At 41.0% G+C, this 256,344-nt stretch overlaps 22 protein-coding genes across 32 annotated transcripts; 9 read left to right on the forward strand and 13 right to left on the reverse strand.

The window, feature by feature from the left end:
• Positions 1-612: 612 nt before the first annotated feature.
• On the reverse strand, positions 613-10,454 carry slc25a22a (solute carrier family 25 member 22a). The gene is made up of 11 exons (XM_070907244.1): positions 10,384-10,454; positions 4,050-4,235; positions 3,793-3,918; positions 3,642-3,697; positions 3,278-3,368; positions 2,580-2,634; positions 1,818-1,878; positions 1,440-1,584; positions 1,191-1,345; positions 1,028-1,103; positions 613-766 (listed from the first exon to the last, which is right to left on the reverse strand). The coding sequence occupies exons 2-11, from the start codon at positions 4,067-4,069 to the stop codon at positions 613-615; spliced, it is 939 nt and encodes a 312-aa protein (XP_070763345.1). The 5' UTR covers positions 4,070-4,235; positions 10,384-10,454.
• Positions 10,455-10,653: 199 nt separating this feature from the next.
• pidd1 (p53-induced death domain protein 1) lies at positions 10,654-18,818 on the reverse strand. Its single transcript, XM_070907008.1, has 15 exons — positions 18,155-18,818; positions 17,524-17,937; positions 17,238-17,390; positions 17,058-17,109; positions 16,745-16,946; positions 16,200-16,349; positions 15,919-16,092; positions 15,681-15,828; positions 15,467-15,602; positions 15,227-15,377; positions 14,909-15,032; positions 14,642-14,757; positions 13,543-13,650; positions 13,085-13,281; positions 10,654-11,894 (listed from the first exon to the last, which is right to left on the reverse strand). The coding sequence occupies exons 1-15, from the start codon at positions 18,816-18,818 to the stop codon at positions 11,657-11,659; spliced, it is 3,027 nt and encodes a 1,008-aa protein (XP_070763109.1). The 3' UTR covers positions 10,654-11,656.
• Positions 18,819-22,112: 3,294 nt separating this feature from the next.
• pnpla2 (patatin-like phospholipase domain containing 2) lies at positions 22,113-27,080 on the forward strand. Its single transcript, XM_070907571.1, has 9 exons — positions 22,113-22,299; positions 23,475-23,707; positions 24,119-24,184; positions 25,006-25,215; positions 25,348-25,408; positions 25,713-25,922; positions 26,181-26,313; positions 26,557-26,679; positions 26,762-27,080. Exons 1-9 carry the CDS (start codon positions 22,113-22,115, stop codon positions 27,078-27,080), a joined length of 1,542 nt encoding a protein of 513 aa, XP_070763672.1.
• Positions 27,081-30,575: 3,495 nt separating this feature from the next.
• LOC139286503 (protein phosphatase 1 regulatory subunit 12A) lies at positions 30,576-45,062 on the forward strand. 7 transcript variants are annotated; one of them, XM_070907312.1, is made up of 25 exons: positions 30,576-30,852; positions 34,200-34,330; positions 34,552-34,670; positions 35,883-36,039; positions 36,211-36,355; positions 36,454-36,528; positions 36,650-36,729; positions 37,953-38,158; positions 38,274-38,383; positions 38,477-38,674; positions 38,841-38,923; positions 39,022-39,111; positions 39,226-39,363; positions 39,450-39,545; positions 39,666-39,756; positions 39,868-39,990; positions 40,083-40,185; positions 40,289-40,392; positions 40,548-40,607; positions 40,701-40,723; positions 40,831-40,894; positions 40,977-41,081; positions 42,300-42,350; positions 42,547-42,597; positions 43,709-45,062. In XM_070907312.1, exons 1-25 carry the CDS (start codon positions 30,577-30,579, stop codon positions 43,793-43,795), a joined length of 2,766 nt encoding a protein of 921 aa, XP_070763413.1. In that variant the 5' UTR covers position 30,576; the 3' UTR covers positions 43,796-45,062. The 7 variants fall into 7 exon arrangements, with proteins under 7 accessions (XP_070763413.1, XP_070763416.1, XP_070763414.1 ...); XM_070907315.1 differs by having other exon boundaries at positions 39,262-39,363; XM_070907313.1 differs by having other exon boundaries at positions 38,480-38,674.
• Positions 45,063-47,356: 2,294 nt separating this feature from the next.
• On the forward strand, positions 47,357-53,779 carry pgghg (protein-glucosylgalactosylhydroxylysine glucosidase). Of its 2 annotated transcripts, none has more exons than XM_070907565.1 (14): positions 47,357-47,801; positions 48,146-48,485; positions 48,580-48,790; positions 48,868-49,303; positions 49,382-49,501; positions 50,073-50,204; positions 50,283-50,394; positions 50,716-50,788; positions 50,868-51,004; positions 51,093-51,226; positions 51,851-51,946; positions 52,038-52,135; positions 52,242-52,465; positions 53,235-53,779. In XM_070907565.1, exons 2-14 carry the CDS (start codon positions 48,242-48,244, stop codon positions 53,309-53,311), a joined length of 2,094 nt encoding a protein of 697 aa, XP_070763666.1. In that variant the 5' UTR covers positions 47,357-47,801; positions 48,146-48,241; the 3' UTR covers positions 53,312-53,779. The 2 variants fall into 2 exon arrangements, with proteins under 2 accessions (XP_070763666.1, XP_070763667.1); XM_070907566.1 differs by having other exon boundaries at positions 47,357-47,600.
• An 808-nt stretch (positions 53,780-54,587) lies between these two features.
• On the forward strand, positions 54,588-63,557 carry incenp (inner centromere protein). 2 transcript variants are annotated; one of them, XM_070907559.1, is made up of 21 exons: positions 54,588-54,625; positions 55,796-55,944; positions 56,039-56,149; positions 56,269-56,885; positions 57,009-57,051; positions 57,174-57,243; positions 57,348-57,474; positions 57,593-57,632; positions 57,772-57,859; positions 57,953-58,093; positions 58,496-58,513; positions 59,627-59,736; positions 59,823-59,943; positions 60,046-60,156; positions 60,610-60,770; positions 60,883-61,003; positions 61,387-61,470; positions 61,782-61,817; positions 62,045-62,107; positions 62,223-62,370; positions 63,278-63,557. In XM_070907559.1, exons 2-21 carry the CDS (start codon positions 55,805-55,807, stop codon positions 63,451-63,453), a joined length of 2,526 nt encoding a protein of 841 aa, XP_070763660.1. In that variant the 5' UTR covers positions 54,588-54,625; positions 55,796-55,804; the 3' UTR covers positions 63,454-63,557. The 2 variants fall into 2 exon arrangements, with proteins under 2 accessions (XP_070763660.1, XP_070763661.1); XM_070907560.1 differs by lacking the exon at positions 58,496-58,513.
• Positions 63,558-64,696: 1,139 nt separating this feature from the next.
• best1 (bestrophin 1) lies at positions 64,697-69,042 on the reverse strand. The gene is made up of 9 exons (XM_070907638.1): positions 68,891-69,042; positions 67,629-67,723; positions 67,264-67,497; positions 66,915-67,069; positions 66,712-66,789; positions 66,296-66,448; positions 66,108-66,188; positions 65,862-66,013; positions 64,697-65,777 (listed from the first exon to the last, which is right to left on the reverse strand). Exons 1-9 carry the CDS (start codon positions 69,040-69,042, stop codon positions 64,697-64,699), a joined length of 2,181 nt encoding a protein of 726 aa, XP_070763739.1.
• Positions 69,043-70,550: 1,508 nt separating this feature from the next.
• rab3il1 (RAB3A interacting protein (rabin3)-like 1) lies at positions 70,551-78,881 on the forward strand. Its single transcript, XM_070907205.1, has 10 exons — positions 70,551-70,768; positions 73,429-73,612; positions 73,734-73,829; positions 74,913-74,990; positions 75,276-75,512; positions 76,303-76,431; positions 76,534-76,646; positions 77,260-77,359; positions 77,450-77,516; positions 77,633-78,881. Exons 1-10 carry the CDS (start codon positions 70,551-70,553, stop codon positions 77,716-77,718), a joined length of 1,308 nt encoding a protein of 435 aa, XP_070763306.1. The 3' UTR covers positions 77,719-78,881.
• A 683-nt stretch (positions 78,882-79,564) lies between these two features.
• epx (eosinophil peroxidase) lies at positions 79,565-86,022 on the reverse strand. The gene is made up of 14 exons (XM_070907010.1): positions 85,983-86,022; positions 85,200-85,332; positions 84,971-85,100; positions 84,679-84,885; positions 83,485-83,851; positions 83,246-83,406; positions 82,909-83,167; positions 82,529-82,699; positions 81,257-81,494; positions 80,974-81,185; positions 80,711-80,875; positions 80,039-80,122; positions 79,800-79,896; positions 79,565-79,622 (listed from the first exon to the last, which is right to left on the reverse strand). The coding sequence occupies exons 1-14, from the start codon at positions 86,020-86,022 to the stop codon at positions 79,565-79,567; spliced, it is 2,322 nt and encodes a 773-aa protein (XP_070763111.1).
• Positions 86,023-87,873: 1,851 nt separating this feature from the next.
• On the reverse strand, positions 87,874-100,949 carry hps5 (HPS5 biogenesis of lysosomal organelles complex 2 subunit 2). The gene is made up of 23 exons (XM_070906697.1): positions 100,804-100,949; positions 98,751-98,880; positions 98,244-98,354; positions 98,020-98,084; positions 97,661-97,853; positions 96,764-96,894; positions 95,785-96,003; positions 95,620-95,691; positions 95,343-95,431; positions 94,945-95,123; positions 94,218-94,376; positions 93,665-93,824; positions 92,297-92,414; positions 91,810-91,947; positions 91,518-91,586; positions 90,862-91,418; positions 90,480-90,600; positions 90,251-90,400; positions 90,042-90,161; positions 89,674-89,787; positions 89,446-89,552; positions 88,814-89,105; positions 87,874-88,486 (listed from the first exon to the last, which is right to left on the reverse strand). Exons 2-23 carry the CDS (start codon positions 98,856-98,858, stop codon positions 88,426-88,428), a joined length of 3,333 nt encoding a protein of 1,110 aa, XP_070762798.1. The 5' UTR covers positions 98,859-98,880; positions 100,804-100,949; the 3' UTR covers positions 87,874-88,425.
• Positions 100,950-101,226: 277 nt separating this feature from the next.
• On the reverse strand, positions 101,227-108,656 carry gtf2h1 (general transcription factor IIH, polypeptide 1). The gene is made up of 15 exons (XM_070907695.1): positions 108,524-108,656; positions 107,916-108,084; positions 107,624-107,816; positions 106,709-106,874; positions 106,453-106,546; positions 106,047-106,196; positions 105,799-105,878; positions 105,539-105,672; positions 105,371-105,458; positions 105,186-105,274; positions 104,385-104,502; positions 103,567-103,657; positions 103,182-103,297; positions 102,053-102,145; positions 101,227-101,976 (listed from the first exon to the last, which is right to left on the reverse strand). Exons 2-15 carry the CDS (start codon positions 108,067-108,069, stop codon positions 101,890-101,892), a joined length of 1,653 nt encoding a protein of 550 aa, XP_070763796.1. The 5' UTR covers positions 108,070-108,084; positions 108,524-108,656; the 3' UTR covers positions 101,227-101,889.
• Positions 108,657-109,880: 1,224 nt separating this feature from the next.
• Positions 109,881-141,099, reverse strand: LOC139286270 (mucin-5B-like). The gene is made up of 46 exons (XM_070907011.1): positions 141,021-141,099; positions 140,814-140,852; positions 140,458-140,719; positions 140,231-140,345; positions 139,717-139,807; positions 139,529-139,632; positions 139,235-139,448; positions 139,002-139,127; positions 137,869-137,986; positions 137,653-137,791; positions 137,444-137,548; positions 137,222-137,291; positions 136,968-137,105; positions 136,695-136,859; positions 136,520-136,614; positions 136,256-136,382; positions 135,907-136,162; positions 135,352-135,401; positions 135,154-135,254; positions 134,897-135,048; positions 134,643-134,781; positions 134,464-134,571; positions 134,194-134,373; positions 133,871-134,110; positions 133,600-133,756; positions 133,267-133,395; positions 132,965-133,109; positions 131,608-131,651; positions 131,275-131,460; positions 116,249-116,296; positions 115,887-116,128; positions 115,603-115,786; positions 115,218-115,419; positions 114,950-115,125; positions 114,788-114,857; positions 114,078-114,217; positions 113,960-113,991; positions 113,694-113,862; positions 113,118-113,222; positions 112,966-113,006; positions 112,692-112,814; positions 111,801-111,902; positions 111,581-111,709; positions 111,258-111,297; positions 110,654-110,777; positions 109,881-110,527 (listed from the first exon to the last, which is right to left on the reverse strand). The coding sequence occupies exons 1-46, from the start codon at positions 141,097-141,099 to the stop codon at positions 110,350-110,352; spliced, it is 5,979 nt and encodes a 1,992-aa protein (XP_070763112.1). The 3' UTR covers positions 109,881-110,349.
• Positions 141,100-143,373: 2,274 nt separating this feature from the next.
• Positions 143,374-147,628, reverse strand: LOC139286564 (intestinal mucin-like protein). Its single transcript, XM_070907407.1, has 17 exons — positions 147,487-147,628; positions 147,155-147,402; positions 146,798-146,981; positions 146,495-146,705; positions 146,205-146,380; positions 145,949-146,018; positions 145,647-145,747; positions 145,521-145,552; positions 145,250-145,427; positions 145,025-145,129; positions 144,891-144,931; positions 144,677-144,799; positions 144,448-144,546; positions 144,212-144,340; positions 144,031-144,070; positions 143,830-143,953; positions 143,374-143,695 (listed from the first exon to the last, which is right to left on the reverse strand). The coding sequence occupies exons 1-17, from the start codon at positions 147,626-147,628 to the stop codon at positions 143,485-143,487; spliced, it is 2,214 nt and encodes a 737-aa protein (XP_070763508.1). The 3' UTR covers positions 143,374-143,484.
• Positions 147,629-147,991: 363 nt separating this feature from the next.
• Positions 147,992-149,220, reverse strand: LOC139286271 (salivary glue protein Sgs-3; the record flags this gene model as incomplete). Its single annotated transcript, XM_070907012.1, has 2 exons — positions 147,992-148,058; positions 148,151-149,220. Coding segments are annotated over 2 exons (1,137 nt in total), but the record flags the coding sequence as incomplete, so codon positions are not given.
• A 1,854-nt stretch (positions 149,221-151,074) lies between these two features.
• On the reverse strand, positions 151,075-163,209 carry LOC139286272 (mucin-2-like; the record flags this gene model as incomplete). Its single annotated transcript, XM_070907013.1, has 28 exons — positions 163,137-163,209; positions 162,606-162,861; positions 162,397-162,511; positions 161,901-161,991; positions 161,643-161,776; positions 161,306-161,522; positions 160,508-160,633; positions 160,291-160,405; positions 160,050-160,200; positions 159,856-159,969; positions 159,697-159,766; positions 159,455-159,592; positions 158,532-158,696; positions 158,255-158,349; positions 158,040-158,166; positions 157,654-157,909; positions 157,445-157,497; positions 157,142-157,245; positions 156,773-156,924; positions 156,503-156,641; positions 155,806-155,916; positions 155,496-155,675; positions 154,914-155,159; positions 154,659-154,815; positions 153,959-154,087; positions 153,663-153,731; positions 151,910-152,168; positions 151,075-151,591 (listed from the first exon to the last, which is right to left on the reverse strand). Coding segments are annotated over exons 1-28 (4,359 nt in total), but the record flags the coding sequence as incomplete, so codon positions are not given.
• A 5,421-nt stretch (positions 163,210-168,630) lies between these two features.
• On the reverse strand, positions 168,631-173,645 carry LOC139286565 (intestinal mucin-like protein). Its single transcript, XM_070907408.1, has 18 exons — positions 173,544-173,645; positions 173,204-173,378; positions 172,849-173,096; positions 172,503-172,686; positions 172,200-172,410; positions 171,910-172,085; positions 171,153-171,222; positions 170,855-170,955; positions 170,729-170,760; positions 170,458-170,635; positions 170,233-170,337; positions 170,099-170,139; positions 169,885-170,007; positions 169,656-169,754; positions 169,420-169,548; positions 169,239-169,278; positions 169,038-169,161; positions 168,631-168,900 (listed from the first exon to the last, which is right to left on the reverse strand). The coding sequence occupies exons 1-18, from the start codon at positions 173,628-173,630 to the stop codon at positions 168,696-168,698; spliced, it is 2,328 nt and encodes a 775-aa protein (XP_070763509.1). The 5' UTR covers positions 173,631-173,645; the 3' UTR covers positions 168,631-168,695.
• Positions 173,646-175,190: 1,545 nt separating this feature from the next.
• Positions 175,191-192,945, reverse strand: LOC139286273 (mucin-2-like; the record flags this gene model as incomplete). The annotated part of the gene is given in 31 exon segments (XM_070907014.1): positions 175,191-175,822; positions 178,472-178,593; positions 180,094-180,468; positions 182,077-182,431; positions 183,879-183,977; positions 183,980-184,048; positions 184,279-184,407; positions 184,610-184,766; positions 184,865-185,110; positions 185,497-185,676; positions 185,807-185,917; positions 186,518-186,656; positions 186,788-186,939; positions 187,070-187,173; positions 187,270-187,322; positions 187,453-187,708; positions 187,839-187,965; positions 188,054-188,148; positions 188,335-188,499; positions 189,258-189,395; positions 189,500-189,569; positions 189,659-189,772; positions 189,862-190,012; positions 190,113-190,227; positions 190,361-190,486; positions 191,030-191,246; positions 191,356-191,489; positions 191,578-191,668; positions 192,241-192,355; positions 192,448-192,703; positions 192,870-192,945. Coding segments are annotated over 31 exon segments (5,169 nt in total), but the record flags the coding sequence as incomplete, so codon positions are not given.
• A 3,415-nt stretch (positions 192,946-196,360) lies between these two features.
• On the forward strand, positions 196,361-202,446 carry saal1 (serum amyloid A-like 1). Its single transcript, XM_070907812.1, has 13 exons — positions 196,361-196,476; positions 196,862-197,061; positions 197,571-197,672; positions 198,445-198,528; positions 198,644-198,723; positions 198,818-198,877; positions 198,959-199,074; positions 199,617-199,779; positions 200,459-200,541; positions 200,670-200,855; positions 201,102-201,259; positions 201,419-201,511; positions 202,082-202,446. The coding sequence occupies exons 1-13, from the start codon at positions 196,473-196,475 to the stop codon at positions 202,157-202,159; spliced, it is 1,407 nt and encodes a 468-aa protein (XP_070763913.1). The 5' UTR covers positions 196,361-196,472; the 3' UTR covers positions 202,160-202,446.
• A 7,685-nt stretch (positions 202,447-210,131) lies between these two features.
• On the forward strand, positions 210,132-214,943 carry tph1a (tryptophan hydroxylase 1 (tryptophan 5-monooxygenase) a). The gene is made up of 11 exons (XM_070906687.1): positions 210,132-210,221; positions 212,161-212,295; positions 212,488-212,671; positions 212,761-212,861; positions 212,952-213,019; positions 213,103-213,299; positions 213,431-213,566; positions 213,660-213,786; positions 213,900-213,995; positions 214,349-214,482; positions 214,618-214,943. Exons 1-11 carry the CDS (start codon positions 210,132-210,134, stop codon positions 214,790-214,792), a joined length of 1,443 nt encoding a protein of 480 aa, XP_070762788.1. The 3' UTR covers positions 214,793-214,943.
• A 1,642-nt stretch (positions 214,944-216,585) lies between these two features.
• Positions 216,586-226,308, forward strand: sergef (secretion regulating guanine nucleotide exchange factor). Its single transcript, XM_070907916.1, has 11 exons — positions 216,586-216,627; positions 216,913-217,051; positions 217,649-217,801; positions 218,459-218,553; positions 218,713-218,773; positions 218,855-218,968; positions 219,086-219,148; positions 219,967-220,125; positions 221,844-222,010; positions 223,414-223,450; positions 226,018-226,308. Exons 1-11 carry the CDS (start codon positions 216,586-216,588, stop codon positions 226,209-226,211), a joined length of 1,224 nt encoding a protein of 407 aa, XP_070764017.1. The 3' UTR covers positions 226,212-226,308.
• A 2,432-nt stretch (positions 226,309-228,740) lies between these two features.
• kcnc1b (potassium voltage-gated channel, Shaw-related subfamily, member 1b) lies at positions 228,741-238,407 on the reverse strand. Of its 3 annotated transcripts, none has more exons than XM_070907062.1 (4): positions 237,844-238,407; positions 233,418-234,333; positions 232,600-232,773; positions 228,741-228,850 (listed from the first exon to the last, which is right to left on the reverse strand). In XM_070907062.1, exons 1-4 carry the CDS (start codon positions 238,405-238,407, stop codon positions 228,741-228,743), a joined length of 1,764 nt encoding a protein of 587 aa, XP_070763163.1. The 3 variants fall into 3 exon arrangements, with proteins under 3 accessions (XP_070763163.1, XP_070763162.1, XP_070763164.1); XM_070907061.1 differs by lacking the exon at positions 228,741-228,850 and adding an exon at positions 231,380-231,519; XM_070907063.1 differs by lacking the exons at positions 228,741-228,850; positions 232,600-232,773 and adding an exon at positions 231,380-231,544 and having other exon boundaries at positions 233,440-234,333.
• Positions 238,408-240,356: 1,949 nt separating this feature from the next.
• LOC139286820 (CD81 antigen-like) lies at positions 240,357-250,637 on the forward strand. Its single transcript, XM_070907739.1, has 8 exons — positions 240,357-240,422; positions 242,174-242,288; positions 248,650-248,747; positions 248,863-248,937; positions 249,041-249,154; positions 249,278-249,376; positions 250,286-250,369; positions 250,548-250,637. The coding sequence occupies exons 1-8, from the start codon at positions 240,357-240,359 to the stop codon at positions 250,611-250,613; spliced, it is 717 nt and encodes a 238-aa protein (XP_070763840.1). The 3' UTR covers positions 250,614-250,637.
• The last annotated feature ends 5,707 nt before the right edge of the window (positions 250,638-256,344 follow it).

The following is a 256,344-nucleotide window of genomic DNA, read 5'->3' on the forward strand; positions in this document are numbered from 1 at the left end:
GCTTCTCAGGAAAGATCATAGGGGGTGTGCTGATATCAAATCAACACATTCCCTGGGTCTTTCTCTGAAACAGAGGCATATATTTCGCTCTAAGTATACTATCTTTTGCAACATAAGGTCTGCGAGAATTCTTTGAATAGAGTAAAGTATGTGCATTTAATTTAGCTAGTTACCATTTATAATTTTCAATAGATCACTATGGTCTTCTCTGTCGTACAGAGGCTGGAAAAGATTAGGTATTGTAGGTCTTGCAGAACTGCAGCAACCAAGGGCAGTACATCTACTCTGAAAATTCAACAATCATATTCAAAAATGCAATCAAATGTAATTGTAAAGCAATATTCCTTTAAAACTTAAACTGATATGTGTGGCTTCATTTCCAGAGAGCTGGCTGAGCATGCCTACTGGAATTTTGTGTGCCACCACAGGCAGCTTGGCAAACAAAGGCTCTCTCCTAAACTATTTCAACATTCAACACAACAAATTTCACAACAAAATGTACTGATTGGTCATGCTTTGACCCATCGGAAATTTCTTTTTCAGAATGAGATGAATCCTCACGCAGTTGGTGTGATGCATTATGGGAGGGAAAGGCAGAAAGGAGGTGCTTCTTCAGTTGTCTTTTTTAGGCAAGAAGCTGAGGATAAATTCACCCACACCCAGGAAGTAGACCACCTGGGCGATGCCAAACAGAGGTGCGATGACCAAGGCTCGACAGTAGGCTCCCTTCAGGAACGCTGATGGACCCTCATTACGCATGATTTTTCTAGAGAGCAAATAAAAGCTCATTATAAAAAGTGAAACATACAGCCAGTGCTAGTTAGATATGGTGGTGATGTTTTATCCCTACCTATTATAGCTAGAGATTTTTCGTAATAGTCTATCAATTGTATTGTTTGTTAGTTCTGCTCATTGTTTTTTATTGAGACACTCTTGTGTGATACTGTGCTTTAAATACATTTTGACTTGACACAACTGCACAGACAGCATCACACATGCTGCAGCAGTAAAGACATAATGAGGTCACCTGATACAGTCAGTCACTCCACTGTACGTGTCTTCTGTGCTCCCTCGGTTCAGGGACTGCAGTCTAGTCTTTATCACTGCAACACACAGAGCTCAGGTGAATATATAACGTCAACTAACGGTGCACACGTTGCTATAACAATGTTCACAGTCCCACTGCTCACCATCAACAGGGTTGACAGCAACAGCCGCAGTGCTCCCCGCAAGACAGCCTGAAAAAAACGACACGTAGAAAGGAGCAGGCCCCTCCACGCCTCTTTTGCCCAGGTTATTCAAGTTGGCAAAAAGGGGGAAATAGATGATGGAAAAAGGAACATCCCTACCAAAAGAGAGAAATAAGATCACAATAAGTCATGTGAAGTTCATTACAGCTGGTTGGTAAAACTACCACCTAGTTGCCAGGTCTGTTTTACCTGAGCAATGTGGCACCAAGGCCTTTATACAGCCCAGCGATGCCCTTTTCCCTCAGTAATTCTCTGGTTAGCTGCATAGCTGTTGGGGACTTGGTCTCCACAGCACCTGCTGGCACCGTCTCTGGCATCAGCTTCCTCTGAGCCGCTATAGAGTATAAGAAACACAAAACATTAATTACAGCAAAAGTTTCCTGTAAAGCTACTGGAATCACACAATGCTGAGAACAGGTATGTGGGCAGACATTTTGAATTCATAACAGTAAGAAGAAACCAGAATAAAGCTGTTGGAATCTCTGACATGACCACATGAGGCCACTGTTCCTCCAGTTTATCCCCTACACTTTGCTAAACCACCATCTGGATTTCATTTCCTCTTACCAATTCTTCCAGCATCTTGGAGCTGGATTTTCAACATCTCCATAGGAGTTGTGACAATAACCTGCAACAAAAACAAAATAAAGGTGTCAACATATGCACACTGTGAACAAACCAGTTGAATTTTCCTCCATGAAAGTCAGAGTTTAGGATTGCTTAGTAGTGAGTGTGTCAGGCAAACGTGTGTCCAGTGTAAATCTACTGGCATCTGTTAGCTGAATGTCAACTCTTGTTTTCCTCTGTAATCCATGCAGTAGTAACTAGTTAACGGGATTAAGGGTGAGATGGCCATGTTCTCAGCCACAATCTTAATCCAAGGTCTGCTACACTTAATCTAATCACGTTCCTCGGGCTTGAAGCCTTTGCCCTCATTGACAACAGGCATTTCCCTCTGACTCACTCACTCAGTGCACATAGCCAAGCACTCTCACGTCTTATCTGATCACTCAAATCTAGCTGCCGGTGTATCGCCTGCAAACGGGACAACATTTCAGTGATTAAAAATCATTCATGGAAGTGGAACGTTACAGGGCACATTCAGATCACAGATAACAGGGACAATCTTCAGAGACAAACTGCATGTTTCTGCAAGTACCACCTCTCATTTAAACATGGTGGTGGCTAATTCTTGCTGCAGGCAGTGACAAATGAGGCAATGGCTGAGGCCCAGGGGTTTGTATGCGAGTTGACATTGGCAGTGCTAAAGGCAGCAGTTCCAGATGGAGAACAGGAGGATGCAATTAAAGCAGCACCTCATTCACTCACCTGGCATGTACCTGCCCCGCACCCAGCCAGCATCTCTTTAAGCAGAGTGAGTTTTCTGAGAAGAAAAAGAAGCAAGATCAGAATAAAACATGCACTAGACTGACAGTGTGAGAGCCAGACAACTTTATTTCTGCAGTCCTCGAAAAAGGAGTTGTCACCACCTGCGCTGGTGATGCTAATCTTTGTCTTCCATATCAACATGTCAGGCACAAGGGCAGATTAATAATTCACAAGGTGAGCGGCTGGCCCAGACAAGTCAATCATTTATCAGCCTGCATGTTTGTCACCATAGAGATGGAGATAGATGCCCCAGAAACCTTCAGGTTTATCTATGCGGACAATGCTCAGGGGGGACAATGGGTGATGGATTTCAGCAACACCAAATGACGGTTGCTAATGTTTGACATGTGACACCATTATGTGCTAATTTGACTTGGTAATGTGCTTTCAGACTGGACTTCTGCTGACACACACACAAGTAATTCTGTATTTTTAAATCAGACAGTTAACAAACCACCATGATATGCTTGGTGCCTCGTCGGAGATGACAGAACAGTGGAGGATTAACTACAGGCTTGGTGAGAATACAGACAGGCTAATGTGTCAGGTTACATGTTAGTAAACACGCTAGTTAATCACAGTGTGAATGAAGGGAGTGGGTGTGTGTCAGTCAGCCTGTTGGCACTTTCATGCCTCACCCATCCTTGGAGAGGTGATGCCTGAAGAAGTCGTTGGCAGCCAATTTGATGGCTTTCTCTGGCGTGACTAGTGTTAAGTTCACCGCGGCTCCTGGGAGGATAAAAAGGAGAGAGGCACAGAGAAGAAAAAGACAAGAAGAAACAGAGAAGGGAGAGAGAAAATTAGGTCTATAATGGAAGGTTTTTCCAGATAATAGCCTGTACCAGTGAGACACAGATCCCTGTATTTGATGTCTGTAGCCTCAGTATGAAGCATTTATACGCTACCTAACAGGAGGCTCTCATTTTTTACACTGTTCCGACACTGAGCTCACTGAGCTCGCACATTAATCGAAAGACTCTTCTGTCAAAGTTAAAAACTCACCTCGGTACATCCCAAAATACCCTTCTGACCGGATGGTCTTAATAAGGCAATCTGACCTGAAACACAAATACAACAGTTGTGGCGGGTTAGTCAAAGAAATCTGATGACAAGCTGGGTCATACTACCGATAAGTTCTCACTATAGCCCATACATGCTGGTGTAAAGGCGAGATCCATTTTGCTGGTTTTGCAAGCGAGTCTTGGCCAGGTCAATGGGAAACACACAGGTCACTCCAATTAGGCCAGCGATCCCCCCATTGATCAATTTGGCAGGCAAACTGGACGAAGGTGACGACCACAGAGGAAAAGACAAAAATATAGAATATAAAATGTCAGTAGAAGAAAACAAGGCCACAATGCTGCTGGAATTTGTTGTAAAGCTTTGTAGTCGTTCCACATTCAAGCTTACCTGATCTGCTTGTCAGCCATTTATGTCAAGCCCCTGCTGGTCAAAGTGTCAAAGTGTCTGTTAGCTTGTCACTCGGTGGTCGTCCTTGTCTTCTGTTGTTGTTCCAGTAGTGTGTGATTATGTAGTCAGATTATGTTTTGTCCACTCGTCTCCTTGCAGTTGTTAGTTCAAGTTATCAGGGGATATCTGAAGAGAAATAGGAAAGGTTCCTGTTCACGTTAAACACTCTCATGAAGTGGCTGTTAACAGAAAAGTTCCAACAAAACAAGAGGATCAGTACAAAAGTTATAAATAAAGCAATGTTGTCTTCACAAACATTACAACATAGATTTACATTTAGTAACATGCTGTTACACCACCTAAGAGGAAGCTGCAGCTAATGATTGCTTTCATTATCAATTATCAATCGTTTCTATCTATAAAATCACAATTTGCAAAAGCCCAAGGTGGTGTGATTACATTGCTTGTCTTGTTATGTTCATTGTCCCAAACAAACAGCTAAAAGCATTTTAGAAAACTACACCATAAGTGTTGTTAGTTTGCTTTAAGAAGCAAGATAGAAGTTCCAGCACGAGTTCCGCGTTTCTCAAACTACGGCGAAAGATGGGCAGTGACTCTGCTGTCCTGACTTCAGTGGGGAGTTCATTCCACCATCATGTAAACCCACACATTACCAAGAAAAAGTCTTGACTGACAGGACTGACAGAAACTGAGAGATGGTCCACATTAAATTTAAAAAGGCATCTTTTTCTTTCCGTTCCATCCATCCATCCACACAAGACTACACCAGAGTAGATAAATCCTAAAATGCTGGCTTGGTATTTTAGCATATAGGTTTTCGCAAAATGATAATGTAAGCCTCCCCAGTGAGGCTCGGGGCTGTATGGCAGTGAGACTCTTCTCCCAGGTCTGCTGTGGACCAAACCAAATACAGCCCTCAGTTACACGTATTACAGTATTAAGTTTTAGCATGACTGACTCAAGAAGCCAAAAGAAACCTTTTCAAAAGGTCAACAGTATTTAAGTCCGACCAACATTGAATGATTTTGCAACGTTGCTGACGGCTCCTTAAAAATAGAGCTTTAGCGATCACTGCACAGGGATCACTTCCTGTTAAACAAATCGATCATCACTGGGACATCTGTGCGTCATGTGTGTCCTTGAACACTCGTGTTTTATGCATAAGCTCTTTCATTGTGAAACTGGAGTCATACAGGAGAAGCACTATCCTTGCTATGCTCTAAAACAATCATTTTTGAGCAAACAGATAAAATATGTCCGATGTGGCCAAGATGCTCCCTATTTTTGGTACAGAATGCCCTCAGTGTGAAAAGATGCTTCCCATTTCCCCCTTTCATTCTCTCCACCCCCTTCATCCACCAATCACAACCTGCCTCTGCATGTGCAACCCGCCTCCTCCTCTCTCCTCCTCACCAGCCCTCCCCCATCATTTCCCTCAGTCACGAGTCACGACTCTCAAACACAGCTTTTTCGTCTCAGATCTTTGCTGACTTGCGGGTTTCTTTGTGAAGTGCCTATGCGTACAATCGTATGACACCAGTATCACTAATTCCTCAGACTTCAGAGAGATTGCACAGCATGCGTGGATGTTTAGGTTTCCCATAACTGTATCTCGGCATGAATGCAGCTGTGGTCTGGTGTGTTTAGTTTGGACGGGGACTTGAGGCCCACGCAGGCTGCTCCAGAGGTGGAGGAGGGAGGAGGAGAGGGGGTTTTCAGAGCGGGTCAGCGAGCCGCCTCTCTGGTCTCTGTTGGCTGGGTGGCTCCTCTCTGCTCCCTGGAGATTCACACTGCCGACTTCACAGCCTTCCTCCAACTCTCATCTCCTTCAAACTGTTCATCCACTTCACCATTTTCTCACCCAGCAGTGAGCCCACCTCCTCACTTTACTGCATGCTACTTTTGTTTCCCTATTTCCTGTCACAGACTTCCTCCTGAACATGTTGTTAAGAAAAAGGACTGAGGAGAAAATACATGGGTTGTAAAGAGTCTTGCATGAGTCACCCCTAACTGGCATCTCCCTCCTTCTTTACCATGCTGGCGGCATTATTCGTCCACTTCAGTTCATCTACACCATACAACAGTGTCTGCAGCAGGACATTTATTTGACCCACAGTTATAGCCTGGCTGGCTGTAGTCTTGTCATGACAATTGGAGTCTGTATGGAAACAAGTGGCCTCAGTGTATCCACAGCACAGTGGCATCACTCATCAACGAGATCTCCAAGGAATTCATTTTTTTCTCACAGCACAAGAAAAAATAACAACCTGTCAGGAAACTGCAGGGGAACTGGTATTTCTTCTCTCCAGACCCCACACAACCACATCACTGCATCACTTTATAGCATGCAAAGGAGTGCAGAGTCACTTTTCAATTCCCTAAACTATTAAAACGGAAAATTACTTCTGACCTCACCAGTACTGATAAACAAGACAGAAAAATGATTAAAAGTGACCGAAAACTTCTTTATCAAACTAGCCAACCACAAGCGAATTTAAATCTCTCTCTCTCTCTCTCTCTCTCTCTTGTTCTCTCTCACACATACACACACACACATTCACACAGAGGTCATATTTTGAGTTTGTACCTCTAGAGCAGATAAGCACTGATGAGACAAGGTGATTGTGAAAGTTGGCTGCCATGCAGAACCTTAAACTCACAATTTAACCCAGCCCCCCAAACCAACTATTGGACGAGCTACTAAAGAGGGCGGGCGCCAACTGAGACAGATAACTGCTCTGTTTTTGACCCTTGTTCATCCTTTCAGCTCGAACAAATGAGGCAATAAACACTGCTTTACTGACAAGGACACTGATAAGTTATATTGAACTTTGTCAGTAAAGCAGCAAGCAGTCTTCTTTTGCTTGAAGTTAAGATATTGAATTCCTAAAAACATTTTTTTTTTTTTTTACTTAGACTTTTAAAATATGTAAGTTCAATATGTGTCTCTGTCCTCATGTAAAGATCCAGCTCATGTAATCCCACAGAGGTGGGGCAGAGGGCGTGTCAGCATAGCGATTTACATACCATTTATGAATGACACCACATGTTACATGAAAGGCAATAATGTAATAAAATGATGTTATCAAACACAGGTACAATGAGCGTAAATAGGATATTTGATTTCTTAAGTACTTTGACTCACCTGAAAAGTCAGTTGATTATTATGTAGCCAAGGTTTTATGTAGAAGTACATTATGAATAACACACGCTCTTAAATCTTTCTGGAAGTAGTTTCAAAACAACTTAATAAGTTCAAGCACTTACTGTGCATTTTGTGGACAATTTAGATTTAGGACTTAAACTGGGATGATAGCTTGTAACAAGTGCTATGATGACATTTCATGTGACCTTTTAATTCATTTTTTAACATTTTCAACCATTATAAGCATAGCTCAATAAACAAAGCCTGTATCTCTTCTGTTCATAAATGCACCAAATTCAAAAAGATGAGAAGCTTTTCTTTCCAAAAATACCAAACAGTGTGTATATTCAATGTGCATTACAAAGCTGACAATACTGGATCAGTGTTAGTAAAAACAAGAAATGATGTGGGTGCAAAGCTAGTCGCTTCCACTAATCTGCTCTAAGCCACATCTCAATCACAAAAGACAAAAAGATAAATGTAACCCTGCAGATACTGAAAAATCCATGCCAGTTAATTTTCGAGGCAAAACTCAATGCAAATGATTTTCCTTTCATTCAAATCAACCACAGAAAAATTTACCTCACCCATCACAGCTCCTTCACTACCTCTCTGTTCTCGAGTGCCAACCGGAGTAAAGGTCTTGCTGACTAATTGACAGTGAGTTTGGTGATTGATAGGAGGAAGTGAGTGGCTATTGTGACAAAAGCACTGTGGTAGTCAGCACTCCACTCATGTGACTGTGGCTGATCAAAAAGACAGTAAAGACATGAAAATCACACGGGCCCTTCCTCATTAGCATGAAGAGGGCTGTTGTTACCAGCCCATCTGTCTCACATGAACTGGTTCGATTAACGCACAGTGAGCTCTAAGCCATCATCAGAGGAGCTGCACGGAGGACTGTTTCAGACACAAGTGTGGTCTGGCAATCCTCTATCAGATGTCAAGTTCTTCTGAGAGCTGCAAGAGCACAAGATCTAATATGCAACTCAATCTGTCCACTTTTTCAGTCCCCCTGGAGCCATTATTTTCTAGTATTAATTAAAAGTGTTGTGTGTGTTATTAAGTCTACTGCAAAGCTACATTGAGCTAGCGTTATATCACGTAGTTCCAGCTTGATATTTTTCCTTGTGTATATTTGTTGCAGCAATTGTTTCTAAAAGGATTGGGTTTTAATAGTTCTCTGCACTGACAGCTGTATTTCCGCTGCTCTTCACAAAAAACCTGACAGCTGCTATCATGCTTTTTTCCCCCAAATACTGGTTTATAAGATGTGGTCTATTTTTGGACATCTACAGCACTGCAGAAACAAGGGATGAAATTTGTGGTGTCACAGATACATCTGATTACTATTCCCTCTTCCCTACACCATCAGGATTATAAACCTAATACCTACTTATGAAAGCTCTCTCGCAATCTCCATTTACAACCAGTGGAGTGAGAGTTATGATCTGGGCACAGCAATGCATTTCCACTACAGGTCCTCTGCACTGGGTTCATATTGCAGCCATTAAACCTGCACAGTAATGCATTGTTGTAATCACCTGCTGTAGATCAGAAATAACAAGCTGAGAAAAATGCCCCTTCAGTGCAGAGAGGTAGTGTAGAGTTTAGTCCCTCCTCTGACACCACTGGTATCCCTAGTGGCCCAGTTTCTAAAGTCACCTGGGGCTTTTCTCTTACATCTCCTCTGTTTTGCCTCCCTCTCAGCTTTCCTACATCCTTGATATGAAAATAATGATACCACTGTGAGTGGACTCTCCTTAGAAAGAAAGCCAAACGCAGCATTGAAGCATCTGGTTACAGTTTGCAGATTACAGTACGGCCTTGAATGGCCTGAAGGACTGTGACTTTCACACAGCAGCACAGCATCCTCTCACCAGCACGGCTATACATCATTCAGTGCACATACACCAGTGACATTTAGTAGTCCTTCCTCCTGGGATTTTAGCATTCCTTCAGGGAATGCTATATGCGTGTAGTCCTGCATGCAGATTAAATTCACATTTAACACAATGCTGTTGTTTTCTACCGAATAAAAGTAAAGCCATGTTTTCAGCATTACAGCCAAAAAGGTACCACAGTTCCACTGGAAAGCATGCGATGTCACCCTACACCCAAGAAAGGCTCACCTCATCAATTATTTCAAGGCTGCAGGAATGCTTTATTACACTGCTGGGCGTCATCATAACCTAACCAATACACTGCTAACTCTGAACATCTTGCTTTTGATGAGTTTGAGACCTCAGCAGAGATGAAGGGGTACATAGAATAAGCAAGGTGGGTTGAATAGAAATGGCCTCCAGCAGGTAAGACATTCAGTATTAATAAGGAATTCTTTTTTTTTTTTTTTTTTTTTAAACACCCCATCTTCCCTCCTTTTCATCTTGCACTAAGAAGTTACAGAGTGTTAATGTTTAGCTCGAGTCTGCCTGTCAGAGGTGAGTACCTTCACTCTCCTCTACCAATGAAAAAGGGAGGTGGGTACAGTCTAAAGTGGGTTTACCCTCCCCACCAACATCCCAGCCCACATGATAATTACACCCTCACTACTGAGCGGAAGCCGGCAGAGGGCGGCCGCAGTGGCCCCTTACAGGTCGGGGAGAGATTCGGTAACTGGTCCGGTTACTCTGTGGTAACATCCACCAAGCAAGCAAGCTAAAAATGTCTATACAAAGCATGAAACCGGAGATAACACGTTAGTCTCTAACATGACAACGAATAACCGTTACACCTGTGACTAACGGCTCGTCGGTTTTATTGGGAAAATATGACAGGCATATTAACGACCCAGCTATAACCGTTATTTACTCGTGATTCATAACGTTCATACCGACACTGTAGTACCTTACATTTTATCAGCAAGAGGCCTACCGTTAATGGTAATACTAAACCCACCATATGTTGAAAATGCTTGGTTTGCCAAATAACGGAAAATGATTTTCTGCGTCTCACAACGAAGCGACAACCGCACACACAGTCACATCCCAGACTGAAGCATTAGCTAGCTTTCCATGTCGCGTTATCTCCATTCATTGAAAATTAAAAAGGTAGCTAAATGTGTCGCCTTCACCAGGTAACATTTCAAACGGCTTCCAGCCGATACACACATTTTCTGAATCAGACACCCGCCAACAAGACTTTAACTGCATTCCGTTATCTACATACCACATAGGGCCGGTTCCGTTATCTCTCCTGGTGTGGCTGCAGTGTGAAATCAAAGCCTTTACACTCTGTATCTTTGGCTGACAGACCTACAATAGCTAACCTACCGGCGTTACTAGCATTTGAGTCCAGAGGGAGGTAGAGGAGGTGGGAGTGAAAGCAGGCAGGCAGGCAGGGGAGGAGGGGGGAGCAGCCTAGCTGGCGATGGAGTAGGACTTGGGAAAAAAACAGAAAGGATTTAGAAAAGGGTCCTCTAGTGGTGTATAGTAGAAGTACAGGCACATTTTTTTATTTGCAGTAAAGGTGTAGGGGGTGGGGGATGGGAGCCGGCGTCATCGTGACGATTCATCTCAACCAGATGACCTTGAACACCAAAATAGAAAAACGGCCACAGTTGAAATATTGGGGATGAGGGGCAGCATGCAGCAATAAAACAACCGATGACCCACTACAGGACTCTCAGTTTTTAAAAAATACCTGACACATTTCTTCATATCACAGTTTAACCAGAAATGTAAAAAATCATACATTTTAACCACATCTTAAGTCCTGATATGTCAGAGAGATTGTGGTGTAGTTGAGCTGGTTTCTAGGTGACCAAAGGCACACAAGGAAGAAATTTAATCAACCATAAAAATGGCCTCCTCTTGTACTTTCAGTAAGTGATCCAGGCCTCTGTAGTCCAAACAGCCCCCAGTGTTTGCTCTGCCTCTGAACTCTGACCTGAACAGGTAATAGTTACTTCTATGGAAATAAAAATAGAAAAAACATGAACAGTTGAAAAAAAAATACTCGTTAAGTCAAAATAATGAGATACAGAGTCAAAGCTACGAGATACTTAGACGAAAGTTTTGACCCACTAGGTCAAAATTATGAGATACTGCTATGATTCAAAATTATGAGGTAGTAAATCAAATGTTAACATACTATGTCAGAAATCTGAGTATCTCTATAATTTTATCATAAATAACATTTCATCAATTTCTTCCTTTTCCTGACAGAAACGGGCTTCCATAGTGTTGTCTTGCATACTTTCCACAGTGGAAAAAACAAGCCACAGGCCATCGTCTTCATGTAGTTCATCCATTTCACCTGTCTTCTCTGGGTCTTTTTAACAGTGCCGCCAGCTGGTAGCTGGCTACCATGATTGTGTTGAGAGAGATTTTTTGGTACTCCAGGACAGTTGTTTAGACAGCAGGATGAGATGATGGGGCACATCGTAAACAAACAGGTTACTCAAGTGTAAGTCAGCCATCTGCACCCAGCATGGGTTTATCTACTGCTGGGTTTCACCGAGGGAGGAGCTCTCTTCTGCTTCCAGACCCACTCTCCTCAGTGACTCCGAGTACTTTCTCCTTCCTATAATGACAATGTCCTCGATCTCATCTGCCAGGTCTCTCCTGCCGCTCTCTGTCATAGCGGCAACTAGCCTCGACACTGCTCCTGGTCCTGCGTTCCTCTGTCCCCGGGCCCACAGGAAGAGCATGTCCAGCACCAAGGCTCCCAGGTTGTCCCTGGGGAGGAGAGCACAACATGCACAAGAAGCTATACATCGGTTTCAGTGATAGAATTGAACAGGTTTGAAATATATATTTTGATTTAAAATATTAGCGAATCCATCACTGCAAGATTATATTCTCCCAAGAACCATTTAGTTGGAATAACCAGCTATGGCCATGAGCAGTAGATTTTCTAAAATGTTAATAAACATACTAAATGACATGTGCTAACGCTGCCTATTCCTGTGAAGTATTAGCTCCTCCATGGAGTTGGAAGATAGACCATGTATAACTGTAGAGATTTGTCCATCAAATCTTAGAGATTTAGGCTATGCACCACCTGTTTCCAGAGGAAAACATTTATTGGGAAACTTCTATCAAATACACAAACCATCACAATGTTCCATAACAAAAACCTTACACAGAAAACCACCTACACAACATGTATGCATGATTTTACATAATGTATTTTTCTTCCCCCACCATGATGCGTCATGTCAGGTTTTCTGAGCATGAGGAGTAGGGGGAGGGACAGATGAGCATCAGTCTGTGTGTAATCTCCTGCAGTGTCCCAGATGGCTCAGTGATGGCCGACAGTGCAGATTAAAACAATCAAAATTCTCTACCATTTCTCTCCCACTGCGGTTTTCCTTCACTCACATTACATCTCACTCCATCTTGTTCCGTCAGAGGCTTTGGCAGTGCTAACACACACATGTGCACGCACTGGTTACATCATTCACTCAGGCAGAGACGCTTTGAACAGAAAATGTACATTTTTCTACACACATTTTACTTTAACAATACACAGGTCAGAATGAGATAATGTAGGGATTCTTTATATATATATATATATATATATTGCTTATATTTATTATAATTGAGCTGCTTTCATTTGAATGTGCACCTAACCCCTTAAACTCTGAAGTTCATGTTGCACAGATAAGAATTGTTCAAACACCCACTTTACTTTCGATTCTAGTCAAGATTTTCCTGTTACCTTTTGGCAGTGTGGTGTCTGAGTCTTGGCCTTAAAATAAATATATAACTGCACTGAATGTAGATCTCAAAATCACAGAGGTAGGTATATGATAGTTTGTAAAAACAATTAGCAAATCAGAAAATATCACAACGTGTGAATTACAAATACTGTTGAGTTCAGTTAAGGAATTTTGGTTGAACATGATGCAGTTCGTCATTCCTACCTGTATTTGTACTGGATGCGGTCCAACTCCTGGTAGCTTAACCCAAGATTGATGCCAATAACACGCCAGTCCTGTCCAATCTGAAGAGAGATGGACAGCAGGTTGGCTTCTGTCAGGTAGCCGCTCTCAGGGTCACCCAGGTTCAGAGGAGGATGCTGGAGCTCCTCCATAATGAAATTATTTTCGGAGTTTAGAGCCTATGACAAAAACAGAGAGGAGATAATATGTGCAGGGTGTATGTACATATTTAGTCTTATTTCCATTTCTAACCAATATACACATATTCTAAGTTTTTATTTTTTTATTTTTTTAATATTCTAATATTATTAGGATACAATCCAATACGATGATAAGACAAAATGTACAACAGGTTCATATACATTCATAAACTATCCAGAAATACAAAACTATCTATGTTATGTGAAATAAGAAAAAACAAATCTGTCACTTCAACTAACAGGAAGTCTTAGTGGTAAAGTTGCAAGCCACTGGCTGTCATATCCTTTCCTCCTTCTCGCCACTTCCTCTGGCAGATTGTTGGGAATCTCCCCTCTATAAAAAGACACCTGTAATGGAGGTACAAAACATATTTTCAATGTGTTGTCCAAACAGTGCTCACAGACTGATTCATGGGAAAAAATAACAAGGTGGTACACTTTACATTGAGTGACCACTGAGGTAGAAACATCCATACAATGTAATAATGTACAAAGCAATACAACAAATACTACCAAATAATTACTTTACATAAAATATCCCATAATTGAAATCCCATGCAGAGCAACACCCTTGTATTTTCAGCTCTGACTTGACTCTGCTTTGACTTCTGTGTAATAATAGGAGCATGGGTTTGCTAAACTGATAGATGAAAACATGCTAACATCAACATACAGGCCTATTCAGGTACCAATATGATGACAGAAAAAATTAAGAAGCGTCTTTATTCTATTATTTATTATTATTAAGTGGATATGTGGCCGTTTATTCACGATGGACATCTGAGATAATGATATGCTCAGGAAGTGTACGTCTCTCTGAATGATATCAACATGTTTCATCTCTGTGTGTTAAGATTTGACCGAGTTATGACTCAAAGAATGAGTATGATTTTTGACTCAGATTCACCTAGTAGTATCTTTGCCTCCCCTTCAACTCGCCTGAGCCCCCCTGAGGAGGCTTTGGCGTTCTCTTTGTCCTGCTGAATATCAATGTCTCATTTCCAAATGGTAAAAAGGCCGTCCTGAATGATGAGTTAATTTACAGAGGAGCACAGTGAATATCTTACTCCCCCCGCCCCCTGTAATTTTAATCCCGTCCGAGTGGGGTTTTAGTGTCGAATATACTGCACTGAATGTAAATGAGTGATATGTAATCTGTTACTTATTGGTTGTTACAATATAATGTAGGTGGGATCATGCAGTCCCTGCACCAAGTGTACCACCATGTAATGTGGAAATGTAAGATTCTCAAAGTGACTTTGAATATATGTGTACAAACAGAAATCATTTTTTCCAGTCACTGCACTTTCTTGTCTTTTGAATATGATGGCTGTCTTACTTGTCCCCTCACTGGCCCCTTCTGACCCTGAGCAGGACAGATGTACACTTCCTTCAGATTCTTCAGGCTGGAGTAAAACACAAAACACAGTCTTCCCTCCATACAGTCTGGTCTCTCTGGAGAAAACAGGAAAATATCTCCTCAAGACTTCTTACAAATAGCTGTTTCAGGACAATTATTACACAACAGCACATCATAAGACCTTGGACGGGAAGGGAACAGGAGAAAATGTTTATTTAAGATAGAGCCTCAAAGAGGACTTCAGACCTGTGGTGATATCTAAGCCCCTCTCAAAGCCAGCGAAGAACTGCTCTCCCTCCAGCAGGTCACACAGGTCTGAAGGCTGAGGCCCTTCATATTGCTCTGACAGAGACTGCACTCTGCTGTCCACCTGGGCAGGAAGCATCACAATCACTGTTAAGCATTTATGCATGAACTTTACGATTTCATTCATACTCATGATGAAATCATTTTCACATGGTGCCGAGGCTGAGACACCACACACAGAGGCTGAGAGAAGAGGGCTGATACACGGACAGACCTTGGTGTGCTGACAGTTACAGCACAGAGAGGAGAATTACAAACCTTGTTAGAAGGTAAACACTGTAGCATAACTTGTGAAGGATCAGTCTTCCGCTGGAGGACGAGGAACTGGACTTTGAACTGTTTTAGCCTTTGATAGACCTTCCTGACCACCCCGCTAACACAGCGCTGAGTGGTGTACCACAGCCAGTACCTGTGACGGTGCATACAAAGCTGTAATAATACGTAAACGTAAATATATAAATCAAATACAAATTAGGAGAATATATTATAAAAACTTACCAGGAGAAATGTGTGACGTAGAAAATGGCATACAAATGGGTGACGTAGAGAGACACTTGCGATGTAATGTCAGTCCAAGTTTGGGCAGTGGGGTCTCCATGCAGCAGATGCAAACAGGACGTATCAACTGTATGGCCTGCAGAAGCACCACACATTGTTAATACATGCTAATACATTCTGTTATGAACATGTATGAGGACGATATACTCAGTACCTGTGACTCCAGATGGCAAAGGGACCTGAACTTTGACAGGTTGCAGGAAATGGATGCTGGGAGTCTGGGAGAGGCAGAGGAGAGGGCTAACGCTGGCCTGAGGATCACCACACAGTGCCTGTACCTCTGACACAGACACCTGCAGCACCTACAGGAAGAGGGACAAACTAAAGCTGTGCAAAACATAGATACCACAAAGACAAACTGATATAAACTAAACCATATTCTGTAAATATACCTGTAAAGTTATAGTGCGGGTCTGCACGGTGGAGTCTGGAGGGAAGTGGAGCTTAATTCCAGGGTCAGAGCTGGACACCAGCAAGGCTCCAGCTGGTGTAACAGAGCAACTGTCCTTTACTGGACGGGACACTGCCATAAACCAGGAGAACTGGCTCACAGCGCAGCAGGCCAGCTACAGGCACATCAATAAGTAATATTATTATTTGTACTACCAAGACAAAAAGAGCTTAAATACAACTGCAATACAACTATTTTGCAGTGGGAAGTTTTGTACTTTACCCTGGCGGGACGTCCACCAGGGTGACTGCTATGGCTCTCACTTCCTCTCCTCAGAACAGTGGGCAGAGTGCTCCATGACTGTCCGTCAAACCTCTGCACCACCACCTCCCTTCTTTTTCTCCGACGATACGGCACACACACCTCCACAGGCTGTAACAGTTGAGAGTTGAAGTACAATTATCTTCACAATACTCATTTAAAGAAGCAGTCCAGCAACTTAGTATTGCACTTCCATAAAATTGAGGGACAAAATCTGTGCAGCAGAGGCAGAGATATCCTGACTTTCAAGTCCCAAAAACACTGGATCCTACATTTTCCATAATTCAACCTGATCCATTAGATCCTCTCTGTTAGAGATTTTGTCTCTAAGCCCAAACTGAGATAACCCTGATGACACCACTATGACTTCATCAGGGTTATTTTTTTGGCAGTGTGCCTCTAGAGCCACTGACAACATTATACAACTGTTTTTCTCAGTGCAGTACCAAACATGAGTAAACTGATCTTCATGTGAAAATGTCCCTTTAGCAGATGTGGTTTTATACCTTTAGAAATGTAACTCCATGAGGACGAAGTTCCAGTGGTCGACTCAGTAAGATGTCGTGCTCCTCCAGCCACACCCACTTCCTTTCTGGCCTTTTCTCAACCCACTCCAGTCTTGTGGTTGTCACCAGGCACCCCGGGGGGAACAGCAGCTCAGCCCCCCCTGGGAGAAACACATGACACCCAGCAGACGAAACACAGAAACTAAGGAGCAAAAGGAGCATTTTTAATCTTAATCTAGTAAGAATTAACAACATTTAACAACATTACTGCAGAGATTGAGAACATGTTTCCATGCTGAGAGTGACACTGTACCTGTGCTGATTATATCCAAGGTGCAACTCTGGAATTTTCATTTCTGCTTGATCTGGTAAGAAAACAGTTATGCAACAGAGTGAATATGCTGACAGAAAATGTAAACACTGTAACTAATGACAATACAGACGAAATGCTTGAAGCACTAATCGATTTGAAGCCCTTTTTTTCTCCACTCACCAGGTGTAGGAGGGAGAGGAGGAGGGGTTGGGGGTTGTCCCAAAGGATTGTCACGCACATCTATTTTCAGCAGAGGCAGTTTGTTCAGACAATGTGGGATCAGGCGGAGGTCATTGCTGTAGATGACAAGGTCCCTGAGGGAGAGGAGAGAGCCTGGCCAACAAAGAAGACAGGGTTTACATCTTTTTTTATTGCTGCATTCATGAATTTAACTCACATGAAACAAAATGAGAATTCCAGTTTATTAATGTGATGGTCTTTCACTGACACACCCACTCACCCTTACCCATGCTCTCTGGTAGCTGCCTCAGCTTGTTGTGGGACAATTCCAGCTTAACAAGCTCCTCCAGAGAACCAATTTCATCAGGTAGTTGCTGAAGAAGGTTATGTGAAATATCAAGTGTCTGTAGGGCTTTCAGCTGACCCAGACTTGGGGGAAGAGAGACCAGCTCGTTCCCCAGGAGGGAGAGGTAGGTGAGGGAGGACAGCTGGCCTATATCAGGAGGCAAAGCTGAGAGGTGGTTGTGACAGAGGAGCAAAGAGGACAGCACTGGCAAGCAGAGAAGGCACAGTGGCAGAGAGGAGAGCTGGTTGAAGGAGAGATCCAGGTGCACCAGATGTGAAAGGGAGGAAACAGATGTGGGCAAAGTGGAGAGGAGGCCAGGCAGCGGATCACCTTGTGAGTCATAAAAACAGTGTCCTGAGAATTAAAAAGAAAAGCATGGTTAGATGCAGAAAGATTGGAGCAAAGCAAGGGAAAAATGACACCCAGAGTATGTATCAACACAGTATTTACTGAATCTACTTTTGTATGTAAATATTTTGCTAAGAACAAAACTAACAATAAAGAAACATGAATTTCTGACAATCTATGCTGACAAACAGCTGATACTATATGAAATCATTCAGAAAAGTACCCCGAATAGCCAGTGAGCGCAGCTCTGTGAGATGGGGTAGGACATCCAGTGCGCCATTCAGGCCAGGTTTATCCTCAGAGCCCAGTCTCAGGTACTGGAGGCCTCTCAGCTGACCTGGGATGGACAACCAAAGCAGCGGCAGTGCAGCTGCTCCTCCCAGGTACACATCCAGGGTCAGCCTTGTTTCAGTCAACACAGCTGGGAGCTCCACAGAGGGAGGTAAGGGTGGAGTCAGAGACAATACAGAGGAAGATGAGGGTGAAGAAAAATTGGGATGATGATGATGGGTGGAGGAGTAAGAGGAAGAGAGGCTTGATATGGAAGGACCACAAGTGTCCATGAGGCTGGAGGGAGACACAGAAGGAGCATCCCTCTCTGGCTCCACAGCTTCGACTTGACCATCAGACATCACACCACTTGACGCAGTCGGTCCAGTCTCCCTCTCTGATTTCTCCTGATCCTGGTACACAAGTCCTCTCCAGAGCCTCAGAGCCAAAATGTCCGTAGAAGGGTCTGGTACTTTGGATGTTGTCCTTGATGGGTTACATGCAGGTCTCACTTCCACTTCTTCATCCTCCATAACCCAACCGACTGCCAGATCCCCATCCTCTTCGTCAGGAGCTGCCCCCTCCTCGCTGCTTCTCTCTCTGAAGCCACTGTTCATAACACTAGTCAGCTAGCAAACTGTTGCCTCCTTGTCCAATACTGGGGCGAGTTTTTCTTTCTGCATGATGTGTCTGTAATGTTACTCGTGACACGATTGGATAAGGTCATTGTCATTAAAGCCAGATAGAGCTAAGTGACTGCCATGAAAAGCGAGGAACAATTTACTAGACATGTTTGCTGAGTGAAGCTGGTCTGACAGCTACAGCAATGTTAGCTTTTAGCTAAGTTGTAGCCTCATATTTACGTGAAAGTTATAGCTAAAAATAACGTATCTGATGGCCTCTGTGACTACGTTAGTGACATTTATGTTCAGTTTCTAATGTTACTTACAAGCTAGTGAAGTGTTATTTACTAAATAATGTGTAAAATCAGTCTCTGGGTTAACCTGTTTCTCCAATCCGCACTCTCTCGACCCCACTCTGCTCACTTTACTTACTTCCTTATGTCCGATAATGTTTTCAAAGGAAAGGCTCGCATCACAGTTGCTTGTTTTTGTTTTTGTGTAAGTCGTCCACCGACGGCCGACGGGAGGAGTCTAACTATCTGTATCGGTATAGACGTAAGAAGCCCCGCCTCTCCGGTTGTTGCTATGTATAAAACCGAGCGCATTGATGCTGGCGCCGCCAAAGTTTCAACTGAGGGCGGGACAGTTGTGTCAACGTGTGCCCTCGCTGTCAGTACCTGCTCGGCCATCGGGTGGCGCTGTTTCGCCTCTATTACTGCATTTGGTATTGGGGTGTTTTATGTACTGATATACAATGATATATATATATATATATATATATATATATATATATATACACGTGGCTCACGCTGTAAACAATTCTAATTATATTCACCAGGATTAAAATGTTTACAGTTGAAGCCAAGAGGAGTTGTTGTAGTAGTGCTTGTTATGTTTTTTTGGGTCTATTAGCATGGGTCTATTAATCCTACATAAAAATCTGTCTGTTTTATTTTATTTGTTTTACATATGATAGAAACACATGAATGAATGTAATAACAAAACATTTAAATTCAAAAGCAAAAATTTAATTTGCGTTTCCTTTCAAAAATGCAGTATATATATACTGTATATGCAATATATAAATATGCAATTTGTTTTTTAATTTTAGTCTTATAATGCATACTTTACATTTAGATTAAAGTAAGATCCAATACATTTATCTAAGTTAAAAAAATTAGCTGTAGAAGATCTACTTTGCAAATTGTACTCAAGTGAGTTTAAAGTGACCTAATCCTATATAATTTTTGTATGAACTATCATTCTTCTTCAAAAAGGGTTAAACATCTTGTTTTTATCTCACAACCCATTTGTGACCCATCTGTACAAACTGAACTGCATATTGGTAAAGAAATCAAGTCAAAAGTTCATCTCTGTTGTGGAAACCATTTACTTATGTTACAAAAGAATGCGTTCGATTTGGATACACTGTGCCAAAGGGAGACCGTGGTTTAATGAGCTATTTGGGTACAACAACAAAATTCTCCTCAGAAAACCTCCCAGTGCAGCAGTAATCATCTGGCCAGACACATATCACCTTCTGAGTCACTTTTCTTGATGTCAGCCAGAATAACTTCTCTTGCATCCTCTTGAGTCCTTAAACACAATTTAAATAATTTTCTTTTTTTAATAAATTGTATTTAAAACATGGCTTTACAATAATACAAATATGTTAACTAGTTAACTATGCCATGATTTTTTCATGATTTTGTTATTATAACCTCAATGATTTTTGTTATTAGCCCTCTTGATGCAAGCAGACTGTTTCAAATGCAGCTACATTACTGTCAGCATGGCAGAATTAACCTGTTTGGGGGGGGAATGCTGTTAGGCCAGTGTTGACCCCCCCCAACCTACACCTTCATTATTTGCACACATAGCCAAACAGTAACCTACTCCGGTGCTGGTTTAACGCTACCTGGCAACAACTTTGTGTAGGCGTATGCACCATGTGAGCATAATATAAAAGTTTAGATAATAATACAGGACCCGCTTTTGTACGATTTTGTACTTCAGTGGTGCAGTGGTGGTCCTGTGAACCTGGGACTTTTGGGGCCCAGCTTTGACTGTCAAGACACACTTGATAGAGCAGGGATATTTTTACAAGACAATGAACCCTAGTTGATGGTGCTTTCACAATAGGACACGTCCTCTAAGGAATCATGTCCTAAACAGAACCTGGATCAGTGCCCACAAAAATGTACTATTTGCAGCCTAATTCGGCGAGTAGTTTATTCAAGGAAGTGTTCCAGAAAAACATTTCATTGTTATTGTTGAATGTGCTTTGGATGCAAGAGATTTGTGATTTCAATACTATTTCTTGTGAAACCCTACTACCGTTTGCTATTTTGTAACGAGGACATCGCCAACAAGCCAAATTTGTGCATCCCTATTGTTAGGACAGATTCTATTTTTTCTCGCGGAACAAAGTTTCTCAAAACCTAGGATGATGTTCAGGCCCCCTTTTTTATGAAAAACATTAAAAGTGTTTGTCCTTTTCTAAGAGCAGATAACTATTAGTGCGCACTACTGCAGGTTTGCTTTAATCGATCTGTAAACAATAGGTTAACCAATATTGCAAAGTCGAAAATCAATTCTTCCTAATGATAATCACGAAAACAAATCCCAATATACCCTAGTTTAGTTTCTTACGATATGAACAAACAATGTGAACACAAACAGACAGGCAGATAAATTTAGAAAGGACAAAACAAAACGCGCAGCTCTGCCTGGGGACAAACATTTGACAGCGGTCAGAGAAGAGAAGTGCCCGCTCATTGACTTCACGGGTGTTACAGCGGTGTGGATTGTGATTGGTGACTTTGTTTTGCGGTGTCGATCGTGATTGGACAACTCGCTTTACTCCGCGCCCGCCTCCCAATACACACCAACCACAAGTGAGTGAAACAACAACAACTCCCCGTGGTTCACCACGTAGCTATTTAACTAGCTCAGGGCTGTTTTTAATTAGAGCATCTACTAACGGGGTTTAGCGACAGCAGAAAAGACGTTTTGTATTTTCTAATAATGTCAATTTAGCGACGTTACCTGCAACGAAAAAAGTGACTTCTACCGTTAGCTAGAAAGCTGAAAACAGTTAGCAGATAAAGTTCAATCCTGAAGACAGCATGTAAAGAGACATAACTAACAAAATATTAACAGTGTTCAGCTTTAACAGGCTTTTAGTTCTTCTGTAGTTGTTAATAATATCTGTGTGAGCGTTGTATTATCGTTTGCCTTGCTAAGCGACCTTAGCCCCACTTGGCACAGTCGCGGACGGTCACCGGTATGTTTCCTTTAGACTCGCCGTGGAACATCTCGTTTGCAGGTTGTGGCTTCCTCGGTATCTACCACGTCGGTGTTGCCAGCTGTCTGGTGGAACAGGCTCCCTTTCTGGTGCTAAACGCCAGGCACATATATGGGGCATCAGCTGGAGCCCTCACTGCCACTGCCCTGGTCACTGGAGTGTGTCTAGGTACGTATCTGTTGGGTTTTTAAGCATTTCCAGCATTTGCTCCGAGTTTAAAAAAAGTACTACAAGGGTACTAAACTCAAGTGCCAAGCCTAAACCTCTTGTGCTGTAAACTGCTTAAGTACAAGTTCAATGTGTATGTAGCTTTACTTGGAAGACACCTCTGTGCAATTACCCGTGGTGGAAGAAGTACTCAGATTACACTGTAAACATACTCATTCATGTATATTATATCACTGGATTATAATTAGTGATGCATTTAAGGTGCAAGCATCACTAATGTTGCAGCTGGTAAAGGTGGGGCTGATTTCAGCTATTTTATATACTGACATTTAGCTTGATCCATAATAATACATCATAATTTATGAGTTGATTTGTATTGTGTATATATATTGTGTTTAATAACTAATGCTGTCAAATAAATGCAGTGGAGTAAAAAGTGCAATATTGACACCCAAAATGTAGTGCAGTAGAAGTATAGAGTTGCATAAAATGGAAATACTAAATTATAAATAATAAGTCAAGTAGTACCTCAAAATTGTAGTTAAATACAGAACTTGGGTGGATGTACTTAGTTACATTCCACCACTGCAGTGGTATAAGGTTATATACTGTAGCTACTATAGCAAAGGATTATTACTTTTGATGCATTAACATATAAGCAGGAGGTGGAGCTAATTTCAACTACATAATGAGTAGCTTAATCTTAAACAGTGCAACTAATTTCATAAACTGAGCACATTTTATAATGTCATCTGCTAAGTAACTAGTAGCTGCAGCTGTCAGACAAAAATAGAGGAGTAAAAGAATAAAAAAATTACCTCAAAATTGAGTAACTTTCCACCTCTGGTAGTTAGACATTCCACCGTCAAAAGACCAACATGGTATCCTCATCATAACCATTTCAAACTGAATATGCCATACCAACTAAGCCCTTTCCAATTCAGTGGTGCTCTTCAAAGTGCCCTATAAGGAGAAGAAGGTTTAAGGGACACATAATATCCTCATGATGTCCTCTTGATTGTTCTATCACAGAATTGCTGTAGACTGTTCTGTAATTCTTGTTGATTTTATTACGCACACAAAGTACAGTTGCATGAAGAACTTAATTCATCCTAAAAACCTTCCTTCAGGATTATCTAAGCATTTACAGTAACGGTGTCTTAACATCTTCGCAGGAGAGGCTGGTGCAAGTATTATCGATGTTGCCAAAGAGGCGAGGAAGCGTTTCCTCGGACCCATGCATCCTTCCTTCAACCTGGTGAAGATTGTGCGTCACATGCTGCGGCGCACTCTGCCAGCTGATTGCCACCATCAGGCCAATGGGCGGTTAGGAATCTCTCTTACCCGAGTGACAGACGGAGAAAATGTCCTGGTGTCGCACTTCAACAACAAGGAGGAGCTGGTGCAGGTGTGCATTCAGTCTGAGTATATTCTTCTCAATAATTTGCAGTGGAGTCGGTTGATATTAATGAAATCAGATGTCAGGATACAGTTGATTTATTATCTCAAGACTGATAATGTGACAGTATTGTGGGGATGCCCATGGGTGCTTTCAGAAGCCATTTACATTTTAAGAATTGAGCATAGTGAGTGTGAGGATTGGCTGCTTTCTCTATTTTATATAATTGTAAACTGAATATCTTTGTGTGTTGGACTGTTGGTCGGAAAAAAGAAAACATTTGAAGACGTCACAATGGGCTCATCTTTCACAATTTTATTGACAAAACCATTCATTAGTATCTTTTTCACATACATGTTCTTTTGCCTAAGTCCAATTTGTCCAAAAACTATGTTTCTTATATTATCTCTTGTTAAGTAGGCATGTGTCTGCAGTGCCTACATCCCAGTGTATTGTGGCATCATTCCTCCCACACTGCAAGGAGTGGTAAGTAGATTCAATATTATTCAGCATGTGTGCACTGACCCCATGTTGCCGATATGCTGTATATGCTGTAGGTCTAATGAAAAGAAATGACCTTTTATAATTTTCATGGGTTTGGTCTACTTTGCTGCTTTGCCTGAACCATGTACTTTATTTCCTTTCATTGTGTTTTGTTGTACTTTTCTTTCCATCTGTAACTGCCCCCATCAGAGCCCTCCCTTCCTCAAGAATGTGTTTGTTCTGAATGGCACGTGTGTGGAAACAATTATTAGAGAAATCCTCTGGAGTTAGTGTTTGTCAGATATCTCACACTAAAGGGGAAAGTAGAACTTGTATTTTTATGCTGGACATGTTTCGAGCACAAAGGTTTTCTGGGAAATATTATTGAGCAATAAGTGCAAACGCCCCCACCCTCCCTCTGTGGCCTTTGTGAGGGGTTTTAAGAGCTTACATGCTGCTGTGTGTATGCAGGGCCTGTGACCAACATCTGCGAGTGGCAGAGCCAAATGTGGCCATGTTGGCACAGGCTTTAAGGTTGTTCTGTCCCCTCCTACACTCACCGGCTCAAATTCAAAAACCCTGATGTCACTCTGATCTTATCTGTTGACACGCACAGCAAGTTTAAAAGTTCACCAGCTTCAATGAAAAAACAAACATTAATCAATACAGGATATGATGTCACTATTATCATATCCTGTGTGACGATTTTCTCCATGTCCAAATATCTGTCAATGCCCTCAAAGGATTTACAGTCAATATTTTGAGGAAATTCTGCAATAACAGTTTGTTTGTTATGTGTATTATGTTTATTTTTTATCATTCAGCGATATGTGGATGGAGGAATCTCAGACAACCTGCCTCAGTATGAGCTGAAAAATACCATCACCGTGTCCCCGTTCTCTGGAGAGAGCGACATCTGCCCCCAAGACACCTCGACCAACATACACGAGCTGCGATTCACCAACACAAGCATCCAGTTCACGCTCACCAACCTCTACAGAGTCTCCAGGGCTCTTTTCCCTCCAGACCCATTGGTAGGTCACTTGCTTACAACCATCCTGATCCATACACACACACACAAGTCTACAGATAAACTGATTGGCTCAGATGAACTGGAGTGAACTCAGCGGACTCATGAGAGATGGATGTATTTGTTTTGAGTGCAGGTTATGAAGGCCATGTGTAAGCAGGGATATAAAGATGCTCTGAACTTCTTGAAGAAGAACGGTAAGAAACAGTAGTTTGCATTTGCTAACCTTCTCCAAATCATGTTGTGCTCTATTTAAAAGAATTAGGTTAGTAATAGCGAGCACAATTGATCTTTTGTCCACCGGCCAGAACATATTAGCATGTACATACAGTATTATCCTGATATGTTATCAGAGCTTGTGCTTCCTGTGACCACATGTCACCAAATCAATAGACTGCTTTTGCTGGTGATTAGACTCCTCATGGTTACTAATTTGTTTGTTTCAACATTTATATTATATAAGTGTGTTGATAATGCTTTCACATTTGTGTCTGCTTCCAGGATTGCTTAATTTCAACGGACCTCACAGAGACAGGCCCCTGCTAGCTAATGGCGAGGAAAATGAGGATTATAATGAGGAGGAGGAGGAGGTCAATAAAAGTGACGAAGAAGAGGAAAAGCCACATGTGGAAGAGGGAGCAGCAATGGTTCATTGCAGTTCCTCAATAGAGGAGCACATCTTCGAACACCTTCCACCCACCCTGCATAAAGGTAACATAACATTATAGTTGTGGCTTCATTTCTCGCCTATTGTCACTGTCCTGTGAATACCATGTATCTCCAAAATGTCAACTTTTCACAGGCTAACAAAAACTGCCCTGCTGATGCATGAAATGGAAATCATGCTCACTGAACTGAAAATGTATGTGTTGTAACATATGTCAGCTCATGAATAGTGCTGTATAAAGCAGCTTAGTTCTATGAATAGTTTAAGGTAACCGTTGTGATCCTCTTTGCCTCCCTCTGCAGCTCTAGTTGAGGCCTGCATGGAGAGGAGGAGCCTGGCGCAGTCGCTAAGCAACATGCTTCCTGTCAGGATGGCCTCAGCCATGATGCTCCCCTACACTCTCCCTCTGGAGTCTGCGATGTCCTTGACTCTGAGGTACTATAGGACTTAATTACATCTGGTCCCATTCCCTCCTTATTTGATAAGCACTCAGAATGGAACTACAGTACAGTACTGCTTCTGTTTGTCTATTTGGATCTTATGTGTAGTTGTGTACAGCAAAAGTCATTTTGAATAGCGTTTTAGAACGTTTTTATTGATTAGTGAAACTAACTATCCTGTAACACTGTTGGAAATAAAGACATTTAACTGACAGACAGTGACATATCCCATGTGTAGACTTCTGGAGTGGCTGCCAGATGTGCAAGAAGATGTGGGGTGGATGCGAGAGCAGATACTAAAAATCCTACAGCATGTTCTTCGCCAGGCCTCCAAAAGCATTTCTCAGCATGTATCTGCCAGGTAGGTGACTGTGCAACATCCAATCATGCCAGAATACATTGAATGTCAGTTATAAAAATATTGATGCTAATGCTTACTCTAGGTTTTCCTGTCAGCTGGAGCTGCACCACTACCAGTCCCTCCAGTCCCAGATCAGCTCCACCATCTTGATTCCCACATGGGTGAATGGGAGCAGTTCTTCAGTCCTGGATGTTTTCATGCGTCTGGACCAGTACAAGAGGCAGCTGCTCTCTGGGGTGCTGTGTATCAACATGGACCTGCAAGGCTCCTTCAAAACTGGACAGATGTCACCAGATAAGAGCCCCCCATCCATCCTCTCCCCAGAAGGCCTCACAACGCACAGAGGATGTCTTAATATTCCACCTGCTGCAGACTCTGCAGAAGCCATCAGCAGCTCTTAAGAGCTGCTGACAGGTTTCTGCTGGATGTTGTTCTGGATGTTGAGGTTCACATGTACTTATTCTAGGTCCTGGAACATTTTAAGAGAATTTAAATCAGATTTTAATATCTGTTTACACCCTGACATTTAGATATTCCTAAGCTGCCAGGAAGACATTTGTTATCTAATCAGCCCCTTTGTATAGTTGTTGGTAATAGTAATAATTTACCATTAGTACACTTACTGTGCATTAAACATTTTTAACTATTACATGACACTGAAATAAGTCTTCAGCTACAGTATAATCAGGCAAGACCATAGATACAGTATGTCTGTAGGGCTACAGAACTTCAAACAGTCACGTACAAACTTGAATTACAGGACCGTCTAAACAAAAATGCACACTTGAAGTAGCGTGGTTAAAATAGATGAGTGTTCATGTTTTTAGTGGAATGTAGTCAGACCAGTAGTTAAGCACAGTGTTCCTGCTGTTATGGGCTCTTAGTCACTTCTGCCACACAGGCAGTGAAGGACTGGAGGAGGGAAAACAGTGGATGCACCAGTCTGTTTCTTACAGGTACTTACTCCATTTATTTGATGCAAGTGTCAATGCAGTATTGTGAAAAAATAAATAGTCTTTTATGTTTCTAGGTTTGTATGAATGTCTTATGTTTTTACAATTATTTATATGTAAAATACAAAACTGCTTTGCTCTGTTGTCCCAATCATACAAACTTGTTTCTATCGTCTTGATTTACTTCCATGTAAGTTACAAACCTTTTAGATTTCATTTTAAATCTACATTGTATTGAATTTCAGCTTTAAAATCTTTGACTGAATCAATGATTTTGATGTTATATTACAAATGTTACATTTTAAGGCATATACAGGTAATCAACTTTTTTTTATTAATCAAAGAATCAGTTGAATCTGAATTGCACATTTTCATTCGATGTCACTGTATGACATCAGATGAGTTTCTTAGGTAATAACCTACCTGTTTAAATACTCCCCTTGTACTTCGTACTACAAGAAATTAACTTTGTGATCGAACGCCAAGGTGTGCCTTAAACTTCAGTGAATTTAACATATTGTCAAAATGTTGCAGGGAATAATATTTATGTGATCATTAAATAAACTGGTATCATTTGACATTAACTGCAGCTTGTGAGTGTTTTCTCATTTCTGTGAAAACTCAGTTGAACAACAATGATCCTCACATTACCCAGAAACGCTGCGACTTACAGTGAAAAGCGCACACAGAGCAGGGAACAGTACACATCTGCTGTAGTAACCAAACAGAGGATCAGGGACCTGAAGGGGTTCCTGGGAGGCTTCCAGATGATCAAAACAAAATGACAAATAATCACAGTTGACTCCTGAGCTGTGTAATGCAAAGAATTAATGCAGCTATTTTCTGCACTGCAGGATACAGTTTGACAGTAACTAAATGGATAACATAAGCAGTGTGAAATCTGAAAATTGGCAAGTCAGGTTGAAAAAAAAGATTGAATGAGTTCCTAGTTCATTTTGCTATTATTATATGTTATCTTATTCATAACATCCTCTGTAGAATTGACAAATTAGGAGCTGTGATAACAAAATGCACAACTTCTGTAATAATCACTGACAGTTTTATTTTGGTTTTGTGAATATAGTAATAGATATTGGAAAGAGGTGAGTGGTTTAATCTCTGTAACTGTCTTACTATGTATTTAGATATAAACACTTATTATCATCATTATATAATATTTTAAATTCACAGCTATCAAAGCAATTCATAACCATTCAGTAAGATTAAAGCCTTCAGATCTGCCTGTACACCATGATCAGTACATTTTAAACTCATTTACACATTTAAAAACCAGGTCTCTAAGATAAACTAGACATTAAGATAAACTAGACATTAAGATGCTACGCTACAAAATCTATGAACAAATACTGTGACTCATGTTTCTGTTGTAAGAAGTTCCAGCAGGCTTATCTGTTTTTTACTTTTTGCAACCCCTTTTCCACCACCCGTGCGTCATATTGTACGTTATTCTCTAAAACAAACACGTCTATTAACTTAACTTAATACATCAAAATAAATGTGTGCTGCCATTATTTAAAAAGGATTTACTGCAGACCAGACAGTCAACAGTCGACATACCTTGTTGTCAACACTAGAGGCGCATATCGGGAATCCCCTCAGCAGAGAGTCCTCCAGCTCACAAATCATAACCAAACTCATCACGCGCACTCTTATCAGATATGGCCTGTTGCGAAAGCTGTTTAACCGGAAGTGCTTGATAAACTCAGGGAGTCTTGCTATCAAACAAATTCGCAACAAAGACGAAATAAAAATTTGTTTAACCGGATTACAGAGATTTTTACGTACGACGTGATCCATTACTGTTGCGTAGATACGTAACAATGCCTTTAAGTGATGTCGGAAAAATGGGAACTCTGGAACAACTCTCATAACTACGTTTGCTCAAATAGCATTTTGTTTATACAATGTTTAGTCCGCCTCTGAGGTTTTAGGATGGAGAGTATGGAATCTGTGTTTATTGTAAAACATATGTTATGTTATGTTGGTCTTTAAGTAAACTGCCTGTTTGTTAACGATGTCTTTAATCTCACTCTTTTATTTGTGACGCACAAAGTAAACTGCTTAATTGTGATTCTCACCCAGGCACACCAAGTCCATCATGAATTGTGTCAATAGAGATGACAAGTCATAATACCCATATTTATGTGTGTGAGTTTTCATATGGACTAGATTTTTTTTAATGTCTTCAAAATAATCAATGACTTTATTTGTCCTAAAAGGAGAATTGGTTATGCAGTAGTACACAAAAGACAAAAAACACAACTGAACACATTATATAAACACAAAATAGGAAAAAAAAAACAGAGGACAAATGTTAAAATGATTTAAGTCAAGTTAAATTATGACTAAAAATATAAAATCTCAAGATATTGAGAATTTGGCTCCTGGAATAGTATTATACTCATGTCACCAGAAAAATATAATTCACTAAAATGACATATAACCATGAAAACCGTGAAAAATATTATTTTATTTTACAAATCATGAATCATTTATCAGGGTTATTATTTGTCTGCACTCTAATTTGTGTAGGCTTTGAGTTATTGTAATGTTGTGTTTTTTTTAATCCAGCTAGAAAAGTTATTAACCATTGTCTTGTAAAACATAGCCTAATCTACGAGAAAGTGACACGTGTAATGTCTATTTCTGTATTTGTTTTAGGCTGTAAAAGAAAAGAAAATACAATGTCAATGCAGTACTGTGAGCAAAGTACACCGTCTCCCGTCTGAAATATGAATTTCCCAGTAGCCCTTGAAGGCAGCACGTGACTGCCACTCAGTCAGAAGTTCGCACTGAAGTTCACGGCTTCGTTTCCAGTGTCTGTCCACCAGGGGGCACAGCCCGGGGGGAGGCTCAATCCAAAGCAACCACTACACTTCTCCTCGTACCATGAACTGAATCTGTCCGGGACAGACCAGGGAAGATGGCGGCCACTGACCATTCCCGGTCCGAAGCTGCCAAACAGCGACGGCAGGATCAGCTGCAGCGATGGCTGGGCTCGGAGACGGATCGGACGGGATCGGAGGCCCGGGAAAACTTGAGCGGTTCCGTGACGCGGCGGGCGAAAGTCCGATTCGCCCAAGGAGCCGTTTTTATGGCCGCCTGCTCCGCCGGAGACCAGGAGGAGGTGGCAGCGCTGCTCCGGCAGGGAGCTGACATCAACCACGCCAACATAGACGGACTGACAGCGCTTCATCAGGTAGGAAGATTAACGTAACTCTCTGACTGTTAACTACTGCGTTAATCTGTTCAGGAGTTAACCTCCGAGTTGCCGCTAACTGTCGCTCAACTAGCGTCAACGGTTCAACGTTTATCCGTTAACGATCCTCACAGCGAAGGCGCATTAATAACTTATCCTATCGTGGAGTTAAGTTAGAGGTAAAAATGTAAAGTTAATCCAAATGTTTCCGTTGTTTTTAACATAGCAGCTACAGTAGTTTAAAGTGAACCCATCACTTTATCTGTTTTCTAAAGTCGCAGCAGCAGCAGCAGCAGCAGCACTTCTGGCCTGTGCAGACGGGCACAGTTAGGTTGTTAGTTGTTAGGCTGGGCCATCCGCTCTGTTGTATTTAGTCAGTTATAGGCTTCTTTTTCTAGCACACAATATATATGGGGATAACAGTGAGCAGCAGACAGTAAAACCCGGTCACTTAAGAGCCTGTGGGATCATTTTTAGACATGAATAGGCACTGGCTGGCAGGCTTGTGTCAGACAGTCCCTGGCGGAGTCTCAGTAAAATAGTAGGTCATTGAATTCTGGGAGGTTTTCATCATCTTATCAACAGGTCTTTAGTATTTTTTATTCTCTAGGAAGAAAGCAAAAGGGAAGCCTGTTGGTGAAAACTCAGACTACCACTATCAATAGGTTCATCTAAGGAAGAATCAAAGAGGGGGGGGGGGGGGGGGGGTCTGTTTTTTAATTGCAGTTTGAGGATTGTTGCTTTTGCATGTCCCAAATTGGCTGCACTTCTTCTGAGCATGTTCCAGTCTTAATGCAGCTCAGCTCTTAAGATCCCTCCCTCCCCTCAACTTCAGTCATAACACAGAGGAGCAGTCTGGACTACATCACTGTCACACAAGCCCTCAGTGATGCAGTATTTCCTCCTGCTTTTATGATACCGCGTGTCATAAACACATTGCTGTCTATTCGCACGGTGAACTCACAGTCACATGGATTTAACTTTGTTGTGCTTGTCAACATAAAAGATGCTTTTAGTTTTTTTTGTTTTTGATGAAGTTCCCATGACCAGCTCAGATGAGTATGTGAGCATGTTCCTGCCTGGATGTTGGGTGAACGTGCCCTCCTTCGGCCCGATCTACATGTCGGACCGTCACCCAGTGTGGTCCCTCTCCTGCCCTCCATCCCTTTCTCCCCTGTTGCTCATCAGTTGCCTGGCAACCAGAATTAAATATAGGCCCACACTCTCCAAACTTTCCATCGTCTCCATCCAAAGCCTTTCTGTCTTCTCCACTATGCTTTCTCTCTCCTTTGCCCCCCTCCTCCTCCTCCTCCTCCTCCTCTTCTCTCTGTCTCTCTTTCTCCTTCTCTTTGCCAGTTCCCCATGGTGGGGACTTTAGGGATTTCAGATGAAGAAATGGAAAACATTCCTCAAACAGCACAAGCTGCTGTTGTCAAAGGCGATTTCCACAATGAGTCACTTGATGACCCAGTGAAGGAGTCTGCTGGGAGGCCGTGTGTGTGTGTGTGTGTGTGTGTGTGTGTGTGTGTGTGTGTGTGTGTGTGTGTGTGTGTGTGTGTGTGTGTGTGCATGCGCACCCTTGTAACGCACAGGGTGCTGGAAGTGCCCTCTGTTCATTCATTCGGCTTGGAGCCCCTACTTGTCCAGAGGGCTCCCCCTCTGCTGTGACTGAACACTGCATCTGACCTGTTCTGATCTATGAGCCTCATCTCAGGGTCTTAGAATGACCACGTTTTCACCCTACTACCAGACTAATTATCTTATATGATGAAGCTGGGTGGAGACTTGTAGCAGCTTTGTGATTAGTTGATTTAGCCCAAAAGCAAAGCCTCTTACAGTGGGTGGCTTAAGACGGGCCTACAGACACTTGCTACAGACTACTGTGACTTCCTGCAGAGTAACAATGATGATGATGAGTGTCTGGTCACATTAGGGAGTAGAGTCTTGTTCTGAGCAGATGTCAGCTCATCAGCTGTTGACATAGAAACATGTTCCTTGTTTAGGTTGTGTCACACATGTATGAGACAATACAAAAAGAAAAGTTGGAAAACAAGAATACATAAAGGTTGGCTTGATTTTATTTTTTCCCCCTAATTAAAATGAATAGTAAGTTATGTGCCTGACCTTTCCTTTCAGATGAATATTTTGCTGTGTATATCAGTAGATAATCACTATCTGTTTTAGAGCTACTTGCTGGTGTACACTGCTAAAGCTGCTCATGTATTTTTAGCCATGCTAGCTCTTTAGCCATGTTGGTCCGTCGGTCAGTCGGTGCACCACTTTGCACCACCACCTGCTGCCAGCAGGTCCAAAGTTTCGACTTTTTTTGCCAACAAAACAAGCAATATTACAGCATTACCTTGGTAATTTTATGATCAACAGATTAATTGGGAATTATTAATTCATTTCATTGGGAATGAAAATCGTTATTAGTTGCGGTGTTACAGTACATCAGTGCCTTTCCAGTCCTTACACCATCGCTGTGACATTAATAGAGAGTCTGTTATTTTGTGTTAATTCTTACAAGGGAGGCTCGACATTGTCTCAGTTTAGGCAGATCTTTATCTGTTTTAGAGCCAGTTGCTAATGTACACTGCAAAATCTCCTTTTTCAAGTCATTATTGACAATAATTATTATTATTTTCTTTTTTTTTATGAAAAAACTGTTGCTGTTGCAATATTGCAGTCTTTTTCTAGTCCAAATCAACGTACACTGATACTAGTGCAGATATCTGCCTCATTCTGTTTTGTTTCAAGGTTAACACCTATTTCTGGAAAATTATGGAAATATGTTTGTATTTAAAACAGGCTGAAATAATCCCTAGCCACTGCCAAGCTGTTTTAAGAATTATATTTTTTTTCTCATAAATATTACCTAAAATTAAAGCAACATATCATAACATAATCCCATGAGGCCGTCACGGGATTCATCTTGGGACTTGTGTTGGATCACATTGGGAACTTAGCGGTACCTCGCCTCAGGAAAAGCTGCTAAATAGCTTCGCTGTTTCACTCACGCCACAAAATGACTGTTTTGGAAAGTACTTGAGGGCTTTTAGCAGCCCACTTAACAGAAAGTCTTTATAACAAGTAGACACAGTAGTCATTGTTTTAGCCACAGTGCTTTAGTTGAAGTTAATAGTTTTTGGAAGTGTAGTTTTGACTTTCACAACAAACCAAAATAAAGCGGGTCAAAGATCTTCTCTGCTGTACTGAAACTGGACTCGGACTGACTTGTGCTGTCTGGTTCCTACTATTTAATGTGCGTAGTGGGGATTCTTATGATGAACGACAAACAATAAACACTTGCATAGCAATCCATCATGTGGTTGTGTGTCCTCTGGCAGGCCTGCATTGATGAAAATGCTGAGATGGTGCAGTTTCTCGTGGAGAGCGGGAGTGACGTCAACCGAGGGGACAACGAGGGCTGGACTCCTCTGCACGCTGCAGCTTCCTGCGGCTTCATCCAGATCGCTAAGTGAGTGTTGACCTTCACCACACTGACACGTCACACATTGTGATTTAAATAGTATTCAGAAAGTATTGGCCTATGGTGAATTTTAGTTTACAGGTAGATATGGTACAGGATATTGTAAAAGACAACGGTGATGTCAGGTAGTACACATTAAACTAATTTATATTACACTGTAGTCCAGTTTTACTGTCACTGTGTGTTGACTGTGTTTTTTCTTTGTGAAGATACCTGATAGAGCACAATGCTCACGTCGGGGCGGTGAACAGTGAAGGAGAGCTTCCTCTGGACGTGGCCACAGAAGACGCCATGGAGAGACTTCTAAAAGCTGAGGTCAAAAAACAAGGTGAGCAATCATTAATGCCTCCACTCAAACTTACAGCCCCACATTACAATAATCTCAAGTACATGATAACTACAATGTGTGCCATGTTTATGTTATCTTCAGAATTAACAGTGATGACAGGAGTCAAGGCTGCAAAATGATTATTTTTCTACATATCAATTTGACTTATTAATTATAAATATAAGTGCTGAAACAGTGAATTATTTTTTTAAAATTGTAATTATTTAACTAACTATTATTTATTGACGTATTCCATTATAAGCTTTTATTGCCTGTTCAGTTTTGGAGCCCCATGAGTTGCATGTCTAGTAGTTAATCAGTTAATTATAGAACAGAGTTATTTTACTATCTTCTGGCCTTTCCAACTAACATTTTGTCTATTTTCAGTGACGACATGCCACATTCTATCACAAATAATATGTTTTAATGTTGCCAGTGCTTTAAGCCTTTTCATTGTGGAACGTTTTGGTATGTTAAATAATTATGCCAAATTAACTGAGAACTTTCTGCCAAGTGAGTAATTTCACTGATGGGTAGAGGATGAGCTTTTCTTGTAAAAAGCACTTACAATATGTCTGCCCATGAAGTATTAGATGATAGTTTGCAAATGCCATCTGGAAGGAGGCTGCAGATGTAATAATGATGAAATAATGCAAGCACAGTTTAGATGATTAGGTGCTGTATAGGTGCTTTACTGTATATTTCCATGTGCTTTGAATGAGTGGTTCTCAACAGCTTTGGCATGAATTCATTTTTCTACAAGCGGATTCAATTCGGAAATCATGCACAGCTCAGGCTGAAAACCGGAGATGAAAATACTGAAATCATTCTCAAAAATGTACCCCCCCCCCCCCCCCCCCCCCCAATGTGACCACTTTTTTACAAGTGGTCACATTTAAAGCACACACTCTGGGTTGACAAAAATAGGCAAAGAAATGAGGACAGAGTCACCGTGTACCAAATGTTCTGTGACCTTCATAATACTGGAGAGTGCTGAGGCTCCAGGCTTATATCTTTATCACTGTCAAATACACACATGGTTGAGATCCATCATGCAGCTGAAATCACAGATGACAAATGTAAGATAAATGAATATGAAATTGAATATTTAGTCTTTTGCCAAGTGTGTTTTTTCCAGTTTTCAAAGGTGTTAAATCATATTTGTGTCTGTGTGTCTGTGTTTTCACTTGTTTGTTCACGTGTGCATCGCAGGAATAGACGTGGACAAGGCCAGAAAGGAGGAGGAGAGGATCATGCTCCAGGACACCATGGCGGTGCTGGCAGGAGGTGGCACTCTCACACCTCACCCAAACACCAAGGCAACTGCTCTGCACGTGGCCGCTGCCAAAGGCTACATCGAAGTCCTGAAGTGAGCATCAGTCCACACACGAAAGCAATGACAGCTTGTTAGCTTTTGTCTCATTTTAGTATCGCACCATGTCAAACAGATTATATTCATAGACTTGTCCTCTCCTCCTGGATGTCCCTCATCTTCTCCCCTTCTGGTTTGTTTCCCTCCCGTCTTCCTTGCCTTGTTCAGGGTGCTGTTACAGTGTGGGGTGGACGTGGACAGCATGGACATCGACGGGTGGACGCCCCTGCATGCAGCAGCTCACTGGGGACAGGAGGAGGTTTGCACCCAACTTGCTGAAAACATGTGTGATATGGGTGCCGTCAACAATGTGGTGAGTGCGAGACAAACAATCTTTCCTTGGCATAAGCTCTTGTGATTGAAGCCTCTATTTGTGCCATGACTGATGATGCACTGTGAATGTCCTTGTAGGGCCAAACACCTCTAGATGTTGCCGATGAGAGCCTCGCGGACACTCTGGAGCAGCTACAGAAGAAACAGAACGCTGTGAGTCCGCCTTCACACAGGCTCCGCAACTATCTCCCTCAGTTAGATAAACCTGATATGATGGATGGTGTTACAGCGGCGAATGTTCTCTGTGTTTATGTGTGTTTATATTCCTCTTCAGTTACGCAGCTTGAAAGAGAAACAGACTCCTGTTATTGAGCCGAGCCCGCAAATCTCCATGGTACCAGTTCGCACGCGCAGGTCAGTGCCAGTGTGTTGGCGTGTGGGCATGTGTTTGTGTGTGTGTATGTGGGCACACGCTACGCTGTTCCTCAGCTGAATCCCAGTAATCCCAGTACCAGTAGTTTGCATGCACGTATGATGTTAACAGTCCCAGCATTCCCTTGAACCACGTTGCCTCCATCCACCGACATGACGCTGGATAGATGTAGCAGTCAATGGCATTCTGTGTCCCAGGTTCATACTGAATACTTAATGTAACTCTTTTCAGTATGTAGTGAGTACACATTGGAGAATTGATATATAGTGTACACAAAAATACCAATATGTATACTAAAGTTCAGCATGGTTTAATGGGCTCGTTAGGGTTGGAGAGGGAGAAAGATAAAAGGAATGAAATAAGGTAATAAAAGTAAAATAAAACAAAAAGCGTTAATTAAAAAATTTAATTATTATTAAAAACTCAGGTCTCCTGAAAGAGCATTTATATCTTACATATCCTACATCACGACATATGTAATTTTATATCACCATATCAGTATCTATTATTATGCAGTGAATTGTCTGGAAAAGCTATTGCAAATGTATTTATTTTAGTGACAAGACAATGAAATAACATTATACAAATTCTTGTACACATTGCTCACTATGGTCTAATACACCCAGAGATGATATAGTGAGTTACCTCTGTATTAACAATACAGTTAATTCTGTGACGCTTGACACATTTATATCGTCTCATTGTATACGTAGATACAACCCTACTAGCTCTTAGTGAGGTTTTCAAATTTTATACTGGTGGTAGTTCAGAACTTTAAGCGCAATATAAGTTCATATCTTACTACTAAAGGCCAGAGTAGTACAGTATGTAATTAGTGGAAAGCATATACTTTGTAGTGTTCAGTATGTGGTTGGGACACACATTGTTTTGTCTTTCATGTGGAGGCTCTGTTGCTATTTTATCCCCGTGGGTGCGTGTAAAGTTTGCATTATCACACATTGAGGAAAGATTATAAAATGTGTGAAAAGCTGTAGGTTGAAGTGACATAAAGCTAAATGATGATCATGCGATAAGACAGCAATGCTACACATGGCCTCACAGAAAGTGACCCACTGTTCCACCCACCGACGTGTTGATTGGCGCATGCTCGCTCTAATTGGCTGCACGTGGAATGATTGCCCTCACTGATCAGCTCCCTGCATGCCACCTGTTGTTCCACCCCACCTTGGCCCCGCCCCTGCAGGACTTCTATCTCTCGTATGAGCAGTAAAGAAAAGATCTGCCTCCACGAGCGTGAGAAGCACCCGTCTCCTGCCCTGCCGAGCAGCCCGGCTGAGGAGGAGGAGGAGGAAGGCCAGACGGGACAGGGCCAGTCTCAGAGCCAGGGGAAGGCCTCCAGCAGCTCCAGCTCAGAGGAGGAGAGCGAGTCGGAGAGCGACGCAGAGTCCGGTAAGAGAAGCTGCTGTTGTATTTAAGAAGCAACATGTTTTTTCAGGTGGGTTTTATTACTTGTTTTATGATATTAGTGGTGATTTATTAATTGCTGACCTTTGCACGGTTGCAGAGAAAGTGAAAAGCCGAGAGATCATAAACAACTTGAACAACAAACGCAACGCCACCAGCCTGCTTCCTACCTCCATGTCAACGAGTGCTGCTGCAAGCCATGCGAAAAAGGTGAAATATAGAGATATTAGATAGAGATGTCTGTTTTAGCTGCATGACAACAATACTGAACAATAACGATGATGACTTTTACTGGCTCTGTAGCAGGACTCAAGCAAGCCCCCAGCCACCGAGGCCCCGGGCTCCTGGAGAACGTCTCTGAGGAAGGCAGGCAGCTCTGTGACTCTGGGCTCAGCTGGACTGTCCGAATCCAGCCAGGACCCCAGCAGACCTCCAGAGACTGGCCTGGGAATGACCCGCTCTGCCTCCAGCCCCCGCCTCAGCTCGGACGCTGACACCAAGGTACGCACCACGGGCGCTCACATGATTCAAGGATTTATACACCCATGAGCCAGTTAGTGTTGTATAAATCTAACGCCTGACATGTAGCCAAATAAAGGCTTCTTTCACAGCTTCCATTCGCTGAGTCACATAAAACTAGTGATCCGATCTTGCGCCTTGTTCTCAGGAGCCGAGGCTCGCCCGGGTGCCGCCCATTCCAACACGGAGACTCTTCAGTATTCCAGACAGCAGCCCTGACAACTCCAACAGGTGGGCCTGTGCTTTCGTGTGCTTCTGCGCTTGTGAAACCAGAATCTGTTTTTCTGAGTCACTGCATATGTGCCCCTGTCACCCTGTCTCTCTCTCAGTTGGCTAAGCCGTAGCTCCTCTTACACCCGGCGCCTTCATAGTCAATCAGGGAATGATCTCACTAGTTCTACCCCCTCTTTGCTTCACAGGTCAGTCATGCTGCTCACCGCTCTTGTTTGTGTGTGATTGTTTTTGCTGTGTCACAGCTTATTACATTCCCCCAGCAGTGAATACTAATTTATGTGTGTGTGGGGCTGTGAAAGATGCCTTTGTGTTTCCAATGGGCTTTGTCTTTCTAGCTCATCTTATGGAAAGAGACTGGATGACCCCACCGTGACCTCAGCTAGCACAGGAACCAGCTCTGCTGGACTCAGCCGCCTTAATAGCGTCTTGGCCCAGAGGTACTTCAGCTTTATACTAATTCTCCAATTCATTTTTCTCATGTATCTGAAAGATCTGATAGCCACATCTTATATTTCTCCCTAAGACATCCCCAGGAACAGACAGAAAAGAAGGATCAGTCTGCCGTCTCCAACTCTCGGAGCACGACCACAGGCGAACAGGAGACCAAGCAGAGGCGCAAGTGAGTGTGTGTGATTGTGTGTGTGTGTGTGTGTGTGAGTGTGTGTGGCAAAGGGCTAATATTTGTAAACTGTGGGCCTGATGGTGCTGCATTGAATCTAAAAGTGTGTGACTTATTTAGATCATACCTGACACCAGTGCGGGATGAGGAGGCAGAGGCACAGAGGAAGGCTCGCTCCCGACATGCACGGCAATCCCGCCGCTCCACTCAGGTATAAACGCCACCTGTTTGGACGTTCACTGCAAATTCTAGTTTATGAACTTCAAAAATGCCGTGTTTCGGGCCAGTACATGAGACGGTGTCATCTCTTTTTAATTTCAAGGGGGTGACGCTAACAGATCTGCAGGAGGCAGAGAAGACGATGAAGACGGACAACAAAGGGAGAGAAAAGAAGGAGGAGGAAGAGAAGGAGAAAGAAGCAAAAGCGAAGAAGGGAGAGGAGGGGGTGAGAGCCATATATCAGAGTTATAGCCCTGTGTTGGCTACTCCTATATTATGTCATGTGACATCACATAGCGGAGGATACTGTGTTTACAGGAAGTGAGCTGGAGGTCTCGTATTGCCAGTCTGCAGAAGTCCGACCTGCTGGGCCTCACACAGCCCACTGGCACTCCTCGGCCTCCGACATCTGACAGGAGAGGTACGCATCGCCACTTCCCTTTTCTAACAAAATGTATGTTGGTGTTTTGTTGAACTGTTTGATTTGCTCTTAAACGACTGTCTGCTGTCTGGCTTTGTTCCAGATGTTGAGGCCAGCACAGGGGAGAGTGAGACAGAGCGATGGGCCAGGGAGCGCAGGGAGAGGAGACAAGCTCGAGCCAGAAGGAAGGCACAGAGGACCGGGGAGGTAAACACTGCAAACAGACTTTTTATCTGGATGGCTAACAAGAAAGGACACATTCAGCAGTAGCAAATGTAAAAGGAAGCTGGATAAAATGAGTAGCAATGAAAAAAGCAATGTTGTTTTATAAAGACATGTTGTGCTGTCTGTGTCATCTGCAGAGTGATGACAATGATCCCAGTGGAGAGGAAGAGTTCTCAGGCAGTGGGCTGGATCCACAGGTGTGTATGTGTGTGTGCATTTGTTAGTGGTCTCAGTGGACTTTAACCTAAGATGCTGGCCATAACTTGTTTGCTTGTTTTCTCTGTTTACAGACAGACCAACACTTGAGTTCCAGGTATGAATTCAGCCTTTGACCTGTTTGATTTGCCCTCTTTCTTCATTCTGTCAACACAGCCTCAACGATAGCTCTATCTCTGACCTCTGTTCTGCTCGTCTTCTCAGGTCAGACATATCCTATAATGACTGTACCCAGGGAGGAGGCTCCGACACCAAGGATTTTAAGAAGGTCAGCAGACAGAACTGATAGTGAAGTTTTTCTTGTTTGTCCCAGTTATTTACTGCTGTGTGTGTGTGTGTGTATGTGTCAGTTGTTCGAGGAGGTCTCCAGAGAAAACAGTCAGCTCCAGTCACAGCTGCAGGACACCCAGAGGATTGTCAGTCAGACCAGGTTGGACCTGGAAAAGGCCACTCAGGTGATGACACTGACACACGCTGAGTTAAAGACAAACTGTTCTTGTAATCTTCCCCATGCAAAGATAAAAGGAAGCATCTTAAAGTGGTCAGACCAGTTCTATAATTGTGGCCAGTATTCAGCGTTCAGTTCAGGTGGCTATCGCCTGTCATGCTGTCCAACCAAACCTTATTCTATTTATCCCAAATATTATTTTTGAAGATGGAAACATAAACACCTCTTTCTCTGTGTTTTTTAGTTTTTGGAAAAACAAAATAAATGTAAAAACTCTCTAGATCTGGGTCTTGGTTTAATCAGTATTGTGTGACAGTAAAGCTAATGGCTAATGTTAGCAAGACATTGCTGTTTAATTAACATGACTGACTCAGTTCACTGACTTAATGACTCGTCTTTACTTGTGCTCCTGTTACGCCACATTTAAGCACATAAATATGTCGGGTCGCAGATGTTGTGCCGCCATAGTATCACTATTCACTATATAGTGTATTCAGCATTTTTGTGTGGTCTACTGAGAATTATTTTTCCCAATGTATACCCTAAGTGACCCCACAATGTATATATTATAAAACAATTTACAATCAATGGTCCATAACAGAGATTTAGATTTAGACAGCTGCCAGATGAAAGAATTTCAAATTGTTTTGTATTATACCCCAAAGTAGAATTCCCTTTATGTGTAATGACCGGTTTTCGAACACAGCCATGTTTTTGTATTTCCTGCTTGTTGTTTCATTCCACTCACTCTCATTCAGATCGCCCCAAAGGTGATGATGTCTTTAAAGCAGCTGACATGTGATAGTCAGCTGTGAGATTTTGTAACTTTAGCAAGAAGAAATATTTTTTTTTTCTTTTTTTCTAAACACACCAGACTCAGTTCAATACACTAAGTGGTTTTGCCTCTACCGCCTTACTTGGTCTGATATGACCAGTAGCTAATGTTAGCAAACATAGATAATGCTACTGTTACAGTATGTTTTACTCTTTACCATCATCCTGTAATTGTCACTTGTGGACACAGTGGTTGTTGTTCAGCAGATGTTGCAGTCTTGCTTTTATTGGAAATGCAAATTAGCAAAAGAGGGCATCCATATCAAGATGTTGCAGGTTGTAACTTTAATATTCATATTGTTTTGTACGCAGACCTTGTAATGATAATGTAAAACCTACTGTTGTGGCGATGATATTAAGGTTAACGTTATTGATTTGTTGTATCCAACAGAGACAGGAGCGCTTCACTGACTGTTCAGCCTTGTTGGACCTGGAGAGAAAGGTAATGCATCCCTGCTGATGGTGTTACCTGTTGTAGCTTCAACTGCCTCACTACTGCCACCCCTGCTGTGTGTTGAAGCTCTCTCCTCTCTTCCTCCCCCACCTGAACCACTTTCTCACCTGTTTTCACTCACCCTTTGTGGTCCTCCTTCACTTCTACATCACTTTCTCTCTCCCTCACATTTCCCTGGCACCAGGACCGGAGGATGTTGGAGCGGCGAATGGCAGAGCTGGAGGAGGAGCTGAAGGTGAGGAGACGTTCAGAACGAACCTTATCTTGGCCACAGACGCTTTGCATGCTTCTGCTTGATTAGCTTGGCTTTAGCTTGTGCAGGCCAGCAGTGTTGTGGAGGATGGATTCATTTGGTTGTTTTTCACATGAGTGGATATTTCTGTTGGCCAACTGAGCAACTACCTCTTTGGATGTGAAATGACACAATGACGTATAAATTGTCTGACGCTTATTTGATATCTTGCTGAGAGTTAGTTGACAAAGATTGATACGACTCTCGTGTCTTCACTGTAATTATAAATCTACTGCCAGCAGCCGCTTAGCTTAGCTTAGCTTAGCTTAGCTTAGCTTAGCGTAAAGACTGGACGCAAGGGGAGGAAGCTAGCCTGACTCTGTCTAAAGGTAATTTCTCTGCTGGTTGCCTGGTAAGCAGGCCTCTAAAATAAAAGGGAACAATCAGCCACACCTGGATGAGACACGATGCAAGGTGCAGAAAAAGAGTGTAAGCCATTATCAGAGACGACACTCATCCAAGCCATCATTTATTTTCACTGCTGCCGTCAGGTAAGAGATATCGTAGCATCAAGGTACACACCGCTTGTTTTAAAGACAGATTTAATCATCAGGCATCAGTGTGCAGGACACCCACTGTTCTTTCTATAACTTACCAACTTAAAAATGACCCCACTGTCTTCCACTCAACTGTTTAATGCAACATTAATTAGGTGTCCTGCTTTCTTTTTATAAATCAGCTTTTTTCCCCCCCAAAGTGGTCCATTATTTTAACAGTTTAATTAGTTTAAGTTTCTGTAGTTGTTTAATAGGCCTTTTCCAGACATTTGAACATGTCATGGTGGATTAAACAAATAGATGTAATTAATAACATTAAGTTGCAGGTTCTTCGCAGCTTACTGCAACATTTAAATTAAACAGCATTGACGTTATTAGTTACACCTGTGCTTCTCCTGCTACAATGAGTCAAACATATGATATAATATATAATCTTAACATCTAATATCTCATAATCCACTAACATGAAAACAAGCAATAAAATCATATCATGAAATAATTCAAACTGGTTTTATATTTTGATTTGTTTTTCATGTGAGCTCAATTTTTACCACCAGGTTCTGGTTGACCTGAGAGCAGACAACCAGCGTCTTAAAGATGAAAATGGAGCACTGATCCGTGTCATCAGCAAACTCTCCAAATAGACGGGGAGAGAGACACGAAGCGCAGGGACCCCCCCCCCCCGCCCCCATCCATCCATCCATCCATCCATCCATCCATCCCTCCTTCCTTCCTTCCACACATTCCTCCCAGTGCCAAAGAGAGAGAGAGAGAGAGAAAGAGAGAGGGGGAGAGAAGCAGCAGAATGTCCTACGTACATGAACACCACAGCTTGACTTGGATTGTGATGCCTGAACAGCTGGAGTGGCTTTAGTGTGCCTTTTAATGCCCGTTTGTCACAGGTAGACCTGTGGCATGAAGGCCTGTGGCTGCGGTCAGAGGCTCGCACAGTAGCAACGTGAGACTCTGAAACAGCCAGAATGCCCCGCGGCTGGTGCAACACACAAAACACAACATCTACTACGACTGTGCATCAGGGGAACAGGAACATGCACACACATTCCTATGCGTGCATCACATACTTCCTCGATGCACATTCCACGAGCACACGAGGCAGCTTTGGCCTTAAAGCTCCCACTTAGTATTTATTTTTTTTGTGAACACACTCACGTTACACATTCACAAATTTACCCCACTCACAGTTCAAATCTAATGTTTTGTCAAGCAGTGAAGGTTTTGGGTGTAGTTCTTTTGAAAAAAGAAAAAAAACAACAACTCTGAAACCCATTTCAGCCTCTGTCTTTACATTCAGCAACATCCTGATGACAGGGGGAAGTCCATGAAGCTCTGTTGGGTTGTTTTGTTTCCACATGCAAGTGTTTGAACCCACCTACCTCTCCACCTATGCACTTCCCCACATACATTTTTATTTTTGTGACCACAGACACACTCCATGCTCTTAAAACAAAAAAAAATGACCGCAGAACCAGGTCAGTCGACCACAGCACTTTACTCTCTGCAAAGCAATAAAATATCTGCGAGGCTTTGCCCGTCCTCCAGACAGACAAACTCATTTCAGAGCAGCACCTTCTCACTTAGTATGTGGAGGGAGAAGTTATAAATAGCTGAAGGTCAAAGGTCATTGCACAATTATAGAAATTGCTGTTCTGTCAAAGCCTATTATGCTATGAATGGTTTTATTACCATTGATAAAGATATTATTTTCATAGTTTTTCATTGTCAATTCCTCTCTTGCAAGGGAGCATGGTTATGTATATTGAATGTGTATAAATATTAGTCTTGAATAATACCCCCTTTTTGAAGTAAAATTCCATGTAGCCTTTCTTCACATGTTGGTTTTCTAATATATTGAATGGATGTCTGCACCCTAATAAAAAAAAAGTGTGTTTGTAACAACCGCCTGGTTATTATGTACACTGAGAATTTGTATCCACCTCCATCACTAAAATATTACATTACTCTTTGACCCTCTGTGACCAAACTGCTCCCTTTTGAGATTTGTGGTCACCTGGTTGTTTTTCTGCTTCACTCACTATATGCTTGTATCATCCCTGTGTACAGTTGTTCTGTCTTCTAGCAGCAAGATGTCCTATATCACTGGGGAGGGGAAAAAAGAGGAACAGAAAAGCTGCAACCCGGCGACGCTCACACACTGAGCTTAAGATGTATTTACAATATGTTTGGGCTGTTACATAAATCTACTGCTGCTCCCAGGTGGACAGTACATCATGAGTGGTTTGACTGACATGAGAGAAATCACCGTCATTACACATGCTGGAGGAGTGCTCAGCAGACGTCTGGGTGAAGCTATAAGGGTCCGGTTGTCTTTTGAGCTCCCGTCCATTTGCACTTAAGTGTAGTTAACACCAGTCATCCATCTGTTTGTCTCATCTGAGAGCAGAGAGATGGACCACTGTCCTGCGGGGTAGAAGTACTGACAACAAGCTGAGCTCCTAATAAGGAAGGGCAGGCTGGCCGAGGCACTCTCTCTGTAAATATCCCTCAGGTCTGAGAAAGACAGAGGAAGGGAGCCGAGGAGGAAGAGGGAAGCGGATGGATTGCAGCCTTATATGGACAAAGCACTGCTTTTCCCAGGGTTTGTGGCTCTGACCCCCGGCATGATGCCAGATGTTACACAAACAGCTCCTCGGCGCCACCAAGTGGATAAACTGTCGAAATGCTACAGCTGAGCAGAGTTTTTTTTCTTTCACATATTTGACCGCTAATTTTCCAGAACCACTAACGATGAATGAGAAATAATGTACCAAAACAAACCTCAGACAATACTTCTGTGATCAGGGCTACTGAATGGTGGATTACCAACCAGGGAAAGTGGGGAAACTGGCCCAGACCCTCAGGCGCCCTGAAAGGCTCTGGGATGTTTGTGTGGCAAATACTATATGGTAATTTGATTATTTGGAAATTTGTTTGGTAACATGTTCCATAGCAGAACAAAAGCTGAATTGGTATCTATAAAGGGCTTGTAAAAGGGACCTGGGTCAAAATGTGTTAATAATATTTCAGTTGATATAAGGCTTACATGGAGCATATATATAAAAGAGTGCTCCTGTGATTTGGTATTGCATTGCCATAAAGTTGGGGGACTCGCAAGAGACAGATTTAAAAAAAAAAAAAATGGATTAAATCGAAGCTGCAGAGGGGAGATATCATGTCCCTGCTAATTCCCACAATGCAACTAAATTGCCTCATCTTTCAAACTCCTACACTGCCATTTTGAAACACAGACGTTCTGTCAAAAAACCTGACATAACCAGGGTTATTTTCCAGACTTTATAAAGCTCTCCCAGAACCACTGAAGTCATCATACAGCTGTTTTACAGGTTGAGTAGTAATGTCCATGACGAGAAAACCGACCGTTATGTGTAAAATAAAATGTTTCTTTGTAATCAAATTCTCACAAACAAACTGACAAACTGTAAACCTGCAGCAGGTAGTATTCCAGCATAGGATGGTTTTTGAGGCTCGAGACAAAATAGGTGTGTGTCTGTTGGAGGGACCCTCAATAGGGGCCTTCTAGCAGGCTGATCTCAGGCCATGTGGGGCCCACATCTCTTATATTACCTTGGCTAGTATTTCTTGGAACTAAACTATTAATTAAACTAGGCTCTCCCATAAAAGTATGTTTTAAGAAGAGATTTAAAAGAGAAAATGACTCTGCCAGCCCTATTTCCTCAAGCAGGTTGTTCCAGTGGCTCAGACTGCAAAGACTTTGTTTATCTTGTTGTTTAAGGAGTCAGTTTAGAGCGAGTAGAGATGACATGATTTAGTTTGGAGAGAGTGACGTGATACTTCTTGGAAAAGATAGGATAGAAATGTAAACACTCTCGCTGTGACCTGGAGAGTATTTTTACAGTCTCAGCCAAGTGGTTCTAGTGTTTTAATTGTAAATGTGTACGCACAAGGTGGCGGCCATTACAGCCTGCAACAAGACAAACTGTCCAACTGTAACAGAAGTGAATATTAAAGAGCTTTTTCTTAAAGCTGTGAGGTTAGTGCACTTGACATTTCACTCAAATCTAATGAGTTTGTTCAATATGTGTGTGTCCTTCCTATTGATCCACTGCACAGCTGGGTCATACTCCACATTTAATCCATGCCACGTTTTCCAGCAGACCCAGAACCATGTCCAGGTTTTCTCTGCTGCACACAGAGCTACATGGCCTCCTCCTACACTTGTGATACTCGACACTACTGACTTGGATTCACTTTATCAACAACTTTTGACTTCTTTGCTTTCACTAGATGTGAACTCTAAGAGGAATTAGAGCACATAAACAGTTTTTTTAGAGATTAAACTGTAAAAAAACAAGTGGTTTGGGAACTTCTGCAGGTTTTACCTTCAATTTGCCTTTTTTTTTTTGCCAGCCGTCCTCTTTGTTGCAGAAACAGATGCTTCTTCCTGTTCACGTGAGAGTGAAACATTCCCACTGTAGTTATGTGTTTAAAGGAATTATGCAGGATGTTTATGCAGGCTGTTGACTGCAACGACTCCGGCTAACTTTCAGGACATTTATCACTGAGATTGTTTATTTTCTTGTCAGACATGCATAATCAATGAGGAGAGAGTATCTGTCCCCTAATTTGCTTTTCTGTTTTCAGTTTTGTTAGGTGAGTTGCTCACTTTTTAAAATTTCTGTTCACCCATTTGAATGATGATGTCTTAGGATGACATTCGGACATGTCTTGTGACACAAAGGTGTCAAAGTACACAATCTACGAATAGCCATTACTGGCAGGAACCTGTGAAAAGTATGTGTGTGGTTCCACAGTAAAAAACTGTAGTAATTATCTAATGTCTCTTGCTGAACTCGACATATTTTGTCCAATAATATTGCATAAATACAGCACATAACCATTACAATCTCACTGAGTGAGTGTAAATGATGTCAAAATATAGATGTTGTTAAGCCATGCTAACTTGTAGTAAGTAAAAAAATATTTCATTGTTCAAGAGCTGGGCTGACCCTCTCAACGAACCCTGACTGCATTTGGGACACCAGACTTCCTGGTTCAATTTAAGCTTTCCAAGTGCAGATCGCCTCCTCACCATGTCCTGCGACTCAGACCCTTACATCTTCTCCGCTGACTCTCTGCCCTCTGACCTCCGCTTCCTCCCTCCGTTGGCCAATGGGCTTCTGGGATGGAGGGTGTACAACAATATCATGCACATGGGTGGCGTGTATAACGGGGAGGGTGGACGCTGTCACCGGGCAGATGTCCCCTGTCCTCTAGCCGTGAAGGTTGAAACAGAGGAACCGGCCCTGCACACCTACAGCCTAGACACCCACACAGGTAGTCTCTGCAGGGTTTGACTGTCCGGTAGCCAGAACTTGTGTTGATGCTGTGAAGATATTATTGCTGCTGATTGTCTTGTCTTCTCATCCAGGGATTTTTACCCACACTCTGACCTCAGCAAGTGTAACCGCCTCACAGTCGCTGTATTCCCACCGATACCACGCCAACCTGATGGTGATGGAGATTCTGCTGGTGCGTCAGGTGACTACAGCGGAACCAATTACTGTTAAGCTGGTCAGTTCATTCACACCTCAGAGCAAAGACATCGTTTTTGAGTCTGGTCCTGATTACAAAGGAGGAAGGTAAGGTTAACAGAAACACATGTGAAATGTTTAACTATATAGTACGATATCTTACACTACATTCCTCTGTCCTTCAGGCACATCCAAGGAAAGACGACCAGTGCTGAGGTCCCAGGAGGTTCCTGTCCCACAGTGCACCTGATCTGGACCCCCATACCCACCACTCTGACACTGCTTCCAGAGCAGAGCAAGGCTCGCTGGGGCTTCATCCTGGTTGTGGCCAACACTTTAGACACCGCTGAGGCCAACTTTGATGAGGGCCTGAATCTGATGGCGACTGGTAACCTGCGTCCGTCTCACGAGAAGGCCTGGAAAGAACTGTGGCTGCAGAGCAAGGTGGAGGTGGCAGGGTCAGACAGCCTCTGCAAGGCTCTGATTGGCTGCATGTTCTACCTGCTCAGCGCCTTCCCCTCCATACATGACACCTCCAGCTCTTTTGGTGGAGTCAGTCCAGGCGGGCTGTCTAATGGTGGGGATGGTCAGGACTATTGGGGTCACGTTTTCTGGGACCAGGTGAGGCTAGGGACAGTTGCACGTTATTTGTTTGGGTTGTATGATGTATCACACAATGACCCTACCTTTCTGTCATAGGACATTTGGATGTATCCTGGCATAGCCCTTTTCTATCCCAAGCTAGCCCGAGCTGTGCTGGAGTACAGGGTGGGGACTGTAGATGGCGCAAAAGACAACGCCCAAAAGCAGGGCTACAAGGTATGACGATCAAGTCTTTATGCTAAGCTAAGCTAATTGACTTCTGGCTCTATCTCCATATTTAGCATACAGACATAAGTGTGGTATCAATCAGCTGATCTAAATCTCCGCAAGAAAGCAAATTTCCCAAAACATCAAACTATTATTTTAAGCCCCCATAGCAAGTACACAATAATTAACACAATAATTATGCTAGTACTGAAAACATAAAAATTGTCTACAAAATAAGCAAAATACATAACATTAACTGTTAGCCAGTAATTAACAATCACCTAGAATGTTGGATTAGCAACACATTATGTTAGCATCAAACAACTAACATAAAGGCTAGCTTGGTTAGCACCGACCTGCTTGACCTAACAAAAAGCTGGAAGTAAAAGGGTCAGTTAAACTGCTGTGGGACTGTGGCAGCAGTGGTTGCTCCTAGCAACAAAATGTTCAACTGAAATGAACTGCAGTGTTGGATATTTGTTATGGCTGATACTATCAGTCTTTGTATTCTTGTTCTACATTTTAGCAATAACAATGAGACTGTGCTTAGTCTTCTGAAGAAAAGATGATATCTTTACAGGGACTGAAGTTCCCATGGGAGAGTGCTGTGTCAGGGAGGGAGGTGTGTCCAGAGGACATTTATGGACAACAAGAGATTCACATAAATGGAGATGTCACCCTGGCCTTCCAACACTATCTCTACCTCACTGAGGTATGTGCTCCTTTATTCCCACTCACCATCATATTGTCTCACCCTGTTTGAGGACATCAACTGAGCTCTTTGTTGCAGGATCTGTCCATGTTCACAGAGGGTCGGGGCAGTGAGGTGATATACGGTGTGGCTGATTACTGGGTTTCTAGAGTAACATGGAACCCAGAGGATCAGAAGTATCATCTCTTAGGTAAAGGCTACTATTAGAAAGATGGTGTTTAAACTGAATGCAAAGAAGTAGAACTTGGCTCTCAATGTTATTGAAGCTTTGAATGTTAAGACCTTTTTTAAATTTATTATTTTTTTATTGCTATTGCAATGTCATGGGTTTTCTCTATTTCTATTTTTGTTTAACTTGATTCTTTCTATATTTATACATTTTAGATACCTGAAATACCAAAATAAAAAACTAATTTGGAAGCAACTGTATGATATGCATATAATTGTTATATAATAGCATGAATATTTTTATTAGAACATAATGAAATATTTCCCTTTTTGTGCCATTTAGGTGTCATGCCACCTGATGAGTATTACTACAATGTCAACAACTCTGTGTTCACAAACACAGTGGCCAAGTTAGGGTACTAGTATTTGAATATTTCCCTGCAGTGCATATTAACTTATGAATACCAATAATACAAAATGTTTCTCATTTGCCAGTCTCCAGTTCGCCGTAGAATTGGCTGACCTCCTCAAACAACCTGCACCAAAGGAATGGCAAGAAGTGGCTGATAACCTCAAGATACCTTTTGACCAAGAATCCCAGTACCACCCTGAGTTTGATGGCTACGTTAAAGGTTCATTTTTGTATGTTTCTGACACTGACCTGCATAAGACAATCATGTCCATAACATGATTTCAGAATGTCGTTTGGACCTCTTACAGGCCATCCAGTGAAGCAGGCAGACGCAGTGATGTTGGGCTATCCGCTTGGATTGCCAATGTCCCCAGAGGTCAGGAGAAATGACCTTGAAGCCTACGAGCCAGTAACAGACCCTAATGGTCCAGCCATGACATGGGTAGGACACAGAATGTTGTATGTTCAGCACACATTACATTTTAATGATTTATGAGATAAAACTGGGCAATGGTGAAGGAAGTATTCAGATCCTTTACTAAAGTATAAGCTGCTGTTTCAGGATTTGATAGCGGCCGAAAACAGTGCTAAAAGAAATTTATTGTTGGACTTACATTCATCATCATGACTCCAAATGAAATCTGGATGTGTAAATAGGCAACTGTTTGCTAACACGTTAGCCATATCAACTTTATATGGTGAGAATATACCCATGTTGTATTTACAGCTTGTTACGCTGCCCCCATGTGGCCAAAAAAATCCATGAATTCAGCTTTAAAGTACATAAGCATTAACTGCTAAATGTACTTGAAGTATGAAACGTAAATGCAGCAGAATGACCCCCTGACTGCTTTTTATTGTATAGTATTTCATTATTATTACTGGGTTGAATGTTGGCTGGTACTTCAGACTGTAGATCTACAAAGTGACTAGTATGAAGAACTGTCAGATAAATAAGTTCCATTTATTAGTTAGTTGCTTGTGGTACTCATAATTAGATATGTTATACAGTGTCTCCTTGCATTGAATGTAAAAGCCTGTTGTTGCTTTTACTTTCCGTTGTAAGGGTATGTTTGCAATCAGCTGGCTGGAGATGGGGGAGGCTGAGAAAGCTCAACATTTACTTGAGAAGTGCTTCAAAAACATCCAGGGACCATTCCAGGTATCCTTCTGACTCACACACCCACTTAATACTATTACATGCCTGTTTATTGGACATCCAGTGAATGTGTGATGATTACCTCTCCTCTCAGGTATGGAGTGAATCATCAGACGGCTCAGGTGCAGTCAACTTTCTTACGGGTATGGGAGGATTCCTGCAAGCTGTGCTGTTTGGTTACACTGGCTTCAGGTCAGTTGTCAATCCTCCCACCACGCACAATGAAAAAAACACCTCAATATGTACTTGGCATGTAGGCAGTGATACAGAGATTGACATGCTGTGTCTTTTTTTCTAGAGTTCAGAAGGAATGCCTGGCCTTTTCTCCACTTCTGCCCAGTGACATTTCGGAGCTTTGCGTTCGTGGCGTGAACTACCTGGGCAGTCAGATGGACTGGCTGCTGAGGAAAGATGACGTTTGTATCATACTGAGGGAATCTGCAAGCAGTGCTGGCAAGGATAAGTCCTACGATCTACAGGTTGTCCTGAAGGCATCAGGAACTAAAATCCCTCTCACGCCAGGTAACACACAAGCCAAGACACGCAGTGACAGCAGCATTTAGAACAAGGTTTATTTATGCAATAAATATGAAAGTTTGTACATTAATAATAAAGACTTAACCTTCCAAACAGCCCAAAAAAGTGAATAATTTATACATGACACTAAACAGAATATATTTCAGAAAACATTAAATATCAAGAGGATTACTAAAAGATTTATAAGTTACATGAGGTCATGAGTGCACTGAGTCTTGAACTGTTTGCATTTAATCTTTTGCAACTCCAGAAATGGCACCATCTGTCTTATCCAGGGAGAAAATAATGGAGAGCACTCGCACGCTCTCCATTTAATGAGAATCTGGCTCTTCAGACAATAAAGTGGCAAAAGGCAGTCAGGCTTTTGTTACAGTGATACAGTCCTGTATCATGACTTCCATAAAGCTGAGGCAACTGGGCGCTTCAGGGGTTGTCAGTGACCTTAGAAAGTGACATACCACTTAAATAAGACAATGTGATTTCAGTATACTGCATGTAAGATGAATATGGGGACTGCCAAGATGCTATTAATAAACATACTTAAGTGCAAATACTCACCCCAGTCCAAAATGGTACAACAAGCCTATTTGTTTAAATTCATGTGTATGTATTTTCCTGCGTCTCATTTTGAAACTATGTGATTTTATTTAGTACTGTATTATCCTTACTTTGTTCCTTGATTTTATAGCTCATATTCCTTATTGATGCAGTAACAGATTATTATTAATTTACCTGTATACATCTACATTTTCAGGGCAGCCAGTAACTTTTCCTCGAGAGCCCGGGTGTGTTTGTAAACTGGCTTGGACGTCTTCCTGCTGGCCTTTCTGAAACAGCAACCATGACCCTCCTGATCATTTCATTTACCGAGAATACATATCAAAATATGTTGATCAAGTTATTTTTTATCTAAGCTACTGTTAAGTTGTATGCTGCCACCCATTTGAGCAACCGTGGACAAAATGTCTGAAATTCTATAGTTGCGTAACACAGTGGGACTACAAATAAGCATAAAGGATTTACAAAATGTAAGTGGACTGTTTTTGTTTATTTTATTAAAATTTCTTAACTCTGGCTGGTAGCACCATAGAGGACTACATGAAATTTGATATAAAGGCAACATGTAGCCTGCTCTGTTTTAAAGAATGTCTAAAGTGCTCATTTATTAGGCTGAAAGGAAGAGGTTTTATACATGAAACGTTTGCTATTTTATAATTCACGACACAGTGGACTACAAATATTTCTTGCAATTTCTCTTCATTATATCAGTATAAACCAATTGTATTGTAAATGAAATACATTCAAATAAAACTCCTTACATTCTGTGCAAAGCTTAATTTTCCCTTTTGTTTCCACATCTTGTGAATTTGTAGTAAATTAAAATGTGTTCACTTTACATTGGTGAGCTGGACCACTACAGAGCTACTTTGTGTGATTTATGGCTTCAAACATCCTGCAGCTTTGTTTCCTACACAGAGGCAACAACAGTCATTCAGTCTGCAGGAGAGAATGGGTCAAAGAACAGAAAGAGGTCGTTACATTTATCTTCACTTACAAAACACAACAACAATTCTTGCCTCTCGAATTGACCCACTGTGGTTACACTTTAAAATAAATATCTACTTGTTTTGTGGCTTGTTTACTGAAAAAGCAGGATAATAAAACTACTGTCACTGTCGAACATGCATGTGTTTGAGAACCGTGGGCGAGGCGGAGCAATGTATAGTGCCAAATAGCAATTGGTTGATTTAAATCTGAGCAGCGCTGTAACTCCGCCCTGAACTTCTGTTGGGTTTGCTCGCTTTGTTCACATGTTGATGGTTTCCGCCCTCTGCGCCACTCAACGGCGGGGTCCGCCCTCGCGGATAACCACAAATCGAACAGCTCTTCTCTAACGTCACTGAGCTTCATGTCGGGATTGGCTGTTGAAGTTTTGAACAAGTTAAACGGTTTCAGCGGGGAGGATTGCAGTTACCGTCCAGGATCGTTCAGGTTGCGAAGAGTTTACACATGAGCTGTACAGGAAAGAGGGAACTCCTTAATTTTAACACATTTATTGTCATGTCAGTATGCGATTGATTTAGATTTTAAAATCTGCGGAGCAACGAGCATCGGATTCCTTTTTTAGAAACCCGGATATCAAAGGTAATGCCAATTGTTTTGATGTCAAAGAAAATATTAGCGTTAGCTAAATTAACGTTAGCTGGCTAACATAGTAACGTTTACCCTTTAAGACGTTGCAGAGCAGTTATAAAAAAGCGTTATCGCCAACTCTGAAATGAACTTATTGTGTCTCCCAGTAACTGTTGCCACTGTTTTATTTGACTATTGTTGCATGCTCGTCGATCGCATTTGAGTGTTTAATGTTAGCTAAGCTAACATGTTACCTGGGAAACGTTAGCTAATTCTGTTCACGTCATAAAACCAAACGATTGGGTTTGTTTGGCTATTGTGCTCTGTTTTAATTGTAACACAATGTATCAGTGCTGCTGTAACATGAAAACAACTGACTTTGTGTTATTATCGACCACATTGTTATTAAATGGCTGTCCGCGAAAATAATAAGACATTGAGTCGGCACCGATTAGGCAACACCTACAAAGACCGCAAAATGGATCTAGCTATGCAAGACTAAAAAAACCCCGACATTACTTGTTAATGTGATCGTTGTTGGTAGTGATTGTGAAGAGGGTAGTACTCACTATAATCGTTAAGTTCGACACAGTCAAATTATAATAAAACGGTTTGACTTGGAATAACACTTTGATTGTTTAGTAAGGTTATTTGTGTGGATGATGTTAAAGGATAATTAACATTGTTTGAACGGGAGCTATAGGCGTGTGCCTTATACTTCAGTGCTCCTTTTTGTACATGAAGACACGAGACTAAACAGACACTGTGGTATTACATTAACATGTTTACAGTGTAGCTTTAAAGGTAGATATAATTGTATTTGTGTAAAGCATCGATAGTAAACATTATGTCTCTGTGTCTATTTTTCTCTGTCAGTAATTGCCTCAATAGTCTAGGTTTTAGACTGTCTGCTGTAATGTTTAGGCTAGTTACTGATGCTTTACAACATGGAAGTGGCTTTTGTTGGCTAGATTTTTCCTGGTTGCTGTTCAGGGGGTTTGAGTTTCAGTGGGTTCAAATAGTCATGCTAAAAAGAAAGTGAAGACTGTCAAAACAGACATCAAAACATAAGAAACCAGGCTGGTCTTTATGGCCTCTATGGTGATGCATCAATTAGTTTTTACTTGCCATCTCAAACCTGTTCCAGCTTGTCCTGATTTAACAGTGCAATCTCTCCCTCAGGCTGTCGACATGAACTCCGTACTGTCATCCGTGCGATCCCTCATGCAAATGTTCGATGGCAAAGCAAAAGAATTCATCAGTGACATTGATAATGTCCACATGGTTTGGCTTGAGGAAATCCAACAAGAAGCCAACCGCATGTTCTCAAGGTAGACTGGAAGTCGTAAAACACAATGGAATACAATTTTTTAGTTTCCATCTTCAGAAGTTTTACTAATGAAGCAATTTCTTTTTTTATTTCAGAGATTTTAATGCCGAACCAGAATTAATGCCAAAAACACCATCACAGAAAAAGAATAGTCGCAGGAAGCGTGTGTCTTTGGGACGTCAGGAAGAAAATCAAGCCAGACGAAGGTTTGTGGCCTTCATTACTGTTTTAGTAAAGCTGACATTTTCACATTTCTTCAAACCTGAGCGATTTTAAACATGTTGTGAATTTTGTAACTCTAAATAAATGTTACTTTCCTGTCCAGATTTTCAAAGGGAAAGCGCAGTAACCTTCGTGGCTCCTCTGTCAAATCACTGAACTTCATTGCTGAAGAAGCGGCCATTCCCGAGGCTTCTACCTCTGAAGCTAACACCACCTCACAGCCCAAACGCACCACCCGCAAAAACAAACAAACGAAGTCTGAGGTGGCAGAGGACGTGAGCCAGTTACCTCATGGCAGCTATAAAGCCGAGGAGGTGGAGAACAAGAAGCCAGAGCTGGTAGAGGATGAAGAGATGGACAAACATAACGAGGTGGATGCAGAAGTCAAGTCGGACTACATATGTAGCACTGCCCAGTCTCCACCCGAGATGCCCTCACCCGAGGTTGTTGTCAGCATCTCCCCAGCAGACCGCTTGTCTGCGGAGCTTGCTAAAAAGCCGGAGCCTTCTCCTGGCCGTACAGCTGCTAAGATCGCAATAGCTGGCGCTGCTCAAAGCTCACGGCGGAGCTCTGTGCGGTGCTCCCTCAAGCTACGTCACTCGCTGGCTGGTCTGCGGCACAGCATGACACAGGAGTCTATTCGCCGCGCCTCACGTCGCTCCATGTTGAAGAGGAAAGTGGCTCGCATGGGCAACTCCACATGCAGTAGCAACGTTGATGGTGAGAAATGAGCCATATTTGTTTTATAATTACACAAAATGCAAATCATTAGCAAATTCTTCCACACTTTGACTCTCGTTAATCTGTATATTATATATGAGTGTTTTTATTTCCTGATTGTAGAGGACTCTTGCATGGACTCAGCAGAGGAAGAGGATAGAGAGGCGTAAGTAATGACTAAAAATGTTTCTTTGCATGGATTAATGTATTCAAGTCTTAATGGGGAAAAAAAAAATGTATTTATTTTTTAAATGTTTCTTACCCATATTGATTTATTTACTGCTGCAGCCTGTTAGAAGCTGTAACTGCGGACACAGAGGATAATGTTGCAGCTGCAGTATCGGAGGAAACTCCAGAGGTATGAATATATCTTTTTGTCTATAAAAAGTGTCACACTGAAATTGAATTTATTCTTTTGGTTATTGATCAGCTGGTGTTTCTGTTTTACATTATTTTATTAAGATTAAACAGCGAGTACACCCATCTGTTGGACGTGTTACTCGATCTGTGGCTGCAAACTCTCCCAAACTGGCGCCCCCATCGTTGTATACCGCTGAGCAAAAAATGAGCACTCCCAACAAGAGAACAGGTATGAGAACTCTCCATGTTAGTAATTAGTTCTTGTTTAGATTTGATTTTAATTAATAGTTCTTTGTACCAACATGCAACTTGTATGCACTAAATACATGTTCACGTCTGTGTTTCAGTTGTCGCTGAGAAGCAACAGACTTCCCAGTCAGGTCGCAGGTGAGTGTTTTTTTGTGTGTGTGTGTTGTGCCCTAAATGACAGATGGGAGGTTACTGTACTTTTGATGTCTGCAATGACATTAACTTGTTGAGACTGTTAAATTGTGTCTCTAAGAAAATATAATTTCTGTGTCTCTAGGTCACGCCAGAGTACCAAACGCAAAGCACCAGATACTGTAGAGGAAAGTCCCACAAAGAGGTTCTCTCCTCCCAAGAAAAGTCAAAGTGTAAGACGCAAAAATCTGTTAAATGGAAAATGTGGGGATATACGTGGAAAAATGAATTTCTTAATTAATTCTCCTTTTGTTATTAATGCGTAGGCAATCAGACCCAACATGAGGTCTTTCCTCCACACTGTGCAGAAGAATCAGATGCTGATGATGACTCCAAATTCCCTTGGCCGAACTGGTGTTATCAAGTCCTTCATTAAACACACCACTCCTTTGAGGGTTGATCCTAAGGTAAGATATACACCTAACTTGTTGCAAAACAACAACAGTGTCATGCAGTGAAATGCTCGACTGTAGAGCCCAGCGATGGTAAAGGAGAGCATCGCTGCAACACTTGCAGGCTGAGGTGGACAAAACACAGTAGAGACCAATAAAAGGATCAGATCTGATGAGCTTTATTTGAGCAGATACCGATGCTTCACCGGCCCAAGACGGACATGTGGTATTGCAGTGAATTGAAATGAATAGCATTGCATCTTCTTGCACTTGAAGATACTTCCAAAAGCACAAATAAACAATGTCACACATTGAATTGAAATTGTTGTATTAAAAAAAGAGTGCCTGTTCTTAAATTTAAAAAAATATTGTGGGTCACGTTTTTGAATATTTGAACGTTTTTTCTCCCCTCCCCAGTTGAGCCTTGGTATAGTGGTAAGTGTAATGTGTAGCACTGTATGTTGTTTGTGGGCATTTGGGGGTGTCTAATCTCATTGTGCGACTCAAAGTGTCTCCTCATTTACTACATACTTTTTAGATGAGCCCCTTTCCCACTTATTTAAACGTAAATATTCGGGCATTCCACTTTGATGCTACACAAAGTTAAACCAGACTCTATGCTACGCTTTTATGTACAGGAGACAGACATGCATGTAAACGGCCGAAACCGTATCACAATAATTGAGCTCTGCAATTCTGCATGGTCTGTTGGTGAAAGGGGCTGCTGTACTTCAACAACACCCCGACCTGCACTTGTTAGTTGACGGTGTCTCTCATCCCACGGGTCACTAATGCTCATTCTTTGTAATCTTTTAATCTAACAACGCTTCAAACCACCTAAAGTAGCTTTGGTAACCTCACTGTTTGTTGACTTTGAAACATCATTTGATCAGAAGTAGAAATTGAAGTAAAAATCCATCTCAACCAGAAACCATGTCACAATTTGGATTGTTCATAAAACTGGTCTCTGAGTGTCAGTGGATTAAGATTTACTGGGCGAGGAAATCCAGCTGGAGCTACTGTCATTGGCCCGTTTTTGGATTCTGGGTCATTTGTGTTGTAATCAAATGGCATTCAGCTACTGTTGGTATTTGGATACTTGTCGTGAAGTAGTGGGTGATTGTCTCTGTTTCTCTGTGTTGTGTCTTCATTGTTAGATAAACTATTGTTACAGTAGCCAAGTTTTAATGAGCTTGTTTAACGAGACTCTATTTTATGAGTATCACTCATCCTTGAGAGGTGTAGGCATGAAAGCTTATAGTTTTTTCTTTTCAAAGTAACTTTTTGGCTTCCAGCAGTGTCTTTCTCTACACCTAGCCTGTTGAAATTGTCCTCACAGTAGTTTGGAGACTAACGTTCACAGGTCAAAGGACAGCAAGATCTTTGCAGTTCAGTAGAGTGAGAACAAACATTTTAAATAACACGAAGTCTGTGAAGGTGGATTTTTGCTTCATCTGTCTGCTCCAAGGATATGATGATCTGTTTCCACATGAATGCACTCTACCTGCTACTATTTCTGACAGAAATCCTTGTTTCCCCTTTTCTCAGACAAAGGAGCGTGTCAAACTGGAAGCACTTAAAAAGAAGCAGGAGCAAGAGGAGGAAAGAATGAAGAAAATGGAGGAGGAGAAGAAAAAGAAACACGATGAAGTTAAAAGGTTAACACTCAACCTCTTCATACCTTTTGACTGGAGGGTTTAGTGATTTTTTTCTTCTTTCTAAACTTTCAAAATGTGTGTTACAGGAAGAGGGAAGAGAGGCTGAGAAGAGTGTTTGAGGCCAAGGTAAAAGAGGAGCAACGGGAGGAAGAAAAGAAAAAGAAGATCGAGCAAAAAATGGCTCAGATTGATGAGAAGAATGACAAAGTATGCAACAAATGTGGGGTCTCTGAATCTGTATGTCCACCTCTAAACAGACCGAACCCCTTTTTTCCCCCCTAACCTTTGATATTGTGGCTCTTCATGCAGCGTCAGGCAGAGGAGAAGGCCAAGAAGAAGGTGGCCGTGAAACGTCAAGAGGAGCTGGAGCAGAAGAGGAAGTTGGAAGAAGAGGCTAAAAGGAAGAAGATTCAGCAAGCAGTGAGACGATGCTCTTTTATTGTTTATTTATTTATGTAGTCATTTCTGTTGCTGTGGCTGTGCTCAGTTTGGTGCACACTAGTGCTTTCTGCCACTGCAAAGAATCATGCTGCTGATTTCAGACTTTATGTATACATAGAGCAAAATGTTTCCTCCCATTTCACAAATAAATGCAGGCATTTATATATAAGATAAGCCACATCACATGTCCTCAAAATGTACACAAGTGTGTTAGTGTTTTTAAAGCCCGTGTCTGGAATTTTCTTTGATATATTTTGTATGGGTGTTTGACAAACAGATTCAAAGAGGTTATGTGTCATGAATCCAAACTACACATTTTTCATCTCTGTGGCGGGAGGGTGTTTTTGTTTTGTTTTTTGGTAACTTTCTTTGCCAATGTTACATATTGCAAGCAGGCTTTTCTTATGTTGTGTGTGTTTTCTAAAACTTAAGGAGGAAGAGAAGCGGCAGCTGGAGTTACTGGCAAAGAAGAAGGCCGAGGAGGAGGAACAACGAGCTCGTAAGCTGGCTGAAGCTCACCGAGCGCTGGAGCTGAAGAGAGAGCAGGAGAGGGAGAGAGAGCTGGAGAGAGAACGACTCGCTGCTGCTGAAAGGTCAGGGATAACTACTTTATTAACATGGTAAAGGTGTGTTAAACTGAAACTTACATTAGTGAAGACTGTAAGAAAAAGGTTTGGTTTTACTGACTTGGTGTCTGTTTTTCAGGGCGCGAGTGGAAAAAGAAAAAACTCTCGCTCTGCAACGGGAACTGGAGAGAGCAGCGAGAGAGAAAGAGAGGAGAGAACTGGAGGAGAAAAGAAAGGCACTTGAGGAAAAGAGAAGACTGGTACGAAATCTAAATTTGGAACCAAAATGTCTTTAACACGTGTCTGAAGGGGGATTGTTTCAGCAGTCCAAAGGAAATTTGTTATTTGATGTCACCATTAGAATCCACTGACAAGTTGTTAAAAGACTGCATGTTGCCAAGAATCAAAACACTTTTCAGATCACTCCTGCAGTCTACTTCTCCATGTTTGAGAATCACTTCCACCTTCCCTCTGTCAGGGACATTTGAGCACACATGATGTTTTTATAACACGTTTATCTCCATGAAACAACTCTGTGGATATGTAGTCCACTCATTTTAAAGTTGATGTAGATTTTCAGCAGCTCTGGGTTTGATATTTCGGTCATCTGGTTGTTCATGTTTGTTTTTTTTTGTTCCACTAGGAGGAGCAGCTGAGATTAGCTGCAGAAGAGAAAGCTGCTAAAGAGAGAGAAGCTGCTGCTGCTAAAAAGGCTGCTGATGCACAGGTAAACCAGCAGGGGGAAATTACTTAGTTTAGGTACACCTGCACAGTCGAACAAAAGCGTAAACTTTATTCTCAATTTATAAATACGTGTCACCCAGCCATGCAGACAATTTAGGTTTTGTTTATTTAGCTTTTTTACTCAAAGTCTTTGCTCTTGAACACTTTTTCCAAATAGTCCCTATTGAAATGCCAGCGTTTTCTGTGGATTATCCAGTCATTATCCAGAGTGAATAGACTCTAGAGTGCGTAGTACAGTAGCAGCTGACTTTGTGGAGCTAAACGTACCTCTCTCTTCTCCCCTCGGTAATGAAGGCTGCTGCTGCCCTGAATGTGACTGTGGACATCGAGGTAAGAATAAAGAAGGGGACATTTTGGAATAATAAATATGAATAATTTACCTGGTTGTTTAACAACCCAGGTCTCTGGGTATTGTCTCTTCGGGTTTGCAGAGTTTTCTTGTAAACAAAGTTACTCATGGAAAAACAGCTCCATATGTTTGTGGTCTAAAACTCCACGGGGAACTTTAAAGCAGTGGTGAAGGACATATTTACCACCCTTCTTCTCACTCTTTGCAGCGCTCTGTAATGAGCACGCCTGTAAGAAAAGATGGTGGCCTCAATGTGACCGTGGATATTGAGGTAAATTCAAATTATGCATTTTTGGCACACGTATTTAAACAATTTCTTAAAACCTGATAGAAGTAATTTTCCATCAGTACAAAGCCTCATAATGTGTTTTTATCCTCCTCTGCAGCAATCACCACAGTCATACTCTATCACTCCAAAGGGCGGAAACAAACCATTGTCCAAAAGTGCAGAAGATTATGGGATGGACCAAAACAGTGACGACTCCACTGATGATGAGTCTGCCCCAAGGAAACCTATTCCATCCTGGGCAGAAGGTAGGCATGATTTAGTATAACTGTCGTTCATTACTATGATGACGTTCCGTCTTTCCAATATAGCTGGACAGTTTTGTTTTTGAATCCAGTTTACAACAGTGATTGTCCAATCATAGCTTCGCAACAATAACTACTTTGTTTACTACTAGTAACTACTAGTTACTTTGTTAGCTTACAGGTTACATTTTAAAAAGCCCTGTTTGCGACTTGCACATCCACAGTATAGTATAATACTTCCAGGAGTATTTCCCCACGGTTTGGAAGCCGGCCCTGGACGCTATCACATTTTAGGTTAACGTTAGCATCTCTGTCCCGGTCTTTATTGGATTTGGGGAATGCAGCTTCAGCCTCAGTCTTTTATCACAATATCACGTATGTAGCCACCAAGTGTATATTTAAGACTGTTCTTGAAACAGCCGAAGACAGCCTTTTCAACCAACTCATGGAGCTAACCGTAGCCTAATTAGCTAGCTGATAATATCTGCCACCAACAGTTGTCATTTCAGACGGCAAAATCAGCAGTTGTTGGCTAGAAACGAGAAGCTGCTCGTTTGTTTTTAACCTCTGTCTGAAATCAAGGAGCTATTGTTCAGAGAATTACTTAACATTTCGTGTGGTCAATCTTCCACCGTTATCATGGCAAACTGCATTTTCTGCTGTGCGAGAACCGAAAGCTTGACAGGCGGAGCAACAGTAACTGGGGGGAGAGGCTCAGCCAACAGTCAGTTGTAATGTTGTGATTTATTCCAAATTGAGTTAATTTCATTTACATAATTTTGCATATTACATGCCTGTTAGTTCTAACCCGACATATTTGGGGTATGCCCAGTATCTAAGTGTGATTTCAGTCTCTTGTTATGTAGATTTAAATGAAAATATTGTATTTGATTTTTCCCCCCCTCCCCAGGTCACAACCTGCAGCAGATAATTATGAAACAGTACTTCAACCCTCCTGATTTAGACTCTTTCTTCGGAACAATTGAACCACCAAAACTGGAAAACATCTTTTACAAGAGCAAGCCTCGCTATTTTAAACGCACCAGCTCTGCTGTGTGGCACTCTCCTCCAATTGGAAACAAGTAATGTCTGTACACTGATACAGATATACATTGCTGTATAAAGTTTCATTTTTGTTTTAAAGTATGTTTCCAATAAAGTAAACATGTTTTTTCGTGATGTTTTTCAAATTTAGACTTTTTTTTTTTAAGGTTTTAGGCATCAACATTTTAGGAATATTGTTACTAGTATGTAAAATATCATGGCTCTAAGTGATACACTTATACTTGAAAATGGGTGTGTATTATAATCCAGTGGGATGTGAATGTTTGAAAGTTTTTGCCAAATGATCAGTAAAAACTTTCCTTTGTATAATGTGTGTACTGACTGTAAATGATAGTAGAATTCCCCTGTTTGGGATTTTGGGATGCAAGTGCATTAAAATGGTTGACACAATATTTTTGTGTAGGTTGCAGCTTGGATTTGATAATACGGGACACATAAGAGAAATCGAATCAGTGCAAATAAGATCACCTGTGTGGATGTAGCATGGGTGTGCCTTTTAAATTAAAACTTACTCTAAGTCATTTATTTCAGCGAACACATATTCATATCCCAGTAGGCCTTTTTCATGGCAGACAAAAAAGGTGAACTAATAAGTGTTGGTTCTGTCCCAACTAGCTGTATCAACAAACAGCAGATGCAGGATTTGTAAAAAAGTAAGGTGGACAGTGAGGCAAATTGTTTTATTAAGGACATAATCTCTGGAGAACCCTATTCCCAGTATGCCAATGCCATGGCATAAACTGATCTTTAGTAGTAATAGTACTCTTTAAATACTGGATAGATTTGTAGTTCTGAATTTAAGTTGAATTGTACATACAGTATAATAAAAGTAATAAACACATATTAAGTTTTAGTTTTTTATTGAAAAAACTGACAAAATGACAAAGGAAACAACATATGACACTTAATATTTATTTAGAAGAGTACATTGATGAGGACAACTCTAAGAAGACTAGTTTGTTTTAGAATATACACATTTTGGCTTCTTGTTGCTGAGGTTCAGAGGAAACTGGAAAGTATTTCTTATTTTTCCTTCACATGTTGACGGTTAAATCTCATAAGGTGCTTTTTGCATTACAAGTAGGTTAATTGTTCTATGAGAGCTTATGAGGAAGTAGAGATTAACTCGGTGTTTACAACAAATACTTTTCAGTTGTGTGTCCAGATGAATGTAATGCACTTCAGATTTAACAGATCAGTTCCTGTTTGTGTGAAATACTTTTGAATGCCGGATGTGATACAAAAACAGTCACACCTCCTTGTCTCAGTCCTGCTCCCTCCCTCCTGCCGCCTTGTTCGCCCCACTGTCCACCAAAACGCCCAGCAGGTCCCCTTCAGCCAATGAGATTCCTGAATCATTTGGTGAGTTTTGCTGATTGGTTTCTTGCTGCGATGACGCTGAAGTGGAAACTGTGTTCATGTTGTTGCTCAGCCCGCCGTTGGTGCCCCCGTTGCTTGTTGTCCTCACGTTGGCACTGAAGTTCCCATGGTTACTAAAATTACTGTGACTTGTACCGTTGCAGAGACTTCCTGTTGTGCCAGCGCTGTTGGTGCTTGTTGCATTAATGCTGCTAGAGCTGCTGTTGGGATTACTGGGATTTGCTGCTGCTGTGCGAGAAGGAGGAGTGAAGGAGAACACCCTTTCTCCTCCGCTTCCTGCTGCCCGAGCACTTGGGGGTCCGGGCTGGCTGTCAGCTGAGGGAAGGGGGTCCAGATTAAGGCGGGGAGGTGGGGGGCGGCGAGACAAAAGGCCGTGTCCAGGTCTGAGTTTAGATATTGGGCAGAGTTCAGGTGGAGGGTCAGGGAAGGAGAAGGTAGGGGCGCTTGGCAGCTCACCGTCCTCACTCAGCCAGGGGAAAGCAGAGGACGGCGGTGGGGGGACGTGGTTGGGGGTGTCGGGAGGCAGCAGCTGTGAGCCCACTGTCGGAGGAGCGAGGGAGCTGCAGCTGCGGTCCCACTCGTTCTGAGTTCGCCGGGCAGGTCGAGGGCGGGGCACCGCAGGGGGCACGCAGTGGATGGGTGTTTGAGGGCAGCTGTAGAAACCTGGTCTCTCATACAAGGGCATGGTGGAGAAGGCATAGTCTGGATCTCGCTCATGGTTCAAAGGCTGGCGGGCTTGACTCGGAGTTGATGGTGCCTCTGGGTGCAGGTAAAGAGGAAAGCGGCTCAGTGGAGCTCCAGGGCGGCGCCGCAGCAGGGAGACCCGGGAGGAGCGAGGGAAGTTAGGGGACTGGACACCGAGAAGACGACCCAGACCTCCAATCAGCGGGGTGGAGTAGTTGGCTTCCTCATGTTCTTTGATTTGCTCCAGATTGGACTGAAACTCCATCTCCTCTTTAGGAACACTAGTTCGATTAAATAGATGGTTATGTGATGATTAGCGCGAGTATTTAAGAATTATTTCCCAGAAAATAAAAACATTACTGAACCTGATATCCAGGGCTGAGCCCATGAAGGAGGGTTTGCGGTGTTCAGCACTGGCAGCAGTGTAGGGAGGCTGAGGTTCAGACTCATTCCAGTACATGTCCCTCTCAACCAGAGGCAGGCTGTCGTACATCTCATCCACAGACAACAAGGACACCTGAGAGACAACAGAAACCACAGCAAGTAGAACAAGAAGGCCTCTGTCCACAGTGGATAGAAAAAGTGGAAAATAGTTTGCTCTGAATCCAAACCTGTAAATTGCGATCAACAAGCCAGTTTGTTTCAAAATCGTCATCATCTTCACCAAAAGGATTTATGAGTTGCTCAGCCACCTGAGACCATGAACAGAAAAGACCGCCACAGTATAGCTCAGAAATGGACACAAGAGTAAAACACCATCAGTGTGACGCGATCAGAAAGTGAATCTGCTGCCCCTCACCTTCAGCCAGCCAACATAGAAGAAAAACTGCAGCAGGGTGAAAACAGGCAGATAGAAGTCCAGATCATGACCAGGGTAACCCTGAGCTGGATCCAAGAACTGACGCCCAATCAGACAAGCCAGGAAGAAGCTGTAGACCGCCACTGTCACCACCTAGTTAAAAGATATTAGTCAAGTCTGGAAGGGTTTCACAACTGCCCCTGATTTCATCTCTTTTTCTAGGTCAGATTGCTAATTTTGATCAAAATGATTTAATCATTTCAGGTTCATGATGATTAATATAACACAATCACATACCAGCTCAGCGTCATTATGAGTATTATTTCTTTTTTTGATACCTAATCATTGCACATTTATCACTAAATGAAATCTATTAAGGCATCTACTGTATTTCATTTACAGTATATGAACAAAACCTGAGTATAGACAAGAGGCAGGCTGATCCAGTCGTAACCGTACAGCTTCATACACTTTGCCCGTAAACTATTCAACTCCTGAAGAGAGAAAACAAAAAGCAGGATGAGCAAAACCAATTTTTAAAAGATGTTTCAGAGCTAAAATTTGCCACAAAGTGAAGATGTTCAGGTTATTTCTGTCCTGCAGACATATGATGACCTACAGAGAGAATGGCTGAGAGTGCCACGTCGTTGTTGATGCGACCCTCTGTCCGAGCCCTCAGAGCCAGGCTGACGAACCACATGCAGGGAACCCAGAACTTGTTGTGAGGAGAGGGCAAGTCCTCCAGGTGCCTCAGCTCCTCTGATGTCATCAAACCTGAGGAGGACAAACACAGCATGGAAGTGAAAGCAGCCAAAATGATGCTCATGAGTCTGAAACCTGTGGCATGCTGGTCCAAAAGCACCACTTCACACAGTTTCTTCAGGACTTTGGATGTGGTTGTGGTGTATGTGATGAGACTGGCAGCACCAACAACAGTGACTTTTGGTGGTTTCATCGCCACATCGTACCTGCCTGCACCAGATGCTCCACGGTGGGAAACCTCTTGTAGACGGCTGTGCTGACAGAGCGGTAGATGAGCACACCAGAGAGGTTGGCGTATCGCATCAGAGTTCGTCGGGTCAGCCTGGAGGCCTCGTCGGCTCCTCGAACATGACCACCCACTAATGCTGCCAAGCGGTCCGGCCAGGGGACATTCTCAAACTGGCCCCACCAACGGGACACGACCAAGGTGACATAGAAACCTGGCAACCAATGAACAAAGTAAAGAATTAGACGCCAACCCCCTGTGACTGTTTCCAGGAACACGGTCTTGGATTGAGATTTAGGCCCGTGTTTGGATTTAAAAGTAGTAAAACAATCAGCCTCAACTCACCCAGCACAAACGACACGGGGATGAGCTCTGCATAGCGGTCACAGTATATTGACAGCTTCTCAAACAGCCTCTTCTGGTCATCATTTAACACAAACCTGGTGAAGGAAACATCTGTTGAGTCCAATACAACTAAAACAGGGATGAGACACCTGTGACCGTCCCACCACACGATCTGGTCTAACATAACTTTACTAGAAGATAAGGCAGCATTATAACAAGAAAGGTTTCTTGTTTTGACAAGATCTTTTTTTGTGTTATAACTATGATATTTTTCATGTTATTAAGACATATTTTCAATTTTTACATGAACCTTTTCTTGTATAACATCCAATTTTATCTTGTTATATCACAAAACGATAAAATCTTTAAAACAAGAAAAAGTGTATTGCCATGACAACATACCAACTTATCTCATAAAACAAGCAACATAAGTTGGTATGTTGTTATGACAAGAAACTTCCATATGTTGTTAAAATGAGGATAAGGTCCAGTCTATAAGTCATTGTAATAAGAAAAGTATCTTGTTAGAACATGAGCAAATATGTATTTTGTGCTGTAAGAAGGTAAAATAAACCTTCACAAACGTTTTCATGGGAAAGAATAAATAAATACAGAACTGTGTAGTGATCTCCATTTGAGAACTCTTGTTCAGTAAGAATCCTTTTAATAATAAGTCAGTTTTACTTTGTCATATGGGTAGATAAAAACAATTGGTGTATTTAAATAGTAGTGTAAACAGTTATCCTGATACTATACCGTTATTTTTACATACTTCAGTGGTAAAACCTTTAGGGACAAAAATTTAAGTTACATTTTTGTCCCTAAACGTTTTCAATCCCTAAACTTTGGACCCCCTGAAGGCCCCTCAAAGATATCCAGTGGTCCCAAGATTCCAGCTCTAAATCTTTGTTTTTTGTTGAGCTTGATGAATACTTAAATAATGTTACTATTAGAGCTATCAGACGATATTGGTTTATGAAAGATACATCTGTATCGGCATATAACTGCCAAAGAAATGTTTGAGATAATTTAGAAACAGTTTGTCCACTACAGAACACTGACTATAGAATGTCCTGCTTAGTGTATATCTTGGTGACAATTCTTCAATAACTAAATTTAAGTGATCCTTAACAAAAATGTTTAGAAGATGTACAGTTTTTTAAACTCAAACATCTGTATCAGCCTCAGAGATCCAGTGTTTGTCAGGCTGTGGTCACTATCCGCAGACTGGAGGACATGAAAGAGTAACATACAGAAAGTACCTGTAAACAATACTGAAGAAGTAGTAGAGAAGAGTGAAGATGATGAGCTCTCTGTAGAGCAGTTTATAGATGCTGCCTTTCCACCGCAGAAGCAGGTGAAAGAAGGTTCCCAAACCTGCATCAGCAACCCTGCGAGAGTACGTTACTGTCATGGCTGCTGCTGCTCGCTGGCCGACTTGCTGGCTGACTGTGGCGTGACATGAAGGACACCAGTGTGATGTTGTTCTCTGAGCTTCGTCTCCTGGATCTCATAAGGCCAATTTGGTCACATATCTGAGATGATATGAAAAACAAAACAGGGTCTGTCATTTCATCTTTTCTACTTACTCTTCAATGCATATGTTTGGATTCATACACCGCTGTGTTGAGATAGAGTTTTCATAATCCCATCCTACATCAACTGAAACTGATTCTCTTAAATAATCAGATAAATAATATTTTTCCTCATTTTATAGAGCTAAACACACCACTACATCTGAATGGCTACAGCAGGCAAATACAATGTCAGGGTCCCAAAAGGTCAGTTGTACCAACTCAAACACAAGGCTGTGAAGTTGTGGCTACTCACCACTCGATATGAAGACGTCCGGCCTGGAGATGTGTGGCGGCAGCGTCCGTGGAGAATGTTGGAGAAAGGGAAGCAGGAAAGAAAAAGAGAGCAAAGGGACTCCTACACCTCCGGTCACTTGATGTGTTAATCTGTTTCAGCAACAAAGCTGCATTGTGAGGCCGGGTCCTGTTAATCTGAAGCACCCACACTCTGCCACAAATAGGTTGGTCAAAGGCACGAGCGCTGAGTAGTTGTGTTCAGATTTTGGAAGTATGTCATTATGAAACCAATTTCAGTTTTACTTCAAAGTGTAGCACCCAGTTGTTACTCTCTGCCTTTAGCTGCATTACTTACAAACACATTTGAACATATTCTTATTTTCCATTTGAAGCATCATTCAGTATTTGTTCATGGAAAAGTCTTAATCCGGTGTGACTGTGCCCCTCACCCCCCACCCTCCCACCTGCTGGAAGAAATGTGTACAGCTGGACTCTAAATGCCCAGAAGGTGTTAGTGATTAACCCTTCCCGTCGTACCAAGAGACCAACAGCAGGGCGAAGTGCAGCCAGAGGTTCAACCTGCTGAATCCTCACATCATCAAAGCACACTTTTAGCAGTTTTTATTGATTTTGAATGCACGGGCAACGACTGGGGATCCGCTTTGAACACTTTGGTGAGTATATTCTGTGTATCTTTTTGTCCTTAAATCAAGTGTAAGTCTATCATGTGGGTGATTCTTGCATGATACTGTTTCTTAACGTAGGTTGAAGTTTTGTTTACACGGGATATCTTGAAGAAACAAATTCCTTTAACATGACAACCTGCACCGAAGCCTGACCTCCTCTAGCTCTGCAGTGTTCAGAGAGGGAAGACATAGTTAAAGCGCTGTAGAGGTCACGGCTCGTCCACTGACTCCTGGAAGACCTTAACTGGGAGGTTTGTTTGGCAAAACTTTCATGGGCTATGAAGTTGCAGCATGTAACTCTTTCTTTTCTGCATTTCAGGTGCTCGACACCCACAGGCATCAGGATCATTACACACCACTAGAAGCATTTAACAAACTGATTGTAACTTCAGGGGAGACATCTCTCTGCACTGCCTGAGAGAGACATGGATGCCTTTGAGGGAATTCACAGCGTTCAGATTTCTTCTTCTCCACCGTCTTCGACAACAGCGAGCCCAGGATATGAAGTCCTCAAAACAGGGAGATCTGGGATAGCAGTATATTCCTCTACAGTCTTTTTTGGCACACCGGATGTCCTGGGAAAGCCGGCTGTCAGACACAAGTCCAGCAGGGAAGCTGAGGAGGAAAGCTGTGTTGTTGGACGGTAAGTGTCAAAGCCTGACTCATCTGGGTGCAAGAAAGACGAGTTTGATCTCACCTGTAGGAGGTAAACATGGTGGTTTTTATTGGTTTAGAAGGTCATTTTGAAGGTGTTTCCCAAAGCGTAGAGCATTTCATTACTGATTAACTGCCTAAAGGTAACCACAATGGCGGTAGATGAAAGACTTACGTAAACTAGCAAACAAAAGTCCATATTTAGTCATTAGCTTGTGATATTATTTTAGGGCATGTACTGTAGTATGAGAGTTTGCATTTAAACCCTTTGAGTGATTAGTAGAGCCTGACTGCTTCTGGATGTCTGAGGTTGATACTGATATCAATACTCAAGAGAAAATGTGATAATGATATGTCCACCAACAGTTTTCTTTTTTTTACATAAAAACAAAACATAAATAAAAATTGTCCTTTAAAGCGTCACTTAAATGACTACCTTGGGGACATTTTACAGTAGTAAAATAATAAGCTTCCTTTAGCTTATTGGTCAACATAGAGGCCGATATAAATCTGTGATCAGCTAATATCAACTTATTTTTCTGTCTCGCTCTAGTGTGTTTGTTTAGTGGGAAATAGATACATCTCTCCTTATGTTTGCTCACTATTTGACTATTATCAAATTCTCTTAACAATAGACAACTACAGCCATAAAATGCAACACACATTAATGCAGCAGTAATATTAATACAAAAAAAAAATCACTGACCACTTTTTCTGCATACTGAGTACTTTTACTCATATACTTGATACTTGAAGTAAATGTTGATGATTTTAATGTACGACTTTTACTTGTAATGGAGTATTTTTAGTGTGGTGTTGCTGCTTTTATTTAATAAGTAAACAATCTGAGTACTTCTTCCACCACTGCTTAATAACAGGGATCCATCACCTCATGTTTGCCCCGAGGCCCCCAAACAGGACAATCTGACCCTTTTAGAAGTGGGTTTAAGTTTAGGGAAGAGTGTTTGGGCTTGTGGCACATACAGCAACTTATAAATAAACAGCCGGCCATACGAGGTGATACGTCAGTAAATAAAAAGATGACTGTGTTGGTGTACTCGCTGGGTGGATGCTAGCTTGAATGCGGTGGTGTGCTGCTCACTCTGCGGGATCCGGACAGGATGTTTCGGTCAGGGCGTTTTAGAGAGTGGATGCGCTGTCATGTGACCCGAGGGAGAGAAAGAGGCAGAAACAGAGCCGAGACACTCGTGTCTTTTTTCTTGCCTGGCAAACAGTCCACGGGGATTAGAAGACAAATAAGGCAGGAAAAGTCTAAACTAAGTGGGCGTTACACTTAAACTTCACCGTCTTTTTGTCACCGTCAGACTGCTGCTGCCGTTGTTGACGGTTGTCTACGTCAGCGTCCGCATTCCTCCGCCGACTGTGATTTACAACGGCTGAGATTAGTTTAACTGAAACTAGCTAACGTTAGCTCACTTAATGCAGTTATTTGTTCATTTAAAAACAACAACAACTGGAGGACACTGGAGGGGAGAAGCTGACAGATACACAGACAGGGTGGGAGGTTTATCTGCTGTCCTGGACACTGACAGGGTAAGGGCGGATACTGAGGGGGGACAAACCTATCCGTATTAAAAAGTTGTAACTGTTAGCTAGCTAATTGGCTAGCTAAAATTAATGCTTGTAGTCGACGTAACTGCTTTGAGCATGAACTTTACAACTTTGTCGGGAAACGACATAACATTTAATGAAATTTAAATGTTCGGCATTGCTAATGTGGCAGCAGATGGTCTAAAAATGTGGTGCGGGGTCCCTCAGGGGTCTGTAAATCAAGTGATTTCACTGTAACTTAACTCTTCCCTGGTGTAACTCAGTGAGAAAGTGTACAGTGTTAACTTAGCTATGTTATTAGAGCTGGGAAAGAGTATATTTTGATGTTGCCGGACACGATTCTGCTGACACAATTCAGTTCACAATTTGGTTGATGATTAGCAAATATTATTTGAAAACTGAGGTGGGAAACATTTCAATTAACTTCATATTGAAATGTCAGTGTTGTTTTTCAGTAAAGGCTAATGTTTTGAACATTTGAATTGTGTATTTAACAGATGTTGCATCCTAATCCTTCACTTGTAGTAAATAGTATGCACTCTGTAGCCAGTTTATTAGGTTTAGCTAGCTAAAACTAATGCAGCCTCACCAGTAAATAAATAATTCCTACCTTCTAGACCAATACATTTCCTGGGCTGATGAATTAGACATATTTGCCTATTGCAGACATATCAGTTTTGGTTGAAACATTGACTATAAATGGGGTAAACAAAATATTTTATATAATATAGCCTCTCTAAAACAGTTTAAACAAAAACTGAACAATATAATCTTAATGTTGGTAGGATTTATTAGTTTTAGCTAGGTCTACCTGAACCTCTAGCTGAATGGAGCTAAGCTAATTTACATCTGTAGCCCCTTTGCAGTCACAGTTAAAACATACACACAATGACGTACAACACGAGGCAAACAGGGCAGGACAGGAAAATTGTTATTGGTTATTGGTAATCAGTCATTATCAGGATTAAATCAACCCCATATCCTAAACTGTCTGTTAGCAACCCTGTTTAAGGAGTGGACATGAAATATTTATGTCCCCTCGCTAAAAATACTGATTATTTTTCTCCTTGTGTGCAGGTTGGTAGATCTGGATCCAGAGCCAGAGTCCAGAGTGGAGGGAGGAGGCCAGGCTGGGCCCACCTCAGGCAGAGACCATGGCGACCTCTCCCGGCTTCGTAGCTCCTCGCTGGAGATCAAAGAAAAAGAAATCCGAGAAAAGGGTTCGGAGATCCTCAGGGAACAACTGGACGCTGCAAAGAGGGTGTTGTAACCTACTTTATGCTGACACACAAAGCATTGTGTGACCTGGAAAAAAAAACTTGACAATGCAAATGTTCTTCCCTGTTCAGTGTGGTTGTGACCTTTTCTCCTACACATCTCAGGAACTGAAACTAAAGGACAAGGAGTGTGAGCGTCTGTCGCAGGTCAGGAATCAGCTGGAGCAGGAGCTGGAGGAGCTGACTGCCAGTCTGTTTGAGGTTAGCAGTAATCATTGTTCTCTGCTGGGTGCACTGTCATTTTGACATGTGCCTCACACCCTAACAATGAGGGAGGTCACGTGATAGAAAAAACAAAAACTTCAGCTGGAATAGTTTAAATCTAAACATATCATTATTTTATTATTGATGTGTGCAACGGATTAAATGATTACGTGTAATGTGACCCTTCGTAGTGATGAACCCACTAAATTATCAGCGCACTCTTCAGCTCCCCTCAGGTCTACAGAACGTCCCTTTTTATTTGTTTACACATTGAAAATACAATTATTATAAAAGATGCATGTACACAAAGACATTCACATATATACAAACACTTTCACCTACATATCCTCAGATCCGCATCGACGTTAAGTAAACAAAAGTTTGTGCTAGAGAGGTAGGAAGCTAAGAGAGTTAAAAACCAAGGCAAAATGAACAGAATTACATTAAATAAAGATAATGAGCGATAGAAAGGCTACTACAAAATTAAGAAAAAAGCAAAATGTAAATGAAGATAGAAAAGTAAAAGAGAAAAGAGAAAAAAATATTTATATGATATGTTTTTCATTCCAGTTGTCAAACATTCAACACTGTTATTGGAAAGTTGTTGAAGATGTTTTTAAAAGTAAACAAAGATGATGAATGATGGACAATATGTAAGTTTGAGCAGAACCTCTTTTATCTAAATGAAAATGTAACCACATTACTGGAACATAAAAGAAGATGAAGATGTTCAGACGGAAAAAAAATATGACTTAATTAATCAATTAATCGATTATACAAATTGTTGCTAAAATTCTGTCAGTCAACTAACTGATTAATCAACTAATTATATTAGCTCTATTTGGCCCATAAACTCGCATTCACTATAACAAGTGATGTTGTTGATGTTGTGTTTTAGCTTGTTTTGCTGCCCAAAAGTGTCCAAAAAATCACTTTAACTTTAACTGTATAACAACAGATCTACCATTCACCATTAGCAGATAATCAAGAACAATGTCTGATCCCACAGTGTAGACAACAGATATCTTCAACACCGAGTGTTTTAACCTTGTATTAATGTTTCAATCATCATCCCAACAGGAAGCTCACAAGATGGTGCATGAAGCTAATGTCAAACAAGCAACGGCCGAGAAACAACTGAAGGAGGCTCAGGGAAAGGTGTGTGAAGTTGTTCCTCTGTGTTTCTGTACTCCAGTTAAAACTTTAGACGATGCTTCATGACCCTTTGTCCCTTTAAAATTCCTTCATAGCACCTACACTATTTTTAAATTGCACTCTGATTTGTCTTTAAAATGGGCTGTTGTTCTAACTTTTTTAGATACATTTGATGTCAACAATAAAAGGACATAAAGTTGGAGAAGTTATTCGTTTTCCTCCCATCATCAGACTTTCATCACTTTCTGAATTTCTTGTCTGTACTTTTTTTCTGTGTCTGGCTCTCAGATTGACGTTCTTCAAGCAGAGGTGACGGCGCTCAAGACTCTGGTGTTGACATCAACACCTTCTTCGCCAAACCGCCAGCTGCACCCACAGCTGCAGTCTTCAGGAACCAGGGGAGCCCACAAACACGTCGGGGGTCACATCCGCAACAAGAGTGCGAGCGGTGCCTTTCCATCTTCACTTGGAAAATCAGAACCTTCCTCTGTTTCCATTCAGCCTGTGGCCAAAGAGGACAGAGAGGTAACCTGAATGAAGTTTTTACATTTTCCTCTCTTCTCCGTAGGAAAGGATTTTTATGCAACTTTGTGCATTTGTCTGTGTCTACCCTTCATGCCTGCTTCCAGTCACTCGTATCTCTTTTCTTGAGCCAAGTTATCTTTGCTTTTTCTTCTCTCTCAGTACTAACCTCTCCCTGACTTGATGTCCTTCCTCTCTGTCTCTGGTGTCTCTTCCTCTCTCAGCCTGCTGTTCCTGCTCTCCTCTCTCTGATACTCTGCCTGGTTCCTGGCCAGTCTGTTAGTGTGAACTTTGAACCTTACTGGCAGGAGCGGGGGGAGGGGCTGGGCACTGACAGCAGACAGGTAACTGCATCCCTTCGACCAGGCCTGATATGTCTTACAGATTTAGCTGCTGGCAGACGGCCCTTTTATTCTGTACTTGTGGTGTGCTTTTATGGGACATGGGACATTTTATGATAACGTTTTTCCTGCCCCAGAGTACAATGTGACAATAATACACTGCATCTCTCTGGGAAATGTGTTATCACTCTGAGAGCATCATTCTCTAGTTGGTAAAGCTCTTATCCAGAAACAGCATTACAGCTCTCTAGTTAAGACTTTATTTTAATGTTTGAACTTGTCAGTCATCTCTTTTAAAATGATTTATTAGTGAAACACAATTTTTATGGTTGACAAAACAATATCAAGCTCAATAATGTTCATGGCTTCTGAAGGGGCTGTAGCTGCATGTACTGTAGCTGACTCATTAAACAGGCAATTTTACAAGTGAGTGGATTGTTTTCTTTTTTCAGATGGACTCCGTTCTGTATGCAGAGTTTTTGATGTGGAAGGAAAATCCAAGTCTAGACCGCTCGTCTGCCTTCCTGAGTCGCATCTACAGAGAAGACATCGGACCCTGTCTCTCCTTCACAAGATCTGAGGTCAGAATCTCACTGCTTCTTTGCATTAACACTACACCACTGCATCTGTTATATGTCCGTGCTTGAAGTTACGTTACCATTGTTGATTACTGCTCTCCACAGCTGTCGCTGCTGGTGCAGAGCGCAGTGGAAAACAACTCTTTGACCATCGAGCCTGTGGCCATGTCAGCATTACCGATGGTTAAAGCCTCAGCTATAGAGTGTGGCGGCCCTAAGTGAGTGATCATGTCTGCATATCAACTCTCATCCTGTCCTCTCTTTCACCATTCACTGCTAAACAATGGCTAAGTCAGCACTGAAAATCCACTCTTCGGTTTGGTATCGTCCTCTGATGATTAATGGTCGTAGCTGAAGGTTTTCCACTGTCTGACCACGTATCTGAGAGGGGTTTAATCAACAGGCACATTTCTAAGCATTGATCTGATTTTAAAAAATCTTTTTCTTCCAGTGGCTTTAGGGCAGCAATAGAGACGTAAGTCCTCTCAGGAACCAATCACCTGTTCAGCTTTTCACTAACACAAATTACTATAGCATGAAATGAAGTCTGCCTATCCAGACGTCTGAAAGCTTGTGAACAAGTCTGTAAGTTAAAGATTCAGATGGGGTTCTGCATGTGTCTGGGTGTATATTAATGAAAACTTGAACCTTTTCCTCTTCCAGTGACTAACTTTCTCTGATTGTGCACTTCTCTTTTGTGTGTTCATTAGCCTGTATTCAAAGTTAGGATACCTAGGTTTCATTGTTGTTTTGCTGTGATGAAACAATGACTGTGTGTTTCCACGTCCTATAGATGTAATTGTCTGACAGCTGATCTTTCTCCGTTTGTAGAAAATGTGCGTTAAGCGGCATGTCGCGTCTCTGCCGACATCGTATTAAACTTGGTGACAAGGGGAGCTACTATTACATCTCTCCTTCCAGCCGAGCGCGGGTGACTATCACTTCGTCTCTGTAACCTTCATTAGATACTCTGCTGTGAAGTGTTGCTACATGTGACCTTGTGCTTATTTCACCTTTATAGGTCACGGCTGTTTGCAATTTTTTTACTTATATTCGCTACATCCAGCAGGGCCTGGTGAGACACAATGGTAAGTAACATGTTTTGAAGTATTATGTAAATCCTATGTGTGTTTCTTGCTTTGTCAACAAGGGTTTTATTCAGGAGCTGACATGTTGTATGTTTTTTTGTTGTCGTCTCGTCCAGCGGAGCAGATGTTCTGGGAGGTGTTGCGTCTCCGTAGAGAGATGACCGTGGCCAAGTTAGGTTTCTATCTCACTGACCAGGGCTAGAGGACCTGACAGTCTACCAAAACACCCGGCAGGACAGCGTGATCCCAGGACTTTGATTGTTAAAGGTCCCAGTCAGGGTTGAACTGTGGTAACAAACAGGTCTTGGATCAGATTTTGTAGAAGAAGTTGAGCAGCATTAGTGCTGCAGCAGAGGTCAATCCACAAGGGAAGCAGAAAATGTGCCACTTTTATGCAACAAGGCAAAGAATCAAACTAGTACAGCTAGAAAGAAGTAAAAATAAGTGTTCTTCCCAGATATGTAAAATATATATTCCCGTTACACTGCAGGCCTCCAGTAATTCTCTCCACTGGTGAGGAGAATAGTTTCTGTTTCTGAACCTCCCCGGTGGAGTACACACACTTCTCATGCTAAAACAATAGATTCTATGTATCATGTTTCAGGCGTCAGTCTGTTGAAAAGATGAGCACAACGCATGAAAGCAGTCTAGAGTTAAGTTGGTGTCTTACCTCAAGTATTACATACTTATGTAACTATGTAATATAATCGTTCTATTGTGAGATTGACAATATCCATGTAGTTTCCACAGAACAATTATTTGGGTTGTTTTCTTTATTTTTATGCTCACTAGCATCTCGCAGTTACTTTCAGTTATCAGCTCAAACAGCCGAGACTTCCTGTCTCATCATGACCTTTATTTTGTCGATGCACTCTTGCACTACCTGTTCCAGATGCCTTGTGTAAAAAAACACAACTGAAACAGCTTCATGTTATCCCGGCCTGTACTTAATCATCAGATATATTGTTATTGAGGTACCACAGTTACGACACCTCCACGCTCAAAATAGAGACAGTTTTACAAGAAAATGAACAAGCTTTAATACAAGTGATTGCAATATGCACAACTGTAGTTTTGCAAGTCCGCAATGAACAGTATGAGTAAAAGCCATAAATGCAGCACATAGCCATATTATGCAATGTATATTGGTTGTACCTCAAAGTATAGATGTATTATTCTTAATGGACAGTTTTTACAGAAAGTGGCCTCTTGAAGGTAAAAATGAAGAATATTGTGTCAGAAAGTGCAATAACTGCTTCTTAGCCTTCTTTAGGGCTTTGAGGTTGCTAACCTCAGCGTACTGATTATTAACTGTCTTCCAGTGTAAACACTCCATTAAAGACGAGGCATTGTAGCCTGACTGCATCACCTTTGTACTGTGTGTGATTTATAGGTTTTGTTTGATCAGAATCTGATAGCAGATAAATGGATCAGCTGGTTCGACTTTAACGTCGGGTCTTTGCAAAGTTTAGACTCAAGTTTGGGAACGATGACTCATCGCTGTAATTCATTTTAACTCAGCACAACCAGATGACACAGAGACCTATTTCTCTAAGGGCACAACACTGATTTGGCTTTAGATTAAGATTAAGGGCCCAGTTACCCCCGATACACAACGCTCTGAAACACACTCACAGTTGCCTAACAGGCTTGTAAGCAGGAATCAGGCACAGGGATACTGAGACCATATCCCGCTCAGAGAGGCTTTAAGGTATGAAAATCTGTTTTTGGAGCAGACTTTCTACTAAGATTTTAGTTTCCGGATTGAAAGGACTTCTGTAAGCTTGTTTTGTTTTCATGGCCTCATCGTACAGATTACAACTTTAATAATAGAGTTTAATAAATAGTTTGACTTGTAGTTCATGAATGAGCACCGTCAGACTGGTCAATGACATAACATGTAGTACTTGTGATATTAAGTGTGATATTTCTATGATAAATTAAGACAAAATACTCTTACTATAGGGAGTTAAAAACAGGTCATTTTAAGCTGCAAATATATTGAAGACAGTAAGATCATTTTCATATAACACAGAGGAACTCTTGTTTTAACTTTTCCCCTGGCAACATCCAGCACTGACTAACTCTTCTTTCTTGGGGAAATATCTGCAAAAGAGACATTTAGTTACTCATATTTCACTTTAAAATGGCTGGTATGTTTTATTATGTTGAATGAACAATTTATAGAAAATGTATTTTACTTTCAATTTACTGTCTATGTTTTTATAATCTGATTTGGGCAGATTGCGTCCATTAAATTGATTTCTACCTTCAGTGACTCACCTTCGATAACAGAACATGACCATCAGCAGCACTGCCACACCACCGATCACTACTATCACTGCAGTGACCACAGAGACGGCAGACAGCGAGGAGGGCTCTGGATCAGTTCACGCAAACATAAAGTTCAGGATCAGAAGTGAGAGATGCTCACGTGTTGTGTTTGTTTAAATATCTCAGAAAGATTAATCTCTAAAGTACTTTTCAAAACAAAACATTTGCTTCACAATAAAAGAACCAACCTGAGCAAATAAAGGATCCTGGTATGTTGAGGCACTCCAGGTTTTGTGGGCAGACGGAGATTTGTTCTTCACATTCATTAATATCTGCAACAATCAGTCAAAAAGCACTGGAAATCAATGAGACATGCATTTTGTATCTAGTGGGACTGAGCAGTAATTGCTCATCTTTCAGGGACATCTGTTGTCTAAACCGATGCTGACAAGAAACATTTATTAACAAGCTGAGAGGTAACACTTTGGGAATAGTTGACAGAACTATTTCACCTCAAGGTTTTTTAGTAGCTGTTCTGGGAGGGACCGCATCACATGATCTTGATGTCATGGAAATGTCTATTTTTCTGAGCACTTTAAGGACTTCTCCTACACCTTGGCTTTAAAGTTGGGATTGAAACATCACTCTTGACCTTGTTTTGAGATTATTTTCTTTCCAAGGTCAAGAATTGACCATATCTCAAGTTTCAAGCCACCTCTGTAAAGTGCTCAGAAAAAATGAAATTGCAGCAATTCCACGACAACTGGGCAAACTTTATCTGCTCCAGAACAGCTCCCTAATGGACCCCGTTGGGAGGTTGCTTTGCTGAAGAATGAACTGTGATTGTGACACACTGTTTTTTAGAAATGCCACAACATCTGCTCCAGTCGTGTCACCAGGTCTCGGTTTAGCCTTCGTACCTTGACATGTTGGGGGTGTGGGGCTCCACTGTTGGCTGTTTGGATCACAGCTGACAGATGAAGATCCCAGCAGCTTGAAGCCAGCGTGACACTGATACAGAATCACAGAGTCACAGAGCAGCGAGTAGCCGGACTGGATCCTGGGTATCGGACCACAGCTGGGATCTGGAAGACAGGTCAGGCAGGTCCAGGCAGGGAGACGTGAAGACACAGCAGACAAACGCGACATCACACTCAATATGTCTTCGTTTCCACTTCCTCACCCGTGTCCGGTTCCTTCCACGGGCTGAGGTCGAGGTGGGGGATGAGCGGGTGCGAGCAGGCCAGCATGTCCTCCGGCGTCTCGGTGCGCGAGAACGGGTCAGCGGGGACGTGAGTGATGCGGCTGTTGTCACAAATGATGCGGGACAGAGAGACGGCGTGGAGGTGCCTCCGCTGGGTGCTGGTGAACACTCCTTCCCGCTGCCACCAAAACCTTTGGAGACAAAGGCGGATTTAGATTTCCCCCCCTGCACCAGAACGCTTTACATCAGGATTTAGTGTCACCTGTCCCCATCTCTCAGCGCCCTGAACTGTCTCGCCAGCAGGCAGGACAGGAGCGGTCCGACTCGACCTCCAGGCAGAGCGGGCTCAGAGATGGCCCCCACCCACACATCGATGTTGTGCGGTGTCCCGTACAGGAGCTGCAGTTTGTGAGCCAACGTGAAGTTGCTCAGAATTTCGGCCAGTTCTGATGTAGTGTTGGGAACAGAGAGGCTGCAGAGCCTCCTCCACGAGCCGTATCCTGACGGGGTGAGACGGGACAGGAAGTGAGATACTGAGGGGAGACATTAAATACAGGGTTTCAAATACCTGAAACAAAGAGCACCTCTACCAAACATCAGAATAAATGAATACACTTCAGTAGAAATAAAACATTAACCTTTGGATAAAAAGACTAGATAGCCTTTAAGTGTTGGCAGAGACACCACAGGACCATTTGGATTTAGCCCCTACCTACGTTTTAGATAAGGCTTTATTTCCACTCATTTCTAGTCTACTGACTTGACTCTAAATCAGTTATCTGTCGCCAACGTTTGAGGTCATGCTTCTTCTAGACTGGTGGGCATCTGGAGTGCTAACTAACACACATTCCTACATCTGGAACTGCTTCATGAATCAGCAGACTTTCACAGTGGTAACCGAAACCTAACGACGGCTGCATTTGTTTGTGTTCAAGTTCCAGAGGCCTGGTATTGTACACGCAGTATAAGTATACTGTTATCTTACTGTACCGTTTAATACTAACAGGACACTGCCAATCAAAGCGTTCCAAAGAGAAAGCAAGATGATTTTCCAAAGATTAAAGGCGTTCTTTTTGTTTTCCTACATTTTTCTGCCGCTCTCTCCACTCCACTTGCACCTTGTTTAAATGTTTTGCAGCTGTGAAATTAAGCAGATTCAGACTTTTTGAGTCTCACTTTTCCTGGAGTCACAACTACTGGCATGATTTACTGAGACATTTCAATGAAATGGAGTCGTCATTGTTTCTTCTATGAAGAAAATGTCTGCTGTGTCCTTCTGTCCTATAACCCTTATTAACTGAGTTTGTTCTCTAACATTGTTTAAGTTAAATTTACCCTCAACAGGTTATGTAACAGACTCTGAGTCTGTTAAGTGGCTAAATTCAATCTTAATTCAATTTTACAGTACAACAGTACTTGAAGGTTAACGCATGGATAGATGATAAAATAAATACTGTCTGTTGAAACACATCTAGCTGACAGTCAGCAGGAGACGGGAGACATTGTACTGTGCCAGAAGTAAGAAAGCTGGTACCAGGCAGGCCGTGATCCCGGCCCCTCTGGAGGTTAAGGGCCCCGAGGTCCAGAGGCATCCCTCCCTGCGCCTGAAACAGCCTCTCTGTCAGCTCCTCGACCATCATCTGACCTGGAGTCTGCAGCTTGGCCGGAGACAGCAACAGGCCGCGCAGCACAGGGTCTATACCACCTGACACAGCATGTAGTATAAGCATACTGTTATCTTACTGTACCGGAACAGGAAATATCACTGCCAATCAAAGCGTTCCAACGGGAAAGTAAGATGATTTTCCAAAGATTAAAGGCGTTCTTTTTGTTGTCTTACATTTTTCTGCCACTCCACTTGCACCTTGTTTAAATGTTTTGTAGAGTTTAATTCATGACAGCATCGTTCATTACCTTCCTGCACAACCCTCCAAGAGGCAAACAGTGAATGATGCAGAGGCAACGGGGGATGCTGGGAGTTAGTGGTGTATCCCGGCCCCAGCCTGGTCACCACCGGCTGCACCGTGACATGGGCAAAGCGGAATGCAGCGGCTGCAAAGACGTTAGCGATGCTGGGATCCACCTCAGGATCATAACCCTTGTAGGGAGGCATCAGACAAGACATGGCACTCTCCCCGAGGACCCGCGGCAGGTAGTGCTCCCATGTGAGGATCTGGAATGAGAGAGGAAGCAGGTCAGAGTGCTGGGGATGCTCATGAGGGTAGAGGTGAATGGAGGCTGCTCGTGATACCTGGTGAAGGGCTCCCATGATCTTGCGGGCCTCCTGATAAAGGGTGTCAGGGCTCCAGTGAGGGTTGAGCAGGTGCAGCTCTTTGACCAGCCGGTTGTGCTCTCTCAGGAAGAGTGTATGCAGCGCGATCATTCCCAGATGCTCATTAGCTCTCGAATCACCTGTGAAACATTAGTCATGAACAACAGCTCCGCTGACGCCTGCAGAGAACAGACGACTCACTACATTTACTCGCTTACCAGCTTGAAAGCAGGATGTGGTGTTCTGCTGTTGCATGGATCTGCCCGATGCCCCTGAGGCGATCGAATTTCGAGGGCCGCAGGGGTCCAGGTGAGCCTGCAGGCGTGGCAGGAAGGGCATGTAGGCCAGCTCCTGGTCTGAGTGCTGGGAATTGAGGGCCATGGAGCCCAGAGGAGAGGAGTGGTTTCTCAGAGCCGAGCCCAGACTGGTGGAGCTGCCGTACACCATACTGGCATCTACAAAGGAGGTGATGGCATTGAGCTGCTCTCGGTGGCGATGAGACGGGACTCCAGCAACGCAGCTGGGAGCAGAGCGGAAGAAAGGCATGCAGCTCTGGACGCCATTACGAGGGTCTGACAGAGGGATCTGGGGAGAGAGGTTTTATTTTTTTATCGTTGATGATGAGGGGAAAACAAATGTCCTTGTTTACTTTTATTTTACTTTTGTATGTATGAATTTAAATTTTATTTATACTATGTACTGTATGCATTTATGGAATATTCATACAATTCATATATTTATTTTAACTATGTACATCGAGCATCGTAGGCACAAAGAAGACTCAAAGTTCTCTCCTGTCCTGGTTAAGATGATGACAATAACGTCATTTTCACTTGAATTCATTTATATCTATTTATATATTTATATTTAGCAGTGTGGGATAATAATGTCAACTTCCTTAGTATTATTGTTATTTCACCATAAGAAATAAATAAAAGCCACACTGTAACATCCAAGTCAGGAAAAAAGATTAATCAGTTTCCTCCGTCTACGTTTGATTCATATGTCCACTACAGAAACGGTTTTTATTTTAAAATTGTACACAAAGTACTACCATTGTGACAAATGCTTCATTAGGGTGTGTAAAATAGGATTGTAACGGTCCTTTTCTTCAATCTTCAATTGAAGACTGTAGTTGAGCTTTTACACAGTGGGCTGCTTTGTTTTAAGGGGTCACAAGACAAAATGTCTGGGAGGCACCGTCTTTTTGCATGCAATCTTCATAGCATTAGTTTACTGTTTGTTGTAGGTTTTACGTATTTTAATAGTGAACATATTGTACGTTTCAGATTTACATTTTATAAAATGCTAAACTAAAATAAGAGGTGTAGCATATACACAGAATGAAGAAGGGCGACTTAAGGAGGGATGGAAAGGGACAGGAAACCCAGCTGACGGTTAGTGAAGTGCACCTGTATGGGGAAGCAGGGCTTGTCCCGGCTGCAGGTGTGCGTGCAGTCAGCTCCTGTCCTGAAGGCAGCTGTACTGGGGCTCTGAGGTGTCAGCACCAAGTCGTGGTCTATCCACTGACCCCACTCCACCAGCAGGTGGGACAGAGTGGAGTCCAGAGAGATGTTGTCATTGTGAGTGAACAGCACTTCCTGAGACACCAGACGCACCTGGACACCAAACAAAGTGAGGAGTGTTGGAGTGACAGCAGCTGACAGGCCAGAGGAAGACTGAATGCAGCTGCAGGACTCTTACTGGAGGCAGAGGGACGTTATGGTAGGTGTGCTCCGGGTCCCAGCCTCTGGGCATCCCCCACACATCCTCGTACTCTGGAGGCAGCCAGCGGGAATATGGGATGTTTGCGGCTCCCCATCTGGGATGCTGTCTAAACGTTACGAGAACACAACAGACAGACAGTTATCAAAAGCTATTCACGAAAGCACTGCTCTGTTACCACATGTTGTATTTGTGTGTGAGCACTAACCTGTTGTTGCACTCTCCTGTGATGGACCTGTAGCGCTCAGACAGACAGCCGGAGTCACAGCTGGGTCTCTGCAGCTCAGCGGAGCAGCCGGTCACCTGCAGCAGGTTCTCTACGTCTCCTTCACTCAGCAACTCTTTGGGAACATACAGTCAACAGAAAGTCATACTAATATTAACCCAGCTGGCTTCAACTAGCTTGGGGTGGCTGCCTTATGTCAGAGAACCTAACCTATTTCTTAGTGGGCTTGATTCTTAGAGATTCAGTGGGCTCTGTGGGTCTCTCTACTGCCTGAATAGTTTACTTTTCTGACACAGTGGCCAGAGTGTGAAATACAGTAAGTACATCAAAAAATAACTACAATGAAAATTGTGAATCTGAAACCGAATAAACTGGCATCACAGAGCAACAAATTATAAAGAATTAAAATCTATTCAAATAGGCATTTGACTTTGTGGCTCTTCTGGCCGTTTACTGAGGGAAAAGTGATACCATGATGTTAAACATAGGATCCCTCTTTGTTTTAAGCCCAGCTGCAGAACAGGTTTTGGTTGGTGGATCTGGGAACATGTTTGGTGAATTATATGAGAATGAATTATGGGACAGACTTAAAAATGTGATTAAAACACTGTTAACCTATTGACTGAAACACACTGAGAGCCAATGTAAGGAGGGCCTGGCATGTAAGATAAGTCTTAGTTTAGTTCATCAAATACTTGGAATTAGTTGAAAAAGCTGATTTGATTGAAAGCAGAAACATCTCTCCGTTATGTTGCTGTTCAGTACCTTGAGAGTTGGGCTGCACCATAGTGTGAGTGTAGACCATCTCCCTGATCAGCTCCACTGTGTTGTCCAGCAGTTCTGCAGCCCGGATCTGAGTCCTGGTTCTGGCTTCAGTCTGTTTAAACTGAGCCAGCAAGTCACTGGGTCTCAGAGCGCCTTCAGACAGAGACTTCTTCACCCTGGAAACATTAATAGCTTTGTTTTTAGTGCCAACTCAATGAAAATGATGATTTATGCTTTGCAGTTGATCAGCCCTGGTGATTTTCTACCTCTCACTTGTGCGGGCGTAAGCAGCATCAGTCAGCTCAATCGCCCTCTGAAGAGCCTCCTTCATAAATACAGATCCCGGGTACACCGTTCCTGAAATTACCACAAAGGAAAACTTAGATCCAGTTTGAAAGGCTCCTCAGTACCTGGTCTCATCAGTAATAATCAACCAGAAATCCTACCTGAGCTGTTGTCAAATACTCTGCTCAGTGAAGCATGCTCAGGGAAGGAGAGCAGGACAAGAGCCAGAGAGACGGACACCTGAAACCAGAACTCATCTAACTGAATATCTCAAGAAATGTGGTACCTTATTCTAGTAGATTCAATAAAAACAAACAAGGACAAAACAGAAACTCACCGCGAGTGCTGTGTCCATCTAGAACGTTAAAACGGTTCAATCCGTGCAGAAAGGATTCACTTCAGGTTTAGAAACCTAATCAAGCTCATAGTGCCTTACCACTGTACTGACTGTGACTCATCTTGAGAGCCAGCCGGTGTGTGAGTGTGTGTGTGTCAGTGTGTGTTTGGCTCCTGAGCGTTGAGGTTGCCATTTATACACTGGCAGCAGGGCCAACAGGTATGTGCAGAATCCCCTTATCTGTCCTCCTGGTGACAGGAACGCAACATCAAACACCAGACTTGCTGCCTCGACCTAATAACCTTTTAAATCAAATTTACTTCTGTCCTCTTGGCCAAGATGAAAACCCTCTGTCATGTTTGGATCATTTCAATTAAATCAAACAATTCTACTCATCCCTTGAGAGAACGGGGAATGTGCGTCTTTGTAGCAGTGGACACCATGAACCTAACAAAAACAGGCAGCTGGAATATTGAACGTAGAAGGAACTTTAGTAGCAGATTAAAAATACTTATATTTATTATTATTATTATTAAGTAGTGAAATGGGATTTCACGATGACATGTAAAGTTCATTTTCTGTGGATCATTTTCATTACATGTCTGTGTCTTTGCCACATGCCAAAACCTTCAAGCTGATCGTCCCTGTGCCGGTGACATAGACAGGTGAGGATTCTGGGAAATGATGAAGAATGAGGATGAACATAAGAAAGCATTAAGGATTAGACAGAAAGCTCTCAGTTAAATCACTGTAGAGGATGTGACTCATAAAGCCTGGTTGTCTCCAGTATGAGCCTTTAAAAATCAAAGGACTTCTCTGCCGCCTGCTTCTTCCCTTTGATGCTCCAGGTGTGTGATACCATCAAATGAGTCATCGGTCCCATTTCATTACGTTGTTATTAACATTATCTCTGTTGTCCAGCATTACCCATCATCTACTGTATGTGCTGTTGACGTTCCAGATCTGAAATGTAGAAATCTTTTGTTCTCAAAAATGTCCCGTTGAAGAAAATACAAGCAAATACTTGACATACAGGTAGATAATGGGTTGGCTCAACGGCTTTCCCGTGCGTAACGGTCTCTAGATGTGTGGATTATTTTATGTGGTTGTTTTCCTTTAACCTGTCTCTCAAAAACCTCAACAAGTGAACCAAATCTATCTACGTGGTTGGATACTACGGATATGATGGATTTTGTTTTGTAATTTGAATAAAATTAAAGTTAAGAAAAAAGACAGAGAAACTTGGAGTAATAAACAAAAGCATATTATTATTCATTAATATTCAGGTTGGATTAGAGCCACTCTTGTGTTTATTCTCTTCTCTTTATGTGGACTTCTTCCAAATGTTATTGACATGATTACATGGGGTAATAATACACATTCACCAGGCCTGACTATCATGCCGACTGAAACCTTTTGTTCGTAAAAAACAAACAAAAACAATATAGACAGCTTTTATTCACATTATATTACCTGGTTAGAACATTTCACTGTAATTATTGACAGCTCATTGTTGTCATACATATATTTGTATATATCTGTACATGCAAAAAAAACAGTAATGTACATCTGAATATTGATCAAACTGGCAAGCACATAGAATGAAGAGGATAATACTGGAAATATCCATGCATAGAAAATGTGAAGTAAATGTTTAAAAGATAGAGAAGTACCTTAATTTAAACTGGAAAGCTTTGACAAATACCACAGTGCATAAATTAAGTCACAGCTTCAACAGCAGTTAGTGGGGAGACTTACATACAGTGTTAGTTATCTCGTTTGGCGTAGAGAGGCTGCTGTCCACACAGCCGTGATCTTTAGTTAGGCATGCTGAGACCACAGGAAGCGATCGCAGCGCTCTAGCATCGTCTGGATCATTGCTCTGAAACAGAAAACATAAGAAACTGTTCAATATCCAATAATTTTAAAAGGATTTTCAGACCACCAAGATAACTGTCATGCTCTCCAAACCACTGGAGACCTCTCAAATGTTTTATTCTGCTCTCTTCAAAAGGGAAATTTAGTAAAGTTGATTAATCAAAATAGCATTCCCCCTAGTATTTCAAGATAAACAGAATCATGTCAGAAAATCCCCTTTTGTGTATATGTTTGGTTGATTTTTATTGTCTACAACTAAAAACATATACATAACAGTTCGTTCTCGTTCTTGTGTGCTTATAAAAGTTTGGTAATTGGCTCCCTGACCCACCTCTGCCTCTTCTCTGTGACTCTCAGCAGCTCACAGACCAGTTTGGAGTGCGGCGAAAGGACCAGCTGCACCCCACACTCCTCCAGGACAGCCAAGGCGCGGTCGGGCCCTGCAGTCCGAGCCAGCATCAGGGTCAGGTTCTCCGGGCTGATCTTTCCACCACAGTCCGCTGAGCCGTTGGACCAGCTGCTCCCGTTCACACCTGTTACCTGCTCTGAGTCCGCCATGCTGCTGCAACGCTGAGAGATCTGGATCAAGAGCTTCCACTCTTCCAAGGTCTGGGGCGCAACTCCTGGAAAATAACAGAGAGCCAGTACAGTTTAACTCATTTAGGTGGTAGCCAGGGAAGCCACTCACACACAATGAGTGCAGACAGTGTCATTAAGCTAAATCATTAATTACCTGGGTTTAAAAAAAAAATCTTCCCTCCTTTACTCATCAAGTTCAAAATGTCCAAGTTCATCACAAGGAAGCTGCCCTCAAATGGCCAACCAAGCATAAACTCTAGTGGTATACTGGGATAAGTGCCGTGCTATACCATTATCAACAGCTGCACTGCTAGCCCATTAGAGATTATAATTCTGCTTCAGCATGAAAGTGTGAAAGGAAATGATTTTGGGAAGAAGTTTTACCCTCAGGTTCCTCCAGCAGACTGATGTCATCCAGCTGACAGATGGTGGAGAACGCTTCAGTGCGACGCTGCAGCACACGGCAGAGGTAGAGGTAGCCTGTCCAGTAACTGCGAACACACATTATACAGAAGATTATATAGGACCATGTAAACCACCCCATCAACAGCAAAAAAAAAAGAAAGAAAGAAAAAAGACTTGTCCTATTGAGTCAATGAAACTTAGAAGTACCCGTGACTGCGGCAAGTCTCTGCCATCTTCTGCTTGGAGGACAGGTCTGCAGGAAGACCAATCAGGAGAGACAAGAGGCGTCCGTAACCCCAAGTGAAACAATGAGAATGCCACCTGCAGCAGGAGTCACATGAATTCCCAGTTACAATTATTCTTATACTTTACTTTCACTTCATTATTTTAACTTGTTGTGGCCCAAACAGAATCCCGTAGTGAAATGTACGCATGATAGAAGCTTAGTTCAAGTCCATCCAGGTGTAGTATTTGTATTTTAAATTTTTGGTTGATTTCTAGTCTCAAACTAGAAAAATTTCACTAAAGGAACATAGGTGTTATTTTGTATTTTGCACACACCAACAGAAACAGACCTGGGCTGTCCATCAGGGGTCAGGGTATCACAGTGTTGAGGGGCATCATGGGTAAGTGCCAGCTCCAGCCAATCCTGTCTCAGTGATTCTGGTTCCAGCAGGGACTGCAGAAAGGACATCCTAGAGGAAGAAATTAATGTAAAATTCAGCAACAAGGGGACTTTAATGTCTTTTTTATCTTAGACAAAAAGATTAAACTTAAGATGTACCTGTGCTCCTCAGTTCGTGATTGGACCAGATTATCCAGGTATGCCAGGAAGTGGCTTTGCTGAGCCATGGTCATTACGTCAGCAGGAGTTATCGTAGGATAGAACTGAGTAAACGAGCGTACAGCCGCCTCCCCATGCTTCTCATACAGCCTAGATAATAACACAGTGAACTTACTTTACAAGGTTCAGCACAACTGTGATATAAGTGTGCGATGAAAGAAATACTGACCTGTGCAAGTGAGCAAGGAGAGGAGGTGCACTCCAGGCCTGCAGCTCTCTCAGACTGCGCAGTGATCTCAGCAAATCACCTCTCTGAATAACCTCCACCACCTTACTGCACTGAGTGAGACCTACACAGAACGACAAAAAGTTCATTTTCCAAATCATTGGAATCACCATCACAAGGACCTTTCTTTGACTACACAGTGAAAACTATTTTGAAATATATGTACTGCAGCCTAACACTGCTCTTTTATTTCTTATTTGAGTGCATTTTTCCATCTTTTTCTTTCTGTATTTGTGAAATTTGAAATCTGAAAATATAATACAAAAAAAGGATTAAACCAGAGTGGGTCTGGTATGGTCAAGCGATTTAAGAACAAGCTTCTCACCTAGCATGGCCTCGGTGAAGGAGCTCTGCACCTCCGGCTGCTCCTGATAACACAGCAGACACATTCTTCTCACGCGCTCTTGGTCCAGCAGAAAGAAGTAGCGGCGCAGGAAAGTTGTGCACCCCAATGCTTGTTCATTCTCCTGGTTTCTAAAGCAGCTCAGCTCTGTGTACAGTGTTGCCAGCTGGGTGAGATCAGCCAGGAGATCTGATGGTACAGGTTTCGGAGACACCACTCGAACAGGCTCTGGAGGGCTCCCACTTGAAACCTCAGGCTCCTTCTCAGTGGAGTCACACCGGCCCTCTTTCCCTTCGAGCTCAGGAGACTCTTCTTTCTTCTCCTCTGTAATGCTCTCTGTTGGTTCTCCTGATGAGCAGGAGTTAAAATAATCCCTCTCCCACCTCTCCTCTCCTGGTCCATCCACGTTTGAATCACCCGCAGCAGTTGACCTGTGTTCTACAGGTCCGAGTATGCGTTCCAGCACCAGCAGCCACTCCAGCAGAGTTTCTCCCAGGCAGACTGGATCTAGTAGCACCAAAGGATCTTGGATCTGTGAACTGATGTTGGGAAAATGTTCAGTTCAGTTTCTACAATCAAAACTGAGTAAAAGGTTGTGAAATCTTGCAATCAGGAATCTAAGAAAGTGTAGTACTTACAGAGCATGCTCTGTTGCTGATCGAAGCTCCTGCATGTCGGCCTCTGTGTTAGGCATTTCATCATAAACTCTGTGACAACAAATACAATTCACTGGTTTTATCTGATTTACTTTTAGTAAGTCTTTTCAGAACAAAGCTACAAGCACTTTGGCCAAAAAGTCAAAGAAAATAAGCAATAAATGTGGACTAATTTCTCTATTTCTTTTATCACAATTACAACAACAACAACAACATATAGACGCGTCTGTTCTCAGTAGAAATTGGTTTTAAATTTTTATAGGTCCGTACTCACTCATTGTCCATTTCCTCTGAGTATGAGGCTGTGGTGTCAGCCTGTCCGCCCTCTCTGAATTCAGGTCGTTGCCAGAGCTCCGAGTTCATCTGGAGGGTGTTGATCTTCTCGGTTGTCTTCTTAACAAAACTAGAAACACTGACGAAAAGAATATCGAATAATAAAACAACCTTTCAACAATAAGATTACATTAAATGGGTTTAAAATCTGAACACTGGACAATTTCATATGTCAAATGACTGAGTGTGATGCTTGGAAATGAAACCTGCCACAGGTGAACAATGTGAATTTAAAAAACTAAATGTGGGTCTTCAGTGGAAAGGGGAAGTAAGCCGTCTAAAAGCACAGCTGCGCTTGAATTATAGGTTACTGTAGGAGTTTCAATCCTCATAAAAAAAAATAAATGAAAGAAGTACAAGTGAGCTGTGACATATTTTTCTGTTTAAAGCTGTTGGCATATTTGTCCTTTATTTCTCTGGATGTTCACCTGTCTTTGACGGCCTGCAGTGCGATGCGAGGGGGTTTGGGGCGGAATGAGAGGGGGAGGTGGAACTGCAGGCCTTGCTCAGATCGCTCAGCCTCCATACGCTCACTGCTCTGTGGATCTGAATAAAGATGGGGGCAAGAGCCAGAGGAAAAACACAGATGGATGGAGTACTGGAGGCGAATGATGAGAGGCAGAGGACATAATGCAAGCAGATGGAGCAAAGGTGCCAGACACCACTATAGAGGAAATGTAAATTAAATGTGGCACAATGCAGAAAAACTGAACCAAAATGGTGATATATGTGTGATACAATGGAACAGACAAGAAACTTGATATTAACAGTGTGGCAATATATTTGTAAAGCATGTCAGCCATCAGAGTGATCATTCAGCTCTCACAGAAAATCCAGTGGTACAGCATAGCAGAACTGATTCAATGATTTTATGTATTTTTCAAATCAAATCAAAAACACATTCATGTTAGAGGCAAACATACAAGACAGTATTACAAACAGGTACATGGGATAGTTATGACAACAGAGTCAAAGAGTAAAATTATTATCATGTCGCATGTTTATATTGATAAATCCTTCAGCAGCTAAAGATGCTCCACAAATATCTTATTTGGAATTTTTCCTTCATGTTTTATTTTTTTTTACTATTCAGGTATTTATTGGTGGTAGATGTAAAACTGAAAATAACTTCACTCTCTTTTCACATTGAACTCAGAAGAAAAAGAGTTTGTTCCTGCTACAAACACACACACACACACACACACACACACACACAGTATACAGAGAGAGAGAGAGAGAGAGAGAGAGTCAGAAACGAAGGAAAAAGAAGGCGTGAAGAAAGAAACAGAGTGTGTGTGAATACGTTTCTGGTTTGCTGTGGTGTTGTTTTAGCATTAGCGCGGCCAATTTCATTTGCTTTGCTGAAGAAGAGTTTGTTTTGACAGAGATCGGATGAAAACACCATGACCTCTGAATCTGTTCTGTACAGCTGGATACTGTGTCCATATCACTCTGCACAAATGGTGTGCAGAGTAAATAAAAAAAGGGGTAAATAAGAAAGTTTAATAAGAAGATAATATAAAAGCGGTGTTGATTATCATTATTATTACACTGTTAGGGTAAATGAGTTTATATCCAGAAATATCATAATAACCTTATAATGAGTAATTATTTTATTAACATTTAAAAACCACCTGTTTATTCATAAAAATTTAAATTAGACCGTCCTAAGGGTTATTGTCTACAAAAACCTGAAATTGACTATGTATGAAATTGAGAAACAATTTTGTAACTTTTAAGATAACAGTCATTTCTACTGACAGCATTTGTTCATTTGGCAGCTGATGATCTCTTACCGTGATCCACCTGATCTTCCTCCTGCACAAAACTGAACTCTTTGAGCCGCTCCTCCTCAGACATGGAGTGATTGATGAGGGAGCTCGTCTCCTCATCTGACTGACTTCCTCTGCGGCTGATCACACGATAGATCCCACAGTCAAGGACGTTGAAGCTCTCCTGGATAATGACATGTCCACTCGTTTGTTACATGTGTATACAGATTTACAGAACCTGCGCGCTTCAGTTACAAACGGCTCATAGAAAAAATGTATTGAACGGACGTTCCTGTTCACAACAGTGCTCTGCTTCTTCTGTGTACAACACTAAGCTGATTTTATACATACAAGTTTAATTCCACTGTTGAAACCTGCGATTCCTCTCCGAACAACCAATTTAAAGTAATGCCACAGAGAAACTTGTCCTTCATTAACTGAATGGTATCCATAGCAACAATATTCAATGGGTCCCACAGAAAGGTAAATGAAAGGGAAGTAGGATGCTAAATGTCCAGTTATGGTGGTCGCCATTACCCGGCTAATTGATTATACAGAGAAATCAACTTTAACTTACATGTGAGGAGATGCTACTTCTGCGGCTGCTGGAGGCGGAGTCCAGGGGCTCTAGTTTAGTGATGACTTCCTCCAGCTGGCCAGTCAGCTCCAGGTGTGTGCTGGGACTGAGCTGGGACCTGAGGTGTTCAAGGCGGTCGATGGGAATTGATTTCCTGGCCTGAATTAAACAGGAATGGTGAGCAAGGAGTTCAGTCATACTTTATCAACACTACCAAAAGCAACACAGCAAGTGAGCTCTTACTCAGATCATGACGTCGGGCTCAGATACCTTTTTTTCTAAAATGTTTGATTTACTTCAAACTTTGACCTGTAGAATGTACATTTTTTACATTTGCTTTTAACCATCTCCACCAACTCAGACTCACCTGGAGCATATAGTACATCTTTTTAATACAAACTACTATAGAATGTAAAGTCAAGTTATTTATGTGCTGTGTTGAGATGGTCATAATGTCAACTACTTAGATAGTCCTTGTTGAAAGTATAAAACTGTTTCTTAGTCATAGCAGGAGCCATATCTAGCACCTGCACATTTATGTTTCTTTTTATGCACAGGTCATCAAGATGAGGGACCTCAGGTGAACAGGTACATTCTGTGCTTTATCCTTAGGAACACAGGAAGTCAGAAAGTCATAAGAACAGCTTAGTCCAGATAAGACTGGAATCTAGGTTACACTGTACACAGAAGACGAGGCCAGCTAGCGCAGCAGCAGCAGCCATCTTACCCTGCTGGTGGTGATTGTGTGCTGGAACATACAGCAGACTACAGCAGCTAGAGGCCAGGACTCCCTCCGTAGCAGACGCTCAACACAGCGCTCAGCAGATAACAGGGAGAGGTGGGACAGACGTCCGCTGCCATGGAGACAGAAGAGCTCACTGCGGTAGACTGCAATATCAATCAAGTCTACGACACCAGATAACAAGTTTGGATCAATTTACAGTAAAACAAACAGGAACAAAACGTCTGGATGATCAATAGTAAAATGATTAAATATTATGATTCCTAGTGGTCCTAATTATTTCAAGAGTAAGAATACTTCTTGGTCCTGTATCAACATATTTACAGCTTGTGCGTGTTTATCAATAAAATGTTTTGCTAAATGACTGAAAACAGCAAACACACCTTTGACTTCAGTCCACAGAAGCACTTGTCCATTCTGAGGTGTGAAGATATAAATAGCTGAATCAGTCCAGGTCAGCAAGTTTTGGTCTCTACACAAATAAATAAGGCGTACAGTTAGTCAAGCCAAGACTCCGACAGTTATCATTTAACAATGATGTTTTTTGACTGATGTTGTCTGATTAACATGTTTGCCTTGTATTCAATAACGTACATATAGATAAATTAAAAAGTAATAGTAGTAGTAATTGACGCCCAACAACTCAGATAATAACATTACCCCACATAAAGCAGTTTAGGGAAGGCGATTGACTGGGCACTCTTCTGTAGTGGTTTGTAATGTGGCTCATTTCTGCAGGTAACACAGGAAAAAAAGACAAATTAGAGGACAAATTAGGAGTTTGGCCTTTTAAAGAAGACAACTTAAAGCAAAAACAATCAGTACCTGTAAGTGATGAGAGGTACAGGAGGACAGGCAAGTGGCTGTTTGAACTGATGGGTGCTCAGAACCTCGCCATTAAAACTGGCCTCCCATATTCGAGACCCGGGCCGGGCACAGTACAGCAAGGGGGGCTGACCAACTAATAATCCCCTGTTCTGAGGGAAAAAACAAGCTCCATACTCCCCGTCACGCTCCTTGTTTCCAACACGCCAGAACTTCTCCCTGAAGGCAGGTAAAGACAGAAAAATACACCACTGCTGAGACGTCAAGGGATAATGAGTGAGTAAAATGATCAACATATAGAACATTTTGACAGAGTTGCTTCAGGAATCCAATTTAAGTGTCTTTTTCTTATTTCATTAATCAGCCAAATTAGACTCAGCATTACACCAGTACTCGCATCCCTGCACTGGCTACCTGTCAAAGTTATTTTATTTGTTTTTAAAGCCATACATGGACTGGCACCCCTGTACATTTCAGAACTTCTCTGCCCCCAATCCAACTCTAGGCCTCTCAGATCCTCTGAACAACTGCTTTTAACAGTTCCACGATCAAGGCTGTGTGTAAGGGAGATCGTGTCTTTGCTGTGGCAGCACCAAAACTTTGGAATAGCCTTCCGCTTCCAAGCTTCCCTCTCCATTGAGACTTTTAAGACAAAACTCAAAACGTACATGTTTTCACTGGCCTTTGGTTGCTCTTAGTAGTGTCAATCTTTTAATATTTTATAAATCTTCTAGTTTATAAATTGATCTTACAAGTTTTTATTCTGTTTCTGTTTTACATCTGTCTGAATATCTTGTATTCTTCATTACCATTTATTGTTGTTATTGTGCCATTTTATTTCATTTTATTTTATTACTATTTACTACTGATGTCTTTTACTTGCTATTGTTGTGCCTTTCACTTCATTTTGTACAGCACTTTGATCAGATTTATTTGTATAGCATGTTTAAAAACATGGTTTGATTTGATCTGTACTCACCTCTCTGTGTCACAGAGGTAGCAGCGGCTCAGGGAGGACACCATCAGGCGTCCATCTTGGTACGAGAGCTGAACCACTTTGGAGTCCACAGTGGTGACGGTCTGAACAGGGAAAATAACGAATGCTGACCCCTAGACACAAAGAAAACAATACCAAATAAACAATCTCATGTGGCATGGATATGAAGAAGGATGTATATAAAAACACAGCAAAGAGTGACAACGGTTCATTTTGCTGGATCAGTGTAAGAAAAGGAAAACCTTTAAAGAGCTTGAGAGCTTTAAACAATTTTCTCTCATTCCCACGTGATTGCTGTTGCCAAGACACAGATGTGACACATCTACTGTATGTGAAAACAGCTAATAACAAAAACAAAATCACCCAATTCACTATGCCAGTGGTTTTGAACATTTTACCCTATTTACTACAACCTCCTTACACTTTACATTAATGCAACACATTTTCCAAAGCAAACAATATGTTATAAGATCAATTTTCTACCTTCCAGATATGCAGGGCATTTCAGTTTGAGAGGAAAATCAACTTTAAACAGAAACAAATAGCCAACGTGTGGGCACACTGTCAGTCAGTACTTGATGGTAACATCTACTACACAGAAATCACAGCCTTAGATTGTCTTGCACACAATGAATGTTTGAGATCGAACCACCATCTCTGTGGTTGTGGACTGTAAGCAGGTTAGAGGACTCAGAGAATGAATGAACCTCTGTCACCTGGCTTGCATTAAGGCCCGCTGATTCGATTAAGTTCTGAAACCTTACAAACTGCAAGTGTATCAACTAGAAAGTGCCTAAATCTTTTCAAAGGCTGCATTTACTTTATGTACATAATTATTGAGGAAAGTACTTTTCACAGCAGTTAATCAGCAGTCACTACCTTGCCCAGCTTGGAGGATCCTGCTCGGAGAAAGGACACCTTGCCTCCTGAGTCCCCGACAAAAACTCTGAGTATGCTGGTGTCCCAGCAGAGTGCAGTGATGGCCTGACCTCGGTGCTCCCAGGACACACTGACTCTCTCTGGACGGCCCCGCCGCTCCAGCTGCAGCTCCCACACCACCACCAGACCCTGACTGGAGCAGAGACAAACACAGCAAACACTGTGAAAAATACAGGCAACACGACCAAACACAGAGATGTGTGGGAGATGAGAGACGAGGAGGAAGGTGACATGGGGTGAATTGTGTTTGAGGGCAGATAAGTATGAAACATTTCTTTACTTCATGGAGAGATTCTAACCTTGTTGCAACAGCGATAAAGTCTTCATCGTGAGAGCAACACGCCACCTGAGTGATAGATCCCTCCTGAAAAAGAGTGCACTGCGGGTTAGGAGTTAACACAAAATTATGAGAAACCGACAAATACAAACACTGTATCCCTTATTATGTGCAGCTGTACCAGTTAACAGGAGAACGATAGTCAACTCTGTATTTCTGCATAATAGGTACTCAGTCACATATTACCTTGTGAGTGAGGATGAGCCTTTGTTTCCAGCCCTCCCTCTGAATTAGGTGCAACCCTCCTGCTGATGTTCCTAATGCGAGCCACTTCCTTGACACTGCCAAACAAGTACACTGCAACACAACAGAGTCACATTTAGAAATAGTTGACCCATCTGTTCATGTAGACACATTGTTAGATAAAAATTATTTTGTGATAGCATGTCGTAATTCGTTTTTAGTGTTCCCACTTCTCCTAAGACTCAAACAATCTGATGTTGTGATCGGCTAGACATTTTCTGCCTTTAAAGTCCATTGTGGCTGTTGGGTTTTTACTTACATTACATTTACATTTATTAATCTGTACATCATGTACTGTGAGTACAAGGTACATGAGGTACAGGCCCACTAACTATTTACAGTAGGGGTAATTCAGTACTTTTTCACTCTAGTACTTCAAAAACATCAAATAATAAGCTACTATAAATCTTCATTTTAACACTGACTCAGACATGTGACGGTGAAACCTACCTTGAGCCTGCCAGAGTCTAATCGGAGAGCAGACAGAAGTGGATCGAGGCAGTCAAACTCTGCCAGTACATGACTGTGGTTCTCTGGCACAACTGGTATCAGCGGCATCGTCACTGGTGATCCTTTACAACTGAGAGAGAGTGAGACAGTCAGCATAGTGTGAAAACAAATGTGAGAGACTTCAAGAGTCACTACTCTGCTTCCTCACATACCAACCCTCTCAAATTGAGCAGTCATGACACCCATGCCATCATCTCTAGTGTGGTATAAGTGTTGTTCAAATGTCTCTTGTCCAGGAGTTAATATTGCCATACAGACAGCCTTGACCAGAGGACACCATTCAGCTGAAAATGCAGCACAACAAACTGTAGTTTGGCTTTGATTTACTTGTTGTGGTTTTAAGTGAACTTATGAGGAAGCAGAAGTAAAACTAAAATTGCAGATCTTTAGAGTAATCAGGAAAAAAATGTGTTAAAACTTAATGACATAATTGCTTCTAAGCATTTAAGTAGTTGACACATCTCGAGAGAAGGTGAGAAGTAGCAGTCAACTCTGACCTCTGTATTTGTTAGCACTCTACTGCAACAGGGATGTATTTGGGGATGAGGATGAGCACAGATTTGACCATAGTTGAATTGACCTGCAAAATTGGCCCCTAAAATTGCTATATACAGAGGTCCTGATACACAAGACAAGACCTAAAGTCTGGATCATAATCCAGAGGCACTGGATTTTGATTTTGATTTTGAGTGTTGCACACTGACAAAACTGCACTTAACCACATTATAACAAACCACCTGACATGTTGAACCTGTGGGGCCAAGGGGCAGCCATTCACCTGATCCAGCCCAGAGCCTCAGCCTGACACTGATTCTGTTTAAGCATAAGTAGTGCCAAACTGCTTATTTCTCTAAAGACAGCACAGGCTCAATGTGTGTGTGTGGCTTTTTACTTTTTACATTGATTTTTTTGCAATCAGCCTTGCGGTCAGTGTTGGAGGAAGTATTCAGACCCCTTACTTAAAAGGTGAAAGTGGCAATAATACACTGTAAGAATACTTTAAGTTGTTAGAAGTTGAAGTACCGCATTGAAAATGTATTGATAGCCAACTTACTTCAAGTATCAAAAGAAAAACTGCTGACCTCTGCAAGTATTTAACAAAGATGACCAATACTGATGCAATATATGTAAATAGGATTTTATTATTGTAGCTGGTCAAAGAGGAGCTAATTTTAAGTCATTTACATACTGTTGGGAAATTTAAACCATAACAATGCACGATTGTAAAAGCTCATTGTGTGTGTTGTTTTGTATGTAAAACCTTGTAGCGTTGAAGTCACTAGAGCAGTCAAATAAATGCAGGGGACTCAAATGTCTCTCAGAATTGTCGTGGAGTATAAGTATTAAGTGGCATGAAATGAAAATACCCAAGGAAAGTACCGGTACCTCAAATGTGACGCCTATATAGGTGCCTACAAGTAGCGTTACTTGAATAACATAAATGTAGCGTTAGTAGCTAACGTTAAAGAGGAAACTGGTGGAACGTTAGCACAGACATTCTAATTGACCGTTACCATAACCTCCCAACGTTAACGTTAATAACAGTCAACAAACCTTGAAATTTCAAGCTTTCGTGCTCAGACCTTCCTGGTTTACGGCAGTTACTGCGACTCAGTCACTCGGATAACTGTATAATGTTAGCTCCTTTTCGTTTAGTTGATAATACACAGTAAAGTGAGTTTCTGCGCTGCAAACTTAAAGGGGACGATTCTATCGGCCGATTAGTGCGGTGTGCATCACGAGACCCGTCTGCTGACACTGATGCTAACCTTTCCATCAAAACTAAAAGGCACGTCGAAATCCTTCAAATAATTAAATATGAGCACGGCATGGCTATATTAAATATGTAAGACAGTGTCTTAAAACTAAGATACATCAGAAGACTATGTTACTATGTTATGTCACGATATTTGCAATAACAAGTTAGCAAACATGCTAGCTAGCCAAGACACTGATGTTGCCATTCACTCATCGTCTTGTCAGTTAAACTCACCAAATGGGAATCGGAGTGACACTCCAGCGCTACCGTCTACAAATCCACTCCAAACCGCTGTCTTACATCACTGGTTTTGTTCGTTTTGCGGCCGAGAAAGTCAGCGGTCAGTGTCACGCCACTGTGACGGGGCAGCCAGCCGACCTGTCACAGCTCCACTCAGCTGATGTGAGGACACTTCCTGAAAGCAGCGCGACGGCTTCCCAACAGCCGCGCGGGAGGCTTCGCTGGACGTCACCACCTCCATATTATCCAAAGCGGCTAACGCTGCGCATTAAGAAAGGTAACAGGCACCTACAGCTATAGATGCTGTAGTTTATATATTAAAAAAAAACCTAAACAATGAATGACAGTATTAACAATAGCACAAGTAAGTTGAGGTGCATGGACGTAATGAAATACTACAGTTTCAACAGAGCGGCTTGAACAAAAGCTTTATGCTCACTTTAATTCAGAGTAACACTTTTGTCTTCAGTGCAGACAGAGGGTGCAGACATAACAAACCAGTGACAGTGTGATTTGAGTCACACACACACACACACACACTAATGCACTCGAGTGTGAAATGTCTTTACAGTATTGCTATATTCACTTCGCCTTTTGCTTCTGATTTCCTGGAACTTTGTTCCTAAAATCGACCCAGTGCTCAGAGGGGCCCCTTGTTATGTCCAAGCTCTTTCTCTGCTCTGTGCACAGATGAAACACATGTTGGCAGCCCTCTGCTTGCATCTCACACCTCAGCCTGTTGCCCTGAGTGCCTTTCTTTTATTCCATCTGAAATTTGGTCATATTACACCATTTTGAAAGTCCCATTTAACCATTACCGGCACCGATCTCTCAACCATTGAGAAAACACAAACAAAAGAGAAAGAAATTAATTACAGTTATTTGTGACTGAGATGCAGTTAGTCTCTGTTGAACAGTTGGGGATGTAGCAGCATCCAACTATATCCTCATTAAGCCCCTGTGAACCACGCCCCATCAGGCTGTGATCTGTGGTCTCTTCACAGCAGTCTGGAGAACCTTCACAGGCCATTTGTCCATATACTCGTCTTCCTTGTCCTCTCTTTGACAAACCGTCAGTCCTCAGGTTTTCCTCATCATGCGACGGGTCTGCCAGATGTGGAACTTGCTATAAGCTGTCTGCAACATCTCCTCCAAATGCCCTGTGAGCTGTGGGAAGATCAAAGAGATTTAATACAAGTGCCACTTGGTATAAGCCATTATTGTGTAATTATTAATAACTTACATTTGTACTTAAGTACTGATGCTGAATCTTCTCCTGAAAAGGACAAAGCTTGGTCATCTGAAATCTCTCGAGGTTCGACTTCATCTTCATCACCTATGTGAAAAGTATGAGGGAAAAAAAGCTTACTATTCTTTATGAGGGGTGATTGGCACCTGTAATAGTAGTGGTGGTAGTGATGGAGATTATGCTATAAAACTAAAAAAATATATATATAAATATACTGACACATACTGATGGGAAAAGTTTGTGTCTTATGGATAGCCAATTTAGTTTCAAAGTGGATGCAAAATATGTTGTCCATGTGAAAACAAATATCTATAACTTATTTAGTTAAGTATATATAAAACTCAAAATGTTGAGATTAGTGTCAAAAAGCATAGCCAAGATTTACAGAGTCCTTATATTTAAGGCTCTCATCAAAGAAGGCTGTTTAGTATTCTTAACATTTTCTGTCCAGTTGTGGGATGGCATAAGCTGATATTTGAGCTAATACAAATGGAATATCTAACATACAGATTTAAATGTAAAATTGATAATTTTCCTCTTCCTATCCTTCTTTATAATGGTAAAATGTATTATTATTATTTATTTTCCCTTCTGTCTCTCCAGATATTTATTAGTTGCATCCCTGTCAACTGTAATGGGAGAGTTTATATGCTATGTTTTCCCGTTCATACTTCCACAACATATTTATGTGAGTGTGCAATTATCTCTTCTGAGTATATTATGTGCTAAGTGCATCATATATCATGGATCCAAACCAGATGTTTAGTTCTCCTGATCACTGTGTATTGTTGGATCTGTGTTTGTGTTGAGAAGCATAATAAAAATAGTTAAAAATAAAAACTTGGCTAACATCTACTGTGATTCAGTGTGATGCAACAATAAAACATGAAAAAGTCCAAGGGGCATTATGTGCTTTTTATTATGTATGAAATATGATACCTTCTGTTGGCTACACTGTTGTGGACAAGTGTGGTTTATATTTTCTTTAAACCACACAGAAATACTAATTGATTTGTATGTAAGTATTAGAAGTGCCAATTTTTTTGTTGCCAAAATCATGGCTGTCAAGACAGGGAATAACTTACTGTGGACCCTCTTTTTAAATACAGTGAATATTAGTCACCTTCTCCTCCAAAAACGGTGTGTTTACAGGAAAACAGGACCAGAAGTGTCTCAACAGCTCTCCAGCAGCTACATAAAGATGCTTCAGCTCTCCTTGAACCTCAGTAGGTACCATCTCTGAAAAATAAATAAACAAAGATTGAAACGAAAAAGCAAAGTAAAGTACCAGCAAAAAGAAGAGATTTTGTCGACCTGTACATAAATAATCCATCTCTCCATCTCTACAGAACACACAGACAGTGGTCTTATGGAAGCACCGTGAAGTTCAGTGTGATGCTCAGAGGCATTTCAGCGGCCTCACACACTACATATGCTGTAGGCACCCACTGATCACCTTTCACAGCAAGTAATATTAACTTTACTCAGCAATTGTCCAACACACTTACGATTTATGGCTTGCTGTGCTCCTGCCAGCATGAGGACGCCACCTGGAGACAGTGCTGCAATGGCAGAAGTTGCTATTGTGCTGGACAACACCTGCAAAGAGTAATTACTGTAGTTACACACTTTGAAGACACCATTCATACGTTAAACAAGGTACATCTTCCTGACTTTTCAGGAGAACTCCAACCCTGGATTAAGTCACATGGAAATATCTGAACAACACAATCATATGTGCATGATCTTAAATCACATTTTCAGCTCTAAGAGGTTTGGTTATAGTTTGCTATATTTGCCAGCAGGTCCTTGTTTGTCACAATCTAAATCGCCTGACCTGACCAAAGAAACTAATAGGTGCTGGTAGCGGTACCAACTAGATACAAGTAGCCTCTCCCATATGCACAATGTCTGCTTTGGCACCAAATACCGTCATGACGGATGATTTCTCACAAATGCAGATACACAGAAACCCCTGACTGAGGTCTGCAAAGGCCTGCCTACCCAGTCCACAGTGCTTCTAGGGGGCCTTAAATGCTCACAAGAAGTGGGAAACCTAGAGATGTGTGACTAGAAGGAACAGGCTTCCTGACCTTAACCTGAGAATAGAATGTGTTGTTATTGGACTTCTGAGCTGTATGATCATTAATCTTTGTCCAAAGGTCAGTGATTGTGGAATCATAACCGAGTGTTTTGTGCAGCCGACCTGTTTACAATCTGGTGATTGTGTGAATTCACCTGGTTAAGATCTGATGGCAATGATTTTCCACATTAAACTTTCCTAATACATGATAAAGTTACAGTAACATAGTGTGTATGATCTAACCTGAGTGAGGTTGGGTTTGTAATTGACCATCTCATGCCGGATGTAGTTGACAGAGTTGATGATATCCTGGCTTGTCGTATACTGTTGGGACTGAAGTGGCACAGGACCATGAGCATACCTTTATAAATAAAGAGAGGGGGTTAGAAACATTATATTAGAACACATCATCATAAATTCAACCAAGAATACATAAACAAAAAATGCAATATTTAATTCCTGGACAATTTCTAAGGCAGAAATATGTCTGTTTTATCAGCTGAAAGCAAAGAAGTGGGGGAAAGAAGCACATGCTGAAGTGACATTGTGGACATTGTGTAGGGTTAAGGCCACTGGCAGGAACTTTAACCGTGAAATCTGAACTGTAAAATGAAAAACAAACTCTATTTCCAAACTATACAAAGTGAGCACTCTGCCCAGAGGAAGTGAGACTTTCCCTCAACAGATTAGTCTCCTCCCAAATTCTGCAGTTGATTTCTGGCTACAGAGGCCTCAAAAGTCTCACAGGCAAGTTTGATAATCTACTGTTTAATATAAAGTAAAAATACAAAATATTTGGTGGTTACAGCTTCTGAAATGCACTTTTCTCTGTTTCATCTATGAAAAACTGAATACTTAATACAGTGTTATGTGATGGTTTGAAAACAGACTAAGTTAATTCAAAACATCATCCGCTGTGTATTATTTATTAATAGGTGTTACATGAAAATATTAATCTACGAAAAATGTGTTTCATAAATGATATTTGGAATTAACAACATGTAACAAAAAAGTAAGAAAAAATGAAATGTGGACAAACTGTACCTGTCAGACTTCTTGAGGTTTAACGCGACTGTTTTTGGTCTGTTTTCTCTTTGCAGATCTTCATATTCAATGGCTTCTTGTAATTTAACCTAGAAAGTTTGCCAACAGAAAAAAGTGACTCCGTCAGTTACAGAGTAACAACAATATTTTGGAAAAACTCTGTTAAAGCCACAGAGCCATCATACCTTCTTTACAGGAGGCTGGAAGAAGTCAGAATCCCTCGAGTTTCCATCTGTACTGCTTGTCTCACTTGCTTGGTCAGTTGGTGTTTCCCTGTAAAAATACGATACAGTTAGCAAAACATTTAAGACACTGAGCAAGTGATATTTTTTTTCAAACAGTCATTTCTTCACCCCTTGCGTGAGCCTGCTGCCAGGACCATGGCACTGTGATGGTTGAACCGCTTTATAATGGCCGCGTTGCTGCTCTCCTTCACAGTCCTGTTTGAATTGGAAGTTGAGGGTGTTGTTGTGCAAACGCCGTAACCCTGTGTCACAGAAAATACCAAGTCTTGAGGTCGAAGGACGAAGAGGAAAAAATGAGCTATACAAGTAAATGATTTTTGACCAGTATGATGTGGCAGTGATTAGCTAATCATCTCATCAAATCTCACCTCATCTAATGTGTTATCCTCCAACGACATGAGGTCCACCAAAGGATTCTTCACTCCTTGAACCACCATAGACTTTAACCCTGCATGAGACACATTTAAAACTTTTACACATAAAAACAGAGTTGTGGCTCGGCAGTTTCATTTGCAGTAATGAATTAAATGTTGAAATAATACGTGTACAGACATCGCTGGAAAATCTTTGCATTCATATGTCAGATTGGCACCTGAAAACGCTTTAAAACTCCTACCCTTTTCATCCTGCTTGGCACACTCTGAGAAGATATCCTGTGTTCCTGTGCTGATGCGGTCTCTATGAAAATAATGGGACTGGAAAAAGCGGGTCCAGAACTCCTTCTCCGTCAGGTTATGAGGCACATTTTCACTATACTTCTGCTTCACTGCAAGTACAACACAAGTTGATATAAATATATTTAGTCCAATCTTTTATGTAATTGATGAGGAACAGTAGAACACATATCAGTAATATCAGTTACTGAGGTGAACAGGGATGAACTACACTGTCTAGCTGATTTCACCAAGAAATTCTTCTTCTCTGACTGACATTGAGTTAATCATTTGTAGCATCCTTTTCTTGGTCTAACATTACTGTTGCAATTGATGACATAATTTCAAAGTTAAGATGTTATGGTTTACCTGCAGGGTATGTTCTGAAGATGGATTCAATAATGTCAGCGGTCAGATTATATCTCAAGCCATTGCAGCCATCTGTCTGAGGCCTAATGTCTGCCTGTAAAGCAAGAAAATGTAAGCTGTTGACGTTGAACAGTATGTTGTTAATGCTGAGATGTTGCTAATGCTGAAGTTGTCAATGCAGGGCTCAATTATGAAATTCAAGATTAGGTTGTTTTCAAAATGTAAGGTCTAATTGTGCCAGGCTTGATATACTCACCAGAAAGGCTCCAGATATACCGACTTCCTGTTTGTTGTTGTATACTGCAGGGTCTGTGTTGTTTATGTCTCCTAACCGGTTGGCCCAGAATTCGTCAGCACTGATCACTTGGCTGACCACGAGATCTTTATATAACTGGAAAAGCACTGGATCTTCTTGAAGCATTCTACAGGAGAAAATAAAAGGCAATATTTTGAGAATTAAATTAATTAAGGAATGAATTGCCTAAAAACTTCCTTCGTAATTTTGACATGATGCTGTTAATTGTTAACTACAGCTAACTACAGCCTCCAATATGACCAGTTTAATCAACACCTCTCCAAAACAGTTTCAACTAAGTGGATCTTCAGTTGAGATTATTATAGTCACACATACTGTCCCCAAGGTCAACAGTGAACTCCCATGCTCACGTTTCAACAAAAACTGAACATCATAGACTTCTTTACCCTGTTTGGGGCTCTCAGTACCAAGCCCATTTGTTCCTACAGAGGATGTAAATCTTTAAAAATGGGTCCAAAAACTCATTTAAAAAAACAACACAAAACAAAAAAAAGGTTCAATTATTTCCTAACATAGCTGGGCACTGTAGTTTAAAAAAACAAAAACATTTTACATAACTCAAACAGGAGTAAAGCAGGATTTTGTTGTAGATGAATTTGGTGCGCTAGTGAGTTATGCATACACCAGAACGCTGTATGTGGGATTGACTCAAAATAGTATAATAGACTCTTAATAGTTTTTGGACACAATGGAGGTCTATGGCAGCAAGGAAAAAGCTTTATTAGGCTTTGGATACACAGACAATACTTGTTAGAAGGACAAATTAATTATTGTTTTTTGTCTTTTGTCTTTGTCTTTTGTTTACAATAAGAGAAACCAAATGTTACCAGACTTATCCTTTAAGGACAATCTCACCTGTTTTTCTCCTCCAATTCCTTGTTGGCTTTCTTCTTGAACTTGGGCAGTAGCTGCTGCAGCAGTTCCTTGGCAGCATCTCTGTCTTTGAGTGCACTACTGTCATTGGCAAAGTGGAATGTGGTACTCTCACCAGTGTGAAGGACCAGCTGGAGCTGAATTTTGGATTTACCATCTGGGCTGATCTTCTGACCTGTACAGAAAACAAATAAAGTGCAGCTTGAGCACGCCACCACCAAAATATCATTATTATTTTAGCACTACTTGTAATTTGATGGTATCAAGTACTCACAGCGAATATCTGCATACAAGTGACTGACTGTGAAGCGATCTTTGCCCTCTGGACCCCAGGCTATACGTTCAGCCATCAGATACAGCGTGCCATCCTGCTTCCTCTGGCGAACCTTTTTCACCACCAGCAGCACCTCCTCTGATAGTGATGCCATGGCTCAAACAAATAACTGAGAAAGCAAATAAACTGTCATTGATTATCATTAACAATCATGCACAGCAGTATTGACACAATCTCACAATTAAAAGAATAATCAGGACATTAGAAAGAAATGCGTTACCTCATAAACATCTATCTAACCCTGTCTCTAAACCGCCTAGTCGTTACAGAATTAACATTAGCGACATTAACGGGGGATATTATGGTAACCACTTTGTATGAGATACAAGTGCGAACTATTTCAGCTGGTTTCACTACAACGTCCTGAGTAAATGTTATACTTAATACAACGCCTTTATCCTGTTTAGTAATGCATCTAAACACAAGCAAGCCACTGTCGTGTTTACGGTTTTATCATATCAACTTAGCTAACCAGCGATACGTTAGCTAACGTTAACAGTCAAGAAGAAAAAAGCCTGAGGGAGAAGTCGGCAATAAACTTATTTTACCTCAAAATAAATCGAAACTGCAACAAATACGTCGCTTTCCTTCAACACATAACCTCTAACTAATGTATTCTTGAATATAAAAATTACAGAATGAGTTATTTTAAACAGGAATTTGACTACTCTAACACTGTGCGTCCTGACTTCTGCGCCGACATGACTGCCAAGCTGTGTGTTACACTAAAAACGTTCCGGGTGGATGACGCTATCACGAATCAGTTCCAGTCTGAGCCCGCTGAACTCTTAATCTATACAGCAAGATCCAGATAATATTTACAGCACAGTTTAACCACATTATCAAATCAACCACTACTAATGCGAATATTATTAATGATGATATTAAACTTGACTATTATAATATTAAAATAGCCCATTTTATAAAATGTGTGGCAGTATGACCCGGTTAATTTAATGCAGACATCCATATTAATCATTATTAATATCAAATTAGTCAATACTTTTTATTTAATTTATTCGTTTTGTATTTATAAACATATTGTTTTATTTTGCTTCCAAAGGAGTCGGTGATGGCAGAAAAGAAGAAAAAGCGTATGAATGTTGCAACTGATTCCAGGCTCCCCTATTCATATTTAATGCATATGATATTACAGAGACAGGCTACATAACTGTGAGTAGTCAAGATGTATTGTCATAGACTGCTATTCGTCAAACCATCTCAGCTGCTCCCACTTTCACACATTTCTTTGCTCCCCTTCTTTGCTCTGATTTACAGACGCTCAAAGCTAAATATCTGAATCTGTTTACTGAATCTTGCCTGCAGACAATCCTCTCACTCATATGGACAAGTTGTTAGACATTTTGCAACACTAAAGTGCAATATCAACTAAATCGGTAAATGTATTATCTATTACCAGATCTTTTGGCCCTGTCCTCTGAAGGGGCCCTGTGTCAAAATATTTAAGTTTAGTTTGGGCTGTGTATTCCTAAATAAAGTTGTGCTTATTCAAATGTATTGGAGCCCAATGGCCAGGGTAAACCAGCACTTTGTGAATTCAAGACAAAACAATATGTTACAGAAATGTGTATGTAGTGAATACAAACAATGTTTGCTTATTGTACATTGGGGAAAATGTAGGCTTTCCTCGATTTCAGAATTATCACTTACAAAAGAATATATTTTAGAGTTGATTAATTATTGGAAGTGGACTCAATGTATGCGCTTGTAGGTGACTGACTATATATCTACATATCAAATATGTATGAAATAATACATCTAAAATGATAAATGATGGTGGTCTGCCATAGGTAAAATATATCTATTTAAATGAAATGAGGACTAATGACTTTAAGAAACATGTAAAAAATATCCAAGAAGTAAAAAAAAGAAAAACACATGATCATCAGTAAACCTGAGTTTTAATGATATTCAGATGTTGAACAAAGATAGTTTGTATATTCTTGACAGTCTTTTATTGATTGTGTCTTTTATCAATCACACAAGTCACTCAACTCAAGTCATTAATAGTAAAAATGAAGAGAAACACCCTCTAAGACTGAAAACACCACATCATAAAGTTTGTATAAAGGAGCAACCTCTTCAAAAGCTAAAAGAGACACCATGACACAAATATGTGCTGCCATCATGGGGCAATAGAGAAAAGTGAGGTACAAAGGGCCAATTTCCAGAGGTGTGGGACATTTCAGACCACAACATCTCTGCTGTTTAAAAGGTTTAACTTATTTGCCCTTATTTGGGGCTGCCGTACACACAGATTTGTGTCTTTGGTGGTGTTTGGAGTTTTTGTTAAAGTTTATAAAAGTATAATAGTCAGATTTTCAATTAAGCTTAGTTTTCAATGTTTTTGACATTAGTCTGTGGTGTTCTTAGGACATTCAGCAACTTTGCAACCACACTTGTCAACTGAAATGTAGGAGTGCTTTATCTTGCTGCCATCGGTGCAGATCATCTCCACCTCCTTCTTACTGGTGGCCATTTCTTGACAGCATGAGCATGAATGCATCAAACTGTTGCTCTCCGCGGAGTACCTATAAATAGAGACAGTTTCAGACAGGATCAGTGTCATCCACCTGCTCTTCATATGAAAACTGAACAGGTGGTTTTAGCATGATTGAGAAAGTAGTTTGTACTGTATATCCACCAGATATACTCACGTTGACGAGGACGCTCCACAGGACCCCTCACAGGCTGTGATTTCCACTGGCACGACTGACTTGCAGTTCTTTGTCTGCAGATAGGTGGTGTTCCTGTTCATTTGACAGTTGTGCCGAGGGGTACCTGTGAATGACACATGAGCATGAGCTTTTTCATCTAGGTGCAAAGGTTTTTAAAGAGTAATAAGTAATAAGACTTTTAGCCTGAATTGCGACAAATGTATTTTGGTCAGGTTGTTTTAAGGCAAAAACAACATTTTATTTTTGATTTACCACTGGTGTTTGCAAAATGAGACCATCAGTATAAGTCTGACACCTTTTAACAAGGAGAAATGTAATGTTGAAACAATTAATTGATTAATCGATAGGTTGTTTGACAGAAAATTAATCATCAATCAACAATTTTGATAAACCATTAACAATTTCAGCTCCAGCTTCTCAAATGCGTTGATCTGCTTCTTTTCTGTGTTTTAAATCACAGTAAATGGAATACCTGTTGTTGATGAGGTCCATGAAGGTCTATATGTAAAATATGTAATTGCATTTTCAAAAAATATTATGTAATATTGTGTAATTTGAATTCATCTTATCGACTCATACTTACAAGTTTTGCAACAACCGTTCATGTCACTTTGCTCAGTTCCCTGTAATATAGACAATAAAGATTGTAAAATATGTAGATAGACAACACTGACAGACATGAAGTCACACATGAGTTACTTGTATTACTGGTGCTTTTGCACAAGGCAATATAAAGGTATTTCCTCTTCACTATGCATTTGTGTATTTCAGCACATTTGTTGTATTTACAGTTGGGATGCAAAGTGCACTGTAAGATAAGCCAGAATCAGTTCAGAGTTTTTAACAAAGATATTTAGCTGCCAGAAATAAGAATTTATGCTCCTTTCAGGACTGGATTATACTCACAGGAACGCAGTTCTCTGGATCAAATTCAGGGCACGTTGTTTGATTTTTAGAGGTTATGAACTCATCCTTCACCTTCTGGCAATCATACTTGATACAGTTGTCATTTGGTGGTGACCAAGACTGAGAAGGCTGTCAGAAGTGTAGAAGAGGTCAATTAGTGAACATACACAATTCTGACTAACACCACAACTTAAGGTTGCAGACATTACACTGTACTTACTTCAATAATGATTGGAGAAGTGAAGCCTGGGACCTCCAAAACACAGCTTGTCTTTTTACATGATCCACAACATTGTCCAGATTGGTTTTCATACACATGGCCCTATTTAAAAAAATGCACAAATCAATGTGGTCTGCAACTTCAATCAATGAAATGTATACATAATTAGTAGTATTTTATTTTAGTATATTATTTTTATTTAATAATCATTAGTAGTATTTACAGAAAGCTTTCACACCACCAGGATAGATTCATCCAAATTACAAAAAGATTTTTTCTCACTTGATATCTAGATAGTTCTGGTTGTATGTGCAAAGGTATGAGATATCCATCTCTTTGATTTCTGCCACCACCCAAATTGTGGATGCAAAAGTGAATGCAGTTTAGTTTGTGGTGTTGAAAACACTAAGATCTTTCCTTAAAAAATTTCTATAGTAACATCAGTTTCCAGAGATAATGTACCTCTGGATAATCTACAGAACAGATTGTCAACAGTTAGAAACACCACGAACAAAATTACATTCACCGTTGTATTCGGATGACGGCAGAAATCTCAGAGACAGATAAACCAAATAAAACCAAAACATTTGCATGACTGGATACAACATGGATAAGATAAAAATACTGTATTGTCTTTTTGTTTAATGTTTTTAGGTAATGGTATCATGAGTCAACCCATGCATTTAAGACTGCATTCCCAAAATTGACATCTTCAAACCTATCATCATGTGCACATACACAACAAAGTCTATGCATCAGCAACTGTTCCACAGATCAACAGTATGTGTCTTGTAGATTTCTGAAAGTGAAGCACCAGTGAGTGACCCTAAATTTAGCATGTGAGGTCGTGAAAAACTGCAATACTCTATTAATATTTATACACAAAAGTACCTTCCCACAATCTGTGTCACACTGTATCAGATGAGACTCAATGACGTTCAACAGGCTGTTGGGATCCTGAGTTTCAGTACAGCGGCATCGTTCACATGGGCTTTTGTAGAACTCCATACCGGGCTGTGAACAATAAAATGTAAAGTCTGAGCCAACGTCATATAAAGGCCAGCCAAACAAATGTCACACTGGTCTGACGACAGGGTGAAAATAAATAAAGTAAAACTTTAACAAGCAAGCACATTCAAAATATATACAGTATATTATTCCTTACCTTGTACTCAGTATCATTGAAAACGCAGACGCCTTTGGGTACTAGATAAAAAAATGTGAACAAATATGATCACATTAAAGGTGTATGCTTAGTTTAGTTTTAAGTCTTTCACACACTAATGCAAAATAAATATAACTATATGCAAAGCTTACCACAGACGTAAGAGGGGCAGCAACTGTCATTTGAGATGCGGATCTCCAACTCAAATCCCACTTTGCACTTCTGTGTTGGCAACGGACAGCGGCTCTTATCACAGTCTGTTGGTTGAAATGTAAAGCGTGTAACATAAAAAGAAAACCAAGAATACCAAAAATTGTTAGATATAGTACGTGAAATTATAATAGGTACTTCGTTTCTATTATTTTGTCTGTCCCATTTATATCACTGGGGGTAAACACCTCTCTGTATAATGCAGTTCAACAGCAGTTTTCATCAAAAACCAAACATTATAATCCTTCATGAAGGACTTATTGCAGGTCAGCTGTATTAAACTACATTAGTTTTAGCTAGGTGTACCTAATAAACTGGCAACTGAGTGTATTTTCTCAGGCTTTAGAAAGCTATTATACAGAATAAGGAAGCAGATATTATACAACTGTTTTCACAAGCTGAGCAGTACTCCCCATGATGACTAAACTGACCTTTAAAAGTGTGTACAAAAAGATCATACATGTCTCTGTTAAAACATTAAGTCAGCAGATGTAGGCATGACACTTTGAATCACTCACCACATGTCAGTCTCTCACAGCAGTCCACTGTGCGGTTCACCAACACCTCACCTTCCTCGGTACAGGTTATTGGTTCTTGAGTGGGACATGTGAGGGGCTCACACTGAACGTTCAGAGTGTCCTCATCACAAGAACACTGCTGACAGCCGCTCTGCCAAGTCTCACCAAGCTGTTTGAGTGACGGGGAAAAAATGAATGTTGTAACAGCAACAAATAAACTATCAATAAAGATAACTGAAGCATTTTAGATGAATTGTAGCATTTACCTGTTTAGGTTGGCCATCCGGTCCAGGGCAACCTTAAACAATAAATACACTCAGTTAACCTGTACATTAATGAATTCACAGTATTTCAAAAGTTTTTCACAACATAAAATGCTCTTACAGGAGGAGACACAGATGTCAGATTTTGTACTGAACAAAGTCAACCCCTCTGGGCAGAAACATCCCTCCATGAATCCATTACAAGCTTGGTTCTTCTTGCCATTTTCTCCCTGGCATTGTTGTGCATACTTCTCATTGTATCTAAACATGAAGACAACTGATGGTGAAAAACATGCATAATAATTTCAGAAATAAAATGATATGTATAATGCAGAGCAGACACCAAATATTGCTTTTTTTAAGCCATGCTAGCGGCACAGCTCTAGAGATATTAATGTCTCAACAGCTATTTGATTGATTGCCGTGACATTACAGTACATTTGTACAGACATTCATGGTGCCCAGTGGATAAATCCTAATGACATTGGTGATCCCGACTTTCCCTCTAGCGTCACCATGTGGTTGACATATGTGGTTTGAAGTGAAATGTCTCAACCACTGGATTGCAATGCCATTTGGTGCAGACATTCATGTCCCCCTCAGGATCAATTGTAATCACTTTGGTGATCCCTTCACTTTTCATCTAGTGCCAACATCAAGTCAAAATTTGAATTTGTCCAATACTTTGGTTTATCAAATCTAATTACATTCCAATCAGCCTTGGCTGTAAGATGGTGATCATGGTAAACATTACTGCTCTTAGTCTGGTTAATTTACAAGCTGCTGACACAATTTAATTTATGATATTGCTAAATACAACCGAGCGATTACCTTGCATTGCAAGTTGTTACAACAGTTGGTCCACAAGGCTTGTAGATTTTATTTTCTGGACATTCATATTCTACAATAAAAGAAAGTGTATTTAAACATCAAAATTATGAAAAAAGGTAATCTGGACATAGTTTGCTTTCTACTAAAACAAAACTCTCCTACCACACTGTCCATTTGTAGCACTCCTCCAGTCTACACAGACAGATGCTTTAGCACACCTCATGGCGTACCCCTCCAGACTGGAACAACCAAGGGTGGAATTTGTGTTGCAAACATCAGATTTACAGGCCTCATAAAAGGGTAGTGGTGCAATTACTTTGTGGCATTCCTCAAACACCCTTAATGCACAAAAGAAAGTAGGCTGTTAATCCGAGTGATACCCCAGAATAAACTGACATATTGTGGTCATGTGTATTCTGTAAATTCTTACTTGCTGTTCAAAATCTCACAAATATCAGGTTTGCAGGGTTGTTGTGTAGTTGGTGGTTTTGTTGGTGGTGGAGGAGGTGGCTTCTCACAGTATGGCTTATTCTTATCTGGTACATGCCACTGATGTCCCATCTCAGAGCATGAGGGATGAATCTGGCCATTTGGTAATCTACAGTCATTTTTCCTGTTATTGTCACAGGTACCTTGTGAAAGTAAATGTTATTTTGTCAGATATTGCAACCCACGTGTTACCACATTTGGTACATCCACTGGCACTTTCATATTAAATCTAGTACTGTTTGTATATCGTCATCTATCGACGTAACATGCAGCCACATTTACTGTTCAACATGTTTATTCTAACAGCAAATAGATTAACAGCTTACCACACTGTCCCTCTGTGTTGTTGTGGAAAAGGGAAAATGGCAAGTCAACGGTGAATAAAAGCCCTTTGAACCACACAACTGCTTCAATTGCCGGGATTTTCAAAACCAGCTCAATCCCTGTGCTTGTTATGATGAAGTCATCATTAGAGTGGGTTGGGAATACCTGCTTGCTGTTGACGTACACCTAAAAAACATTTTTTCTCATTATTATCATTGCGTATCATTTAAATACATTAAAGTAAAATAATATAGTAAAGACAGTTTGTTGTGGCAAAACCTACGACGTTCACGGTTTTTGGATTTCTCCTCTGTGTAAGAATAATTTCATAGCCTTTGTAAAACACGATCAAGGCTTTAGCACAGGTCACAGTTCCAGAGGCATCACAGTTCTCGTTGTCAATAAGAATCTTAAAATTGTGTCGAGGAATGATCTCTTTGACCAGGACATATGTGCAGTTTTTCTGGAAGCTGTAATACTGGCCATCAAATGTCACATAATGAGGATATCCCCAGCCACTGCAAACACCTGCAAATATTAGATTGAGGTTATATTGGGTGTTTCATTAATTCATTTTGTGTGTGTATGTGTAGCAGTTTTAAGATGCTGCTTGAATGTCAACTTTAAAAGGCTTTCATTTGAACTTACATTTGCAGTCATAGTGGAAACAGCAGCCTGCGTCATCGTAAACCTTAACTGGTGGTTGCCCATTTTCACATACAGGCGTGGTCATTGGTTTACATGGCACATGCTCTGTTATTACTTTTCCTTTGTCACATGTTTCTGTGGTGCAGTTGTTTGAACTCCAGGACTCACCGTCCTGTAAAGGGCAAAGTAGTACTTTTAGCAATCTACTACCAGTAAAACAAATATTCATACCTTTATATCTCTGAGCTTGCCAGGTGCACACATGCACAACATATGCATTTATAATTTATGCAACTCAGGAAACAAGGAAAGAATTTTACATGGATATAAGTTGTCAAATTTCCCCCCGGGGATCAATAAAGTATTTCTGATTCTGAAATACAGTATATGCACAGGTGTTATCACTGTCATTGTACCTTATATGATTACATGTGACAGGTAAACTTGATTGATTGATTGACTGATTGATCGATCTAACTTATCGGTTGAAATGCTTTAATAAGTGTTATGTCCTTTAATGACATATGAGGTAGTTAGCAATTTTATACTATTTACCTGTAAATGATCTTATTTATGGTGCTATATATTTTGTTGTATTAATATTTCTGTCTTTCAGTTCATCTGGTTTTGTATGTTTTGAGTTGGTGTTATTGTTTGTTTGAATGTGTTTTTACGTTGTCTGTTAATGTGTTAAACATTATTAATTAAATTAAACAACCATTGACCTTTGTTCCTATATTCTGCAACTAATGGGAGAATATATCTGATGATTTCTGTTTCAACCTACACTGCTGCAGACTTTTTCCAGGGAAGAACTAAGGTGTAAAAATCAACAAACAAGCACCCACTATAATATGGAGGTACTAGAGGCATTTCAAATGAATCAGTGATTACATGTTTAAAGTTAAATGAGTATTGTTGCACTTTACTGTTGATATTTTCATTGACAAGTCAAAATGAATGAGAGAATGCAGAATAGCATTAAAAGCTCCTTCCCCCTATCCTGAACTGAATCAATGACCTTGTTTCAAGCTTTCTCAGAGTAAAGCCAGTTAAGATAAAACTTAAGCACATGAAGTTTTGACAGATTTTGGGGACAGTACATAATGACTGAATTCAAATACCTTTCTAGGTGGATTGAGATATGAACAGTCTCTGGGAGGGACCACTGTGGTTACTGTAATTGTGCTGGATGTTGTTGTTGTTGAGCCAATTTGTGTTGTAGTGCCGGAGCTTGTTGTGGTGGTGGTAAGAGTTGGTGGAGTAGTAGAGTGACATGGCCTAGCAAGCTTCTCAACATTGCATGTCAAATTGCAATATGCAGTAAAACACCAGCCTTCCCCATCAGTCTTATTGTACATGAAGCTACCTATATGAGAATAAATGCAAGGCAGTTAGATCATCACAACTAATGATGGGAGAAAAACAAGACAAAAGACAGGGTTACACTTGTAAAGTCTCATAAAGTCTATGTCAGGATCCATGATCAGATCTGTACAATATCTTTAATGATTCCTGGATAAATATTGCTAATTTTAATTATTAATAAAAAATAATAAAATATAATTATTGCTAATGGTTGTAACAATGACCAAAAGTAAATAATGATAATATGCAAAACAACTGATGACAATTTCCAATTGTTTACCTGGATAGAAAATGTTATCCATGTACTTGCAGAAACATGAAGTTGTTCTGCCTGGTGTTGAAGATTGAAGAGTTGAAGGTGTTACAGTTGGAGTTTCAAGAGTTGGTTTTCCTGTGAATGTGGTTGTAGTGGAGCTTTCTTTGGTTGTTGAGGTTGTGGCAATCTTTTCAGTGGTTGCGGAAGACTTTTCAGTGGTTGACTTCTTTGTAGTTGTGAGATTTTCTGTAAATGAGGATGTTATGGTTGCCTTTTCTGTTGCTAGCGATGTGGTAGGCTTTACTGTGGTTGTTGTGGGTTTCTCTGTAATTGTGGGTGTTTTGGTTGGACTTTCAGTAGTTTTAGTGGTAGGCTTTTCTGTGGTTTGTGCTGGGGTGCTGGGTTCTTCAGTTGTTCTGGCAGCTGTAGTTTTGGCCTTTTCTGTGGTTGCCGTGGATGTTTCTGTGACTCTGGTCGTTGTAGTGGGTTTTTCTGGGGTTGTAACAGCTTTGGTGCTGGATGTTTCTGTGGCTGTTGTAGTTGTAGTCGAAACCACACGTCCTGTTGATGGTGCTGTTGTGACCACTGTATTTGTAACAACTTCAGGGGTTGTTGTAGTGGGTTTTTCTGTGACTGTTGTTGTTGTGGTGGGTTTTTCTGTGACTGTTGTTGTTGTGGTGGGCTTTTCTGTGACTGTTGTTGTTGTGGTGGGCTTTTCTGAGACTGTTGTTGATGTGGTGGATTTTTGTGTGACTGTTGTTGTGGTGGGTTTTTCTGAGACTGTTATTGTTGTGGTGGGTTTTTCAGTGACTGTTGTTGTGGTGGGTTTTTCTGTGACTCTGGTCGTTGTGGTGGGTTTTTCTGGGGTTGTAACAGTTTTGGTGCTGGATGTTTCTGTGCCTGTTGTAGTTGTAGTCGAAACCACACGTCCTGTTGATGGTGATGTTGTGACCACTGTATTTGTAACAACTTCAGGGGTTGTTATGGTGGGTTTTTCTGAGATTGTTGTTTTTGTGGTGGGTTTTTCTGTAGCTGTGGTTGTTGTGGTGGGTTTTTCCGTGACTGTGGTTGTTGTGGAGCTTTCTTTGGTTGTTGAGGGTGTAATTGTGGTTGAAGACTTACAAATGTTAACGCAACATTTGACTCGTATTTCATAGTCATAACAAACAGGAATCGGAGCTTGGTCTTTGTTGTGACAGATAAGTCCAACTGCTGCATCACATGTTACGTTTTGACCTACTTCATCCAAAGATTTATCTTTGTGTTGCTTTGCTCTACATTCTATTTCCAGAAATTTCCCACAAACACTCAAATCTGGATCTGTAATTTTTTCAATGGTTTCATACTCCCCACCACTTGGGTCAGTGTCAGGGTAAACATTGCTCATCCACTTTGACCATGTACAATCAAAACAGTCAGCTGGTGCTGTGGTGGGTTTTTCTGTGACTCTGGTCGTTGTGGTGGGTTTTTCTGGGGTTGTAACAGCTTTGGTGCTGGATGTTTCTGTGGCTGTTGTAGTTGTAGTTGAAACCACACGTCCTGTTGATGGTGCTGTTGTGACCACTGTATTTGTAACAACTTCAGGGGTTGTTGTAGTGGGTTTTTCTGTGACTGTTGTTGTTGTGGTGGGTTTTTCTGTGACTGTTATTGTTGTGGTGGGTTTTTCAGTGACTGTTGTTGTGGTGGGTTTTTCTGTGACTCTGGTGGTTGTGGTGGGTTTTTCTGGGGTTGTAACAGTTTTGGTGCTGGATGTTTCTGTGCCTGTTGTAGTTGTAGTCGAAACCACACGTCCTGTTGATGGTGATGTTGTGACCACTGTATTTGTAACAACTTCAGGGGTTGTTATGGTGGGTTTTTCTGAGATTGTTGTTTTTGTGGTGGGTTTTCCTGTAGCTGTGGTTGTTGTGGTGGGTTTTTCCGTGACTGTGGTTGTTGTGGAGCTTTCTTTGGTTGTTGAGGGTGTAATTGTGGTTGAAGACTTACAAATGTTAACGCAACATTTGACTCGTATTTCATAGTCATAACAAACAGGAATCGGAGCTTGGTCTTTGTTGTGACAGATAAGTCCAACTGCTGCATCACATGTTACGTTTTGACCTACTTCATCCAAAGATTTATCTTTGTGTTGCTTTGCTCTACATTCTATTTCCAGAAATTTCCCACAAACACTCAAATCTGGATCTGTAATTTTTTCAATGGTTTCATACTCCCCACCACTTGGGTCAGTGTCAGGGTAAACATTGCTCATCCACTTTGACCATTTACAATCAAAACAGTCAGCTGGTGCTGTGGTGGGTTTTTCTGTGACTCTGGTCGTTGTAGTGGGTTTTTCTGGGGTTGTAACAGCTTTGGTGCTGGATGTTTCTGTGACTGTTGTAGTTGTAGTTGAAACCACACGTCCTGTTGATGGTGCTGTTGTGACCACTGTATTTGTAACAACTTTAGGGGTTGTTGTAGTGGGTTTTTCTGAGACTGTTGTTGTTGTGGTGGGTTTTTCTGTGACTGTTATTGTTGTGGTGGGTTTTTCAGTGACTGTTGTTGTGGTGGGTTTTTCTGTGACTCTGGTCGTTGTGGTGGGTTTTTCTGGGGTTGTAACAGTTTTGGTGCTGGATGTTTCTGTGCCTGTTGTAGTTGTAGTCGAAACCACATGTCCTGTTGATGGTGCTGTTGTGACCACTGTATTTGTAACAACTTCAGGGGTTGTTGTCGTGGGTTTTTCTGAGGCTGTTGTTTTTGTGGTGGGTTTTTCTGTAGCTGTGGTTGTTGTGGTGGGTTTTTCCGTGACTGTGGTTGTTGTGGAGCTTTCTTTGGTTGTTGAGGGTGTAATTGTGGTTGAAGACTTACAAATGTTAACGCAACATTTGACTCGTATTTCATAGTCATAACAAACAGGAATCGGAGCTTGGTCTTTGTTGTGACAGATAAGTCCAACTGCTGCATCACATGTTACGTTTTGACCTACTTCATCCAAAGATTTATCTTTGTGTTGCTTTGCTCTACATTCTATTTCCAGAAATTTCCCACAAACACTCAAATCTGGATCTGTAATTTTTTCAATGGTTTCATACTCCCCACCACTTGGGTCAGTGTCAGGGTAAACATTGCTCATCCACTTTGACCATGTACAATCAAAACAGTCAGCTGGTGCTGTGGTGGGTTTTTCTGTGACTCTGGTCGTTGTGGTGGGTTTTTCTGGGGTTGTAACAGCTTTGGTGCTGGATGTTTCTGTGGCTGTTGTAGTTGTAGTTGAAACCACACGTCCTGTTGATGGTGCTGTTGTGACCACTGTATTTGTAACAACTTCAGGGGTTGTTGTAGTGGGTTTTTCTGTGACTGTTGTTGTTGTGGTGGGTTTTTCTGTGACTGTTATTGTTGTGGTGGGTTTTTCAGTGACTGTGGTTGTAGTGGTGGGTTTTTCTGTGACTGTTGTTGTGGTGGGTTTTTCTGTGACTCTGGTCGTTGTGGTGGGTTTTTCTGGGGTTGTAACAGTTTTGGTGCTGGATGTTTCTGTGCCTGTTGTAGTTGTAGTCGAAACCACACGTCCTGTTGATGGTGATTTTGTGACCACTGTATTTGTAACAACTTCAGGGGTTGTTGTGGTGGGTTTTTCTGAGACTGTTGTTTTTGTGGTGGGTTTTTCTGTAGCTGTGGTTGTTGTGGTGGGTTTTTCCGTGACTGTGGTTGTTGTGGAGCTTTCTTTGGTTGTTGAGGGTGTAATTGTGGTTGAAGACTTACAAATGTTAACGCAACATTTGACTCGTATTTCATAGTCATAACAAACAGGAATCGGAGCTTGGTCTTTGTTGTGACAGATAAGTCCAACTGCTGCATCACATGTTACGTTTTGACCTACTTCATCCAAAGATTTATCTTTGTGTTGCTTTGCTCTACATTCTATTTCCAGAAATTTCCCACAAACACTCAAATCTGGATCTGTAATTTTTTCAATGGTTTCATACTCCCCACCACTTGGGTCAGTGTCAGGGTAAACATTGCTCATCCACTTTGACCATGTACAATCAAAACAGTCAGCTGGTGCTGTGGTGGGTTTTTCTGTGACTCTGGTCGTTGTGGTGGGTTTTTCTGGGGTTGTAACAGCTTTGGTGCTGGATGTTTCTGTGGCTGTTGTAGTTGTAGTTGAAACCACACGTCCTGTTGATGGTGCTGTTGTGACCACTGTATTTGTAACAACTTCAGGGGTTGTTGTAGTGGGTTTTTCTGTGACTGTTGTTGTTGTGGTGGGTTTTTCTGTGACTGTTATTGTTGTGGTGGGTTTTTCAGTGACTGTTGTTGTGGTGGGTTTTTCTGTGACTCTGGTGGTTGTGGTGGGTTTTTCTGGGGTTGTAACAGTTTTGGTGCTGGATGTTTCTGTGCCTGTTGTAGTTGTAGTCGAAACCACACGTCCTGTTGATGGTGATGTTGTGACCACTGTATTTGTAACAACTTCAGGGGTTGTTATGGTGGGTTTTTCTGAGATTGTTGTTTTTGTGGTGGGTTTTCCTGTAGCTGTGGTTGTTGTGGTGGGTTTTTCCGTGACTGTGGTTGTTGTGGAGCTTTCTTTGGTTGTTGAGGGTGTAATTGTGGTTGAAGACTTACAAATGTTAACGCAACATTTGACTCGTATTTCATAGTCATAACAAACAGGAATCGGAGCTTGGTCTTTGTTGTGACAGATAAGTCCAACTGCTGCATCACATGTTACGTTTTGACCTACTTCATCCAAAGATTTATCTTTGTGTTGCTTTGCTCTACATTCTATTTCCAGAAATTTCCCACAAACACTCAAATCTGGATCTGTAATTTTTTCAATGGTTTCATACTCCCCACCACTTGGGTCAGTGTCAGGGTAAACATTGCTCATCCACTTTGACCATTTACAATCAAAACAGTCAGCTGGTGCTGTGGTGGGTTTTTCTGTGACTCTGGTCGTTGTAGTGGGTTTTTCTGGGGTTGTAACAGCTTTGGTGCTGGATGTTTCTGTGACTGTTGTAGTTGTAGTTGAAACCACACGTCCTGTTGATGGTGCTGTTGTGACCACTGTATTTGTAACAACTTTAGGGGTTGTTGTAGTGGGTTTTTCTGTGACTGTTGTTGTTGTGGTGGGTTTTTCTGTGACTGTTATTGTTGTGGTGGGTTTTTCAGTGACTGTGGTTGTAGTGGTGGGTTTTTCTGTGACTGTTGTTGTTGTGGTGGGTTTTTCTGTGACTCTGGACGTTGTGGTGGGTTTTTCTGGGGGAGTAACAGCTTTGGTGCTGGATGTTTCTGTGGCTGTTGTAGTTGTAGTTGAAACCACACGTCCTGTTGATGGTGCTGTTGTGACCACTGTATTTGTAACAACTTCAGGGGTTGTTGTCGTGGGTTTTTCTGAGGCTGTTGTTTTTGTGGTGGGTTTTTCTGTAGCTGTGGTTGTTGTGGTGGGTTTTTCCGTGACTGTGGTTGTTGTGGAGCTTTCTTTGGTTGTTGAGGGTGTAATTGTGGTTGAAGACTTACAAATGTTAACGCAACATTTGACTCGTATTTCATAGTCATAACAAACAGGAATCGGAGCTTGGTCTTTGTTGTGACAGATAAGTCCAACTGCTGCATCACATGTTACGTTTTGACCTACTTCATCCAAAGATTTATCTTTGTGTTGCTTTGCTCTACATTCTATTTCCAGAAATTTCCCACAAACACTCAAATCTGGATCTGTAATTTTTTCAATGGTTTCATACTCCCCACCACTTGGGTCAGTGTCAGGGTAAACATTGCTCATCCACTTTGACCATGTACAATCAAAACAGTCAGCTGGTGCTGTGGTGGGTTTTTCTGTGACTCTGGTCGTTGTGGTGGGTTTTTCTGGGGTTGTAACAGCTTTGGTGCTGGATGTTTCTGTGGCTGTTGTAGTTGTAGTTGAAACCACACGTCCTGTTGATGGTGCTGTTGTGACCACTGTATTTGTAACAACTTCAGGGGTTGTTGTAGTGGGTTTTTCTGTGACTGTTGTTGTTGTGGTGGGTTTTTCTGTGACTGTTATTGTTGTGGTGGGTTTTTCAGTGACTGTGGTTGTAGTGGTGGGTTTTTCTGTGACTGTTGTTGTTGTGGTGGGTTTTTCTGTGACTCTGGACGTTGTGGTGGGTTTTTCTGGGGTTGTAACAGCTTTGGTGCTGGATGTTTCTGTGGCTGTTGTAGTTGTAGTTGAAACCACACGTCCTGTTGATGGTGCTGTTGTGATCACTGTATTTGTAACAACTTCAGGGGTTGTTGTGGTGGGTTTTTCTGTGACTGTTGTTGTTGTGGTGGGTTTTTCTGAGACTGTTGTTGTTGTGGTGGGTTTTTCAGTGACTGTGGTTGTAGTGGTGGGTTTTTCTGTGACTGTTGTTGTGGTGGGTTTTTCTGTGACTCTGGTTGTTGTGGTGGGTTTTTCCGTGACTGTGGTTGTTGTGGAGCTTTCTTTGGTTGTTGAGGGTGTAATTGTGGTTGAAGACTTACAAATGTTAACGCAACATTTGACTCGTATTTCATAGTCATAACAAACAGGAATCGGAGCTTGGTCTTTGTTGTGACAGATAAGTCCAACTGCTGCATCACATGTTACGTTTTGACCTACTTCATCCAAAGATTTATCTTTGTGTTGCTTTGCTCTACATTCTATTTCCAGAAATTTCCCACAAACACTCAAATCTGGATCTGTAATTTTTTCAATGGTTTCATACTCCCCACCACTTGGGTCAGTGTCAGGGTAAACATTGCTCATCCACTTTGACCATTTACAATCAAAACAGTCAGCTGGTGCTGTGGTGGGTTTTTCTGTGACTCTGGTCGTTGTAGTGGGTTTTTCTGGGGTTGTAACAGCTTTGGTGCTGGATGTTTCTGTGCCTGTTGTAGTTGTAGTCGAAACCACACGTCCTGTTGATGGTGATTTTGTGACCACTGTATTTGTAACAACTTCAGGGGTTGTTGTGGTGGGTTTTTCTGAGACTGTTGTTTTTGTGGTGGGTTTTTCTGTAGCTGTGGTTGTTGTGGTGGGTTTTTCCGTGACTGTGGTTGTTGTGGAGCTTTCTTTGGTTGTTGAGGGTGTAATTGTGGTTGAAGACTTACAAATGTTAACGCAACATTTGACTCGTATTTCATAGTCATAACAAACAGGAATCGGAGCTTGGTCTTTGTTGTGACAGATAAGTCCAACTGCTGCATCACATGTTACGTTTTGACCTACTTCATCCAAAGATTTATCTTTGTGTTGCTTTGCTCTACATTCTATTTCCAGAAATTTCCCACAAACACTCAAATCTGGATCTGTAATTTTTTCAATGGTTTCATACTCCCCACCACTAGGGTCAGTGTCAGGGTAAACATTGCTCATCCACTTTGACCATTTACAATCAAAACAGTCAGCTGGTGCTGTGGTGGGTTTTTCTGTGACTCTGGTCGTTGTAGTGGGTTTTTCTGGGGTTGTAACAGCTTTGGTGCTGGATGTTTCTGTGGCTGTTGTAGTTGTAGTTGAAACCACACGTCCTGTTGATGGTGCTGTTGTGACCACTGTATTTGTAACAACTTCAGGGGTTGTTGTAGTGGGTTTTTCTGTGACTGTTGTTGTTGTGGTGGGTTTTTCTGTGACTGTTATTGTTGTGGTGGGTTTTTCAGTGACTGTTGTTGTGGTGGGTTTTTCTGTGACTCTGGTCGTTGTGGTGGGTTTTTCTGGGGTTGTAACAGTTTTGGTGCTGGATGTTTCTGTGCCTGTTGTAGTTGTAGTCGAAACCACACGTCCTGTTGATGGTGATGTTGTGACCACTGTATTTGTAACAACTTCAGGGGTTGTTATGGTGGGTTTTTCTGTGACTCTGGTGGTTGTGGTGGGTTTTTCTGGGGTTGTAACAGTTTTGGTGCTGGATGTTTCTGTGCCTGTTGTAGTTGTAGTCGAAACCACACGTCCTGTTGATGGTGATGTTGTGACCACTGTATTTGTAACAACTTCAGGGGTTGTTATGGTGGGTTTTTCTGAGATTGTTGTTTTTGTGGTGGGTTTTTCTGTAGCTGTGGTTGTTGTGGTGGGTTTTTCCGTGACTGTGGTTGTTGTGGAGCTTTCTTTGGTTGTTGAGGGTGTAATTGTGGTTGAAGACTTACAAATGTTAACGCAACATTTGACTCGTATTTCATAGTCATAACAAACAGGAATCGGAGCTTGGTCTTTGTTGTGACAGATAAGTCCAACTGCTGCATCACATGTTACGTTTTGACCTACTTCATCCAAAGATTTATCTTTGTGTTGCTTTGCTCTACATTCTATTTCCAGAAATTTCCCACAAACACTCAAATCTGGATCTGTAATTTTTTCAATGGTTTCATACTCCCCACCACTTGGGTCAGTGTCAGGGTAAACATTGCTCATCCACTTTGACCATTTACAATCAAAACAGTCAGCTGGTGCTGTGGTGGGTTTTTCTGTGACTCTGGTCGTTGTAGTGGGTTTTTCTGGGGTTGTAACAGCTTTGGTGCTGGATGTTTCTGTGACTGTTGTAGTTGTAGTTGAAACCACACGTCCTGTTGATGGTGCTGTTGTGACCACTGTATTTGTAACAACTTTAGGGGTTGTTGTAGTGGGTTTTTCTGTGACTGTTGTTGTTGTGGTGGGTTTTTCTGTGACTGTTATTGTTGTGGTGGGTTTTTCAGTGACTGTGGTTGTAGTGGTGGGTTTTTCTGTGACTGTTGTTGTTGTGGTGGGTTTTTCTGTGACTCTGGACGTTGTGGTGGGTTTTTCTGGGGTAGTAACAGCTTTGGTGCTGGATGTTTCTGTGCCTGTTGTAGTTGTAGTTGAAACCACACGTCCTGTTGATGGTGCTGTTGTGACCACTGTATTTGTAACAACTTCAGGGGTTGTTGTCGTGGGTTTTTCTGAGGCTGTTGTTTTTGTGGTGGGTTTTTCTGTAGCTGTGGTTGTTGTGGTGGGTTTTTCCGTGACTGTGGTTGTTGTGGAGCTTTCTTTGGTTGTTGAGGGTGTAATTGTGGTTGAAGACTTACAAATGTTAACGCAACATTTGACTCGTATTTCATAGTCATAACAAACAGGAATCGGAGCTTGGTCTTTGTTGTGACAGATAAGTCCAACTGCTGCATCACATGTTACGTTTTGACCTACTTCATCCAAAGATTTATCTTTGTGTTGCTTTGCTCTACATTCTATTTCCAGAAATTTCCCACAAACACTCAAATCTGGATCTGTAATTTTTTCAATGGTTTCATACTCCCCACCACTTGGGTCAGTGTCAGGGTAAACATTGCTCATCCACTTTGACCATGTACAATCAAAACAGTCAGCTGGTGCTGTGGTGGGTTTTTCTGTGACTCTGGTCGTTGTGGTGGGTTTTTCTGGGGTTGTAACAGCTTTGGTGCTGGATGTTTCTGTGGCTGTTGTAGTTGTAGTTGAAACCACACGTCCTGTTGATGGTGCTGTTGTGACCACTGTATTTGTAACAACTTCAGGGGTTGTTGTAGTGGGTTTTTCTGTGACTGTTGTTGTTGTGGTGGGTTTTTCTGTGACTGTTATTGTTGTGGTGGGTTTTTCAGTGACTGTGGTTGTAGTGGTGGGTTTTTCTGTGACTGTTGTTGTTGTGGTGGGTTTTTCTGTGACTCTGGACGTTGTGGTGGGTTTTTCTGGGGTTGTAACAGCTTTGGTGCTGGATGTTTCTGTGGCTGTTGTAGTTGTAGTTGAAACCACACGTCCTGTTGATGGTGCTGTTGTGATCACTGTATTTGTAACAACTTCAGGGGTTGTTGTGGTGGGTTTTTCTGTGACTGTTGTTGTTGTGGTGGGTTTTTCTGAGACTGTTGTTGTTGTGGTGGGTTTTTCAGTGACTGTGGTTGTAGTGGTGGGTTTTTCTGTGACTGTTGTTGTGGTGGGTTTTTCTGTGACTCTGGTCGTTGTGGTGGGTTTTTCTGGGGTTGTAACAGTTTTGGTGCTGGATGTTTCTGTGCCTGTTGTAGTTGTAGTCGAAACCACACGTCCTGTTGATGGTGATTTTGTGACCACTGTATTTGTAACAACTTCAGGGGTTGTTGTGGTGGGTTTTTCTGAGACTGTTGTTTTTGTGGTGGGTTTTTCTGTAGCTGTGGTTGTTGTGGTGGGTTTTTCCGTGACTGTGGTTGTTGTGGAGCTTTCTTTGGTTGTTGAGGGTGTAATTGTGGTTGAAGACTTACAAATGTTAACGCAACATTTGACTCGTATTTCATAGTCATAACAAACAGGAATCGGAGCTTGGTCTTTGTTGTGACAGATAAGTCCAACTGCTGCATCACATGTTACGTTTTGACCTACTTCATCCAAAGATTTATCTTTGTGTTGCTTTGCTCTACATTCTATTTCCAGAAATTTCCCACAAACACTCAAATCTGGATCTGTAATTTTTTCAATGGTTTCATACTCCCCACCACTTGGGTCAGTGTCAGGGTAAACATTGCTCATCCACTTTGACCATTTACAATCAAAACAGTCAGCTGGTGCTGTGGTGGGTTTTTCTGTGACTCTGGTCGTTGTAGTGGGTTTTTCTGGGGTTGTAACAGCTTTGGTGCTGGATGTTTCTGTGGCTGTTGTAGTTGTAGTTGAAACCACACGTCCTGTTGATGGTGCTGTTGTGACCACTGTATTTGTAACAACTTCAGGGGTTGTTGTAGTGGGTTTTTCTGTGACTGTTGTTGTTGTGGTGGGTTTTTCTGTGACTGTTATTGTTGTGGTGGGTTTTTCAGTGACTGTTGTTGTGGTGGGTTTTTCTGTGACTCTGGTGGTTGTGGTGGGTTTTTCTGGGGTTGTAACAGTTTTGGTGCTGGATGTTTCTGTGCCTGTTGTAGTTGTAGTCGAAACCACACGTCCTGTTGATGGTGATGTTGTGACCACTGTATTTGTAACAACTTCAGGGGTTGTTATGGTGGGTTTTTCTGAGATTGTTGTTTTTGTGGTGGGTTTTTCTGTAGCTGTGGTTGTTGTGGTGGGTTTTTCCGTGACTGTGGTTGTTGTGGAGCTTTCTTTGGTTGTTGAGGGTGTAATTGTGGTTGAAGACTTACAAATGTTAACGCAACATTTGACTCGTATTTCATAGTCATAACAAACAGGAATCGGAGCTTGGTCTTTGTTGTGACAGATAAGTCCAACTGCTGCATCACATGTTACGTTTTGACCTACTTCATCCAAAGATTTATCTTTGTGTTGCTTTGCTCTACATTCTATTTCCAGAAATTTCCCACAAACACTCAAATCTGTATCTGTAATTTTTTCAGTGGTTTCATACTCCCCACCACTTGGGTCAGTGTCAGGGTAAACATTGCTCATCCACTTTGACCATTTACAATCAAAACAGTCAGCTGGTGCTGTGGTGGGTTTTTCTGTGACTCTGGTCGTTGTAGTGGGTTTTTCTGGGGTTGTAACAGCTTTGGTGCTGGATGTTTCTGTGGCTGTTGTAGTTGTAGTTGAAACCACACGTCCTGTTGATGGTGCTGTTGTGACCACTGTATTTGTAACAACTTTAGGGGTTGTTGTAGTGGGTTTTTCTGTGACTGTTGTTGTTGTGGTGGGTTTTTCTGTGACTGTTATTGTTGTGGTGGGTTTTTCAGTGACTGTTGTTGTGGTGGGTTTTTCTGTGACTCTGGTCGTTGTGGTGGGTTTTTCTGGGGTTGTAACAGTTTTGGTGCTGGATGTTTCTGTGCCTGTTGTAGTTGTAGTCGAAACCACATGTCCTGTTGATGGTGATGTTGTGACCACTGTATTTGTAACAACTTCAGGGGTTGTTGTGGTGGGTTTTTCTGAGACTGTTGTTTTTGTGGTGGGTTTTTCTGTAGCTGTGGTTGTTGTAGTGGGTGTTTCTGTAGCTGTGGTTGTTGTGGTGGGTTTTTCCGTGACTGTGGTTGTTGTGGAGCTTTCTTTGGTTGTTGAGGGTGTAATTGTGGTTGAAGACTTACAAATGTTAACGCAACATTTGACTCGTATTTCATAGTCATAACAAACAGGAATCGGAGCTTGGTCTTTGTTGTGACAGATAAGTCCAACTGCTGCATCACATGTTACGTTTTGACCTACTTCATCCAAAGATTTATCTTTGTGTTGCTTTGCTCTACATTCTATTTCCAGAAATTTCCCACAAACACTCAAATCTGGATCTGTAATTTTTTCAATGGTTTCATACTCCCCACCACTTGGGTCAGTGTCAGGGTAAACATTGCTCATCCACTTTGACCATTTACAATCAAAACAGTCAGCTGGTGCTGTGGTGGGTTTTTCTGTGACTCTGGTCGTTGTAGTGGGTTTTTCTGGGGTTGTAACAGCTTTGGTGCTGGATGTTTCTGTGGCTGTTGTAGTTGTAGTTGAAACCACACGTCCTGTTGATGGTGCTGTTGTGACCACTGTATTTGTAACAACTTCAGGGGTTGTTGTAGTGGGTTTTTCTGTGACTGTTGTTGTTGTGGTGGGTTTTTCTGTGACTGTTATTGTTGTGGTGGGTTTTTCAGTGACTGTTGTTGTGGTGGGTTTTTCTGTGACTCTGGTCGTTGTGGTGGGTTTTTCTGGGGTTGTAACAGTTTTGGTGCTGGATGTTTCTGTGCCTGTTGTAGTTGTAGTCGAAACCACACGTCCTGTTGATGGTGATGTTGTGACCACTGTATTTGTAACAACTTCAGGGGTTGTTATGGTGGGTTTTTCTGAGATTGTTGTTCTTGTGGTGGGTTTTTCTGTAGCTGTGGTTGTTGTGGTGGGTTTTTCCGTGACTGTGGTTGTTGTGGAGCTTTCTTTGGTTGTTGAGGGTGTAATTGTGGTTGAAGACTTACAAATGTTAACGCAACATTTGACTCGTATTTCATAGTCATAACAAACAGGAATCGGAGCTTGGTCTTTGTTGTGACAGATAAGTCCAACTGCTGCATCACATGTTACGTTTTGACCTACTTCATCCAAAGATTTATCTTTGTGTTGCTTTGCTCTACATTCTATTTCCAGAAATTTCCCACAAACACTCAAATCTGGATCTGTAATTTTTTCAATGGTTTCATACTCCCCACCACTTGGGTCAGTGTCAGGGTAAACATTGCTCATCCACTTTGACCACGTACAATCAAAACAGTCACCTGGTGTTGTATTGATTGTGGTGGTTGTAGGTTTGGTGGTTGTGAATGGAGGCAATGAGGATGATGATGATGATGATACCACTGTTATTGTAAACCTTGTCGAAACTCTTGGTGTTGAGAAGGTCTGAATTGTTGTCACCGCTTTAGTTGTAACACTTGGAGTGGGAGATGTTTGAGTTGTTGCGGTGGTCGGTTTCTCTGTCATTGACCAAAAAAAAAAAAAGTAATCATGAAGCTTCATTTAAAAGTGTCTAAATCCGCCGATAACAAATCTTCGACATCTATTCTGTGCATTGTTCAAGTGTATTCGTCTTACCACTTGTAAAATTAAAGTCTGTCGTTGATGTTGAGGCTGGTGCAGTTGTAGAGCATGTCTCCATGTTTCTGATAATACTTCCATTTTTTCCACAAACAGCAGTGATACAGGTTCCATCTCCGTCATGTGTTTCATAGACTGTATCTCCATACTTGTATGTATGTCCTTTATATGAACAAGTGCAAGCTGCAATAGAAATCATTTTTTGAGAATAACATGAATCTTTATTGTTTAGATTAAAGATAGATTCATACCATTGTCTTTTCAATTAATTGTATGTTTTGATAGTTTCCTCAGTGACACTAAATCACAGTTATTGTCAATCATATTTACCTTGGACATCATAACTGCACTCCACCTTGGTTGAAGAACAATAACTAAAAGTTAAATGAAATTAGAATAGTTTAAACACAATGCGTGAACCTATAGGGTATCAATTTGGTGTTGGCACATGGCACAGAATGCAGTATTGCACCAGTGTATTGGTATTTTCCTTGGGCACACTGAGATTATTTCCTTGACTGCGTCAATTTGGTATCTTGGTAAATTGCTGTTTGCACCCCAATGGAAGGAGAGGCGCGTTAGATGGCATGGTGATGCTAAACCAGTAACACACTGCAAATTTGGTGCCAATATTATCATCATTTTTATATTTTTTTCCAGTGAAAATAAAATGTAGATATTACCATTCCCATTAAAACTGTTACTCTGGATTAAGTCAGGTGGGTAAACTGCTTTTGTGTACGTTTACCCTCCACTACTTTCAAATAATAAAATCACCAGGGCTAATGCAAAATATTAACAGCCACGCTACACTTAAAAGAGCCTACTATTTGAATCATCTCATGTCCACGGCCAAATCCTGACAGATCAGCAAACTAACATTCAGTAACTTCGCTACGCTGCATGGATTTGGCGTTGGTTGCTTCGTAGCATTAGCTGATAAAGTAATTTGCAAACGACAAGCTTGCCAATTTACCAGCCAGATCAGCACCGGGAGTCTAGATGAATTAGCTGACATTACCCACTCAAAACAGTATTTTGCTACGTTAGCCAGCTAGCAATTCATCCATATTAGCAAGCAAGCTACGGGGAATTTCAGAATCATAATCAGAAATACTTTATTGATCCCCGGGGGAAATTGTACAAGCAGTGTTTTGGTGGGTGCAGGTCGTTTGTTGACATCAGCAGACCCCATTTCTAAGCTAACGTTAGCTAGTGTTGCACACTGTTGGCACTGTAGAGGAGCTGAACATGGACCTGGAGACAGACTCTGGCAAGGCACTCACGCGCATGACGCCACATCTTTTGGATTTTCCCGGATAAACCGTACCGAGTCCTTTATATAGAAATCAGTCCACAGGCTCATAGGCAACTGAGGAAGTTGGGGAGGGTCTAATCTTTTAAGTTACTATCTTTTCAACCATTGGCAATAAAAAGTGATAAGTGATAAGTAAATTGTTACATATAGTATGTCTTACTGTCTCATTTGTAATTATTTTCACAGCTACCTTTATTTACTATATAAACACATATTCTGTATAAGGATTGCAATTGCTAATGCTGCAATAAAATAGTTTTCATTTTATAATATAGTTACACAACATGATTGTATGATATTAGTACACATCATTTCAGTACATCAGCTTTTGCACAAACTGCAGCATTAGTGAGATGGAAAATGTCCTACCAGCTGTGACAGTTGAGAGGCATGGGCTCCCCTTCTTTATAATGCTTCCCTTCGTTATCATAGCAGCCACATTCCTCCTTTGACACACACTTCATGGTAACTTCTTCTAAATAAGATCGTTCAGGCGGGCAACTTGGGTAGCAGCCTGAAAAAGTTAAATGTTACTGTAAATTACAAAAGTAGCACAGAATAGATACAGATACAATTGTGATGGGCTTTAAAAGAGCATGCATGGTCAATCAACTCCCTAAATAATTATAGCCTTAAAAAAACATACACCATCACTTTAATGTAATTTGTACCTTCTAATGCTGGAATTTGATTGTAGCACATTCCTGAGGGATTCTTGCATGTCTTCATGCATGGTTTTCCACAAGACTCATAGTGCCATTCACACTGTCCATCAAGGTTGTAAAAATCACAGAATAGAGCTAATGAAACATAAGAAAGGAATATTAACAAGATACAAGAAACGATTACATGCGTATCACGAGATTATCACGTATAAAGTCTTCATAATAAAAGGATTGTTTATGTATCAAATTAAAATGACAAAGGCGATGCTGACAGATAATGATTATTACCATACACTGTATTTTTTGTTTATCTCCTAGAAACACAAATAAAACACTCACGGCAGATTGTGGGAGTTCTCCACTTCACGCAAGCTCCGGCCTGGTTACAGGCTGCTGCGTAGGCTGCTACAGCCGAACAGAAACACTCACAATCTCCTCCTGTGTTGCAGGCACATGTGTCTCTCACACAGGCATCATGATAGTTTTTTGGATCCACCTTTTTGAAACAAACCATTGTAAATGGAAGTAGAGGCTGAATTACATTCTGCTCACAAATTATACAGAAAGTCATTGTGTACAGTTAACTGATAACTTGTGGCAGTTTTCTCACCTTAGAATGGCAACTAGCAAATACTTCACTGTTGACAATACTGCAGTGTTTTAATGCCCACGCCTGTCTGAAAGAGTACAGACTGCAGGGATTTTTTAGTGCGTTTGCATTCGGGCAGGTAGGCGGCACTTTCCAGCTGTTTCCAAACTCAAGGGCTTCCACCACAACTTCTTTGTTTCTGGTGGTGAAATCGTTCTTGATATTCCCATCATAATTACCACAGAGACCACAGACTTTTCCCTGGAATCAAATGAAATCTAGTTAATTTTAAAATGACAACCTTATTAACATTTACCTGAATGTCTGTATATCTGCTCACCCACCTTGAATGAGGAGCTGAGCTTGATCATGAGTGTTGTCTTCTTATTCCAAATGAGAACGAGACCATTATATGCCTCAATGACAAGATATATACCCATAGTGTGGACCTTATAGGGTATGTCCACCCCTTTGCTTTGTTTGATAACTCTGATGTTTTCATCTGAGAGAACAATTTCATTGTTCTGAAAGAAACAAAACATGCTCATTTGTAATCCTCCAAAGTTAATTTCAGCATTTTTTTTTATTTTTATGTACATAATAGTGTTATGTACCCCTAAGTAGAGCTTGATAGCAGTGGAGCAGATGCTTTCAGTTGTTCCACATGAGATGCTCTCAGTCAGGACCCTGAAGGTGCCATCCATATCGTCCCCGCAGTAATCCTGCAAGATACTAATGTCAGTATCACAAGACTGACTTTCGGCAAATCACAAAGACTAAGTGTGTGCTATACCTGAGTGAAGACGTAGCCACAGTCCCCATTAAAGGAGAATTTCTTTTCATCAAAAGTGATATAATGCCCCTCTCCATGTATGGTACAGGTTCCATCACACTCACGATCTGTACATTCCCATTTTCTGCTTTTGCACGTACTATGATTTAAATAGATGAGGTAATGTCAAGTTATATATCTCCAATTAAAAAACACACACACAACAGTGAACTGACAAAGCTCTAAGTTAGCGTGGAAAGGATTGAAGGGCTCACCAGGTATTGCACTTCACAGTGACAGTCTGTCCAGAATTATAGGTTTCTCCATTATATGTGCAGGGACAGTGCTCCTCCTCAATACAGCCTCCTTTACCGTCAGACAGCAGGCCAGCAGGACATAAACAGCCAGAGACACACTGTGCCCTGTCCTATACAGCGTAACAGAAATGTATTTAACATGTCTTCCTGCTGCTATAGTATACATGTGTAGAATATTCAACAACAGTCATGAACAGTCAGAGTGTCAGTCTTACACATTCTGCGTCCAGCGTCTGGCAGCTTTTTTGGCACTCGGATCCCGTGACGCCTGGCTTTGCGCTTGAGCAATTGAAGTAAACCATTGGATCGGTGCATGCTGATGACAATGATAGTGTGTTACAAAGGACATAACAGTATGTTTGGTGTTACTCATACTGTCCTACACTATGACTGGCTGAGTGCTTTGTACCTACATTCACTTATATGGGTTCCTGTACAGCGTAGTTTTCCACTGTGGCAGGAGCTGAAATGCATATAAAGACAGGCGAACAGGACAAAGAAGAGAAAAGCATTTTCTTGTTAATTCTTACTAGTTTTTGCTCAATTTCTTGCTAAAGCAAAAACAATCTGGGACAGTGGTACCCAACTGGCCTAGCCTTTAGGATCTGCACCTCTCATTTGTCATTAAGTCCTTGTCCACACACATGGGCTAACTTGACAGCAATTCAGTTTTGTGTCCATCAGTCTATTCTCAATGGAGGTGGAGGATCATTTTTGTTCAGTTAAAAATGAACGCTCTAAGGGAGCCCTGGTGGCCTGTGTGTTAAGGCACAGACCATGAACTGCAACATCCTCAGTTTGCCTCCTGCAGGAGACCTTTGCTGCCTGTCATTTCCCATGTCGCTCTCCCCTCATTTCCTGTGACCTCTGAACCATCAACTGACGACTAAAAGCATGAAATGCCCCCAAAAAAGTCCATACAAATTTAACTTTAATTTTTGAAATCATGGAAATATTCAAATCCTCACCAAGTTTGTCCATGGACCCTGATGATGTGCCTGGGGTTTACCACCGTGTCTCCCACATGACAGGGGCATTGTGTGGCTGATACACACTTTCCCTTCTCATTCAGGTAAGTTCCTTCAGCACAGCCGCAGCCATCGAGCGGTGTGAATTCAACCTCACATGTTGAGTCTGACTGACTAAGAGAGCGACAGGTACGACCACACCTTGTCATCTGGTAACCATACACAAAAGTCGAAGGGCAGCCAGCTGTGTATTTCTCTTTTGAAAGGAAAAGGTTCACTTAGTGTTTAAATATTATACATAAATGTGGACTACATTTATTTCACATTTGATAGTTTGGGTTGAACTTACGGCATGTGATGCTCCTCCATCCATTCAGTAGGACACCTTCAGCGGCACATGCGTGGACATAGGAGGATATGGCAGCACACATGCACTCTTCACTGTTTGTACAGGTGCAGGTGTCATAAATACAAGACTGCAGAGGGAAGCAGAAACAAGCTAAATGAGTGGTTTAAATGTGCAGTTGTTAAATAAGTAAAATAACACAAATAAGTAAATACACACACACACACTCATACATTAGACTGCGTACAAAAATAAATTACTGCTTACAGCTTCATAGTCTTCTGGGTTTATTTCAGAATGGCATGGAGAAAAAATCCCTTTTGGGTCTGACAGCAAGGAGCACCAGTGTTTGGCATATTTCTCTACAAAAACAAAGAAACATGTTTACTGGAGTGTTGTGAAGAATGATATCACAATATGGAGCATGACGTCTGTGACCTACCCTTGTCTATGCTCAAAGTGCAGGGGTCCCTAAGTATGTTTGTCACATCAGGGCAGCTTGTTTTGGTCTTCCACGTGTTGGCAAATGTCCCAGCCGTTCCCTCAATCAATCCATTTGTGGTTCTGAAGTCATCTGCTTCCACATCATTAAAATCTCCACAAAGGCCTGGAAGAAGATAATCATAATTTGAACGACTTAATACTTAATAAAATTCCACTGGAAAAGGTAGATATTTTACACTATAATCAAAAGTGCTCAAGAAGTAAAACACACCTTTGAGTTTTCCTTTATTTGAAACACTCGCCTTGATGTAGACCTGCATAATGGGTGTGAGCTGAATCTCAAGTTGAAGCCCATACTTGGTGTGGATTACAATGAAGAATGTCGAGGGGCTGAAGACCGTGATGTCATCTGCACGGGAAAAAACATTTTCACATTGAATAAAGAGGCTGCTGTCATTCGAGCAAACTCATTTATATCTTGTGATTTCATAGGAGAATGAACACCAAAAAGAACTGACCACTCACCCATGAAAAGAGGCAGTTCAGAAGCCCGTTTGTTATAAATAACCTTTCCAGTGGCTTCAACTACAATCCTCTGCAGTGGGAAAAATGACAATATGATCATATATGATATGTTAAAAACGTCAGGGAAAAAAATCAACCTTTCCAACAGATATGAAATGGAGAAAATCCTATAAACAAGTTTTCACTTTATTAGGCAAGAACCATAATATACTGTAATTTTACCATTTGCTTAGGCAGTAGTAGAGTGACTGCAGCCAGGCAAGTTGATTTAAATGATTTTTCACATTTGACCAGGTCACCAAGGACACTGAAAGTCCCATTAATTTCCTAAAGTCAAGAAGATAAAAATGCACTTAATTACAAACTGTTTGCTTGTATTGTAATTTTGTTTGAATTAAAGGATGAATAATTAATTAAAGTGAATGCCTCACCTTGGAGAGAATATAAGAGCAGTCTCCATGGAAAGTATATGTTTTATCATCATAGGTGGAGATGTGGGAGCCACCCAGAACGGAGCAGATACCAGGACAGTCCATATCCTTACAGCTCCACTGACCCTGGGCACAGGTGCTGTCAACAGCGTTAAGTCAGTTCAACTGCACAATACCATAATGTAAACATTATACTGAAAATAGTGAAGTAATTACCATGTTTTACATGGCCTTGAGTATGATTCCCCTGGTTTGTATGGCTTGCCATTGTGTAAGCAGGAGCACTGGTCAACAGCAACACACCCACTTTGTGTAATGTCGTCAAAGACAGTCCCTTGGGAGAAACATAATGACACGATTAGTCTTAGGCCAACAGTAAACTGCTCTACACAATACAAACCCTGTCAGAGCTGTACATGTATGGTACTGCAAAATATTTTTTTACCACTTATTTTACCAGTGTCCCAAGTAAGCAGAGTCCAGTAGGTGTCATGGGAAAAGAAAATTGCTTTTTAATTGCTTAATTTGTGCCCTCGATTAAAGTGTTATTGTAATTAAATTGTACGCATGAATTAACACAACATAATATACATAATAATATCAATAATATCAAACAATATTTCTGTCATCTTATACATCTTAACATATGTTTAAGGGAAGAGCAGTGGTGGAGGAAGTATTCAGATCCATTACTTAAGTAAAAGTACTAATGCCACACTGTACAAATACTCTGTTACAAGTAAAACTCTTGCATTTAAAATATTACTTAAGTAAAAATATAATCAGGAAAATTTACTCAATGCAGAACAAAAGACATGAAAGTGATATGACAAGAAATGATTTGAGTAAAGTACAAGTACCTCAAATACAGTTTAGTATTTGAGTAAATGTATATTCCACCAATGGTCAACAACAACAACAACAACATTGTTTACTTGGCAAAATCAAGACAAAACTGCATTAAATCCAAGCACTTATTTTAGACTTCATTGTCAGTGGCCTGTCAGCTTTCACTGTTAATTTTAAGTACATTTGGCTGCACAGTTGTATACATGCACTAAGTGATAGCAGCCAAAGCTACATCCAATGTAGCATCACAACTGTGTTGAAAGGACATGGACGAAGGTAATGAATGCGATAATCTCACCATATCAACATGAAGGAATTAATTCAGTATTATATAATTAATATATATATAAGTAAAAGAACACATGTGCTAGCTTGCTGCTAAAACTGTAACTTCAGCTTCTGCTGCTGTAACAGCTGACAAACCAAGTCCTTCGAGAGCATACATTTGTGTGACTGAAAAAAACAAACCTCTATGCTGGTTTTAAAATCAGGAAACTTACCAGATGGACAGAAGCACCCATCTACGCAGTGATCATCACACACATGGCTTCTCTGGGGGTTGCTGCAGGTGTCGGTACAGGGACTACCGCATTCCTTATACTCCATGTTGAAAGGGCATGTTTTTGCTATTCAACACAAATTGCTTTTTACAATTTCAAAACAGTGATTCTGATGTAAATACCGTGAAACCATCAAAGCTCAAACATATCAAGGTTTTGATTTCTGTTCTTACCACACAGTTGTGCGGTCTTCCATTGTTGTGGGTTCCCGCCTGCATGAGCACACTGACGGGAGTACTCTGATATGGTTGAACACAAGCATGAAGTACTGCTGCTGTTACAGTAGCACAGGTCCTTAACACAGGCTTCGACAAAGGAGTCGGTATCAATCAGGTCTTGACAGCTGAGGAATGCAGGTCCTGACAGCAGGTTCTCACAGAGGTCTTTCTGTGGGTCAAAGAATATAATGTCTTTAAATTGTACATTATACATATAAATTTATTTGAAGCAAATCCATTTTCACATACCTGATTTGCACAGGTCTGTGTGGCTGTAGAGATTCCTTCACAGTTTTCAGTAGGACCATTGACTTTCCAGACCTCCCCATAATTTTCAGGAGTTAAAGTATCCCCTGTTTCCAAGGAAAAAGAGGTTTTAGCGAATGTGAAGACTGTTTTTGCACAGTTTGTTTTAAGTTGTGTTATTTAGTATTTACCTGATTCGATGAACTCATCATAAATCTGGACTCCGTTGAAGTCACCACACAGGCCACAGGTCTGATTCTTGAATTTTGCATCCAGCTCAACCTTAAAACCAGTTGCAAATGAGATTTGAATGAATGGCAGAAAAGAAGGAGAAATCTGTTAACTAGTTGAAGGAAAAGCCTTCCCGAGGACATGAGACGGGCTCACCTTTTCTGTTCTTGTTGACAGTCAGTGGTTGAAAATTGTTCTCTTTAACGTTTTTAATGCAGGCAAAATGCATTTTTAACAGCATCCCTGGTGCTACTAACTTTGGTACAATTGATTTAATATGGATTATTTCTTTATGTCGCCAGAGTCAATTCTTTAATCTCTCGAATAGTGAGGAACAAAAAGTGAAACTATATAGAGTATATATTTTCAGAAAATAGTGTCTGTGCTCATCTGTCAGATATCAAAATAATAATGAAAATCAATATCAGACATTATTTATGTATACGTGTAATCGGTTACAATGAATTCACATACCCAGAGGGAGTCTTCTTCATTCCACATGATGACCAAACCCAGCTTAGCCTCGATTTTGACATAAGAGACAGTTCTTTCAATTGAGATGCCAGTCTGGCTGAATGGTATAATGACACTAGAGGGGACAAAAAAAAAACATTACTTACAACAGTAAGATGATAAGACATTAACTCACCATCATAACCGGTATGTTAGCTGGTAATGAAAAGTTATCAAAACAGACTCACTGTTCATCATTGACTTTGATGGAAGTATTTGCTAATTCCACAACGACCCCGTCCAGTTTCATAGTGACCTTCTTAATGGTGGTGACCCCATTTATTTCCTGCCGTTGGAGCTGAATATTGAAATTCTCATAGTTTCCCTTACACTGGGACACAAGGATGTAATTGCAGGTGAAGGGAAGCTGGAAGAAATCTCCATCGAAGGTCTTAAAATGGTAGTTTCCCCATGTACTGCAGAACTGGTTGTTGTGAGAGGGGCTCACTTCTAGTTTGAAAAAAAAACATTTATTACACCGTAGTCTAAATTGCACATGATTTTTGGGTTGTTATCTTTCATCTTTCATAAAAAAACGAATTACCTGTAATTACTGGCATTTTGGTCATCGTCTGAACCATTACTTAAAAACGAGAAATACATTTATACAGTCACAGCACATTATCAAAAATGTCAGACAAAAGCAAACTGTTTATATTTGCCTTATCTAGTAACTATTTTATACTTGATAGGAAGTGCAGGACAATAAGGTTGGATTTGATATATGCAGTATCCCATTGAATGTACATACCACTGGCCTCTGCAGACAGTCCAAGGCAGAGGATGAGCCATGGTATCACCCATTCAAGTGGCATCCTGGCTGTTCTCATGATCATTGAGTAGTTCCTGCCCTGAAAGGGATAGATAAGCCAACTGGTCCCACACTACCAACGTCATGTAATATAGCTCATTAGATGTTTGCAGTTCAGGAGGGGTAAAAGATACACTTAGGGTGTCAACCATTGTGGTTTTTGTCTCCATTAAGATCACACCCATGAAGAGGTTGCTTATGACAACACTGTGTCATTAAGTATCCTATCATTCACTTTAAGTCTGCATAGTTCTATTAATGTTAATCATTGATAAACATTAACATATATATAATGTATATATCCTAAAAGTAAGACACATCTTTTAATTGAACGGCCATACAGTTGCAGTTGATGAATCATTGCACAGTTAAATTTGATAAACTGTAATTATAGAATATTATGAGAGGAAGAGGAGTGTGTATGCATATTTAAACAAGAGTTGTGTACTTTTCTCACTGAACCAGAGCATTTTAAGATGTGGGTTGAACCTTCATATCTACTAAGGATATGAATAAATGGATTGACTTGAAATCTTAAAGTAAATCCAAAAATCACTGGACCATACGCTAACCAAACATTTGCCAAAGACTTACAGACCTATTGAATGTTTACTGACAGTCTAGCATGCTTCCTTTCCCTTACCAGAGAGCACTGATGTAACCATATGTTGTGCTATTAGATTAAGGTACTTGGGTGGCTTTCCATCATGAGTTTTAGCCATGCAAGAATCATGGCTCTAGGGATGGCAATGGCAGTTTGTTGGTCGCTTGATGGTCCACCACTTTGGTTGAGACTGAAACTACTTGATGGATTGCCATTAACATTTGCGTGGCCATTCATGGTCCCCAGAGGATGAATCCTACTGACTTTGGTGATCCCCTGACTTTTCCTCTAGTGCTACCAGCAGGGCAAAGTTTTCACCTATTCAGTGAAATATCTCAACATATAAAAGATGGATTGGCACAAAATTGTGTTCAGACATTTAAGGTTCCCAAAATGATGAACCCTATTGACTTTGGTGATCTCCTGACTTTCCCTTTAACATACTAAACGAAAAGATGGTGAACATTTTATCTGCGTGTTAACATTGTCATCACTCATAGCACCGCTGTGCCTAAGTACAGCCTAACAGACATGGCCGTAGACTAAATGAGACAAATAAATGCTTTATACATTTATACTAGTAGGTTTACATGATATTAAACCTACTGGGGCTATCCAAAAATATAAAGCATATAGATATACATACATATACCTGTATATATATTTGTAGATAGCCCTAATAGGTTTTTATATATACACACATATATATATTCTAAGAGGAGGAACTTGAATGACTTGACTTTGCATTTCATAGGGAGCCAGTAAAGTGACTGATGAGCTAATATGGTCGAGTGCAAAGGGAATTGTTCCTTTTACTATTTTATTGTATTGTTTTCTATCAACCAACAGGATCACAGGTGTCACAGGTGAGAGAAAAAGATGCTGCTCAAACTCCAGAGCATCATGCACAATACTTCTCACCCGCTTCATGCCTTTCTGTATGAACACAGGAGCATCTTCAGTGATAGACTGATATTTATTCATATTTATTTAAAAGGATCCCCATTAGCTGATGCCATTGGCTCCAGCCATTCCTGGGGTCCAAACTCCAATACATTATATTCATCATAAACAGAAAACAACTTCACATTTGTGTTACTTTATGTTCATCACATGTGCACCTCAAATTTTGTTATATTAAGAAACATTCGTTCAGATGTGCATTCATTTCTGACTCTGCTTAGCCAGTGAGTGGAAGGTTGGGAAACAACAAATTAGTCTCAGAAGTATTTTCATGAATTAGTGTCAGGGGCCATCACCAGAGAACAGGAACAAGACAATATACATGACGAACACTGGGATACAGATCATCTGCTTAAGTAATGCATTCTTAAATAGTATTTGAATGAGGATTTACTATTAGATTGACGTATGTAAAGGGAGCCGTTATTCCAATGATCGATGGCACGATAAATTACTGTCTTTCTTAAGGCATTCGATTTTGGGAAAGGTAACATAACTGGACCATCATCTGCTGTTCTAGTGAAATGACTGTGAAAACTAATACATTTATTAATTTGACTGTGTAAATTATTATTCTTATTATAACTATCAATAATAACAAAAAGCAGTAACACTTAAAGAATAAATGCTACAATACAAATTAAAGTAGCACAAACAAGACAATAGAAGAGATGAGACCTAAGCAGAGTTGCATCTTTTTATTTGATCAATTGATAAATACTCTCTCTACAATGGCAATTACTTTATAAGAGATGTAATGATTGTTAAGACAAAATGGGAAGAAACGTTTACATCCCACATCCATTAATGTGACACATTATTATGACATGTTTTTTATTACACCAGTGTGAAGCTTCGCCTCCTGCGAGCAGGTGGTCCAGAAGTTCTGGTGCAGTCCGAGTGGCTACAGCTACACTCCTCCACATGGATGTATGTGTAGGGAACCACATCTCCATTCAGGCAGTGCAAGTCAACAGTGCGATTGCTGGAGCGTGTCTCCTTACAGCAGGAGCAAGAATGATGCAGAGTAGCTGCTGCTTCAGCGTACCTGAAGAAAACAAAGGCAAGATTGATCAAACTCAAAATCTGCAGAAACTGTACCTAAACATTTTAAAATTAGATAATTTGAATGGGTTTGTGGCTTTCCAGAGGAATGAGAAATATTAGTAATATCATCCTTACTTGGTGAAAGTGTTGCAGGATCCTTCACAATATGGCATATCTACCTTCTGGTAAGACTCACAGTCCTTGTGGGTAATGAGGGTTTTCATGGATTGTATCTTGCAGGCCTTCTCTCTCTCCACACCTTTTCAAAACAGACACCATTAGCTTGTTTTCATTTAAGTACCTTCCACCTAAAAGTAAAGAAAATGCCATACTCACAAACATTACAACAGCCATCTGCTGCAGTCTGAATTGTGTCCTAAGGAGGAAAATACACAACATTCAAACTACTTTCAAAAGGGATGATGACGTTTACTTTGTATTGCAAAAGATGATTTGGGAGAACAACAACAGCATTTGTTTAGTCAATCCAGATTCATTTATTGAAAGTGATACTTACAGGTTGGCAGTTGCTCTGCTGGAACGGCGGGCAGACAATGTGTGAAGCGATCGTTGTTAAAGTCCCATCGATCTTAACACAGGTGTAATGCTCACACTTATTCTCAGGTGGTGACCAGGTTTGTCCTTGCTGGAGAGCGGTGAGATGGATGTACAGTACAAACACAATACTGAGGTACTTTAGGCTATTAAACATGAACATGTGGAGTCACAGTAAACAGAGATGATCCAACTTACCACCAAGAACTGCTTGGTACCACTAACATTGAAGATACAGTGTGTCTGTACACACTTCCCACAGCATTCATCTGAATCAGTTTTCACATATTCATATCCCTGAGAGAAAGGCAGAAGTTTAGTTGCCAAGTCCAGTTTTAGTTCACCCTCCCAGTAAATATATTCTGAGGAAGACAAGTTGCACTGTATGTATTGTGTGTATGAGTACAATGGGCGTAATTTCTCTTACCGTGTCACATTTGTCTTGACATTGCTGAAACTCACAAGATATCTTAAAGAGACCAGATTTGGGGTCCACCTCATTGGTACAGGTGCAATCCTGACATTTATATCCAGGAATTGAAGAACCAGGCTAGTAAATAAAAAAGAAATACATGCGTTTTTAAGTGATATATTAACAAATTATGAGACAAATCATCCTCACATTCCCATTTCTTATTTACCTGGTATTCACTTTCTTCGTGGACACAAACTCTTTTAGGTTCTAGAAAAGAGCAAGACAATGGAAATTAAGTTGAAAGTGTCACTGCTGTCATTAGGTTTTATATAGATTCAAACTATGAATTAATGAGCTCACCGCATGTATGTTCTGGACAGCATTTTCCCTTAGGAACACTAACGATTGAAATATATCCAACGGGACAGTTCATGCTGGTGACAGGGCAAGTGTTGCTGTGACATTCTGTGGCAATGATACGACGATGATAGAAAATAGTTAAGAGCCATCCTCAAGAACTGTTATCAATGTAAAGCATTCTGAAAACTCTGGAAGACAAATGTGCATTGAGACTACGTGTCTTACGGCAAACATAAGCAGAACAGCAGCGGTCCGCCGGATCTGTTTGGTTGACAAGGACAAACCCTGGACCAGCACAGTTTGTTAGAGGTGGTGTTGGGCACTCCTTAGGCTTGCAAGTCACAGTCTTGGTGGACTCCCCACAGATGCAGTTTTGGCATTTGTACTCAAACCTCTCATCAAACTGAAAAAAATCAACCCCAGTAGTGACTTAATTGTCTCTGGCAAGTAAACAAAACTGGTTAGGATTTTAACTGAACATAAATAGAAGACTCACCTCACGAGGAATTCCCTCAGGATCAAGACATCCTGTTGGAAAATTAGCAATTCTGTAGGACTTATGGATGGTTTATACAATATATTTGGCTAAATGGTGAGATTTGAAGATATACACCACACTTACCACACTTATCAACACATATGCCAGACTGTTTGTTGAAGAGAGTCATTCCATCAGGACAAAAGCAGCCCTCAGCAGTGAAGTTCATGGTTGGTTCATTAGGGCTGTAATATTGAATCATCAAGAAAGAACAATTGGTTTACATTATTGCTTTGAGATCAGTTAATTTAATACACTTTATTCTATTCTACAAATTGCTACTGCTATGTTGTAGCAAGAAATATTTATTGCCACTATCCATCATGATCAGTATCAGGAAATGCTAATGTCCAAAATGAATACACTTAAGTTTTGTTTAAACTTACTTGTCTTCACAGGTTGGCTGTTCTGCAGGACCACACGGCTTGTAAACTTTGTTTGATGGGCAGTCACTTGCTATTAGTGAAGAAAAGAACTCAATTGGCTCTTTTTAAAATACACACTGTGTACATACTGTATTTAATAAAATGTGCAGCAGCCTGTTCAATGTGTGCTAGATGAAACAAAAGTTAAATAAATTAGTTGCCCTTCCTGATTCTACTGATCCCAGCATTTAACATAAAATAAAGAGGGGTTGCTTACCACACAGTGTGGTGTGGTTCCTCCAGTGAAGGCAAACCCCAGCCTGAGCACAGGCAGCAGCATAAGTCTGCAAACTTGTGCACTCCACTGCTGGGTTGGAAACGTGGCAGCTATCATAAGCACAACCTTGGTAGAATTTGTCAGGAGAGACAAAGGGATGGCACTCTGCAAAGACACTGTGAAAGTAAAACAAAAACAAATCACGAATAAAAAAGCAACTGTTTTAACTGCAGTATGTCAAAGTGAAGGGGATAAATGTGAACTACAACAGTGGATTAGAGAATGTCTACCTGCTCTTCAGCAGATCACACATGGACTCTGGCTTGCATGGAGTTAAGGTTGGTGGAGGTTCTGGTCTACTGGTGGGCAGAACAGATGGTATATTGCAGTTGGGTTGGGAAATGTCTTTTGCAGGCCAATAGTCGGCCATCACGGCACAACTTTCCACCAGCTGGCCTCCAGGCAACATGCAGTCATCAGCCTGGTTGTTATTGCATGTTCCTGACATTAGAGTCACAAAACAGTTAATGTTACAGTCTAAACTCAAACAAATGATTTACCAATATGGCAACTGGAGAGAGAGATGCTCTTACCACAATGGCCCTGTGTGTTTCTGCCAAATAATTGAAAGGGAAGTGTGACACTAAAGCCAGTTATTCCAAATGTAATGACCACTTTTAGACGAGGGATCTCCAAAACCAAGGTAATGCCAGAACTCAAGATCTTCACATCTTGTTGTGAATAAGGTAGTTTCAAACTTACTCCATCTTTGAGTGCCTACAGGGAAAAACGTAAATACGAAAAATATAATACTATAATACAACATGGTAAAATTACAGTTATCCCATGAAAATGTGGCCAATACATTGACAGTAATAATCTACTCTAGTTTATGGAGTGAGTTTTTTGATTCATAGAATAAGGTTCCACACGACCCCATCTAGTTTTACCTCCAACTTTGGTGCTCCAATGACGTTATGATTCTTCAGTGTGAGAACTTGTGATCCATAGAATACAATTATAGATCGAGGACAAGAAACATCTTCAGTGGGATCACAAAAGACATTGTCAATATAAATCTTCAAGTTATAACTTGGTAAAATCTCTTCCATCAAGACATAAGTACAGTTTCCTTGATAACTGTAGTAGAATCCATCAAATGTGATGTAATGAGGATCTCCCCAGCCTTCACATACACCTTTACACAAACAAAAAAGCTGTGAGTTCTACAATTCAATGATTATGCATTGCCACACATTCTTTTAACCACAGAAAAACTTACAGTCACAAGCGTAATGTTGGCAGCAGTGGTACTCATCATACACAAGAACTGGTTTCTTTTCATTGGTACAAGTGATGTTCTTCATGGGTGGACATTCATAAGGAACTATTTCAATTGTATTGTTCTCAATGCATCTGGCCATGGAGCAGTTGCACATATAAAAGGTCTCATTTTGCTGATGAAAAGAGAAAAATGGGGCATAAGTATTTTGCAAAAAAAAAAAAGGTGTATCCAGTGTCAGTATAATGTGAAACAGTACATGTGTGTATGTGCTAAATATGTAAATAGCCTTACCACTTTATTCCAATAAGGGCAAGTTGGCAGTGAGGGTTGAGGAGTAGTGGTTGGGGTGGATGCTGATGTAGTTGTTGTTGTCGTAGTAGATTCAGTTGGTGGTGCTGTAGATTCTGTGGTTGTAGTTAACGCTTCAGTCGTAGTAGTAGGTTCAGTTGGTGATGTTGTAGATTCTGTGGTTGTAGTTGGCCTTTCAGTTGTAGTAGTAGGTTCAGTTGGTGGTGTTGTAGATTCTGTTGTTGTGGTTGGCCCTGCAGTGATTATTGTTGATGGTGTAGCTTCCGACGTTAGGGTTGTATTGGGGATGATAATGTGTGCAGTTGGTGTAGGCACAGGCGATACCGTGGGACCAGTGACAGGTGATTCAAACGTTGTTAAAGTTGTTGAAACAGTAGTTGGCCCTTCAGTTGTAGTTGGTGGTTCAGTTGATGGTGTTGTAGCTTCTGTTGTTGTGGTTGGCCTTTCAGTTGTAGTAGTAGGTTCAGTTGGTGGTGTTGTAGATTCTGTGGTTGTAGTTGACGCTTCAGTTGGTGATGTTGTAGATTCTGTGGTTGTTGTTGGCCTTTCAGCTGTAGTAGTTGATTCAGTTGGTGGTGTTGTAGATTCTGTGGTTGTTGTTGGCCTTTCAGTTGCAGAAGTAGGTTCAGTTGGTGGTGTTGTAGATTCTGTGGTTGTAGTTGGCCTTTCAGTTGTAGTAGTTGATTCAGTTGGTGGTGTTGTAGATTCTGTGGTTGTTGTTGGCCTTTCAGTTGCAGTAGTAGGTTCAGTTGGTGGTGTTGTAGATTCTGTGGTTGTAGTTGATGCTTCAGTTGTAGGAGTAGGTTCAGTTGGTGGTGTTGTAGTTTCTGTGGTTGTAGTTGGCCTTTCAGTTGTAGTAGTAGGTTCAGTTGGTGGTGTTGTAGATTCTGTGGTTGTAGTTAACGCTTCAGTTGTAGTAGTAGGTTCAGTTGGTGATGTTGTAGATTCTGTGGTTGTAGTTGGCCTTTCAGTTGTAGTGGTAGGTTCAGTTGATGGTGTTGTAGATTCTGTGGTTGTAGTTGGCCTTTCAGTTGTAGTAGTAGGTTCAGTTGGTGGTGTTGTAGATTCTGTTGTTGTAGTTGGCCTTTCAGTTGTGGTAGTAGGTTCAGTTGGTGGTGTTGTAGATTCTGTGGTTGTAGTTGGCCTTTCAGTTGTAGTAGTAGGTTCAGTTGGTGGTGTTGTAGATTCTGTTGTTGTGGTTGGCCCTGCAGTGATTATTGTTGATGGTGTAGCTTCCGACGTTAGGGTTGTATTGGGGATGATAATGTGTGCAGTTGGTGTAGGCACAGGCGATACCGTGGGACCAGTGACAGGTGATTCAAACGTTGTTAAAGTTGTTGAAACAGTAGTTGGCCCTTCGGTTGTACTTGGTGGTTCAGTTGATGGTGTTGTAGATTCTGTTGTTGTGGTTGGCCTTTCAGTTGTAGTAGTAGGTTCAGTTGGTGGTGTTGTAGATTCTGTGGTTGTAGTTGGCCTTTCAGTTGTAGTAGTAGGTTCAGTTGGTGGTGTTGTAGATTCTGTTGTTGTGGTTGGCCCTGCAGTGATTATTGTTGATGGTGTAGCTTCCGACGTTAGGGTTGTATTGGGGATGATAATGTGTGCAGTTGGTGTAGGCACAGGCGATACCGTGGGACCAGTGACAGGTGATTCAAACGTTGTTAAAGTTGTTGAAACAGTAGTTGGCCCTTCAGTTGTAGTTGGTGGTTCAGTTGATGGTGTTGTAGCTTCTGTTGTTGTGGTTGGCCTTTCAGTTGTAGTAGTAGGTTCAGTTGGTGGTGTTGTAGATTCTGTGGTTGTAGTTGACGCTTCAGTTGGTGATGTTGTAGATTCTGTGGTTGTTGTTGGCCTTTCAGCTGTAGTAGTTGATTCAGTTGGTGGTGTTGTAGATTCTGTGGTTGTTGTTGGCCTTTCAGTTGCAGAAGTAGGTTCAGTTGGTGGTGTTGTAGATTCTGTGGTTGTAGTTGGCCTTTCAGTTGTAGTAGTTGATTCAGTTGGTGGTGTTGTAGATTCTGTGGTTGTTGTTGGCCTTTCAGTTGCAGTAGTAGGTTCAGTTGGTGGTGTTGTAGATTCTGTGGTTGTAGTTGATGCTTCAGTTGTAGGAGTAGGTTCAGTTGGTGGTGTTGTAGTTTCTGTGGTTGTAGTTGGCCTTTCAGTTGTAGTAGTAGGTTCAGTTGGTGGTGTTGTAGATTCTGTGGTTGTAGTTAACGCTTCAGTTGTAGTAGTAGGTTCAGTTGGTGATGTTGTAGATTCTGTGGTTGTAGTTGGCCTTTCAGTTGTAGTGGTAGGTTCAGTTGATGGTGTTGTAGATTCTGTGGTTGTAGTTGGCCTTTCAGTTGTAGTAGTAGGTTCAGTTGGTGGTGTTGTAGATTCTGTTGTTGTAGTTGGCCTTTCAGTTGTGGTAGTAGGTTCAGTTGGTGGTGTTGTAGATTCTGTGGTTGTAGTTGGCCTTTCAGTTGTAGTAGTAGGTTCAGTTGGTGGTGTTGTAGATTCTGTTGTTGTGGTTGGCCCTGCAGTGATTATTGTTGATGGTGTAGCTTCCGACGTTAGGGTTGTATTGGGGATGATAATGTGTGCAGTTGGTGTAGGCACAGGCGATACCGTGGGACCAGTGACAGGTGATTCAAACGTTGTTAAAGTTGTTGAAACAGTAGTTGGCCCTTCGGTTGTACTTGGTGGTTCAGTTGATGGTGTTGTAGATTCTGTTGTTGTGGTTGGCCTTTCAGTTGTAGTAGTAGGTTCAGTTGGTGGTGTTGTAGATTCTGTGGTTGTAGTTGACGCTTCAGTTGGTGATGTTGTAGATTCTGTGGTTGTTGTTGGCCTTTCAGTTGTAGTAGTTGATTCAGTTGGTGGTGTTGTAGATTCTGTGGTTGTTGTTGGCCTTTCAGCTGTAGTAGTTGATTCAGTTGGTGGTGTTGTAGATTCTGTGGTTGTTGTTGGCCTTTCAGTTGCAGAAGTAGGTTCAGTTGGTGGTGTTGTAGATTCTGTGGTTGTAGTTGGCCTTTCAGTTGTAGTAGTTGATTCAGTTGGTGGTGTTGTAGATTCTGTGGTTGTTGTTGGCCTTTCAGTTGCAGTAGTAGGTTCAGTTGGTGGTGTTGTAGATTCTGTGGTTGTAGTTGATGCTTCAGTTGTAGTAGTAGGTTCAGTTGGTGGTGTTGTAGTTTCTGTGGTTGTAGTTGGCCTTTCAGTTGTAGTAGTAGGTTCAGTTGGTGGTGTTGTAGATTCTGTTGTTGTGGTTGGTCTTTCAGTTGTAGTAGTAGGTTCAGTTGGTGGTGTTGTAGATTCTGTTGTTGTGGTTGGCCTTTCAGTTGTAGTAGTAGGTTCAGTTGGTGGTGTTGTAGATTCTGTTGTTGTGGTTGGCCTTTCAGTTGTAGTAGTAGGTTCAGTTGATGGTGTTGTAGATTCTGTGGTTGTTGTAGTAGATTCAGTTGTAGTCGTGGTGGGGGTAGTAGTTGGACACGATACAGCTTCATATACCACTTCACAACATTGCACTCTGATCTTATAGTTGAAGCACTTTCGTGGACGTCTTAACTGGTCCTTTTTTTCACACATTAAACCATTTTTTACATCACAAGTAACAACTTGGCCAGTTTCACTCACAAAGTCACTGAAGTTGTTTCTAATGTCTTCTGTTGATCCACATTCAATGTTGCTTGGATTTTGGCATACCTGTTTACCACTATTTCTGATGTTCTTGTATGTTTCCCTGTCACTTCCGTCTTTTTTTGGCTTATCCACATCATACCACTCTGACCACTTACAGGATCTATAAACCATAGTAATACAAGGAGTAGTTGTAGATATTGTGATTGGCGTGGTTGTAGTTGGCGCTTCAGTTGTAGTAGTTGATTCAGTTGGTGGTGTTGTAGTTTCTGTGGTTGTAGTTGGCCTTTCAGTTGTAGCAGTAGGTTCAGTTGGTGGTGATGTAGTTTCTGTGTTTGTAGTTGGCCTTTCAGTTGTAGTAGTAGGTTCAGTTGGTGGTGTTGTAGATTCTGTGGTTGTAGTTAACGCTTCAGTCGTAGTAGTAGGTTCAGTTGGTGATGTTGTAGATTCTGTGGTTGTAGTTGGCCTTTCAGTTGTAGTAGTAGGTTCAGTTGGTGATGTTGTAGATTCTGTGGTTGTAGTTGGCCTTTCAGTTGTAGTGGTAGGTTCAGTTGATGGTGTTGTAGATTCTGTGGTTGTAGTTGGCCTTTCAGTTGTAGTAGTAGGTTCAGTTGGTGGTGTTGTAGATTCTGTTGTTGTAGTTGGCCTTTCAGTTGTGGTAGTAGGTTCAGTTGGTGGTGTTGTAGATTCTGTGGTTGTAGTTGGCCTTTCAGTTGTAGTAGTAGGTTCAGTTGGTGGTGTTGTAGATTCTGTTGTTGTGGTTGGCCCTGCAGTGATTATTGTTGATGGTGTAGCTTCCGACGTTAGGGTTGTATTGGGGATGATAATGTGTGCAGTTGGTGTAGGCACAGGCGATACCGTGGGACCAGTGACAGGTGATTCAAACGTTGTTAAAGTTGTTGAAACAGTAGTTGGCCCTTCAGTTGTAGTTGGTGGTTCAGTTGATGGTGTTGTAGCTTCTGTTGTTGTGGTTGGCCTTTCAGTTGTAGTAGTAGGTTCAGTTGGTGGTGTTGTAGATTCTGTGGTTGTAGTTGACGCTTCAGTTGGTAATGTTGTAGATTCTGTGGTTGTTGTTGGCCTTTCAGTTGTAGCAGTAGGTTCAGTTGGTGGTGTTGTAGTTTCTGTGGTTGTAGTTGGCCTTTCAGTTGTAGTAGTAGGTTCAGTTGGTGGTGTTGTAGATTCTGTGGTTGTAGTTGACGCTTCATTTGGTGATGTTGTAGATTCTGTGGTTGTTGTTGGCCTTTCAGTTGTAGTAGTTGATTCAGTTGGTGGTGTTGTAGATTCTGTGGTTGTTGGCCTTTCAGCTGTAGTAGTTGATTCAGTTGGTGGTGTTGTAGATTCTATGGTTGTTGTTGGCCTTTCAGTTGCAGTAGTAGGTTCAGCTGGTGGTGTTGTAGATTCTGTGGTTGTAGTTGGCCTTTCAGTTGTAGTAGTTGATTCAGTTGGTGGTGTTGTAGATTCTGTGGTTGTTGTTGGCCTTTCAGTTGCAGTAGTAGGTTCAGTTGGTGGTGTTGTAGATTCTGTGGTTGTAGTTGATGCTTCAGTTGTAGTAGTAGGTTCAGTTGGTGGTGTTGTAGATTCTGTTGTTGTGGTTGGCCTTTCAGTTGTAGTAGTAGGTTCAGTTGGTGGTGTTGTAGATTCTGTTGTTGTGGTTGGCCTTTCAGTTGTAGTAGTAGGTTCAGTTGATGGTGTTGTAGATTCTGTGGTTGTTGTAGTAGATTCAGTTGTAGTCGTGGTGGGGGTAGAAGTTGGACACGATACAGCTTCATATACCACTTCACAACATTGCACTCTGATCTTATAGTTGAAGCACTTTCGTGGACGTCTTAACTGGTCCTTTTTTTCACACATTAAACCATTTTTTACATCACAAGTAACAACTTGGCCAGTTTCACTCACAAAGTCACTGAAGTTGTTTCTAATGTCTTCTGTTGATCCACATTCAATGTTGCTTGGATTTTGGCATACCTGTTTACCACTATTTCTGATGTTCTTGTATGTTTCCCTGTCACTTCCGTCTTTTTTTGGCTTATCCACATCATACCACTCTGACCACTTACAGGATCTATAAACCATAGTAATACAAGGAGTAGTTGTAGATATTGTGATTGGCGTGGTTGTAGTTGGCGCTTCAGTTGTCGTAGTGGGTTCAGTTGATGGTGTTGTAGATTCTGTGGTAGTGGTTGGCCTTTCAGTTGTAGTAGTAGGTTCAGTTGGTGGTGTTGTAGACCTTGGGGTTGTAGTTGTAGTAGTAGTTGTACATTCCTCCACACACATCTGGGTCTCCTCATCAAATATGGGCTTATCTTTTGGGCATGAAGGGTAACATCCTGTAGAAATCACAGCATAAAACATCATATATTATGTTTTGACAGTAAAAGCATTGTTCTTTCCATTGTATTTTAATCTTTGACACTGAAGCTGGCCAGGTGGTCTTTGAATCTCTCTTTTTTGCTTTGTCACATAAAGTAAGCCAAATAGGATCAGTTCAACTTTTAAGATTTTAACTGGCACATAAATCAGAGGTAAGGTGAGACATCTTGAGTTAACCTCTAACCTTCCAGGTTGGGTATAGGGCTGTGACAATTTCCTTGTGGATTCAAGCAGGTCTTGTGGCATGGTGTGTGGCAAGGATTGTAGTGCCACTTGCATTCACCTGGGCTGTTGTAGTAATCACAAAAGACAGCTAGGAAGAAAAGATAGATGATGTTTTAAATGAAGGAAATGTTGATTCAAATAAATAGATTAATCCCTGTATAAAGAGTCACTAAGTGAAAGAGAACTCAACCTGATATATTCTTGCATTGTGTTTAGTTTAGGTTTAGTTCAATTTGGGAAGTTATCTTTCATTTTAAATGACAGAAGAGTATAATAGATAATGATAAAAATAGCATTCAAGCCAATTAAAAATAAAATAAATTAAATAACATTGTGTAATACTATATAACTATATAACTTATTGCTGTCTTTAAAAATATACTTTTCATGCATACACTGATGTCCAGAGTCTCTGTAATATACAGTATATCAGCTTTAATTACATTTGGTGTACATTCACATATTAAATATATATATATTATAATAAAAATAAAAACAGGAAATAGAAAACCATTCTAATACACACGTTACACATATCTTGACAAATCTCTAAATACTGGGATCATAAGAATGTGGGAATCTAAAAACAGGGTCTCAGACCAGAAAAGGCTGAGAAAGTTCAGTTTTATCTGAGGGTAAAATTGTTGTTGTTTACTTACGACAGATTTCTGGAGTTCTCCATGCAACACAGACACCAGCCTCATTACAAGCTTGAGCATATGCTGCAACTGCTGTGCAGAAACACTCACAGTCTCCTCCAGAGTCGCAGGCACATGAGTCTTTCACACAGTTTTCATAAAATGGACGGGAATCTACCTGTTATCAAAATACATGATAGATTTTTAAAAATGTGTTTGATGTTTTCAACCATGGAACTTTAAATAAGGGCACAGTAGAAACCAAAATGTCATTACCTTATTGTGGCAGTCTTTGAAAGTACCGGTAACTTCAGTAATAATGCTGCACATCATTTTTGCCCATTGATGTCTATTGGGTCTTGCTCCACAAGGGTCAACATTCATTTCCACATCTGGGCAGCTGCTTGACACTCTCCAGCTGTTTGCAAATTCTAATGGATTGCTCACAGTCAGCTGATCCAGGGTGGTGAAGTCATTCTGTCCATCACCATCAAAATCTCCACACAGGCCACATACCTCTCCCTGTACAGCCAAACAAAATGACAAAATTAGGAACAAGCATTTCCCAGGCATGAATATACTTGTATTATATTGAAAACGCAATATTATGTTGTATTTACTTCATATGTTATGAAAATTATAATATTATTATAATGAATATTTTTAGCAATGTGTTCATACTGTACATTAACGCCATTGTTATCCCAAAGCTTTATAAGTGGTGTAAACAAATGATTAGCAAAGACAGCTAGACCACACATGAGTATAAAAAATGGTACATCATATAAAAACTCTAGCTGTAAACTCTTACTGTAATAGATTTCAGTCATCATCACTAAAACAATGACTGTGACTCACGCTGTGCTGTGGTTCCAGGAGGATGCGGACAGTTGTTTTGCGATCCCACATCACTGCCAGACCAATGGCAGATTCTACAACCAGATACAAGCCAACCTTCCTTATTTTGTATGGAATCTGATGGCCATGTTCCAGGTCCACCTCTTCATATTTACCCTTTGATAGTTTGACCTCCATTCGCTATAATGTTGAGGAGATTTCAGTTGCTTTCATTGTAATGTAAAAACTGCCATTTGATATATGACATAATTTAATGTTGCTCTATATATTAGGCACAGAATACATATCAGGTATTAGTATTAGGTCTTACCCCTAGTTGGATTCTGACAGTTTTGGAGCATGTGGTGCCTGTAGATCCACATGGTACATTTTCTGTTATGACTCCAAAGTTGTCCTGTACTGTTTTATTGCCACATTTGTTCTTAAGAGAGAGATTCATTAAACATTTGGTGTGTTTACTTTATGGTAGAAAGAGATTATTGATAAAATCAGACTTAAGCTTGATCTTTACTAGTCCACAATACTTTTAAGATTGTTGAAGGAGCATCATATATTGACTGTCTTTCAACTCTGATGATTAAGATTAGCAATAATAAGTTAAGCTTAACACTCGACTGTGTCCAAAATCACTCCCTATTTACTATATAGTGCGCAACAGTACATTTACTGTGCGCCATTTTATTTGAGTGTCCAAATTCTACATGTGTAAATTTGTCCACTACATAGTACAAAAAAGTAGTGTCCATGGCATGTACACTACCTTCTGCGGACAATCCCACAATGCAATGTGCCACATTTTATATATGCGATATAGTAGTAGTTCAGTAGCAGTTGCGCTACTGAACAGCTGTCAGTGAAATGATGATAAGTAAGCGTCCAAAATCTCAACCGCTCTCTACTGAATACAATATTGAGTGTCCATTATATATGTATATGTGTATATGTGAACAATGGAGTGATTTTGGACACAGCCTGTCATTTGAAACATTTTGATATGCTTTGTTTACCTTAACAGCAACATAGGCGCAATGTCCTTGAAACCCATATGTTCGCTGATCAAATGTATTGTAGTGACCACTCCCATAAATAACGCAAGTTCCTGGACATCTTTTCTCTGTACAATTCCATTTTCCATGTTTGCAGATACTAGATGTATCAGAAATTGTAAAACAAATAATAGTGTTTTTAATACTGCAATTACGTAAAACATGCAGGTAAATATGCTAATATTTGTTTATCATGTTATATCATTCGTCTGTTTAAAAACAAGGTCATACCAGTTGTTGCACTGTTCAGGGATTTGTGCTCCAGGGGCATAGAGACGCCCATCATGCTGACATGGACATTCATTTTCTTTCACACAGGAGCCTTTTCCATCATCAATGAGGCCACTTGGACACTGACAGCCAGATTCACACTCTGTGGAGTCCTGGGAAGGTAGAAAGATCACAGTGATAGAAAATGAGAAAACATTACTGACTGTTCAAAACTCTCGAGAACCTACTGTAGAAACTAGTGTAACTATATACAGTGCGCTACATCTTCAATGTACCATACTGTCCACCATTAAATTCAGGAAATAAATATTAGATCCAGTTATTTGAGACTGAGAAGTCAATTTGGACACAGTGGTAAAAACGGCTCACACAATCATTGCTGTCCAGATTTAAACAAGTCCGTGCACACTGCAGTCCGAGCTCTCCTGTGCCCATAGTGGAGCAGTTGAAGAATACTTTTGGAGAAGGGCATGCTGTAACAGAAGTAGAAACTGACTTAACATACACTGTATCGACCAAACGCTTGTGTTGCGGTAGAGAAACAAATAAAAAACTAAAACAAATATACTTGATGAGCGGGATCTCCAAGAATGGCAATGAACACACCAATTTAATATGATAGAATTCATGTAAACTGAAACCCTTGTGTAGTAATAAAAAAAAAAAACTTACTCGATGAGCGGACTCTCAGAGAATGGCAATGAAGAATCCCATTGGTACACACACTAGAGACACCAAAGATACAAGATGCAACACAAAGGGACTACCAATGCAGTTTCTATAAATATCATATTCTACAAGCATTACAACCATGCTAAAACATTAGTCTAGGACAACTGATTTGATGTCCAATGACACCAAATTGCAAACAACTGACTTACCAGTGCTCGTCTTTGATGCTGATGGACTTTCCTGGCTTGATATAGACTTCATTATGGTAGCAGGGACATTTTGCCATGGGGACGCACATGCCGTTTTCATTTAGGTAGAGACCATCGGAGCAGGAGCAGCCATCCACTGGCAAGAAGTCAGAAGTGCAGCTTTGCTGCTTTGAGCCCAGCGATCTGCAAGTCAACTGGCATCTCTGATGCTTGTAAGAGAAGGTCTGAGATGCAGGGCAGCTCCTTGTGTATTTATCTGTTTTGTGCATAAGGTGAGGATGGTTACGTAATACTTTTATTAATTTATAAAAGGGAAGATGTTCATTAAACTCCAGAAATCATCTCTGATCTCAAAATTACCACAACATAATGAAAGAAATCCTTACCACACACGTTCTCTCTCCAGTCCGTCAACAACACTCCCTTTGATGCACAAGCTCGTGCGTAGGAGGAGAAGACGGCACACAGGCAGGCCTCACTCTTCTCACAGTTACAGCTAGCATAAGTGCATCGCTGCAGAAGACAGCAAACTCTTTTAGAGAATTACAGTCCCATCAAAATCGAATTCAATGAAAGACAAACAGAAATAGGTTTTCTGTACCTTGTAGTACACCTCAGGATCCACCACTGAACGGCACTGCGTAAAGGTACTGTTTGGACTTAGCAGCAAGGCGCACCAGTGTTTGGCGTAATTCTCTAAGAGTGGAGGAACAATAACCTATTTACTTTTAATGTCTACAATTCTGTTTAACTGTCTTATTGCCTAAAACATAACAAACTTGCAGACTAGAAATACGTGTTTAAAGCTTAGAAAAAAAGAAATATACAAACAAACAAATGGTAGATAAAAAGTAGAATAATCAACTAGGGCTTTTTACCATTTTCCACACTGAGGGAACAGGGGTCGTCAGGTCTTTCCTCTCTATCTCGGCACATGAGGTTAGCCTTCCAGGAGTTACTAAAAGTTGCTGCTGTTCCCTCCACGATGCCCTGAGGAGTCTTCATTTCATCAGACAGGACCATGTTGTAGTTCCCACACAAACCTGAAGAAACCAAACGTTTTAGTATTAAATTATACATAGATAACCAACAATTTGGTTGAAACCACAAATAGGAAAATGGAAGATGTCATTTACTGTGATGACATTTACAAAATGGAGGATTAGACATTTGTTTAATTTATTGAAATTAATATTACACTGAGAATAGGGGTGCAGTGTGGTTTTATAATTGAGATTCCATAGTTGAAGTCGTGTAGGGTGAGAAAAAGAGGGTAGCAGATACAAGGAGTAGATATTTGAAGCCAAATCCACCCCCCTATTGCATTTACAAGTATTTATCTTCTTTTTGTATATTGTTTGTTAATGGTTTGTTTATTTAGAGGGAGTCCGGGGTGGGGGGAAGAAAATGGGGCTAAGAGCCATGGATTTTGAAATTTTCTTTTGGGGAGTAATTACTGTAATGACTAAAAACTATTAAATAAATTGTTTTACCAATCTACCCTTGTTTAGTACTTCTTGGCCAACAAGTATTGTGGGTGTTTTATTGTTTAATGTATAAGACAGTATTGTCACAAACAACTGACTTTATTGTAACTTTGTGCATTTTTTGGTTTGTTTCACTTGTGATGGCTGTGTATGGCAGTTTGGTTCATAATACACTAATAAATCTTTGTTGTCATCCCCATCAGACTGCAGCATGTAATGCCTACAGCAACTAATCATTTATTGTAAATGTATTGCATTCTGACATATGTTTTGATAATGCTAATGTTTCATGTTAAGACAAATGTAAAACTTACCACGTGTCTTTGCTCTGTAGCTCTGTTCCAGCCTGACATAGACTTGCATGACAGGCACATGCTGGATCTGAATTTGCAACCCAAAACTGGTCTGGAGCAAGATGTGAAAGGATGAAGCGCGAAATATGTTGACGTTACCTTTGAATAAAGGGAAATACAAAAACAGTCAGATCATTTGCTGATGTCATAGCATACATGAAAGAAGACAATAATGTGTTTAATTCCCTTATTGTGTGACCCACCTGAGTGGTATGGCAAACTGATGGTCTGCATATTCTGCTTCACTGTGCCATCGGAAGTGAACATTAATACCTGAACAAAAACAGAATCGATCATTAGAGTGTTGCAGATATGGATTTATAAATGACCACAGTCTTCTTAACTGGCAGGCTTTAACTCACATTGTTTCTGTCATTGTTCAGCAGGATTTTAAGGTTCTTAAGACAAGTGTCAGACTCTTCGTATCTACATGGCACCAACTGGGCCCGGACGGTAAAATCTGGTCTTGCATCATCCTGAAATATACATAGTGTGAGTGGAATCAGCGGATTATATATTTTCAACATTTAATAGAAGAAAGCAATGACTCATTCACCTTGCTTTCCACCTTTGCTAGGGTGTAGTAACAGTCTCCATGGAAGGTGTAAGTTTTCCCATCAAAGGTAGTTACATGTGAACCCTCTTCAACTGCACATGTAGCAGGCGTCTGAAGGCTCTCACAAGCCCATCTACCCTCAAAACATGTACTGAAACAACCCAAACAATTTCAGTTTACAAAAACACATGATTAAGATGATATAATGCATTCTGTTTACATTATTAAACGTATGACATACCAATTTTGTCCGACCTGTCGGTAAACCTCACCAGGGTTATAGATTTTGTCGTGCTTGCACTGACATTCTGATTGACCAATGCACCCCCTCATGGAAATATCATCAAACACACTTCCTGATATAAACACATGTGACATGAACAAGACAAAGTGCATATTAACTAATAAAACAAGAGACAGTGTAGGAAGAAACGTGTGTACATGTGAACAGCACTAACCAGGAGGACAGAAGCAGCCATCCATTTTGTGGTCCTCACACAGTGAACTTGTGTCTAGATGTGCGCATGTAGCCATGCAAGGTGAACTGCTCTCATCATATACCATGTTGAATGGGCACTGTTTAGCTGTGAAGATAGAGTACAATTAAAATAAACAGAGGGACATGGGGATATACCATAGTATCAAGGGTGTAAATAACAGTTTTCATTAATTTCCCTTCAAGGCATTATTTAGTTTTAGTTATTAACAACAGTTCCCCTGAAAAGACTGAATGTATCCAGTTAACAAGTCTGTGTAGCCACGGCCTGATATCACCTATGTATCTTTATCACCGAACTCTACTGCTGTCCAAAAATGATTAAAGATGAAGTAACATCTGTGTTATCCTTAATATAACAATTTTTGTGTACATATTTTACTCAGGTATGTATTGCTGTACTTTAAAATGACATACATTTGACAAAAAACTTTCGCTTTCCATTATAAGCTGACCAATATGACCAAGAAGGGTCATCAATATGACAGCAAATATATTTGCAATAAAATATTTTGAACTCATGTTCTCTCATCCTATAATTGCATGATAAAATCACATTTAATATTGTTCTGACAGTAACATATAACTTTTATCCATAATCCATTTTTAATGGGCTGGTTTTCAATTCTACTTGTACTACATTTTTACACCTTATGTAAAATTTTAGCATTATAGCAGTACCTCTACTTCAGTATAATTGTTAAGTATTCTTAACATATAAAGATGACAACAAAACAGAAGAGAAGAGACAAAACATTACCACAGAACTGAGGTGTCCTCCAGTTGGGAGGCTGCCCTCCTGCGTGGGAACACTGTCGAGACAACTCAGACAGTGTGCTGCAGACGCAGAAGTCACTTGTACTGTTGGTGCAGCCACACATGTCCTGCACACAGGCCTGGATGTAGGGTTCAGGGTTAATCAGTTTGGTGCAGGAGCTCCAGGACTCTGAACGCAGCATCTGGTTACAGGTGGTTTGCTAAAAGGGAAAAAGAGACAGAGATAATAGAGACAAAGTTACTCTGTTGTAGAATGCTATATGTTCTCTATACATATCACTACATCTCTATTGCTAAAACTATCTGGATCGTTAACTCACAAACTTCTTGCATGAATCCGGCACAGTAACAACCTCCGATGATTCATCTTCCTCTTCATAGGGGTCCTCGCAATCATCATTTGGACGATGAACTTTCTGATTGTTGCCAAACTCAATGGGGCTGATTTTGCGACCTGCATATGATTGTAATTATAGTGTGAAATGTTAAAGCTGCAACTGATGACTGAATGTAAAATAGTCTGAGGTTTTTGTTTCTGAATGCTTTAAATAAATGTATGTTTAAAGTGAATAACGAACCATTAAGAATGAACTCATTGTAGACAGAAACACCATTGAAGTCTCCACAAAGTCCACACGTACGATTAGCATAGTCACGATCGAGCTCCACCTACAACAGACATAGCAAAGGGTTAAAACAAGTTTTTGTTTTTTATTTTATTTTTTTAAATAACACTATTGTACTATTTCATAATAAAAGGCAAAAAATGACTGAATTAGTCTATCAATGTGTTCCTCTCTGACTGACTGATACAGACAGATTTGGTTTTATTTGTCCAGGTTTTGAAATACCCCCCTCAGTTCTCATGAGGGCTATTTCGTGAGTAGAAAGTAGTTAAAGTTAAGTTATGATTGCTTTTTAATTTTTTTAATTTAATTTTGCAGTGAGCACCACATATCCATCCAGCAATAGTATTCTAATGTTTGTATACATACATAAAAGAGAAATGTGTTTATATGTAATATCTTGATTCGTTTTAAGAGCCAGCAGTATAGCAAATCAAACTTTTTTTACCATGACTGCATCGTCACCATTCCACATCACAACAATGCCAACTTTGGATTGGAGCTTGATGTAAACAGCATTTTTTTCCACTTGTACCCCCGCGTTGTAGTATGGCATTTTGATACTGGGAACAAGAGAATATATTTTTTAATCATAATGCATATCTTAGAAAAGAGGAGAACAGTTGCTTTCACAGGCTATATAACCTTTTTACTTACGGGAGGTCATTCACAGCGACCAGACTCTTGGTGAGGTGGAATGACAGGTCATTGATGGTGACCACCACATAACTGACTGTAGGGTTTCCATCACTCTCTTTCCTCTTTATGTGCACTGAGAACTCCCGGTAGGCATCGTGGCAGTCTGAGGCCAGGTTGTATTCACACATACCAGGGAACTGGTACACATCACCATCAAACGTCTTGAAGTGCTCCCTGCCCCACGTGCTGCAGATGCTGCTGACATGGTTGAGAACTGGGGAAAAAGAAATGTTACCAGCATTATTAAAATTTCTTCATATGCACATAACTACAATATTTAGAAAATTAAAAAACAGAATAACTGATACATGTCTTATTACAACGAACAACATTTTCCAGCCTATACCTCCTGAGCATTAGTGTGGTAAACAGTCAGACTAAATGTTTAAGCATTAAAAATATATGAGACCATGCTGAACATTAAGCAGAAAAATCCATTCACGCAGTCCTAAAAAACTCTTCCACAGAATCTAAAATATTTAGTCTCACCCAGTCTGGCATGGATATCGATGACACTAGCAGACAAAGCAAGGAAACACAACCACACACATCTCCACTTCATTGTCACTGAGGGCACCAAAGCAGGCAATTATAAGACTGTACTTGACAGCCCTTTATATTGAGATCGCTCATCTTTTTTGCTCCCACCTTCTTTGAGTAGTAATTTAAGTTTTTTGGCAAAGACAATGGACATTTGACACCTCATCTCACCTTTCACAAATGTATTCAATGCTGTATTTTCTATGTCGTCCGTATCTCTTGATTAAACAAGCAGTTCTTTGAGGCCCTTCTCGAAACTGGCAGCAATGATGTTGTTTTGTTGTGATTGTGCTCATCTATTCCAGGCTTACTCTTTAACACGTAATTATGTTTGGAAGACATGTTTGATAAAGTCAATACAATATTCACAGAAAGATTCAAAATAACGACAATACAACTAACAAAATGTTAGGTGCATAAACACAAACTCTTGAATTGATATAATATTAATACAATACATTGAATTACAAGACAACCACCCACTACAACCTCAATAATAAATTAGAATTGTCACCTTTCTGACAGTGTCAACAAAAATTTAAAATGTATAAACTAAAAAGTAAAAGTATAATTTATGGCCCAGCTGTTGCAGTGGATTGTATTAGATTGTACAGGTCATTTTGCAAAGGCATATATCTCATGGAACTTATGGAAAATCAAGTAGTTACTGTTATAGTACTGTTAAATGTGGTAAGAGAAGATGTTGCATTATTTAAATTCCAAGTGGATTATGAATAGCACAGGTTGTGCAAGTAATGCTACATCCTTGATTACTGTCATCCTCTACCTGCAGTGTCAACTTAAAATATATGATAGCATCCTCATATGACACTATTGTTTGTGTTATGCTTGTGAAACGGTAGCTTTTCTTGTAGGACAAAGCAGTTCACAATACCCCTCATTCACTCACACAAACACACACGCACAGATCGATGATCCCAGAGCTGTCACGCAAGGTGCTGGCCTGGTAGTCAGGAGCCACTTCACCATGTGGCCAGGAGACACCAGGGATCGAACCACCAACTCGACAACTGATCGTCGACCCGTTCAACTACCTAAGCCATACTGTACGCTGAGAAAACTTAAAATTCAAATATTATTCCAATATAACTGAACCGTTAATTATGTACAAAGATATGAGAGCTATCTTTTTAGTGGTAAATTGCAAGTTCTGTAGTTGGTTTCTCCAGACACATCTAGTTTTCTCTCATCAAATGTTGCCTTTAATGAAGACTGTCTTCAGAAAATATGTATGTTGTACTGATCTGGATAAATAATCACGTCAGGCTGCCCGTGACCTTAAATTCTCTGTTAATCTGTTATTAACTATAACTAACTATAGCTAACACTGTATGTGTTACTGAATTTGTAATTGTTTGAAATTCTTTCAGTATTTCCGTATTTCAGTTCGTTTAACTTAAAAAACTACAATAATTTAGCCCAAATAGTCTAAAATAGATACAGTCAAAACATTCAAGTTTAGGTGCTACAGCATCATAGGTCAGAGCCAGCTATTTGCTTAAGCATGGAGTATGAAATCGTATTTTGGGCTATTGCTGAATGAATGTAGAAATACTACTGGAAAATTAATGTATTTTACCAATTCCAGTTTGGCTTTTTTGTTACATTTCTGTTGTGCTTCTATGTTAAAGCCTGTGCAGTATTCTGACACACTACTTGGTTTAAACCACCTCAGTGACAGTCATTACAGTTTGTTTGTGGGATGATGACACGTTGGAAGTTAAAACATCTTGAACAGTCCTGCCTCTAATAAAAACTGGTTCAGGGTAATTTGGCGAATCGACTGACCTCCTTGAATCAACATAATGCATGCTATCACGGAGAAATAGGCCTTCCTTGCCATGCAGCTGTCCACCTGTGGGAGTGGTCCAAAGTCATGTTTGCCCTTGGTGGAGCTAACTACTTCAGTAACTATTTGAGTAGATGAAGTACATGAGCACATTTGAGTAGCAAAATAATTTTATATTCTGCTTTTGTTTTCAAGAACCCCAGATAAAACAATTAGTAAACAGACTTCAGCTAACAGCATATCAAGCTTGTAAGAAGCTGACTGAGAGCTCTGTTTAAACATCATTATTGCTGCGGTGGTGAAAAACAGTTAGCGTGTGCAGGGCAAAGTTCTTAAGGCTAGGGCCTGGTAAGTTTGCAATTTAGACAATGCAAGGAGGAATGTATAGGTATAAACAGATATATTACAATGTGTACACTATGTTTATCTGAATTCAATTTGTTGTTTCACTGCCATACTAAAAGATTTACACAATGTTTGTGATACGTTTGTCTGCATTGAATGTGTTGTATTAAAGGAATAGCTTGACTTTGGTGGTGATTTGTGTTGTGTTCATGCAGACCCAGCAGAGGACGCCCAAGACGAATATGAAAGTCTTAACTTTGTAATAATGTATGAAGGGGAATAAAATGTAAAAATAAAATAAAAAATTTTTTTTTTTCTGGAATTCATTATTGATAACTGGAATATTTTTCACTGTATTTATCTGTATACTGTATTTTCAGCAAAACCGCTTGATATTTACCATATACCAAGTGTATATAAGTTCTAATGGATTGTACTGTTTAATTACGTTTTGTCTTGAGATAATTTATCTACTTTTTTAGCTTTCTAGTTAAAATGCACTAATTCAATATGTTACTGAGCCATGGCATTAACATTCATGCCAAGAAAGCTTATTCAATTTGTACAGTAGAGTAGAAATTACATTTAGGACATGAGACTTATACTTTAGCATCAGTTCTCAGACATCAGAAGAAATGGGTTCAGGAAAGACTCAAACTAAACTGATAGGACACTCAGCAAACACACTCACCTCATCCTGATGTTGGTGTCCTCACAGCTGTCTGACATAAAGTAAACATGTTAAAATGTTGTGATAATGCATTGGTCTTTTGGTGTAATTGTTTGGTCAAAAGGTATTTTCCTTGAGAGTGCAAGCTGTAAAAGAAACACACAATAAAGATGTTGCACACATTGAATTAAGGTTCTGTAATCTCACAGCACTGTATCTTATGTTTCATCCTGCAGATGTGTCTGTATTTTTATTTACAAGGACTTTTGACACAAGAAACAGGCCCAGATTGCTCCTGAGGCCTGTACTACGAAGCAGGTTCAACATACCCAGGATATTGTTTCGTTATCAGCCTTCACTGAGCCTAACAACAGCAATCTTGCTAAGCGGTCACACGACAGTGGTTATCAACTCTGTAAGTCAACACAAAATACAACCAAAATAAGCAAAAAAAACCACCAAAAAACAGACATAATATCATGCAATTATGGCAGCAGCACCTCTGCATTGCCTTGTAGAGTATGTTTGCTAACCTACTAAAGATACTATATTTCAGAAATTTCAGAATTTAACAGAGAAAAAATATTTCTTTAGTGAGATAAATAAAAATACATACAAGCATTAATGTTGTATGTCAACAATGTAATTTCTAACTGTTTCCTACCATTTTTCAAGTTGACGAGCTCCCACATGGAATGTTTTCTTCCCATCAGCTTCGGCATGTTAAACCTAATGATCACAGTAAATGATTTCTATCAGTTAAAAAAGCCTTTCAACATTACATTATAGTCACAGAGATAAGCTACGCATCAGTTTTACAAGACGATAAATCACTGGCAATATTTCAAAAAAAGGTGGTGCTTGAACCACTTTCTTGAAGGTATTTTCAGAATGGTCAAGCCATTTTCAGAATCAGAATCAGAATCAGAAGCTGTTTATTGCCAAGTAACATACATTACAAGGAATTTGCTGTGGTCTGAAGGTGCTATTGTTTTGATAACAAATAAGTAGAATATAAAAGCTAAAATAAGAATAAGAATAAAAATAAAAATAAGATAAGATAAATAACAACAGTGCAGTGACCAGAATAAAGTAAAGTGTCCAGGTAAAGTGTCCAATAGGGGGTGGGTGCGTTAATGTAACGCAGGGGGGACAGGGGTGATGTACGTTAATTTTCTGATCTTTTTAAGCTCTATTTTTTATCCGAAAGGAGATCGTAGGCATATGTGATATATCTCCTTGCTTATTGTGTACAAAAATAAAATTCTGAAAGTAAAATAATGGAAAAATAAGCAAGGAGATTTATGGGTGGGGAAAACTGCTCGACAGAATTGGTCGAGAGAGAGCTATCTTACTGCTGTTGGTAAGCACTAGCTTAACTGTTGGTAAATGACCCTGAAAGAGGGATTTGTATTTTAGAAAAATGATAGTACATGACATTTATAAACAGGGGCTATAGTTAAGGTAACCAGCAACCGACACTTTGTAATATTCTTCCAAATAATCCATAAACAAAACATTACTCATCAACTTATCTCACCATCGGCAACGGCTGCGACTGTTAACTGGACTTCCGGTAGTTCCTGTTGCCCCCGATCTCAACGTTGTTGTTAAAGAGAGGGTAAAATTACACCCCCCACTGTTAGAAATAGCTATGGATGGCAGGACCGCAATAGCAGAGAATGTTTACACGAGTTTTCTTGTTTTCTGGTATCACTATCTTCTGTACTGTCATGGATTCATAGCTAATGGAAATTGTTTTTCTGAACATCCGTGTTTTTTGGCAATGAAGTCTGCTGTGTTGTTTCTATGCACCACTCTGGCTTCTGATGCTGGTCATGTGTGCTGTTTTGCTGATCATGTTATATGGATCAGACACCAACTTCTTTCATCCATGCTTCACAATCACTGGCTCATTCACAGCTGTGGGGCTATCAGATGACAGGAGAAGCCCGATCATATTCAAGCAGATGCACAGCATAATCATATCACATTACTATTACTGCTGACAGCTCATGCCAACACTGTTTGCCGTCTCAGCTTCCTCCACCACCCCAACCTCCCTTAATAAACAGATACATTTTTTTGCTTTATTTTTTTGCAATGTTGATTGAACTATAATTTAATGTTCATGTATCTGTTTATTAAGGGAGATTAGGTTTCCTCATTACTGCTTGGATTCTTTGAGAGTGCCCTCAAAGAGCGGAGCCTTTTCCGCCACATCTAACCGTATAATCTTTTCCTTCTCAAGGTCAATTCCTCAACAACTCTGACTGAGTTATGGGTTTATGTATATCCACACTAACAAACTATGTAATATTAATACAGAAAAAGCAAACACACGCAGAGACAGTGGGCTAACATTATTGATGCAAGAGAATAACCCGCCACTCTCCATTTCAGCACCTTGGACAGCACTTGCATGGGCTGCGTGGAACAATTCTGCTTAAGTAAAAGCACATCTCGACCCATCTCACTCTCTACCTACATTCACCCAAACTACTTCACCACAAGCAAATTAATAAGCAAACAAAAGTTGGATTGGAACAAATAATAGAAGAGATGAGACATAAGCAGATTTGCATTTTTTTATTTGATCAGTGGATATATACTCTCTTTATTTTGTAAGAGATGTAATGATTGTTAAGCCAACATGAGAAGAAACTTTAACATTGCACATCTATTAATGTGATGATCGCCTCCTGCGAGCAGGTGGTCCAGAAGTTCTGGTGCAGTCCGAGTGGCTACAGCTACACTCCTCCACATGGATGTATGTGTAGGGAACCACATCTCCATTCAGGCAGTGCAAGTCAACAGTGCGATTGCTGGAGCGTGTCTCCTTACAGCAGGAGCAAAAATGATGCAGAGTAGCTGCTGCTTCAGCGTACCTGAAGAAAACAAAGGCAAGATTGATTAATAAACTCAAAATCTGCAGAAACTGTACCTAAACATTTTAAAATTAGATCATTTGAATGGGTTTGTGGCTTTCCAGAGTAATGAGAAATATTAGTAATATCATCCTTACTTGGTGAAAGTGTTGCAGGATCCTTCACAATATGGCATATCTACCTTCTGGTAAGACTCACAGTCCTTGTGGGTAATGAGGGTTTTCATGGATTGTATCTTGCAGGCCTTCTCTCTCTCCACACCTTTTCAAAACAGACACCATTAGCTTGTTTTCATTTAAGTACCTTCCACCTAAAAGTAAAGAAAATGCCATACTCACAAACATTACAACAGCCATCTGCTGCAGTCTGAATTGTGTCCTAAGGAGGAAAATACACAACATTCAAACTACTTTCAAAAGGGATGATGACGTTTACTTTGTATTGCAAAAGATGATTTGGGAGAACAACAACAGCATTTGTTTAGTCAATCCAGATTCATTTATTGAAAGTGATACTTACAGGTTGGCAGTTGCTCTGCTGGAACGGCGGGCAGACAATGTGTGAAGCGATCGTTGTTAAAGTCCCATCGATCTTAACACAGGTGTAATGCTCACACTTATTCTCAGGTGGTGACCAGGTTTGTCCTTGCTGGAGAGCGGTGAGATGGATGTACAGTACAAACACAATACTGAGGTACTTTAGGCTATTAAACATGAACATGTGGAGTCACAGTAAACAGAGATGATCCAACTTACCACCAAGAACTGCTTGGTACCACTAACATTGAAGATACAGTGTGTCTGTACACACTTCCCACAGCATTCATCTGAATCAGTTTTCACATATTCATATCCCTGAGAGCAAGGCAGAAGTTTAGTGGCCAAGTCCAGTTTTAGTTCACCCTCCCAGTAAATATATTCTGAGGAAGACAAGTTGCACTGTATGTATTGTGTGTATGAGTACAATGGGCGTAATTTCTCTTACCGTGTCACATTTGTCTTGACATTGCTGAAACTCACAAGATATCTTAAAGAGACCAGATTTGGGGTCCACCTCATTGGTACAGGTGCAATCCTGACATTTATATCCAGGAATTGAAGAACCAGGCTAGTAAATAAAGAAGAAATACATGCGTTATTAAGTGATATATTAACAAATTATGAGACAAATCATCCTCACATTCCCATTTCTTATTTACCTGGTATTCACTTTCTTCGTGGACACAAACTCTTTTAGGTTCTAGAAAAGAGCAAGACAATGGAAATTAAGTTGAAAGTGTCACTGCTGTCATTAGGTTTTATATAGATTCAAACTATGAATTAATGAGCTCACCGCATGTATGTTCTGGACAGCATTTTCCCTTAGGAACACTAACGATTGAAATATATCCAACGGGACAGTTCATGCTGGTGACAGGGCAAGTGTTGCTGTGACATTCTGTGGCGATGATACGACGATGATAGAAAATAGTTAAGAGCCATCCTCAAGAACTGTTATCAATGTAAAGCATTCTGAAAACTCTGGAAGACAAATGTGCATTGAGACTACGTGTCTTACGGCAAACATAAGCAGAACAGCAGCGGTCCGCCGGATCTGTTTGGTTGACAAGGACAAACCCTGGACCAGCACAGTTTGTTAGAGGTGGTGTTGGGCACTCCTTAGGCTTGCAAGTCACAGTCTTGGTGGACTCCCCACAGATGCAGTTTTGGCATTTGTACTCAAACCTCTCATCAAACTGAAAAAAATCAACCCCAGTAGTGACTTAATTGTCTCTGGCAAGTAAACAAAACTGGTTAGGATTTTAACTGAACATAAATAGAAGACTCACCTCACGAGGAATTCCCTCAGGATCAAGACATCCTGTTGGAAAATTAGCAATTCTGTAGGACTTATGGATGGTTTATACAATATATTTGGCTAAATGGTGAGATTTGAAGATATACACCACACTTACCACACTTATCAACACATATGCCAGACTGTTTGTTGAAGAGAGTCATTCCATCAGGACAAAAGCAGCCCTCAGTAGTGAAGTTCATGGTTGGTTCATTAGGGCTGTAATATTGAATCATCAAGAAAGAACAATTGGTTTACATTATTGCTTTGAGATCAGTTAATTTAACACACTTTATTCTATTCTACTTATTGCTACAGCTATATGCAAGAAATATTTATTGCCACTATCCATCATGATCAGTATCAGGAAATGCTAATGTCCAAAATGAATACACTTAAGTTTTGTTTAAACTTACTTGTCTTCACAGGTTGGCTGTTCTGCAGGACCACACGGCTTGTAAACTTTGTTTGATGGGCAGTCACTTGCTATTAGTGAAGAAAAGAACTCAATTGGCTCTTTTTAAAATACACACTGTGTACATAACATATATCAGGGATACTCAACTTGCTTTGCCCGGGGCCACTTTTGCAAGATGCCACGAGGCCGAGGGCCAGTTAATAAACAAACATTAGGCCTACCAGAAAGCCTTTCTACGACGTGGTTAACATTGTGACGGTCGCAGTTTGGTTAGGTTAAGGCACCAAAGCTACTTGGTTAGGTTTAGAAAAGATCATGGTTTGGGTTAAAATAATAAGTCAACATTGACTTTTGGTTTCACATAGGACACAAACAGCAGTCCTGTCTTTCTGGCAGAAAGCCTTGAAGGCAAACTTTTCCCACGTGCCCCGAGCAGGTCACGTGTATATTGAAACCAAGTGTAAGCGCTTCTGCGCACTGCACAGATCACTGATAGGCTTCTATGCAACTTCCCAAGTAACAGCCAAGGAACATTATTGAACATTTACTAATTGGTATAAAAAATAAAGATTCCCAGTGTAAATCAATTAATTTTCACTGAATTAGAAAATGGTCGGCGGGCCACCAGGAACCCTATTTAATGTGCAGCAGCCTGTTCAATGTGTGCTAGATGCAACAAAAGTTAAATAAATTAGTTGCCCTTCCTGATTCTACTGATCCCAGCATTTAACATAAAATAAAGAGGGGTTGCTTACCACACAGTGTGGTGTGGTTCCTCCAGTGAAGGCAAACCCCAGCCTGAGCACAGGCAGCAGCATAAGTCTGCAAACTTGTGCACTCCACTGCTGGGTTGGAAACGTGGCAGCTATCATAAGCACAACCTTGGTAGAATTTGTCAGGAGAGACAAAGGGATGGCACTCTGCAAAGACACTGTGAAAGTAAAACAAAAACAAATCACGAATAAAAAAGCAACTGTTTTAACTGCAGTATGTCAAAGTGAAGGGGATAAATGTGAACTACAACAGTGGATTAGAGAATGTCTACCTGCTCTTCAGCAGATCACACATGGACTCTGGCTTGCATGGAGTTAAGGTTGGTGGAGGTTCTGGTCTACTGGTGGGCAGAACAGATGGTATATTGCAGTTGGGTTGGGAAATGTCTTTTGCAGGCCAATAGTCGGCCATCACGGCACAACTTTCCACCAGCTGGCCTCCAGGCAACATGCAGTCATCAGCCTGGTTGTTATTGCATGTTCCTGACATTAGAGTCACAAAACAGTTAATGTTACAGTCTAAACTCAAACAAATGATTTACCAATATGGCAACTGGAGAGAGAGATGCTCTTACCACAATGGCCCTGTGTGTTTCTGCCAAATAATTGAAAGGGAAGTGTGACACTAAAGCCAGTTATTCCAAATGTAATGACCACTTTTAGACGAGGGATCTCCAAAACCAAGGTAATGCCAGAACTCAAGATCTTCACATCTTGTTGTGAATAAGGTAGTTTCAAACTTACTCCATCTTTGAGTGCCTACAGGGAAAAACGTAAATACATTATATGACAAGGAAAATAAAATATATTATGACAAAATGATCCATCACTATTCAATTTACAATGAGTGATAATTTACTCGAAGTTAGTCCTGTGAGTGTTTCAGAATATACAAAAAAGCTTCCATATGACCATACATACCTCTAACTGTGCTGCTCCAATAAGGTTATGATTTTTGAGCGTGACAACTTGTGATTTGTATGATACAATTATCGACCGCGGACAAGAAACATCTTCAGTGGGATCACAAAAGACATTGTCAATATAAATCTTCAAGTTATGATTTGGTACAATCTCTTCCATCAAGACATAAGTACAGTTTCCTTGATAACTGTAGTAGAATCCATCAAATGTGATGTAATGAGGATCTCCCCAGCCTTCACATACACCTGAAAAGAAACAAAGAAAAGTTCAAAATGTAAAATGTATTTAAAAGAGAAACATATGAGTCAATAAATATGTCATACATTATTCTTTCTATGTAAGAAAAACTTACAATCACAAGCGTAATGTTGGCAGCAGTGGTACTCATCATATACAAGTACTGGTTTCTTTCCATTGGTACAAGTGATGTTCTCAATGGGTGGACATTCATATGGAATTATCTCAATTGTATTATTCTCAATGCATCTGGCCATAGTGCAGTTGCACAAGAAGAAGGTCTCATTTTGCTGATGTAGAGAAAAAAAATGCAGAAAATCAGTTGGAATTAATTTGAAGTAATGTTTCTTTCTTGTTTTCTATTCATGAGCAAATGTGCAGTGTTGTTAAATATGCTCTGAGTATAACATAAACTAGTATATATTTTAATGTGCAAGATACATTAAGATTCTTACTACTACATCCCATTCAGGGCAAGTAGGTCGTGAAGGTGTGGTTGTGGTTGGCCCCTCAGTTGTAGTAGGTGGTTTGCTTGGTGGCATTGTAGATTTTGTGGTTGTGGTTGGCCCTGCAGTGATTATTGTTGATGGTGTAGCTTCAGGCGTTAAGGTTGTATTGGGGATGATAACGGGGGCAGTTGGTGTAGGCACGGGCGGTACTGTGGGACCAGTGACAGGAGATTCAAACGTTGTGAAAGTTGTTGAAACAGTAGTCGGCCCTGCAGTTGTAGTAGGTGGTTCAGTTGGTGGGGTTGTAGATTTTGTGGTTGTTGTAGATGGTTCAGTTGGTGGGGATGTAGATTTTGTGGTTGTGCTCGGCCCTGCAGTTGTAGTAGGTGGTTCAGTTATTGGGGTTGTAGATTTTGTGGTTGTGGTTGGCCACTCAGTTGTAGTAGGTGGTTCAGGTTGTGGGGTTGTAGATTTTGTGGTTGTGGTCGTTGTAGGTGGTTCAGTTGGTGGAGTTGTAGATTTTGTGGTTGTGGTTGTTGTTGGTGGGGTTGTAGATTTTGTGGTTGTGGTCGGCCCTGCAGTTGTAGTAGGTGGTTCAGTCGGTGGGGTTTTAGATGTTGTGGTTGTGGTCGGCCCTGCAGTTGTAGTAGGTGGTTCAGTTGGTGGGGTGGTAGATTTTGTGGTTGTTGTCGGCCCTGCAGTTGTAGTGGGTGGTTCAGTTGGTGGGGTTGTAGATTTTGTGGTTGTGGTTGGCCCCTCAGTTGTAGTAGGTGGTTCAGTTGGTGAGGCTGTCGATTTTGTGGTTGTGGTTGTTGTAGGTGGTTCAGTTGGTGGGGATATAGATTTTGTGGTTGTGGTCGGCCCTGCAGTTGTAGTAGGTGGTTGAGTTGGTGGGGTTGTAGATTTTGTGGTTGTTGTGGGTGGTTCAGTTGGTGGGGATGTAGATTTTGTGGTTGTGGTTGGCCCTTCAGTTGTAGTAGTTGGTTCAGTTGGTGGGGTTGTAGATTTTGTGGTTGTGGTTGTTGTTGGTGGTTCAGTCGGTGGGGTTTTAGATGTTGTGGTTGTGGTCGGCCCTGCAGTTGTAGTTGGTGGTTCAGTTGGTGAGGTCGTAGATTTTGTGGTTGTTGTCGGCCCTGCAGTTGTAGTGGGTGGTTCAGTTGGTGGGGTTGTAGATTTTGTGGTTGTGGTCGGCCCCTCAGTTGTAGTAGGTGGTTCAGTTGGTGGGGTTGTAGATTTTGTGGTTGTTGTAGGTGGTTCAGTTGTTGGGGATGTAGATTTTGTGGTTGTGGTCGGCCCTGCAGTTGTAGTAGGTGGTTCAGTTGGTGGGGTTGTAGATTTTGTGGTTGTTGTAGGTGGTTCAGTTGGTGGGGATGTAGATTTTGTGGTTGTGGTCGGCCCTGCAGTTGTAGTAGGTGGTTCAGTTGGTGGGGTTGTAGATTTTGTGGTTGTTGTAGGTGGTTCAGTTGGTGGGGATGTAGATTTTGTGGTTGTGGTCGGCCCTGCAGTTGTAGTAGGTGGTTCAGTTGGTGGGGTTGTAGATTTTGTGGTTGTGGTTGGCCCCTCAGTTGTAGTAGGTGGTTCAGTTGGTGGGGTTGTAGATTTTGTGGTTGTTGTAGGTGGTTCAGTTGGTGGGGATGTAGATTTTCTGGTTGTGGTCGGCCCTGCAGTTGTAGTAGGTGGTTCAGTTGGTGGGGTTGTAGATTTTGTGGTTGTGGTTGGCCCTTCAGTTGTAGTAGGTGGTTCAGTTGGTGGGGTTGTAGATTTTGTGGTTGTGGTTGTTGTAGGTGGTTCAGTTGGTGGGGATGTAGATTTTGTGGTTGTGGTTGACCCCTCAGTTGTAGTTGGTGGTTCAGTTGGTGGGGCTGTAGATTTTGTGGTTGTGGTTGTTGTAGGTGGTTCAGTTGGTGGGGATGTAGATTTTGTGGTTGTGGTTGGCCCTTCAGTTGTAGTAGATGGTTGAGTTGGTGGGGTTGTAGATTTTGTGGTTGTGGTTGTTGTAGGTGGTTCAGTTGGTGGAGTTGTAGATTTTGTGGTTGTGGTTGTTGTTGGTGGGGTTGTAGATTTTGTGGTTGTGGTCGGCCCTGCAGTTGTAGTAGGTGGTTCAGGTTGTGGGGTTGTAGATTTTGTGGTTGTGGTCGTTGTAGGTGGTTCAGTTGGTGGAGTTGTAGATTTTGTGGTTGTGGTTGTTGTTGGTGGGGTTGTAGATTTTGTGGTTGTGGTCGGCCCTGCAGTTGTAGTAGGTGGTTCAGTCGGTGGGGTTTTAGATGTTGTGGTTGTGGTCGGCCCTGCAGTTGTAGTAGGTGGTTCAGTTGGTGGGGTGGTAGATTTTGTGGTTGTTGTCGGCCCTGCAGTTGTAGTGGGTGGTTCAGTTGGTGGGGTTGTAGATTTTGTGGTTGTGGTTGGCCCCTCAGTTGTAGTAGGTGGTTCAGTTGGTGAGGCTGTCGATTTTGTGGTTGTGGTTGTTGTAGGTGGTTCAGTTGGTGGGGATATAGATTTTGTGGTTGTGGTCGGCCCTGCAGTTGTAGTAGGTGGTTCAGTTGGTGGGGTTGTAGATTTTGTGGTTGTTGTAGGTGGTTCAGTTGGTGGGGATGTAGATTTTGTGGTTGTTGTGGGTGGTTCAGTTGGTGGGGATGTAGATTTTGTGGTTGTGGTTGGCCCTTCAGTTGTAGTAGTTGGTTCAGTTGGTGGGGTTGTAGATTTTGTGGTTGTGGTTGTTGTTGGTGGTTCAGTCGGTGGGGTTTTAGATGTTGTGGTTGTGGTCGGCCCTGCAGTTGTAGTTGGTGGTTCAGTTGGTGAGGTCGTAGATTTTGTGGTTGTTGTCGGCCCTGCAGTTGTAGTGGGTGGTTCAGTTGGTGGGGTTGTAGATTTTGTGGTTGTGGTCGGCCCCTCAGTTGTAGTAGGTGGTTCAGTTGGTGGGGTTGTAGATTTTGTGGTTGTTGTAGGTGGTTCAGTTGGTGGGGATGTAGATTTTGTGGTTGTGGTCGGCCCTGCAGTTGTAGTAGGTGGTTCAGTTGGTGGGGTTGTAGATTTTGTGGTTGTTGTAGGTGGTTCAGTTGGTGGGGATGTAGATTTTGTGGTTGTGGTCGGCCCTGCAGTTGTAGTAGGTGGTTCAGTTGGTGGGGTTGTAGATTTTGTGGTTGTTGTAGGTGGTTCAGTTGGTGGGGATGTAGATTTTGTGGTTGTGGTCGGCCCTGCAGTTGTAGTAGGTGGTTCAGTTGGTGGGGTTGTAGATTTTGTGGTTGTGGTTGGCCCCTCAGTTGTAGTAGGTGGTTCAGTTGGTGGGGTTGTAGATTTTGTGGTTGTTGTAGGTGGTTCAGTTGGTGGGGATGTAGATTTTCTGGTTGTGGTCGGCCCTGCAGTTGTAGTAGGTGGTTCAGTTGGTGGGGTTGTAGATTTTGTGGTTGTGGTTGGCCCTTCAGTTGTAGTAGGTGGTTCAGTTGGTGGGGTTGTAGATTTTGTGGTTGTGGTTGTTGTAGGTGGTTCAGTTGGTGGGGATGTAGATTTTGTGGTTGTGGTTGACCCCTCAGTTGTAGTTGGTGGTTCAGTTGGTGGGGCTGTAGATTTTGTGGTTGTGGTTGTTGTAGGTGGTTCAGTTGGTGGGGATGTAGATTTTGTGGTTGTGGTTGGCCCTTCAGTTGTAGTAGATGGTTGAGTTGGTGGGGTTGTAGATTTTGTGGTTGTGGTTGTTGTAGGTGGTTCAGTTGGTGGGGTTTTAGATGTTGTGGTTGTGGTCGGCCCTGCAGTTGTAGTAGGTGGTTCAGTTGGTGGGGTTGTAGATTTTGTGGTTGTTGTAGGTGGTTCAGTTGGTGGGGATGTAGATTTTGTGGTTGTGGTCGGCCCTGCAGTTGTAGTAGGTGGTTCAGTAGGTGGGGTTGTAGATTTTGTGGTTGTTGTAGGTGGTTCAGTTGGTGGGGATGTAGATTTTGTGGTTGTGGTCGGCCCTGCAGTTGTAGTAGGTGGTTCAGTTGGTGGGGTTGTAGATTTTGTGGTTGTGGTTGGCCCCTCAGTTGTAGTAGGTGGTTCAGTTGGTGTGGCTGTAGATTTTGTGGTTGTGGTTGTTGTAGGTGGTTCAGTTGGTGGGAATGTAGATTTTGTGGTTGTGGTCGGCCCTGCAGTTGCAGTAGGTGGTTCAGTTGGTGGGGTTGTAGATTTTGTGGTTGTTGTAGGTGGTTCAGTTGGTGGGGATGTAGATTTTGTGGTTGTGGTCAGCCCTGCAGTTGTAGTAGGTGGTTCAGTTGGTGGGGTTGTAGATTTTGTGGTTGTGGTTGGCCCTTCAGTTGTAGTAGGTGGTTCAATTGGTGGGGTTGTAGATTTTGTGGTTGTGGTTGTTGTAGGTGGTTCAGTTGGTGGGGATGTAGATTTTGTGGTTGTGGTTGGCCCCTCAGTTGTAGTTGGTGGTTCAGTTGGTGGGAATGTAGATTTTGTGGTTGTGGTTGGCCCTGCAGTTGTAGTAGGTGGTTCAGTTGGTGGGGTTGTAGATTTTGTGGTTGTTGTCGGCCCTGCAGTTGTAGTGGGTGGTTCAGTTTGTGGGGTTGTAGATTTTGTGGTTGTGGTTGTTGTAGGTGGTTCAGTTGGTGGGGTTGTAGATTTTGTGGTTGTGGTTGGCCCCTCAGTTGTAGTAGGTGGTTTAGTTGGTGTGGCTGTAGATTTTGTGGTTGTGGTTGTTGTAGGTGGTTCAGTTGGTGGGAATGTAGATTTTGTGGTTGTGGTCGGCCCTGCAGTTGTAGTAGGTGGTTCAGTTGGTGGGGTTGTAGATTTTGTGGTTGTTGTAGGTGGTTCAGTTGGTGGGGTTGTAGATTTTGTGGTTGTGGTCGGCCCTGCAGTTGTAGTAGGTGGTTCAGTTGGTGGGGTTGTAGATTTTGTGGTTGTGATTGGCCCTTCAGTTGTAGTAGGTGGTTCAGTTGGTGGGGTTGTAGATTTTGTGGTTGTGGTTGTTGTAGGTGGTTCAGTTGGTGGGGATGTAGATTTTGTGGTTGTTGTTGGCCCCTCAGTTGTAGTTGGTGGTTCAGTTGGTGGGGCTGTAGATTTTGTGGTTGTGGTTGTTGTAGGTGGTTCAGTTTGTGGGGATGTAGATTTTGTGGTTGTATTTGGCCCTTCAGTTGTAGTAGATGGTTGAGTTGGTGGGGTTTTAGATGTTGTGGTTGTGGTCGGCCCTGCAATTGTAGTAGGTGGTTCAGTTGGTGGGGTTGTAGATTTTGTGGTTGTTGTCGGCCCTGCAGTTGTAGTGGGTGGTTCAGTTTGTGGGGTTGTAGATTTTGTGGTTGTGGTTGTTGTAGGTGGTTCAGTTGGTGAGGTTTTAGATGTTGTGGTTGTGGTCGGCCTTGCAGTTGTAGTAGGTGGTTCAGTTGGTGGGGTTGTAGATTTTGTGGTTGTTGTTGGCCCTGCAGTTGTAGTGGGTGGTTCAGTTTGTGGGGTTGTAGATTTTGTGGTTGTGGTTGGCCCCTCAGTTGTAGTAGGTGGTTCAGTTGGTGAGGCTGTAGATTTTGTGGTTGTGGTTGTTGTAGGTGGTTCAGTTGGTGGGGATGTAGATTTTGTGGTTGTGGTCAGCCCTGCAGTTGTAGTAGGTGGTTCAGTTGGTGGGGTTGTAGATTTTGTGGTTGTTGTCTGCCATGCAGTTGTAGTGGGTGGTTCAGTTTGTGGGGTTGTAGATTTTGTGGTTGTGGTTGGCCCCTCAGTTGTCGTAGGTGGTTCAGTTGGTATGGCTGTAGATTTTGTGGTTGTGGTTGTTGTAGGTGGTTCAGTTGGTGGGGATGTAGATTTTGTGGTTGTTGTCGGCCCTGCAGTTGCAGTGGGTGGTTCAGTTTGTGGCGTTGTAGATTTTGTGGTTGTGGTTTGCCCCTCAGTTGTAGTCGGTGGTTCTGTTGGTGAGGCTGTAGATTTTGTGGTTGTGGTTGTTGTAGGTGGTTCAGTTGGTGGGGATGTAGATTTTGTGGTTGTGGTTGGCCCCTCAGTTGTAGTTGGTGGTTCAGTTGATGGGGCTGTAGATTTTGTGGTTGTGGTTGTTGTAGGTGGTTGAGTTGGTGGGGTTGTAGATTTTGTGGTTGTTGTAGGTGGCTCAGTTGGTGGGGTTTTAGATGTTGTGGTTGTGGTCGGCCCTGCAGTTGTAGTAGGTGGTTCAGTTGGTGGGGTTGTAGATTTTGTGGTTGTTGTCGGCCCTGCAGTTGTAGTGGGTGGTTCAGTTTGTGGGGTTGTAGATTTTGTGGTTGTTGTTGGCCCCTCAGTTGTAGTAGGTGGTTCAGTTGGTGAGGCTGTAGATTTTGTGGTTGTGGTTGTTGTAGGTGGTTCAGTTGGTGGGGATGTAGATTTTGTGGTTGTGGTCGGTCCTGCAGTTGTAGTAGGTGGTTGAGTTGGTGGGGTTGTAGATTTTGTGGTTGTGGTAGGTGGTTCAGTTGGTGGGGATGTAGATTTTGTAGTTGTTGTTGTTGTAGGTGGTTCAGTTGGTGGGGATGTAGATTTTGTGGTTGTGGTAGGTGGTTCAGTTGGTGGGGATGTAGATTTTGGGGTTGTGGTCGGCCCTGTAGTTGTAGTAGGTGGTTCAGTTGGTGGGGTTGTAGATTTTGTTGTTGTGGTTGGCTTTTGAGTCGTAGTGGGAGGTGTAGTTGATGCGGTTGTATTTTGACATGGCTCTAGCTCACAACATACTCTTATCTTATAATTGAAACACTTTCTTGGACGACTGATCTGGTCCTCTTGTCTACATATTAAACCATATCCCACATCACATTTAACAATTTGGCCAGTTTCACTCACAAAGTCATTAAAGCTTTTGTCAGGAGACAGTGTTGATCTACAATCAATTTCTTTCGGATTTTTGCATATTTCTTTACCACTATTTGTGATGTTTTCATATGTTTCCCAGTCACTTTCGTCCTCTTTTGGGTCATGTACATCATACCAGTCTGACCACTCACACGTTGTAATACACGGGGTAGTGGTAGAAGCTGTAGTAGTTGTAAGGGTTGTAGATTTTGTTGTGGATGGCGCTTGAGTTGTCATAGTTGGTTCAGTTGGTGGGTATGTAGATTCTGTGGTTGTGGTTGGCCCTGCAGTTGTAGTTGGTGGTTCAGTTGGTGGGGATGTAGATTTTGTGGTTGTGGTCGGCCCTGCAGTTGTAGTAGGTGGTTCAGTTGGTGGGGTTGTAGATTTTATGGTTGTTGTAGGTGGTTCAGTTGGTGGGGTTTTAGATGTTGTGGTTGTGGTCGGCCCTGCAGTTGTAGGTGGTTCAGTTGGTGGGGTTGTAGATTTTGTGGTTGTGGTTGGCCCCTCAGTTGTAGTAGGTGGTTCAGTTGGTGTCGCTGTAGATTTTGTGGTTGTGGTTGTTGTAGGTGATTCAGTTGGTGGGAATGTAGGTTTTGTGGTTGTGGTCGGCCCTGCAGTTGTAGTAGGTAGTTCAGTTGGTGGGGTTGTAGATTTTGTGGTTGTTGTAGGTGGTTCAGTTGGTGGGGATGTAGATTTTGTGGTTGTGGTCGGCCCTGCAGTTGTAGTAGGTGGTTCAGTTGGTGGGGTTGTAGATTTTGTGGTTGTGGTTGGCCCTTCAGTTGTAGTAGGTGGTTCAGTTGGTGGGGTTGTAGATTTTGTGGTTGTGGTTGTTGTAGGTGGTTCAGTTGGTGGGGATGTAGATTTTGTGGTTGTGGTTGGCCCCTCAGTTGTAGTTGGTGGTTCAGTTGGTGGGGCTGTAGATTTTGTGGTTGTGGTTGTTGTAGGTGGTTCAGTTGGTGGGGATGTAGATTTTGTGGTTGTGGTTGGCCCTTCAGTTGTAGTAGATGGTTGAGTTGGTGGGGTTGTAGATTTTGTGGTTGTTGTTGTTGTAGGTGGTTCAGTTGGTGGGGTTTTAGATGTTGTGGTTGTGGTCGGCCCTGCAGTTATAGTAGGTGGTTCAGTTGGTGGGGTTGTAGATTTTGTGGTTGTTGTAGGTGGTTCAGTTGGTGGGGATGTAGATTTTGTGGTTGTGGTCGGCCCTGCAGTTGTAGTAGGTGGTTCAGTTGGTGGGGTTGTAGATTTTGTGGTTGTTGTAGGTGGTTCAGTTGGTGGGGATGTAGATTTTGTGGTTGTGGTCGGCCCTGCAGTTGTAGTAGGTGGTTCAGTTGGTGGGGTTGTAGATTTTGTGGTTGTGGTTGGCCCCTCAGTTGTAGTAGGTGGTTCAGTTGGTGTGGCTGTAGATTTTGTGGTTGTGGTTGTTGTAGGTGGTTCAGTTGGTGGGAATGTAGATTTTGTGGTTGTGGTCGGCCCTGCAGTTGTTGTAGGTGGTTCAGTTGGTGGGGATGTAGATTTTGTGGTTGTGTTCGGCCCTGCAGTTGTAGTAGGTGGTTCAGTTGGTGGGGTTGTAGATTTTGTGGTTGTTGTAGGTGGTTCAGTTGGTGGGGATGTAGATTTTGTGGTTGTGGTCGGCCCTGCAGTTGTAGTAGGTGGTTCAGTTGGTGGGGTTGTAGATTTTGTGGTTGCGGTTGGCCCCTCAGTTGTAGTAGGTGGTTCAGTTGGTGTGGCTGTAGATTTTGTGGTTGTGGTTGTTGTAGGTGGTTCAGTTGGTGGGAATGTAGATTTTGTGGTTGTGGTCGGCCCTGCAGTTGTAGTAGGTGGTTCAGTTGGTGGGGTTGTAGATTTTGTGGTTGTTGTCGGCCCTGCAGTTGTAGTGGGTGGTTCAGTTTGTGGGGTTGTAGATTTTGTGGTTGTGGTTGGCCCCTCAGTTGTAGTAGGTGGTTCAGTTGGTGAGGCTGTAGATTTTGTGGTTGTGGTTGTTGTAGGTGGTTCAGTTGGTGGGGATGTAGATTTTGTGGTTGTGGTCGGCCCTGCAGTTGTAGTAGGTGGTTCAGTTGGTGGGGTTGTAGATTTTGTGGTTGCGATTGGCCCCTCAGTTGTAGTAGGTGGTTCAGTTGGTGTGGCTGTAGATTTTGTGGTTGTGGTTGTTGTAGGTGGTTCAGTTGGTGGGAATGTAGATTTTGTGGTTGTGGTCGGCCCTGCAGTTGTAGTAGGTGGTTCAGTTGGTGGGGTTGTAGATTTTGTGGTTGTTGTCGGCCCTGCAGTTGTAGTGGGTGGTTCAGTTTGTGGGGTTGTAGATTTTGTGGTTGTGGTTGGCCCCTCAGTTGTAGTAGGTGGTTCAGTTGGTGAGGCTGTAGATTTTGTGGTTGTGGTTGTTGTAGGTGGTTCAGTTGGTGGGGATGTAGATTTTGTGGTTGTGGTCGGCCCTGCAGTTGTAGTAGGTGGTTCAGTTGGTGGGGTTTTAGATGTTGTGGTTTTGGTTGGCTCTGCAGTCGTAGTAGGTGGTTCAGTTGATGGGGATGTAGATTTTGTGGTTGTGGTCGGCCCTGCAGTTGTAGTAGGTGGTTGAGTTGGTGGGGTTGTAGATTTTGTGGTTGTGGTAGGTGGTTCAGTTGGTGGGGATGTAGATTTTGTGGTTGTGGTTGTTGTAGGTGGTTCAGTTGGTGTGGATGTAGATTTTGTGGTTGTGGTAGGTGGTTCAGTTGGTGGGGATGTAGATTTTGGGGTTGTGGTCGGCCCTGTAGTTGTAGTAGGTGGTTCAGTTGGTGGGGTTGTAGATTTTGTTGTTGTGGTTGGCTTTTGAGTCGTAGTGGGAGGTGTAGTTGATGCGGTTGTATTTTGACATGGCTCTACCTCACAACATACTCTTATCTTATAATTGAAACACTTTCTTGGACGACTGATCTGGTCCTCTTGTCTACATATTAAACCATATCCCACATCACATTTAACAATTTGGCCAGTTTCACTCACAAAGTCATTAAAGCTTTTGTCAGGAGACAGTGTTGATCTACAATCAATTTCTTTCGGATTTTTGCATATTTCTTTACCACTATTTGTGATGTTTTCATATGTTTCCCAGTCACTTTCGTCCTCTTTTGGGTCATGTACATCATACCAGTCTGACCACTCACACGTTGTAATACACGGGGTAGTGGTAGAAGCTGTAGTAGTTGTAAGGGTTGTAGATTTTGTTGTGGATGGCGCTTGAGTTGTCATAGTTGGTTCAGTTGGTGGGTATGTAGATTCTGTGGTTGTGGTTGGCCCTGCAGTTGTAGTTGGTGGTTCAGTTGGTGGGGATGTAGATTTTGTGGTTGTGGTCGGCCCTGCAGTTGTAGTAGGTGGTTCAGTTGGTGGGGTTGTAGATTTTATGGTTGTTGTAGGTGGTTCAGTTGGTGGGGTTTTAGATGTTGTGGTTGTGGTTGGCCCTGCAGTTGTAGTAGGTGGTTCAGTTGGTGGGGTTTTAGATGTTGTGGTTGTGGTTGGCCCTTCAGTTGTACTAGGTGGTTCAGTTGGTGGGGTTTTAGATGTTGTGGTTGTGGTTGGCCCTGCAGTTGTAGTAGGTGGTTCAGTTGGTGGGGATGTAGATTTTGTGGTTGTGGTTGGCCCTGCAGTTGTAGTAGGCGGTTCAGTTGGTGGTGTTGTAGACCTTGGGGTTGTAATTGTAGTTGTAGTAGTAGTTGTACATTCCTCCACACACATCTGGGTCTCCTCATCAAATATGGGCTTATCTTCCGGGCATGAAGGGTAACAGCCTGTAGAAATCACAGCATAAAACATCAAACATTATTTTTTGACAGCAAAATCATTGTTATATACATTGTATTTTAGCCTTTGACACTGAAGCTAGCCAAGTGGTCTTTGAACCTCTTTTTTATTTTGTCACATAGAGTATTTCAAATCGAATCAGTTAAACATTCAAGATTTTTACTCACACACCAAACAAATCATTGGTAAAGTGAGACATTGTGAGTTAATATCTTACCTTCTAGGTTGGGTATAGGTTTGCTACAATTTACTTGTGGATTCAAACAGGTCTTGTAGCATGGTGTGTGGCAAGGATTGTAGTGCCACTTGCATTCACCTGGGCTGTTGTAGTAATCACAAAAGACAGCTAGAAGAAAAGATACAAGGTATTTTATGTTTTAAACAAAACATAAATAGCAAACCATTCTCATCGCACATCACACATATCTTGACAAATTTCTAAATACTGGGATCATAAGAATGTGGGGATCTAAAAACAGGGTCTCAGACCAGAAAAGGCTGAGAAAGTTCAGTTTTATCTGAGGGTAAAATTGTTGTTGTTTACTTACGACAGATTTCTGGAGTTCTCCATGCAACACAGACACCAGCCTCATTACAAGCTTGAGCATATGCTGCAACTGCTGTGCAGAAACACTCACAGTCTCCTCCAGAGTCGCAGGCACATGAGTCTTTCACACAGTTTTCATAAAATGGACGGGAGTCTACCTGTTATCAAAATACATGATAGATTTTTAAAAATGTGTTTGATGTTTTCAACCATGGAACTTTAAATAAGGGCACAGTAGAAACCAAAATGTCATTACCTTATTGTGGCAGTCTTTGAAAGTACCGGTAACTTCAGTAATAATGCTGCACATCATTTTTGCCCATTGATGTCTATTGGGTCTTGCTCCACAAGGGTCAACATTCATTTCCACATCTGGGCAGCTGCTTGACACTCTCCAGCTGTTTGCAAATTCTAATGGATTGCTCACTGTCAGCTGACCCTGGGTGGTGAAGTCATTCTGTCCATCACCATCAAAATCTCCACACAGGCCACATACCTCTCCCTGTACAGCCAAACAAAAGATTCAGTGACTTATTTTATATGAGCACAATATTCCATATCAATACACCTGGCATTACCAGGGAAAAGCATTTCCCATGTATTAATATACTTGTATCATATTGACAAACAGAATATTCTGTTGCATTTATTTAATATGTAATCAATATTGTAATAAGCGCCTCAAGGACCTTTTCAGCAATGTGTACATACTGTACATCAACGCCATTGTTATCCCAAAGCTTTATAAGTGGTGTAAACAAATGATTAGCAAAGACAGCTAGACCACACATGAGTATAAAAAATGGTACATCATATAAAAACTCTAGCTGTAAACTCTTACTGTAATAGATTTCAGTCATCATCACTAAAACAATGACTGTGACTCACGCTGTGCTGTGGTTCCAGGAGGATGCGGACAGTTGTTTTGCGATCCCACATCACTGCCAGACCAATGGCAGATTCTACAACCAGATACAAGCCAACCTTCCTTATTTTGTATGGAATCTGATGGCCATGTTCCAGGTCCACCTCTTCATATTTACCCTTTGATAGTTTGACCTCCATTCGCTGTAATGTTGAGGAGATTTCAGTTGCTTTCATTGTAATGTAAAAACTGCCATTTGATATATGACATAATTTAATGTTGCTCTATATATTAGGCACAGAATACATATCAGGTATTAGTATTAGGTCTTACCCCTAGTTGGATTCTGACAGTTTTGGAGCATGTGGTGCCTGTAGATCCACATGGTACATTTTCTGTTATGACTCCAAAGTTGTCCTGTACTGTTTTATTGCCACATTTGTTCTTAAGAGAGAGATTCATTAAACATTTGGTGTGTTTACTTTATGGTAGAAAGAGATTATTGATAAAATCAGACTTCAGTTTGGCCTTTACTAGTCTTTCAACTCTGATGTTTAAGATTAGCAATAACTTAGAATTTTACAAATGTTATATCTATGAATTTCTGACATGAAGCCCGAGAGGACATAATAAGTTAAGCATAACACTCGACTGTGTCCAAAATCACTCCCTATTTACTATATAGTGCGCTACAGTACATTTACTGTCCGCCATTTTATTTGAGTGTCCGAATTCTACATGTGTAAATTTGTCCACTACGTAGTACAAAAAAGTAGTGTCCATGGCATGTACACTACCTTCTGCGGACAATCCCACAATGCAATGTGCCACATTTTATATATGCGATATAGTAGTAGTTCAGTAGCAGTTGCGCTACTGAACAGCTGTCAGTGAAATGATGATAAGTAAGCGTCCAAAATCTCAACCGCTCACTACTGAATACAATATTGAGTGTCCATTATATATGTATATGTGTATATGTGAACAATGGAGTGATTTTGGACACAGCCTGTCATCTGAAACATTTTGATATGCTTTGTTTACCTTAACAGCAACATAGGCGCAATGTCCTTGAAACCCATATGTTCGCTGATCAAATGTATTGTAGTGACCACTCCCATAAATAACGCAAGTTCCTGGACATCTTTTCTTTGTGCAATCCCAGTTTCCACTTTTGCAGATACTAGATGTATCAGAAATTGTAAAACAAATAATAGTGTTTTGAATACTGCAATTGCGTAAAACATGCAGCTAAATATGCTAATATTTGTTTATCATGTTATATCATTCGTCTGTTTAAAAACAAGGTCATACCAGTTGTTGCACTGTTCAGGGATTTGTGCTCCAGGGGCATAGAGACGCCCATCATGCTGACATGGACATTCATTTTCTTTCACACAGGAGCCTTTTCCATCATCAATGAGGCCACTTGGACACTGACAGCCAGATTCACACTCTGTGGAGTCCTGGGAAGGTAGAAAGATCACAGTGATAGAAAATGAGAAAACATTGCTGCCACTGTTAAATTCAAAGAAATAAATATTAGATCCAGTTATTTGAGAGGTCAATTTGGACACAGCGGAAAAAATAGCTCACACAATCATCGCTGTCCAGATTTAAACAAGTCCGTGCACACTGCAGTCCGAGCTCTCCTGTGCCCATAGTGGAGCAGTTGAAGAATACTTTTGGAGAAGGGCATGCTGTAACAGAAGTAGAAACTGACTTAACATACACTGTATCGACCAAACGCTTGTGTTGCGGTAGAGAAACAAATAAGAAAACTAAAACAAACATACTTGATGAGCGGGCTCTCCAAGAATGGCAATGAAGAATCCCATTGGTACACACACTAGAGACACCACAGATATAAGATGCAACACAAAGTCAACATACTGTATATGTATGTAATCTTATATACTACAACCATGCTAAAAAGGACAATTGATTTGAAGTCCAGTGACACCAAAACCAAAACTTACCAGTGCTCGTCTTTGATGCTGATGGACTTTCCTGGCTTGATATAGACTTCATTATGGTAGCAGGGACATTTTGCCATGGGGACGCACATGCCGTTTTCATTTAGGTAGAGACCATCGGAGCAGGAGCAGCCATCCACTGGCAAGAAGTCAGAAGTGCAGCTTTGCTGCTTTGAGCCCAGCGATCTGCAAGTCAACTGGCATCTCTGATGCTTGTAAGAGAAGGTCTGAGATGCAGGGCAGCTCCTTGTGTATTTATCTGTTTTGTGCATAAGGTGAGGATGGTTACGTAATACTTTTATTAATTTATAAAAGGGAAGATGTTCATTAAACTCCAGAAATCATCTCTGATCTCAAAATTACCACAACATAATGAAAGAAATCCTTACCACACACGTTCTCTCTCCAGTCCGTCAACAACACTCCCTTTGATGCACAAGCTCGTGCGTAGGAGGAGAAGACGGCACACAGGCAGGCCTCACTCTTCTCACAGTTACAGCTAGCATAAGTGCATCGCTGCAGAAGACAGCAAACTCTTTTAGAGAATTACAGTCCCATCAAAATCGAATTCAATGAAAGACAAACAGAAATAGGTTTTCTGTACCTTGTAGTACACCTCAGGATCCACCACTGAACGGCACTGCGTAAAGGTACTGTTTGGACTTAGCAGCAAGGCGCACCAGTGTTTGGCGTAATTCTCTAAGAGTGGAGGAACAATAACCCATTTACTTTTAATGTCTACAATTCTGTTTAACTGTCTTATTGCCTAAAACATAACAAACTTGCAGACTAGAAATACGTGTTTAAAGCTTAGAAAAAATCTAAGAAATATACAAACAAACAAATGGTAGATAAAAAGTAGAATAATCAACTAGGGCTTTTTACCATTTTCCACACTGAGGGAACAGGGGTCGTCAGGTCTTTCCTCTCTATCTCGGCACATGAGGTTAGCCTTCCAGGAGTTACTAAAAGTTGCTGCTGTTCCCTCCACGATGCCCTGAGGAGTCTTCATTTCATCAGACAGGACCATGTTGTAGTTCCCACACAAACCTGAAGAAACCAAACGTTTTAGTATTAAATTATACATAGATAACCAACAATTTGGTTGAAACCACAAATAGGAAAATGGAAGATGTCATTTACTGTGATGACATTTACAAAATGGAGGATTAGACATTTGTTTAATTTATTGAAATTAATATTACACTGAGAATAGGGGTGCAGTGTGGTTTTATAATTGAGATTCCATAGTTGAAGTCATGTAGGGTGAGAAAAAGAGGGTAGCAGATACAAGGAGTAGATATTTGAAGCCAAATCCACCCCCCTATTGCATTTACAAGTATTTATCTTCTTTTTGTATATTGTTTGTTAATGGTTTGTTTATTTGGAGGGAGTCCGGGGTGGGGGGAAGAAAATGGGGCTAAGAGCCATGGATTTTGAAATTTTCTTTTGGGGAGTAATTACTGTAATGACTAAAAACTATTAAATAAATTGTTTTACCAATCTACCCTTGTTTAGTACTTCTTGGCCAACAAGTATTGTGGGTGTTTTATTGTTTAATGTATAAGACAGTATTGTCACAAACAACTGACTTTATTGTAACTTTGTGCATTTTTTGGTTTGTTTCACTTGTGATGGCTGTGTATGGCAGTTTGGTTCATAATACACTAATAAATCTTTGTTGTCATCCCCATCAGACTGCAGCATGTAATGCCTACAGCAACTAATAATTTATTGTAAATGTATTGCATTCTGACATATGTTTTGATAATGCTAATGTTTCATGTTAAGACAAATGTAAAACTTACCACGTGTCTTTGCTCTGTAGCTCTGTTCCAGCCTGACATAGACTTGCATGACAGGCACATGCTGGATCTGAATTTGCAACCCAAAACTGGTCTGGAGCAAGATGTGAAAGGATGAAGCGCGAAATATGTTGACGTTACCTTTGAATAAAGGGAAATACAAAAACAGTCAGATCATTTGCTGATGTCATAGCATACATGAAAGAAGACAATAATGTGTTTAATTCCCTTATTGTGTGACCCACCTGAGTGGTATGGCAAACTGATGGTCTGCATATTCTGCTTCACTGTGCCATCGGAAGTGAACATTAATACCTGAATAAAAACAGAATCGATCATTAGAGTGTTGCAGATATGGATTTATAAATGACCACAGTCTTCTTAACTGGCAGGCTTTAACTCACATTGTTTCTGTCATTGTTCAGCAGGATTTTAAGGTTCTTAAGACAAGTGTCAAACCTCTGATTTGCACATGGCACCAACTGAACCAGGATGGTGAACTTTGGACTTGCATCATCCTGAAATAAACAGTGTGAGCGCAAGTTTTTACATCGGCTGATTATGTATTTTCTCATTATTTATTTGGAGAAAGCGATGACTCATTCACCTTGCTTTCCACCTTTGCTAGGGTGTAGTAACAGTCTCCATGGAAGGTGTAAGTTTTCCCATCAAAGGTAGTTACATGTGAACCCTCTTCAACTGCACATGTAGCAGGCGTCTGAAGGCTCTCACAAGCCCATCTACCCTCAAAACATGTACTGAAACAACCCAAACAATTACTTTAGTTAACAAAAACAAATACACCGCTTTGGAGACCAGATGAAATATTATGTTGACATCATGAAATATTTGACATACCATTCCTCTCTGTCCTGTCGGTAAACCTCACCGGAGTTATAGATTTTGTTGTGTTTGCACTGACATTTAGATCGAGCAATACACCCTCTCATGGAAATATCATCAAACACACTTCCTGAAGTAGACACATGTAACATGAACATGAACATTCACAGACTACGAAGATGAAGTATGAAAGAATCTTTAAGGCTAATAAAACGTGAAACGCAATACTAAAATTATAGCGTGCACGTGTGAACAGCACTAACCCGGAGGACAGAAGCAGCCATCCATTTTGTGGTCCTCACACAGTGAACCTGTGTCTAGATGTGTGCATGTATCCATGCAAGGGGAACCGCTCTCATCATATACCATGTTGAATGGGCACTGTTTAGCTGTGAAGATACAGTACAATTAAACTTAACAGAAGTAGGTGTGACTTTATGTGAATTATTTAATAGTATATCGGAAGTAACTCATTAGATTTTTTTCCTTAAGTGTAACAAAAGTAGTTTTTATGTGTTCATTTTACTTGCACTTATGTAGTTTTAACAGCTTTTAACAACATTTTAAATCCCATAAATTACACAGAAATTTTTCAGCTCTCCATGAGCGCCAGTAACTGGATGCCAACCTTTGACACAGTGAATTCAGACAGAAAGGTAGACATATCTTACCTGTCTTTATGCAGTTTTTACATTCATTTTTATTCTAATAGAATATAATTAATCCTCTCATCCTAGAGCTGCATGAGAACATTTAATAATGCTCACACAGTCATACATCACCTTTTGTTCAAAGAAGAAGAAAGAAGAAAGAAGAAGTGAAATGACTTGCTTTTCACTGAGCTGATTTCAGTTCTTTAGTCCTCTCTCCACCCTGTACTGTATACAATATAAAGATGACAACAAAACAGAAGAGAAGAGACAAAACATTACCACAGAACTGAGGTGTCCTCCAGTTGGGAGGCTGTCCTCCTGCGTGGGAACACTGTCGAGACAACTCAGACAGTGTGCTACAGACGCAGAAGTCACTTGTACTGTTGGTGCAGCCACACATGTCCTGCACACAGGCCTGGATGTAGGGTGCAGGGTTAATCAGTTTGGTGCAGGAGCTCCAGGACTCTGAACGCAGCATCTGGTTACAGGTGGTTTGCTAAAAGGGAAAAAGGGTAATACAGACAAAGTTAGTCTGTTGCTCAGATGCTACCTGTATATGTGACTAAATAACCCTACTGCTAAAACTATGTGGATGATAAACTCACAAACTCCTTGCATGAATCCGGCACAGTAACAGCCTCCGATGATTCATCTTCCTCTTCATAGGGGTCCTCACAATCATCGTTTGGACGATGAACTTTCTGATTGTTGCCAAACTCAATGGGGCTGATTTTGCGACCTGCATATGATTGTCAATATAGTGTGAAATGTTCAAAGCTACAGGATGGATGTTTGTTGAAATACACAGCGTGAATAACCATATATACCATTATGAATGAACTCATTGTAGACAGAAACACCATTGAAGTCTCCACAAAGTCCACAAGTACGATTAGCATAGTCACGATCGAGCTCCACCTATAACACAGCAAGTTTTATTACAATTGAATACTCATATTATACTATTAAAAAATGAAAAGCAAACGGAACACCAGTGAATTGTAATTGCCTCATAAAATGACATGAATGGGATACATATTGTGATTTGATACAATCATAGTTTGAGCTAATGTACTTGTACTTGTTTATCAAGTATAACTCAATCAAGAAAAAGAATTGACTGACAGATTCCGCAATTAATTTCTTCCCAGAAGTCTTAGGAATTTATTCAGATACCATAAAGGAAATATATAAACATGACTGTATCTCTGGGGGTCCTGTCTGTTCCACATGAATGAAAGAAAAATGTGTTTTGACATCAGATTCAAAAAAGAATCATCATAAAGGAGTCATAACTAAATAGTCTATGTGTTACAATGCACTCCTTAAAGTCTGTTGTATGTGCCTCATACAAGATACTTTAAGGAGAGCTGTGTAGATATGTATCTGACTGGTGTATCATACCATAAGTGCTCTGATGTTCTTAACAAGATACAGTTTATTGGCAGACATAGAGTGGAGAAGATAAATCCTTTATTTAAATTTTTTACCATGACTGCATCGTCACCATTCCACGTGACAATGATGCCGACTTTAGATTGGAGCTTGATGTAAACAGCATTTCTTTCCACTTGTACCCCCGCATTGTAGTATGGCATTTTGATACTGGGAACAAGAGAATATTTTTTTTATCATAATGCATATCTTAGAAAAGAGGAGAACAGCTGCTTTCACAGGCTATATAACTTTTTACTTACGGGAGGTCATTCACAGCGACCAGACTCTTGGTGAGGTGGAATGAAAGGTCATTGATGGTGACCACCACATAACTGACTGTAGGGTTTCCATCATTCTCTTTCCTCTTTATGTGCACTGAGAACTCCCGGTAGGCATTGTGGCAGTCTGAGGCCAGGTTGTATTCACACATACCAGGGAACTGGTACACATCACCATCAAACGTCTTGAAGTGCTCCCTGCCCCACGTGCTGCAGATGCTGCTGACATGGTTGAGAACTGGGGAAGGTTTTAAAGTGTGGAGAACAGTTTTTAGTTACTAAATGCTCTACATAACAGAAAATGGAGACAGTGCTATACATTATTCATTTGTAAAAAAGCAGAATAATCCATTCACACAGTCCTGAAAAGCGTTCCAAAGCATCCAAAACCATCTGATTCTTACCCAGTCTGGCTTGGACATCAATGATACTGGCAACAGACAAAGCAAGGAAACACAACCACACACATTTCCACCTCATTGTGGCCACTGTGGGCTTGCTGTCACCAAAGCAGGTATTAGTCAGACTGCACTTGACAGCCCCTTTATATTGAGACTGCCCATTTTTTTGCTCCCACCTTCATTCTGAGTGGGAACTGAAGTTTTATTGCCAAGACATGGCAAACATGTGCTGAATGGATGTCTGACGCCTTTCACAAGTCCAATATAATCATTCCTACATCCTCCTTATCTCTTGATTTGTATTCTTAAAGGAATGAGCAGCAATAAAACAGGTTTGGTTTCTGTAATAAGTAGTTATGTCTGGATGAAATAATAAATCCATGTCACAGAGTGAGCAGGAATTGAGGATTTCTGGAAAATGCAACATTTCAATTTATATATAGATATGAGAATTGTGTTATGATGAATAAACAGGAAATTATACAAATAGTTTTATAATTGGATTATTGTCCAACCCCATCACGCCCAATGTCAGCTCAAACCCGCAGCTCTGCACAGGATAAGCAGCTATAGATTACTGATGAACAGCCCCAGTGTCAACAACGCAAAATGACATGACATGATGAATTTTAATTTCAGTAAGCTCTACTAATAATAACAACTAATAATAATATAAAATAAAGATAAAATAAAATCAATATAATAAGACATTTTAATGTATTTATAAATAAATACATCGAGGAACTGGGAACGCCACGTCACAGTTGCAAGGAAAGCAGAGGTCATGAGTGAGTATGACCTTCATGGAGGCGTAAACCTACAACGACGTCAAACCTTGACTGTGCGTGCTAAAAATGGTTTAAACAGAGTCCACGTCACCCTGCCTGCCATCTGCTTACATTTGATCGGCAGGTGGATCATTAACAAACCTAAACATCCTACAATGGTAAATGCGTGCCAAAAAATGACAAGGAATCAGTGTTTCCACTAAGGAGCTTGTTTTTTTTTCAGGGCAATCACTTGTCTTTTCTTTGATAATTTCACTCTGCTATATATCGTGAGCTAATAAAAATGTTGTCCCTTTAATATTTCTGTCTGTATTAGCCCATTGCAGGTAATGTTGGAATTCATGAGCAAAATACAACCATTCAATTTGAAGACAGCGTCAGTCTAAGACGCGTGCATTTTGATGCTGAGTGAAGGTGTTACTTCCCTTTGCTGTGGTTGAGTCCCCTCCGTTTAGGTATTATTCATTATAATTCATAGAAATATCAACTTTAGGCTTCTTTGATATTTTTCTGTCATGGCACATCAGAAACGGCTGAAAAATATTGGAATCGGAAACCAAGGTTCAACAAGCAGAATCGGAATCGATAAAATTGAAACAATAGCCAACCCTAAATACAACTAATTTTTATTACCCAATTCAAATAGGGTAGCCATTTATTTGGCCACATTTATCCAAAATATTACTATATTTGTTTACCTTTTTGTATACCTATAAAACGACTGTGAAAGAAGGCAGATTTCAAAATATTAAAATTATTTGCTTCAAAAATGTTTCATGAGAGAGGAAATTCATTTGATACATTTGTTAGGCTTCAAGAATACACACGATGCAAAAATATTATACTATTTAAAGTTAATATTTGTTTTAATGTAAGAGAACACACTGCATTATCTAAATTGCATGTGGATCATGAATGGCACAGGATGTGCAACTGAACTCATTGCACTACATCCTTGATTACAGTCATCCTCTACCTGCGGTGTCACGTTACAAGACTTGGCATCATATCAAGCTGCAACTTTCCAACTCTCAGACAAAGTCATGACATTAGGTTTGTGGCTATAGTACCCATGAGTTTAAACCCCTTTTAACAGTTGAAAACTCTTTTAGAGACTGAGAAAACGTATACTGGTCAACAGATGCTTGAACAGAGTACTCACTTGTGCAAAGCAGTTTTACAAAATAGGAGGTTATTAATTACTTCAGCTGGTGGGTTGATCTTTTACATCACGCACGTTCCGCTACATAAAAGCTGTTTACTCATGTTTTTTATCTGTGGTTATATCTTGGAAACAAACATGAAGTTATTTTGCATGGTCTCAAATAGCTGTTCAGTGGAAGCTCCTCCAAATGCAAACAGGGCTTTTTGACCACTCCCACAGGGGGACAGCTGCATAATGAGGAAGGTGTATTGTTATTTCTGTCTGACAGTATACTGTGTTGATTCAGGGAGGACAGTGCAATGTTTGACAGTGCAAATTACCTGACAACACATTTGATTAGAGGCGGGACTATTAAAGATTTGGTAATCCATGTTGACATAATACTATTTAACATCCTTGTTGTCAGACTTGGACTTTCCCATAAAACAGGCACTTTAAACTAGGCAGGTTTAGGTAGTCTGATGTGATTATTTGATCACAGGACCAGATCAGTATGCTGGCTTCAATTATTTGGAGGGAAAGGTGTGATCGGAGGGTAGAAAAGGGGGAAGAAGACTTCTGAGGAGATGCTCTATTAAATCAAATGTTAAAATTTAGGTTTTATGTATCCTCTAACCAACAAGGTTTTTTTTTATTTTGTTTGTTTGCACTTCATTCATCTTTTCTGTAACTCACTCAAGCTCAATCATATTTGGGCTGCAGGTTCTCCAAAACAGAGAATAAATGTTTCTTTCTATTATTATTATATAAGGACAACTAAAACATTAGATACAACAGAAACATGTTTTACGTTTTCAGCCAGAACTATTCAAATTTAACAACCCCAATTTTAGGTCCCGGCTAAATTTTACTACGCCACAACTCCAACTCAGCCAGTTGTTTGCTTTTTGGCAGAGCAAGCATTTCTGTTTGCAGGAAAGTATGCTGTGGGAACCCTTTGTTATTAGTTATGCAATCATTAGCAGCTGATGCTGATACTAAAGTAATTATTAGAGAAATTAGAAATTATATTTATAATCAATTCATGTATTGTCTAATAAGAAAACTAGCAAATGTTCACTTTTGAGAAGCTGTTGCCAGTGAATTTATGCCATTTTTGCTTCATAAAATGCCTTGACAATTAATTCATTACATTTACAATTATTCTACTAACGTTGATCAATTCAATTATGATTGTTCCCAGGGTCCTATGAGCATGTGTGTCGCTCAATATAAATTAATTGTAAGAGATTGGTAAGGGCTAACTTCGCAGTTCAAATTGCAAAATAACTTAAGGGAGATGGACATTTCATATACAGGGTGTAAATTTCAAGGATCTGCATGTCTGATTTGTAGGTCCCTCAGATAGCACTCGTGGTCCTGGATTAAGGCTAGTAAAAAAGGTAAATGCACCGTACATTGAAAGATTGCTCTGTCCTCATGCACACTGCAGGTGGCGACATTCATTGAAACTGGAGGTGGTCGACCTCAAGAAGAAGACTGCGCAGCATGTACACATGGTTCGCGCATGCGCATCAAGTTGCTTGTACTAAATGGAGGCTGTTTGAAATGTCGTCTGGAAACTGCTGTGAAGTGACAGTTTAAAGACCTGCGATGATATTGTATTTAATATTTACCAGCTAACGCTACTTACGTTTATAGAGAGCGGTCACTATGGGTGAGTTGACACTAAAAACTGTTTAGTACTGTAAGTATGACAGCTAGCTAGATAGCAACCTGCCGGTAAGAGCAAAATGTGCATCTTCTAGTTAACTTAGCTAGCTAACGTAAATTGTTAACGTTAAACAAACTCGTGCAAAGTTTGTATTCAGCGTAGCTATAGCATTAACTTAACTTAGCATTAAGTTACTCAATTGATGCCATTGGCTATAAGGGGGTGTTAAATGGTTAGCAGAAATCCTACCGTTGAGTCTGTTTAAAGTTATTGGGAAAATTAATGCCAAAATGACCGATCTCTGAACACACCACAAAGTAGACTCCAAAATGACAATGATGTCTGTTTCTGTTGGTCAAGTGAATTAAAAACTCCCCCCCTCCCCCAGACTATAATGTGGATGGTGCTGAGGAAGTGGAGTCTGAGAGATCCTCGTCTCCAACTGGAATACCGTCGCCTGTAATGGACCGTAACCCATCACCACCCCCAGACACAGCCGATGGAGAGGAGGGCGAAGTTTTGGACGCCATTGGAGACACTGTTTACAGCAAGCACTGGCTCTTCAGCACCCTGACTCATCTCATCCATGTAAGCTGGCTGATTATTGCTAATGAGAAATCTGAGGCATGAAATCTTCATTAAGTACTTGAAAATGAAAGGGGGAGGTATCATGCAGTAGTTCATGGGTTCAGTGGAAAATAGCTGCTAAGTAACTTGTTTGGAAAAGCTTATGGGAGTGTGCAAATTCCAAATAAGGACAACATTGTTGTTGCCAATGTCACTACCTGATCCATCCAAGCTCACTACAGTAACGTACACTGCTTCAAACACAGGTGTACTGGAGATCAGGCTGTGACCACACAGTTTGAGTTGCATTTATTTTCTTCACCTATTTAACAATACCCTTTTCCGACCAGCCAATTGAGAGACCACAAATCAAGTCAGTTGGAATGCAACATCTTCCAATTACACTTGATATTCAATTAATGGGAGCTTCTTAATGTATTACACATTGTCCCTCTGTGCTGTTGCTCAGCTGCACACTGTCCAATATTGCTAACATTTCTTAATGTTTGTAAAATGGTCATGTCTTGCAGATGGTCACAGAGCATTCGGAGGTGGACTCTGAAGGTCAGATGCAGCTCCCTGATGATGATGAGGAAGATCTATGTAGAGTCTGGGATATGGCAATGGATAAGGTACAGTTCTTCGTCTATACACCTCACATTCAGGATTTTATTTGCCACCCTGCTCTGCTGTGTTTTCCCTGTTAAAGGAGAATTTGTGTTGTGTTAAATATATCACTCCGTTAAAGGAAAGTTTCATGAACAATGTGGTTTCTACTGAATGAATGATATTTATAATGGTAAAAAAGTAGAGTAAATGTGTAGTAAATTGGATGATTTGTTAAAAAAAAAAAAAGTTAAATAATAAAAACAAAATGTGCATTCTTTGGATTCTTTTCCCATTTTGTTGTAGTTTAGTAAGTGGTAAACCTTTTTACCAAATTTACATCTGGAAAGTAGAAATTAAACATGAGCAACACCATCTGAGCAACAGAAGTAGTACTACATTCTGTGAATTCAGGATATTTAACCACAAATATTGAAATATGCTGCTGGTGTCTTTGTGTCTGCCATTCATGTAGCATTACCAATTAATTAAACCATACACTCAGTTGGTAGTTTATTAGGTACACCTAACTAAAACTGATGCTGCCTAATATAACAGTCCTGCAGTAAACCCCCACAAACTACATCCTCCAAAATGATCATGAAGTTTAATCAACACCTTTTTAAAAAATTACTGAACATCATAACCTTTATAAAGGTAGGATTTATTGCAGGACTGCCATTAGTTTTAGCTAGGTGGTCCTAATAAACTGGCAACTGAGCGTATGTTGTAGTTGGAAGTGAATCATGTAAAGGTTTACATATTTACTAATGACTGTTTTTTACCAACTGTGTGTAGGACGTGGCTGGTTTTCTGCAAGAATTCAAAGCTACAGATATCCTTCTTGGGGTGATAGCCAAATCTCGTTGTCCACGTCTCACAGTGAGTGAAATCCTTTACAGTTAATGCATTCTCTGTCAAAATGTAATCCTGAATAAGGTATTTAATCTTTGAGAATCCCCATGACAGATTGTAGTTTTGCCTTTTGCTTCTCTAGGAAATTTGTGTTGGAATCCTTGGGAACATTGCTTGTTTTCCTGATACTTGTCTGACTCTCAGCCAAAATGAAGACTTAGGGTGGGTAAAAGTCATCATCTGTAATTGTCCTTAAATCAATTTTGTACACTATGGTGATTCATTCTAATTAATGCAAGTCCCTGCGTGTCCATAGGGCTGTGCTGTTGCTTCTTCTTGGAGATACAGATCCTCCGACCCTCCTGGAAACAAGCAGGTGACATTTGCATTTTTCTGTAGACATGTGAGACAGAGAGACTGAGAGCGAAGTATTCATCTTTTCTGATGATGTTTGCAGATTACTGCTGACCTGTGTCTCTCAGAAAGATGTCTGTTCCCTGTGGCTTCAGCGAATACAACAGCAGACGTCTGTGCACTCCAACCTCTGTTTCATCATGTGCAGCTCTACCAACAGTACGGTGCTTTTACTCATTCCTTCCCCTATAATAAGTTGATAAAATGGTATTGTGTATGAGACTAAATTAAATATCTGTTTGACATATCAAGATGACTTACATTAAGTTCCTGTAAGCTGTTTATCTTAAAGGTTCCCTGTGGAGGTTCTGACCTCTAGCAGCACTATAGAGCTGTCTGTCCTCATTTTCGCACGATGGTGCACATGCACATGTGCACGTGGGTGACACCATACACAGCCCTGCCAATAGTTTCACACTATTCCACAGGTGGGGGTAACATGCCATGATATGCTGCAATGTGCTAACCAAGACAGGGAAGAAGAAGACTGCTAGCAAGTGAATAAAGATGTAAACAATGCTTGGTTTGACATACTTTTCAAAAAGAGGATAGCATTTGACATGTTTGTTAGACCACTGCATTTAAACTTAACTTTTGTTTGTTCACCAGAAAACTCCACAGGGCACCTTTTAACTACTTGCAACCTTTTTGTCTGTTTTCTAAAGTGGTTATTGTAAGTAATTACCCTCTGTGTTTTACAGCTGACCTGCTTGAGAAGGTTGGAGAGCTGGTCGACAAACTGTTTGACCTTGACGAAGAGCTGATGAAGAGTTGGGTCACAGCTCAGCCAAGTGAGGAGGAGGATGATGGGGAAAGCCGTCTGGATGTGGCCTCATGTCTTCTTGAGGCAGCCAAGCAGCTTAGGTGGGTATCTGAAATTGAAATTCTGAAGAATGTTAAAGAGTTTGTAGCCTTTGCATGATTACATTTACTGTCAGTGGGAACTGAAAAGTTTTCGATAGAAAGCATAAGTTGGAGGTTAAAACCTTACCAGGTTAATCAGTTTCCACAGATTACGGATTATAAACTGCCGGTAATTTGCGAATATGAAAGCCAATCACACAGTTTACATACTGAAGACATAAAAAATCATTGCATTTTGAAGGCACTTAATAAATGGTGTGCATTTGTTGTCTTAACTTGATATTGATGTTTCATAATTTAAGGCACCAACTGTGCAAATACTGTTTAAATTTGTCAAGTGATCATTAGTGTAATTTTGAACACTCCCTGAGTCCATATTCTTTCTGGTACTGCCCTCTTATTGGCGGATAAAGGTACAAGCCTACACATGAAGATTTAGGTTTGTGTTGCTAATGCTCAGGTCTGAATTACGGCCAAAACCTAAATGAATAATTACCTTAGTCGTGATGAAATGCCTTCAGTCCCTCTTTTTTTCATATTTGTATATCTATGTTAAGTTGATGCAATGCACTTGTATATTTGTTGATATTATTGACGTCTCGTGAAATATATCTATTATTTATTGTCAGTCTAATACAGCAGAGATCAAACTATACGTGGTACTTGATTGTTTTCACAGATCAGAGAGTCCGAATGGCTTAGAGGTTTACCTTCACGCCCTCCAACTCCTCACCACCATAGACGAGGGCATTCAGACTTTTGGTAAGAGCGATCAACACAGTTTGTATTGAGTTCAGCTGGTCTTGGGACATCATTACAGAAGTTAAAGACATTTATCATAGTTGCTGAAGTGACCTTTCAACAGACGAGACACTGTTTGTTTCTTCTAGCTGCCCCTGATGGACCCGGCAAAGCCATATGGGACTTTGTCAGTGACGTTGTGTGTGAGGACCTCTGCCAGCCAAATGATCTTCCAGTTGTCCTGCAAGAGCAGAAGAGCATTTTGGTTCAGGCATTTTCTGTTCTGCAGGCTCTTTATAGATGCCAGGATCAGTGGCGAAACAGAGGTGACACAAGTAAGCGTTCTATCAGCTCCACTGTTCTTCGGTTGCACATTTGACCACAGATTCAGCTGTGGTCACTGAATGACACTGAATGACCCTGAGATCTGCCTTATTAATGCATGTAGTACTCTGAACATTGATTTAGTGTTAGCTGTTTGATTTCCATTAGAAATATATGTAATTATATGGTATCACATGATTAAGATTGGGGCCAATCAAGGCTTTTTTTAAACAAATACTTCTGTCTTTTGCCTCCAGGTCTTCCCCTCATTGGAACCATTTTGCGGGTGCTTCAGTACCACAGTGAGGGCAAAGATGTCGATACCAGCAAAGAAGAAACAAAAGACGAACAGCTCCAGACTCTAGCAGAGATCACAGCTGAGTTTCTATCTGACATCTGCATTCAGATTCCCAAGGTAACACCAAAGAACGCTTTGCTAACTTTCCTGTTGGATCAGATTGTTCACTGAGATTGTTAAATGCAAAAAATGAAAACGGAAAATGTGAAGCAGAGGTTTCTTTTCTCTTTGAAAGGCCACTGAAGTCTGTTTGTTTTGTTTTTTCGATCTTCTAAGGACACCGTGGCCGATTTGGTGAAGAAAGGTTACCTCACAGAGAAGACATCTCTCACAGCTGCAGGCAGTTTAGTTCCCAACTTTAAGACTTCAGTAAGTGTTGTCTCCAAAATGGGTTAAGTGTAATCAGATATATGTATTACCTTCAGTAGTGGAGTAACTAGAATGAAAGATATCCAGTTTTTTATTTTGAGCATGAGAAGTGAGACTTTACTCATTTTCCTTGTACATACTGTACAGACAGATCTGGAGTCGGTGAAGATAATTGGCATGTAATCTTATTACTGTTCGAATGATTAGTTAATATAAAGCAAATGGTATGACTACAATTAATTGAAGTCCTTTATTAGGTACAAGTAGTAGATGGCTGGTTACAGCTTCTTAAATTTGAGTTTCAAATATTTGTAAAATGGAATAGCTTTTGGCGTAAAATGACAAATGGATTTATTGATTCAACTTCATTACACATTGAATTTCTTGAGTACATATTCTCTAATCCTCTTGTGTGCAAGCTGCTGCCCATGATGCCATTGATTCACTGAAGTGTATTTTAGAGCTTGTGTCAGGTTAAGACGTGTGATGGACTGTTGCTCTATGCCACCAGCTCCTGTGGAAAATAAACATTGTGTTTCCACCCCCCCTGCCCTTCTTCCTCTCGTGCAGTTTCAGCACCTGCACTCCATGCTGTCAGAGACTGATCCCCAACTGGCAGACATGGTGAGGAAACAGTTTCCTGTCTGAGGCGTCCAGCAGATCCGTGTTCAGCACTCATCCAGACTCTCACCACTGCTTTTTATAGTGGCCTCTATTTCCCCTCCAAAGATCCTGCTTCAGCTCATATTATTTGGATTTCCATTGGAAAGACGTAACGAGGATGTCACACCATCACGAGTGGCGGAAGGACAGCGTGACTGTGTCATCTTTTTCTGTTTTTTGTTTTCATATTTTGACAAAACGTGATGAATTTCGATTGTGTTTCAGTTTCTATGTTTTTTTTATTGTTCTATGAATGCTATTTTTGTATTAAATAATTGACTGTCTTTTATTAAAAAGAAGATTTGTGCTTAAAAGCTTTTGCTGAATCATCATTATCATCTTGGCTTGATGCAAAGCAGAAAAGTCCATCACTGACAAAAAGCATTTTTGTCATTTAAGTTTCTATTGTTACAAAGAAGGGAGAAACCTTTTTATATCATTTCAGGAAAATAAAATAAAAGTTAAATAAAAAAATAAGTAGCACATATGGAAGCGAGAGATTCAGTCCACAATAAAATGAAAGTTTGAAGTTTGAAGTCTGAAATCCAAACAGACAAAAAGTCCCATCTTCCAAACTCTTCTTTCAAATCTTGACCTTTGGCTGTTTTCCAATGAAATAATTAATAATAATTCTCAATAATAACTGAAAATGCACATTTTGTTATATTTGGTACTTGAGATCTGTCCCCTAATAAACAAAACAGAGGTCAGGAGGATTGCTAAACCAAACCAACCACCCTGGACTTCCATAATTTTGAACCAGGTCTCACTGATTCTGCACTTTCCACACAAATCCTTCATCAGGTCAGCATACATTTCCTGAACATCTTGTTTGAAGGCCGTACATTGGCATCCATAGATCATTTACATTTTCTTTATTTAAAAATGTAAATAAAACACTGGTACAATGAAGATTTTACTGCAGTATTGTACATTTTACAGTTGTAAACATATACTATGTAATTACAATCTTTTTGGTATTTACATTGTTTTTGGCTGTACTTTCTTCTGTCTTCTTCAATTTGCCTCATGTAGGCAAGTGTCTCTGTCTGACATTCTCCACGTAAACATATCAGCCTTCACTGCAGCGTGGCACAAGAGCCATTTTATTATTATTTGTCCCTGTTTTTATATGATGAAAATATACATTTCTATATGAGACAAAACGAAACTGCGTTGACTGTATATTGAGTCACCTTTCCAAGCATATGAGTAATGGTACTAATGCTGATGACAACATCAAGTGTTTACCAGAGGGTGACAGTCACTCGGTAACGACAATAAAATTAGATGAAAGGCTTGAGCCTGGCAACAATGAACTCATTTGGTTTCCAAATGCACCATTTCGCCCACTCATGGAGAAGAGCAGGACAACCTGCGCATTTCCAGTGAGCTTACGAAGGCTCTGTGAATATAGCAGCTTTTTAATTAAAGCTTGGATTGATATGTAGAACACTCTTTCTAATGGAAATCCTGAGATGGTTAGAGCGTATGCAGGACAGAGATCACCCTATGGGGGGGGGGGGCTGTCTTTTTAATCCTGCTATCTCTAGACACAATCTGAACCTTGACTAGACTTGTGATGCACATAGGTGCCTTGATCTGCGAGTCATGCCCTGTTTGTGTTGTAAATGGCTAGAATGATGTAGATGTAATCATGCCTGGCCTTTCAAGATTGCTTGTGGCCAGTGACTTGCACTTAGGTGGGCGCTCTGTCTTCAGGCCTCGCTCCCAGGCGTGTCATGTCACAGAGATCAGGGTGAAGCCCAGATGTTTCCTGCCTCCCTGCCAAACTTAATTGTCGGCCTGCCAGTCTTCACAGCAGCTTGATATGATCTGACTCCATGCACACAACACAGCATGCCGGTCCTTGTGTGGCTGGTGCTTTATACACATCAATGGCGCCGAGGCATGTCAGGCCTGTCTGATGCTGATGCCGGATGACAGTTGCTTATTTTTCTGTTCACCTCGGCCCACACAACTCGCTGTTTTTTTTAAATGACCTGACATTTTGCCTTACAGGGAAATGTGTTCTATTTTTGTTTCACACTTGTGTGAAAATTCACATCTGATCAAAGTCCTTATATAACCTGGAAATAATATAACACTACTTTTCACATGACATACCTGTGAAGTTGATAAATATTTTGATTTTGAACATTTTACTAAGGCTCATCAAGGGGAGTTGGGGATGTAATAAACAGCTCTTCTGTAACAAGAAACAGGCTTTAAGCTGTGATCAAGTGGGATCAAAGGGCCTTTTCTGTGGATACTCCAGTGAAAGGGAGTAGGAGACGGAGTCGAACTGCCCTCATGATGGAGGACAGTCTCTCAATCAACATAAACAGAATCTTTTCTTGAGGACATCACATTTCGCTTAGAAGTATTCTTGTGTTTAGCCCCGAGATGTGGACAGAAAAGAACACATTTATGGAAAACGTAGGATTTTGTCAAGGCTGGATCTTCTAAACTAAGCTCTCTTGAGTGTGTAAAATGGCTCTGACACGGGCGTAGTACCTGTTGCTGGGCGAGCAGGAGGGATAATGAAGGGATGAAGAATGCGTGTGCAGCGTCACGTTCCCTCTCCTTTGATTCCAAGGCCTGGCCTATTCACAACCACCTGGTCAAGGCGTGTTAATAAAGACACATGATGCTATTGGGTGCAATCAAAGCCCCCTTCAGCTCATTTCCTGAGTTCCCTGGCTTTCTATCTCTTGTCAACAGAATCACAATGAAACTTTCCCCTTCGTGATCGCTGAATATCAAAGACACTGACGTTTCCTGCTCGCAAAAAAAGTGATGTGGTGACGTTTATGTTTGCCTTTACTACCTTTCCTGCTTCTTCAACCAGCTTATCTGTTAGGATATTGTAATGATAAACTAGACTGCAAGGATGCTATACAGGGTTCAACCTTCGCAAAGGCAGTGGAATATTTTTCTCACGTTGTCACCAACACAATCTCATTAATGCAGAGGAAGAAAGGATGTAGACCACCAAGAATCATCTTCTGTGAGGCATGCTCAGTGTGATTTCCAAGAGAGATTGAACATCCTAAAATCAACAAAAATGTTGATTAAAAATTGAAATAAAAAATGATTTAACAGTTTAGATTTAGTTTTTGAGTAAGCATGATACTTAGATGAATGAATGTCATAATATTTGTAGGTGTGAATGTCTCATGTCTCATGTATGTGAATGTATCCATGTTTCATGTTGGTCGGACATCAACCTATGAAATGTATATTATCTTATATACGAAGGCATTAAATTGCTTCCTTCAATTAGTAAGAGATTGTGAGCAAAATTCTGCACTAATAAAACAATTATACTGAATAAATAATGTATGTACATGTATTTGTTTTTCAAAAAGAATTGCTGCATTTATTTTTCAGTTGTGTTTTTTTATTTCTTGTATTGGAGAAATCATGTGGTTTTAGGAGATAACATGTATTAGATTAATATACGTGTTGCATAATATGCAAGTGCAGTCTTTAATGATCACCTAACCTAATTGATAATCAAAACACATTTAAAAAGCTCTCCAGATTAATTGATACTTTCAGTGACCCTTTTTTCTTTATCTTTTTTTTTTGTTGCATTACGTATAACGTTACTATTTTGAATGTGGCAGGTGTTTATGGGTGCAGCTCTATCCTGTCCTGTCCTTGTGTGCGCTGACGCCTGTCACCAAGTGGCATATGCTGCTGTTTGTTCAGCAATGAGAGAATTGGAGCTAATTAAAGAGACGCAGTCCAGTCACAGGAAGTGTGCGTAAGCAGACCATTCATTGTTCTGATTAGTTAGTTGTTCAAACAAGGCGCAGGATCAGGTGAAAGACTGGAATTCTATTGATGAAGTGCTGCTAGAAGACCTTGAATTCTCTGGAAATTCAAATAACACCGGTGTTAGAATCAGGAGTGGAAAGTCAGACTGACTGAGACTGAACCACTGACACTTTTTTCTTAAGTACAAATAAAATGTATTTTAAAGAGACTGAATCAAAACTATACTGATCTTTCTTCTGTTTCTTTTGTTTGTTTTTGCCTCTATTGCAAGAACAACAATCACAAAACCAATGCAGCTGGACAGTCATCAAATGTACCATCATAGATGAATTTGTGCATGAATGTTACGGTATTTAAATTTAATGCTTGCACAGATTTGATGCTGAAACATTTATAATTGCCTTGTTTTTGATTTTAATTTCCAACTCTACAGAAGCTGTACTCTGCAATAGATGAGATTAGAATGTATTAAAGTAATAAACTTAAATTGGTGTTTCATGTCATATTTGTTTAGTTTTGGCTACTTTAAATGTTTTGCACGTGAACAGCCAACTCAGTCTTTACCACATCCATGTATGTTTTTAATCTAACTAAACAGTATAAGTATTCCCTGTAAAAAGCTTTTTAACTGGTAGCTTTTTAATTTAGATAAATTAGATTTAGTTAACCTTTTTTCTGTTTTTCTAATCTGTGTTATACTTGGTGCATTTCCTGTGCTGCTGTAACACGTGTGTTAGGATGTGGTAAGTTAAAGCAAGTGTGAATGTAATTCATTACTTTAGAAACCTGCATGACAGGTGGCATCGACCATGCAGAAGAATCTTTCACTGAATCCCTATCAAAAAACGCTGTGACCTCTGACCTCCCTGGGGAGAAAGCAATAAGAATACAAATGATTATTGTAGTATTTTAGTTATTTATCCTCCAAATGCCCAGTGAGATTCAGTGCAGTTCTAATACATTCTAATGCTCACGCTGGGCAGTTTCTTAGTACCATGGGTGAGATTAGAGAGATCTCTTGCAGCTTGATGCTCAGACACTGTGAGTAAATCCCCTCTGATTGAAGTGAACAGAACTGGGACAGACTGGCCACAGTGCAGCTTTCGCATGCTCAGACATGTCTGTAACAGCAGCATGTCCCCTGCACAAACCTCCAGGGAGTGATCAGAATTAAGAGTTTGTGCAATAATGAACTTTCTATGAACAAATGTAATTTGTTCCTTCAAATGAGCATTAAAGACAGTTTGGTTGATAACCAGGCACTCCTCCTTCAAAAGGCAGTCATGAATGTTACAAAATGAGATGTGTTGAGTACTCTCATTATCTGACTGCAGGAGAGCATGAATGGCTTCATCAGGAGCCACAAGAAATCAATATTAAATATTAAAATAATGAAGGAGATCTGATCCAGGCACACAAGGAGATCCAGGACATGACCAGAGCATCTGCAGCATAAAAGTGTTGTCTGTAAAATTGTATTTATAAGTAGATTTTGGACGTGCTTGATCCGGCAGTGAAGAAGCCCACCTCAGTGTTTGTGTTCAATCATTACTGAATCATGAACAATACCATGGCCATACCATTCAGTAGGCTTTGTCCTTTCTCTCCTCTTGATAAACAAGCAAGCCACAATAGTTATTCTGGGAAAAAGATTTCAACCTTTTTCCATGTATTAGTCATAGGGTGAACATGTCTATAAGGTCCACAATGCTTGCCAATGCTCTTTGTATTGCTTAAGGCGGCAGCAGCCTAGTTAACTACTTGTGACGTTCACTGATGTATTCTGGTTTGAATGGACGGTCGCAGAACTACAGGGAAAGAAGTGTCCTTTATTCTCTTGTCAGAGGTGTAATCTGCATTTTGGATAGCAAGGTTTAGTCTATATCATATCTTTCTCTGTGTGGAGAAATTCTATATACACAGGCAGGATAATATGGAACAGCTACTTTACATTTTACAGAGAAAATGTGCCCTTCAAAACCATTAGACTACACTGAATTTCACTGCTACTGTCTGTTAGCATTTGTTAGATGCTATTTCCAGTGCCGCCACAGAGAGATCACTGGTGTGTGATACCGTGAAACTTTCTTCAAAGATAAAGCAGCTAATGCCAGATCTTTTAAAAAGGCTTTTTATTACCTTAATAGTCAATAATTCAGTCAAATAATAAATAAAGTTTCTTTTTTATTTACTAATAGTAATAATACGATACGTGTTCTTGCCTCTCTTCACTTTCTGCTTTGTATTGCTTCAATGATTTTATGCTTTTTATTTGTCAAGCATTTTGTCCTTAGCTGTTATAATATGTGCTAAATAAATCAAGTCTTTAATTATTATTATTATAATTATTAGGGCTGCTATTAAGAATTATTTTAATTTTTCTACTTTTTTTTTTTAATCAACAGATGAATCATTTTGACTATAATATGTCAGAAAAGTAAAAAATTAACATCACAATTTCCTAGTGGCTTTAAACAGCTTGATTTGTTTGACCAACTGTCCAAAATTCAATGATATTTAATTTACAATTATATAGAAAATAGAAAAGTCCTCACATTTGAGAGGATAAAACCAGAGAATTTAAATGATTGACAATCAAAATTGTTGCCAACTGATTTCTATTGTTTCAGCCCTAATCATTACTATACTGCCAACAGAAACGAGAGAGCAGCTGACTGCTGAGTTTCTGTAACCCAGCCATGTTTTTATAAGATTGCTATGTGATAAAATATTATTCGGTTGCTGTGGTTTTTGTTGTTGAATGTGACAAACACTGCTACTAACTCTAAGCAGAGGAAAAATGGAGATGTTTTAACTGACCTTTCAACTGTACATAATATTCATTGTTCATTTGTTGTGTTGTTTGGCACAGGCAGTGTATATTGTGTTAGCGCACTGAAGAAAAAATGCTTGCCTTCTGTAGGTGGAGGTGATAAGGAGCTTAATCTAACAGTCAGGTTGTTCACTCATGCTTTGCTGATCTGGTTCTGGGTTCTGTTGCCGCAAACTTCATGAGCAGTGCATACAAGTATGTGTAGTTACTGCTGGAGAGGCTCTGTGTACAGGAGAGCACTGATTCCTCTGCCAGATGTGTTTCTAATGGGCTACACTGACCACCATGATCTGATCTGAGAGCAGATCCAGAGAAGAGGAAGTTCCCCTCACTGCCTCCTTTGTTGTGTAAAGCATATGTCCGTGTCACGAGTGACACAGGCCAGGACCACCTGAGACAATCAGCATGTGCATCAGCCACATGTATCACTGCATTAAAGCAGTGTGGAGCTTAAAGTGCTGGCTGACACACAAACACATCTCACCTGTCCTATTTGTGAGGTGACTAAAGCTTAAGAGAACAGTGGTGTTATCTGTTTAAAGTAATGAGGTCTCTTAGGTTCAGCGCTCCCTCATCTTGGTTCTGCTTGCAGAGGCCTCTGAAGCCTTTCTCGCTGATTGTCTTGATCTTATTAAAAGGCTCATGGTGTTACAGACAGGAAAACATGCAGATTATTTATGCTATGTGCACGAGAACCCAGAGGTGCTTATAGTGCAGAGGAATGGATTTTAAAAGGGGGGCATGTTTGGATCACTGTACAATGACGGCAGGTGGGCTACGCTTGAATCCTCTTAAACCTTGACCTCTTCTTAGTCTCAAGGTGTCAACAAACAAGAAGAATCGACTGCTTGTGTCAACATGAGGAGTAAGCAGGTCTGCATCCATAACTAAATCAATATTTCCACATTTGGTTTTAATTAAGTGCTTGCAGATGAGAATAACATAATAAAATATAAAAATAAGTCCTGTTTTATATCTTTTTATGATAACTGCTGCACTTCTTTCTCAAACACATTGAAATATCTAATAAAAAACTGTGTAATAGGGAATTTTATTCTCTCAGTAAAATCAGAATGTGTGATTGATCTCATTGAAGCTGTTTCAGGCCTTTAGGTGAAATAAAAGATTCCCTTTTCCCCTAATGACGTGGGCGGTGCTGCTCTTTTTCCATTTGCTGCTGTGGGTGAGATTACTGCCCCCTCCTCTTTCTCACTGTGGTTAAATAGCAAAGCGCGCTGCTTCTCGGGGTAGACAGCCCTCTTTACATAGCGGAGGTTATTTAGATAATCCACCTGTAAGAACTACATAAAAAGGCAAATAACCCAGCGGCACTTTAACATGTACTCAAACAAAAACGAAGGACCACGTAGAGGAAGATCTTTTGACTCCATGAACATTGGCTTTGAAGAAAAACTGCTGAACAATGAGGTAAGACATTTTTCAATAAAAATAAAAAAGAAACAGTCATCTTTAATGCTTTCAAGCAGATATCTGCCAGCAGTACTGATGCTTTGATCTGTTTTTAAGTGTTTTGTCCTGTAAAAAGAGCACTGGTGAGGCTATAAAACCAAGAAGGGGAAGAGGTTTCCTTGTATGTGACATTTTAAGACTTACTTTTTTGACAGTGGTGGGGAGATCGGTCCGGGTCATCTTAATGAATAAGCCTTTCACTTTGTCGTCAGCGAAGATTAATTTAAGCCGTTTTGTTATAGTGTAATTTACGTCAAGGGGTTAAGAGGGTTAAAGCGAGATACCTCCGAATTTCATGTCATAAATTAGTCATTATTGCTCCTTCACTGATTTCCATAGTAAACGACAGAAGAGATAATCCTGCAGTGTCTGTGATGACTGACAGGAGACAGGGAGAAACCATTTTCTAAAGCTGTGTTGAATGCAGAAATGTATGTAAATAGAGTATTAATAGTTACATAAATTCAGATATAATTTTGCAGTCTTTGAGCAATGTATCTGTGCAGGGTCAAATGTCTGACATTCCTTTTCAAGATTGCAAAATAAACCACCAATAAACCAAAAGTGAATAAATGTGAAACAACAATTTTCTGTCTCTCACAATGAGGAGAAAACGTGAGAAAAAAATGGAATTGGTTCAGTTAAGCAGCTGTAATTAGGCCTAACTGTAAATCAACATTTTAGAATAATCACATGGACTTTTTAATGTGTATATTAAAAATACATCTAAAGCTGTGTATATGTTACAGTGATAAAGCTGACATTAACAAAGGGAAAAAAACAATTTGATGAGGAACAGGTGTGGGTAAAATCAGCTCACTTTGCAGCCTAAAACCTGCGTGCTGCAGTGATTAAACGCTGCCTAATGTCAGCTAAGATCCCAACATGCAGGGAGCTAATAATAGGCTTGCCCGTCGTCCAAATGAGATTGCAGTAAGGCGATTCTTTGAGACAGAGACAAGTTCATCTTCGTTAAACCGAGACGCAAAGAGTTGACCCCGGGGAGCGTCCTGATCCAGTCTCCATGCACTAATGCTTTCAGGGATACTACCGACCAGGGTCCACCGAAAACTGTTGTGCCGCGCTGTCTACACAATGCTCGAAGGGCGAAACATGGTAGGCAGCAACCGAACTGAATTTAACTGATTCGCTCCTTTACTCCCCTCCCACAAATCAGTTTGAGCCATTAGACTGTGTAGATGTTATATTATAGCCTTATGTACAGGGATAAAATATAGTGTCTAAATCAGATGTATGCTACGACTAAAATGAACGAGGAAAACGTTGCAGTAAATCCCAACAGATTAGTTGTTCTGTGCTGTTGGCATGTTAGAGTCCTGCTTCTAAAACCTGATGCAGGATTACATGAATTTTCCCCTGGCGTGTGCAGCGCGCACAGCCATGCGTCAACGTGAGAGCGCTGTCCGAGGTGCTGAAGTGGACAGGAAGGGTTGGTTCACTAAACTCAGCCCTGTCCCTACATGTGCCTCATGCATCTGCATTAATATTACTACTTGTTCCGAGTGTTGCATGTTAATTTTTTTTGGATGGCTAGATGCTCTTACGTGATTAGAAGTTGTGCATCCATGTCATTACCTGCCCTGAGCTATGGTTCAGTCACGGGGGAAATGCATTGTCTGAGCTTGACTCACGTGTTTTCACACTGCTGCCACATTTCTAAAGTGAGTTTCTTTCTCTGTTTGCAGTTAGTTCTTTACTGTTAGGGTTTAATAGTAACAAGAAAGGTGGCATTTCCAAAGATTTCTTCAGGTGATTAAAAAAAAAAGTTGATAAAAGGCCAATATCTCCTCACATGATCACATCAGAGGAGAGCCACTATTGGTTGTTGAATGCTGTTACGCAAATTATCCTGACTATCCTTCATTACTGTTTTCAGATAAACAAATCAACCTTCACAAAAATTGAAGAAAACACTGAAAAGAAGAATACATCAGAGAAAGAGAGAGCCACAATCATCTTTTCCCTCAAGAATGAAGTGGGAGGACTGGTAAAGGCACTCAAACTCTTCCAAGTATGGACATTTAGTTATTATACTCGTGGTTACTGCTCCTATCTATTAATGTGTTCCTTAGGAACATTGTGTCTATATTATAGGATAATATTTTTCATCATATATCCATAACATGTCCACCAGTAACTTATTAATTTATCATACTGATGATAAAGCAATGTAGGTGAAAATGATTCTCAATGTTTCTTGCAGGAAAACCATGTCAACCTTGTACACATAGAGTCCAGAAAATCCAAAAGACGCAACTCTGAGTTTGAAATTTTTGTGGACTGTGACAGCAACCACGAACAACTGAATGAAATCATCCAGCTGCTTCGAAAGCATGTGAACGTGGTGGATATGGAGCCTCCAGATAACTCCTGTCTACATGAGGAAGGTAAATGAAATCCAGATACTGTATTAGCAACATATCATTTTAGACAGTATTTACAGTAAATAACTCATATTTTTCTTCTCTCTTCTCAGATATGTATAATGTACCTTGGTTCCCAAAGAAGATTTCAGACTTGGACAAGTGTGCTAACCGTGTCCTGATGTACGGCTCTGAGTTGGATGCGGATCATCCAGTATGTACGCCCAAATCAGCCTAATGGTGGACAAAAAATGCTCCTTAAAATTGAATTATTCTCATATCTTTCTATATTCTGATCCATCAGGGTTTCAAGGACAATGTCTACCGGAAAAGGCGAAAGTACTTTGCTGATCTTGCCATGGCCTACAAACAGTGAGTTTTTATTATCATGGTTATTATGGAAATCTGTGAAGTTTTTTACTTGATACTTAGAGAATTTTGCTCTCTCATTCCAGTGGGGATCCCATTCCTCGTATTGAGTTCACAGAGGAGGAAGTGAAGACTTGGGGAGTTGTGTACAGGGAGCTCAACAAGTTGTACCCCACCCACGCCTGCCGGGAATACTTGAAGAACCTGCCGCTGCTCTCCAAATACTGTGAATTTCGGGAGGACAACATCCCTCAGCTGGAAGATGTCTCACGCTTCCTCAGGGGTAGGTTTTTTATGCCCTTAATAAAACATGCTTCTTTCGCTTCAAATACAAAACTGGAAAAGTAATTTTTATAGATTTTCTCAGCTTTGTAGAGTCACTCACTCATCTGTGTTTTAAACGTATCTTCTCAGAACGCACTGGATTCACCATCAGGCCTGTGGCCGGTTATCTGTCCCCGCGTGACTTCCTCGCTGGTTTGGCCTTCCGTGTTTTCCACTGTACCCAGTATGTGCGGCACAGCTCCGAACCCTTATACACCCCAGAGCCGTGAGTAATATACAGTACTATATTTAGAAAAGAGATGTCAACGTTCATACAAAGCTATTGATCCTAATATTCTGCCATCTTGTAATTATCAAGGGACACATGCCACGAGCTGCTGGGTCACGTCCCGCTGCTGGCAGAGCACAGCTTCGCCCAGTTTTCTCAGGAGATTGGACTTGCTTCACTTGGGGCCTCAGATGACTCAGTTCAGAAACTGGCTACAGTGAGTGACGCTGACGCTGGCACACTGGATCAAATCCAATTCCAAAAAGATATTCTCAAATGTAAAATCTAGAATAGTTGTCCTGATTGTTTTCGTTTTATCCTGTGTCACAGTGCTACTTCTTTACGGTGGAGTTTGGCCTATGCAAACAAGAAGGGCAGCTGCGAGCATATGGAGCAGGACTGCTGTCGTCTATCAGCGAGCTTAAGGTAAAAACATTTTAAGAGGAATATACTGTACAGTGGACATTAACAGTCTTCCTATTGGCTCATCATGAAAAGCTGTATATTACCTATAGACTTGCCTTCTAACCAGCCAAACCCATTAAAATAATTATATTAAGCAAACAGAAAAGTCACAATATAAGTGTGGCCATGTTTTAACCCTAAGGAGTGTCTTAAAATGCCAATTAAATGTATGTTAAAGGTGCTTGGTAAATACAACCACTCTTACGTTTGAAACAGCAAAATACAAATTGATTTGAATCAATCAAATGGCCCATATGTGCGCTAGTGTTTCCATACAGTGGTTGCAACATCTGTACCATGTTTCTCTCTTACAGCATGCACTCTCTGGTAATGCAAGGATAATGCCTTTTGACCCCAAAGTTACATCCAAACAAGAATGCATCATCACAACATTTCAGGATGTCTACTTTGTGTCAGACAGCTTTGAGGAGGCCAAAGTCAAGATGAGGTGAGCACATGAGATATTCATAATGAGAGATCGTGCATGGATAGAAGAAATATATCTACAAACTACACTGATGTTTTATGTGTAAATTAAATATCTACTACATATTATTCAATGATGACATTATGTTCATTTCAGGGAGTTTGCCAAGACCATCAAGCGTCCCTTCACAGTCCGATACAACCCTTACACCCAGAGCGTGGATGTGCTTAAAGACACTCCCAGCATCAACAGCGTGGTGGAGGAGCTTCGACACGAGCTTGACATCGTCGGCGACGCCCTCAGTCGGCTGAACAAGCAGCTGGGTGTCTGACTGCCCACGTTCCAGCTGAAGTTACAGTCCATCAACGCTCGCTGTGTCATCCCCAAGCGCCGCTGTAGAGATGCTGCTTGTGTATCGCCCTTCGTCAGTACAATGAATGTGCACTACTATTAAAACGCTCTGTGGTCCCCACTGCATGGTATATGGCTTAATCAGTTTACAGAGGCGCATTAGGTATGCTCAGCCACTGATATCAGTAAATTGCACAAACCCAAAGAGCTGCTTAACCTGAGACACTGTTTTGCTTCAGTTGTTCTTAGCTCAATTGTCTTCTGCATTGCAAACAGTCAACGAGCTTTCATGGTACTTTAGTACCCTTTTAAAACATCCCCAGCTGTTATAAACTCAGATGCGGTTTCCTCATCCTATTGTTAACTCTGCTGTGTACATTATCATGTGAATTTTTTTTGTATTTCATTTTCTTCTTCTTCACATTTAATCTTCCTCACTTCAGTAATATGTATAAAATGTACCTTGTTTGTATTCTTTTGGTGTATGTATCATGTTCCTTTTTGTGTGCTGCTGAGGGAAATGATGAAAGTGAAAACTGGTGTTGTTAAGAATGTTTTCATGACTGATTATGATAGATTTGGCCCATGTATCCTGACCTATTTTATTTTACAGTGATGATTTTGAATACCTCCTCTCGAAGTGAATATAACTGTAGTACTCCTGAAATCAAAACATTATTTTTCTACTGTAAAGAAATATAGACATTATGAGTAGGCTATGTATCAAACTATTGAAAAAAACACTAAAATAAAATGTTCATTGTGTCTTCACAGTGTGTCAAATGGTTTGTTACCTGTTGACTTCATTACTTTTTGATGTCCTCATGGTGGGGATCTGGTTATGGATACTGAATGTGGAGGAAGATGCTAATGGTGATGCAGAATGATGACAGCGAGGACCCTGAAAGTGATGATAACAGTTATGTTCAGGTTGGAGTTTGTGTAATCTCAATTAAATGTTGTCAGAATAATTATCCTTTTGACCTGAGGGCCACATCACTCATTGTCTGATCAAAAAATCCATTATGAATTATAATTGACATGAACAAGTGTCTATGGGCTTGTAAAGTTTTGATTTGGGATACATAACAACCCAAAGAGTTCAATTTGAATGCAGGACTAACAGATTACATCTTCAAGCCCAATCAAGGGTCCTCTACTGTCTTTCTGTCCAGTTTAAGGAGAAACCTGATCAAATTAGCACATTAAAACTAGGTAGCTATGTTACCGGTATAACTCTCATTAGTTCTGAACCAAGTTACCAGTTTATAGGTAACTGTTACACCTACATAAAGATAATGCAGTCTAAATAAATCCTACCGTCATGAGGGTTACAAAGTTCACATTCTCTTAAAATTATTAATGTGTCAATTCAACATTAGGTCATTTTGAAGGAGCTTGTGGTGTTGTTGAACTGTGTTGTGTTATACTGAGAGGTGTTTCTAATATGTTGTCCACCCCATTTATATAATTGATAGTAGACAAAATATTAGAAAATGGTTTGGCTAGGTGACTTAAACTGCAAACTGAGTGTATTTCCGAGTGAATAATTTCCCCTTAACGTTATTGGTAAAAATGTGAAATGACTTCGCTCATCACGGTGGAAAGGGCACTATTAAAATTTTTTTAAATAAACTGCTTTTTTCTGCTCACATAATGTCATGAAATCCGTTCCTCAATTCATCAGAAAAAGAAGCAGCCAAACATCCCTTAGTGGTATGCTTCACGACAGTGTCGCAGATCGTGCTGTACTCACTTGTAGGTAGGTACTCCATGGAAACGAGCTCGCCACCGGAGTTTTGTTTACACTCATGGGTAAGTTTGTTATCTTCACCGTTAAATTGTTTAAATTGTTTATGTCTGGCCGTGTAGTTCAATCATCTCAAATACTTACCACCAGCAGAGTGACACTTCAGTGGGGAACGTTAACATAGCACTTTTGCTAACGTTAGCTTAACAGTCAGCGAACTAAACAGTTAGCTCCGACATACAAGTACAGCGAAAACAAACAACCGTTAAGATTTGGTGAACGATTAGTTCAGCATTACAAGCTGCCCATCTGTTCTGTACAGAATTAGTGATTAATATCGTGTCTGTCAGGGAGCCAACAGCTACGGGCAGCTGGGACAGGGACATGTGGAGGACCAGTCAGACCCCCGGCTCTCTGACACCGCTGCTCTACAAAACAAGGCTGTGCGGGCTCTCAGCGGCGGCGGGGGTCACTCCGTGGTTATCACCGGTAAGTTATTGTTTGCTGCTAAACTGCACTTTTCCTTTAAAATACAAGCCTCTGTCCGCCTGACAACATGTGTTCAGCAATGTGAGCCAAGTCTGAACAAGACAGAGATCATGTGGCGCCTCCTCCTGGCCAAAATGGTTAACTGTTGTTGATGATGTTGCTGGTTAATTGGTTTATTGTTATTAACGTGTCATAAAAAATATTTAGCTCATCCCACATGGGATTATAAGACACCACAAGACACATGTACACATTTCTGGGGAAACATATTCAACCAAAAACAGAAAAACATCAGTCATATAATACACATCTATGTAATTTTAGGTAACACGTTTCACACAAACTTCCATATATATTGTGCATCAAATAGTAAAAGAGGAAACTTCCCATACAATATTTCATCCTGACAAAATATTTTTTTACTCATCTTAGAAAAGGTGTAATTACATGCATTACATGCTAACCTAAATGTTTCCTATATGAATAGCCAACTCAGTCTTTGTGCATCGTTCATCTTTAAAACATCTATTTTAGTTTTTTGGCTTTCAAAACAATAAATTGCATGGTTCCCAAATGTTTGTGGTGTTTTTTGGACAGAGAAGGGAGAGGTGTTTGTGTGCGGACAGAATCACAGAGGCCAACTGGGACTTGGCCACAATGCAGACATCTCAACTCTTCAACTCTGCCTCAGCCTGAGCCAGAGGGTCACAAAAGTAGCCTGTGGTTGGGATTTTACTCTTCTTCTCACGGGTGAGCACCATTTCATTTCACATCAGGAAGTAATGGAGAATTAGTGCAATAAAGGGTGGTCAGTCTGTAAAATGGCTGTAACTGTTTGTAAGAATGCAGCTAATGGCAGTAAATGGACAATGGGAGCAGTCCTCCCAGACCCACAGGCTTATTCTGCATTCATGTCATATGGAAGTTATTGTCATTACCGCGTTGTAAGCATCATTCATGCCAACATCCAGTATGTAATTATGACTGGGCGACTCTGAGCTTTTTCTGAATGCGTTGTTATATCTGTCTTGGCGTGTGAAAAAGCAAAAAATATGGACTCTCACGTCAGCCAGTTTCACCATTCAAGGTAATAAAACCCACATTTTATGAATATAGGACTGTGTTGTCTACCTGTCATCACGCATGACATGAATGCAGCGGTAGACTCACATCCCAGGTGAATAGGGTTGTCCTAAAACCAGCAATAGATGGAGGGCTCTGATGCAGACTAGTTTTAGGCCACACCTTCTGTAAGTCCAGGTGTTACACAGAATTCATAGCACAGTAATGTTAAAAATGGGAATGACAGAGGAAGCATCGAACTACCTTCCACCCATCCAAAAGTTGAATATTTCGGTGTGTTTTATTTATAGAGGTATTTCTTTTCTTTTTATCTCACACCGACAGATTGTGGTCGAGTACTGGCTTGTGGCTCCAATGCATTTGGACAGCTCGGTGTTAGACAGGCAGTCACACACTCTGCAGAACCACTGGTTGTTGAGGTGAGCACATGAGCAGCGTGTATTTTACTAACTTAATGAACACAATAGAGCCACTCTAATGTTTACCATACCTTTATTTAATGAAACAAAATAGCTACAAACCAACTTCACCTTATGATGACAGTTTCTTTCAAGTAAATGTCGTTGTGCTGTTCTCAGAGTCTGAAGGAGCCAGTGGTGAGTATTGCAGCGGGACTCAGACATTCACTAGCTGTTTCTGGTAAGTTTGCACCAAAAACGTCCTCAGTGCGTTTTCAATTAGCAGTCAGTCCACAAATGCTGATTTTTTGTTCTGCTTCAGACTCAGGCTATGTTTATCAGTGGGGAAAGGGTCTTTTCAGTCGCGCTAAGAGAGCACTCAGTCCACACCCTGTCCCGTCACACCTTGGCTCTACAGTACCCTCTCTGGTACCAGGTATGTGACACTTTGCACTGAATAGGAATTGTTACAGAAAATAGAGTTTTTAGACCTTAGGTGATTTACAATGCCTCTGATGATAAATGTCACCAGATGCTTGTGCCCATGTTGCAGGTCTGGATCAGAAGACCTCACGCATGGTAACTGCAGGCTTAGCGCACTGTGTGTGCCTTACAGGTATGACACCGGCATATATGACAATCATTATGCTGTGTTCACGTCTTATTTGGTTTCTTTTCCATAATTTGAGCCTCTAACTGAGAAAAACATTCATATCAGCCTGGAAATTGCAAGAAGGACATGTTGGAAGTGTTTGTAGGCTCCAAGTGTTCCTACGTGCAGACAACAAACAAGGCAGCATATCCACTTAATTTAACAGCACAAGTCAGAAAAAAAGCTTGATTTTGCATTGTGATCTTGGATGCAAGATTTTCGTCAAGATATTTGCACCAGAAATAATAGGAAATTACTCCACAGCCTCCAAAATGCCCTACAGAACATACAAGGCTGAAACCTTCTTTCTAACAAACAATTAAAGTTTAGATGAAAGGGATCCTCCGCACATCTTCCAGCAGTATGCTGAAAAAAAGGGACTGGACTACACTGATTGACTTGCAGCCTTTAATAGTGCAAACAGACCAATGTTTTGGCACTCCTGTGATCCAGTTCCTTTTCCCCCTGTAGCAGTTCAAGTTTATATTGATGCTTTAGAAATATATCATTTAATTTAATGGCTTAAAGAGCAGCAGACAAACATGAGAGAGGTTAAAATTTTAAAGCAGATACCCAATGTATTTTGTGCTGTTCTTCCTCAGAGAGCATTGACACTTTCAGGTTGTACCCCTGGGTTGTCTTCCACTTCATGTTCATAGATTATGTCTGGCCTCCCTTCTGTCCTGTAATTAGTTGACCATCACCACTCAATTACTGCTAACCCTAACCCTGCTGCTGCCTCTGCTGGATGAAGAGTAATGTCGCTCCTGTCTTGTGTGCAGGAGACGGTGATTTGTTTCTGTGGGGAAGCAACAAGCATTTCCAGCTGACCACCAGAGAGCACTTCCTGTCCTCTCCCTCTCTTGTGAAGCGCTCACTGCTGGGTGGAGATAAAGTTATCCATGTGTGGAGTGGCTGGACACACATTGTTGCTCAAACAGGTGAAACCTAATAACACATACAGTGCATCCGGAAAGTATTCACAGCGCTTCACTTTTTCCACATTTTGTTATGTTGCAGCCTTATACCAAAATGGATTAAATTCATTTTTTTCCTCAAAATTCTACACACAACACCCCATAATGACAACGTGAAAAAAGTTTTTGAGACTTTTGCAAATTTATTAAAAATAAAAAACCTGAGAAATCACATGTACATAAGTATTCACAGCCTTTGCTCAATACTTTGTTGATGCACCTTTGGCAGCAATTACAGCCTCAAGTCTTTTTGAATATGATGCCACAAGCTTGGCACACCTATCTTTGGGCAGTTTCACCCATTCCTCTTTGCAGCACCTCTCAAGCTCCATCAGGTTGGATGGGAAGCGTCGGTGCACAGCCATTTTCAGATCTCTCCAGAGATGTTCAATCGGATTCAAGTCTGGGCTCTGGCTGGGCCACTCAAGGACATTCACAGAGTTGTCCTGAAGCCACTCCTTTGATATCTTGGCTGTGTGCTTAGGGTCGTTGTCCTGCTGAAAGATAAACCGTCGCCCCAGTCTGAGGTCAAGAGCGCTCTGGAGCAGGTTTTCATCCAGGATGTCTCTGTACTTTGCTGCATTCATCTTTCCCTCTATCCTGACTAGTCTCCCAGTTCCTGCCGCTGAAAAACATCCCCACAGCATGATGCTGCCACCACCATGCTTCACTGTAGGGATGGTATTGGCCTGGTGATGAGCGGTGCCTGGTTTCCTCCAAACGTGACGCCTGGCATTCACACCAAAGAGTTCAATCTTTGTCTCATCAGACCAGAGAATTTTGTTTCTCATGGTCTGAGAGTCCTTCAGGTGCCTTTTGGCAAACTCCAGGCGGGCTGCTATGTGCCTTTTACTAAGGAGTGGCTTCCGTCTGGCCACTCTACCATACAGGCCTGATTGGTGGATTGCTGCAGAGATGGTTGTCCTTCTGGAAGGTTCTCCTCTCTCCACAGAGGAACTCTGGAGCTCTGACAGAGTGACCATCGGGTTCTTGGTCACCTCCCTGACTAAGGCCCTTCTCCCCCGATTACTCAGTTTAGATGGCCGGCCAGCTCTAGGAAGAGTCCTGGTGGTTCCGAACTTCTTCCACTTACGGATGATGGAGGCCACTGTGCTCATTGGGACCTTCAAAGCAGCAGAAATTTTTCTGTAACCTTCCCCAGATTTGTGCCTCGAGACAATCCTGTCTCGGAGGTCTACAGACAATTCCTTTGACTTCATGCTTGGTTTGTGCTCTGACATGCACTGTCAACTGTGGGACCTTATATAGACAGGTGTGTGCCTTTCCAAATCATGTCCAATCAACTGAATTTACCACAGGTGGACTCCAATTAAGCTGCAGAAACATCTCAAGGATGATCAGTGGAAACAGGATGCACCTGAGCTCAATTTTGAGCTTCATGGCAAAGGCTGTGAATACTTATGTACATGTGATTTCTCAGTTTTTTATTTTTAATAAATTTGCAAAAATTTCTAAAAAACTTTTTTCACATTGTCATTATGGGGTGTTGTGTGTAGAATTTTGAGGAAAAAAAATTATTTAATCCATTTTGGAATAAGGGTGTAACATAACAAAATGTGGAAAAAGTGAAGCGCCGTGAATACTTTCCGGATGCACTGTATAATGTCAGAAGGATTTAAAGGATAGTTGCCATAAGTAAACAAGATCATCATCCATTTCAGAGACTGGGAGAGTGTTCACATGGGGCAGAGGAGATTATGGACAGCTGGGCAGAGAAGCATCAACCAGTCAGAACCCAGAGCGGCAGTCAGCGGGTCCTTCAGCAGAAGGTGGAGACCAGGAGGCTTTCCTCCCTGGAGAGGTTAAAGTCCTCCATGGAGCGACACAGGTAAGACTTCTCTGACAAATGTTCATACATGTTCATACATGTTTTAGATGTTATGTTATTAGTATTAATGATAGACTGTATTGAATCTTATTGTTGGGGCTGTCCTCCTCGTGTTTTAGCAGAAAATGTCTTCGTCTGTCCAGCAGGGGGCAGCAGACAACCACAAATAAAACAGGTAGCCGAGGGTTGTTTTGTATCAAGTGGAACACATTGCCGCTGAATGAGAGCCAGGCCCACTAAGAGTAAGTTCTTAATGATTTGCACCACTATATCTAGCATCTAGAGCACACACACACACACTCCCAGTAGACCACTTACATTCAGTAAAGGCGGAGGTCTCTTCTCCCAGAGGGGCAATTACGTGTGAGCATCACGGGATTGTAGCAGTTAACCTGTAGTCTAAATGGCAGCTGTATAGTAGGAGATTGTTGCCAATAAAGTGGATGTCAGGGGCGGGAAAGGGCAAGCTCTGGATCATTCTTCCACTGCCTCACAGATCATTGCAGCAACGCTGCCCTATGTCAAGGCATAGTCACCTTGTGTGTGTGTGTGTGTGTGTGTGTAAAGCTAAAGGCGAAATGGATCAGCTGAGTGAGCTATGAATCTCTCAGCCCACCCCTACCATGTTGGTCCTCCTAACACTGTACATACACACCTACAGAGTCAATATTTAGTAAATTGTCACATTTTTATGAGGCCTATGAACATTACTGGAGTAACAAATGTCAGTGGTTCAGGAATCAGTGGGTGTGTTTCTATTCATGGCTCGCCACAGCTGTATGCTTTATCAAAGCACTGTATCAGCACAGCTATGTATACAATTCAATGACTTTAATTGCTAAGCTTTAACAATCTAAGCTGGCATCTAGAGAGCTCTGTCTCATGTTTTTACTCTTGTTCAGCTTTGTAGATTTCAGAATTTAAATGTGTCCTCTCAACTCCTGTAGCAGTTATGAAGAGGAAAGACTGCGGAAAAAAGGCTGTTTAATTGTAAAAGGTTTTGGTCCACACACGGCCCTCCTGGGACAGTTGCATTAAGTCCTTCGGGCAGCCCAGCAGTGTGTTCTAGCTTTTATGAATGAGTTGGCTTTTCTGTTACAGTTTTCTGCTCTGCTTTCTGATGATGCACTGCGAATTGAGAGATTTTATATTGGAACGTTGGATGTATTTCAGACGAAATCATCACTATTGTTATTTGCATTTGATGCACTTGTATGCAGTTTTGAATAAAAGTAGCATGACTACATCTTGAAACATGGCATTTTATTTCAGGTTCAGAGCAGGTTTGGTTACAAAGTATCTCAGTATCTATGTTGCCTTAACAATTCTTGAATATTACAGTCTTAAAATTGGCTGCATTCAACATGCATTTTTAACACTTTTCAAATCTCTTTTCTCTATAGATTGCATGTGGATCTGAACATAACCTTGCCATTGTAGGTGAGTGTATTCTCTCAAAGGTTTCCTTACATTTTCTCTGCTTTTCCTCTCATTTTCTTTTTGTATGCTATTTTTAAAAAGCGCCTTATTTGCCAATATCAGAACCTGTAATGTTCCGGAGAATAGACATCATAATCATAATAAACATCTGACAACATAATACACAACTGCTCTAAAAAAGTACATTGAGGAAGAGAGGTTTCTGAGAAATTAAGCAGAAATAGTTTAAAGTTATTGGTTTCAGTACGAGCAAGCGGCTGAAACAAGAGACTCCACTTTTGGCCTGACATGACTCTGGAACTGACTCTGGGCTACATAAAGGAATAGGGAATACACATTTGTGAGGCTTAACTATTTCAAGTCAGCCTCCTCTCTGTACCAAAGAATTAGTAATGGGACTGTCTAATACATTACAGTTAAACATCAGTGTGAAATATTAATCCTTCTGGTAATGCTGCAGAGGATTTCTCAGAGCTCATTGCTCTGTGGCCTTTGCATCAGGAAGTAATTACAGCACGAATAGATGGGTATCACTGACAGAAGCAATTACCCGAACAGGCCTGTAAAAGAGCCGAATTAACCACACACACATTTACAGACATGTTTTTCCAGTTCCAGAGTGTTTGGAGAGTAGTCTCCCTTTGTCCACATAAGAACAGAACATAAACATCGCAGTCACCCGCATCCCTTAAAAAATGCTAAACAAACAGACATATTTGAGTGTTTGCGATTCCTCATCAGATACACAAAGAGATTAAATGTACTTTTATTCTTTCCAGGCTTGCCTAAAGTCACCAGCTAGCACTATAAAACATTTTGGAAGTAAAATCATTCGCATTAAATTTTGAACACTGACCCAGTTTTTTACATTAGCATGAATATAAAGTCCACAGATGAACATTGAAACACAAGCACAAGGTTCCATTTGAGAGGAAACGCTGGACGTCACTGGTATTTCAACAAGCAAATGGCTCCATATGTTCTTTTGAACAGTTAACTGGATCTGTCATTATAATTAGGAAATTGTAAACGCAGACTGTCATAATGACAGTTCTCACAAAGCACTGCTCTGTTCTTTTAGAAGTTCAGTTATGTGATGCGAATGCAGAAGCAGCAGAGGGAGAGCTCATGTGAATCTCGTGCACCTCCCTCCTGTGCCATGCTCTCCTCTTTTCCTCCTCCTGTCTGGAGCGCGGTGGCAGGAGCAATGAAATAGCAAAACAGGATTGGAAGCAGAGACCTGAGTGCTGCTATTTCTGGTGCTGAAGTAGGTCAGGCGGAAAGGAACGGAGAGCATTGCATGCTGCTTATGATATCTGTTGCCTGCTCAGCCCTTGCCCATCTGCACCTGAGCAAGTGCTCCTCATGTATGAAATTCATCATCGATGGTCAGAGGTGGGGGATAGGCCAAAGACGGTGTGGGCACAGCTCATCCAATCTGAGGAAAAATGTTTGTTAATGTGAACATTTTAAACAAACACCTTCGATGAGATCCTGTTTTAACTTGTACCTGTAGAATGACGTAAGTCACGCTAAAAAAAGGTGCCTCCTGCAGATTGTGTCACTGTGGTATTGTTAATTAGGTGTGAGGTTTTAAACTGTCGAATGTAACATCGAATGACAGGATTTGTTTACAAGGAAATGGCTTTTGGTTTGAGTGTCTTGATTTTTATCCTTTTGTTGTGCAGAATACTGTGCAGGCACTTTGTTACCATGGAAACACTGATGTGCTGTACTCCAGTCAGTGAGTCCATGAATTAAGCACAGCACCAAAATAAGGCTTTTTCCCCAAAGAACAAAACGTTTCAACACATTAAGCTCACTAAGAGCTGAATGTTTACTGAATAACTGAGACGAATGCAGTCCAGTTATGAATACATGCAGTATTGTATAGAAGGGTCTACATGTGTGTTTGTTATGCATAAGCCATGTCTGGCAGAATGTCACACTGACATAAGCTGCTGGCATGATATCTTGGTCTGTTAACTGGCGAAAGCATATGTGTCACTTGGCGAATCCACTCTCCAATCTTTGATGCCGCCGATTTTCAGAGACGAGCTAGAAACGCAGAAAGACAAAGAAACCCCACAATGAAATAAATGAAAAGACGGCATGAAAGACACACAACTGCAGGATGGGGAAAGCTTGAAGATGTGTTACCCTTGAGAAAGCAAGCTCGCTTCTGTTGCCATGGCAATGGAGCCTATTAGGTAACTGTGTTGCCATGGCACGTGTCTCCGCGGTGATGCAGACCTGACCACACCCACCAACAAGCTCACCAGCTGTGAAGAGCAGGGAGGCTTTATTACTGGTTGAGTGTCAGTGTTGGGAGAGGCTGTGTGTGTGTGTGTGTGTGTGTGTGTGTGTGTGTGTGTGTGTGTGTGTGTGTGTGTGTGTGTGTGTGTGTGTGTGTGTGTGTGTGTGTGATATCGCGTGCCTTCTGTTTTGGTGGGGTTTTTTTGCACCCAGACTTTTTTCCTCCAGGCTGATAATTTTAGCCTACATGGTACAGTGCTGTAGCCCCTCTCCTGTCAGCTCCACTGACCCATGACCCCTCTCCTTTTCAGGGGGGAGTCTCCTCTCTTGGGGCTGGAACGAACATGGAATGTGTGGAGACGGTTCTCAGACCGACGTCTTTGAGCCACGGCTTGTTTCTGGCCTCAGACCTCTTCTCATTGGCTGCGGAGCCGGACACTCTATGGCAATGTGCGCTGCGACGACTGACTCACGACAAAACTCTGTACCGACTCCACCTCAGTAACATCGGAGCATCAACGTTTATTCAGCATGTGGCAGTCAGAGACTAGAAAAACAGAATGACTGTGAATTCACATATTTCTATCTGATTTGGTGGCTTATTGGGGTTCAGCAAAGCTCACATATGAATATTTTAAGTGCCTTTGAATATACAGTAACTTTCACCCTCTAATGGGCTCTTTGAGCTCTTTGAAAAGGTCAGACATCTGAAATGCTGTAATAAATACTGTTGTGTGTTTGGACACAGGCTGAGTTATGTTACATGTGGACGGAGGCCATCATTTCTCTGACCAGCCCATCACTTTGATGGACATGATTGGGGTTTGCAGGACATGGCCATGCCTATGGCTCCTGGTCCACCTGCCATGTTTGTCTTCCTGAAAGAAGCCGTTATGGATCATGTGAGGGATGGGCCAGACTGGTGCTATAGCTCCATCTTCCCATGTCAGCGGTTTTATTGCTGTGATCCTGAGTGTCAGGAGGCAGTCAATCTCTGCACTTCACACTGAAAGTCTCTCGGCCATCTCATGATTTACCACTTACTCATGCAGTACAATATTTTTTTCTTTGGCAACTGTTTATATTTTTGTCAGTCTGTGCCATATCCTTTTATGTTCTGTTTGTCTGCAACACTTTAATACTGTATACTTCATTGATCTCTCTTGGGGGAAATTCGTCCGCTGCATTTGACCCAACTTACATATTTATAAGCTGTGAGCGCCCGCAGTGCAGCACCCGGTGACCGACTGCAGCTCTGACGCCAGTGCTGTGGTCAATGGTGGGACTCAGAATGGCTCCTGGATGATATTTCTGCAATTTATTTCCTCTTTTATTCAAATTATTTTTTATTTAACTCATGCAAATCAAATATGAAAACATCTGTATCACTGAAATTAATAAAAGCATTAATAAAAAGTTAAATTAATGTGCTTTTACCTGGATTAGTTTGAAAAAATAAATCAACACTTGAAAAATGATCATTCTTGTGGTTTTTTTTTTTATTTATCACTATTTATTGTACAAGGCTGAACTGTATTGGTCAAAAAAGACACAAAAAATCCCTAAACAACAAACCAATCAAAACGATCACTGACCATCTTATTAAGATAACTAACCACAAAATGCACCGTGTTCAAAACACACACTCTGAAGTCTCACATTAGTTGCCTCTTAATTGCGTTATTGATTCCGTTTAATGATAACAGCTGCTGTTTTATTTATTTTCTATTCCATCTTGGACAGTGACCAGCACACTGTCCCCCCCTGTTAGTGCTCAGCTGTATTGGCAGAGTCAGATCCGCTGTTCCTGCTGTTCCACATACAGATCTCAGTAGGTTGCTGGCAGTGTGTTTGCAGTTGTTTGGTAAAAAGTTGGTCCCTTTTTGCTAACTTTTCCACACAAACAATGAAGCTCTACTTTGTACTCAATGGCTCTCCTTTATGTTTTTAATTAGGTATGCTCATTGCTTGCCTTTAGAACCTGATCTGTACGGGGGCCCTTATTGTTTCTGTGTGCTTTTTGAGAATTGAACTAATGCTTGTTTTAAATGGCTGGTGACTGATGACTAATTTAAAAAATAAAATGAATTCATCATGTTGGTTAAGCTATACCAACATGATGATTGGTAAGAAGAATTTGCATAACAGAGGCACTTGTCCAGTATGACGTGTGTAATGTTTTGGCATCGGTTAGTATTGCATACTATTATACCAATTTGCATGTGTGCAGAAAAAGAATAATGATCAATTTCTACATGATTGTCAATTAAAATGTACCACAGAATAATTATCATTGTATGAGTTCATGCACAGTATTTTATATATAGGCTATCTTTGTTAATTAAAGTGTAGTTACATATGAAGATAAAGCAGCATTCAATTAATGTTCAATATCTATAATTTCTTTCTGAAAAATTGGCTTGGCCAACTGAATAATTTACTAATTCCTAACAGCACACTTTACCATTTTAATTCCTCATTAATACAAGGAATGAGTGGTGTTTTTTTTAAGTATGACCTTTTTTTTTCATTTTTTGTGGATGTTATCTCTTTGATGCCTGAAAACATACAAAGTAATGTTAAAAAGTTCACTGGTGCAAAACAGTGCAAAAGTCTACAAAGATGTGACCATGACAGTGCAAAGTTAACGATTTGTTTTCAACTGTTTAGTCTGGCTGACATGACATGTGACAGGTTTTTGCTGGAGGAAGGGGGGGTGGGGGGGTGATTAAAATCGGAGCAACATTTTTTTTTCTTTCAACAGAAAAAGCACACAGATATTTGATGATCACTCAAAAACATTGGTACACACAACTTCAGCACACAAAAAAGCGTATTTACAGCACTGGCACACACCAAAAATATAGGCACACAAATTACAACACAGTAACCAGTCACAGATACTGAGCTACATAAGGCTTGACAACAAAACTTCCTCAGTGCTACATCTATGCTGAGTTTGTGATGCACAGGTTGTCACTGTCACACCCATTTAAAAAGACTAAGTAATACACACAACAATGCTACAGCACTATCAGGTGGGTGATGGGCCATTATGGGTCATACACATAGTGGTTGGTACACCATGGTTCATAACACAAACTGACTCTGTTGGTTGTCTGCTCCGGTGCTGTCGCTGGGTCTCTATAAACATATAAAAAAACAATAACAAAAATAAATTATTACACAAAGTATGTATAATGGTGGAAATGATGGCGATGATGGATACCGCTGAGACGCGGAGAGAGGTGAGAAATGACACTAGCTTGGAGAGTAAAGAAAATGTGCTCCGTTAGTTCCTCATGGTAAACGACAGGTTTACCATGTATTTCCCATGCTTAGCCAAGGCATCAGACGACGACGTACTGTCTGTGTGCAGAGGCTGGACTCTGAGTCGGTTAATAAACATGCCCGATCATGCTGCGTTTTACAGGTTGATGTACAGTAGTTCGGTCATTGTCATGCGGTTGTTTACTTTGTGTCATGCTCTCACAGTCACCTCGGTTTTTTTTATGCTCTCTTGGACCCGGACACAGGTAGACAGAGGGTCAAACAGCAGTTGAGAGCACTAGCTGTAAGCTAGTGGGAAAGGAAAAATGTATGTATGCATGTGCTGTTGAATAAAAACGGAGTCTAAACGCTCATTGTGTATAAAATTTATTTCATGCAAGGACTTATATTTACATATTTTATTTGAATACTTTTTCTGTTGCATAAATGTAAAATACATGCATTTACCTTTCCCCAAGTAGACCCACATCCCATACTGTGTCGTATTGTACTTTTTTTTTTCACTTGAATTGCATGAGCATATAATTCACCTGCACCTCTTCACATCAAATCTTCACAAGGTTTTTTTAAATTTTTTTCTAAATATATAACGTCCAATAATTACCACAAGAGACATGACTCGAAATGTAAAACTCTGCTCATTCAGAATAAAAACAAAACTTAGATGAGTTGCTATACTTAGATCTTTTTCTAGAAATTAACATTCCTGATTGGTCAACATAAAATTTGTTAAAGTGCCCTGAAAGAATTGTGCATAATTATCGGGACAGGATCAATACATGTAACAGTGACTGTATTGATGTTTTAAATCAACAGACATACATACTGCAGGAGTCATCGTGACACCTCTGGTTGATCTAACTCGATATATTTTGGCTTTGTAAAGTTGCCTGGTCCCCTTTAATAATATTGTGTGCTTTATCATACAAAACATTTTCTTGAGATGTGGACTATAAAATTAGTATTTTCAGCTGTTTAGTTTTTTTTCTGCTTGGAGCTATGTATCCCCTAAAGTTTAAATCCTAGTATGTGTTAGATGGTGTAACAATAGTAACCAAGAGGGCATTTTTTTCTGTGATTAAGGGTACTAGGTTGGTGCAAAAGGTACAAGGTGCACCTTGTAAAATAAAGCTTTCGTTACACTGTTATGAGCATGGTATAAAGTGTATTGATGCTACACTGGGAGCACTTATGTAATATCATGTCAATTTATTACTCACATTTACTTTGCCTCACCAGGTATGAAGGCACCGTTGTTTTATAATTCATGAGTTTTGCCTTAATTTAGGCATCGCAGCAGAAATAGAAGTTGCTGAAAACTACCGATACTGTTTAAAAACTCAAAACTACCAGTAAATATATTTGTATAAAAACTATTTATGCTCATAACAGCATTAGTTGGCTTTATGACAAATTGTTCAAGTTAAATCACACTATTTTAGTTGGAGACCCCAGTCAAATAAATACAAGAAAATAAATATATGAATTTGGGGAAAGGCAAAGAATGGCAGCTACATAAAAATCTCTGCTATGACTGAGTCTCTTGTAAAGCTGTCTCAAAATGCATAAAAAAATGACAAAGCTTTAGAAGCTTTTGAAAGAAAAAGGTTGTTTTTTTTCTCACAGGTACTGCGATACAGTTAGCTTCTTGTTGAACATAATTTCTCATGCAGTTCATGCAGATGAACAAACAGTTTTAGTTCTGTTGACATTAGATGTATTCATTACTAGTATCATAGGAATTGTCATCATCTCCATATTGCATTGGACATCATGAACATCATGTTCAATTTTTTTTTTTTTGATGGCCACTCAGATAACATTGAGTCTTGTCTGGACTTTCAGAATGATAACGTCTCTACTTTGCAACGTACAAAGCACTTAAGAGGAGTTCCCTTAACAGCTGGCAATGATACCTTTTGGATATGTTTTAAAAGCCATGTGTTGTTCAGCATATTATTAGCAGGGGGTTACATCTTATGAAAATTTCTTTCACAAAATTGTAAAAAGCAGATGAGATAAAAGTTATTGGCAGAAGAGTATGCGAGATCAAAAGCAACAGAGCAACAGGCAATGATGTAAACACAGGGAAAGAGTGGGGTTAGCCTGTGGTAGAAGTAGAACAGTGCTTTGTCTGCAACTGAGGTGACCCATGCAGAGTGGCATGTGCCAATGTTTTCTAGTGTAGGATATGATGACACACCCAAGGAGAACACTTGGGAGGCTTGAGTATTAGCACAGTTAAGATACAGTTTTCCAGAAAAATAAAGAAATAAAAATGGAAAAAAAGCAGGAGCGAAGGCAAGTGTAAAAGGAACAGGAAAAGATAAGGAGGAGTGTGGACTGGCCTTCCAATGGCATTGTGTCTGCTACTCAACCATGCTACATAATGGATGGGATGGGAGAATGTGAGTGCTGCATTAGACAGGGTGGGCTGCAGGGCAGGGCGGACACTGAGGACACTCCAGAGGCATCCCCGCTCATGCCAGACATGCTGTTAAGGCTCCAAGGCTTTTCATAACCTTCAGTTGAAAAACAGAGAACGTTCTGAGTACACTGCAGCAAAAATGTTTTGGTGTTCCTCACTGGTAATACTACACCTGTTGCTTTCTTGTTTTTGTCTCCAAAGAAACAGGTCAACACAGACTTGAGACAGATCCTTATTCTCCATGCATTGAGTGCATCAGGAGTACAACAGCATGCACCGGGTGGTACTGGAATGGTTCGGAGTAAAACACTACAAAAGACTCGAAAAGGTAGGCACCTCAGGCAGGGAATGTGTTCTCAGCTACAGGTAGAATTTCATACTGTACGCCATTTACTGTTGATGTGCTGGCTGCACACACAGCTGGAGATTAACATGACTTTTTTAGAGGAATGTTCTGTAGATTAATACTAAATAAATAAACAAAAAGGGTTTAACCCTGCTGTTAAAAGTGTAAAAATTAGTAAATTAGAATTTGTCCTTTAATAATAATAATAATAATAATACTTGACTTTAGCCTTCCTCCATTTGTGTTGTGCTCCTTCACCATACTGATAGCACCCATCAGCAAGACACTTCATGCACCGTTATGGTCAAGAGCAATGTACTCATAAGTAAGGATCCTGCATGGTATTTATCATTAAAACACATATACATACATGGTACACGCATAGCACATAAATACTTTCTTAAGACAACACATTCTAGATCATATAAATCTCGAAAATAGCTTTCTTGCTTGTAAATAAATAAGGGTATTACATTATGCATGGTATCAAAAAATATATTATGTAGATGTGGACAATTATTATTGACATTTGTGGTGATTGTGCTTGGCCTTAACAGATGTTATTGTGACTTGGAATATATACAATTCCCAAAGGGGTGATTGAGGAGAAGCAGCTGCTGTGAAAGTGTGTGAAGGTTGTAATAAGAGGTTTGCAGTTGTGTGTGTGTGTGTGTGTGTGTGTGTGTGTGTGTGTGTGTGTGTGTGTGTGCCTGTGAAAGACTGAGGCGTAACACTCAGCAAAGAGGGAAAAAAAGAGGGTGTCCTGTCTACGGCCTACAGGGTGTCAGTGTCTTACGGGGGCCTGTGATTGGCTGTTACTGTACGTACCCCTCCTCACTCTGCCCCCTGTGTGGTTGGGGCGTTCAGCAGTGGTGACCAGGAAGCAGGGCCGCTCTCTGTCGCTGGGGCTGAAGATTTCCTCCGGAGATATGGCCTGGTCTATATGAGGGCAGTCTTCGTTGGCCAGAGCTGCGTTAGCTGCCTCACCGTTCAGCTTGGAATCTTATAAGAAAACAATAAAGAAAACAAAAGAAAAACAAACGAAAAAATCTGGTTTCATATACCAGCTTTTTTGAATTTAAGTGCTACATTTTTTAATACTACTACCTTAATGCACATAGGGGTTGAGTCGCACAATAATACTGCATGTACAGCTGCTGTCTAATGTTTGCCTTGCACTCTGTCGTTCCATATGTTTTTGAGCACAAACTGTATCAAAGGTCAATATATCTTTGCACTAATACCACCAGAGGAATTCAAGAGGAAGTCAAGTAACTCCGGCGTCTACTCATATGTTCTTAACATTACAAATAGGTGATGATTACCGACTCTTAGTTAGTCTTAAGAGAGAGGAGGAGTGAATCACTGCATTAAGAAGTGCAAAATCAATAACAAGATTACTCACGGTCTGCCTCAATCTCTCTGTTCTCCTATCCAGAGTAAAATATGCTTTTTATTATATATTTTATTGATTGTTTTCAGTGGGAAACTTATTTGTTTAATCTCATGCGTGAATCATCAGCTGATTAGAGTGTGGGAACAGACAAACAATGAAACAGCTGAATAGTGATATGGCTGCTTCAGGAGGACAGAGAAGTGATGAGACAACGATATATACGATAATAGATTTCTTCTTTGTTTCTTACCTTGAAACTTTATCTCGAAAACGTCGTCATGGGGGATGGGGCTCTGAGGTTGGGAGCTGATGCTTGACTTACAGAAGTTTGGAGAACCTGGTTGGGGTGCCCGAGGGATGTGCCTGTTTTTTTTCTTTGGTAGTTTCTGTTTTGCCATGGCCAGCGAGTAATACATTCCAAAATTGTTGACAATCACAGGGACGGGCATGGCGATGGTCAGCACACCTGCCAGGGCGCACAGGGCTCCGACCAGCATACCGGAGGTCGTCTGAGGGTACATGTCTCCATAGCCGAGGGTCGTCATGGTCACCACAGCCCACCAGAATCCGATCGGGATGTTCTTGAAGTGCGTGTGCTCGCTGGCTCGAGGGTCGTTGGGGTTAGCTCCAATCCGTTCAGCGTAGTAGATCATAGTAGCAAAGATGAGGACACCGAGGGCGAGGAAGATGATGAGGAGAAGGAACTCGTTGGTGCTGGCCCTCAGCGTGTGGCCCAGCACCCTCAGTCCCACAAAGTGACGGGTCAGCTTGAAGATACGCAGGATCCGCACAAAGCGGACAACTCTCAGGAAACCCAGCACGTCCTTAGCTGCCTTGGAAGAGAGCCCGCTGAGGCCAACCTCCAGGTAGAAGGGCAGGATGGCCACAAAGTCGATGATGTTTAGGGCGTTCCGAATGAAGTCAAATTTATTCGGGCAGAAAGTTATTCGCATTAGAAATTCAAAAGTGAACCACACCACACAAACGCCTTCGATGTAGGTGAGGTAGAGCGCAGTCTCAGTCTCCTGGTAGGTGTGCTCCACGGTGATGTTGTCCACTACCTCCATCTCAGTGCGGTTGATGATGGGGTTGAATGCCTCGTGGGTCTCCAGACAGAAGGTGGTGATGGACACCAGAATAAAGAACAGCGAGGCCAGAGCCACCCACTGAGCAGGAAATATATATAGGGTGCAGAAGAAGAAATAGAGGGGAGAGGGGGGGGGAAGGTGGGGAGGGTGGAGGAAGGACAGAGAGGAGAATGGACACAGTAATTCATGCAATGCAATCAAGCTCAGCGGCCCAGCGGCAATTCTTAGCACGACACAATGCAATTCAATCTATTGTCTGAGACAGTGGCATTGACACACTCTCTCAACCCCCCCTCCCCCTCTCTGCTCTCTAGGTGTCTTGATTCAGAAGTGTCATTGTAAAAGGGACAATCAATGCGAGCTCGCCGTTCTTGCTTCTCTCCCCTCTGCTGTATCTCAAGGTCATGACATTTTCACTGGGTATGCTACATGCAGAATTACAAAGAGCGAGGAGCAGCAGCAGCAGCAGACGGGACATTAGTGTCAACCCCCATGACTAAATTTAGCTGGGGCTCTTCCCTTCAGCACCATCACTACAGTAGGTCTTCCCTATGCAAGGTCATACTGTCCAGATGATCATCTCTTGGGAATCGTAGTGAGCTGAGAGGCCTCATGAGCTGAGGACAGACTTTAATGAGAAACCTATATTTCCCCTAATGGCACAAGTGTACTTTAGCCTTCATTGTGTATTGATTGGATGATCACATTTCATCACATTTAGGCTCTGCTATTTCTGATGCATACTACATGGGTGTAAGAGATACAGTATTCTCTCCTGATTATTGATTGCAACCCGGTCCTCATGTTATCCTCCTCTGATCATGCTGCACTGGTTTACAGTGTGTTACAGCTCATGTACTTAACTGCAGTTTGAATGGGGGGGAAAAACAGCTATATCTTCAATGGGAATCTGAAGTCAATAGATCAGATGGTGGACAAAGAGGCAGACAGGAAGAGTGGATATGTACTTAATCATCCTATGAATCACAAAGGTTGGATCAATAGCAGCTTGTTCATGCATGGATGTCTTTATGAGAGTGAGTGAGGCTCTGTGGTGCTTCTCAAACTAATGCACGACATTGTTAAGCAGCTGGGAGGAGCAGTGAATGGCATCAGGGAAGAGGTTAGTTGGAGTGGGGCATGTCTGGGCACGAGGAAGTCTCACATATATTCCACTGAGCAAAGGAAACCCAGCAACTTAGTCAGTCCGTTCGCAGTGTGTCACCAAGGCAGGCATGCAGCCCGGGATGGAAAACAGGCCCTCATCATATCATTTCATCACCGGCAATTCATGGCATTGTGCTGAGGAAATCGCTGCTGCTTATGAATGTCTGCTTCCCATCGATGTTAGTATGATGGTCCAGAGGGAAACTGTGTGTTACAGCACGCTGACTTCTGTTCTGTCAGCAGGGCTGTCGTCTTTGTTCAGTGAGACATCACTGTTCACCATATGCATCTTAAAACTCGCACATCAATTTACACACTTTAATATAGCATGTGAATGGTGTTGTGGGTTTTTAAATTCTCTTTAAATTCAATACAAAATGTCCACCTGACACCACTTGATTTTGAATGCAATTAAATACAAAACTACATAAAAATGTCGGTTTGTCAAGCTAATAATGCTCAGCTGTTGAGCTGTAACAGAGATTTTGTGTCAAGTTTTGAGGCATTAGGACAGTGTATGTAGTGTTCTTGTATTGGATTGCATAACATTGTTTTGTCCACCCCCTCTACAGTATGTACTGCACAAAATAACAAGTACTCCCTAGAATATAATACAGTCCAATTCAACTACGACCTCAAAACATAACAGATTGGAATCCACAGCAAAGGCTGGAGAACCAACTCAAGCGAAGTGGACAACTGCCCTGGGGGTCCCAGAGCTTCAGGGGTCCCAAAAGCCACAAATTTATTGTCAGCTGGTTTGTGTTTTAATTGCATTTAATTATTTGCAGGTCTGTTTGAGTGTCTTGTCTGCATTCATTTAAATTTACATGGTGCGTATTCCTGAATGAATTAAACTAAATCACCTCAAACAGGGTGAGTTAATCCGGCTGTCAACACCTCACCAATGCAGTATTAACAGATATTTTATATTTTAGGTTTATTGACAGTAGATCTGAAACAACTAGTCAACAGTTAATAGTTTTTCAAACATGCCCCAAAAATAATTGGCTCTAGCCTCTAAAATGACAAGGATGTGTGAAGTTCTGGACAAAATAAGCAGTTTGAATATGTTAACTTGGGCTTTAGAAACTCAGGATGGGCATTCTTCATTATTTTCTAGCCCAAATGTATTATTCAGTTATTCAATCGAGAAAATAATTAGCAGACATCTCGGTGATGAAAATAATACTTAGCCCTAACTGACAGGTGCTCTTGTTATTTTATCAATTAGCAAGAGAGTTGAAAAGTAAACATCACCATCACTGCCAGCATGTTTCAGTGTGTTAAAATACTCATTCTTATAAGCTACTTTCATGTTGACCGCTGATGCCTCCTGACACACACTGGCTGGCTGAGCCCTCTGAACATCCCACCCTTCAAACTGTTAAACAAACGCTGCATCTCATCAGAACGCCTCTTGCAGTAAATGATGTGTCTTTGTGACAGTTAGGAACAGTGTGGCCTGGAGGGAGGGTGACAGGCCAAGATTGTTTGCTCCTTATTGGCTAATTCTCACTGTTGCTGGCAAACTACATGCCTACAGTGAAATGCAGTGACAAGGGTTTTCCACTGATGTATCCACTGTGAATAGAGGCTGTAATTAACTCAGAGGCTCAGTTCTAATTAATGTTCTTGCCAGTCTTGCTGGAGATCTGTCAGTCCTCGCTCTCTGCTTTGTCTTGCTCACTGTTAAAAGTAGGACGCATCAGAGGAGCTTTCTGCTTTGGGAAATGTCCCTGCATGCAGGAGGTGAAATTTGAAAGGTGTGTGTGTATGTGTGTGTGTGTTGGTTGAATTGCTTTCACTAATGCTTGCTGTAAGAGTGAGAACATGTTGACTTGCTGGATGGGGCCCTGATAACTAATTACAGCAATCAGTCTGCTACAGCTGTTACACCAGCGTGCAGCACAGCGGTCTTTGTAGGGGGCAGTGGTCAATAAAAACAGAGATCTGAAGGTGTAAAGTCACTTCATTGTCAACATCAAGAGGCATTGCGCCCAGATGGAAAAGTGCCCATAACAAAGACCAGAAATGTCACCTCTAACAGCAACCTCATTTTTGGCTGGAGGTCTGCCACTAAAATTCTGGTGGTGCCAAAGATCTGGTTTCCTAATGTGTAGCTGACCTATTTAACCAAAGAGCCAGCCTGCCCAGGGATCCTTGTGTCCTGGAAATATCAATCCAAAGAGTTTCCCCCCTGGGAGGGCAATTTCAAGGTCATCAAAAGCCTCTCTAAACCTCCCAGGGCCCTCAATATTTGGTTCACCATCAAGGGACAAATGCAAAACAGAACCACAACTCAACTCGAGCAGCTTTGCAGTGAAACAGGTTTTTAGCTCAGGATGAGCCTCCTAGTGAGGTTTCAAATCTTAAGTTCAATATGAAGAACAAAGAGTTAAAGAGTTAAAGGCAACTCACCCTTGCATATTTAGAGGAGTAAGGGTCCTCGAACAGAGCCCAGACATGCTTCTGCCACCGGCTCCACAGGCTTCCGCTCCTGGCATCATGAGTGTCTCCCTGCGCCAGCCTCCTTGTCATCTCATCCACATCATCCTCAGCATGCTCCTGCTCTGGCTCCGGATCATCGTTCGCCAGGTCTAACAGCCCCCCCCCGCCGAAACTATCAAGGGCCTCCTCTGCCTCCCGGTGCTGGCGATAGGTCATCCAGCAGCATGGCTCCACGTCTGTCTCATCAATGCCCCAGAAGGCCAGTTCCTCCTCATAGAGGGGCCCGCAGACATCAGCCGGGCAGTGCAGTTTACCTGTCCTGTAGTAATTGAGGATATGTGCAAACACGCCGGGGTGGCGGTCGAAGAAAAATTCCTCGATCTTGGCATCATAGTCAAAGTGGTTGGGTGCATCAGGCTCGGCCAGCCAGGACAAGCGTGTGCCAGGTAGAGTGCGCAGGGTGCTGCGGTATGTCTGATGTCTGATCCCTCCCACGTTTATCACAATGCGATCCTTGTCGTCGCTCAGGCCCATTGCGTCCCCTAGGCATTTCTCCAATAAGTTCCCTTCATCGCAAAGGTGAGTCTAGGCGCACCGTGCAACCATGCACATCAGTGATTAGACTGACGGAGACAATTACTGAAGGGGAAGCAGCGCCACAAAGCAACCTGTCGTTTCTCACCAACTAAGAAGGAAATGCTTGACACGCATCAGGCTGCGTTCCCTCTAAGCCCTGTATTTTCTACAAGCTGCCATGCAACTGGAGGATCATAGACGCGTATAGCTGCCAGACTCACAGGATATGGGGTACTGAATCGAGATCCAAAAATTAAGAATGGACGTCACATCGTCAGTAAATCCAAGATGTCGAGATAAAAGGACAAACGCTGGCAAATCCCCCCCCGCCAGCAGAATGAGCCCAGCTCATTGGACTCCCCAAGTTGCGGTAATTGATCAGATGAGTCCTGAGCAGGTTTATGACTTTCACAGCAAGGTGACTGCGGTGGTGCTGAGCGGACAGCGCCTGTCCGGCAGCTCCTGATGGAGACTCAGTCCCTCTGTTGCTGCCTACAGACTCACCTCCCTCACACCGACGCTCCTCTGTGGGCTCCAGCAGCTCTTTGTCTCTCCTGCTCACAGACTTTCCCTTTCAGTCATGATGCACTGCTGAGAAGGAAACGTCCACTGTCTATTTGAAGGGAGGGGAAATGCTGTTTTCTGTGCTGCGTGGTTAAACAAAAAAAAAATAAATAAATCAGAGATGAGAGGGCGACAAAAACCTCCTCAAAAACGCCCAAACTGCCTGTTATTCACACCGTGCCCAGCTCTTCTCTCAGATCAGATGGAGCATGCCCAGTGAAGGACCCCGCATTTGTCAAAACACGCTGTCAAGTTCCCCAATTAAGGCTGTTTGAAATTGTCATCGCTGCCCAATTCTTGTTCCCCCTCTCTCTCTCTCTCTCCCTCTCTCACTTTACGTCGTCGCTCGGAGGAGTGACGGTCGGTCAGCTGTGAACAGTCAGCGGGGACTCATCGTCTTCATGCACAGCTGCCGGGAGAAAGGTGTGACCCTGGAGACATGAACGCGCAGATCCGCCCATAACATCCAAAAAGAGTCTGATCATATATCTTCTCACGGCGTCATGATTTACGGCTGTGAGGACTCAGGCTGCAGTCTGCACGCCTGTCACTGAACTGACGGTGGAGATCAATTGGAAACAAAGAGTTGAGAGAATTTACAGTTTTTTGTTTTTTTTTGCTGCACTTGATCTGTATAATAATTAGCCACCAGAGCCTCCACCTGTGTTTAATGTGCCGGCAGAGGGCGCCATTGCTCACCGCTATAAAAAGGTATATTTTTTGGTCCCGTTTGTTAATTAACGTGAGATTTTAAAAACATGTCAACAGATTAAAACTATGGAAAATTAGGCCATCATCTAAAGAACGGGTGTACCGGATCCAGGATGAAGGATTTCTTAACATTCTCATTTTTTTTTTTACACAATTTTCTCAAAATACACATTGCACAAGTAGACCTGACGTCTTATCACTGTGATGCAGATTTTTTAAACGTGTTTTACTATTAAAATGTTGAGGATTGTTATTCCTTTCTTTCCTTTTCTCAGGAGAAACATGGGAATGGCCCTGAGTTTGTCCTACATTTCATTTGGCCACGACACATTTTTTAAACTTGCAGAGGAACAAAGTAGGGCCCGTTGTTCTGCTCGCTCTTGCGGATGGGGAGCTTGTTGTTCCCTCAGCCTCCTTCTTCGCCTCCTGTCCGCTTCACTTGGTGGGCAGTTCTCCGTCTCGGTTTTCACTCTTGATTTATAAAGGAGGAGTTTGCAGCACAGAGGCGTTTATACTCCAGCTGGCCTGAATAAAGCGAGTCCACTGGCAGAGACTGTGTGATCCGGGACAGTAGACGGGCCTCTCGAGCTGTTTGATTTGGGCTAAAGGACGAGCTGATAAAAGCAGGCAACATGGTTGTGGCGGGCTGCACGAAATGCATTAAATACATGTTATTTTTCTTTAATTTTATTTTCTGGGTGAGTTGAACATATTTTACTCTGAAGTTGCTTTTTGAATTTGAGCCTTTGATGTTTTAGTTACTTTTCCCTGCTTTCTTAAAACTTTCTTGCTGTGGGATGAAGCGGCCAAACAGCTGCACATTTACACATGTGCGGAGCTCAGGGCGTAAAACTGAGAGTTGATAGAAGTCCCGGAGGAGATGCACAGAGATTCCCGCCCTGCTGTGTTAATTATGCTGCTCCGTCTTTGAGAGGAGAGCAGCATCAATGGAAGAGGCACAGCGCACAAAACCTTGGCCAGGCAGGAGCTGAAAATGCTCTCACCCTTCATCAACAGTCAGTTTCTGCATGACCGAGCACCAGTGCAAGGTGGCCGAAAGAGAAGGAGAGGGAAGCACTTCAGACTGGGTGGCCGTCAATCTCCTCGGTCTTCTCACCAGGATAATAGGCTACTTTTTCCCTCCTTAACTCTGATTGATATCCATCGTTGGATATCATTGGAATTAACTCATGTTTATATTAATCAAACACTCCAGACAGGAAGGTCTGGTTTCTGAAGTTGTTTTGGATGGAAAGATTTGTGTCAGTATTAGATGATTTCTGGTTATATGGAGGAGTCTGGTTCTCCCCCAAATTAAACAGGGGGATTGCACAGGGCTAATAGGGTTTCTGGGGGAGGGGAGAGCTGTTTCCCTCTGACATTTCCTTTGTTCCTACCTGGTCACCAGACTGCAGCATTTGCATTTATTGTAACATTCACCCTTCAAACTGAACTCTCCTTGAAGTCATTTCAGTAATAAGGGACTCGCCACTGTAGTTCAGCAGCCTAATGCAGCTGTCTGCCTTTTACGCTTCATTACATCACATGAGATTTCCTGCAGATGTGCCGTCCACTTTATGTGTTCACTCGTGGCCTTGCACAGTCAGAATTGGTGACTTGTTTGTGAATTTCCATTTGGTTTGTCGGCACAGAGCGGTCGTCTTTTTTTAGAGTACAAAAACCCCATATCCTGGACACGCTGCAATTGATGGAGTGTTTCCTCTTTTGGTTTTGCTGCTGTGCCTGTCATTGCGAAAACTCTGAGTCCTCTCTTCCTCGTTACGCTATTTTTCATGTCGAGGATTCAGTTTCCTGTTTCTTGGAGAACAATGGAGTGCAGTCATGGCACTAAATGTGCAGATACCTTAACATAAACATTGGCATGAATAAAAAGAGCGTCTGCATGTGAACAACAAGTTACACTGGATCTGATCCTTCAGTACTTCTGCTCCATCAGCTTTTATATAATAACACTTTTATCAGGATATTTCTTTCCTTTATACAGAATAGAGGAGAGATAAAGGGAGATAAAGCTGAACAACAAAGTTCTTGAGTTGGCTTTAAACAATGCTGTGAAGACATGGTCTGTGTCGTAGGTCACGGAGGTGTCAGGATGTCCTTTCATCACTTCCCTTTAAGGAGAGTGGACAGTTCACTGCCTCATGGCGGAGCTGGACACGCACACACAGAAACATTAGCAGAAAGGTTTGGACACCGATTTGATCTTCGGAGAGTCAGGCTTTGTGTCGTCCTTGATGTCACTGCACTCTCTCTTGCCATCATATAAAAAACACCTTGATGGGTTTTTTAAAAAGTCTTAAAAATTGATAACTACAGGTTTGTTTTAATATTCATGCTAACATTTCAAATGGCTCTGATCCTCCCTGAGGCTTCTCCAAAGTCAAGAAACACGAAAGAAAATAATTAAAAACCTTTTTCTTTGGGACAGCTGGCCGGAGGTGTGATCTTAGGAGTGGCCCTGTGGCTCCGCCATGACAGTCAGACCAGCAACCTCCTCATACTTCAGTTTGAAGGCCACCAGGCACCAGGCACCTTCTATATCAGTGAGTATACACCATCAACAGTGGAAGAGCTCACACTCACTCCAGTGTTTAAATAGCATAAACAGTACACACACACTTTGTTTTTATGTTTAGGTATACATTATTTTAAAGTGGACTTGAAAAGCGGTTTTCCATGTTTTCATCATTACACCACTGGAGTCATTTTTCAAGGCTGGGAAAGCTGTTAAGTGTCCACTGAGCAGCTGTGGCCTCAGTTTGGGCATACACAGAGTGGATAAAATAACAAATACATCTCACATTATAATACAATCAACTTCAACAATACAACAAACTATGGGCTCAAAAAAGACCATAAACGTCATCTCCTCTCTGTCACAGTCTCAACAGAGATGATTATAGTCTTCACAAAACCACCTCCTGTAAGTCGCTTGATCATCATCTTGCGTCCCACCTATTTCCTTGTAAGCGTACGTTCTCCTTGAGACACTAGTTACTCTTCCTGTCGTACTCTTTGGTGTTCCCCATTCCTTGTTCTCCACATGATAGGAAGTTGACAAAGTGATGAAAGTCAACTAATTCACAGAAATACCTGTCTTTCATGCTGGGATCATGTGAGTGAAGTCCAGAAATGGTAGGAGCGGTGTTACCGCTGACAAAAGACCAGGAAACAGGACCTGCGTAAATCCGCAGCCTGACTTAAGGGTGGCACAGCCGGCGTCTACACCTCAGTGTTTTACTCAGCTGTCATTCTGACACTGATGACCGCACACTTTGTGTGATGTTAACTCAGATAAATATACATGTTTATGACTGCAAAAAGTCCCAGACTCGAGGCTCTTTCAAGAGAGAGGCCAGATGTTTCAAACAGATGTTAGGACATATTTGGGCTCCGTGAGCATGGTGCACAAATAAAGCCATCATGTGCCTTCTGTCGTTCGCACTTTAAAGTATTTGATCCTCAGGATTTTTCAGGAGTTTTGTGTTAATGCAGTGCAGCCTGCTGTGTGTATATGTGTTAAAGTATTGCAGGTTCCACCAAATCACAGAATCAGGAATATGTGTCTCCCTTGCGCTGACCGCATGAACTAAAGTCATAAATCATCATCATGTCTCCTTCTCTGCCCTCAGCAATCCACAGATTGGCCCTAAAACCTACAATACATGATCTGATTTAAACATTTCAAAGGTCCGTCGTCCCGGTTTGTTGTGGTGGTGAACTCCAGTGAGCCCACTAATTTACATTTGGGCTCCTGCTACGCTCCCATACTTACTCCTCAGTAAGTATACAGAGGGAATACAAACCCGTGCTTTTTATAGAGGGAAGGCACACTCGTGATTTTAAAGGCAGGGCGGCAAGAGAGGCCCACCCAAGCGAGATCAAGGGAATGTTTCTTTTTTTTGTCCCTCCCTTGAACATACGCCCTTGCATAATTCAAATAGCCTTGTACATCTGCACATTACCCCTCAAATTAAGAGTTTGGAGTGGATGTTTTTAGCATGCTGGCACACCAAAGTGGTATTTATGTAAGGCTGAAAATACACATTCTCCTACCTCTTATCCAGTGCCTGAAATCATTATTGGTGGCAGTTGTCAGTAGTCTGGTCTGGTTAGTGCTACAGCTTCTCATACTGTAGGAGATACAGTGAGTGTGACAGATTTTTGTTACACAAGATGTTTCAGCTGCCTTACACTGTATGTATAATGCAGAGCCTCGGCCAGAATAGCTTTTCTGCATTATTTCATAACACATGATAAAAAAGAAAGTTGCATTGTGGGTAAGCAGGCTGTGAAGAAGGCAAAATTAATGTGAATTAAATAAAATTGCTTGTGTATATCGTGCGTATATCATTGTACACAAATAGAAAGCATTCCTGTGAAGCCTCACAGCTACTGAAACCTGCTCTGTTGATACTTTAACCGCTTTGTCTAAACCGGAAATTTCTAACATCTCCCAAATGAAAATGGCAATAAAGAAAGATATTTTGGGTTTTAAAGTCCTATTTATTGCAACGCTGCCATATTTTTCAGTAATGAATCTGTTTATTGAAGTTCAAACAAAAGACTCCAGTGCTCTGATTCTCTCTCAGTCTGTGTGAGTAAATGAGACAGAGCTGCTTTCTACTGTTACTCTACAACAGACAGTTCAACTGCTATCAGTGCTCACCAGAAACTTCAGCTGCTTTCAATGACACACTTCAACCATCTCTAGCGCTCCCATTTAAACATAAATTTCAACCTTTATCACTACACTTCAGCAGAAAAATAAACTGCTTTCACTTTCTGCATGTTATCTAACACTTCAATTGATTTCTACTCTCTAACTGGCACTTCAACTACTTTAATGATATTTAAAGAAATATTTTGACATTTTGGGAAATGTGCTAATTCACTTTCTTGACGAGTTAAATGAGAGAATCAACACCACTCTCATGTCTTTATGGTAAAATATGAAGCTAGGAGACGTTTAGCTTAGCTTAGCATGACGACTAGCTCTAGCTCTGTCCGCCTAACAGCACCTCTAAAGCTCTTTAATAACACATAACACAAGTGTAAAAAAACGACAAGTTGTGAGCTCTCAGGGTGCTCGTAGGCAGACTTTGTTAATGTTAGAAAGACCCAACCAGCTGTTTACCCTTTAACCGGCTGCTGGCTCAAGCCTCATATTTAGCGTACAGACATAGAGAGTGGTATCGATCTTCTCATCTAACCTTTGGCAAGAAAGTGAATAAACATTTCCCAAAATGATGGTCTATTCTTTTAAACTGCTGTCACTGCTGACAGACCAAGTGACACTTCAACTATCATCTCTGAATTGTGAATAATTTTGAAGCTACATAGTAAGGTGGGCTACAAGCATATTGTGTAACTTTAACTTCGTATTTGTAATATTTATTGCAGGAGATCAATTGTTAAAGATGGTCTGCTCTGTCCCTTTTGTTCCAACTCTCTCTGTTAACAAGTTGACAGGAGGAAATGTCTTTATGGAGCCTTTTTAATAACTAATCTTCACCTCATCATTTATCCATTGACATACAGTATGACTGGGTTCATCTCAGTGTATTCGTGTCTCTGACAGCTTGAACATGGCTTCTCAGCTCTTTCTTTCTTTCTTTTTTAAGATACTGGATGAGAAAAAATGTCCAAATGGGGTTCTTCACCTCCCTTTTTTCCCCTCTGGAGATTACACTGGGTGACAAGAAATAAATGAACTTCCCCGGTGGTATAAAATTGCCTGTCTCCCTCAAAGTTTCAATGGCCTTCAAACCTCAAAGGGTGTTGTCATAGTAATGGAAGGCAGTGGAAGTAATGCCTGCTTTGCCGCATTGCAAACATCAAGTCCTGACAGAGAAAGAGAGACAGGAGGGGGGGATAAAGGAGGAGGGTTTTGAACTGCGGCAGAGAGAAAAAGAGAGTGTAGATGTAAGTATGTGGAAAGGTTGTGCGTGATATGTGAGGTGTTTGAGGCCTGCAAACACAACAGAGTCAGAGTCTCTTACTGGGTCTGTCTGTCCCTTTTAGGCCGCTCTGTCGGGCTACATTAGAGGCTGCGTGTGTTTTGTTCGCGTGTGTGTTAAAATAGGAAACCCAGAAACAGGCTGCTCCCAGACCGTCTTTTTTAAAAGCAGTGGTGGAAGAAGTATTCACATCCTTTACTTAAATAAAAGTACCAAGACGCTACTTTATGTGCTGTCAGGTAGTGTATTTCAGTGGTTCCCAACCAAGGGGCCGGGCCCCCTCCACAGGGTCACAAGATAAATCTGAGGGGTCATGAGATAATGTTAATGTGGCAGGAAAGAAAGTGCTGCGGCACAAATTTGTATTCATAGTTTGGACTTTTTTCTAATCTTTGCTTTTTTTGTGAAATATTGGATAACTTGACCTTTTTGGGTCTCGAAGAATTATTTAAATGAAACCATTTGACAAGTGAAGAGGGGAAATCGCTACTTGGTGGAACTGCTGATGGCCTCAGATACATCTGTAGGGCCCGACTAGCTTTTTTGTAATATGTTTTAAACTCTTAAAATGTTGTGAACCACTGGTCTAATCTTTAATGATGTATTTTGGAAGTGTGTTTTATAAGCTTATCATGTGTTTTATTATGTAAAAACCATAATCTGAAAAGTAACTGGTAATTATAGCTGTCAGACAAATGTAGTGTAGTAAAAAGTACACTATTTCCTTTTGAAATGAAGTAAAGTTCAAGCATAAAGTAATAAAATGGAAAAGTGTACCTGAGTAAATGTATTTGGTTACCTTCCACCACTGGCTAAAAGGTTTTCGTGTTAGAGTTGGGGGTTATATTTAGACTGTTGTTAAGGTACATGGTAAAGGTTGCTATGGCACTGCTGAGGTTATTAGGATGGATTGAAGTCATTAGACTATTTTAAAACAAACCACATCTTCTCTGACACTTTATCTCCTTCAGAGAATTTATTATGCATGTTATTGATTTTATTCATTCCTGCTGGATTGAAGCCACATAACCTCTAACAAGCCTTCCTGTAATAACACTGACACAAACAAAATAAAAAGACCCAATTACAGTCATTTGTATTTTGGACTCCGTACATAAGCTCCACATTCAAACAGCATTGCTGAAAATTCAGTTTCAAAGTTCAGTCTTGACCTCGGAAACAGCAGCTGACAAAAGACTCTGAAAATAGTTGTACTCACTTGCTGCTGCCTCTCATTTACACACACAGGCACACACACTTCAGACAATACATATGTTGAATATGTCTGTATATAAATAGATTAGACTTGAAATGTTTTTTCCTGTAATGACTTCCTTCATTTTCTTACTCATCCACCTTGTTGTTCATTTTGGCCACCATTGGAGATACCTCAGAAAAAGAGATTCTGATCTCAAGAGACCATCTCGGTGAAATTAAAGTCAATTAGAAAAAAATAAATAAATAAAAGATTTGACCAATAACCAGTGGTGGAATGTAACTAAGTACATTTTCTCTAGTACTGTACTAAGTACAGTTTAGAGGTACTTATGCTACTTTCTACTCCACAACAATTCAGAGGGAAATATTGTACTTTTTACTCCACTACATTTATTTGACAGCTATAGTTACTTTGCAGATTTGATTTTAAGTACAAATCAAAGGCTCAGCTTACAAAATATGATGCATTTCTGTAGATTAAAGGGAATCTCCACCAATTTTTGAAGTTGTATAAAGTCTTTTGAGGCTCCAGAGGGCCTGGATAAGTTTGATCATCGTTTGCATCGTTTTTTATGTCCATCTTGAATCCAACAGTGTTACAGGAGTCTTTTAAAGTATCCGGCAGTACATAAAGTAGTTAAAATTGGCTTCACATCGACTAACTACAACATTAAATTGCTGCTTACACATTATCACACAACAGTAATAATGTAATAGTACATACAATAATATAACATTCTGAAAGGGCTAACCTGATTTAAACCTACTGAATTCCTCTTTCACCACAAAATAATCAAAACTGTGTATTATGGGACCATTTTACTCAGCTTCAACAACTTTTAACTGTTTACTGATGACGGATGCATTTAGAGGAGCTTAGAGCAGATTGGCGGCTGGTTATGATAACTAATCTATTGATGAAGGCCTTCATGTCACCAAGTGCTTATTTGTACTTTAAATTAAACTCACCATACAGCTAGTGCAATAGATTGTTTTCACCTTCACTCTGTGTCCAGAACGTTTTCTTTAAACTGCCTGAAATACAAGCTCGACCTCTACTGTAACTGGAGCTTTATTGCTATTCATTGACTTTTTCCTGCAACAGGACTACCTATACTGGTGCCTGTTGAACATTTCTGTTTGCCATTAAAAGTTGTGGAAACCAAAATGTATTTTGTTTCATTGCCATGGATATTGGCCACTAATTGATTTTTGACCTTTTCATAGGTTAATACATTGCTCAAGCACTCAGTATAAATGTAGTTTAGATGCCACTTTATATCAGTTTAATCGCACAAAGACGTGTGTGTACATGTGGGTGGTTGTCTTTGTATTCACCTGGTTCTCCCTGTTTCCTGGGGAAGGATAATGCTCGGGGTCGGGGTTCAAGGGTCAGCACAGACGGTTTGTGAGGGGGTTGGGGGTGCCTGGAAGGCATTTCCTGTCCTGGCTGCCGAACAGAGTCAGCTCCTGCCTCTCTCTCTCAGGATCTGGGGGCTGTTTATCTCCAGGATGTCAATAATGTCATGTCATCCTACAGGGAGGGCAACGTCCAGGAAGTCCATTACCAAACAATGTGTGGATCAATGAATGGGCAGCAGGCACACACTGCTCCGACACTGCTGTCCCCTAGTGGTGCTGAGGACACAACGCCGCTATGAACTACACTTCTTTAAACTCTCATGTTTGTCAGATTGTCAGTTTGCTGTTGTCTCTGTGTTTACAGGTGTGTACATACTGATAGCTGTCGGTGCTGTGATGATGCTTGTGGGCTTCCTCGGTTGTTACGGTGCCATTCAGGAATCTCAGTGCCTGCTGGGGACAGTGAGTATCTCTCCCTTTTTGACTTTGCAGCTCCCGCACCAGCAAGTTGTGTCCAGCAGGATTGAAAGAGACTTTAAGGTTCAAATAATTTCCCTCATTTTCTTTCTTTCTTTAGTTCTTCTTCTTTTTGGTGATCCTCTTTGCTTGTGAAGTGGCTGCAGCAATCTGGGGTTTCATGAACAGGGACACAGTAAGCAACACACACACAAGCCTGCATTTCACTACTGCACTGAATGTTTGATGTTTGCATTGATTTTTGCGTCTCTAACAACAACTTGCCTGACTGTCCACAGATCTCCAAAGAACTGATCAACTTCTACGACTCTGCGTACATCAAGGCTGTGGACGTCTCCGGGTCTCCCAGTAAAGACTCTGCCATCCAGGTGCTGGATGTTTTCCACACTACGGTACGTCATGATGGAAAATCCTCACTTCATTGGGCTCCGATGCGGTACTGGCCTAAAGCAGTTGTTTTGTTATGTGTATAAGCATAAGTGACTTCTTGTTTCTGCTCTTGTTCTCCCCTTCAGCTCGACTGCTGTGGTAAAGGAGATGACACTGCTCTCTTCAAACAAGTCGTCGGCACCTTGTGTCCCAGAAAGTCTCCACAAGATTTTATGAAATCTCAGGTTTACACAAATTCTTACAGAAATTCACAATGAACACAATGGTGCAAAAATGTTTTTATTGGTTTAAAATATATTTCAGTGTCTGCAGTACAGACAGGAAACAGATTATTTATCAGCATCTTTAGAAAGAGGGACAAACTTATCAGTCTCTGATTAATTGTGTGTGTTTGATTGTTTTCCATACGGTTTATACTGTGATAGATGTTACTTTGGGTCATCTCTGGGTGTATGAGGCCACTGTGGACAATGTTTTAAATTAATGAGCAGGACTGCTTTATTTCAATATTGGATTTTTATTTGATGATTTTATTTTGGATCAATGTGATGATGTAGCTTCATATGTCAGATATTTTAATTTGCCTGATTAGCCAAAAATAGACATCCCTGTCTGATAAGTTTATCTATTTCTCCAATAATTTTCCTGAAACTTTACTTCACACCAAAACTCAGTCATAATTGACCAGTTTGGATATTAAAAGCTCTAATTTGACCTCAAAACGAGTGTTGTGTATTGTTAGTTGTCCAAAACTAGTGACACACATAGTGACATTTAAGTGTAATTTACTTTGGGTAAATAATTCAACAGTAATATGAAGAAATAGCTCTAAAACTGGTTTAAAACAACACATTGTCTTGGTGCTATATTAACCCAAATTACTTAAATTAAGACTTTAAGAATCCTTTTCGCCCCATTTGTCAGTATTTATGTTGCTAAAAGAAAACACATGACATAATTAATTATTCAGAATTGTGCGGTCAGAGGCAGCTGATATTCAGCACCTTGTTTTGATCGCAGACCCAGCTCTCCATTGCATGTAATCCATTACAGTGTATGTACAGTGTGATGGATAACAAAGATCTCATTTATCATAGTGGCGTGGTCTTTATTCTGCCTCTGTCTCCTCCCAGAGCTGTCACGATAAGCTGACCGAGCTGTTCTCAGAGAAGCTCTACCTGATTGGTCTGGCTGCCCTGGTGGTTGCTGTCATCATGGTGAGTGTCAGATTGAAAATGTGGATGGATATTTCACACGGCTGGAGTGTGAAACGATTCACAACATGGCCAACATTTCCCTGAAACTGCTGCTTGTACCAGCTGAGATAAGGACGCAGAAACTTGAATAGAGACTTATTGAATTAAGCTGTTCTGTCCTTCCCCCCCCCCCATTTAGATCTTTGAGATGATCTTCACCATGGTGCTCTGTTGTGGGATCCGTAACAGCCCCGGAGTATACTAGGAGTGGCATCAGCCCACATCAGCCTATAATGGAATTATTTTATGTGTTTCTATGCATCAGATCCTCCTCTTCCTTATGATTATATCACAGCAAGATGGATATCTCTGTTTTTCTTTTAGATTAGAAAATACAACTTGTTTTTAATATTGCTAATCCATCAACACTCATTTTACAATAATTTAGCTTTTATCAGTCAGATGCTCTTTATTTATCATACAACACTTCACATGAATCTTTTATACATGCAGTATGTTATGAAATATTTCTCTGAACTTAATGCTGTTTTTATGGATGTAAAAATTGTACATAAACGTGTCAAATGTTAATAACACTTAGGAGAGTCGATGTATTCCCTGATTGATTGTTTGTGATGCATCTCGCTGCAGCGATACAGTGTTCTAATGTAATTTAAGCAGCTGGGTTTCATTGGTCTAAGGTAATGTACTCTAACGATTATCAGGATGATGAGTCGGTTAGTGTGTTTTTTAGTTTCTTCTTTGTGCCTTATGAAACATCTTCATGCTGTCTTCCCTTTATTAACTTGTGAAACACCCACCCTTAAATAATAAGAAAAACAGTTATGTCTTCTTACTCAATCTTGTTTAATAATGCTAATAAATTATGTCACCTTTCCTTTTTGTTTTGGTAGAGCGTACATCGTACATCACATTGCTTGTGACTCCTTAAGATGAAGCATTTTTTTATAAGTTGTGAGCAGTTCAATCAGAGAGGGATTTTCACTTCTCAGGTTATTTCAATTGAATACTTTTAAGAAACTACAATATTTTACAAAAAAAAAATTTAACAAATAAAGAAACGTTAGGAAAATAAATATATTTTGTGTATCCAAATGAGTTGAGTGAGTCTGAGTTTTTTCTTATTTCCTTCTTGGGAAATCGTCTCGTGACCCGAGAAGTTAAATAATGTTCCAAAGGTTCATGCAACATAATGATCCAAATGCTCAATTAAAATGTCTTTTTGTTGTTTCAGTGACATTCTTCACTGTGAGATTGTTTTAAATGTCGCACTCGATTCAGTGTTAGACTGTATAAGATCTCTTTCTTCCCCCTGATAGTTCGCTTACTTCAAACCTACACACTGGGCCTACAGTATTTGCCGTGTGTCACCACAGGGGGGCAGTGGGGCATCAGAATCAGAATCAGAAACTGTTTATTGCCAAGTAACATACATTACAAGGAATTTGCTGTGGTCTGAAGGTGCTATTGTTTTGATAACAAATAAGTAGAATATAAAAGCTAAAATAAGAATAAAAATAAGATAAGATAAATGACAACAGTGCAGTGACCAGAATAAAGTAAAGTGTCCAGGTAAAGTGTCCAGTAGGGGGTGGGTGCGTTAATGTAACGCAGGGGGGACAGGGGTGATGTACGGTAATATAACGTATAAGTAGTGTTTGTGTTCGGGGGGGGGGTCAATGTAAGTTCGTCAACACCCCTTTTGCTCAATCAGCACAATCTTTCCCACTGCAGCACAGCTGAATACATTAAAAACTCAACTGACTTGTATTTCTGGCACTGTGGCCGCAGACACACCCAGCAGGCCTACACACAGTGTTTGTTCTGCCAACAAGTTTACTTCTTCATCAGAGGACACAGTGTAGTGATGTCATGTGTGACAAAGTTTAAATTTCCTTCAGGATGCCCCCGAGCTCAGACATGTTGACTTAATATTTTTACGAGGTGTGATTGGTGGACTGAGGTGACTAAACTGCTGACACATACATTTGAATTAAGGTTTTTTGGCAGAGTATAGCATATCTGGAGTTTAACGTACTGTATCATATACTGTATACACCCCTGAATGAATTAAAAATGATTTATTAATAATAATAATAATAATAGTATAAAAGTATATTAACACCCATGCCCACGTTTGTTCTAATGTTACAGCATACAGTGATAGTTAGACAGTAGTGTTTTGTGCTCAACAGTTTGGGGAAGTCTGTTTCAACATGACAATGCCTGCACAGACCCACAACACCATCCAACACCTTTAGGATAAACTGTAGCGCCGCCTGAGAGCCAGGTCTTATCACCCAACATCAGTGTCGGACCTCTCTCATGATCTTGTGGCCGAATGGAAATGAATCCCTGCAGGCAGGTTCAGAAATCTGGTGGAAACCAGAAGAGTGGAGGCTGTTGGTAATGAGATGTTCAACAACCACACATGGCTGCAATCAACAATCATCAATCACATTTGGGCTGTTAATCTCTGTTTGATTTAAAGCATTGAAGTTTGGCAAACAAATAAATCAGGTTGTCAAATCAAGACTCAGTCAGATCAGTTCTCTGTACTTCTGATCTGGAGAAAGACTTCCACACCTTTATATCCACCTGCCTTCATTATTGTCGCTCTTCATGTTTTGGCATCACTCACCTCATCTCCACCAAGGCTGCAGCCCTGGCCCTCTTTAACAGCTCAAAAAGACATACTTAACATTGTTTCATCAGCTCGATGCGTCACAACTTTGCCTAATTTTATGAGAAATGCTTACAAACACGACTTTACACTGACATGTTTCAGAAGTCCGCTACAGAAAATGAAGCATTACTTAATTTACAGCTGTAGAATATGGTAAAATGTTTGGGTTTAATACCGATGCTTTATTCTCAGTTCTGTATGTTGTATGTCACTTTATGGCAAAGGGAAGGATTACCACTTAATACTTCTTCTACATACCTACATCTAAGGTCAAAAGAAATATTCAGAGGAAAAAAGGTTGATTCAGCACCACATTTCTACCATTTTCTCTTCCCTGATAACTATAGAATTAAGTTTATAATCCTGCTGTTTGTGTTAAATGGCCGTTCCCCCTGCTTACATTACAGAACTCCTGTCCTCATATCACACTACCAGAAACCTGAGATCCTCTCACCAAGGCATCCTGTATGTCTCGAGATCCAGGACTAAGTGCCCCCCTAGAGGCCAGAGCCTCTGTTTGAATATATATATATAATCAGGTTGAAGTATGGAGAACGTCAGAGAAATGAGAGGGAAGATTCTTTATCTGATTTATTCAGATTTCTATATGTAGTTCTGCAACATATGATGGAAATATAAATATATATTTGTTAGAAAGATTGAAAGTTAAAAGTAGGGATGTCCTGATCAAATGTATTTTTGCTCCTGATTCTTTAATTTTTTTAAATTCAATTTTGAGTGTTTGCCAACCAAATCCTATCCAATTTTTGTTTTGTTTATTTTTTCCTTTGTATTACAGCTGCACAGCACACAGAGGTAACAGTGACATTTCACTAAAAACACAGTGACATTGTGTATCTCATCATCTCAGGCTTACTTTGATGGTTACCTATAGTATTAATTTCATATAGTTTGCTGTCGTATTTAGTGTAATGTTTGAGCAGAGGAGTTCCAGCGTGGATCTCCTGTGGCGGGAAACTTTGGACAGGAGTATGACGGCCTCTCTCCGTGTCTGGTGGGACAGATTACAGACAGACAGACAGACAGACAGACAGACAGTTGGCGCCTGATGCATGAGACAGCAGGCAGAACAAGGTTGTCACTCTTGCTCTCTCATGCCATCACTCTCTCTGACGCACACACACACACACGTTGCCCTGAGCCAATAACCCTTAGGCTGATTTCAGTCAATCTGTGCCTCTGAACAGGGCAGGGAATTCAGTAAAACAGCTGCCCTGATGCTCTACGGTTCTGGCTAAGTGAGTCATCGAGGACTTCAGCAACATCCTAAAAAATTCAACTCTGATGTCGAATCACACACCACAAATAAAATGTATTGTGTAATTTATAAAACGAAACCTCCCTCCACTTCCCATGAAGATTTGCTCTTCAGTAGAAAAGCGGCTAAATGTACTTTATCTTTTCTCTCCTGTGTGTCAGTCAGACTGTCTGCCCCCCTCTTCTGCAGTACACACCCTGTGGTGTCATACTCTGCTCTGACTCATCGCTTTGTTTTGTTTTGTGTGTGCTCTGCATTCACCTGCGATGGTAACCGGTATAGTAATTTTCAGGGCGGCGACTGTGTCAATAACTTTTTAATACTTTCTAATATCCCACCAGATCAGATCACTCGGTTGGACGAGCAGGTGCACGACTTCAGAGAGGAGAACATCTACAATCAACACAGCTTCCATGGTAATGGTGAGTCAAAACGTATTATTTCTTTTTAGATATTTACACCAGATTCATCTATTTTATTGCTGTTCGGCTATAAATAAATTTCACTGAGAATGTTTGTTACCACGTCGGACTCACAGAACGGCATTAAGCGCCTGCATGTGAAGCTGTGATTGATTGTTTCCACTTACAAATGTGAAATATTCTGTGACAGTGAGGGTGATGTCAGTGTGAACAGATTTGGAAGAAATGTGATGAAATAATAATAAACACAGGTGATGAGAAGCTGAAACGCAGAGGGGAGATGAGGCAATCGGTCATTCCTACTGCATCCGGTTCAGACTTTAACCTGCTTTGGGGAAATTAAATCCTCTGCTATCCTCGAGGGAAATGATTGGCTGACTGACTAACCTTTAGAAAGGCTGCGGTTCATCTCTTGTTTCTGCTCAAATGCATCTAAACAAAGGAAGGCAGTCAGGACTCAGAAAAGGAAATTAAGCAATTAGAGCAGAGATGTTAATTTATATCTATAATAATAGAATAATTGTATTATGGGGTTAGGGTTAGGGTTAGGGTTATAGTGGATTTTTCTAACTTTACAGCCTGTAGATACTACAGACGTGCACTACTCTCACGCTTCTTATCACTTTAGTGTTTGCCGCAGTGACTCACAGTTGCTAAGCGCAGATAAAACAAACGATAAAACTAAGGTGTGGCTCCACCTTAATAATAGAGTGAGCCACACCTGGGAACAGTCCCCATTCATACTCAACGTTTGATAGATTGAACTTAATGTCATGCCAATTTGTGAAAGCATCACAGACAAAGCTCTTTAACTACTCTCAAAGGCCTTTACTGCTGCTGCATAACGTTTAGAGGATATACATGTATTAACCTAATTATTGTTTATCTGTATGGTCCCTGTTAAATGAACAAATAAATAAAACAGTTTTTGCTAAACCAAACACCCAGTGGAGGAAGAAGTACTCAGATCTTGTACTTAAGTAAAGTAGCAGTACCACAGTGTAGAAATACTCTGTTACAAGTAAAAGTCCTCCATTCAAAATTTTATTAAGTAAAAGTAAATAAATGTTAGAATCAAAATATACTTAAACTACTAAAAGTAAAAATACTCATTGTGCAGAATGGCCCATTTCAGAATAAAATAGATAATATCACTGGATTATAATTAGTGACGTATTAATGTGTAAACATCACTAATGTTGCAGCTGGTAAAAGTGGAGCTCATTTGAATTACGTTATATACTGCCAGGTAGCTCAATCGTTAATAATACATCATTTATTAGTTGATTTATAATTTGTATTAATAATCTGAATCTACAAAGTAACTAGTAACTAATGTTGTCAAATAAATGTAGCGGAGTAAAAAGTACAATATTGGCTTCCAAATTGTCGTGGAGTATCAGTAGAAAGTAGCATAAAGTGAAAATACTCAAATACAAGAACCTCAAAATCGTACTTAGGTACTGTACTTGAGTAAATGTACTTAGGGACTTTCCACCACAGTGTTGTTAAAGAATTATATATTGATGGCTAACGTTAGACAGAAAGATTATCTCCGTCACATTTAGCCTCATTAGTAATTTGAATA

This window comes from Enoplosus armatus, chromosome 6, assembly GCF_043641665.1.
Source record: "Enoplosus armatus isolate fEnoArm2 chromosome 6, fEnoArm2.hap1, whole genome shotgun sequence".
Lineage (NCBI taxonomy): Eukaryota > Metazoa > Chordata > Actinopteri > Centrarchiformes > Enoplosidae > Enoplosus > Enoplosus armatus.

What these genes read in the sequence shown, in the direction of transcription:
- gtf2h1 (XM_070907695.1), bottom strand. Translation starts at nt 108,069, where the DNA reads ATGGCATCACTATCAGAGGAGGTGCTGCTGGTGGTGAAAAAGGTTCGC. An exon ending in CTTCAGAACATACCCTGCAG is followed by an intron (nt 106,197 to 106,452) that starts GTAAACCATAAC and finishes TTGTACTTGCAG; the next exon opens with TGAAGCAGAAGTATAGTGAA. An exon ending in GCAGCAGGCTCACGCAAGGG is followed by an intron (nt 105,459 to 105,538) that starts GTGAAGAAATGA and finishes GTATTTTTACAG; the next exon opens with GGAAACACCAACTGACCAAG.
- LOC139286564 (XM_070907407.1), bottom strand. Translation starts at nt 147,628, where the DNA reads ATGGCCAGATGCATTGAGAACAATACAATTGAAATAGTTCCTTATGAA. An exon ending in CCAACATTACGCTTGTGACT is followed by an intron (nt 147,403 to 147,486) that starts GTAAGTTTTTCT and finishes GTTTGTGTAAAG; the next exon opens with GTGTATGTGAAGGCTGGGGA. An exon ending in GTCAAGACAAATGTGACACG is followed by an intron (nt 144,547 to 144,676) that starts GTAAGAGAAATT and finishes CCTTTCTCTCAG; the next exon opens with GGATATGAATATGTGAAAAC.
- LOC139286503 (XM_070907312.1), top strand. Translation starts at nt 30,577, where the DNA reads ATGGCGGCCACTGACCATTCCCGGTCCGAAGCTGCCAAACAGCGACGG. An exon ending in AGCTGAGGTCAAAAAACAAG is followed by an intron (nt 34,671 to 35,882) that starts GTGAGCAATCAT and finishes TGTGCATCGCAG; the next exon opens with GAATAGACGTGGACAAGGCC. An exon ending in GACCAACACTTGAGTTCCAG is followed by an intron (nt 40,724 to 40,830) that starts GTATGAATTCAG and finishes TCGTCTTCTCAG; the next exon opens with GTCAGACATATCCTATAATG.
- pnpla2 (XM_070907571.1), top strand. Translation starts at nt 22,113, where the DNA reads ATGTTTCCTTTAGACTCGCCGTGGAACATCTCGTTTGCAGGTTGTGGC. An exon ending in TCCACCCACCCTGCATAAAG is followed by an intron (nt 25,923 to 26,180) that starts GTAACATAACAT and finishes CTCCCTCTGCAG; the next exon opens with CTCTAGTTGAGGCCTGCATG. An exon ending in GCGATGTCCTTGACTCTGAG is followed by an intron (nt 26,314 to 26,556) that starts GTACTATAGGAC and finishes TCCCATGTGTAG; the next exon opens with ACTTCTGGAGTGGCTGCCAG.
- saal1 (XM_070907812.1), top strand. An exon ending in GGGATATGGCAATGGATAAG is followed by an intron (nt 197,673 to 198,444) that starts GTACAGTTCTTC and finishes AACTGTGTGTAG; the next exon opens with GACGTGGCTGGTTTTCTGCA. An exon ending in CGAGGGCATTCAGACTTTTG is followed by an intron (nt 200,542 to 200,669) that starts GTAAGAGCGATC and finishes TGTTTCTTCTAG; the next exon opens with CTGCCCCTGATGGACCCGGC.
- LOC139286565 (XM_070907408.1), bottom strand. Translation starts at nt 173,630, where the DNA reads ATGCCACCAAGCAAACCACCTACTACAACTGAGGGGCCAACCACAACC. An exon ending in GCCCTGAATGGGATGTAGTA is followed by an intron (nt 173,379 to 173,543) that starts GTAAGAATCTTA and finishes TCTCTACATCAG; the next exon opens with CAAAATGAGACCTTCTTCTT. An exon ending in CAGCCAACCTGTGAAGACAA is followed by an intron (nt 170,956 to 171,152) that starts GTAAGTTTAAAC and finishes TCAATATTACAG; the next exon opens with CCCTAATGAACCAACCATGA.
- kcnc1b (XM_070907061.1), bottom strand. Translation starts at nt 238,407, where the DNA reads ATGGGCCTGAGCGACGACAAGGATCGCATTGTGATAAACGTGGGAGGG. An exon ending in ACTCCTCTAAATATGCAAGG is followed by an intron (nt 234,334 to 237,843) that starts GTGAGTTGCCTT and finishes TTTCCTGCTCAG; the next exon opens with TGGGTGGCTCTGGCCTCGCT. An exon ending in TTTCGAGATAAAGTTTCAAG is followed by an intron (nt 232,774 to 233,417) that starts GTAAGAAACAAA and finishes TTTTCTTATAAG; the next exon opens with ATTCCAAGCTGAACGGTGAG.
- sergef (XM_070907916.1), top strand. Translation starts at nt 216,586, where the DNA reads ATGGAAACGAGCTCGCCACCGGAGTTTTGTTTACACTCATGG. An exon ending in CAGAACCACTGGTTGTTGAG is followed by an intron (nt 218,554 to 218,712) that starts GTGAGCACATGA and finishes TGCTGTTCTCAG; the next exon opens with AGTCTGAAGGAGCCAGTGGT. An exon ending in ACATTCACTAGCTGTTTCTG is followed by an intron (nt 218,774 to 218,854) that starts GTAAGTTTGCAC and finishes GTTCTGCTTCAG; the next exon opens with ACTCAGGCTATGTTTATCAG.
- pgghg (XM_070907565.1), top strand. Translation starts at nt 48,242, where the DNA reads ATGTCCTGCGACTCAGACCCTTACATCTTCTCCGCTGACTCTCTGCCC. An exon ending in GTCACGTTTTCTGGGACCAG is followed by an intron (nt 49,304 to 49,381) that starts GTGAGGCTAGGG and finishes TTTCTGTCATAG; the next exon opens with GACATTTGGATGTATCCTGG. An exon ending in TTTGGTTACACTGGCTTCAG is followed by an intron (nt 52,136 to 52,241) that starts GTCAGTTGTCAA and finishes CTTTTTTTCTAG; the next exon opens with AGTTCAGAAGGAATGCCTGG.
- slc25a22a (XM_070907244.1), bottom strand. Translation starts at nt 4,069, where the DNA reads ATGGCTGACAAGCAGATCAG. An exon ending in CATCACCTCTCCAAGGATGG is followed by an intron (nt 2,635 to 3,277) that starts GTGAGGCATGAA and finishes TTTTCTTCTCAG; the next exon opens with AAAACTCACTCTGCTTAAAG. An exon ending in GCGGGGCAGGTACATGCCAG is followed by an intron (nt 1,879 to 2,579) that starts GTGAGTGAATGA and finishes TTTTTGTTGCAG; the next exon opens with GTTATTGTCACAACTCCTAT.
- rab3il1 (XM_070907205.1), top strand. Translation starts at nt 70,551, where the DNA reads ATGGATGCCTTTGAGGGAATTCACAGCGTTCAGATTTCTTCTTCTCCA. An exon ending in AACTGGACGCTGCAAAGAGG is followed by an intron (nt 73,613 to 73,733) that starts GTGTTGTAACCT and finishes TACACATCTCAG; the next exon opens with GAACTGAAACTAAAGGACAA. An exon ending in GGGCCTGGTGAGACACAATG is followed by an intron (nt 77,517 to 77,632) that starts GTAAGTAACATG and finishes CGTCTCGTCCAG; the next exon opens with CGGAGCAGATGTTCTGGGAG.
- LOC139286820 (XM_070907739.1), top strand. Translation starts at nt 240,357, where the DNA reads ATGGTTGTGGCGGGCTGCACGAAATGCATTAAATACATGTTATTTTTC. An exon ending in ACCAGGCACCTTCTATATCA is followed by an intron (nt 242,289 to 248,649) that starts GTGAGTATACAC and finishes CTGTGTTTACAG; the next exon opens with GTGTGTACATACTGATAGCT. An exon ending in TGGTGGTTGCTGTCATCATG is followed by an intron (nt 250,370 to 250,547) that starts GTGAGTGTCAGA and finishes CCCCCCATTTAG; the next exon opens with ATCTTTGAGATGATCTTCAC.
- incenp (XM_070907559.1), top strand. Translation starts at nt 55,805, where the DNA reads ATGAACTCCGTACTGTCATCCGTGCGATCCCTCATGCAAATGTTCGAT. An exon ending in ACTTCCCAGTCAGGTCGCAG is followed by an intron (nt 57,633 to 57,771) that starts GTGAGTGTTTTT and finishes CTGTGTCTCTAG; the next exon opens with GTCACGCCAGAGTACCAAAC. An exon ending in GGAAGAAGATTCAGCAAGCA is followed by an intron (nt 60,157 to 60,609) that starts GTGAGACGATGC and finishes CTAAAACTTAAG; the next exon opens with GAGGAAGAGAAGCGGCAGCT.
- best1 (XM_070907638.1), bottom strand. Translation starts at nt 69,042, where the DNA reads ATGACAGTAACGTACTCTCGCAGGGTTGCTGATGCAGGTTTGGGAACC. An exon ending in CCCCGTGTCGTTTGTGCTGG is followed by an intron (nt 67,498 to 67,628) that starts GTGAGTTGAGGC and finishes ATTGGTTGCCAG; the next exon opens with GTTTCTATGTCACCTTGGTC. An exon ending in CACTCTCAGCCATTCTCTCT is followed by an intron (nt 66,790 to 66,914) that starts GTAGGTCATCAT and finishes TTCTCTCTTCAG; the next exon opens with GAGTTGAATAGTTTACGGGC.
- tph1a (XM_070906687.1), top strand. Translation starts at nt 210,132, where the DNA reads ATGTACTCAAACAAAAACGAAGGACCACGTAGAGGAAGATCTTTTGAC. An exon ending in AGTTGGATGCGGATCATCCA is followed by an intron (nt 212,862 to 212,951) that starts GTATGTACGCCC and finishes CTGATCCATCAG; the next exon opens with GGTTTCAAGGACAATGTCTA. An exon ending in CCCTTATACACCCCAGAGCC is followed by an intron (nt 213,567 to 213,659) that starts GTGAGTAATATA and finishes GTAATTATCAAG; the next exon opens with GGACACATGCCACGAGCTGC.
- pidd1 (XM_070907008.1), bottom strand. Translation starts at nt 18,818, where the DNA reads ATGAACAGTGGCTTCAGAGAGAGAAGCAGCGAGGAGGGGGCAGCTCCT. An exon ending in GCGCTCACTGGCTATTCGGG is followed by an intron (nt 17,938 to 18,154) that starts GTACTTTTCTGA and finishes TTTAATTCTCAG; the next exon opens with GACACTGTTTTTATGACTCA. An exon ending in CGCATCCAGTACAAATACAG is followed by an intron (nt 11,895 to 13,084) that starts GTAGGAATGACG and finishes TCTCCTCCCCAG; the next exon opens with GGACAACCTGGGAGCCTTGG.
- epx (XM_070907010.1), bottom strand. Translation starts at nt 86,022, where the DNA reads ATGGTCTACACTCACACTATGGTGCAGCCCAACTCTCAAG. An exon ending in ATAACGTCCCTCTGCCTCCA is followed by an intron (nt 84,886 to 84,970) that starts GTAAGAGTCCTG and finishes TTTGGTGTCCAG; the next exon opens with GTGCGTCTGGTGTCTCAGGA. An exon ending in AGCCCTGCTTCCCCATACAG is followed by an intron (nt 83,852 to 84,678) that starts GTGCACTTCACT and finishes CTCTCTCCCCAG; the next exon opens with ATCCCTCTGTCAGACCCTCG.
- hps5 (XM_070906697.1), bottom strand. Translation starts at nt 98,858, where the DNA reads ATGCCGCTGATACCAGTTGTGCCAGAGAACCACAGTCATGTACTGGCA. An exon ending in GTACCTCTCATCACTTACAG is followed by an intron (nt 95,692 to 95,784) that starts GTACTGATTGTT and finishes TGTTACCTGCAG; the next exon opens with AAATGAGCCACATTACAAAC. An exon ending in ACACAATCACCACCAGCAGG is followed by an intron (nt 94,377 to 94,944) that starts GTAAGATGGCTG and finishes TGTTTAATTCAG; the next exon opens with GCCAGGAAATCAATTCCCAT.
- LOC139286270 (XM_070907011.1), bottom strand. Translation starts at nt 141,099, where the DNA reads ATGAGAACAGCCAGGATGCCACTTGAATGGGTGATACCATGGCTCATC. An exon ending in AGGAACCCATATAAGTGAAT is followed by an intron (nt 135,255 to 135,351) that starts GTAGGTACAAAG and finishes CATTGTCATCAG; the next exon opens with CATGCACCGATCCAATGGTT. An exon ending in AGCTCAGCTCCTCATTCAAG is followed by an intron (nt 134,111 to 134,193) that starts GTGGGTGAGCAG and finishes ATTTGATTCCAG; the next exon opens with GGAAAAGTCTGTGGTCTCTG.